The sequence below is a fragment of the Helicoverpa armigera genome, chromosome 15, assembly GCF_030705265.1.
Source record: "Helicoverpa armigera isolate CAAS_96S chromosome 15, ASM3070526v1, whole genome shotgun sequence".
In the NCBI taxonomy this organism is placed as follows: Eukaryota; Metazoa; Arthropoda; class Insecta; order Lepidoptera; family Noctuidae; genus Helicoverpa; species Helicoverpa armigera.
The window spans coordinates 8,317,767-8,560,545 of NC_087134.1; the positions used below are offsets into that span (position 1 = coordinate 8,317,767).

At 35.8% G+C, this 242,779-nt stretch overlaps 5 protein-coding genes and 1 long non-coding RNA gene across 6 annotated transcripts; 4 read left to right on the forward strand and 2 right to left on the reverse strand.

Annotated features, from left to right (window-relative positions):
* Nucleotides 1-710: 710 nt before the first annotated feature.
* Trpm (Transient receptor potential cation channel, subfamily M) lies at nucleotides 711-235,674 on the reverse strand. Its single transcript, XM_064038311.1, is given in 38 exon segments — nucleotides 711-4,033; nucleotides 4,309-4,491; nucleotides 4,777-4,895; nucleotides 5,208-5,396; nucleotides 6,374-6,547; nucleotides 6,823-6,991; nucleotides 7,348-7,496; nucleotides 8,344-8,361; nucleotides 9,236-9,353; nucleotides 9,466-9,576; nucleotides 9,579-9,654; nucleotides 10,737-10,820; nucleotides 12,308-12,499; nucleotides 12,589-12,711; nucleotides 12,932-13,165; nucleotides 14,372-14,590; nucleotides 14,961-15,106; nucleotides 15,400-15,590; nucleotides 16,040-16,197; nucleotides 17,568-17,765; nucleotides 18,961-19,035; nucleotides 19,435-19,587; nucleotides 20,262-20,473; nucleotides 21,159-21,290; nucleotides 21,293-21,347; nucleotides 22,096-22,169; nucleotides 22,172-22,278; nucleotides 22,694-22,952; nucleotides 33,968-34,157; nucleotides 49,193-49,340; nucleotides 50,254-50,410; nucleotides 64,665-64,801; nucleotides 73,213-73,372; nucleotides 78,643-78,856; nucleotides 81,268-81,424; nucleotides 99,003-99,085; nucleotides 221,618-221,692; nucleotides 235,234-235,674. Coding segments are annotated over 37 exon segments (5,313 nt in total). The 5' UTR covers nucleotides 235,324-235,674; the 3' UTR covers nucleotides 711-4,033; nucleotides 4,309-4,324.
* LOC135117868 (uncharacterized) lies at nucleotides 45,770-47,004 on the reverse strand. Its single transcript, XR_010277211.1, has 2 exons — nucleotides 46,869-47,004; nucleotides 45,770-46,785 (listed from the first exon to the last, which is right to left on the reverse strand). It is a non-coding gene; the product is annotated as an uncharacterized LOC135117868 (long non-coding RNA).
* On the forward strand, nucleotides 62,565-70,880 carry LOC126055551 (uncharacterized). Its single transcript, XM_049845177.2, has 3 exons — nucleotides 62,565-63,152; nucleotides 70,088-70,301; nucleotides 70,610-70,880. Exons 1-3 carry the CDS (start codon nucleotides 62,742-62,744, stop codon nucleotides 70,756-70,758), a joined length of 774 nt encoding a protein of 257 aa, XP_049701134.2. The 5' UTR covers nucleotides 62,565-62,741; the 3' UTR covers nucleotides 70,759-70,880.
* LOC126055552 (uncharacterized) lies at nucleotides 82,037-90,845 on the forward strand (the record flags this gene model as incomplete). Its single annotated transcript, XM_064038238.1, has 5 exons — nucleotides 82,037-82,520; nucleotides 84,129-84,238; nucleotides 87,412-87,490; nucleotides 90,083-90,219; nucleotides 90,734-90,845. Coding segments are annotated over 5 exons (891 nt in total), but the record flags the coding sequence as incomplete, so codon positions are not given.
* On the forward strand, nucleotides 140,428-143,633 carry LOC135117889 (ejaculatory bulb-specific protein 3-like). Its single transcript, XM_064038310.1, has 3 exons — nucleotides 140,428-140,488; nucleotides 142,344-142,525; nucleotides 142,938-143,633. The coding sequence occupies exons 2-3, from the start codon at nucleotides 142,345-142,347 to the stop codon at nucleotides 143,123-143,125; spliced, it is 369 nt and encodes a 122-aa protein (XP_063894380.1). The 5' UTR covers nucleotides 140,428-140,488; nucleotide 142,344; the 3' UTR covers nucleotides 143,126-143,633.
* Nucleotides 178,011-184,506, forward strand: LOC110381279 (venom carboxylesterase-6). Its single transcript, XM_021341608.3, is given in 4 exon segments — nucleotides 178,011-178,286; nucleotides 181,835-182,333; nucleotides 182,336-183,077; nucleotides 183,242-184,506. Coding segments are annotated over 4 exon segments (1,866 nt in total). The 5' UTR covers nucleotides 178,011-178,121; the 3' UTR covers nucleotides 183,702-184,506.
* Nucleotides 235,675-242,779: the final 7,105 nt, after the last annotated feature.

The following is a 242,779-nucleotide window of genomic DNA, read 5'->3' on the forward strand; positions in this document are numbered from 1 at the left end:
TGTTTGTGCGATCAAGTCGAGGCGGACTTCGGAAGCTATATTATAGTTCTATATAAGACATAGCGGCATTTTATTTCTTTCTAAAAGAGGAGGTACGTAGAATATAAAGTAAACTGTGGAATAGGCAAGAAGAATAGGTAAGGCTTCAGTCTCAGAAGCCACTTTAAGAAAATTACACGTTTATGTAATGCGAGCGTTTGAAGTAGTGAGATATGTTTTTTTGTCCACTTTAACTTTGGAAAGTATTAAATCCTCGCTGCATTTTTGACAACCGTGGTCTGGTAGTGGATCTGTGTGCCAGAAATCATTCTAATAATTCTTTATCTGTTCCTCCACTATTGTTTAGAATTTTAGATTAACGAATAACGCTGTCCTTTGTGTTTTGCCTATCTTCATGTAGGTTTATAGCATAATTTCCAATAGTTTTCAGCAAGTAATACCATTAACAAATAATAGGCACTGTATCGCAACTGTCGCAGTTGTTAGCCGAGCGATACAATAAATAATTATTGGTGCGAATGTAATTAAGCTGTGAAATCGAGCGACTGTTACGACAAACAATAAAGCTACTCTAACAACCGTACAATAAGCTTACAGATCACCAAATATCGCGTTATTACCATTTTATCGTAATATTTATTGGATCACAAAACTATATTACTTACCGGCAGTTCAGGGAATACTACAAACGGAAAAATTAAACACACAAATTGTAATATCACAAATATAATATTTATTTTACCATTGTACATACTTTATAACTCAGATGAAGTAGTTTTATCACTCTGAAAAATATTGAATGAATCGAGTCTAGAATAAAATATCCCAATAAGGACAAGTCGTTTCTCTTGATTAATCAAAACGTTGTGCTGAAGATAAAAGATGATCTAAGATTTAAAAATGATGATTCAAAGATTGTGCTCGTAAAGCATCGGGGATGTTGGAAGCGCTTCGCTCGCTCTTACAACATTACATTTTGGTAAAAAATAACAACTTTAACATTTACACATTATGTACAATTACATTATTCGCTATTCTCCGTAAAATATTTCTTACACATAAACTATATGGAATATAATTGGACTATTCGGAACGTAACATGCAGCTTAACGTTTCAATTCCTCTGTTCTGTGAATCTCAAACAATGAAGTGTTCTCGTGCAATGAAAACAATTGTGTATTATAAACTAAAATGATTCAACTAATTTCTATTATAGAATAGAACGTGCATATATACTTTAAAAACAATAATTCTTTACTATCCAATCAATATTGATTTCAAACGTAATTTCTTTCCAATGCTTCACAGAAGACGTTAGCAGGCACAATTTCATCAGTTATCGGGAAAATAAGAAGTCCGCAGAGATATCCGTAACGGATATAGTGCGGATACCGGCCGGCTACTGTCCTTTTATTGCCCCAACTACGTATTATATGCCCCACAAAGTTTTCCTAACGCACTCAACGGAAATTATTACGATTACTGGCGTAGGTAGGTACTTGAAAAAGGTTGTTTTATTTAATAGTTGCGCGATCATTTTGACGCATCAAATGCTTTGATTGAATTTTTGTACCATGAAAGCTTTTTAGAATGTTACTACTTCGTAAAAGTATTTAGGTCAAATGAAAAGGATTAAGCGCGAATATTTTAGATAAAAAATATTCATAAGAATAAACTATTTGATACGTCATATTGGTTGTGCTGGTGGTTAAAAATATAACATGTTAAGTACGTAATGTGTCGAAAATACAAAATATTGTTACGTTTTCAGCTCTTACAAAGCCATAGAAATATGTATGAAGAAGGTACGTACAAAATTATTGCTTTATTAATATCGCCCGACCGACGCGAACAAGAGATATGATAAAACTCCCCTTTAATTGTCTACTAAAAAGTAAAATAATTTATTGCATCACTTCTCCTTAACAATACATCGATGCTTAATAATTCTATTATAATATAATCAGTATATTATTAATTAAACTCCTAATAAATATACAATAATCACCTTCATATTAAATTTCATGTTTCTACGATTATTTACAAAGATGAATTTAATTTCATTGTACTGCAAATATAATAAAAATGGTAAAAATTTGCACAAAATATTTGGTATAATTGAACACATTGTGATGACCGTTATTTATTGAGGGGACTCGAAATAATTAAAATACTATTGGTAGCTTTATTAAATTAATTGTTCGCCAGATAAGTTATCCGACGGTTATTTTAAAATAGATTTTATGACCCATTTTATTACAGTAGGTATTCAAGTATAAAGTATTAAAATGTACATTAATAAATTGTTCAACAATCATCAAATAAAATAGAGGTACATTTACTCCGCTTTTTTATTTGGTCGTAAAAGTAAAATCTCACAAATGTCACTTCAAGTAAACTATTATTACATTCATGTATTAGTTTTTTGCATTTAAATTTCATTTTTATAGGAAAGCTTAGTAAAAAAGCGGAGTAAAGTCAAAACGGGATACACAAGTACTTGTAAAACTCCAAAACTGTAATTGATTGCAGAAATAATGACTTACTTTAGTAATTGCATCTGATATGTTCAAAGTTAGAGACTGGTAAAACAACGGAGACGCGGCTTAGTGCTCACCGACCGAAAGCTTCGAGGAAGCGTAAACTCTTAAACGTCAACAGGTTTCATACTATATGCATCCGAATTGTAATAACTACTATGTCCTAACTAATAAACCTCAGTACCATTTTATTAAATCCTTTAACTCTGACAACAGTATATACAAAGTGAGCACTAGTATTGTCGTTTGTCTTTCTCTTAGTTCTTTTTCTGAACCGTATTCTGTACAATATCTTTATAAAGCTATGTACAAACCTCGAGAGTAGGACAACTCACGTCGAAGCGTTTCGTCCTCAGCACTTGTGACATATTATGCTAATTCTCCACTAATAAAGTAGGCGAGTACAAAACGATCCTACTCCTTAGTTCCGATCTAAGTGAAACGAGTACGAAATGACATGCATTGGACCATGTATCTACAGACAATATATTAAATAGCAACACTCGGCGTATTTACAGCTAAATATAAATTCCCTCCAACGAAGAAGAAAGCTAGACTGGAGTGATATTGAACCTTATAGTATTAAGCACAAGGTCCATTTTAAGTAAAATAAATAGACGTAATTCACAGTCTTCGTCGTGATGAATGTTCTTAATAATATTCGACTGATTTCTTTGAAGATGAAATAAGTAGGTATGATAGGTAACTAACGCAAATGTCTGATTGATATAGGTTTACAAACAGAACTGAAGGCTAAGTTTAGAAAAGTTGTATTAATTGAAAAGATCGATATGATTAGTTTTAGAATTGTGTACAATTCAGTCTGTTAGCATCACACAGAAGACGAGACCACGAAACATATAGGTACGGAAGGCTGACTTCATACAATGCAAATACAACAAAGTTCCAGAAACTTCGTCCTATATTCGTAAGTAGATGTTAAGCGTACACTGCAGGTCTCACAGACCACTTATTGTATGAAGTCGACCTTTCAAGAACCTAGCACAAGTTTATAATAGCAAAGTAGGTTTAGCTAGTTGCATATAATATAGAAGAATAGATTCTTAGTTTCGTTGGAATGATACCACTTTCTTCGAAATATCGTCAGCAAAAATGGAAAATGTATAGAACTAAAAAAACTTGGACTTTTACTTTTTAGTCGAAAAGTAGAAATTTAGTTATATTCAGGAATCGAGATCCAAAACTCTATAAGAAATTGACAGAATTGAAAAAGTTCGCTAAACTTGTGCTAGACCCTCTGACCTATATATCAAGTGGCGAGAGTAACAACTAGGTAACATTGAAAAGGGTCCCAAAAGGCCTACAAGGGCGCTACAAGTCGTCGAAACTCTAACGTTAAGTATTTGGTGTTAACAATATTATGACTAATACTCCGCTAAGTCAGTCCGTCACTGTTCGGTTATTTACTAATTTATTTGGTTGACGCCTTTACGAGCTGGCTGTGTCTTGAATGTTGACTTTGTTGCTTTTGCCTAGGGACAAAAAAAAACCTTCAAAAACATATCGTTGACTGAAATACTTTGTGATTATATATTTCTCATCATTATAGGATTAAGAATTTTACTTTTTGACACCAAAAAATTTACACTACCATATAAACAGAGCAAAGCACGCGAGAATAATATTTCCATCACTTTCCCTCCCATACTAAAACAAATCTACATGCTATTCAAAAAAAGAACTAATCACATTGGCTGGCTGGATCACAGCATCAAGAAAGTCCTACAAAGAAGGTTTAATAACTTACCAGTGTCCAGCCAGGTTCAGCACATGGTCTCGGGCCTGGCCGGCGCGGGCGGCTGCGAGGGCGGCTGGTCGGCGGAGCGCTGGCGCGGCAGCTGCGACGAGTCCAGCACTATGGACGGCCGGGGAGGGAGGTTCTCGCTAACCATGTGCGAGAGGGAAAGCTCGCTTGACGCGTTTGTATCGCCTGAGAGAAGAACACATTAACGAGACAACGGTCTACTAAAGCACCGCATTTTACTGGCATTCATAAAACGGACAAAGATTGAAAGGACTGGTTGGTTAGTACTGAAAATGAGCAATGCGCTGCCCAAAATGAAGCAGGACAGTAACGACCTGATATCTATGGCCAGGCTTTCTTTAAAACAGACCATTTATATTTCGCCCCTCAGTTCAAAACTACAACTACCGTAAATCCACGATGCCTCGCCATCCTCTGTATCAACATACACAAACTATTTTATTGACTTACCAGAAGGCTGCCTCGGTACAGGTAGGAGTACTTCTCCGCATGCATCATCATCCAACAGTGGCTGCAGCGGCGACGGCAGCTCGCGACTGTCGATAGCTGATGATCTTCTTAACGAGTGCCTGGAGAAAGACGAAAGTCGAATTATACGGAACGGAAGCCGGGATAAGTGCAAAATTAGGAAATTGAAAATGCCTAAGAAGAAACCGCTTAATGCAGGAAACTTGTTTTAATTATTTTCTGCTGAGTGAAAAGACAGGATTGAAGATCGGGTTTTCGAAATATTTCGTATACAGAACATGGCACACGACGAAGTAAAAACAGAAAGATATCCAAGAGCGATTGTCATTTAATACTGACCGGCCATATTCAGCGGACCAATATAACAATTAATTAATTCTACGTGAAGATAGACAGGAATATACAATTGTTACCTCTGATGCGGCAGCCGACGGTCACTAACAGTGAGCAGTGTGCTGGTCTGCGGCGGCACGGCGTGCTCATCAGCCGCGCTACTGTTGACGCACACACTGATGCTGATGCCGCTCACCCCGCCCCCCTCGCCGCCCTCGCCCTCCCCGCCCTCCTCCTCCTCGTATCTGTCCAGACCACCCATTGCTAGGCTACAGTACAGACGGCTGTTGTAGTAAGTTTAAAGTTCAGGACGCTCACAAAAGCTATAAGCCGAAGCAAGCTCCTCTTGCTTTTGGTGCTGATGAAATTCTGTAGTTTGATGTTTCTGCAGCTAGTTGGTTTACGATGAGGTTTTTGATGAACAAAAATCTTTGCCTTTTCTATATGTAACGTATAATTATCTAATCTTCAAAATAGTAAAGAAAACCAACAATGGTTTATTTCAATTTCTCAAAACAGTATTATAATAATTTTGTGTCCAGATTAATCGTATGTGGTAATTGCCGCAAATATACCTACGAAAGCTGTACGATCAAAAGTATTTTCCTTCGTGTTAACTCATTCTGAGCAAATAGTTTCTATTACCGGGAGCCCGACAAGGTTTGATCAACGAGATTTAATATCCGCGCGGGCGAGTAGTTCGCCGAGTTTGGAATGTGCCGGGTCGTCATTATCGACGGCAATATGTCGTATGCCTCATAACTTTCTTGGAACGAAGGGAGTTTTAATCATTGTTTGACTAAAGTGTAAATTTGGATGTATTGATTTTGTTTTTAGTTATGTTTCCTGGACATTGTTTTGGCGTAAGATAAGAAGTTTTTCATTATACATATTAATTTGGAACCGTAGGAATTTAGGTTTAAATTATTATAAGCCATTAATTTAACTTAAATTTTGAATTATTTAGATTTGAATCGTTACTATTTCACTTCTTACTACAAAGCCATCTTAAACTTACTTCACATTTATGATTTGTATAATGAAATCATCTAAGAGCTCTCTGTCTAGTTGAGCAGCGCAAGTTAAACACATTTCTAAAATCAAGATCAATGATATTTAAATAAACTTGCATCGCTCAACCAACAACGAAAAATTTTTAGGCAAAACTACAAACAAAAAAATGTGCGGCAACCCTCCACCGTATGTTCTCCAGCAATGCACAGTTCCATCCCTAAGGATCACTCACCGCCTCTGGATAAGGTTCTCCATAATGATGTAGTCATCTTCTTCAGCGCCGCGAAGGTGTTCCTTCTCCATGAAGAGCGCAAACTCAGGGTTGGACATCTCGCTGGCGTGGCGCCGGCGGACTGAGGGCGAAGCCGCTCGAGCCGGTGATAGGAGACGAGAGGTGATTGGCGTCCTGCGAAAAAATAAGTGAAGTCGGTCAAGTCGGTGATAAATTCCCACATTAGACCCACAGGGGATGATATAATTTAATAGCAACACTCCAGATGATACTACATAAAATAAACTGAAGAGTCATATATATTTTGCATCACAGTATATACAGTGTCTAATGCACCACAGTTTTTATCGTCAGCGATTACCAACTCCAATTTAATTGCTCTGGCATTACTTGCCAGTGAATGTGACTTTAAATCCACACATTCAAGAAAATACACAGTTTTTATTTACCTGGGCGTATGCGGCGGAGAGAAGAGTCCATACACAGTCTCCAACTCATCAGTGATGCTGGTATACTCGTGCATGGCGAGCAGAAGGGAGCGCGGTGCACCACCGACCCGGCTGCGGCCTGACGGGATACCTGCCGCCCCGCCTGTAACCTCCCAACCTGACTGACGGCCTGACACAGAGTGGGGTATGCTCATGTAGGACTTTGACGTATGAGAGATAGTAAGACTGGAGGTAATGATTGCAGGACCAAATTGGAGCTGAAAGGTCTTCGCTAAGCAGTAGATATATTACGCATCAATCGTGATATGGTAACTCTGTAACTTGGCTTACGGATTAAGGTTTTTTATTCTCAAAGTCAAGATCTGCCAAAATTCTTAGCATAAAACTAAAGCTCCTTCAGTAGAATGGAGGAGGAATCCATTCTTGAAATGACTGGGAAACCTTTTCAAAGATCGATGACCCATTCAAATGATGATCTCATTCATATGAGTTATGATTTTAAAGATTTGAAGCCTCTATACATACTTGTCCCAGTAACAGAATTGTGCACTGATCCAGCGTCGACGGCGGAGTTATCAGGCTCGGAGTGCGTCTGGCTGTGCTGACGTCGCGGCGCCAGGTGTTGGGCGGAGTAGTGGCCGCCCATACCGCAGTCGTTGCCGCCCTCCGAACGCCTGTCGACACCGCCGTGTTACATCTTCGATATGTACTGAGTTGGTGGTGTTAAATCATGTGCTGACTGCGTTCAGTGGTCTTGTAGACTTTTTGAAGTTGTAACATTAGGTGGCGTTTTTGGCAATGCTTTTGCAGTATGGAAATGTATATTTTCCCATCTGCATTGGTTAACGGTAAGTAGCTATAGCGCAGTCAACAGATGAAAAGTAATTTACATTGTTCCCCACAAGAAAGTGGTTATGTGTGCAGTGGCAGTTTAGTACAAGTATGTCTGTTAAGATAATAAATCAAAGTGATTAATTCGGAGGTAAGTAATGTGAAGACAAGACAATCGAAAATACAACAGAGAACAACAGTGACGTTAGAAGATTAAATAATTTTAATACAGTAATGTTTGTAAATGAAGAACTTTTTACTTTAGAGAGACAATGCTTACCTTAACGAAATGAAAAATATTAGAAAAGAAAATGTTGTAGATTACAGCCACAATTCTGCATTACTTTACAAGTTGGCGAGATATGGCATTTCATGTAGATACAATAGCTGATCGTAGAAAAATAGAAAGACCAAAATGTTAATTTGATATGGCTGAAGTAAGATCTGATTTGTGTAGCAATGTACAGAAAATACACAGACAGATAGATGCTCAAATAAAATTTGCGTCACATTGAAAATCGTGTAGTGTGTGACTGTCGAAAGTAGTGCTTGTTAATGCTAAACATATCGTTACCGAGCGTGTACACAAGCTAGTAGATAGTGAATGTTTATTATACAGAGTAAGGCAACTACGTCTAACTACGTTTGCTAAGAAGCTAAGCCAATCGCCAATGACTCTATTTGACTTACTGTTTCCACAACCGTCTCCTAACAGATGCAAGAAGGTAACAAAAAATAAAATTAAAAACAATTATGGCGATGATAATTTTGGTTTTGTACAAATAAACACATTATTTGCCGATATTGTGAATGAAGAAATAGAAATGTGTGGGATTTGGTAGCTGTGGGTTACGCAGATGAAATTGCATTCACGGACATCAACATTTACTCTAGATCCTTTAGATTTAGAGGTAGTCGTAATAATTTCTTTATGAAATCCAATTTAGTTTACTTCACTTGTAAACTGATGTCAGCCACAAACTCTCAGACCAGAGCAGCCAAAACTCCATCACAAGTAGTTCTTCCAAATCAAATGAAGTAATGGTTAATGAGAATGGCAATCAAGAACAAAACTTAACGCGGTCATGCTTTGACAATACGACATACGACCCTTGGCATTGATGGCTCTTCCATCAGAACCGTACCTAGGAATTTGGAAACTTGTAACTTGTAGAATTGTTCGTCAAAATGAAATGCACATGCTCTTTTTGAACTTTCTGCGTGAATTTGATGATTCTATCGGCTTTCTCGCTTACCTTTAGTGAGATGGTATTGGTGCCCAGACTATATACTGAGTAAACATGTTTAGTGATCATTTAGTTAATGTTATTCTTTCAGGTGATTGGGCTGTATATTTACATACTATAGCAGATTCCTACGTTTTTGAATAAGTAACTTAGGTTAAGCTGAAGTACGGTCTGAACGTTAATGGAACTGATGTGACTCGAATTAGTTCCAGACGGTTTTAATTAATTGGCTTATGCGATCATAAACGCTTTGCGACAAATTCCTAAGTAACTATTTTACCTAAACCTTCAAAATATATTATCGCATTTATAAGCTGAGTTTTAGTACTACGTACCGTCTCGTGTTGGCAGTACGTCTGGTTCCAGCTGAAGTAGTGCGCGGACGCAGGCTGTGTAGATCTGACGGTACCTCGCGAACTTCAGGTAGGAATGCATCATCTGTTGACGACGCTACTAGACGAGGAGGCATGTAGATATCTAAATCAGATTATAGCAATTAGAGTAAAAGATAGTTTGGTGCTTTTCCTGCAGAAAAAAATATGTCTAAGGTATATTAATGTCGTACCTTTCTTCTCATCGCTAGGTTCAGTCCTGTTGCTATCGGAGGACCTCTGCCTGGCAGGAGTAATGGGAGGTTGTGCCTTCACGACCGTGATGTTAGGACCCGCATGACCTTCCCAGATGACGTGGATATCGAGTCGGCTTCTGGTTCCTTCTCCACTGCAGCTTCTGGCCCGGACTGGGGCAACTCATCCTGATGGTAGGTGTTGGAAATGTAGGAAGCAGGAATTTTTTGGTGAGAAAACTTCCTTGAATAAAACTTTGGTACATTATTTTGCTATATTTATTTTATACTATGGACTTTCAAAAGAAATGAGGATATTCTTATGTCCCAAAGTTTTATTACAAATCAAAGTTGAAATAAAACTCATAAGTGGAAATGAATAAGCCAAGTGAGACTGCGCCGAAAAGTTAAATCAATAAGCCAATGGAGCGTAACATTGTTAACGCGCGATACAAAAATTTTGCAAAGCTTTAAAGATATGCAGTATTTGAATAATATGCAAACTATAAGTAAAAATCGAACGTGAGAGATAAATATGTAAAAATAATAAATTGAATTACATCACGTGTCAAAAAATCGACATTAGAGTAATTCGTAAGCGTGAAGAAAGAACAGATCTTCAGAAAAAATTGCATATTAAAACAAAATCTACAATAATATACATAAAAACGTTTCACGGTGCTGTCCCACACGACACAAAAGCATTTCTCTTGTACTTACTCGAATTAGCTTTGAATTTCGCATAATTGAATAGGTACCAATTAAAACGGCTAGGTACAACTAGTTCGCTGGCTGCCCAAACAAACGTGCCACCCAGACATTTCGCCGAGGAACTTACACGAAGTAATATTACACAAAGTTGGCGAACGGAGAACAAAATATACATTGAAACAAATGAAAAGTGTATAGGAACTGTTATAGTTCTGTAAATTAGAAAGCTTTCATACGTAGTTGCATTTGTGCTCGAAGGAGATAATCCTGTTTGCTTAGGTGGAACTTCAGAAAGTTTAAGTTCCACCGTAGTGCTTTTAAATGTACCAAATTGTTTAGACTTGCCTGGTGTATGACTGATATTTCACCATCATCCTATGATGGAAACAAATAATTTGGATCAGGAAAAAATATGAAGGAGGTACCCTATACCTTACTCTCCCGAAGACACAAATTTATCTGTACCCATAGTCAAAAGTTTATCCTTTCTTTGTTGCAGCTCTATTTTTTATAAATGAAGGATTTGTTCGGGCAGCTAGACAGACTGGAGGGATGCTTACATCGGAGGGTCGCGATCGCTCGTCCTCCTCCTGGACCGGGCGTACCGCGAAGCGCGCGGCGCCCGTGTCGCTGTCCGACAGCACCTGCCGTGACGTCACACATAGCCACCTAACTAGCTTCGGTTGCTGCCTCACCCGGAGATTTAACACAAACTGTTCACGGTACAGCTTTATACCTTTGCTTTGACTTTACGTGAGGATGATTTTGTTAAAAATGCATATGCTACCTTAGAAAGTCACTGGAGACACGATTTTATAGTTGGTGCCATTTTTACGTTATAGGTCTCGAACCAGCAGTTTGAGCTTTTGTTGTTTTTATGCTACTTACGAGTATAGACTTGGCATTTTCTACGTCACCAAGTTTTACCAGAAACATTGAAACATTCTGTAAACCGAATTTGACAATTTGAACTTATGTAAATTTCCAATATGGTGTTGTTTCAACAGGACAAACAGTTCGACATAAACTAAGCTAAAACTTGATTTGATTTGGAAGGCCAATTGAGCCCCGAGGGTTTAATTTCGAATACGTAATTCCAGCGTGGATTTATGTAGGCCAGCATTGTTAACTCTTGGAAATACATTGCTGTTATGAATTATATGTTACGAAGGAATAAATTATAAAAGTCTACCGCTCAACCTTCAGTATATAAGTGAGAACTTTAGATAATATCAACTTATGATAAGTATTTCTACATGGAGTTAAGTAAATCTTCTTAAAACTAAACATTGATCCTACCAATTTTGAAACATGTAGTTAGCTTGAGTCCTCAGGGTAGGCAAACTAGAAGTTGCATAGCCACAGCGGCATAAAACACAACACCGAACAATTTTGATACATAAGTTTTGTTCAAGTTGAAGAACTTTCCATTCCAAAGGGGAATTGCGGGTTTTCATCAGTCCAAGTTGGACTCTACATGCATAAATCGATGTTCTCTATTGCATATTAATATAGAGGATCACTACATTGCATATTGATAAGGTGTTAATCTCCGAATGACGCAGAACCAAATTCATTAAAGCATATACAAATTGCCAGATGTTTTTGCTATTCTCACTAATCATTGACATAAAACTTCAAATACTTGTGTAGTAATTTTAAAAGAAAGGCTACTTCTTAGAATAGAGATATTAAAAAATCTGTTAATTTGCAGGTTAGGTGGGGGACACGAACATTGAATGAAATACAAAAGTTTAAAATTAGCATCAACGCAAGACATCGACATAATTAACATGCTAATGATGAACAGAAAACGTTGCGATTAGTGTTCTCAAGCATTCTTGTTGAGTTCGACATCAAACACATAATAATTAAATTAAGAGAGACATCGAAAACAAACATTTATGAATAGATCTTCGTTGAGTATTCTATCAAACGTTGCGACATGTTAATGACAATTTTTACACCAAAACTCAAACCTTGACTGTTGTAGCTGGGTTCGAACCAACTCATCACAGAATATCGTTAGAGAAAACAAAAGAAGGTAATCAAAAAATTAAGGAACTATTTTCACACTATCAATCTATACTGATGATTTTATCAAAAATAAAACAGTCTCTAGTCTACTTACCTCAGATCGATCACTAGCAGTTCTTAACCTAGCTGCTCCAGCTTGGAAGGTAGGTGGTGGAGGTCCCAGGGTGTCAGTGGAACCTCGGTTCACCAGCGACGGGTGAGTCGCCATGAACCGATGGATCACCGCTAAGTGATTCATAGTCTGTTCCGCCACATCTTCTAACTTTCTTAACCTAAATTCTACACTCTGGAAACATTTTAGTACAAAATATAGTTATATCATTATATCACCCTCTTTTCTATCTATAAAGGTATAATTTTAATAGCTACACTTACCTGAACCGATTGTATTTGGCAATTAGCTTTTTGATTCAAGTCTTCCATTTTGGTCGTGATATGTTCTACCCTATCAGTTGTATTTCTTACTCTCTCTTCTATAGAATTAGACAATTTAACTTCCTGAAATCATTAATTGGTTCAATTCGAGACATTTGAGGCATATTTGCAATTATGCTAATGGATAGATTTCTATGCAATCATGCGTAGGTAATAAGTTGTTGGCTTACACACGATATAGTTTTCATAATGCATCATTGATTATAACGATTGCTATATTGTGATGATTACTCACTATTATGACTAAAATTTTACCATGGGGGTAATTTTGAAGGTCACTTACTTGTTCCCTAAAATACCCTTCAACACACTCTTCCTCAAAATCATAAAGTCTTTCCATATCCTCTTTCTCTAAAAACAATTTGAGCCCATTGTCGTACTGGAACCGTTTGTGCGACACGTTCCTGGTCACCCACTTGCCTATTGCGTATATGTGACATAGCGTTATAAGTGGAGGTGGCAACACCGGCTTCTGTTCGTACTCCATCACCACTGTGAATCTTTGGAACATCCATACCTGAAAGTTTGGTTGGTTGATTTAGGTCGATGATATGGAGGAGTTAATGTATTATATTTCATTTATTTTCGACCTTTACTAAAACTGAACTGAATGTAAATAAATATTTTTGTAATTTAGGATTGAATTGAAATAAATGTTTTGTAAAAAAACTTTTTTCAAAAATAAAATAACAACATCAAAGACAACAATTTAGACGAGTTGATAACGAATTAAAGTTACTTTAGTAGGCAAATAACAAAAGAACGTTATCAAAAACGTCTGACATGCTCATGATTCCAACAAAATACAAATAAAGCAAAATGCAAAACATTGTTGCGAATTAGGTATCCGTACCATTTTGTATATTTACAATTACAAAATCTAAAACGTCTAACTGTACGCTTGCATGGTTCTAACATTACCTAATAATCACTTGGACTGTGTTTTGCTTTATGTATAGTTCTGATTAAAACACGTTATATCTTAAAACATATATTGCATGTCTGGTACGGACACCTAACGAAGCAATAAAAGAAAAAAATAAAATAAAAAACCTGATGCGAGACTTCATTGACTTCATTAAATATATTGTTAAAGACGGCAATAAGTAGGTTTATGAGCAAAATGTTCGCGACGAGCAAGTATATGGTCATGACGACGGGCGTGATCCATCTGCCCGTCACACACTTGGGCTCTCCCGGGTTATTCCCACACTTGGGGTCGATATCTGGAGCAAACACCTCGCCATACAACATGAAGTACGGTTGGAAGAACACCTACGGACAACGGGAGCTCAAACTAAAATGTCGGTCAAAATAAACTGGGTAAAAATAAAATAGGTATAAGTTAAAGTAAAATTATTTAAATTAAATCGATTTCAATAACTAAATACTTAATCAACTGTAACCAAAACTACCCAGGTACTAATCTACTCAGGATGATAGACGATACAACTACTGACGACCATTTTACTTTGAAGTGTAGAAGTATTTCTTTTACATTTGATTGTCTTTGATTCCTGAATAAAAATATTACTTATAACACGAAAGTAAATAAAAGAAATAGGTACTAAAAATAAGAAACCAAACATAAAAGTAATATTTCTAGTAACAAAGCAAAATCTACAGCCACTAATCCTGGAAGTCCAAACGTAACGTAATCAAATCTCGCAACAGGCACTAAAACAACATCGAATCTACGACAGTTAACGAGTTTGCCGCAAACCTGGTGCGACACACCGTTCACTTCAATGAAGATGTTATTGAAGACGGCTATGAGAAGGTTGACAAGTAAAATGTTGGCAATGAGCAAGTACACGCTCATGACCACGGGCGGCACCCAGTGGCCCACGCGGCACTCCTCGAGCCCGGGCAGCCCACACGGGGGCGCCATCTGCTCCGCGAACACTTCCCCGTATAGCATGAAGTACGGTTGGAAGAATACCTGCAAATGTTAGTACATATCGGTGGTATAGAATACTTAAATGTTCTCTTTAATGGTAGTGTTAGTTTCAAATGTAATTATTGAGTCTCTGTAAAAGATGAAGTGTAACAGAATGGTGATGTAAATGTTCAAATGCAATAATACAATTCTTATATTAACAAACTAGTTTGAATTATTTTTTCAATACACGATACAGGCTATCATTAATCGCTGCACTCCAAGAAGTTGTTTGCTAGAACTTCATTAACTCCTTATAGTTTTAAAGTGCTTTCATCATTATTTTGATCTACAGTTCCTATATTATTCCTATCGTTAACAACTATATCATATTCTATAACAGTTTCAACAGTAGCATTGGTTTCAAACTTACTTCTCTGATGAGATGCCAGCTGGCTTCCTCGTCTGGATACAGAATCGCTTGCCGCGCCACTCCGAACGACATTAGCACCACCAGTAATAGCACCACGAAGTATATCATGTTTTTTACCATCTTACCCATCATTGTGACTAGAGGACCTGGTGAACAAAGAATAAGACTCATTTAATAATGAAAAATCAGTAGATATATAAATACGAAATGGATTAGTCTTACTGACTTAGAATTTAAAATTGATGATCCAATTACATAGCTTGGGAGACTAGAAAGAAAATCGTAAATCGAAGAAAAGGTACACGAGATATTGGTCTTATTTCATCCAGCCGTAAAGCCGCAAAATCTACAGTTACAGTCATATGGTACAAGTTGGAGATTTAGAAAAGTTACAACATAGAGGTATAAATAACATCATCAATAACAAGACAATTCTTACCTAAGTACTTATTAACTCCCAATATATTCAATATCCTTAAGTACCAATAAATAATATCGACGCAGTAGATGACGCGGCCGACGTCCATGGACACTGAGCGTAGGCGCAGCGTCAGCCCCACCAGAAAGAAGATGATGAAGCCGGCGTCATACGTGTTCCATAGGTTCCACGCCCATACGCTGAACTTATGTCTGCAATGGTACGTGAGAATGTACTTTTTTTCTGATGGGAAATCATTAAATGGCTCCTCCCGCTGGGGTTAGCAGTGGTGAGGGAGTGTCAGACTCTTATTGACTAAAACCCATCATGTTCCTTCGTAGGCCTTTTATGTTCCAGGGCCACGGTAACTCATTCGAACAATCCCGCAGCTCCGGCAGGCTTTGGCCCTGCTGGGCGTCGATGAGATGTTAGAATGTAGACTGTCACTTTTAGTCAGCGATTTCAATAAAGATTGTTATATTTCTTGAACAATTCTGGCACTGAATATTATAGTTTAATAAGACTAGTTTATCTTTATATTCGGCTTGGGAGGTGAAAATACTAAAAGCAATATTTGTGCATCACAAACTTCGTTCAATAAGCACCCTAATAAAATGTAACGCAATCCCAAGGAACGAGGGTCGAAAGGGCAATAACTTACCTAATAGCAACAGGTTCGGACGTAATGATTTCCCTTATCTTCTCACATAAGAACGTTACTACATAACATATAGAATATATCTCGGGCCAAGACGGCGTCGGGTCCATCTTGACTAATACTGTATATGTAAACATCAATAGGAACAAAATGTAGGCTATCTGAAAGTAAAGGATTCAAAATTAGTAACTATCGACAATCGTTTTAAAGTTCCTACAGTGAATATTTTTGCACTATTCAATTAAGCTGGCAAAAACACTGAAATTCAATTACTCAAAAAACCTATCGAAACTGACTGAAAATAACCTATCGGAAATACCAGTGTACCGTTTTGGCCAATAACGTACACCAGTTACTTTAAAATTCCGATGACCAATTCGTATTGCAAAACTGACGATACATAACATTAAGGTAAATTGATTGGCGTTTCAGTTTTTGGGTTATCAGTTACTTAGTACCTACTACCAATAAACTGAATCCACCAGGGAACTCCATAGCTACCTTTGAGTAATGTTTAACAAGTAAACTATTTGAATGCACCTGACTAAAGGGAACGCATATTCTATGAACTAGTAACAACTAAGTAATTGGTAGCTTCCCGGTAATATCCCGCAAGTATTCCTAACTATCTGCCTGTAATGTTAACATTGAGGACAGCTTTCTAGAAAGTTACCTGTAGATCTACGGGATTTGCGTTATAGTTTGTTAGCATACATACATCAAGTAACTGTAATACTCAATGTGGGAATAGCGTAAAGATAATTTACACGATCATTCAATAAAAAGGATTGGAAATGAAATCGAAAAACTACGAATACCAAAACAATTTGAAAACAGTGAAGCTATGTAAACAATTTAATTTAACCCTTTTAAAGCTTGGATATGCTCAGGTGCATACACCTCGTCCTACGGGTTCCCTAACATTTGCATAAACTAAATATTTAACTCCCTAAAACGGAATGGGAACTGAGGGAACAGATAAACATTCACACACATTTGGACATTTCAAAATTAACCTCCCTTTCAGGTCTCGGGTAAAATAACATAAAAGAAATTAGAGAAAAGGGCGAAGATTAAAATAACGAAGAAGAAATTATGCTAATCCTACAACATTATAACGCAGCAGTCGGCGATTTTCCGGCGTTAATAATTGCTGGGCATGGCGTAATGCGATATCCCTTTATTCTTTCTTTGCGAAATGTGAGAAAAACACGGGTTTTCGGAAACATGGGGAAAGGTCTGACCGAGGAAAATTAAGAGCTTTTGTACCCATTGTGCTCAAATAGCGCTGTATGTTTTCCGTGTGATAATGTCTCGGTAACGATTTTGTCGATTAGGACTTATTGTTCTGCTAATGTATTTTTCTAAACATTACTTTTATTAGGAAAGAGCATTGCAAATATAAAAAAAAAATATTGATAAGGTTTTTTATGTAGCTTTATATATACCTAAATAATGACAGCCTACAAAAAAGCATAGAATCAATAGATTACTAATCCGTTACCGCATATTATGACAAGTTGGCACTCACCGAATCGGCCCAGAACTTGGTGATAGGCGCTGTGAAGAACTCGTAAATCTTCTTCTTTAGCCTGAGCGGCCTCATCATCTTGTCTTCAGGGGCGTGAGGCTCCGGCAGCTCTCGGTACGAAGGCTCCCATCCTATTTTACCAACTTTCCCGTTCTGATCGACACGAGTTTCGCATTCGGCCCCTGAGCCAATCAACGCCTGTTTGAGTCCAGACAAAATCGTATAAACGTTACAACAATATGTTCACACCGTAATAAAATAGAACAAGATTTCGTATAAAAAGAACATTCATAGTAAGCTGATTGAATAGTTGAGTGACATAGATTTGAACGTTGCAGCTTCATTCTTCAAGACCAGGCTCAGATACAGACTATGATGACAGTACGTTAGTACGAGATACAAGACGCAAGCAAGACAGTAAGCAGAATATTGATAACAACGCATACAATATCCAAATATAAGCTCACGACAGCACATCAAGTGTAACGGAGACGGGTACAACAAGCTAAGACGAAATTCATCCATAATTTGAGACAGTAATAAAATAGATTTAAACGTTAAGCCTCCAGCAATACGCGAGTAAAATAGAAAATATATTTGAAATATTGAGACGACAGCTTGAGATAAGGTTGAAAATGATAACAAAATCTAACTACAATACGGCCCACATCGAGGTAAATTGAAATTTTGTATAGGCACGGGAAATTTTATTGTCACTGTTTAAGCTCCACCTCAGATTTATTTTAATTAGGAGAATTTTAATTAGCGTAGTCATTATATCTTATGGCGGTAGTAAAACCGCCGCAAATGTTTACAAATTTCAAAAGCCACCTCCTTTTGAGAAATGTGTCCTTACAATTTTAATATCGATGTCTCTGGGTAAATTAAGGAAGACGTCGTAAATTGAGCTTCTTTAGAGGACCCTGTTGTAAGAAAGAGTACTCGGAGTGCTAAAATTCAAGGTGAGCTATAAACGAATGACATCGCCCATAAAGACGGGCATAAAGACAGTGAGGGGTGAACTGAGAGGCTGGAAGTATTCGGAGCGCCACGGAAGCCTACTTTCACGCAAAGCCATCGACGTACCGCTCAACAAAAATGTCGTTTTTCGTGTGTGCACTTCCATGTAATACGAACACAAGAAGGTATTTCGTGTGAAGTGTAAGGAACTCACAAACAAGAGACACAAATATGACTGTGCAATGTCGTACATTATCTGTTTCTTTTATTACTTTTCGCTATACACGTATAAGAGTAGTGCAGTTGGGACCAGACTGTGTTTTGTTGAAAACCTTAGCCTATTCATTGTGTAGATCTAAGTTTCTACTGATGTGTAGTGTTTGGGTGCTATTTGTGTTCGTATCACAGTAGACCATCAGGCCTCAAAGTCTACCTTCGAAGCTTTACACGGCTGTCCAGGCGGAATAATCTTCTTGATAGATAGCGTTCGCCTTTTTGCAACTCCAACCTACATACGCAACAATCATAATAATTTTATTCTAACAAAATGTGTAAGCACTGGAATTGTAAATCACATTAATATCTTCTTTGTCATGAGTGAACATGGAATATGTGTGAGCACATTTAATTCCGTCACCGATTGTTATATGGATTTAGTTTCTTCACACAGATTTTGAACAGAGTTAAGATTTTATAATATTTTCTTCTATTAAGATTAATAAGAATTAAGTATAGGGAGAATCAAGTTTTAATTCAAAATCACAGCAAAGAGACTGTTTTGAATAATCCCTGTTGAGAAATATGTGTAATGATTACAAAAAGTGACTAAACAAATGGCAACCGTGACTTCATACTTCCCGCGTGAATGTAACACTAAGATGGTGAGCAACAGAACACGAAAGCTTACCTCGGCATCCGTGGGGTCCTTGGTGCTTCTATCATCTTCGATGCTCTCGTTCTCGAGGTGTTCCTCCTCCGTCTGGGGCATCAGCTGCAGTTCTTCCTTCGACTTGAACTCCAGTTGGAGAATGTACAGCGGACACAGCAGGCTCAGAATTACCTTCACACATCACGACAAAGCCGATGTGGCAAAGGAAACGCTCCTCGATGCTAACTCACTTTGACTTAAGCGGTACATGCTATGTTTCTAATTGAAACGGGGTTTCGACGCCGATTATGTGCAAGTGAGATAGCAATTATCTTTTTTTTATTAAAATCTTGTGTGCATGTCTATGAGTCGAATTAAAGATTTTAATCTGTCAGTAATTTGACACACATTCTTCAATAGAAATAATGAATTTCTGAAAAATCAAATTGGACTTGCATAAATCGGCGTCTTAAACAAAGTGCATGCGAATTTCCAAATGATTATAATATATAAAGCGACTCATTGACACACAGACATCAAAATATATTTTTACAGTCGAGTTCCTCTGTTATAATCTAAGTTATATTCTAACATCGAATTCTACTGATCGTGCCCTTTACTACTAACAAGGGAGACGTGTTGTGACGTCACGCCACAGAGTGAAGCTCTAATTGGACATATTCATGATATACCGGCATGTACTGCGGTGTACGCATCTAGCACTATTTCACGATCAATATTCCCATGTTAGCAGAACACGTCTCCTTTATTTTCGCATTCTGAAACTGTGCGAATGACAAGTCTGTGCGTTAATAAGATGAATGACTAAAGAAAAGAGGTAAAAAATTAGAGTGACTTGCATTTACCTTTAGGTTGGTGTTTTTTCTTGTTCTGAGACCTCCCATCCACAGGTCGGCGAGGATGATTTGTGAGCAGGGGTGTGCGAGGAGCGCGCGGTGGTTGGCGGCCACGGCGAGGCTCAGACAGGTTTGACCAGACCAGTTCTGCAGCTCGCAAGTCAACAGCTGCTGAGCCTGATCGTCGTCTTGTCGGTAGCAGTAGTCTAGAAGCTCCAAGGCTAGATAAACAGGGTCACTTTTATAATGAAACCAGCTAAAAACCCGTTAATTAAAGTTTACGGTGGAACATATTAGGTGTCGAGTCCTCACGTCGCTAGTTTTATGACGCTGTTAAGTTTATAATAGCTTGCAGCATTAACTTGGTAAACGTTTGTCATTTAACGTTAGAGCGAACATTTAACGGGCTATTCGTTACAACTTTAGATTTATGTATTTTTAATGAAAATAATCCCAAGTTTTAATTTATACAAATGTTTTTATACTTGAAGTTTTTCTTGCCATAAGTTCGAGAAACTCGTAATATTATTTACTCGCGTACGCTTTACTTGTGAACTCAGTGAAATGAGTTTCGTCATGTTCAAGTAATCTGCGATTCGCAAAGTTTTAATAGATATTGGTCATAAAATAAAATGTATTCTCAACTTTAGTGATTACGACTACTTTGAGTGGGGTGACGATTAAAATATATATTTTGCTTCGACCCTTTGAAGTAGCCTTTTAACATTTATTTAAAGTCCACAACAACGTAGGTACCTATATAGCAGGTTTAATGTTTTTGATAGATATAACACAAATTGCCTATTCTAGAAATTCTACACGGTGCAAGTAGCTTGCGCATGTTGAGGTACATGCGCAAGTTATATATTTTTTTAACATCATAGTATCTATAAAATAGTTTCGTACCTTTGTTCTCAAACTCCTTGCCATAATGCCTGAGCTCCTCATAGACCTCAGTCTCCATGTCATCCTCAGCCGCTTCATGAGCCATTGCCTTGTAGAGCTTGCAGGCGACCAGCGACTTGGCAAGAGCTTCCTCCCATGCGTCCACATGAGTAGCGCCATTTGATGACGCTTTGTTAGAACTGCCCACATCTGGTGAGAGAATGATATTGTTTTAATAATATCGGGACACCTTTTTCACACACGGTCGGTTAGCCCCATGGTAAGTTATTAATTAACTTGTGTTATGGGTGCTAACACAACTGATAAACTACATATAGCTACACACATACATATTTATAAATACATATTGTAACACCCAGACCACGGCCAACAAGCATGCTCATCACACAAATGTCGACCGAACCGGGAATCGAACCCGGGACCTCAGGTTCGGCAGTCCGGCATGGTGACCATTGCGCCATCGAGGTTGTCAAAAATGTGTGTTTTGAATATGAAGTGAATTGTTTACGTATTTTTTTCTTACCTACACCTAGGAAGCGACTATATGGGATAGTACTGAAGTTAGTTAGATGAATTGAATGTGTCATGGCGGTAGGTTGAAAAGTGTTTTTCTCAAGTTGTGGAAACTTGTTTTAGTATTTAAGTCAAGGTAAAATTGTTCATAGAAAGTGGGATAATTGAATGAGTCCTTTCTCGCGTTACTAAGCACGAATAGACATTACACCACTTTTCAATGATACAACTAAATCATAATGACACAAGATAGTTGCCCATATTAATCACCTTCAACTACTACTATGCATGTAATATTTATGTCCTTAACAAGAAAACACTGAAAGGGAGATTCTGAAGAAGCGGAAATATTATCTAAACTACGTGTGTACTTTTGAACAACGAAGCACGTACTAAGATTGCAAAAGAAAGCATATTTACTCACAAGAAGTTCATTAAAAGGATAGTCGAAGAGTGCCATCTCAGTAGTGACAGGCATGAAGCCGGTGATGAGAGACAGCCCCCAGCGTTGTGCCTGGTGAAGGAAGCGCTGTTGCGATGCACGTTCACACTCTTGTTCATCACCTTCGCGTAGATCGGACGGAACTTGCGTCTTGTGTAGTAACATCTGATGAAGATCAAATAAATTCAAATGAACTGAAAGAATATTACATTTTATACCTCAATAAAGATATCTTGCGTTTAGGGATCCGTAATTATTCAAATAAAATATAAATCTATCCGAGTTAATGCATTGCCTCTGACAAGGATTTTTACTAAGTCATGATAGTATTAAAGAACATAAATATAGTTTCGAACTTTAGCTCTTCATTCCCCTCTTTGCTCTATTTTGTTGACTGGAAGACTAGATGTTAGGTTAACCGCAAAATATACATCTGAGTTACAAGAACAGTAAATATTCAAATATTCTTAAGGATCAGAAGCGTAATTGCGCTTTTAAAAATCGAACACAATAATTAACACTAGAGTCCCTAAGACACGTCCGTCGCATCCGAAGTATAATAATTCAATTTCTTTCTCACCTGTATGCACCTCCCATTAGTTTATTGATGACCAGTCCAATATCGTGCAGCGTATAAACATACCCCCTCGGCAGATGTGGCCTGACGTCTCTCAGGATATACCTGAGGGTGTTACTGGGCCCACTCTTGGTATTATAAAGCTCTTCCAAACGAGGTATTGTTAGGAACTTGCGCATCGACACACCGTTTTCTAGAAGGAGTTTTACGAAATCTATGCGATCGTGTTCTAAGGCTTGCATCATTGCCTCGTCGAGAGCACCTGGAAGAGAAGATAGTTTGAGAAAATGTATGCGAATAAAGTCCTTCTCCATGTGAGAGGAGGCCTGTGCCCAGCAGTGGGACGATAAAAAGGCTGTAACAGTAACAGTAACGGTAAAGTCTGTCAATTATGAAGAAGTTTTCTGTAAAGATTAAGGGCCTTACTACAAAAACTTTAAACCCTGTTTTACGCTTGTCTAATAAAATTTTGGTCGCAAAATGAACCATATGTCAACGTCATAATTTGACATTTTTTTAGACAAGGCATAAACTGACGTTTAAAAGTTTTTGTGGTAAGACGGTAAAACGTTTAAAAACGTATCGTAGCTTTGTCGTGCGCTGAGGTCAATCAAGTTCAGCTTTAACTTAATTAGGTATTTCATAAAATGCACAGTAATTATCAAATAGTTGACATTTTAAGGAACTATTATTTGAAAGATACGTGCGTTCTTCTTAACAATTACGCAATTAAGCTGACTACTAATAATGAGATAATTGTCCTCTAGTCAGATCAAGGCAGGTACGTTAATTGGAATGGAATTTCTCGTATCCTATTAAACCCTGCATACCTAAGGATGCTGGAGGATAGGTTAAGATAAAATATCTTTTAATAGACAAACTGGTTGAAGTTGCACCTGTTTTTAGCTGAATGTAAATTGTGTGATTAATCGTTTAATAAATCTTTAATTTGAAATACGAGTACTTGAATGGTGAGAATAGATGTAATTTATTTTATTATGCTTGTGAATGTATCTTGATAGTTCTGTCCGAATCGGTATAATTGCAATCGATATACAACACATACAATGAAAAAACATAACTCTTCTTGGTAATCGGGTAAAAACAGTGAAACCGACAGGTTTATTAGATAAAGGAAGTCATATTTCGTGTTTTATTTCTAGAAGCCTCTCTCTATTTCACATATTTTTAAGCTCTAATTTAAGAATAGATATGCATGTCCACCTTATTGTTATGTTATCATCATACACATACTTTTGTCAGAAAAGAGTATTTAATATCGTTGGACTTAGCAGTTATCGACTATAATTTCTGCAGTCCTCAGTAATAAAACAGTGGCTGAACTTAAATAACGGCCAAGAAATACTAAGCCGTGGCCACGCAATTAACTGTGCCTCTTATAACTTTGTAATGCCCATTGAAAATAACGACTCGGCTTATTTTTATTTACATTCCCAGTAAGAATTTATTCTCGTTTTCTTTAAAGCTGAAATTGTAATATTAAACAATCATATTTTCTCTAATATTCCATTTAGAGAAACTTTATAAAGTTTTAGTTTAAAGAAATATCGTATATAAAGGTTAAGTCCTATGTTCGAAAATAAAAAATATACAGTCGCAGTACAAGTAAAAGCAATATAAGTAGAAGCAATGAACTTAGATTGCAGAACTGCCGTTTACGTTTCGTTGTGTCCGCATAGAGTGCAATTACCTTTTGACACTACCCTATAGATTTAACGTAAGTTTACACCACTAACATAAAAAGCTCTACTTCTAAACAATTCCCGTCTTGCCACAAAAACTTTTTAACGTCAGTTTAAGACTTGTCTAAAAAAATGTCAAATTATGACGTTGACATATGGTTCATTTTGGAGCCACATTCTTTTTAGACAAGTGTAAAACAGTGTTTAAAGTTTTTGTAGAAAGGCCATTCATATTTATATTGCAACAAAGCACCAGTCGCCTGCTCGTCAACGTTACTGAATATTTTACTACCCTTCATCGATCGAGTGCAATAACAATGAAAGCTGCAATTAAAACCCGGTAACACAGGTATAAAGTTAACAGTTACTTCAATAATGTTCTATTTGTAGCAGTTACTGTTTATTGGACAAGCATTGTTAGTTTTAGTGCTTGATATTTTGTTGTTCCTAATTTTAGTTTCGGTAGTAAAAGCCATTAGTTAAAAGATTAGCAGGATTATTATTACCAATCCATTAGTTTTTTTTTCGATTGCAGATCGAATTAGTTTTATATAAATTATGTAATCCGCAGTAACTAATAGAATTGATAGAGATATGAGATTGTATATTCATTTCTGCTTTATAATAAATCTGATTAAAAGATGGCTTTACTTTACTAAAAACATTATGGTACTTTTGGTATAAACAGGATTTAACAGTCAATGAACTGTGTACTTCAACTTATGTATTGCAAAAAAGTTATCATAAACTTTAATATCTAAACACAAAATGAAATTAACACCATCTGTACATATTTAAACAAAACTACAACCCCTTGCATTACTTTCCCTTTATTTTCACATTTTCGTTTCACCGTACTATTTCACAAAAGCTTTTCATCCTCCTAGGAGACTCAATAGCAATACATTGCAGGTTTACCTTGCAATACTGTAATGCTAGAAAACCTCTCCAAAGCATAAAAGGGGCAAGCAACCACATTAGTTTCTTTACAGTGAAAAACATAGCCTTTATCTAAGTTGGATTTGTACCGCAAAATGTACGGGAGCTTAGGACTAGGACACTGCAAACTTTTAGTCGGCCGATAGCTTGGACTCATAAAAGAGTGTGAAAATGAATGGCAGTACGCATATTATAAGATAAAGATCAACAGCCTCACTACAAAACTTAAACATCTGTTGAACACTTGTCTAAAAAGTGTGGCTGCAAAACAGACCTTATCTCAACGTCATAATTTTGCATTTTTTATACAAGTGTTCAACAGACGTTTAAAGTTTTTGTGGTACGACGGCAAATACAGGGTCTCAGATCAATTGAAATCTTTGAATGGAACCAACATTTTTTTGAAACAATTTTTGTGCCAATCTTCGGTTCAACTGATGACCGACTTTTTAGTATCCAGTATGCGAATAGTCTTAAGGCTCGAGCAGACCGGATGCGTATGCGTAACCACGCGCGTAGTCACGCGCGTAGTTACGGCGTAACCATGAGTTGTAATGTATGGAAATGTATGAGACAGGCCACACCGCTTGCGTAACGACGCGCGTGTCTACGTTACGCAAGCGGTGTGGCCTGTCTCATACACGCGCGTGGTTACGCATACGCATCCGGTCTGCTCGAGCCTTTAAACCGCAATGTGCAACTACATGGTAGTTCTTACACTAAATTTCTTTTACAGTACTGGTACATTTATTTTGATTTCATTGCTGTAGCAAAAATAAATGATTCTAGAATGTAGTGGAAGGAGTTTCTATTAAATATTCGTCTATTTATCGAATTAATCCCGGTATTGGAATTGGTTTCGTATAAATTATGTCAGGTGCAGGTGCAGATCTTTGTTATATTTGTGAGAATAATATAGGATTGTGTTTTAGGTACTCAGTAACTCTATCACTATGTAATTGTATTTTTCAGTCTTCCCTAAGGGTATTATTAGGTTTGCCAGGTAACTAGGTTGAGAAGGTCGGATAGGCAACCGCTCCTTGTAAAACATTGTTACTCAACTGCACCCAGTTAGATTGGAAGCCGAGCCGACCCCAGCATAGTTGGAAAAAGGCTGTGCAGATAATCTCATGATTTGTATATCTCAATTTTTTTTATATTGTGTAGGAACTATCCAACTAATGTTATTAAATGGGGTAACGGATAGTAAATTACAATGTATTTCGCAGCTTCAACTACAATAACGAAAAGCGTTTATGTACTGGAATTTGCATGTGTACATTAATTAACGTTACAACTGGTTGTAACAATAATTCTCTTACGCTCGACATTTATACGAGAATACGTCTAAAACGCTGGAACAACTAGTCTATATAAATGGCTGGATCATTAAATCTAAGTAGTAATGCAACTACCGCGTTTTTAGGGTTCCGTTTCCAAAGGGTAAAACGGGACCCTATAGTTTTCGCTCCTCTGTCCGTCCGGCCATCCGTCCGTCTGTCACCAGGGTATCTCATGAGTCGTGATAGTTAGAGAGTTGAAATTTTCACAGATGATGTATTTCTGTTGCCGCTATAACAACAAATACTGGAAACTAGAATGAAATACATATTTTGGGGGGTTCCCATACAGAAAACGTGACTTTTTTGCTCATTTTCATCATTAAGAATGGTACGGAACCCTTTGTGCGCGATTCCGACTCGCACTTGACCGGTTTTTCTAATTGGCAAAGAAAGAAAGATAGTGGAAGACGTTAAAGTTTGAGACTTTGCAAAGAAAAATTGGAATCTGAAGGCAATTTAAAAGTTTGTGTCACCATCTGATGCTATCGTGTTGTTTAAGAGTTTTATAGACAAAGTATTATCGTGAAAGAGGTTGGTAAAAAATGTTGTTGAAGAGACACTTAGTAACGACAATGATGTCACTCAGTAAGATTAATAGGGACATTATTATTTAATTTGTCACTGAACATCTTTGGCAGTCGACATGGGTAGTCAGAAGACAGTACCTAAGTCTGACAACCAGTCTCAACAAGGGGCATTGGGTCGTTTGGGTAACTGGGTTGAGGAGGTGAGATAGGTAGTCGCTCCTCGCACTGGTGGTACTCAGTTGCATCCGGTTAGATCACAGACAGAGGTAGTTGGGAAAATGCTCAGGAGATAATGATTATTATTTCATTTAAGATCATGTTGATGTTTATATTTAAGCCTGTACAAAACTCAATTCTGTGTTTCTTTTAATTAAATAAACCTTAAAAGCCTGTGCTTACACCAAGAATTCAATTTGTATTCAAACTAGAGAGTACAAGCGAGAATGCCACCTCATTTCGCCATAATCCGCCTACAATACATTCCATTGAGAGCTTCAATCCATTGTGAGAGGGAGACAACCCTAGTTTGTGTTTTGAAACAACATCCTTATTCCCTAGGCACGGCTATTATCACTATGAAAGGTAAGTTCAGAAGGTGAGATCAGATGAGTATTTCGACATTCATTTTTAAAATAATTTTCTTTATCATAAAAAAATTAACGATTAACGCTCAATCCTTCTCCCTGTGAGAGGAGGCCTGTGCCCAGCAGTGGGACGATAAAAAGGCTGTAACAAATAACAAAAAAAAAAAAAAACAGAACAAATGGGTAAACTTTCATGAAAATAACCTAAGGTTTGTTCGGATGTATTTCTAATGCAAAAATATATGTGAAAAACACATGTGAATCTGGATAGAATTTCCACCAAACAGCTTTCAGCAAGCATCTACTTTATTGGGTCATCTATTTACGAATTAATAATACCATTTGTACCATACTGGCGTCAGTAATCGCATTAGTATTCCATGCTGCGTTTAGATACAAATGACCGCTGATAAATCAGGTTGGCAAATTATGGCATACGTTGGCTGTCATCTTATTCTAGCGTGCTAAACTGATGATAAATGATTCAGTTACTAACGCTCGTTCCCAATCCAAACTTAGTATTATAAATATGAAAGTAACTCTGTCTGTCTGTTTTCTGTCTGTCTGTCTTTTCTTCACGCCTAAACTACTGAACCGATTTGTGAAATTTGGTAAAAACATAGTTTGGAACTTGAGAAAGGATATAGGATAGTTTTTATTACAAAAAAAAAAAACTGCCGGAAGTCACTATTCCACGCGTACGAAGTCGCGGGCAAAAGCTATGTATTGTATCGCATGTTTTGTTTATATAGGTTTGTGAATTTGACAGTAGTCAAAATTCTATTTCTATTAAGCAAATCAACGGATAGATAAAATATTGGGAACCGCCGTTAGTTGCAACAGGACTATCTTTAGCCAACCTAAGCTTAGATCACTAAGTTTGGCCAAGTCACAGTCTAATTGGCTCCAACCGACTGACGGCTTAAGATTTAGAACTCGATAGTAGAGGGTGCAAAGCTACATAAATCAGAGAGTCAGAGTCGAAAGCGATGTACCTGCCGAACCAAACCGGGGCAGTTTACAAGACGGATGCATTTGGTTTTCCTTTAAATAGGCCTTTAAAGGAAACATTTAAATACGGATTGTCAGAAACATTAGGCCCATATTGGAAGCGACTGAATTATTGTCGACTAGTACAGACTTATCTAAAGGCATATTGAGCTATGTATGCAGAGATTTTTAAAGGTACAGATTTTGATTCTTTTTTTAGTACACAGAAGGATCCATGAGGATGGTTGCAATATAATTTAATTTCATATAAATTTTATATCTTTGCGAAGATGGGCCGGGTGGCTGATTTTGGTATTGATTGCGTGCCTTTACAATATAGCGGCAAAAAAATAAATTTTAGTTATTTTAAGGTGTTAGAGCCTTTTTTATCGTCCCACTGCTGGGCACAGGCCTCCTCTCACACGGAGAAGGATTGAGCATTAATCACCACGCTTGCTCAATGCGGGTTGGTGATTTCAGACTATGTACTAAAATCCTTTTAACCTTCAAATATTCGACTGAATCTTCTGCAATATAATTCCTAACCCTTCAATACGCAGATCTTGCTTGAATCTATTTACAGGACACCTGATGCCTATCCACTATCTTGGTATCTCATGGCACATACGCCGCTATATTGTGTTTATGATCGTCGTAAAATATACTTGTAATAAAAATGAAAAAGAAACGTGCTGAGAATGGAGTCGCTTTGAGGTAACTTTTATTAAGGGTATGTGTGATAAAAAATGAAATGGTTGACGTTTGTCTTATTCGTATAGTTGTAAGTGTGTTTTTGCGCAAAATAGTTTTAATAAGTTTGCAAGCAGCCACACCTCAAGCACGCACCTAATTACATCTAATGCGAAAAGGGACTGGGAAAGAAAACCTGGTAGGTAGGTACAACAATCATACTGATAATTCATATTCTAAATATTATGCAAAAAAGCTTGACTTTCATAAATTGCTTACTCTGGACCTACAAGCTTTGACTTTTGACTTTGACTCTATAAGCATTATCTACATATATTTTGTTGTACTGTCACAATAGTTGTACCTTATTTTGATACAAAAAGACTTTTCAAGAATTCCTGTAAAATGCATACCTACGTACGTTTGTTAATGACGAGGCAATCATGTCGTGAAGAGCTTTTAACTTGAAAGTTAACGACCAGTAACCAGAGTTTGTTAAGTAAAAAGTTTTACACTGAAGCTTGCTTTTGTAACAAAGTAGTTTTTTATACTCGCTCGATAATATTGCTTTCAGTCAACTTTTGAAGCGAAGGCCTACTTAAAATCTCGCAATTAAATATACGATTTAAGATTTCAGGGGAATTTCTCATAAATATGAATACCGTCATTTATTCAAATTCCAAAATAAAAGGATTTCATATTAGCCCCTATGTTAAATACACTACGGAATTTATCATGTAGGTATAGTAACTTTACCACTAAAAAAGCCTTAAGCAGAGTTTCCAATTTATTCTTACGAGCTTTTGATTTAGATTGAATAAGAAAATGACAATTTATATATGTAACACATAACAAGTTTTTGTATAAATGTTAGTTTTGCAGATGCACAAATGTTCCTATTGCTGCCAACCAACAGAAAGCTAATAAGCTTCAAGCTATGTTCATGCCAAATGTACGAGAAAATGTGCTTTGGCATCAGCCACCCATTAGCACACTGTTTCACACCGTTAAACTGCAAACCTATAAATGTACCAAACACTATGAAACGTTCACACCATTAAGTATTATCATAAACCAGCTTCCACCTGCGGTCTCACCCGCGTCCTGAAATAACTGCTTCCCGTAACCGGACGGTGACTAAAACTATCATATGTCCTCCTCCCGCGTCTAAGCTACCAAAAGCTAAGCTAAGCTTCTTCAGCTTAAATGATTCTTGAGTTAAAAGTAGTGTAACTAATACGACTTTCTTTTAAATATTTATATAGATTATTGTTACCAACGGAGTGTAAAAATAAAACCAGCTAAATTAGTTTCCAAAAATAACAAAATTAAAATTCAATGGCACGAAGGAAACCAGGAAACATTTCGCCAACAAAAATAAATCAGTACCTACCTACTGACCGTTTTCAAGTGAAAAATAACGCATTTTGACTGACACCATGATTTACGACTACGAGTTTTGATTTATTTTTCGCGAGTTCTAAAAAACTTCGTGACCATTTTTCACTGGGCAAAATCTACTTACTTGAATGACTTTTGAACGTTTTTTTACGTTGAAATCATCGATTTTATTTCAAATATAGTAAATTACTTTTCCAAACCTACTATGTATACTATAAAACATATGATGTGATCAAATATTTCAATATCACCCTGGACCGTTACACGAACATTTCAACTACACATTGGAAAGGTAAACATAGCACGTTAGGCAATATTACCTTTTGTCGTCTTTATTACCTAATACAATGTTCCCATTCCCACCGACCACTACCCCAGTGGCATAAGTATTAAATATTAGACACGTGTGGGCTTGCTTATCGGAAAACGAAATAGCTTTTGTTGTACATTCCCCAGTGATCTCTTCTATTTTCCTGGATACAAAGTTTTCTATTTTTCTCTAACGCTAAGGCTAGGTGTAATCGTTTGCTGACCTTTAGTGTGCGGTTATTCGGTATTACGGATTAAGTCGTGCTATAAAAATAGAAACAACATTTTTCCAACAGTATACAAAAATATGCTTTTATGAATAACTAGCCGTTTTCCCACGGTTTCACCCGCGTCCCGTGGGAGCTACTGCCCGCACCGGGATAAAATATCTAATAGCCTATGTTACTCGCAGATAATATAGCTTTCTAATGGTGAAAGAATATTTAAAATCGGTACAGTAGTTTTTGAGTTTATCCATTACAACCAAACAAACAAACAAAGTTTTCCTCTTTATAATATTAGTATAGATTTATAAAATAGTCACCAGTCTTCGAATTCATATGGCGATTTTAGAATAAAAGGCATACCAAAACAAAAGACGAAAGTTATAAAATAAGCACAACTTAGAACAATAACATTGAGTTCAGATGAATGTTACCTATTGCCCCTTTCACTTCAAACCTCTGATTGTTGTTTTTCTGTTCCCACAATTGAAATTCTCTAAGTTTAGATTTTTGAACTGCTGGTAGATAAATAAATATAATTCTAAAGGTCATTGTAGTTTTAGCAGAGTAAAGGTCAACCCCTTTATTTCAGAGCGATTAGGGTCGCGTAAGATCCGGAGGTGTAAAAACCTTTCTGATTTAGATTTATTTTCTAGAAATTATTATAAATGGAACTTGAATTTCTTTCTTTGCGTATTTCCTTTTTCCTTCAACTTAAAGATCAGAACAACCATTAACGTCGGTTTAAAGGATTATAATTTTTACTCTTTTTTACATCTAGTTACCCTCTTCTACTTAATTCCCAACAAAGCAGTTTCAAATTACCATACTTGCTCCTCACATAAATTATACCTTCCATGTCGGCAAACAAAATATTTGTGAGAATTCAACAAAGTCCATTTCGAATAACAATACGATTATACATCATTTCCAACGGCCAAATTCCAATAAGGGTTAGAATCTATGAATAAATTTCGTTTCGCAATACGGGTCCAAATAAATATATTTATTTGTGAATTCTGTAAACTAAGTTTTGTTAATGAACCGATCCTTGAAACTTTGATTCGTCTGTATTTAAACTGCGGACCAATTTAAGTTTGTTTAGACATGTATTAATTTTGTTGGGGACCCTATTTACGTTATTTAGGTTAAGGGGACATTATTAAAATTGTTTTAGTAAGTAAATACAGAGTTATTAAAATTAATGTTGAATATTTCTAAATTCGATTTTAATGCGTTAATGTCGGTGCCGCGAATGATTTCTCCCTGATCGTGTCGGATTGCCGTCCCATCTGGCTATGAGAGTAAAGGAATAGTGAGTGCAGTTGGCTAATTTCCTTAAATGAGATCAGCCGCCGAGACCGATAATCGGCTATGAGAAAATCATCATCATCAATAGATTTTAGTACTTTTTGACAACTGAATTATAATGATTTTGCAACTGAAGTTAAAAATTCATTCAATATCATGCAAAATTATCGAATAACCAGATATAGGAAGATAGGCAGTGTTAAACCAAATCGTTGTGGCGTTCCTTGATCGATCAGTCTACTTATTGAGTAAACGTCGTGTCTAGATTGTGTATGTAACCGAATCAATCACTTGGTTATATCCTAAGAGGCTTTACTTACTATTTTATAGGCTTCCATTCGGTATTAATGGAAATTAATTATTAAGCCTAACACAACACCGTCTGTTACTAGAAACAATTAGACATTCAATTTAGTACACCTACATATTAAACCAACAATCTGATTTTGCCCGTGACTTTGTCTGACTCCCAAAAGAGCTTTCGCACACTGACAAATATAAGTCTATCTCTACTTGAAATTGTATCTTAATCGTTTAACCCGTAGGATGTCTGAATAAAGTTGAATGGTTAGCTAAGCCGTTTTAACATGAAAGCATAACTAATACAATAACATATTTTTGCATTTGTTAACTGTCTTTAAACAGTTGTAATAACTATTTAAAAAAATATTTTCAGCTACGCTTTTGTTTTCTCGTATTACACACTCCAGTAGGCCTTAATTTCCATCCGTAGCCTAAAGGCGCAATAAATATTAACCCCAGACAAGTCTCTGAATATTCATTGTGAGATCAACATTTGTATTATGTATTCGGTTTCCGCTAAATCTAGAAATCCTGAATATCTTATGTTATACGTAAATATTTGTTCTACTAAAGGTAGCGTATAGTTACAAGATTCAACCTGCGATGACAAACTAATTTTTACCCGATTGCTAAAGGAGCGTTATCGTTTGTGCTTATAGGATAAGCCGATGGTATTTAGAATTTTTGTTATTTTGTTTTTGACTCCATAGCAATATTAATTTAGAGATACATAACTGATACTTAATAACCTCCCTTTATGGAATCCGACAGAAATATAAGTATCTATTCTTGATAAGAAATATCAGAACAGTCTCTTTTAACATGTAACCCAAGCTTTCATTAAGATTGGTTCCGTGCGCCCTCACGCACCTGCACCACTGATAACCAAAATCTGTTTCTCTGTAGTGACTCGCGCGATTGGTTCCTTCTATAAATAACATGATAAATCTTACCTGGAGGCCATTCCTGTCCATACACGAAGATCTCGGACCTGGCGATATCCACTCGGTTCCATGTCAGCGCCAAGGATAGCTGTTCGCTTGGAGACAGGTGCTGTGCCCTGAAGAGTGCTGTCAGAATGACCTGGTCCAACTCCTGGACCTCGCCGCCTTCCGCGCGTTCTTGGATTCTGAACACCGTGATCTGAGAAAGATATATTTAATTAAAAAGGAGAACAGATTATTATTATTGAAGTCACATAGGTATTTGATTAGAAGGAAGGAAATATTATTGGTGACAAAATAATATTATCTTTGTTGTATCAGTCAGTAATGTAATATAATACTTTGTAAATGTAGAAATATTTTTCTTATTTTAGGAATAGGGATCCAAACGAGGATGGTGTTGTTGAATGCTTAATCATGATAATTTAAATTAGAATTGAATTGCTCATAACGAAAACTTTAAAAATATTGTTCTTCTGTGGGGTAGCTTTGTAACAATAATGGTGTCCACGGCCGATTTCCACGGCGGTTGTTCTCATGTAAGGAGATCAACCAGCTGCGCAGGACATATTATAGTGCACGAGCATTTGCGCAGATACATGTGCACTCCCTATTCCTTCACTCTCATAACCCGATGGGATGGCAATCCGACCGGAAAGAGATTAGGCGCAGGACCGACATTTACGTGCTCTCCGATGCACGGGTGAATCAATCACCAACTTCCAGACTACGGGCTGCTTTGTGAAAGCTTAAGAAAACCCACAAAGCGATTTCGTCCCGACCCGGGAATCGAACCCGAGACCTCGAGCACAGCAGCCGCGCTTGCGACCTCTAGACCAACGAGGCAACAATAACCAAAAGGTTACAGTTGTTTCGTGAAATCATTCTTAGCAATCAAAATCCACAATTCATTATGAAAAGGGCAATTTCAATATACCGCCCAACTTAACGCTTAATTGTGTTCACCTATTTAGTTGAATACCTTTTCAATTACCGAACAAAAAAAAACGGAAAGGTCAACAACCCCTAAATAATTTTAACACCGTGATAAGCAAGCTATTTTAATGGTTTTCTTACCTTCTAAACGCAAGGAATTCGACACGAAGCTCAAAATTATTTTGTTTACAAAGGGTTACTTAGGTCGGTCATTGACCTTTAGAAAATGCCTATTTACTTAGGCGGTGGCTGTCTTTAAGAAATTGATACAAATTAAGTCGTCCCTTTCAGTTTGTTCGTGTAGTAGATCTTTATTGTTTGGGGGAGGTAGTGGAAGAGAATTGAGTCGTATTAACTAAAGGTTTGAAAGCTGAAAGAAGATATGTGCATATAGTTTAATTGATTGTTGGTCTGGTAAAGCATACCTTAAATTCAAATAATTTTATGATTATAAAGAGAAGCGCAATAAAAAATAAAATACAAGCGCAAAAAGAAAAACATGGCCGACAATATTTTAGTAGGAACATAGAATAGTTTAATTTGCCTAATGGAAAATTAAATATTTGTTGTTACTTTTTACTGGAATTTTAATTTAATTCGGGCACAAAAAATATAAATTACTTACAGTATCTCTAATCTTGTAGACGAGTATATATCCATTGTGAACTTTAGAATAATACATCATTTTTGATAAGTTTTATTTCGAAATGATATCAAATAATATTAAAGAAATGCTTAAATAACAACTAAATCGACAATTATTTGCACCTAACGCCGTACATTTTAATTCATCACAAGCTATTCTAATTCTAATTTTAAATATGTAGCTTTTTTATTGACTTTATTCAGAATTTTGTTGCCAGTACCTCATACTTTTTTTTAAACGCGTAGATATTCTCGTTACTCACACCGCTGAATTTAACTCTAAACTATAACCCAATTTGAAATTGGAATTGGAGACTCAAACGAGACCCATTACCAAATTGTTCATTATTTGTAACAAACCTATTTAGTTGCCAAGTATAATCAGATTTTAGAAAATTGGAGCGAAAATTGCCAAATTTCTTTTAAGAATTCAAGGTTATTCGAGGGGCAAAGGAAGTAGACTAGACTGATATAATTAATGTAAAAATGGATTTATTCTTTTAACACTTTATTCTTTAAGTTTAATTAGGGCACTGATAATTTTGATTAAATGTTTTTTAACTTCTGCCAGCAGCTTGTGAAATACTGTTGTAAAAAATGTATTCTACAACGTACTCGTTATAATACTTGTGATGTTGTGGACTTACACGTTCTTTTTGCAAGCAATAGTACTTAGTTGAATATTTTATAACAAAGCTTGGCGGGCGAGGCTGGGAATGTTTAAAATAAGATGGCTCCTTTGTTTCACACTAAAGAAAAATATTATGGCGGATGAAGTATAAGGTTATATGCTTATAAAAAACAGTTTAAAATACGTTCTACAAAAAAGCATACTAACTAATAACTTTGTGAAAAAGCGTAGCTAGGGATTTGCTTAGCTGGATGATGACTTTTTTTCGAATTCTATTCAGATTTCAAAATGTTAAAATTATTTTAAAGTTGAATTAGGTTCTTTTCAGCACGTTTTTCGCTTAATTATTTCATTTTTACGAAATATTTTATCAAACAGAGATTAAAAATAGTAATAAAGAAACCTTTTTTATTTCAATAAAAACGTATCAAATTTAAAAATAGGAACCAAACTATTCAGGGCTGTGTTGCCACAAAATTAATTGTTTCCACGAATTGTTACCGCAGTTCAAAGAGTTATCTAATGGATGGCCAGGTATACGTTTTCAAATTGTTATTTAGCACGGAATAAAATACCTGAAACCTTTCTGTGTTCACTGTATTATGGAGAGCTGGTTTAATAATTCAGAAAGCTAGAATTTGTAATGCTAGAATGGAAATATAAAATAAAAAATATTATTTATTCATACAATACCTTTTACTACATTACAGTTTTTAACCGACTTCCCAAAAAGTAGGAGGCTCTCAATTCGACTGTTTTAAGTATGGTATATTTTTAAACGTAGACATAAAAAAGAAAAATCACTAAAAAACAAAACAAGTATAAGAACAAGTATTTCTTTTAACATGGTCGAGATAATTAACTTAACGGGGCTTTCTTAGAACTTTTGGAGGAAATTACGCCCGCTACTTCATCAAGTTCAGAAGTTTGACAAAGGTACTTAGGCCACATTAAGGTTAACACGCTTTTGGTATGTCTATGGTAGCGAATTTTCTCTTTGGATAAGTATGAACTGAAGATTTTTTTTCTTATGTGATATGGACCCATCAGATGATGATGGTGTAACCTGAATACAACGGCGATCATAAATAACTTATTATGCCACAATTTGGATACATTTAGAAGTTGTGGTGGTCTAGTGGGTAACGAACTAACCTCTTGAGTATGAGTAAGGGTTCCATTTTTGGTCAGCTAAGTACCAATGTAACTTTACACCAACTGACTGATTTTAATCAGTCACCTTTAGGTGAAGGAAAACATTTCGAGGAACTTGGACTAAGAAATCTGAAATCACTAATTCGCATTGAGCCAGCGTGGTGAATAACGCAGAATCCTTATCTGTGTGAGAGGAGGCCTTTGCTTCGCAGTGGGAGAAAAAATGAAATAACCTCTATCTAGACATTTACATTGATGCATTACGAAACGTTTAGGCAAATTCAACAATGAAAGAAAACAAACATAATTTTCTTTACCCCTTTGATGCGAGCCCATTCGATTCAATACGAATGAATATTCAAAGAACAAGGACAATCAATAGATACTTGCTGTTTAACTGACTGAAGAAAAAATACTCGTCTAGACGTTGTTTAATTTTGCAAACAGAGCCATGAGCCATGAGCCATGTAAACATGGAGGGCTTAAGCATTGTTCTTAGATGTCACCCTGGTAAGGTTGTAAGAATAAATTATGTATGCTGACAAAGAAGGTTAAACTGTTTTAGATATTGAAATAGGTGTGGGTGTCAATGGAAATGCATGAAGAGATTCGGGGTTTAATGAAATGTATGTAAAATATGATATCGAAGTTTATCGAACTTTTAAAACTTACATAAGATTTGATACAACACGAATCCAATTGGAATAGTAGTTAAAACATTTGCAAGTTCCAAATCTAATATTGCAAACTCGTAGTCACATACGTTATTATGAATGATTTATTAGTAAGCATCTGTTATAATATCTACAATCTACACGAAGGCGTGAATATAGAACTTCAGTGAAGAAGAGCAAACGAACGCTGAAACGATTTTGTAAGTTACTTTAAACTTCTCTCGGTTTGAAAACTCCGTAGGATACTTGATTCAGTAATCTCGACTGTGTTCAAACATAAATGTTTTGTGCAGGTAGCTATGTCTTAGGAAAATATTGTACTTTGCATCTTGTCTGCGAGTCTGTCGTACTGACAGGACTTATAGAAGCTTTCTAGCTCTGTTTCTCTACAACCTTAATATTTGAAGAAAATATGACTGTAACTAGCATCAACAATTCAAGAAGAGGTTGTAAGAAAATTCGAATGAACTTTAACTGGCGATGAGTAGACGGGAACAAAAGACAGATATACATATCCATATAATAGACTGGAACAATATTTTCTCAGGAAATAAAACTAGGTGTATAACCAGTGAGAATGAAAGGTGAGAAGTCCAAGAGAAATGAGTTTAAATGATTAATATTCCTCAAGCAACAACGCGGGCAGAAGCAGACTCAACTGTTACATAAGCATACGAGTATTTATTGCGAGAACGTGTTTAGAACGCGGTGAAAACTTTGTTTCACTTAACCAGCAGTTTACTCGCTTATATTTTACACGTGGTTAAATAATAAAAATGTCTAGCAGCACTAACCTGAGTTTATCTCGTTTGTTTGTCATTTAAAATGAGATTTTACTGAGCGCTTTATTTACAGTCGCAATTACCTAAAATTGCAATTTAAGACCAAAATTGTATAGTGAAAATATTATATGATAGTCTTATCTGTACCTAACCATGGAAAGTTATTAAAAGTTGGGTGTGAGAGTTAATATAATTTAAAGACTAACCCCCTTACTTATAAAATCTCTAATAATCACCTTCTAAGCAACATTTTAACTAATCACTACTTAAAGTTTTAAGTAGTGATTAAATGTTAGTTAAGACATACTTAAGCTATGTTTATAAGTGAGAATTTTCTTAAACAGCCCTTAAGTATTACTTATTATTAATTCACGTTTATAAGTAAGGCTGTATATTAATAGACATCGTGGATTGAAACAGAACTTAAATTGTAAAGAAAAGGCTTCTCAAGTAATTAAATCACAAAAAAGATGCCTTGTTCTACAGTGTAACACGAAAAATAGTTTAACATTCTAACACAAAGGGAAATTTTACAAGTGGCAATAAAAAGTGCAGAGCCAAGAATGTCTCCTTGAGGAACGCCTGCGACTACCAGCGCCCGGGTCGTCCATTAAACGTGCTAACGAGTCGCGTCTATGGATTGAACCGTTTCATTACACGGCATACTGTCTCTGTCGGAGACAATGACATTTTAAAACTAAATTCTTGATAAAAACTATGAGTAACGTTCTCAAACGTTGTTCTAGGAACGAAAACTTTTGATTTAACTTTTGGCTGTTTAAATTTCAGAAGTAATATTGCGCTTCTGGATTTTATAATTAATGTTACGTCCGGCGTTGGTTCCTGAAGTCGTAATTATGCATTTTTATGATGGATCCGTACCTTCGTCATGACCTCGTGAAAGAAATAAAAATGGTTGTCGCACAAAAACTCTTTCGACTTTGTTATATAAACGAATCTCTTCAACTAAGAACTAATTAAGAAGCTGCGAGGTAATAAATATATTTATTAAGGCTATTAATTGCGGTGATCAATCTTTTATTGCAGTTATTAGATAAGTCATTAGGTTGCCATGTGTTGATCAATCATATTTTTTTCTATTAACAATCGTTTCCATTGGCGTGAACACACATTTAATTAATAAAAAAAAATGCATATTCGAGATAAGATTATTTTTAAAAATCCTGCTTCAATAAGATTAACATCAGTAGGACAAATTGAAAAGACCAGACTTTGTACGTAAAATCCATAACTAAAACGCCATTTTTATGTTTTTCGAAAAAAGGAATTATTCATAACAAGAGCCTTGTCGCTGGAAATTGGAACGTCAACCCGGGGCAAGGTTTACTTATGAAGGAGCACGGTGGCAATTTTTCTTAGCCATATTATTGTACCCAGATGCATTTGACTTGAATACCACAGTTATTTCAAGCCATTTTTGAATAGTCATTCAGTAGCCTCTACACTTTTGAAATGGTTTAACGAAAACACATTCTTCATTTTGGACCTCAAAAAATATATGAAGAAAGTAAACACCGAAAAATGTCGCAGTAAATTCTGCAAAATAAATCTGAAATTAATATTACATACGCAATGTAAACTCAGGTGAACTGTAAAAGCATATTTACCTACGTTATATGAAAAAGATATTGAGCACAGTGCATTTTAAATTGAAAACGCAATATTTCTGTGAAGATATTATAAAGGGTGATTTTTTTGCTGGTATCTTTTTGGCAACACTGTTTTTGGTAGATCACGCGTGAATCGTGTCTTGTGTCATTGTGAAACTTGTTCAGTATGGTCTATAATTTAACCATGAATCAACTTACGAACGAACAGCGCTTGCAAATTATTGAATTTTACTATCAAAGACGACAATGGCCGAAACGTTACTGTGAATGGCGGGCGTTACCGTGTGATGATTGGCGATTTTTTTTTGCCCAAAATGGAAGAATTGGACATGCCTGACATGTGGTACCAACAAGACGGTGCCACATGCCACACGGCACGCGAAACAATGGCCTAATTGAGAGCAGGCTTCGGTGAACAGTTTAACTCAAGTTTTGGGCTCGTCAATTGGCCGCCTAGATCGTGTGATCTAACGCCTTTGGACTATTTCTTGTGGAGCCAGCAACAATTGACGCACTGGGAGCCAATATTGAAGCATTTATTCGTAATATACCGGCTGATATGTTGGAGAGAGTGCCGAAATTGGGCCTTGCGAATGGGCCATCTAAACCGGAGCCGCGGCCAGCATTTGCATGAAATCATCTTAAAACATTAAATTATATTGATCGTTCCATCGATTCCAATAAAGATTTCATCAAATTTTTCAAGTTTTTTGTGCTTTTTTTGAAAATCAAATCCTATACCTCTTAAAAAATCACCCGTTATAAAGTAGATTATTAAAATTAATTATTTTCGTTTGCATTTGATTAAGGATTCTGTTTGATACTTAAATATAATTTTATCCGTAAAGCAGTTCCAGAAATATTAAATAATGAGGAGAGGAGTATTATTGGATTAAATTATATCCCTTAATACTATTATATATACTATTAATTAGTACCTCAAAAAGTTTTCTTTGTATTTATTACTAGCCGTTTTCCTGCAGTTTCACCCGCGTTCCGTAGGAACTATACTGCCCGTACTCGGATAAAATATAGCCTATATTCACGGGGGATAATGTAGCTTCCCAACAGTGAATGATTTGGTGAAGTAGTTTCGGAGTGTATTCACGTCAAACAAACAATCAAAACTTTCCTCTTTATAATATTAGTGTAGATGAGTTTTGTTAAAATTTCCAGGTCCATTCCCATTACTATAGCTTATTCAATATTTAGGAAAGGCTAATGGTTTCTGAATGTCTTCAGTGTTAGGAACAACAACAACAGCTATATTTGTATTGATGATGGACAGACAACGGCATTATTTGGAAATTGTAGTTTTATAGCTTACATATCAGAATATTGAGAATGTACAACTGAATTTAAACATAAAACATAAAAATATCTTTATGTAAGATAGGACTTTATTAATGTTCCTTTCTTTTCTCATAGAAGTATGGTTACTCATCATTAGTACTGAAGAAAAATACTAAGACAATATGGAATCCGACTAACAAAAAGAATAACTGTAACTAGTATGAACTAAACGCCATCACCATCACCATCACTAATCACCATCAAAAACATTAACTATTCCATGAGCGCATCCTACCAAATAATGGATTTCCCTTGCCTTCATATAAAGCGGTTCATCAATGTCTAATTACCAGCCATGGGCGGACCTGATTACCGACATAATAACATGACAACACCCCATCATTTTACCGTAATGGACAGCGGGGATACCGATGTTATTCGTGTAAAAATAGGGGAAAATATATAAGATTACTTCAAATGTGATTTGGACACGGGCAATCAAACAGAACTGAGTTTCTCTGAAAACAAAGTTTTATTGTTTAATTCACATTACACTATGATACACACGAAATAAAAGTACTTAAAATTTAATTTTACCTACCTGAAAACAAAGAAACGACATTTAATGTTTGTATATCAATGTGTTTCTAAATTACTCACTAATTACGAGGAATATCGGACGTTTTTTAATTTTAGGTTATCCTTTCCATAGATTATAAAACGGCGGCATAGATTATAAAGCGTCTGTGACAATTTAAATATAAAAAGAAAATTATATTTTTCTTTACATCTCCCCTCCTAGAGAAGATGAAACAATAATCATCCAATGCAGACAGGGGCTGGTGTTAGCTTCGAGATATGGAAAAAGTTTGACTCTGATTTCTTATGGCCAGTGTTTATCTTGTAAATTGAGTTTGATATTTTTTCTATGATTTTGTAGGGTCCGAGTCGCAATTCATCGAGCTTCTTCCTATTCAATTTGTTTCCATTTTCTACAAAAACAGTATCACCAACTTTGAATTCTATATGTCTTCGGTTTTTATCGTAAATTGTCTTGTTGTAATTATGTGATCTGATTGTATTTTCCAAAGCAGTTTTCCTGGCCTGGATTAAATCATACTCGGTCTTCTTCAATTTCAGCTCATTTGGCAAAATCGTAACATCTGTGCCGTAAAGTAGGTACTTTGGAGCATATCCAGTAACAGTGTGCTCCGTTTCATTGTATTTTTTTACACAGTTGTGTGCTATAGTTGTCCATGCTGTTTTTGTCTCGTGTTCGTTTACCTGGCATCTGATTTTATTGACCAATGTTTGGTTTAGTCTCTCGTTTAAACCATTTGAGAAAGGAGAGTTTACCGCCGTAAAAATTATTGGAATATTCTTATCATCCAAATATTTTTTGAATTCCTTAGAATTGATACCTGGGTATTGGTCTGAGAGCATCAATTCAATGTCTTCAGTTTCTGCACAGTTTCTTATCAGTTTAATGAAATCATTTGCATTTTGTGTACTTGATGTCAAAATAAATGCATACCTAGTGAAATGATCTGTTAGCAGATGTAAATATCTCTTTGTTGATCTGGAACCTCCGAAACCTCCAATGGTATCAATAGAGCATATCTGAAAGGGTCTTGTGGCGGGGCCCAAGTGGGACATCAATCCATATTTGTTTTGTCCCCTTGATTTATTCTTTAAACATATTATACAACTCTCACAGATTATTCTAATGTTTTTTGTCATGTTTTCTGCTGTATACACTGAGCTAATCATTCTTTGCATCTGTTTAATTCCTATGTGACCTAGATTTGTATGTACATTCTTCATAAATTCTATGCTGAATTCCTCTGATATAACAATTTTTTCCTTTTTCTGTACTTTCTTATAGTAAACATTGTTTTTTGTTATTAACTTCTCTTTTCTGCACTGTATATATTCATTTCTCAGCTGATCTTTCATGATATCTTCTAGTGTTATTGTGTTGACTACTTTTAACTGTTCCTCTAGGTTTTCATTTGGTTCAAGGACTGGGTTCCTGCTCAGGCAATCAGCTTCAACATTGTATCTTCCAGGAGAATATTTAATTTGGAAATCATATTGTGACAAATAGTATGTTAGATCGCCTAATTCTTCATCTGTTCTGGACTTTATGTTCATATTCTCCAATGGCTTGTGATCTGAAAAAACAGTAAATTTCCTACCAATTAACAGATGCTGCCAATACTTTACACATTCTTTTATTGCCAGGCATTCCAGATATATGGCTTTCTTCCTTTTTTGTACTTCATTCAATTTCTTTGAAAAATATGCTACCGGTTTTTCTTCATTGTTTTCTTGTGGCTGTTTTAGGACTGCTCCTACTCCTAATATACTAGCATCCGTGTATATGTGTATGGGTAGGTTTGGGTCAAAATTGTTAATATTGGTTGAGAACATAATATTTGTTTCATTAAATCAAATGACTCTTGGCATGCTTTAGTCCAGTTAAAGTTTTGTCCTTTTCTCAATAGGTTATGCAATGGTTCCAGTTTTATTGCTATATTTGGCACATACTTATGATAAAAGTTTATTTTCCCAGGAATTGTCTCACATTTTTTGTGTTTTTGGAGTCGGGAAATTTTTTATCGATATTAAATTGTCTTTCAGCGGCCTCACTGAATTATTCTGTATTACATGACCCAAGTATTTAACTGTGTCTGCTGCCAATGTGCATTTAGAGAATTTTAGTTTTAGACCTTCGCTTTTAATTGCTTGAAATAGTTGTTTCAGATGTCCGATATGATCAGAGAATGATTTTGAGAATAACAAAATGTCATCAATGAAACATACTGCGAACTCTCCAAGCCTGTGCTTCCTTATTATGTTACACATTATTCTCTGGAATATAGCTGGGGAGGTTTTCAAGCCAAACGGCAAACATGTCCATTGGTAGTGACCCTCTTGTGTCACAAATGCAGTTTTGTGTCTGTCTGTGACACGTAAAGGTATTGACCAAAATGCTGAGTTTAGGTCCAATGTTGAGAAAAACTTGCAATCTCTTGTTTTTACTATTAGGTCCTCAATAAGAGGGAATGGCTGTGATTGAGGTACAACAATTTTATTTAAGTCTCGAAAATCGATACACAATCTTGACCTTTTATTTTCATCTCTTTTATAAGCTAATGTGACTGGTGCTGCAAATGGGCTATATGATTCTTCTATTATATTTTTTTCCAATAATTTTGCTATCTGGTTTTCAATCTCCTTCTTGTCTTCCATTGTGCAACGATATGGCCTTTTACTGCAATATTTTTCTACTAGTAGATCAATGTGTGCTTCATAACCTGTTACCTGTCCTATGTCGTATTTGTCCTTTGCAAACACAGATTTATTATTCGATATTAATTCATCAATCACTGCCTGTTTTTGACAGTCTAGATGATTTATAGAAATTTGAAAGTTTTCTTCGCTGAAGTCTTCATTGAAGTTTACTAGATTATTAGAGTGTATTTCCTTAGAATCCACATCCGTTTTATTTGTTTCCTTAGAAACTATTTCACTTCTATGAATAGGTATTTTCTGACTAATTTCCAAGTTTTCGTTTTGAACTAGGTAAAACTCTTTTATACAATCTAGTCCCACTAAAAAATCGTAATCGAAATTTTCTTTGTCTATTACAAAGACATTAATTTTTTCCACATTAAAATGGATACATCAAGTGTAATTATGCCAATTGCCTTTTTAACGCCATTAATCGTTTTTAAATTAGTATTGTTGAAATGACTGGTTTCCTTGTTATTTATCTTTAACAATCTTGAATTTATCAATGAGACATTAGACCCTGAGTCATATATCCCAAAAACTTCAACATTTTTATTAAGTACCAATTTTACTTTGATCAATGGCGGCACTATTAGTTTTTTTGGTCTTCACACTGCAATTCACATTCCAATTCAGAATTGTTGATGAGCTTTATTTGCTTTTGTCCTTTTCAGTATTTATTTTCTCTTTAAACCAACAGGAATCTTCTGAATGATAGCGTACACCTTTCTTTAGTTTTTCACAGATACTACATTTTTCTCTAGTCATTTTAGTGTCCTCTTTTTTTTTTATAAATTTTTTCTTTGCAACCAAATGTTCTAGTCTGCCGAGTTCATTAAATAAATTTTTGGTGTGTACAATTTCTTCCTTGTTAATTCTGTCTGTTATAAAATCTGGTAAGCCGGCAGCGATTATATCAATTAGGGTACCTTCATCCATTGTTTTTCTCACTTCCAGTAAAAGTCTTTCTTTTTTGACTGCATATTCTAATAAAGATCCTGCTTGATACTTGAAAGATAAAGCATACTTGCTAGTAGCCCAACCTTTATTGGCATATGTTTGCAATAAATCTGATTTCCATTCTGACCACTCGGAATGTAAAGTAAGCTTCATCATCATGGAAGAATACCAATCAGTGCATGACTTTTCTAGAAATAGTCTAAATATTTCAATTTTCTGTTCCTCTTTTACAATATCGAACCTTGCACATTCTTTCTCAAATACTTCCATCCACTGATATGCACTTGAATTTTTTCCATCAAATTTTTCAATTACAAACCTTTCTGCTAACTTTTTTATACTTTGGTTTTCTTTGTTTTGTTGACTTTCAATTATTTTTTCCAAAACCTTCATTATAGAGTCTTCTGAACATTTTTTATTAGCAAAAGCCAATTGTTCTTGGGTAGTTTCCTCTAGGAATTGGTCCTGAAAAATCATATTGCCATCCTCATCCACATATGTTTGTAATATGTCCTCTGTCGTTTTAATCCAAACACTTCTAGTTTGATATCTTTTTTTCAATGTATTTTTCACTGTAACGAAGGTTTTCGAGGTTTGGATATGTTTGTGAAGTGATACTGTTTGATACTCTTCAGGCATAAGAAAAACTTTGTCATCTTGTGTGGCAATTGAGGTTATGGCGATATAGTTTGACTTTCCGTCTACTGCTGGTTTTATTTGAAACGTAAACTTCAATTTTTCCATTTTCTGACAATAAATGTCGTTTTATAAGATTACTTCAAATGTGATTTGGACACGGGCAATCAAACAGAACTGAGTTTCTCTGAAAACAAAGTTTTATTGTTTAATTCACATTACACTATGATACACACGAAATAAAAGTACTTAAAATTTAATTTTACCTACCTGAAAACAAAGAAACGACATTTAATGTTTGTATATCAATGTGTTTCTAAATTACTCACTAATTACGAGGAATATCGGACGTTTTTTAATTTTAGGTTATCCTTTCCATAGATTATAAAACGGCGGCATAGATTATAAAGCGTCTGTGACAATTTAAATATAAAAAGAAAATTATATTTTTATTTACAAATATTTAACGATTCATAGGCTTGCGTCATGAAAAATTTGACGGGCGGCCCAGTCCCAAAAAATATTTCTTATCGTGACAGTAATTTTGAGGTTGGTGCGTTCCAAGCAGACCAAAAAACAAACTCTTCACTTTTGACTAGATTAGACTTAACCAGCTAACTATAGATACAACAAAAAAATAAATTAAGTAATAGACAGCTGCGTTGCTGGGAAGTTTGTTCTTCACCGCTTCTTCTTTCCAGCCATAACACTAGGAAGTGGTGAAAGGGGGCGTTTTAGGTGTACTGTTCTTTTGTATTATTGACCTACAAAAGACTACTTTCAATAAACGATTTTGACTTTGATAGCCTGAAAACTAATGGTGATACAAATCTATACCTACTGAAAGATTGCCTTAACATTCATGAATGCCATACAAAAGCATTGGAGGCGGAAATAACTGATGATTGATGAACTTCATCGGTAGACCCGTAATGATATAGATAGATAATGATCATGAATAATTTATTAGTTGCATTTACAGCTATAAATGTATTTCTGATAATGTGATAAATACGGGACTATTGTGTGGAGGTAGCCTAATAATGCGACATTAGTGAATTCTAAAGAAACATTAAATTATCACATATTGTGCTATCTTAGTAATGTTATGGTTATAAAATACTAGCTTCCACCAGAGTTTACACCAACGCTTAGAGCTACTTGAGATTAGTAACCTATACCTTGCCTCCATAAATATGCTTTCCTAAAAATAAACAATTATTTCAAATCGACCCAGTAGTTTGTGAAATAAGCACGTTCAAACAAACTCTTTTGCTTTATATTATTAGTATAGAATTCACTACATAAAATGTATGATTAGTGTTTACCTATGTATGTATCCATGTACACCGAGATACCTAGGAAGGTACCCACATTGATGAGACTGATCTTAAAAGGCTACGTAAGGAACATAATAATAAGGCCGGATCCTCCTTTTGCCTTTGCGATGTACCTAATACGTAAGGGAAGGGTCGCCTATTATTAACGTGGATCAAACTGAAATTAACTAATCACAATAAGCATCCCATTTGAAATGAAATATATATCCTGGATTATAATTGTTAGGCTATATAGTCCAAGGTTTTGTCGGAAATCATTCTTGCTTCTTGCTTAATTATTTGTTACAAAATCTTTGTTAACGTGATAAGTCCCTCTGACGCAGAACAATTTACTGTTGGGCAAACAAAAGTTCGGTCCGTAGTTCACAAACTCGCGACTCATAATCGCATGCGTTAATTGCTGAGTAATTTAGTAATTAACTATTAACCAGGGTTTATATGTATATGTATAGTATTCATATAACATGAAGACTATTAAATGCTCAGATTTCTGAAATTAGTGGTACATACCAGACTGCAAGTATGTATTACTACGACTAATTATATTATTTACTTATGATCGCCTCGGCCTACGATGGTCAGATTAACATTTTTATAGCTCTTAAGTATTTAGGTACGAAGAATTCTACAATATGAATCCTTTTTAGCCTCCACCTCAAAAGTGCTCTAAATACGCCTAAAAGAGTAACCAAAACGATAATCATATTATCCGTCCCATCTCCATTATCATGCCGAAGTTCACATGACGTTAAAACCAAAAGGTAAAAAGCAAGGATTTGCTTTTAATACGAATGTTCCCAATATCTGGACATTGTTCTTTGATATTCCTTTTATAAGTTCTTAAATTGATATCAAAAAGGGTTCAGCATGTTCGTTAGACGTTACTCTTGAAATGAAAGATGAATATTAAATATTCATGAACTTGCAAGATGTAAATCGCTTAGAATGAGTAAGTGTTTTAAAAGCATTAGTTTAAAGTACCTACGAGTTTTCGCTTTTCATTGAAATCTTTATGGATTTAAAGGTAGGTAAGTATTTGCTATAAATCTTTTGATAATGTGATAAAAATAAAGAAATTATTAAAAATATATAATGCCAACGAAATTATAGGTGATGTTTAAACACACGACAGACAAATACACCGATGTTAGCGCTGAAATAAGTAATTAGATGCACTAAAACGATTACTTTACAATGGGTACTTCTTTCTTCCCAGTATCTACAGATATTACACCCTTGTCAAACTCAACTTACCAGGTTTTTCTTCCTGGTACACTGCAGCAGTTCTCCGTACAAGAGCTCTGCTTGCTGCAGGCCCACCTCGAAGGTCTTCTGTATGGTGCTGATGAGGTAGTCGCGCATAGACTCCAGGACTGTCTGCTCGCCTGTCTCTGATGCATACCTGTAGATAGAGTAGCTTTGATATTGGCTGTATGTGTGAAGGCTAGTTTATGATGATCCGATGATGATCCGCATCCAGTAGGTTTAACTTCGCGTAGGTAGGTAGGTACATGTTCAACCACACACACAAATCTGCTGTATAATATTAGTTCAGATTTTCTGCAGGTTTTGGGACAAATCGATTAGTCAACGAATAGGTTAAATGCATCAAAATTGTGATTTGTTTCGCCACTGAGACATACATTTACAATATAACATTTACAATATATGTCTCAGTGGCTATTCAATTTAGATACGATCTTGCATAGCACTAAGAGTACGTAGAATGAATCGGTGTTGCTCTATCCCTCATTTACAAAAGCTTAATCCATGGATTCTCCTTCTATTAACTAAGGTATCTAATTAATTTTTATCAAACTTTGAAATCTCCTCATTAAAATTTTCATTTACTTTACTAATAATATGTAAATATTTGCAGTGGTACTTGAGTCTGTATGTAAACACCAACAAAGCGTGTCTGAAGGGCGACCCTAAGTTAAGCAGTTGTTGACATTTTCGTCTTAGGGAGGCCCCTATCCCTACTTCGTGGAAATGGAGATCTGTGCAAGATATGTAGGCATGTTTAAACGTCTTATGAAGGTACTATATAATACGCTTAATAGGGTCAAAATCAAGGGTTGACTTGCTTACGTGTCATCATTTTGGAAAATCACCGAAGCAGTAATTTTAATAGGATGATCAATATTTTGATTCAATTTAAATCCTTTGTGTTCCAAAATTCAGTACGCTAAGTCTAAATACCCAACACGGCAGCTCAATTGCTGCAAAAATCCTGAGAGCTCCATGTGGCCATTACCAGTTAGTGATAAGGTAATATGTACCTTAACACCAACTCCATAAAGTTCAATACTTACTTATGAACAAAAGCAATAAGATCTGCCGCTCTCCCACTGCCATCGCATACGACGACCGGCACCGGAGGCGTGTCAGTCACGTATTCCAGCACCGCACGCACTGTGTTCGTGCCTCCTTCTATCACCAAGCAGACCACCGGAGTTGAAGAGTGTGTGTCTGTAACAATGATACCGTGTAAGTTTGAAGCATTGAAGAGTCACGGGATTGTTTGAAAGAGTGAGCCCTGGATCTTTTTTTCATTGTAATCAACATAATATAATGATGGATACAAATATTTATCAAATTAAAAAAATGGTTAAAAAACACTTTGACCTCAATATCTAATGTGCTTTCATAGTTTTAATGCATTCTTGAAGTTTGGAAGGTTAGAGAAAGTACTAAGCTCGATTTCAGACCTTCTTTTTTCTTTTGACTAGCATAATTAGACAGGCCTCTAATTTATATCTAAAATAATGATTAAAACTTATGCTTGTGAGGTTAATTACTCGTTTTTCAAAGATTTTTGAAAGTTTTAACTTCAAAGTTTAAGACATGTCTCTTAATTACTTCAATGGTTTCAGTATTTGAAAGTTATAATTAATCTTCAAAGCGAAAGTTTTTGAAATATAGGCATCACAAATTCAGATACTGCGTGCGATAGAACAAGATTTAAGTGACTGATGCTTTTTTAAATACTTAAGTTAGTACCAACTCTTTATGAACTGAAATAAATGGATCTTTTTTAAAATTTTGACTAATTTGCAGAAAAAAAACTAGTTGCTTTTAGTATTTATTTATGTCTTTAAAAAACACCTTATACTATCTTTACAGAATCATTATTTAATTGGTATGTAAGGATATCATAAGATGTAAGCATTTTGTCATAATAGAACTTTCTGCGCGAAGCAAATTCAGCGATAGCGGAATGGAGAAAAAATAATAATGTTTTCGGTATCGACATATGTCAAAGATATGTTACAATTTGCGAGCGTTAGAAGACTTTTATATTCTTTATATACTAATATCATAAAGCTGAAGAGTTTGCTTGTTCGCTAGTCTCAGGAGCTACTGGGCCGATTTGAAAAATTCTTTCAGCACCTAAATCGAGGAAGACTATACGTAGTTTTTTTAACCGGATGCGCGGAGTAGTAGGTACCATCAGGAAGCCTGTGTAACCGCGGGAAACAGCTAGTTAGTTAGAATAGAATAGTATAGGTCCTTATTTGCTTAGAATGCAGGTAAAGGATGGTATTACTACAAAATATTGTAGTAATACCATCCTTTTTCGTATGTACCTGCCTTTTTTGTATGTAATACCATCCTATTGGATGGTATTACATCAGGTTAATAAATGACAATGCTTCGAGTTCCCTCGAGTGAACATTTAACTAGCTCAGCAAACCTTTATCTCCACCTTCAAAAATTACGATAATAAAAACCCACAATGAAACCTTACTCGCTATCCTTCTTACCAAAACACTTGAAGAAAATTCTTATTCATTCAAAAGCCGTATAAATTACATAAAAAACTTTACTGCTGCTAATAAAAGCTCACTTTGACAATAAAACCTAGTACAGGTGATGTTTTAGTTTTATTGGATTTAGTTTAGCAGTTTCGAGTGTCATCTTTGGTACCTATTGATTGTGAGTTTTAGAATTTTTATTCGGACCCTTCCTTCTACTACAAATACATGACGAAATGTTAAAAATAGTTTTAATTGAAAGTATCAGAAAATAACGTCTCATTAATGTATAAATTCTAAAAAACTTTTATTTTACTTGAAAAATTTTCGTATCTTTCCCTAGCTCCATCACCAACTACTTATATATGTCGGCAAAATAATTACCTAGGTATATCTTAAACTCCATATGGAAAGTATTAACTAAGAGACACTTTACCATGTATTCTTGGTACATATTGACTTATTATTTTTATACTTCAAACAGAACACGACATGCAGCAACAATGATCCCACACTAATCATTTCAGCTAGAATACATAATAACGTTTCGGCTAACATAACATAAACATTTAACCGGATCAAACCGGACCGCAATCCTCAAACCACTAGCATTATGATGCATCATAGCCAGCAATCGCATCAGTAATACAGGGTGTCCTAATTCGTGCATTCGTGTCGCGGTTGCTGACCGCGTCCGGTGACACGTTGTGGCTTCGTACGAGAACACCATGTGTGAATAGGGATTATTTCGTAGGTACTGGCTTTAGCACACGGTTTTGCCTATGTCACTAGGGAACTAAAGTTGTATATTATGAGCTATAAATACATATACATATAGCCTGCCAAGTATCCTCAAAATTTATACAAAAAATGTTTTTTTTTTTTTGTAACAATAAAAACGCAATCCCTGAACCACTAGAATTATGATGCATCAGTAATACAGGGTGTCCTAATTCGTGCATTCGTGTCGTGGTTGCTAACCGCGTCCGGTGACACGTTGTGGCTTCGTACGAGAACACCATGTGTGAATAGGGATTATTTCGTGTTGGCTTTAGTACGCGGTTTCACTCGCGTCCCTTGGTGTCTACTAAATAATATAAAATGACATCGAAAATGCCTATGTGTTATTCCGATATGTAAGCTGTATTACTGTCAAGTTTCATTAAAATGTTCAATAGTATTTGTGAAAGACGAACAAAGATCCTTATTTTAGTGATTGGGCTCATGATATTGGCGCAATGCGAAATGGATTAAAATTAAGGAGCAAAAAGTTTGTTGTACATATTAAACTAAGCGACGCAGATGTGGTATTTATTGTATTGTGGTAAACCGTATACGATTCGTAGCACAGGTAGCTACGTCGTAGAGCGTAGCAAAGGTAGACTTTTTAATACGGTAAATTAATCTTTTCTATGACAAACATAAATACAAAGTATCTCTCTAATAAACACGTTTGCCACATAGTGACATCAAAAAGGTTTTATCAAAGCACGTTCAATACACATCGGTATTTTTATCAATTTCGGCACACAAAGAAATTCACCTTAAATCTCTTTTTATGACCGTTACGGACTTAGATGCTCCCTATGCCATGCTTGAGCGAAAATAACGGAGTATTTTTTACACGTGCGAAAGCCTTATGGTGTTCTTATGTTGTAAATTATTTATTGTTTCAGTAACGATTCGAACAAAGAAGAAGTCTTCAATTTGAAATACAAACGCCATTGCTTATACATGCATGCTTTAATCTTTAGACCTAGTACACATTATAAAACAATTTGTTCTATATCATAATGTAAAAGAAATCTTAATCTATATAATTATATAAAAGAAAGTCGTGTTAGTTACACATTGTATAACTCAAGAATGGCTGAACTGCTTAAGCTGAAAATAAGAGGGGAGGTTGTTTAGACCCGGGAGAAAGACATAGGATAGTTTTTGTGATCATCCGGGACGAGGTTAAAACCGCGGGCAGAAGCTAGTAGAATATAAATATTATATCAAATAAGCTTAAATATTTCAAAGTGACATTGTTTTTATTTCAAATAGACCTCTATAGGCCCTTATGAAACACGGTTTATTAAAAGATTCTCTACATTATCTGAAATTGAATCTTAAAATCATAAGCCTATGAAATTGCTATGAACGGGTAAAGGTTCGTCCCAATTGTGAGAGGATGAGTTATCTTTTCTTATCTTTTGAAGCGTAGTAAATGCACTCCATGTTTATTATTTGAAATTGGCCTTAGGTTCTATAGAACAAAAGTATTAAAACCTCGTCATTTTGTTCTCCATGGCTGAAACATGTTTAAAATAACGTAAATAGAAGCTAAACTTGTATGGCGCTTTCAGACTGGAGATTTATGGTTCGAAGTTTCAGCAAACAACTGACAACTACCAGTACAAAAGTGACAGCAAGGGGCAGATTTTTGTCGCTCAAAATCGGCCGAAAAACCGAAAGTAAAATCCGTTCGTAAAATCATAAATTATATTAATTTTTCAAGTAAATTGAAAACAACAGGATGATGGCAAGGATGGCAACACTGGTGGCCGGTTGTCAAAAACATATGTCTTAGATTTTATTTAAAATTAAATAGTTTTAGTGCTTTAATTATTGTAATTGACCTTAGATTCAGTAGATTTAGTGATAAGATATAAGGATAAATGTTTGTGAGTGATTTCGGTGCAAAATAGCGATAGAAATCAATCTGAAAGAAACTGGCTGTCATCCCAACGAACGGATTTTGAAAGTGTTCGAGACAAACATAAAACCCGGGGAGTATTTGTTTATTTATTATGTATTAGATACCCAGTCCCCTCATTTATCAATTTTGTATACCCTGCACATCGTTAAATGACCAAATCTTATACAAGCTGCTATCTAAATATGCCCTATAAGTTTAACTGCCGATACTAAACAAGATCAGCTGTTTTCTTGTGGTCATTGTAAGACTATAACTATTTCTTAACCAGTGAAAGTTTATTTTCAGAAATTTATTTCAAATAGAATTTATTTAACAACTAACAAACACATTCATTTTCAACTGATAATTTAGAAAAAAAAATACCCTCAACAACTTTTTAATTTTTATTTTCTCTTTTCATAAAACATAATTAACTTGCTCACAATCCAGCAATACAGAGTACTCTTTTCCTTATAATTAGCTTCAGCATCTTTAACTCTGTATTAAGAATTAATTCATTACATAATAATCCTCCAGTCTTTTGTTTCTAAACTTAACTTTACTTTTAACCTCTCTTCCTTCTTTCACTTAGCTATCTCTTCTCACATTCCAGGGTGCCTCAGGGTTAACTTTTCATCATGTTAACCCGTAGAGCTGCATTCTTTGAGGAAAAGTTGAGGGCTACACTGAAAGACTTGGAAACCAGCAAAGATCTGTGCAAACAGCTGTTACAAGAACGGGATGACAGCGAGGTAGAAGTTAAGGTCATTGTTGACAAGAACACTGAACTTAAGAACCAGTTAGCTGAATTACATATAGAACATATGGATATACTCGACCAAAATCAACATCTTAATCGACTAGTGTCAAACATGCAAGAGTGCAGCGACACACATGAACTGGCTTTAACCAGGATCTCTGAGCTGGAACATGAGCTAAGCAGAGCCCACAACACCATCACACAGTTGGAGTCTGCAAAGTCCAGTGAACGGTCTGCGAACACCTGCAGCCTGTACGATGAGCTTGTTGGTAGTGCATCCGGTTCTTGTAGTAATCAGCCAATGATAACAATTGACTTGACCAATGATACTTTAGCTCAGGAAAGTAAAACATTTACATCACACAATAAAATTAAAAGTATTTAAAATTAAATAGAATAATAGGTAAAATTAGAAAATCATTAAAAAAACAAAAAGTGTATAAATCAAACAATTTCCTTAGGAAAAAGAACATTAGTTTAATAAGTGATTTAGAACTTTGTCAATCAGAATTAGACGTATTTAGGTCGTTTCATGACACTGAAATTCAGCGCTTACAGGAGGAACTTCATATTAAAGAAATTTGTCTTAGGGATATTTTCCACAAATATGAAGCTTCACAACAGGATTTGAGTAAGCGCATGCAAGAGGCCTGTGAGCTGGCAGACATAGTGAGGTGCAATGCAGAGAGGTATGAGTCATTGACAAATAACCTTTCCTGTAGTTGTACTTGCTCCCCGACACCTGAGCCCCAGTCAGTTACCCCGGCACCACAGGTGACTCAAGTGGCTGTCACCCATGATTCTGGTTCTATTACAGTTATAAATAAAAGTGTTACATACATTTTTCTGACAAATTTGGTCAAGGATTAGGTAGTATATTTAATCAGTGTTCGCAACAATATGTAATTAATAATTGTTTACCTGGTGCCAGTTTTAGCCACTTAATAAACACTATTAAATTGACAAAGCTAATTCCCCATTCTACTATAATATTACTTTATGGAGATAGCTTTAATGTTACAAAAAAAGATATCATAGAATGCATTAGTCTTGTACTACATTTAAGTGTAATAAATAAATGTAAATTCATAATAGGTGCCTTACCTTACTCTTACAGTTTGACTGAGGAACAAAATAGGCACATTTTCGACCTAAATATGTTAATGTACAATAGGATTAACCGTCTTGAATCTATTTCAGTTTTTGATGTTAATCAATTTGACAATAGATTTAAACTAACTGAACATTCTATGTATTTGCCACCTAGCTGTAGACGACATATTGCTAATCTTTTAGCATATAATATACACACTGACACAGGTACTTGTCATGTATCTTCGGATATTGTTAGTAATACTACTAACATTACTATTGATACGCCTACTAGTTTAAACTATTAGGCACGACAACAGGTGAGTCGAATGTTTTGAATCTTGTACATCAAAACATGCAGGGCTTATCTGGCAAGGAGTTAGAGTTAAGTTTATTTATGGAGACCCATGATGTTCATGTTTTGTGTTTAACTGAACATTGGCTAAAAGAGCATGAATTACTGTTTATTAATGATAACTATTACACAATACAAAGTGCGTTTGTAAGAAGTAAGGCTATTCGAGGCGGTTCCTTGATTCTAGTTTCAAATAATTTAAAATGTAAACAACGCCCGGATATAGTTAATCTTTCTATCGAGCGCACTATAGAGTTGTCCTGTGTGGAACTTGAGCGTTATATTATAATCTGCGTTTACCGCCCCTCAGGAGATTTCAGTATATTCGAATCGGTAATTGAAGATTCACTTAATAAATTAAAATCAAGTCACAAATTTAAAATTATATGTGGTGATTTCAATGTTAATATCTTGGAGGCTTCGCCATTAACTACTAGAATTTTGAACTTATTTAAGTCTTTCAATTTAGTGAATTTATTTTATGAACCAACGAGAATAACGGCGTCTTCTTCTACTTGCCTCGATAATGTATTTACCGATTCTGTTGAATCAAATAATACTCTAGTCTTTAACGACCTCACGTCCGACCACTGTGGCCAAAAAGTAAGTTTTCCCATGGTAATTCATACAAGTCCACTTAAAATTGAATGCAGGCCCCATTCAGCTAGTCGTTGTAACAGATTTAAATGTAATATAGCTAAAAAAATAAAACCCAACATTATTAACAACGAGGATCCTAATGCCATCTATGGATCACTTTTCGGTATTGTTCAGAAAGAATTTGATTCTACATTTAAAACCAAAACTTTGGAAATTAAAAGTACCTCGGCCAACTTTAATCAATGGGCCACCACAGGTATTTATAAAAGTAGAGCGAGGCTGTATGAGCTATATGAAATAAAAACGTATCAATTTGATGATGCATTTGTTAGTTATGTTAAACAATATTCTAAATTATTTAAAAAGGTTTGTAATATCGCAAAATCTAAATTCTTAAGCGATACAATTAAAAAGTCAAATAACAAAATTAAAACCACATGGAAAATAATAAATAACGAAACTGGTAAATCGGTCAGTCATGAAAAGAAGTTTGAGATCTTAGTCGATAACAAACTTGTTAGTCATGCGGACGACGTAGCAAAAGCCTTTAACGAGTTCTTTGCCGATATACCCATAGCTACAACTCGCTCCTTAAATTCTTCTTCGACTGATGCTGAGAAGCTTTTACGTAGTTCTGTACCCAAGTGTGACTTCTTATTCAAGTTTGAGCATGTAACGCCGCAAGACGTCATCAATGCCTTCAAAACTCTCAAGGCAAAAAACACCGGTGATTACTGGGGTATTTCCATTAAACTTTTAAGTCATATAATTGACATTGTTGCCCCCTATCTAGCTGTCACATTCAATAAATGCGTTGATGCTGGTGTATTTCCCGACCTCATGAAACAAAGTAAAGTCGTTCCCTTGTTTAAATCAGGAACCAAGTCGGATATTGGTAATTTTAGACCAATTTCAATTCTACCTGCGTTTAGTAAAATATTTGAAAAGTTAATACTCAAGCAGTTGCTCAGTTATTTTAATGTAAATTGCCTCCTCCATAGCGAACAATATGGCTTTACTCGGGGTCGTTCGACCACTGATGCTGGTGTTGCTCTTTTAAAACATATTTTTAATGCATGGGAAAACTCTCAAAACGCAATAGGGGTCTTTTGCGACCTCTCCAAAGCTTTTGATTGCGTTCAACATGACACACTTTTACGCAAGTTACGTTATTACGGCGTTCAAAACGGAGCTTTAAACGTCATAGAATCATATTTAAATAATAGATTGCAATGCGTAGACATCAACGGTGTCAAATCTTCAGGCCTACCAGTTCAATTAGGCGTGCCGCAGGGTTCTATTTTAGGTCCTTTCTTATTCTTAGTATATATAAATGATTTACCGTTCCATTTGAAAAATATATGTGATATAGTATTATTTGCAGACGATACATCTCTCATTTTCAAAGTTGATAGGAATAGAGAGCAATTTGATGACGTGAATAGTGCACTCTCCTTAGTTACGCACTGGTTTACAACAAATAATTTAGTTCTTAATGCTAAAAAAACTAAATGTGTTAAGTTCACTTTGCCTAATGTGAAACACTTAGGACCTAATATTATCCTAAATAATGAAGTTCTTGAAACTGTGAAGTCAACAGTGTTTCTGGGAATAACAGTTGATGCAAAGCTACAGTGGGGCTCGCATATATCCAGCCTCGCGGGAAGGCTTAGTTCTGCTGCCTACGCCGTCAGAAAAGTAAGACAATTCACTGACGTAGACACAGCTCGACTAGTCTATTTTAGTTACTTTCATTGCGTTATGTCCTATGGTATTCTACTGTGGGGCAAAGCTGCAGATATCGAAAACATTTTCGTACTACAGAAACGAGCCGTTCGTGCAATATATCAGCTAGGTAGCAAGCATTCCTTAAGGGAGCTTTTCAAAGAAATAGGTATCCTTACTGTGGCATCTCAATTCATCCTTGCCAACATACTATATATTAGACAGAATATTCATCTGTACACTAAGAAAAGTGATGTCCACAGTATCAACACTAGGAACAAGCATAAACTGTGCGTACCCATTCACAGGCTTCACAAGGTGCATGGAACATTTAAGGGGCTAGGTATACGATTTTATAATAAACTTCCTCAGTCGTTATTAGAATTGCCATTTGATAAATTTAAAGTCCAAGTCAAATCTATTCTGTCGAAGAAAGCCTACTATACTGTTAATGATTACTTAAACGATAAGAGTAGTTGGTCCTCATGTTAAACACCGGACAGCTTCAAGAGTTATCATTGATAGTTGATGTGATTTATTTTAATTTTATACGTGACATTTTCCATTTTTGTATGTATTCTGACAGATTACCACCATCGTACTGTTTTCACGATGGGTTGTTTCTGCAATTTTGTAAATGGTTTACTAGCGACTGTGAATCTATTAGTATTAACTGTTTTCTTGTTATGTGGTTGCAAGTCGTCATGCTCCCTTAGACGGTATTGCTTGCGGTAGCGTCGGTGGTCGGGTTGCCTCCCTCCCTCAAAAATGTGCGAGGGGGGCGATGGCTGATCCTCGCGTTATGCTCGTGAACGGGTGCTGCTTGTGGTACCAGGTCGTCTTGCTGACTACATATTTCTTGACCCGTAATATAATGTGTATGACTTTTGATTTGAACAGTAGTCCTAGTTCACCGTTTTCATTGTTTATGTTGTAAATTTGTTTAATTTTTTTTTTTTTATATAATATATAAAAACACATCGTGTTTCACATGTCGGTAGGTACGCCCAAAAACTATACCTATTTTCACTGAATGGAGGCCTTATGTTCTCTCTTTTTTTTTTTTACACATTATATATATATATATTTTTTTGTAGCTGCTTGAGCAATAGGTAAGGTGTGTACTAGCTAACATGATTACATGTTTACTTGCTTTTTTTTATACAAATTTATGTGTATAATTTTGAGTGATATTTTTATTTATTTTTTTGTATACGGTTCTTCAAACCATACAGACAGAATTGTGTTGCTGGGGAGTTTGTTCCACCACTTCTTCTTCCCAGCAAAAACACATAGGAAGTGGTGAAGGGCGGGCGTTTTGGGGGCTGTCTTTTGTAGATTTGACGTTCAAAAAGTGCTGATTTTCAGCCTACTTTGAATAAATGACTTTTGATTTTGATTTTGATTTTGACACTTTTACACGTCAAATCCTTGAAGTTGAAAAAAAGTCTGTATTACCTATCTGACTATCTTGAGAAGACACACTGAAACAAACTCAAGGGTCATAGCATACTTAATTACACTATGGATAAGCAATGAATATGTCTACAACTTACTGCAGTTCCAAATATTCCATCTATAAGTTGTTTTGTTATGTTAACTAGAGAAATAATTTTGACATTACCTCCATAAAATAATGTCAAATTCCTATCTCTGGTAAGCTAAATCACAGATAGCTAAAATATTGAAAAAGACCGTCAGAGGTTCACAAATATTCTATCCTAGGAACATACGTAAGTCTGCATAGTGCAGACAACCCCTTATCCGTTAAGAGTCTGCATCCGAACGGAATTGGAATCTGACAGAACTAAATTAAATTGTAATCTCTTTGAATAACTGTTTTTCATAGGACTTGCTCAGCGTTGAGATAATAAGAGCTCAGATTTCTTCGTTAGAACCTAACAAATGATTTAATTTCGTTTGAAATGTCTGTCTGTTAGATTTTTTACAATGATATCTTTATGACTGTCTCAATAAAAGTAGTTAAATTAATAGTTAGAGTTCCGTTGTTTCACTCAGTTTGTCACTGAATATTAATTTGTTAACTAAAAATCGTGGAAAAATAAAAAAAATAACTTAATAAGTATTTTTGCTAACTGGTCGTAAATGTTGTTGGGAAAAATTTTGAAAGTTATTTATTTATTTTATAATTTATGAAAGTACACACAGTAAACAATAATTTGAAATAGCAAAATACAAAGTACAAAATAACTGCTTAATGACGCGATGAATTTCCTTTTTTGTTTCTGTGTAATAGTCATGTAGGTTTATTTCTACATAACATAAAAAAACTGTTAAAAAAAAGACGCGAACAAACAAAAAATCCTCCTCTTTTTGTAAAATCGTTTAAAAACTGTTCTCAAAGATTCTTGTAGTAAACATGGCGACTACTTTCCCTCCATCGCAAGTTTTTTCAGCCCATTGTGAAAAGGGTGTGAAACCACTTAGCTTAATGGAGCACAGTTCTAAATAAGCAAAAGTATGGTGTAATAGTGTTACATTACTAGGTTTGGGTTTATTTTTACTTGACTGCCAAAACTGGTTTGGGCTGTGCAACACTAGTAGATACTTAGGTATAAGAAAGAAGGAATACACCTTTTAATTAGCAGTTTACTCTAAGTATACTAATATAATTAAGAGGAATTTTTGTTTGTCTCCAAAACTGCTGAATCCATTTGAAAAACTCTTTCAATATTAGAAAGCTAAACTCTTCCCGCGTAACATAGGGCATATTTTATCCAATCCAGGTACGGGCAATAGTTCAGGACGCGGGTGAAACCGGGAAAAATGGCTAGACAAAACTAGTTTAACGTGACAATCCGGTACCTTAGGAACAACGACACTTTACCGTAACGAGAACCGCCATGATACTCTATAATTTTACATAATGTGCAATGACTTGCATTTTACGTCTTCCTTTCATGTATTCTACGTGGGTTATTATCGGATAATCCATCATGAGACAATGTAACAAGTAACAAGGGCTTTGTTTAAATAAACATATTTAACTTAAGTAGGTTGAGGGATAATGTGAATGATGATACATTTATCTAAGTATATTAGCTGTATGAAAGTGAATGTGGGGAAGATTAAGGGGGACAAATTACGGTGACAAATGGAATAAACTTATGGTGATGACAGTTGACTTACGGTGACTAAAGCAATTTTATATGTCCACCTTTTGTGTACATTATGGAATGCAATAAACGAATAATAAAATAAAAAAGTAACTTACTAATTTACCTGTGTACATGACAGAAATTGCAACACTGTTTTAGAAAACAAAAAAACATAGAGTTTTGAAAAATATTCTTTGAACAAAAGCAAGTTATTTTTTAATTATTTCAGCGCTTGTCTAGCGCCAGGAGCTAAAGATCTCTCGTTAAAATGCTCGCAAATTGCACGCTTTGTACCGCACCAGGGGCGTCCTAATGATGTCAATATTTAAGTTTGACCTGCTTCCTTACTTAAAATAGCTAGATATTTTTTGTAAAAAAAATGATTTTTTTGGCTAAAACTAGGTATATTTGTATTTTTAGTTTGAAACGACTTATTGTGTAAAAGAGGGATAAACATATTTATAATAATCAGTAACACTTAACAACCAACAATAATGGTTAAAAATCCTTTCCGTGTACGCTAGGCAGCTGTGCCGAGCACGCGTATCGACCGTGCATAAAAAACATGTTGGCGAACAAAACGCACAGCGGCAGGCGACGGCGGGGGCCGGAGACGCGCGGGGGGCGAGACCGAGCCGCGCCGCGCCCCTCCCAACACGCTCAGTGACCTGCGCGCCGCGCCGTTCGTCGAACGCGTACCGCTCCAACAAAATGTCCGACGCAGTAAACATTGTCTTTCCGCGCAAACTAATCAAGGAATTCATCACCCTATACCAAAACCTGCCATGCCTCTGGGACAAATACTGCATTTCATACAAAATGAAGTACAAACGCCGCGAAGCCATCACGAAGTTGACGGAGCTTGTGCAAGAATACGACCCGGCCGCGACTAGAGTGCATGTCATGAGGAAGATTGAGAGTCTGCGCGCTTGTGTGAGGAGGGAACATAAGAGAGTCCTACATAGCAGAAAGGTTGCTGAAAGTGACGCAGAAGTTTACAAACCGCATCTTTGGTATTACGATTTGTTTTCGTTTATCTTTCGAGCGGAGGAAGTTGGTGGCGAATACGATAGTAACGATAAGTCGAAGCCGAGCGCGTCGTCGCCGCAGTATACTATTGTGGTGAGTACTTACACACATATGCATAGCTGCGCGCACACTAGCGCTGCGCGTGCAAATGGCCGGCTGTGAAATCTACCGGTGTGTAACATAGTCGCACGAGTGACGTCCTTGCAGCCTTCGATATGAACGAAGTGTTATGATATTATTAAGTTAGGATAGGTTGCAAATTTTGACTTTGTTTATATGCCAAGTTCACATGAACCAAAGTGTTCTCGAGTAGGTACCTAGGTATATACGAAATGTACACAAGTACATACTTAAGTACATATTATTGAAGTAGGGAGGATACAGACGCAATTGTTAGGCTCAGTGGAAAGCCTACAGAACTGAGCCAAGAGGTTGAACTCACAAACTTATAAGGACGCAAAAGATTATTAAAATTTGAACTTATTTTTACTCGTCTATGTTTCTGAGATGTACGGATGTAAGGAATACCTAGGTACAGACAACAGCACAACCTAATTCATAGTGACAAACTTCAATACATTTTGAACCTTATCGCAATTGGGTTAAGGTTAAGATTAGATTGGTAAAAATGACAGATTCGGGGGATTTCTACTGTAAGCAGGATATAGTGATCTTTTAGTAATACTTTAGAGCTAGTAAGACCCGTATACGAAAACGATTTTTCAGACATAAATCTGAAGTCACGATAGATTCAGGTATTTCAGGTAGAGATTGAAATCATTCGTTGGATTGGATTTATTTATTCAATTTATTTCAGGGAAACTTCCCTCTGCATAAGTCACCTGACTGTTATCACGTGGTGTTTGTTACCATTATAATGTCTATATGGGTATCTTTTCGAAAATAACCTTTACCATAACTATTATTGTTCTAAACTGAACGGTTGGCGCGAGAATCACTTTTTATCTATACAGGATTTGTACGGAACCCTCGGTGCGCGAGTCTGACTCGCACTTGGCCGGTTTTATTTATAGACCCAAATTATTCACTGTAGCTTTATGCTACTATTAAGAAGCGAATGTAACTTGCAGAATATTAAATACTAATGTAACTTAAACTTTTTTGACATGTGATATGAAGCAGGTCTGAGATATAATTTTGATTTGCTAATGTTGATTAATTAAGGAATTAACATGATCCCTAAACTTTGAGTAGACCAACAATTTTGTGTGAGTTAAGGGCAGGTGTGCAGAAGCATTCAATATGAAAGGTCTGCTAAACTTCGGGTTTTAAACTGAGTTGAAACGTTGCAAGTTGTTTATTTGTAGGTATATGCTTTCAGGACCCGATACTTTGAAGTTTCATCATTTTCTAAGGGTGGATTACACTTAAGGCTTTGTTATGGTTTTTCTTTTGTCTTAACTTAGCGGCAACAATGACAGCGATGACAGTATGAAACAACTGTGTGTTTGTGCTGCACCATTTCCTTATTTTGTTTTGTTTATTGTGAAGTTAACCCTTTTTGAAAATAACAAATACCGATCAAAATTGGTCCTAAACAAAGTCGCTAGCTTTCCTTCATCATTTCAGTATAATTTTACTTACAAGGATGTAGTTTCTGCGCCGCGATGTATTTCTCAAGCTTTCTTCTTAGAACGATTTCTGCTCCATACCGCCCGACCGACCCGTTGTCTACTAACAAGAAGTATGCGTGTCTGTTGTTTAGTACTGCTAGTTTTGATCTGAAACAATCATAAATAATCTAAAGGATATCTGTAAAAATATTAGAGTATAGTTATCGGCACGAATCTTGAGCTCTGACCTACATCTGCGCAGAAGTGATTTACTAGTAAAGAACCAATCCCGAGTGACGGCAATGACGCGATGCACTGCGGGCCAATCACCGCTTTAGCCCGCCCCCACGCCTCACTTCATACCACAAAAGGGACCCAATAAATTACTTCTGTGCAGATGAAGGTCAGAGCTCAAGATCCGTGCCGATAACTATAGCGTAGGTAATAAATGAAAGGGTAAAAATAGTCCATACACTTCCCATCAATGGATATTAGTTCCACCATTTACTACAAGATACAATGCACCGAGTGTTTTCATTACGACGACTACTTATACATGCTAATTTCAATCTTGTTACTTTGATCACAAGGTCCAATTTAGTAGAGGTAAAAGTTCAAAAGCTGGCTCGAGATAGTGACCCTTTTTGCGCTTTGGATCTTTGTTTCGACTTTTTTTTTTAAGTTAAGTCTTTTTGTTCGTGGGTGAATGCTTCAATTTCTAGATTTAAAATGTTTATTTAAATCAGTAAATTCTGTACGCACTATGGGATGCAGTATTGAACTTATTTTACTATACCTTATATCATATCTTAACTAATAGGAAATACGGCAACATCAAAATCCTCGTTACAAAACTTCTAAATAGTTGTTGAACCTGACGTAAATCTTCGTAAAGTTTTCAGATTATCCGCACATATTGGCAAGTTTCCAAACAACCAAAACCGCAAGGCAAGTTTACCGTTACTTGAAGAACCTAATTAGAGGAATATAGATTCTATTTAGCGGATGTAAAGTTTAAAATCCCGTGAGCTGATATTTCAATCATTATAGCGCACCTACTTACCTACCTAGGTGGGTTTACTCAAAAGACGCCTGAATGATCAAGGCACAAAAGCAGCATGTTCTAACCATTTCTAGATAAATTACAATTACCAGACCCCGGGCTCTGAGTCTAATAAATTAAATCGTGGGCAGAAATACCGCTGAGTTTAATTACTACAGCTATTGGGAAATTGCCGTATCATTATGCGACATTTAACCTAAATACAATAGAGATAGGTATTATTGGTTAGAGAGAACAATACGATTAGAGGAACTATTAATGACGATAATAGGAATTATAGGAAATACATAATACTATGCATACTAATATGATAAAGATGAAAACATTTCCTTGTACTCTAAAGGCTCCGAAACTACTGACCCGATTTAAAAAAAAAACTTGTGGCAATCTTTTCACTGTTGGAAAGCTATCTTCCCGAGTAGCAAAGGCTATTTTTTGTACCGGTTCTGACCGAAGTTCCCATGGGACCGGGTGAAACAGCGGCAAGCGGCTAGTAACTCATAATCGGTAAACAAACCAAAACGATTCAACACAACGTTAAAAAAGTTCCATCAAACAAGCAGACTACGATTCGTAAACATATGAACACAATATCGATAAGTATCGATTACATATTTACAAAAGTAATCGATAAAAACAACAAAACGACACAAGCAGTTACACAAACATGGGACACGTCCCGTAGTGCAGCAATCAAGTAATCGAATTCACTTTAGATTGTTACAACTTTGATGTCAGGATGCCACTGCATATTGGAAAGAATTGTGTTGCTGGGAAGTTGGTTCCACCATTTCTTCTTCCCAGCTATAATACATAGGTACGAACTGGTGAAGGGCGGGGGTTTTGGGGACTGTCTTTTGTAAAATTGACTTTCAAGAGCGCTGTTTAAAGCCTACTTTTATAATATATGACTTTTCATCTTTATCATTTTGAAAGTTCTCCAAACAAACCAAACCTAGTATACTTATAGTCGGATAATCTTTTGGCGACTTAATTTAAAGTAATCATTGTCATAATTTTGATTTGGGGTTGTATCTGATGAAATATGGATAAGAAACCATGATGAAAATCAATATGGTGGAGTTACAAAAATTACAAAAGACTAACAAAGAATCTGTATGACATGGGGGTTTGTCATACAGATTCTTTTTCCATCAAAAATCTAGAGCCCAGACTTCAAAAAATTTCCAACTGAAAAACTCGAATGTTATTTTGCACGAAGCAGCGAACCGAACATTGATGGAATGTGTATTTTTGTCTTTATTTTTGACAGTACATACATATTGGAAAAAGACGATGCTCTTTTACATGCTACGTTTGGGAATGGTAACACTTTTACGTGCCATAATTCCGTCCTCATCATCGTCTGCCTAGTCATTTCCCTGTATGTATGTAGATGTAGCCGAGTACCAGTGCCCCTTGGTAAGACTGGTTGTCAGACTTACTCGCTTCTGACTACAAGGGTCAAAGATTTTCAATGACAGCCTCATTCTATCTTCCAAGTACTTCAAAATTAGGGGCTGCCCTTAATTTTATGTTCAAAATTTGGCAATAGTAAACTACATATTAATGTTGATGAAACATACAACAGTAATTCTATCACACAAACACAGCTGAAAGATAACAACCTTTGTTCCAGTCAAGTTTCGAATGAGATTTCATAGAAAAGCATTCCAGGTGCACTCTTGAATAAAAATACCTCTGAATCTCCGGTAGCGTTGGTGACGTAAATAAATGTTTCACTTTGAATGTACCAGGGAGCAATCCCAGGTTGAATAATGGCTCTTTTTGTAGGATTTTTTATCTTGTTATTTTATTTAAAGGACGTAATGTCTTTGTTGGACTGTGCCTTTCTGATAAAGAGTTTTGAAGAGTAGGGTCACTGGTATGAAGCAATCTTGTTTTGTTGGAGATTTTCTTAGCGTTTTCCATTGTATCTTTGTTATGAGCATATGCCTTTACCTGTGATACGCAAATAATGTTGTATGTAAAAATCACGGAAGATTCACGGAAGACAAACAACACTAGTAACTGTATTTCTGTCCAAATATTTAAAAACTCGTCCAAATGAATGGGACCTCTATTAGTTTTTTGGGTCAGGTAAACGAGAAATCGGGCTGTATATAAAAATACGTTTTCCAATTTCCCGCGAACTGCAAAGCGCGGTATCTAACGCATACAAATATGTCTTTTTGAATGCGTCGGGCAATCTCCCGCTAAATGACGTGTTTGAGTTGCCCAACGAGTCACGACATACTTTACTGCGGTCCCGTGATATTTGCAACCATTTAAAATTTAAAATTAAATGTTGTTAAATAAAAAAAATATATTTAATTGGGACGTGGGAAAAAAAAAGTCGTGGTGGCCTAGTGGGCAAAGAACCAACCTCTCGAGTATGAGGGCGCGGGTTCGATTCCAGGTCAGGCAAGTACCAATGCAACTTTTCTAAGTTTGTATGTACTTTCTAAGTATATCTTAGACACCAATGACTGTGTTTCGGATGGCACGTTAAACTGTAGGTCCCGGCTGTCATTGAACATCCTTGGCAGTCGTTACGGGTAGTCAAAAGCCAGTAAGTCTGACACCAGTCTAACCAAGGGGTAGGGGTTGCCCGGGTAACTGGGTTGAGGGGGTCAGATAGGGCAGTCGCTCCTTGTAAAGCACTGGTACTCAGCTACATCCGGTTAGACTGGAAGCCGACCCCAACGTAGTTTGGGAAAAAGGCTCGGAGGATGATGATTTAATTGGGACGTTAAAATGATTCGATTGGAACCTCACATGGAAAATAATAATAATAAGAGAAATGCAAATAAACTTATATTTTCGACTGGAAATCTATGCTAATATCCCAATAGTTACTTTCATAGTGACAGATAGATCTATCACTCTTTTAAAAGTAAATACTAATGATCACGCTCCGATAGGACACTTCAAAACAACAGATATAATAACACTGACAAACAAATGCTAATTAAATTATTCCGCGAATCAACATTCTGTTTTACGCGAAATGTATGCAACATTTGCATACAATTTGCCTTATTGGTTATGACATAATTGCTGTACTGGAAGTATTCGGTGGTGCCCGCGGCACGGTGCGGTAAAATCGCGGTACGGTTAACGAATAAACATGTGAGGTAGATATTGCATATCCTGACATATTCAATCCTGTACCAAGCTTTGAAGTCTACCTTTATGCATTCAAAGTCAATATTTATAACTACAGTCCTACAGTATCACGTTTGATTTTACTTTGATTTCTAGCTCAGTTTGAGTCATGCAAAAGTTCGAAGTTGTTAGAAAAATTCTTGTCTAGAAAACTCCAGCTACATTTTATTTGATTCAAAAGTTGGAAATTTCTGTTAACTTTGTTTACAAATCTCAGACAAATTAGTTGGTTGAGATGAAATTGCCTGATAGAAAATAATAAATTTTATAAAAGATTTTGAAGAGTCTATCTCTGACCTCTCCTTCAGATAAATCAAATAATTGCAAAGGATTAGGGCTCTGAAGATAATACTAGGTATATTATTTTTAGTTCTTTAAAACAAAAGCAACCCTCTCCTTGTCTGGATCTTACAAAGAGGCTTATGAGCTTATCCAAAGCAATTATGAGACTACAAAAAACTTTATTATCATTTTACCTAAAGACATTACAGTTAGATTTACACAAAAAAGCTTGAGTACTGAGGCTTAACTGTCAAGATAACGTAACTATTTTCATATATGTTTGTTGAATCCAACTAAGCGAATTTAAGTTCAGAAAATAAGTTAAGGTTGACACTGCAAGCTAGTCGGAATGACCATGAAATTATGATATTACCATGACAACAATTGTCGAGTTTAAATAATTTTATAGCTTTTCTAGAGTTAATTTAGTTCCTATATGAACTTCAGAATAAAAAGATGGCGCACGAGCGAATCTAAACTTAGCATTTCTGAAAGTATGTCCTTCGCTTTACAAAGACCTTATCTAAAGGAAATCCTCTCTCTCCTGGTAGTCACGTCAACTTTGACCCAATTTGATCGTCTGCAGAACTTGGCAGACGATGTTCTCGCAATGCCGAGCCGATTAACTTTAATCGATCCTTTGTAAGTTAATTACTTTGTTATCTTGAACTCATTTCATGTTTGAGACGAAGGGTATTTCAAGAACGATGAAATGAACGATGATATTCTAACAACCATTCTGACCTACTTTCACGGCAATCTTAAATTTAATCCATGACGAGGTGTTACTAGTTTGATATGATTATATGTATGTGGCATCGTAGTTCACGAACGGATGAGCCGATTTTGATTTTGTTTTAAAAAAATGTGAAACTTTGACTGTACAAGAAGAACTAATGATCTCTCCAAAAAAACCGCTCAAGTAACTTTATTTGTCCCAGGATTCGGAGCCCGAAGAAGAAGAAGAGGATGACGACATTCAAGAAGATGATGGAAGGTTCGATGCCACCAGAGACGACTACTCGTCACCTGCGTTCAGCATTTCCAGTAATATTGTGGAGGTGCCTGAGAGCACCTGTGCGTCCAAGCGGTTCTTAGAGGACGATAAGAACAAGAGACATTGTACTGAAGTTGATGATGAATATGATGCTATAGGTACGTTCTCATTGAAATTTATTTTGCAGTTCTTACTTATGAGTCTTATTTATGAGTCTTATTTTTTTCGGTACACTCTGAACCTCTGAAAGTTCATGACCCAAAACCGGGTTCAGGTAATAAATGACTGTATGTAGCATTAACAAAATGGCGAAAATTAAAAAAAATCTGATGCTAAACCATACTCATATCTAATTCCCATAGGATGAACTAACAGAACAAACCTTTAAGTCTGTTCAACACACAACAACTTTTTTCTTTGAAGTTTCTTACTTACATTATTTGATGATATATATTTTGTTTTGCAGGTGTGAACGTAGCAGCTAAACTACGCAATTTACCTGGGAACATGCGGATCCTAGCTGAGAAACTGATCAATGATGTCCTGTACCAAGCTCAGACAAACGGACTCACGAATTCTACGTTCATCTCAACACCTGATCCTTTTAAAATGTAGACAGAAACTTTATGGTGGAATTAATGGTTCAGTGGTGTGACTGTGACTGTAAGAGTATTTTGATATAGGTCTTCATCTAAAGAAGGCAACGGACTCTTGTGAAAATTGTGCTGTGTCAACATTTACTTATGGAAAGTAATTGAATTGAAAGGACATATTTCTTTTATGATTATTATGATGAATAAATCCTAGAATATAAAATGCTGTGATTTATTGAAACCTTTTCAAATAAGTTACGTTAAAAGACATAACATACCTAATAGATCTTTATGCGAGATTAGGTTTACTTTTATAATTATTGTCATAAAGTTGCCGTATTCTATACAAAAATAATGATGATACCACATACGTAGACCTACAGCACTCATTGCTTGTAACACAAAGAAAAAAAATATTTATGTTTAAGACTACCGCAGTAGGCCATTTCAGTTTCGCCTCCTACAAACAAAGTAACGAGTCCGTTCGTATTCTTACCCTTTCTCCCCTCTAAGAATAAACATCGTCCAGCACCCTAAATATGAACAGTGACGATATAAAGTGAAGACGTGTACAACATGGGACCTTATCAAATTCTTTGCTATAGTGTGTGGAAGTTTGCAAAAATTGCTTACGTGACCCGAATTTTGTACATACAGAAGATTTTTTCACATTTTTTGTAGAAAATAATTATGTTTTGGTAGCTTATTTGTCTTCAAGAAACTTGGTAAAGTATAATAAATACAATTTTATTGACATGTCCACAGCGGCGTAATATTACTCCCAAAAGATATACTGAAACTTCAATTTAATAAGAAAAATAAAGTAAGTTATCGAGTTGGCAGTAACCAATTTTGTACATGATTGGACGCAGAAAAATAATTGCTTCGAGTAAATAAAGTTTTGGTAAATTCTCAGAAACTGAAATAAGTAGTAATAGGCTATGTGTTGCTGATTCCATTTCATTTTTTTCAATTATTTGTTTGTTCAGGCTTGAGCACTTCAATTTCTGTTAATCATCGAAATGTTTTGAAGTGGTAATAAAAATTCACATTTTCTTTTTGGTTGCACTATACCTATATTTCAAATATATCTTCTTTTTCTATGTTTCATCAAATGGTTGAAAGAAGTCATTTTAGGGACACATAGTCATAATACCTAATGATCAAACTTACACGTATTTTCTCATACAGGTAATTTTCAAGCATTCCACTAGATTTTGGAATAACACCAACAGCAAGTCTTAGTGCTAACAGTTTTAAGACCTATGTAAACAGACCGGTGGAGCGCACCTAACGGGCGCTCGTGGTTTCTACCATATGTTTGTAATACCTAACAGCTTTGTTTGTTTCTAGTATACCTACAGTTGAGAGCAATAAATATGGACCTGAAAAACTTGGGATGAATAAGTTTTTCTCGGTTGTTAGAATCAAATTAAGCAGTATTTTACATAATTTTAGCAAATTGTAAAATTTAATTGATCGGATAGGATTAAATCCGGTTAGATTGCGCTTGCAATTATTAAGCAAGTAATACGAGCTTCTGTGTTTAAACCCACCTTTTTTTTTTTTTTTTTTTATCGACGTAAAATCATCAAATGACCCCTCCCGCTGTGGGTTAGCAGCGGTGAGGGAGTGTCAGACTCTTACTGACTAAAATCGTCGTGTTCCGTCATAGGCCTTTTATGTACCAGGGCCGCGGTATCTCTTTCGAACAACCCGCAGCCCCGGCAGGCCTTGGCCCTGCTGGGCCCCGCTGGGGTTGCTGACGTCTCTTTGAGGAGCGCGTGGAACAACGCGCGCCGTCGACACGGGTCTGTCGTCTAGGAAGACAGGGGGACGATGAGCCACCCGAACTCACCGCCCACAGACCCACGCCTATGGCCGGGAGTCATCTCGCGACACCCGGCGCCCATGGTGTCTACCTGGTCCAGCGCGGCGGCCGGGATGAGAGGTGCGGACTCTCTGGCGTTCCGCCTCCTCCTTCTCGAGCATGACCGCTTCGCAGAAGGAGGCGACGGCATCCCATTCCCTCTCGCCCCGGACCATGGCCTGAACCAGGGCCGGACGCGAGAGGTCGCCGCCGCCCAAAGCCTCGACGAGGACCCGGCGGTGCCCCCCATGCGGGGCACACCTGGACTGTGTGGTCCACCGTGTCCTCGGGGCTGTCCGCACAATGGTGACACCCGGGCGCCTCCTCACGACCGATGCGGTGCAGGTACCTCCCGAAACAACCGTGTCCGGTGAGGACCTGCGTCATGCGGTACGTGAGGGCGCCGTGACTCCTCCCGAGCCACTCCTCAAAGAGGGGACTTACCGCCACGATGGTGGCGTGCCCTTGTTTAAACCCACCTAAGCTACAAAAACTAAAAGCACAGATCAGTGGGGACTTTTACCCCCTTGGCAACAGACTAACGTTAAAGCGGTGGTTTCTAGCATAGTTATATTCATTTTAAGTAGATTAGTAACTGTTTCTTACCTCGGTGAAGCAATCGCATGGTACGGCACATCTCTGCCTCTGCCGATGAGCTCGTTGGCGCCTTCTACGATGCCCCAAGGTGCTATTCCGATGCTCACAACCCTGCCGGCACGCTGTGATCGCTCCAGTTGTAGTGCGTCACCCACTTGACGGGTCACACCTGTTGGAGAAGGGTTAAGTATTTAGAAAAAGGTTTTCACAAGAGTACAAGTATCTATAGCTTGTTTATTTGTAACTACTGAACCAATTTGAACAATTCAATCGTAGAAAGCTACACTCTTTCCGAGTAACATAGGCTATATTTTAGCCAGGCACGGCCAGTAGTTACCACGAGATGCAGATGAAACCGCGAGAAATCGGCTTGTTTTTTTTATAAAGAGTGTAAGTTTGTGAACCTTAAGCTGACTGACTTAGGAACTATATTCATCTGCCTAGCCTTTTCCCAACTATGTTGGGGTCGGCTTCCAGTCTAGCCGGATGCAGCTGAGTACCAGGGTTTTACAAGGAGCGACTGCCTATCTGACCTCCTCAACCCAGTTACCTGGGCAACCCAATACCCCTTGGTAAGACTGGTTGTCAGACTTTCTGGCTTCTGACTACCCGTAACGACTACCAAAGATGTTTAAATGGCAGCCGGGACCTACAGTTTATCGTGCCATCCGAAACACGGAAGAACTCATTATGACAAGATGGTCACCCATCCACGGACCGACCGCGCCAAGCGTTGCTTAACCTTATGATCGATCGATCCGCGCGGCTTTGACTTAGCCACGAGCTCTTCTTAGGAACTATATTGAATAAGAATAATTCGAAAAAATCTATGCTGTTTGAAATAAAAGTAAATAAGCTTTTCAACACTATTTGCCGTGGCTAAAACTAAGTATTCAATGAAATAAAAACTAAATCTGGTTTAAGCAAACACGACTAAACAATTTGGAATAAACAAAAACAGTTTTCGTACAATAGAAACAATTCCTTGCATTGAGAACGGATCGCTCTCGAACTCTGCTCGAGTTTAAAACGAGTACAATTGCATCTGTTGAGTTTAACAATACGAATGAAATAAATGCTTTGTTCCTCCCTCAATTATTTTAAAGAAGACTCAATTAGGTATTCCTTCTACTTTACGCAGATTTACCGTCAAATCATAATGTACTATAAATAAATACAAGACCTAATTCTAAACTATGAAGCTCCTTAACATGTTACCCCACCTGAGAACCGAAACCAGGAGTATTAGCTATGCAGTACAGAGGAACTAGGACCAGCCGGGCCAATACTAAATCGACATCAGAAATTGCATCATCATCATCATCATCATCAGCCTATCGCAGTCCACTGCTGGACATAGGCCTCTCCAAGTGCACGCCACTGAGATCTATTTTCGGCTGCTCGCATCCAGCTTCTGCCAGCCGTCTTGCGCAAGTCATCACTCCACCGTGCCTGAGGACGTCCTACACTACGTTTGCCGAGGCGCGGTCTCCACTCTAGAACTCGTTTACCCCAACGGTTATCGGTTCTTCGGCTAATATGGCCAGCCCACTGCCACTTCAGCTTGCTGATTCGGTAGGCTATGTCGATGACCTTGGTTCTCTGACGGATTACCTCATTCCTGATGCGATCCCTCAGAGAAACGCCGAGCATAGCTCTTTCCATAGCCCGCTGAGCGACTTTAAACTTGTGGACCAGCCGTACCGTCAGTGTCCACGTTTCGGCTCCGTAAGTCATGACAGGTAGGACGCACTGATTGAAGACTTTTGTCTTTAGGCGTGTAGCGACGGCTTAAGAATACATGTGTCGCTACCCCCTTCTTCCAGTGGGTGTCGTAGAAGTCGACTAATGGAGTTAAAAATGCACCGAACACCAGTGCGAGAGAAGGAAAACTCGAAAAAAAACCCTCTATCAACCCGTCTGGCCAGCGTGATAGCAGTAGGCTAAATACCTCCATGAGCAGCACAAAAAAAAGTCAGAAATTGCGTGAAAGCCCAATCCATTCTTCCACGGCCCAGCAATAGCTCAATACACAAGTGCATAAAACAGATCTGTTCCTGCAATAGCCAGGCTGTATTGCAATTTACCTGCATACGTGCATCTCCAATAAACTGGTCTCTATGGACTCCGTAATTCAGTTAGAACATCGATAGCCGGACAGCCGACAAATATTTGCAAGCAAATTGAGACTTCATTGTGTACTGTCCAAGGTGTATATTTGAATGGTAAGTAATCTGATAGGTTGTAGGGCCGAAACTGAAAGGTTCTGGTCTGATTGAGGGAACACATAAAAGTGAATTAGTTTGTAACGGGTGAACTGATTGTGATTACACTGTAAGTTGGACTGGGAGTTAACAATTTTACACTCGGAAATCAAGTAAGACTTTAAAGAAAGAATTAATTTAAAAAATGCGATTGAATTGAAAACCTCTTTCTTGGATAATAATGACAAAAAATGCTTCTTTTATGGAGGAGAATATAAATCAATTTGAAACGCCAGCAGTATATTTACTCAACGTAAGCGCTAAAGCATGTTCGCTTGTAGGTACTCAACAAAATTTGGTCAGTGTGTGTACCCAGGTAGCACCTAAGCATTAAGTGCATGTTTGACTGTAGGTGCTAAAGTGCATGCCCATGTAGACATAACGTTATTAATGCTTGAAGCTAATGAAATTAAACGGTGCCTACACAACAGGGTGCACTAGGGGCTAATTAAACTTTTGGGTTAATAGGTCTTTGTCATTGTGAATGTGCTTGAACATTGTTCGGTAAAGCTGGTAAAGTACTGTCGAAGAAATTGTCTAAGTTCTGTGGGGAACTAAAAGTCTCAAGCATCTATAAAAATACATTACTTACTACAACCTACAAAGACAATGTTTTAATACTTTACTTTGCTGTAAAACCTAGGGCGTCTCGCGTATTTACTACGTTATCTTTCACGTATCTTCTGATAATTCGTTTTGAATTTATAGTGACATGCTTTAATCTTGCTTTGCTTTTAAACGTGAAGATTTATTCAACAATGAACAGGCTAAAGTTAAGGTATACCTACTACATACACTACGCACTTTGGCCGTGCGTTAATGATACGAGCAATGTGCTGTAAAACTTGAAAAAGACGATCGCACGCATCCGTGTACCGATAAAAACGCGTGAAAGCGACGATAAAAATACGAGTGAGGAGCACGATAAAAATCCGCATTACAAATACTACCTATACTTAGATAGCCTTTACATTATTTCCAATATTTTTGTATGCCTTGTGCGTCCCACATAAACCGGCCGGTATCATATTTTTACATTTTATTACAATAGCCAGAAGATAATAATTTATACGAATAACACTTCCGAGCCCCTAATAGGTAATTATGTCATCGTAAACTCGTTTTACCGTGTTCATTTAACTTTTTGCATAAAAATGAGAGCTTCAGGTAATAGAGCCCACTCTCGGCACTGGTTATCATACGGGATATTATAAATTGCATATCAAATAAATAATCGCCTATCAATTAATACTCATCATTTATATTCTTTTTTACATCAAATAACTTAGTTCACTACAAATAAACTAAATGTTTAACAACACTCAAACTGCAGATAATTCGAAATTATACATCAATATGACATTGCTTTTTTTATTATAATGCAATACACTTAAATTTATTCTTGTACAAAAATACTACATACATAGCATTAATACTGACTGCACAGCAAATTTTCCATATTTCATAGCAAAATAACTATCCCAGTCGCATATTAACCAGTAAGTACAACAAAACCTGTTCATCATATTTGTCTTAATTTTCAAGAAGCCATGCTCGACAAATTAAATGATTATTATAACAAAAAAATCCTGTCACATTGCATTATTTCTAAAAACAGAACAAATTAACTGAAAAAGGTTCGCGGCTTCGCGCGCTTTTTCGTCACTGGAGTGCAGAGTGGCGCGAGTGAGTAAGATAGAGTTCAATTAAAAAATATTGTATTAAAAATTGAAGCTAGTAACGAAAACAAATCGCTGCAAAACCGACTCCACCTAGTCTTGTCTGCCCTACCCCTAGAGTGCAATTCAAAACCGCGTAGGCGCGGAGGGGCGAGGCGGCCTGCGAGCTGAGGAGCAGGTAATTTTAACGCTCGCCAACGCGGTTGAGGCTGGCCGGCTCGGCCGGCCAGTAAGCCGAAGCTGCGGTGGTGAGCGTGAAAATCATCTGCGACGATAAGCTCGCATTTGACCGCCGGAGCCACGAAGCGCCGGAGCCGTGACAGAAGTGATGCTTGCTGCATGTTGCATGCTTACTTCCATGTTGCATGCCTGGTTACATGCTGCATGCCTGCTTTCATGCTTCAGGCTTGTTTGCATGCTTCTTACAGGAAAATAAAATTCCAAAACTATGCCAAAAGATGATTCTGACTATAAACATTCTGAAATATGATATTATAGTAGTAGCCTTTTAATGACTACTTATATGAAATGTATGCCAAAAGGAAATACTGACAATGACTGACAATGCACCAGCCCTATTTTTTTAAAGAACTATAGTATGTATATGCAAGCATATCATCGGACTTGCGATCCGACTCAAGTACGTGGCGCCAGCTGCAGAAGCTAAAAATGTTGCCTATTATTATTAGGGAAAAAAAGGAAACGTGTACGCCCCGCGAAAGCAAGACGCGCTTTAATAATTCAATAAATTACAATTTTGTATTTAATTTTATATTTTTTTGCTGGTCTCATTATGCCGTAATTAATAAATAATAAGATGACTGAGACAAATAAAATGCTGTTTCATTCTGAAAAACTGCTGTAAATAATATAAAAATAGAAGCTATATTTAAAAGAAAAAGAGTTAACATGTATAATGTGCATTAAGATTATTAGCTGTGCATTGATGAAAAAGCTTTTGCTTTAGGAAAAATCGCTGTACGCTGCGAAAATAAATTGTAGTGTGTTTAGTGATATTTTGAGTTGAATATTTTGCTGTGCAATCAGTAATTTTGATGGGAATTCGGAATCTTATTGCATAGAAAAAGGATATTTTTTGATTTGCGTTTAAATACTACCCTTATAATACTAAACATGAAAATATAACTGGTCTGATTCATAAAAGTAATGGAAAGCTTCGAAGAGAATATATGAGGTCAATCGATGTTGCTTATTTTTTTGTTGAGAAAAACGTCATTTCGTTACAGACGTGGTATTTTTTTTTTGTTTTTAACAGGGGGAAATTCTCATGGAATACCTTCCACTTGGGTCGGTGGAGGGGTGTGCCGGATTCTACCGGCTAAAAAACCAACTAGTGTGCCTCCAATTCCTTTTGTCTAAGGCACGGGTAGTATGGAGGTACCGCTCATATTTCGTCTGTAAGAGACGAGGTCTTAAGACTAACCTATCTGATGATAAATAGGCCAAACATATATTATTTAAAAGAATATATTTACCAGTATTAGTGCCTCCCGTAAAGATCCACGCTCCAGTGGTCTTCGCAGCCTTCAGCAGTCCTTTCCGTAGCACCTTCTTCAGTTTCGGTTGAAGGTCGAAGTTGGCTTTACCACCCTGGATCGTGATGAGTAGCTTCGGACGGTCGAGGGCCCATTCTCTGGTCAGCAGCTGGACTATTAGTTCAGGTCTTGTGTCGTGGGATAGTCGGACGTACTGTGGGGAGAAAGAAATGATTACTTATAAAAATAAAAATATTATGAACATAGATGGTATTATGAGAATATTTGACGAAAGAACTGATTTATTCATTACAAAGGGACAAAATTGCGAAAAAGCCTAGCCGGTTTCTTCCTTGTTCCCATTTAATTCTTCATTTTGTTTTTCCCGGGAATCGAACCTGCAAAAGCAGCGTATCAGCTGATGGGACACTACTGCGCCAAGTTTGTGTTGTATTGTTGACATTTCTGTCAAAATTGTTGTGACGTTTTGCTTTATCTGTTATACTGACGTTTTTAGTTCGACTGTCAGAACAATTACCATAGACACAAGACAGTAGACAGGCATGCAGGCATTGACATATATTCTAGCGATAGACAAGAACATCCATACAAATAATTTACCCGCTTATGTCGTCTGTTGACATCTCGTTGACGTATTGTGACATGTAGTCATCCTCATTGATGTTAATTGCTGAAGTGTCGCTCGTATTTTGCCTACATTTTTCATTACTCAAAAAGTTTATATCTAAGCATATTCAAAATCATGTAATAATAGGGGTTAAAGTATGAAATTGCCGATTTGTACTGAAAACCTAAATTGTATTTTTTTTAAATTTTTAACAAACTTATTTAATCAAAATAGTTGCCATTATTATGTATACATTGCGGTCATCTAATAAGAAGGTCATTTATGCCTTTACGATAGAACTCTGAGGATCTAGACTGCACAAACAGTGTGAAAGAATTTTGTTCTGCCTCCTGGGAAGAAACTTCTTGTGACGTAGATAATTGTCCAAATCACAAAAAAAAATGGTCGTCCGTTAGAGCAAGGTCTGGCGAATATGGAGGAAGACGAATAGTTTCCAACTGCAGTTCCTGAAGAGTTAAAACGGTTTATTTTGCTGTATGAAGCCTCGCGTTGTCATGGAGCAATAGCGGTGAAGGTCGATTCATGAGTCGTGGCTGTTTTACTGCTAATTTTTTCAACATTATTCGGTGTTCGGCTGGGTATCTGGGTAGTTTGACTAGGATCGGCGTTCACCGTCTCTCTTAATTTCTCGTTAATCACCTGTCAGGCGGTCTTTCTCATGGCTCGTTCTTCAAGTCGAAGTTTCCACCACGAAAGCGTTTAATCCAAAATCGCACGGCGCGTTCTTTAGCAGACACCTCTTCAAATGCAGCATTGATATTGCGGGCTGTTTCTGCCGTTCAATCCCGCGTCGGAACTCATATTCAAAAATTACTCAAATTTTCGCAGTATCCATCTTTCTTGTTTAAGTTGAATAACAAAAACAATTGAACATCGATAATCAAATGTTTCACATTTTTTAAAAGAAGAACATCACAGAAACCACGTGAAAAAAGTTCCATTCGAAAACCTCAAACCATGAAGACTCTATGGCAATTCAAAAACCTACTAGAATAAAACGGCAATTTCGTACTTTAACCCCTAATATATCAAAAAGTTTATTTATATCTAATTGAATGCAAAATCATGTAATATATTAAAACCAGGAACTTATTTTTAGAGTTTTTAATATTAATTACGATGTTTTTTTTCTTAAGAGTTTCTTTTCTTATCACAAATTTTCGCGAATATAATTATTTTTTCTTGAAAGTAAGAACATACCATGACAAAGTCAAGTTTGTTTTCATTGATATTTTACCTACTGCCAGTTTTATGGCACATCTGTTTCTGCACGATTTTCTTAATCCATAATTTAAGATGGCGGGCGGGAACAAATTAATGCATATTTGTAAAATTGAATTATAAATTAAAAGTATGATATACAAGCGTTGTAATAGCATGAACAGCGTGTAATTTTACTAACTTGACTCTCGAATAGTTTATATGTGTAAGTTTATACCTTGATATGTATTTTCTATTTTATAATTGTCGTTTCATAGACATCCATCTGACGCAGGTGTCAAAATCGCTCTGATTTGCCATTTTGGGCACTGCATAGTCTGCTGTGCAGTTCAGTGTGGTAAGCTTTTTGTTCGGAACGTTCTATCTAGTACGTAGTACATATATATCGATGCATGCAGGCAAAGCCTCAAAGATTCTTCTTATCATAAAATTCACCCCAGATTACACGAGATGAAAGTCAAAAATGCAATAAAATTTGCATTTTGAAAAAGAAACAAAACAAATTTTGTTTGCATTTTCACCTTTTCCAAAGAATTTGTAAAGACAATGATGTGTTTTTATATCAAGCGACACGACCCGACTTTGAACTAGAGATACATATAAGAATCCCAAGCTTAGGCATTAAGCATTATTAATTTTAATATTGATCGGTGAAAATCATATAAAATTCCGTTCTTTTCCTGACTGCGCAAGAAAAAAGGGTAGGGTATGGATGCAATGAATGCTCCCTCATTCTTAAAGTCCCATCAACTTACCTGAGCTTTGGTAGGATGCGGTCCGCCCTGGAACTCCACAGTTCCGTAGGCGTCCGTTGGAGCTGACTGCGTATGCTTGGCTGGAACCCATGCATCTCCAGGGTTGGCGGTCTGCGTGTTGGAACCATGAGCTGTCTTGCTAAGTCCGCACCAGCATCTGCAAAGAGAGGAATTGTTAATATTGACTCTCATTAGTTTTTCGTTAAACTTTTTTATGTGAAATAAATTCAAAATTAAAAAAATAAAAACAAATAAGCTCGTAAAATTCATGTATTTGCAAAATGTTGACAACGTTTCTGACTTTGTTGGAGAAAACTGTAAATGAGGTATTTTGCATTATTTGATCATGTATGTATTATTGTTTCACTAAAAGATTAATTAGCTAAATACATTTTGAGTCGAAATAAATGCTCCTATCATTCAAATTTTAATTTGTTGTTTCCACTAACTAACTCACTTTGTGATAACGCAATGCGGTATGTGGTTGTTAAAATATTTGTTGCTCTTTAATGAAACCGCAACTCCAATGAAACATTCAAATAACACAACTACAACGGGTACTCTCTACCCACATACATGTGTTCTCACCCTAGATCAACAATTTGGCTGTGACAGTAACCCAGACGAACAAAATCTTTATCATGATAAAAGATATAGTACCTCTGGCACATTTCAAAAAGAAAAAAATTCAAAACAAGTGAGAATATTGAGGTGACTTTTTGACAGGTGAACATTTATAACATTTTCTATGTAATTCTTATAATCTAAATACAAAATTATCAGTTATTTTTTGAAGAAATTGGCAATGGAAGATGAAAACACGAAGGAGGAGAACCAACCTTCCACAAGTAAGAAAGAGAGTCAGAGGACAAATTCTGGAAATGACTTATATGATGATAGGGGACATGACGACCGTGCAACAAACAGTGAAACCTCCGTGTCCGCAACCTACTCCGTGAGAAGTCGGATAGACATGACGGATGCCAGACCTGAAGTTCCAAAGCCAACCATAAAAACCAAAGCGCCTGAGAGGAAAAAGCGAGGTAGGAGAACCGGTGGAAGAGTAGAAAAGAGACGAAGATCATTTACACGTCGTCAAGTAAGAAGAGCTCCCCTGAGAAGGAAGCCTCGTCCAACCAAAGATAAAGACCGCGAGTTGTCAGTTTCAACAATATTCACCAGGCTGTCGTCTCGGAGTGGGTCACGGACGCCCGGCTGCATACACTGCGGACACCGCTGCTGCCGCAGAAGGTAGACACCCTTGTGTTTTGAAATGAAAAAGTGGATTCATGATTGTCTTTGTAATAAACCCGTTTATTTGTATACTTTGTTTGATTTAAACTCCCTGAGTTAGAGCGAAGCGGTTTGTCGTCAGATATGAAAAAAAATTAAGAAGATATAAGGAAAGGAGAAAACAGGAGGAAAAGAAAAAGGAGGAAGGAGGTGTGAAGAAAAAACCTTTGAAGAATAATGCGAAAATGTTTGGCCGCCCGCGCCCGGCAGGTTAGGATGACAGAAGTTGTTTGTAAAGTAGTTCTCTCACGGTGCACAGTAACTGTGCACTTTTAAAACTGCTAGAAGAAAAGTTATAAATTTTGATGAACATAATCATTGTGACCTACTACCTTAATGTGTTTCTAGGTTGTGATTGGTATAACAGCAGCTGAATAATTCAACCAGTTAACAATAATATAAAGTCTAGTACAGAAATATGTAGCAACTAAGTTTGAAACATAACTACGTACCTAAAGCTCAAGGTTTTCAAAGATATGGTTCGTTCGCACATCGAAGACCTGTCAGAGAAAGATGGGTCACACGATCGTTTCCTCACAGTAACATGACATGAAGAATCCCTTTCAAATAGGAAGACCGTTTGAAAGTTTATCCTAGAATATCCTTCACGCTTTTGCCGCTTACGTAAGTACGACGGAATTGAATTTGAGATACATAGCCGGCGGGACATCCGTGTATCCCATCCAAATATCTTTGACCGCCTGTCAAAACATTTCGTCTGAGGGAAAGCCTATTTGCATCAGGTTTTATCTTCCTTTGTTCTGTGCGTTTGGACTTTGGCGCCACTTTGAAACTTTACACCTTGTCTGAGCTACGTGATGGTACTATTTTGGCTGAGAAGACAATGTTAAGTGTATGTTGGCATAAAAGTAATTGTTTAATGACAGACTTGTGCCGTTCTTGGTTTTGGGTTATGGCTACAAATACAGTGAAACCATACAACTTCTAGGTATTACTGTATTCGACATAATAACATACAAACCATGTAAATTGCACAGCAAATCCTGTAGTTGTTTGTAACAACATACGATTTAAACTCCTGAACTTTAAATGCAAAAGTAACATAGTGCACTGCGCTTTGTTTGAAACGCTTTCACAGATAAACAAACGAATAGATTTTATTTAAATAGCAGGGTTTAAACTCCACTCTTGAAAGGGGGAAAAGGAAAATATCTCAGCAAATAGTTTTATTTATCTGGAGTCTCTACAACTCTATTTACAGGAAGAGCAGGTAGGCTTACAAATATAGGTATCGTACCTCGAATTTTTGTCGGAACAATGAAAGATTTATAGTATGCGTCTCCTCATCAGCATAACTAATTTTGTGATGAAGACCCACAACTGCACAAATGAAAGTCTAATAAATAAACTTATTAGCTTAATAACATTCACAGTGACGTCTACGGGATCCAAAGTGACACAGACCGGCTCCCGTAGTCAGATGCTGTCACCCCTGTTTGTGAAGACCAACTCTGCACCTCAAGAACATCCGAACAAACCTAAAACCATTCATAGCGAAGTAAGTGTTCTACTAAAGCTGACTTTTCAATCATAAGGAAGACGCTAAGTATTAAGTTTTAAATTCCAGATATCGCCAGAAATGATATACGAAGCTTTGAGGAACCTCACGTTGTGGAAGCAAGAAGTCCAGACCGGTCTCATCTTTGAATTCATTAGGGTGAGATTATTATATCTACAATTATTTCCCGCGGTTTTACCCGCATTTCCTAAAATAGGAAGAGGTAGATTTCAACATAGTTTTTTACTGTCGATTTTCCATACAATTGTAACATAAATAATACAGAATTAGTGTTCAGTTCTAAAATAAAGTAGGTATACCTCAGTTGGAAAAACAACACGCAAACATCTAAGTAATCTGCAACTTAAATACCTACAGTTGACATTCCAAATGAAGTATTTTCTCAGAACTAAAAGTAAATACAAGTTCTGACGCTGCATCCTATCGTGGACTAATTGACTGGAGCCCTACAGAGCCAACAAATGAAACAGAGCTGCAGAAAGCAAACCACTCAAACAAAAGTGCACTCTAAGTGTCAGACAAGAGGGTTGAAATTAAATTGGTGATGGCTGGAGTATCAATTAGGCTTAAGAGTCGAGATTCAGAATGAAAAGTATTTGTTGGCTGAATGTAGCTCTTTGCTTTGATTAGGTGAGATCAGGCGATTCAACAAATGGCACTTTTGGTCTTGTTTGTGAACTTAGGACCCAAAATATTCTTAGTTAGGGAGTAAACAAAGTCGTAAACGGTGAAAGATTGTGTCTGTTAGAGCTTAATTTCTAAAGGTCACGGTTAAGTACTTATTATTGTTTCTTTCTTCTGTTATAAGAAAGACGTAATTATATATACCTAGGTAATAACGTAACGTAATTATAGCTTCGGTCGCAAAATCACAGTTTCAATTGCTGCAATAAAAATACCCCTGTGATTTTCCTAGAAGAAACTGCAACGAAAAATGGCAAACAAGATATGTAGTAGTACTTCGATTTAAAATATATAACTACATAGGTATAGACTTCTTTCTATTAATATCAAAATTATGTAGGAAGTTGAGAACATAAATACACAATTAACGCGGAAATACGTCTCAAATGCTTATTGATCCTTAAACCGGGGAACAGTAAACCAAATTGACATCAAAACATTATTAATTTGTTATCGAATTCAAACGGTTTTATAATAAACTTCGAGCCGTTTGATATTCGAGAAATACTAATTAATATTCTCGAGAAGTTTGGGCGTGCTAATTGGCGGCCATTCGATTCAGATGAATAAAGTCTTTGAGCTCCGAGTTTGCAGAATTAGAATGTTTGCCAAATAAAATTTGTGGTGATTAGGGTTATTTGGTGTTAAGCCTTGATAAAAATACATAGTGGTGTGGGTGTAACTGGTGATTTCCTATTCAATTAGACCGTTCCTGTATGTGTATATGCATGAGAGTAGAACTATATCCCTTACCCAAGCCTCAATATATTGTCTTTCGCAATCGCCTGTATACTAAACTGTGTTTCAATTCAAGAAATGATTAAACCTGTAAACAGTGTTTACTTACAAAAATCTATGTAATTTCTCAGTCTATACAAGTATGAATGAAATAGATTTTGTAAATCTCCGCGACCAACAAATAGATTGAACAGGATCCCGATATTCTAATGTTGCAATATCTCGTTTAGAAACGTTACACTCTTACTCGCAAAGTCTATGCATGATTGGAACTTTTAATATCAACATGTTACTGCGAAAGGTACGTGTTTCCGAACGGCATGCAATTCCATGATATTTGACTGCAATATGCAGTATTGTTAACGTGTAGCAAATGTGAAGTAGGGAAATGTAATATGGGTCGGATGCTAGTTATTTTATTTTATTCTGTTGTTGTATGTTGGGGATTTTGAGATGATTGCAGAAGAACGTGCTCTATTTCTTCGCCATAGGTTGGTTTTACATCCTGTCATCAGCGCCAGCAGCCGAAAATATATCCATGAGGTTCTATGAAGCTTTTTCTACTGTCACGTTTCTTTAGTCACCATGACTGCAAAACTGGCCATAAAAAATGTTTAGTACTAAAAGTATAATATTTTTTTTTCTTCTTCTTCGTTTTAAGGTTTATCTAAATATTAATCAACTTCTGTGTTTTATCCCAACAGAACAATTCGGGTCTTCAGCCGCTAATAAGAAAGCGCATGGCGCCCAAACTCCATTTAATAAATCCTATTTAATTAAAATATTCTCTCGCGGAAAAAGTCTACTTTTGTTCGTCGCCAAGGGGCGTCCCACATTAAATTTTAAAGTTCGCCGACTTCTGCCAAGACTTGGCAGGGGAAGAGGGGAAAGGGGGGTGTTGTATACACATGGAGAACAAAATGTCTAGTGGAGATGTCATAACGCAAAATCTCATCAGAAAGTAGTGCGTCAAAATGCGGATGTTCAGGAGATAGGAAAGTAACTAGCTCCGCCCTTACATGTCTTCTATGAAACCCGTCCAGTCAAGACCAATCTTTGTCAGATTGGTTTTGATTTGACAAGGACCCGAACGTCACTTTAGTTCTAGTAACTGATCACGCCTACCGTACGTTGCTTGATGATGATGATGAATTTTTTTATAATAATAATGTCGGGACATCTTTTCACACACGGTCGGTTAGCCCCATGGTAAGTTATTAATTAACTTGTGTTATGGGTGCTAACACAACTGATAAACTACATATAGCTACATATATACATATTAATAAATACATATTGTAACACCCAGACCACGGCCAACAAGCATGCTCATCACACAAATGCCAACCGAACCGGGAATCGAACCCGGGACCTCAAGTCCGGCAGTCCGGCATGGTGACCATTGCGCCATCGAGGTCGTCAAATCGAGGTCGTTGCTTGACCTACAAGAAGGCGCCTGACCCACCTTCCATAGGGCATCTCCGCTATCTTTCCTTCTTCTGTGTGTATACGGAGGTGGCACAAAGAGCCACTTGAGTGCCAAGCCCGTATTTCCAGAATGTTCGCGCGTTGAATAGAAAAGTTCAGGCGTTTTACGTGTGCGAGTATTTGCATTAGCTGTTTGATCGTTTCCTAGGCTTCGAATGGATATGGTAAGGTAATGTGATCGATCGAGATTGGATGGAGAAAGTATCTGAAATTTTACACTTTTGAGAACGAAGTTTTAGTGTTTGAGTTGAAGTTGTCAACTTGAGCTGGTTTTACAGGGATACTATAAAGATAATTTTACAAGGAAAACTAGATATATAAAATTAGTTATTGTTATTTTAGTAGGTACTTTGTTCAGGATTATTTTTGTCAAGGGCATTAATTCAGTTTTTTTGTTTCAGATGCATTATCCAGTAAACAAAGAAGACAACGAGCTATACTTGGAACTGTATGAAAAATTGCGAATAGCGAGTCTTGTTGGTGAGATTCGCAATATCCACACTTTGTTTCACAGCCTAGGGTCTGCGTCTAAAGGAGCGTAAGAAAAGAAAATAAGAAAAAAAAAATCTCGCCGGCTTGCTTGCGGGTCGCTTGTACTGCGAGTTGATAAACATGTTAGGTACCTGTATACTTTTTTGTAAATACATGCATATTATGCATATAAATAAATAAATGCAGATGATGTTTCTAACACCCCAACTAATTTAAACACCGAACCCGCGATCACAACGTGGCAGAGGTTAAGTTTTTGCTTTATGTATCTATGGCACAAACTCATTTGCACAAGCCCCGGAGTATTCTCCTAATGTCGGCTTGAATGATCTACTTTGGAGTAAAAAATCCGCAAAATCATTTGACTCGCACCAAATGCCTAATCTACTTCATAAAAAAAGAACATTCCCAATTGAAATCGGTACTTCCAATGGAAAAAGCCACAAGATTAAGGGTGCGATAACTTTTCAGATTATGTAGCTACTTTAGATAAATCCGTGGCATAAAAAAGGGAAAAACTTCGTAGCTTACCAAGTCTTACATAATTATCCTACCTGTTGATATTTTCCGGATTTTTCTGGTTATTTATCTTCGTTTATTGGAAAACTGTGAGGAACTTCTTAGGGCAAAAATGGCGACTTAAAAGAGTGAGTCTCTTTTAACTTTTTGATGAACTGATTAGCTTATTTGTAAGTGGCTGTTTCTTTTAAATGAAAGGCTTTAGAAGTCTTCGCGTTTTCTTTTTAATACGAGTTAATTGAAGATTTGTACAGGTAAGCTAGGATAAACACAGATATTTCGAAAATAACTTGTCTCTTATTTAGGAGCTCGGTTCGGTTGTGTTGTATTGTACTGATAGCGTTTCCAATTTATAGCGATTTACATACCTACGTGTATATCTGAAATGACACAATATTGTTAACGCGTTCAATTACACGCTGAAAACATTTTTATGTAAATGAGTATAATCATTTCACCTATCCCGTAGTTGAATAGTATGTTAATTTCTTTATACAAGCATGCCTCTCTATTAATATATCTTAAATAGAAAAGAAATACTTAAGAGGTTTTTAAACTCTCCAAAAATAGATATCCACGTGTTTCAATTTCGAAGCTCCACCACAGATTCTCCAAAATCAGGTGTTCAATATTCTGTGTACTGGATAACCAAATAAACTAGATTGCACACAATCTGTGGTACTTCTACAAGTAAAGCTGGTTCTACACGAGTCTTGTTATATTGCGGTGAATTTCTTACTTCTTTCAGTCTCGTCTTGTCTGTTGAGGAGGTCAGATAGGCAGTCGCTCCTTGTACAGCACTGGTACTCCAGTTAGACTGGAAGCCGACCCCAACATAGTAGGGACAAGGCTCGGAGGATGAGGATGCCTCTCGTCTTGTCTTATAAGATTTACAAATGGCGTGGTGTGTCTGTGGGACTTTTAATAAGAATAACATTTTCTTGAGAGTTAAACAATCGTCATGGTATTAGTGGTATCTTTATACAGCAAAGGGTTATAAAGTTAGTTTAGGGAAGTCCATAATGGCATATTGTTACTAATTCGTGTTTGCCAGTTCGGGCTTATTAATTCGTATTACTAGAACTATACTCTCCGACTAGAAAACTTAAAAGCATAAAATAAAATAAATAATTTCTACATTTTTCAAGTCGAATTTATTTTATTGTCCTTGTGCAATGCTCCAGTGTATAACCAGCTTTAACTGGCATGATTGCATTCGGTCAGACGTGGTCGGACTGTGAAGCACCGCGTCACGTATTTTGAGGTTACTCACACCTACCCTCTTTTAGGAATTGGATTTTTTTTCTTGTCTTTTTATAGTGGAAGTTGGTTAAAAATAGACAGTGGGAAGTTTTATTTCTTTTCTGAATTCTTCTCAGTAGAGTATTTAAAAGGTCAGTATAATAATTTGGAAATCCCCTTTTCAATGTTATTGCATTTAAATACATTTTAACTATTAAGTAATATAGCAATGGCTGTAACAACGATTTTACATTGAGTTATTTGACGCGTATTTACCTGAGCGTGCAGTTATCGGCACGGATATCGGGCCATGACCTTCACCTGCGATTTACTGCCTTATTGCCTTATGCGTACGGGTGCGCAAAGCGATCCCCACTCTTCCGCCGAGAGCCCAATATCCGTGCCGGTAACTATATACGAGCTTACTCGCATTCAAAAAATATTTAAAAGAGACTCTTCATTCAAAAATGGTTAACAAAGTGTAACAAAAATGTTCGGAAAAAAGCCACTCCATTGATGTCTATTTCAAATTCAGTAGATACGGGCTACGCACAAACAAAAAAATTTTGCATTCCCGTTTCGTTCGATACAGTCACAATCTGCTGTTTGTTACCATGATAAAATGACCGTGCCAATGATAATTTAGAAATATTTTATCATATTCAAATCGTTATTTTTGATACTGACACCAAACATAATCTCCCAAACTCGAGAGATTAGGTATACAGGACGTAAGATTTTACGGAGCCTATGGCATTAAGTCCGCCTTATAATGTTTTTTTGCATAAAATAAGTATAAATAAATATTTTCCTTCCTAGGCATGGTGGTGCAGACAAAAGAAGACCTCTGGTGCCTCACGTGTAAGCTCCAGCAGCATCAGCTGACCACCAACCACGTCACGCTGTTCTGGAAGGCGTATGCCGACACCCTCAACCCTCTGATTAAAAAGGAGCCTGTGAGTGTCTTTGGCTTTTATTATGAGTTGTCATGCTAGCATGTAGGATACAGATGCTTTTTGCGAAGCTCAAGAACGACTATGAATGTTACTTTTGTTTTCATCAATAGATAGAGTGGTTCGTTGAAGAAGGTTTAGCTGTTGTAGTATAGTATGTAATGTAAGAATCTCAGTATAAGCACGTGAATTTTTCGGGACTTTTTTGTGTGGCTCAGAATGTGAACATTTTAAGAAAACAATAAATATTATCTCTTAACTTTTACTCTTAATCTTAATTCTTCTCTTAATTAACATTCAAATCACCTTGCTGGAATTCGCAAATTCTTTCGGTTTACCCTTAAGCAAAAAAAGGTAACAAGCCGAATCTACGTCTACCAATATATACAGTCAGACAACCAAAAACAATCCTGTACAGCAAAACCTAAAGGCAGAATTAATTAAACTTAACAAAAAGCCATTTCAAAACAGTCCTGTTAATATATTCACTCAATGTGTTCAATTGTTTTCTATACAGATTCTCAAAAAGGAGCGGTCAGACCAACAGACGAATACTCGCTTAAAACCAGGCGGGGTCAATGAGGACGACATCATTTAAAACACATTAACTACCCTCTATTATATATTGCTATATGTCTTTGCACCCTTTGTTATTGGATCTGAATAAAGGCTTATTGTTTCGTTGGGGTTCATAGTTTTAATTTAGTCTTTAGTATCCTGCTGTTGTGATTGGAGAAGTATGCTGTTTGAATCATAATTATTCAATTCAATTCAATTCAATATATTATACCTTAAGGACTTCCACTGTCGAACATAAGCCTACACCATAGAAATCTATGGTCTTACATTTATAATTTCCAAATGGATAAAGCGGCCTGTATTTAATGCGTTACTGCGACCTTTATTAGATTATTTGACCACCTTTTTGGTGGCCATCCTACGATGTGTTTGACTACTAACAAAGAATAAACGGACTTTAAACGGTGCATTGAACCTCTTCGTAATCTATCTTCACATATCGTTCATATATTATTTTAAATCCAAAAAGTTTAGAGTCAGTAAATTAATCATACTTTAAAGACACTAAGTAGAATAAATGACTGTTGCAGAGTGTTCTCCTGAGACGAGTAAAAATAAACTTTTCGATAATAAATCATGTGCTTGTCAATTTTAGAACTTTATTTTAAAACTGAAAAAATAGTTTAAAATTAAATTTAAAAAAGTAGCAAATGCAGGCGTCAAACAATCCAAAAACAAATCAAATTACTTATAATAAGAAATAACTAGATATGGAATCACATTCATTTCACAGTTTGAAGTAATAAATTATTCTGTTCCCGGTCCAACGCCCGTATCTCGAGGGCTTTGCCAAATTTTTTGACGCGGGTAGACTGATATTCTCTACTAATGGAAATTACTGTCAGGATACAAATATGAAGAGTTTCACCCCTTATTTTTCATCCGTAGTGGTATTGTATTAGGTAAAAAATAATTTCAAACTAAGTCTGGTCTCTATTGTTAAATCTTTTTAATATACTTCAAATTGGCATTGGAATCTGCATAGTAGTTCCTGAAATAATTTACCTACATAATACATAATTCATTTCATGAGGTGAATACAGGTGAATATTACGATTGTATCTTTATCCTAATTCTTCAAAGAACTGACAATTAATTAGCTACTTTATACCTAGAATTTAAGAGCTAATCAAATAGAAACTACAAAAAATATGAACAGAATATACCCAACTTAACAAAATAATCCAAAGAATGATTACCTTTTACCTCAGGGTCGCAGACACATACCTCTCAATCCCTTAGGAATTTCTAGCTCGGGAGTAATGTAGCGTCGACATAAATTCTATGGCTAGTTTATTTATCAGTAGAAAAAGGTTTTAAGAAAATGTTTGTGTTGTATTTTGTTTCATTTGACGCCAAGCATAGCTGTCTTCAGCTTGACGTAACAATTGTAGCTGATTGAAGCATCTAACTTTGTTTTACGGATTTTTTTCATATATTTGTAATAGTGTAAAATGTTGACGGATGAAAAATTAGAATAATGCTATGTCATGTTTCATATGTAGCACTTTCCAGATATGAAGGCTTTATAATAGTAAAGTGACAGTAAATAAATAAAAATGCATGATATTTAATACACATACGGATCAAAAGGGTTCCTCATATTTTCGCACTAAACGTTATTTTGATATAGGATATATAGAATAATAAACATTTTTAATAAGTATAGGTAAACTAATTAAAAGTCATTTAACTGGAGGAAAATTCTGTGTGACTGAAACTCCTGACGCGAGTATATTTGCGCATTCTTCTAATTGCCTCCCTGCTGTAATATACGAGAGCGTTGCTAACATGGAACCTGTCTTAAATATTCTTGTTCTCCGCTCTCTCATTATGCAAGTTCGTTACGTTCTCATACGAGTGTATTAAACATTTTAATATTAAATACGAGTTCAGTGCCTTATATTTGAAGCTCGTGGCAAAGTAGCAGCTGCATTTCTCATACAATTACAAGGCTAAACAACGCTTGACGCGGTCGGTCCCTGGGTGGCCAATTGTCCATTAGTCCGGTTAAAGGTAGGTAAACAATCTTGTTACGAGTTTAATTGATTTAAAAATAAAATGTGGCTAGATATCAGTGTCAATAAAATAATAAATATTATCAAATCAATTGAGTTGTTATTTTAAGAATTTAATAGTTTATTCGTTTAAGTAAGATGTATTTGTGTAAAAAATTATTATCTTTGTTAAGTGTCTACTCAAACGGACTATAGTTAGTTTTTCAGTATTTCTTATTTTTGACATTTTCCATTGCAGATCTTTAAAAATATACGAACACATACAAAGGATTTTCGTTTCACGCTCTCTCTATGTAAATGTTGTATGGAATTCCCTTCAGGCGACACGGCTATAAATTATTTCCACGACTGGATGACACGACATTCTGAATTGGATTCCACCTATTATATCATAAAATATGTCAAAATTCTGTACATATTACGACAAAATTGTGCAGACTGGAAAAAAAGTATTTTTAAACATAAGTATTACCTATAGATTAGGATTGACTTTCTATAGCGTAGGGTAAAGGAAGCAAATACAGCATTTTGTCTGTTTGTAGTAAATAAACTCCAAATACGCTGGGTTTATGTCCTCATTTTAAGACTGCCATTGCCAAGTTTCAAGATAAAGCGCCCTACACTAGTACATAGCCTACACAAGTTATTCGGCATGCGAGAGCCATTTGAACTTCACAGGGCAACAAAACATAGGTACATCAAGTATGTGTAATCTGAGGCTGTGACTTTCTAATCTAGTGGTATTTTACCACTATAATTGACCATGATTTTCAGGATTAACTATGGCTTTCATAAAAAGACTTTTCATTTTTAGCTCACAAATCCGATTTTAAAACCATAATTACCAATTTTTATATAGGTACCTACAGTTTACAGCCAGCCTAAACCGAGTTACTTCGTAAATATTCGTGAATCTTCGTACAAGTTCGTTGATGGTACATCGTAAAGAGGAGGCACATTTCCAAAGTTATCGCTGATGAGATAACAGCGCTCCCAGACTTCTTGGCACAAATTGTGGTTGAATGAAGATATCTCGGCTTGTATTCGTGCTGAAAATATACCCTAGAATCCTTAATGAACTTCTGTAGTGTTCGAAAAAATAGGACATCTCTATTCTATTTTCTATCTTTTTTCCTCAATTTAGCTAAACCTGCGTTGCGAGGTAAGGTACAGTAAACTGCACATTAGTGGTAACTGTCACGCACCTTAACTCAATAGTAATAAGTACGATTTTCCTATAAAACTGTTAACACCGACCTGAAATTGACTGTACTACTTAAGATAAAGGGAAAAAGTAGCTTATGTCTTCGCCAAAACTGCTTAATATCTGCATTTCACAAACCTCATTTCTTATTAATATTCTTTAAAATCAACTGAACTGAATTCGGCTTTATCGCTTTGTAGCAAAGGTTATGAGTCAAAAGGTAACAGTTTCCTTAGAATTCTAGCCAGGCATTCATACTTGATTGATGAACTAGGGTCACAGGTTCAATTGCTGGGTCGTTGACAGGTAACCATCTATTCTATACTAACCGTTACTTACCTGTAGCATGTTTACCTGGTACCTGAACGACATTTGTAAATCTTTGACAGGTAACTAATCACTTAGGCATATTAGGTTTCTGTAGCTGGCGTGTGCGAGTCTGATAAGCTATCAATACCTGAATTCCAATATTTCGATTGCGCACTGAACTAAGAGTAGTGTTTGGGCTCATAAATCAATATGAAGATGAACGATAGTACCTACGCACATTACTTAGATATTAGCAGGTATTTAGCCGGTATCAGACCGACTAAAAACTATGATTAGAATTTAGAATCATTCGACTATTAAGTCTGTGGTGTGTGGGTACGAGAAAGTAAATTTCATTGTGCAAAAAGTTTTAAATAAATAAATATTTCAATACACCTATTATTTTTACAAGTGCTCAGCAGTAAAATGTGTAGGTATCGCACGACTGGTTACGTTCCCACAAAAGCTGTTAAATATTTTCTAACATAATACACTAGGTATTCTATAGAAGTTAGCAACTATAGCAACTTCATAATAATTGTTTTAATGTTATGGAAAGTTACCAGGTTGTAACAGTGTAATAAAGACTGTTATTTATGGTTTTGGATATAAACTATTTTATACAGTTAATAACGAAGCTAGTAGATCTATAGTCTTACTTACATAGAAAACATAACTTACTTTTTAGTCTTTGACCAACGAATGAATTAATTTAGATGACATGTGTTAAATCTATCCACGAACCGGATGTTTGAGAATAAGGTGAGAGCGGAGTGAGAAGATTTCAAACAACCCATAGAAACAACTCAAATAGTAGTCAAACACAGGTTTTTTAATTTGCCGTAATCGTCAGTAAGTTCATCATTTACCGAGCCTTTTCCCATCTATGTTAGGGTCGGCTTCCAGTCTAACCAGATGCAGCTGAGTAAGTTCCACTGCTTGGGAAATCGTCAGTAAGTTTGCCGCTAACTAAAAACTCCTTCGCTTCCAAACTAAATGAAAACAGTTAAATATAACCAGTTAGTTGCAACGTTATTGAGCATAACTATGTAACAAGTTAACGAGTTACTCGCGCGGCTCAGTCTAAACTAGTTATAGCTATAGTTAGGAAATTGGTCTTGTTGAATTCTGAAGTACTTATTAGTTCCCCGTTGCAGTTAATTTTAGAAACTCATGGATCTGAAATTGCTGTATGTTTATTGGATTCGCACAGTTAACGATTATATTTACTTTCATCTATACTTGTATGTATCTATGCTAATTTATTAAACAGGAACCATTTGTTTTCACCCTAAAGGCTTCGAAACTACTGAACCGATTGTTAATTCATGCGTAACATAAGCTATATTTTACCCGGGTAAGGGGCAGAAGTTCACCCGAAACGCGGGTGAAACCGCAGCAAAACAGCAAGTAACTACTTCTGTGTCACGCACTTTTCTTTTATTTTTGAATACTAGTACTTCATGCCCCTTTATGAGTAAGAGATAGTAGGTAACAAACCAAACACGATTTATAATTAGGGATATATATAACCAAACTACTTTTAATCGGTTAATCAAAAATAACAGCGACATTTTCAGGCTCATGAAAACAGTTTAGATAATCCCAATTTATACTGTAACCGGTATTAATACACTCGTTCACAATTTGTTAGCTAATCGGCCATTTAATTTATTGAAAAGCCCATTCAGTGGCTGCAACTATTAACAAAATAGTGCTGTTCATTTCAGTTCATGCAATTTGCTTAATTAATCGTCTATATCGTTGTGTTTGCATTCATAATATTAATGGAATTGGGATAATATTATGATATGATTATTTCGGGCTTTAGTATTTTCTAAATTAATAAATATCGAAGTACTTACTCAAATACATACCTATGTATGTTTGGAATAATAAATATTTTAACTCGTCCTGTTATTTAATTTATGTAATTTCACTTTTAATGTTGGTTTTATAGATCAAGAGATTTACAACTTTTGCAGCCTTTTCACAACAGCGGATTTTCCGCTTGGCTTTAAGGGCGACTCATTACGGGCGTTGAAAAAACGCTCGGTTCGCATTTCATCGTACAACCCGCTCTGAAAATCTTGGGAAATCTAATAGTGTGTAAGCGCTGTGAAAACTTTGAATAAGAACAGCATTTACCTTTAGATAAATAAGTATTCCATACATTTTTAATATTAGGCGTGGATATAAAACATTACTTGTATACCAATAAATGCATACACAGCGTTCATTAAACATTTTGGCAGGCGCCGCCGGGTGCCACGTCCTATCAGTATTTCATGCCAGTCTGCCAGACCAGGCCAGGTGGCATTCACAGCCATTGCAGCACAACGTGATAAATTATTAATATTTGTGCTGCGGTTTGTTTAGAACAAGTATTATTTAAGTCGGAGATAGTGAAATAGTGCTTTGCTGTTAGAAGATTGAGGTACTAATGTCTCGATATAAGATTCAAAATTTCCCTAACATGATAATTCTTTCTGTCATATTATTGCCTCTTTGTGAGTAGTTCCGAAAAATAGCAATCATTATCATTAACTTTTTTTGTTGAAAGCAGTCCCATATTATAAATATGGACATAAGTCTCTTCTAACCCTTGCCTTATCACCCAGACATCAACTTGATACATCCACCTGGACTTAATTCAATAAATAGTCATATACAGACAAAGCTTGAAGATTTCTCATTAAAAGGGTATATTTGCCGATTACATCGACTTCAATAACTTTACAATATCATCTAAAATTACGGCTTTTCATATTCAAACCATATTAGGTTTAAAATTCCTGAATCCTAATAAACTTCGAAATAATCAACATAATTCAGAACATTTCTAAATGAAACGAATGCTCGTACAATGCGTACTTCAGCTGAAGTTTTAATTAAGATTATTTACTCCATTGTCTGCTGATTAGCTGTCCCGAACTTCGGGCGACATGTTTGAATATGTTTCAATTAATATTTTACGACACAAAAGGTGTTTACTGAAGCGTTGTAAGGACTTTTTGGTTTATTTGTGAAAGGTTTTATGTTAAATATGAAAAGGTTGAACTCTTATTGTGTATTCTAATCTTTGTTTTCTACATATTCTCGCAACTTACAGTCATTATAGAAAAGTGTAAAAACAACAAAACTATCTGCTAATCACACATGATTTAAATCTACATACCTATGGATATGTATCTGACAATGAAAATGCCGACGGCTATTCTTAGTTTAAAACGTACTTTTCACATTTTTATTATGCCTTTCTCCATAAAAAAAAAACTGCAGAGTAACGTCAAAAAGCACCTATTGCATTTTTGTTATGCCTTACTTCATAAAAAACTACAGAGCAACGCACAACGTCAAAAAGCACCTGTTATATACCTTTTTAGTTCTCAAACTCAACCCTGCTTAACCCTAGTTTTACGTCAAGTATATTCATAACCGTTGGCATATTTCCTTGCTCAGCCAATCGTAACCCTTTCCCCGTTGATGCCAACTTTACTCCGAGCAAAGTCGTTCAAAATACATTAAGGTTTGAATTTAATTCTCTTGTTTAAAGAACACTAGAAATGTAGGAAACGACATGCTTCTTGATATGAGAAATGAAAGGGTACACATGTGTATTTTATGTGTTGTGTAGTACAGTCGTGGACATAAATTATTGAGCTACTTTGATACATTCGCAATTTTGTAATGTTAGGTACTTATTCATTCGCGAGATTACAAGATTTTGTTGGTGGTCGAATCCGTACCTATGTTTACTCAAAAATAAATTTCCCGCGGTTTCACCGCGTCCCGGAGAAACTTCTTCCCGTGTCGGGATAAAATATAGCCTAGGTTACTCGTGAAACAGTATACACTGTCACAGTTGGAACACTGAAATAATTTTTCAAATCAGTTCAGTAGATTTGGAGCTTTTAAGATGAAAGAAACACATAAATATTTGCTCTTTCCTAATTTCGTTTATAAATACATAAATAAAGATTTTGTTCAACCAATTTTATTGTAATAAGTATATTATGGGTAAAATACGAATAGCGGCAAGCCCAAACATTAGTGTCCGCGACTGTACATATGTGTATTATGTTGTGTTGTGTATTAGGTCTCTTGGGAAACCCGCTGTTGTGTATTCCATTGTATTGGTAAGCAATCAAATTATAAATGATTTTGCGTTGGCTCTGCGCTGAGGGAGTTTTGAAATAATGACTATTTGTATTCAGTGACCTTTATTGCCTTTTATTATATCTGTAATTGCTTTCTTGACCTACAATCTTCAGGTTTTAGTGCGTGTTGAAGTCCGTCAAATATTGAAAAGCTAGTGTTTAATCCCAAAAATAACAGACAAATCGACTGAAGATGAAGCCATTTATTTGAGTAGCATCAAGAAATCAAGTATAAGGCTGCTCGTCTACGATTTTTTGTAGGACAAATAATCGGGCCGTTTGAAGGCCGTTTATATTAATATTTTCTGACGTGTGCATTACATTTTTCTATTTTTCTCTTCACACCCCATGATCGGACTTTTTCGTCATTTTCATTTCTTGTTGTCCCATATTCATAGTTAGATCAGTACAAACATTAACAAACAATTAAATTGCGAAGCCCCAATCAATCACGAATGATCTTGTCAAACAGTACTATTTGTTTGTTAGTTAGTTTGTTTGTGTGTATATACTCACACGTGCTCATCCTTAGCGCTGGGCACGAAGTATTTACACTCTCGCTTCTGAAACGTGCTCTCTATCCAGCTGCGGGTTGTTTTCTGAAACAAATACATGATTTGTGAGGAGGGTGATATGCATAGTTTTGATATTTTATACATATGAGATATTTTTTTCGAATGGTGAGTTTGATTTCATTTGGTTCCACTAAACGTCTTAAAAATTAAAAAAACAGCGTACCGACTTAAAAATTAACGAGTATTAAGGTTTTAGTTTTTATTCACATTTAGCAAGTGCTCTTAGGGATAGCGAGATTTTCACCGTTTTTTATCCTTTGGTGGTAATTTATTGCAATAGCCCATGCCCTAACAGCGCTTTCACATCAGCGAAAGAAAATATTTATAGGTATCCCAATTTAGACGAACGAATAATGGTAAACCTAATAAAATAACTTATGAAGAATATTTTTCCGCACCACACTTAAAGGCAAGTCCTATAACTTCAAACAAAGCTCACTCACACACGCTCAAACAAACGAAAGTATTATCAAGACAATAAAAAACACAACACATTGCTCGCCTATAAAACAGGCCCTATTTCACGCAGCCAATATGTAACGCAATGAATACTTTACAACTACGAATTGTAGCAATAGGTTACACATGCGACGCAATATATTCGGGATAATATTGTAAAGCTGAAGTTTGTTTGTTTGTATTGTTGTTGGTTTATTTGAAAAATCTTATCTCAGGAATAACTCTTCTGATTTGATAAATTCTTTCAGTGTTAGTTAGATTTATCAATTAAAACTAAATAAGGTTAGCTTTCATAAGGGTGTGATAATTAATACTAATACCCATGGGATGCAGGTTCGTGTGCTAGAGGTAGTGATTTTTTGATAAAAGAAAATTCGGTAGCCAAAATAAATTACCATTTTTAGACTATTTTGTTGGGCATGAAATAGATAGATCGATAACGAACAAAACAAACAATATAACATATATTTTTACATTATCGTTGCAGTCAACAAATAATTTCATAAATATTATATTACTCACATAATAAATATGCAATCGAGGTAAAGAACCACATCGTAGCTAACAAAAAAAAATCTTATACTCAGAAACCAGGTTTTGTAAACAAAACAAAATGCAAGCTCCCTAATTTAAAATTATATCGTGTGGTCACCAACAGCGTAGGCGCGAAAGATTGCGAAAGTAATCTTCGAAATTACCCAATTCCAGGAGTTTTCCAACAAACTGATAATGGGCTATTATGTCCGCCATTAAGATCAAATTTTATTAAAACAACTTGATAACGAGTCCATTAATAGTAAAAACGTCTGTGTCTCCAGGCCCGCCGCTAGCTGTTTGTTCGCCCGCGTGCAAAACTGATTATGCCGCCCTACGACTACATACGTTTTGTCAAGAAATATATAAGGGGGGGGGGGGCGGATCCAGGGGTCTGGACCCCCGCCCATTCATATCCATCTTACTTGTCCAACAGAAAGAAATATGTACATGCACCGCTCTGATTGCAGAAAACCCACCTACTTTTGGATAAATAACTATTGCAATACATAACATACATTACACATAACTTTTTATTTACTTGAAATGTTCAGAGTAACCTAAGCAGTCCTGGGTTAGCCCATAAGCAAACTAAGCAATTAATTAGGGCATTATTAGCAAGCAATTGCTTAGGACATAAATGCAGTGCAATCATTACCCAAGTGGCCCCTATGTATTGAAAGATTGTGATCTAGACACACGGCAGTGTGTCCGCCAAGTTCGAGCAAAAAAAGCGACACACCGGCCGTGGGTTATATTACACGAACCATTTCGGGCCAAATTCGACCCCCCTGTAACTCAAAATCTATTTTATTTACGCATATCAAATTTCTAGTATCTGTTGAGACCCCATCACTTATCTAAAATACAAAATTTCATTAATATACCTATTGTAGGTCTTGAGATATTGACGTCAGAAAATCGCTATTTTTACTATACACTCACTGACTGACTGACTGACTGACTGACTCACTCATCAAAAACCTAGACCACTTCCAATGGTCGTATTGACTTGAAATTTGGCATGGAGGTAGGTCTTTATGTCAAGGTAAAGGGAAAAATCTGAAAATGGCCAAGTGTGAGTCGGTTTCAAAATAATGAAGGTGTTTTATACCCGGTGTAAATTTATACCCCTAAGGAACTAAAACGAACTAAATTTATTTATATTTATATAATATATCTTCGAATGGTACAAAGGTTTGTATTTAGTCAAAGTAAAGTAAAAATCTGAAAACGGCCAAGTGTGAATCACTTTCGAAAATAACGAATGTGTAACTTTGATCCACGAACATAATATATGATAACATGTCATGTCAGTCAGTTGGTAAATCTAGTCCATTTAGTTAATCTAGTTCATTTCTTTGTAAGAAACATAGTGCATATTAAAAAATCTAAAAAATAGTATAAATGAGACATTTCTTTAACTAACTTCATCATAAGAAAAAAATAAAATAAACAACCTTACAAAAATAAATGAAATCCCACCCAAAACAAAAATGTGAAAGACTGCCAAGTTCGATAATATGGGAATGCTTCGCCTATAAAAGAAGTGAGATCTGAATAAGTACCAAGTTCCATACACATACCTCAGTTAAAAATAGTTACTTTTTAATGATGATTACTTGGCAAGTTTTAATAGATAATTAAATACTTGATTCATTGCGTTTAGTAGGTTTATAACAAGGTGTATGAAAACTTGCCAAGTAACATCATTAAAAAGTAACTATTTTTAACTGAGGTATAGATAGTTCAACTCAGATTTGCGCGCGGCCCTATGTGTGCGTCGGCTTGTAAATATACAACTTTCATTTGTGTGACAGTGACGTCGTCCGAGCATGACGTGTTCTTATCGCTTTTTGTTATGGGTACAGTCGTTTACGAAAATACTAGTTAGGTATTCACGGAGAAATTATTAAGGAGTCAGGTAAAAAAAAATGAAACAACATTCAAAGCTTTTTATTATTAAATATAGTTTTTCATTATTATTTTCTCATACGTCTTTTCAAATTGACATTTACAGTATCTAAGAATTAAAAACTCCTTACATATTTTCTAGCTCGGGGTACGCGGACAATAAATAAAAGTGGGGACTAAGAATGTAAAAAGAGGTATAATCTAGTATAATAATGTAAACAAAATGTGTGGGGAATTTTAAAAAAAATTATTGCTTCGCACAATGTCGACCAAAATAAGACGGAAGTAATGACACTCATAAATGAACGTTTAAGTCAAATTGATGAAGGGATGTGGGGTAATACCTACTTGTCGACATGTACAAAAGAAAAAAGAAGAATAATTGACATGGAGTCAGAATTTATAATTTCACCTTGGAGAGTAGCGAATCCGAAAATTCATCATTTGATTTTTCAAGTTATTACGTTATTTTATGTTTATTTATTTATAATGATTATGAATCGCTATCATAATCATTATAAATAAATAAACATAAAATAACGTAATAACTGTTTTTCTTTAAACACCCGTATATAACCCCTAAATAACTGTATTGTACCCGACTGTACCTCTTGTCACGCACACAAAGTCACAGAATATGTACAAGGGTTACCCACACATAAGGCCGCGCGCACGACTGAGTTGAACTTACTATATGTGTATGGAACTTGGTACTTATTCAGATCTCACTTCTTTTATAGGCGAAGCATTCCCATATTATCGAACTTGGCAGTCTTTCACATTTTTGTTTTGGGTGGGTTAACTTAAACTAACGCACTTAAATATCTATAACAATGGTTAAAGTCAGTAAAATATGTTACTTGGTGGGTTTCCCGTTGAAAAGTCAACTTATAAGACACATTTCATATGTAAGGAAGCGCGAGCGGAGCGAGCGCGAAAATTTTTTAGTCTAAGGACACAAAACAATTAATAAAAACCACTGTAAATTAACAAAGCAAAGTCAAAAAGTAAAATAAGCACAGAAGTGAAGTGCAAAAGCCGCGAGCGAAGCGAGCGCGATTTTTTCCTTAGAGTTTTCATGAAGTAAACATATAATGAAAAGCCATAATGGACATGCGCGAAAAATATTTCTTCGGAATTGAATGCCTCAACAATGAAACAAAGATAAAATGCGATAACTGACATGGAGCCGCGAGCGCAGCGAGCGCGAATTTTTTTGGGGATGCAATGGGTGAAACAATCAAAATTAATAGGAGACAAAGCCAAGGCCAAAGCTAGGGCGGCTTTTTCTGAAATTTTATTGGTTTAATTTTGCCGCCCCCTATAAAGCATTTGCTCCACGCTACGCCACTGGTTGATCTTAAATCGTTTTTAAGAATCTTTTATTTTGAAAATGTCCTTTTAACAGATGTAGGTACCTAACTGAAACCGGCAGTGTAAGTAATATTCTTAGCGCTATTGCTGTGTTCGGATATATTGAAATCAAATCATTGGTAAAAAGATATTGTATTTTTTAAATATTACGTGATAAGTCGCTCGATTTGCCGCCCCCTAGGACATGCCGCCCGCGTGCTGTGCACGCGCTGCACGCCCGCTTACGGCGGGCCTGTGTGTCTCACGTTTTGAATTATTGCTACGTAGATTTAAGAAACAATTGCATTGTTTACGTAAAGGCGAGATTCCAGTGTGACACACACACATATGTAGATAGATATTCTTTATTAGGTACAGGTTTTACATTCTGGATTTTAATCTGGTTAAAGTAGGTGACATAATGGGCGATCTTATCGCTAAGAGCGAACTCTTCCAGACAACCTTAGGATGGATTGAGACGAGAAGGAAAAGACACATACCTACTTACTTAAATGTTTTTCTTGTCTACTCGGTCCAGCAAGCAGTAAAATATTGCGAGCGAACATTTCTAAAATGTCCGCAAAATTGCATCCATTGCGCGCAAACACATCTTAGCAACGTACTCGCGCCGACGCGTACACAATTAAAAATAAATCAAAAAATAAAAATAACTTTCTTGATACATAAAAATTTTGAAGAAACCTTTTTTCCTAACAAATCACGGTCATCCTGCCCCCAATTTAGACGAAAAGTTACAAAAATAACTTTTTTACATACAATTTGGAGATTAATATCAGTACCTTCCTCACTTGTTATGAGTCTTCGTGAAAGATCGGGGTATGAATCACGCTCGCCGGGTAATTTGAACCCGCCATGACAAATGACTTGCCCATCCGAACTGATGCTTTCATATAATCACGTGCTGAACCGTTATTGATGATATGATTGATGGATTAATAAGCCTACAAGTCGATATTAATTGGCAGGGAGATAATAAGTGGGGTATTGTTTGTTTGGGAGGTCAATTTTGCAGTATAGAACTGTATATGCAGTTGTTTTTCGTAAATACCTATTATATTTTTCTGAAATATTTTCACATTTTCCACTCGTGGTTTCAGTTTCACTGACTCACACACCCAAATAAAAGGAACATAATATTCCTTCACAAATAAAATATCTATAAAACACTGAAGTATTTTTTTCAAAATATTTTCTCTCGAATTACTTTTCTTCCTAGGCAAAATATCCCTTAAAAAACCGAACAAACGAAAAAGAAGAACTACTTATCAAAAAGAAGAATAATGTATTCTTTTATAATTTCGACAACCCTATTCCCACCCTTAGAGCATATTAGCGAATATATTAACTGAACGTAAAAGAAATGATAAACTTCAGAACTCTTCACGAGGCCCCAGAGATTTAGTCAACGGAATTTATGAAATTACCACGGAGGAAGGAAATATAGCGGAGATGCCATAAAGCCATAATTCTTGTAGGACAAGGAACGAACGGCAGGCAACATCACTTACTAGAAATAACGAGGCGTTCAAATTCTTTGTTAAATCAAAACGAATATTGGTCAAAGATTATGTCCTATTAATTAGTGATTTGGTTTAAAAAAAAATGGACGGGTTCTAAAGAAACTTAAGAAATAAGCATTACCTTTGTAAATTCTTTCTTTCCTGTCATCTTTCTTTATTATGTGCGTGTACAAAAATTTTTAAATAAATAAATATATAAATAGAAACCATCTGAGTGTGCAGCTAGTAACATTCCTTGTCCTCCGAACATCCGCATTTTGGCGCGCAACATTCTTAGAAGATTTTACGTTATGACATCTCCGCTAGTCATTTTGTTCTCCATGGAAATTACACATTTGTGTCCCTCGCTTATCTTAGCGAGTCTTGTTTATATGGCACTTCAACTGTTTCTTAGTATTATGTGTGCCGAGAGAGCGACAATAATTTTTGGAGTAACAAACAAAATGTTTGCCAGTGCGAGTGACAGAGAAATATAGTTATTATCTTATGTGTAGGTTAATTAAAGCAATTTATAACTATATACTATAGTAACTAAGTTAAAGTTTAAGTTCTCTTACTGAAAATCATAAGTTTTTAAAGAAAATCTTGATTAAACTATTCCTTCATTAACTCCGTCATTTTCTTATCAATTGATTAGATTCAAGTCTATCTCGATTGCAATCGAAATGCAATGGCATGACCTAATAGCTAGTGCTTCAAAGTTCAGTTACCTGTGAAGAAAGTGTTCTAAAATGATTCTCTTTCAAACAGAATAAACAAATATGTAGTTCAAAAAAGTCACTTTCAAATTGATTTTCGAAACGGTTACAAACACACCTTACTTACACCTTTATTAGTACCTAGGTAATAGACAAGCATGTTTAAAAGACCATAAAATTCTGTTATATTAAATTCGTAAATCAGAACCGAAGCCTTTTGAATATTGTATGTAAAGGAAATCGATTTTCGCTTTGTGTAAGATATTATCCTTTATCGAGGAAGCGAATCTATGAAATGAAAGTGGTTGAGTGAAACCGGAATGGTAGACCCGCGGCTGCTTACATTAAAATTTACAACGACGCGACGTCTTGGTTTATTCCTGAGATATCGTCGGTTATTGAAAAGTAGCTATAGCTTATTCCTTTGACAGTTTTGAAATAGTGCCGGTTAGGGAATCAGGAACCAGAATATTCTTAAATGATAGCTTACTGCAGCAGTGTTTATTATATTCGAATAGTGTCCACAATCTTTTAATTCCGATCAAAAGAAGGCTCTGACAGCCGGATAAAGTAAGTACAGGTTCTTCTTATGTTAAGAATATAATAAAAAGGTCACCTGTCCATTTACAGTTAATATATCTAGTGCAACATACATACAATAGCCAAACAGCTTCCAATTTAATTAAAACAAATTGCAACAAATTTCTACGTCCATTCTACAAACGCCAGAAGTGGGAAACAGCCAGCGAAATCTGCTAATTTTATTCCAACACCCTAATATTCAGTAGCATTCGCAAATCAGCACTTAGAGTACCCGCAGACTGGAGACTAAACAGTCGGCCGACAATTGACCCCGATAGTAGGTAAAAATGTATCACTACATAGTTAAAACAAAGTCGCTTTCTATGTTCCTTTATCTCTATGTAAGCTTAAATCTTTAAAACTACTCAACGGGTTTTAATGAGTTTTTTTTTTTTATAGATAGGTTTTATATCAGCATTGCATGATGAGCTCAAACAAACTATCGGCCGACTAAAAGCTTGCAGTTTGCGGGTTTCCACCCTGAGCGACAATCTCCGGATCAATTGCGCAGTTCAAAGGATTGTAAATTGCTCTCTAAAAGCTTATTGTAGAGCCAATATTTAAAATTGACTTAGTATTGCCAGTTGTCAAAGGCAAACAGGCTGATGGCATGTTGCCAGCTCGTAAGCCTGAGTAATGGCGGCAAATAAATTGCGTGAGGTCTTATTTTCATTTTATTGAGATAGCTTGAGGAGGTGAAAGATCGCGAAGAATTGAAACATAGGTTTTAATGCAGTTCAAATAAAAAGTCAAATGAGAATGTAAAATGCAATAAAAAAATATTTAATTTAATTGTTTACGATTCTATAATTGCAAAATCTATAATATAAAAGCAAGTCGTGTAAGTTATACATTTTATAATTCAAGAATGGCTGAACCATTTAGGAAAATTAGAGGGGATATAGCTTAGACCCGGGAACAGGATATAATATAGTTTTTGTCACCATAGGGATAAAGGAATAAACTGGAAAATATATAAAAGAAAACTTGCATGAATACTACAGTTTTATCCAAATGCAACTCCATACATGATTATAGCTCTACAAAAGACAATGCATTTAGAATTTAGCCAGGAAGAGCAGTGCTTATCTCAAATGTGTGCATTTACATAAACTGAAGTTACGGTAAAGTTTCGGTGGATCGAGATTGCACCTCAATGTATGCAAAAGAGAACTGCGAAAAAGAAAATAAAAAGAAGAGACATTTTCGTTATCACTGTCTAGTTTTTTTTGTGAATTCTACTGGATACACATAACCTGTGAAGTTTAAAAAGTGGTAAAACCCTGGTACTCAGCTGCATCAGATAAGACTCCGGCTCTGAAGGAAACCGACCCCAACATAGTAAAAAATCTAGGGAGACTGATTGAAGTTTAGAAAATGGTAAACGACAGATACGGGTGTCACACCACAAACAATGCCTACAACGCCAACAAACCTGCGCTGCCCAATGTGCGAACACCCTTACATTGTACAGTGTAGGTACAGTACACAGAGAAAGGTCTATATGCCGTCACTGACAATTTTGTGTGCATGGTGAATATTTGGGGTCCAAAAAGTTCTAATTGCCATCGAGTTGTCAAGAAGAAGGAGACTGTGACGCTTTAGTAGAACTGGTTAAGGAACGCAGGTTAATCCACGGGATAGTCAAAATCGCAGTCAAATAATTTAGGCCATTACAACTATGAACTACAAACATGTAAATGACATTGATTCTAGTTGTCCATTCCAAAAGTAGCTACCAATGTGAAAGAAGGGCCAAGAAAGTTTTTTTTAAATAGTAGGTATTCAGTTAAATATGTATATAATCTTCAGTGGCCGTGGCAAGCTTTGATTTTCCTGGTAGATCGATTACATATTCATAACTCAGCAAGGTTGAAAGAACAATAATTTTACTTCCTATAATAACTTTGGACACTCTTTTTTCCAAAGCTCTGTTCCCTTTGAGAAATAAATAGTGTACGACAGGTGTAAGAAGCCTCAAAGGATTTCTTTTGTCGACACATTCCGCTTCCTTTGTGAAGATAATGTGAGCATGAATACTGGCTTTGTATTAACGTGCCATTATGTACTCAATAAGAATTCTCATACATATTGTGAAATGAACGTCGTTAATTTGATCATTTTAATATTGAATTCGCGACTCAAAACAGCCACATTATTCGGTAACTGATAGCTGTACCGTCTGGACTCACCTGCATCCCACGAAATTCTACGTATTTTTTCAGATTCTAGACTGTTTGTATGCCAAAGTTCATTTCAAGCCGTTCAGTAGTTTTGGTGTGAAAGCTCGGCTGACAGACAAATAGTAAAAAACTTACAAAAGTTTATCTAACTATCTTTCCTAAAGTCAAGCCAGCACAGGATGTCATTTTTGCCCCGTAAATTTTCAACGTCCCTGGATATTTCATCGCGGTTTTATTCATTCATTCAGTGAACTAATTACATTGAACAAACACTGTCGCGTCAACTAAACCCGTGCTTCTCAATCAGCTCAGTAAATATTCAACCTCATACAAACCTCCTTTATTTCCGACTTCACAAAGTATGCTCAAACTTCACACTAGAATATAAACTTTATTCTTGTAGACATAAGTTCTATATTTGCTTGAAGCTATCGTTCCGTCGAAGTTGTTTTAACAATTGTAAGAGAAGTACTTATGTGAGATTAATCTGTTTATTTTAAGTGAGAATTTGTTTGATGGATTTCAGTTACAGGAGCTTTTAAAAGTGGATTTTCAGTTTTGAAGAGATTTAGTGTTAAATGGCAGGCTTTACACCTTTTAATTATCTCCATAAAAAGGTATTTACAAAAGACAGACACGTATTCAAATTCAAACTTAGTAATAAATGCGAAAGTTACTTTTTTTATCTGTCTATACGGCTTTCAAGTCTCTACTGAACCGATTTAAAGAAAATTTGGGACCCCGATAGTCTAGTCTAGAGAGCAGGAACAACGACTACTTTTTATCCAGCCCCAGGAAGATTTTTTACACACAACTCGGGTGTCACCGCGATGTACAGCCAGTCACAAAATATACCCTTCAAAAATATCCTCCTGTCTACAACTCATAAATCGTAAATGACCTGAAAGCTGTCAAGATGTGCCAAGCATAACATTGGTTCCCCCGAGGGTAGCCCTTCATATTTTATTGATGAGCCAACAGAAATACAGACATAACGTTACGGAATGAAGCAATTCAATCGGTGGAAATATTGAGTTGTACTTATGAAAATTTTGTTTGTGTATGATGACATTTGCTCGATGTGTTTTTGTATGTTATTTAACTTGATGTTTGTATTTTCGAATAACGTCATTTATTGTTTCAAAAATTGATATCATCATATTGTAACAAAATTATTGGGAAAATAAGTTAAAATAACATCAGTTTTCCGTAACACTTGAAACTGTATTAATATGAAAGTCAACTTTAACTTATATTTTAATTTGATGGGAAAAAATTGGTATATATTTCAGGTGTCATTTCAGGTTCAACGCGTATATAAGATGCATATATATAGGTATATAAGGTACATATTGACAACATTCATATCCATTTTTAAGCTTGGAAAAGTTTCGTTTTCAAATTGTTTTCCCAAAACAGCATTGACCCCAATTTAATAGAATTGGGGACAGAAGGATGATCACGTCACATATTGGTAGGGTCACGTCGGTAGTTCTCGTCACAATGGCTGAAGTAAAATAAGGGACTAATTGACCATGGACGAAACCATACTGATTAATAATATTTAGTTTAGTAAACAAAATACCTAGTGGATACAAACATCTGTCGGCTAGATCCCATGGGCATGTATGAGTTGACCTAAGAAGAGATAACTTGTATACAATAGCAATTCTTGAAACTATTTTTCGATCCTTAAATGAGAAAGTAACTTTGTCTTTCTGTGCGGCTACGGTAATCGTTCTTCGGGACGTGATTACAACAATGCACAACAGCTAAAAATACATTAGACCATCATTTTCAATCCTCCGAAGTAAGTATAAATGCATAGGCTCATCATTCATTTCTGCTAACTCTTTGACGCCAGACCACCTGATCTGGCAGGATTGATCATACTTTAATTACTCTGCCAGCCAGTTCACACTGCACTAACGACGCCGAATATTCCGATCTCACTAATTAATACGAGTGCCTCAATATCTGCCTTAGATGATTTAACAATTGGAGACGCCATTGTTTTGCCTTCTCTTCTATCAAATGCGTCGGTATACCGTTATATATGTCACTAGCTGTTTTCCCGGGGTTTACTGTAGCTTTCCATCAGTGAACGAATTTTTCAAATAGTTCAGGTAGTTGTGGAGCCTTTAGGATACAAACAAACATGTATTTTCCCTCTGCTTTATATTATATTAGTGCTATTTATTATATCCATGTGTGGGTCAAGTTTACCTATGCTTGTGTTTATCAATTTTGTCGTATGCGTGCGTAACGATTTGATCGAAAATAGATTAATCAGCTCTCATCCCTCGCGCGAAAATGGGCAGATTTGAGTGATTTATACCGCTTCCGCTTGGTTTGATGCTCTAAGATAACAACCGAAGAGCGGAAATTCGGCGTCATTAAGTTAAAATTGCTGAGGTGCAATCCAGTATCCTAGGGGTGCCAAATTCCAGTGATATTCATGTCCGAGAGCCGGAATCTATTGTACGCCGCAACGGTTGCACAGAACTAAGTTTCTAATGCTTTCAAAACGCCAGAATGCGGGTAGCGGTGGAAGTTTGAAAGCTCTGGCTAAATCTATGCTAAGTATGAAAACGTGGAACCGTGAGCTTTTAGGGAAGAGCGTTAGACATTTTCTGAAAATTTACAGCCTTACTTATAAAAATCAACAAATCATCTTCTAAGTATTGTTTTAACTAATTACTACTTAAAGCCTTAAGTAGTGATTGAATTATTTTGACCTATAAACGTTGCTTAAGCATGTCTTAAGTAATGAACAGATAATGACATAAAAACATACTAATTTCTCAACACTACCGGAATGTTGGTAGCTTAAAAAAATATTTGTCATCAAAACGTTGTGTAATGGCAACAATGACATCCGTAAAATATAAAATTAAAAAGTTGAGCTGTCAATAAACCGGAAATGAAAAATCAGCTGGTAAGAATCTAGCCATTTTGCTAATTAGCGGGTTAAACAAGAGTGTGAGGCTACTTAATTTGACAACTCATTTAAGACATTGCTAAGAAAATGATTTAGTTCAGCCACGTTTATGAGTAAGATTTTTTCTTAAACACCCCTTAAGTATAACTTATTATTTAATTCACGTTTATAAGTAAGACTGTTATTGAATAAATAACTAGTTTTACGGTTTTGAGGTGTTAAGTGTTAGTAGGAAAGGTAGAAATGCACCATAGCTTTATAGTTAGTGGGAAGACTACTAGATATTAATGAATGAAGTTTTCTTATTAGCCACGAAAGAGAAAGAACATATGGAAGTGCAACTGAGCTGTGGCACTAGCATTCTTATAAAGAAATGTTCCTTCAAACCGGAAAATTACTAGCATTAGAATTTCTAAAACAATGCAATAACTTTTTTGTTTTTCAGTCTTCAACTATCTAACCCCGAAGTACATACTTATCAACATTCAATTGTTTTTCCATTGTTTTCAAGGCTTGTATCGTTCATCAGTACCTTTATTAACCGGGTCCAATTAGGTAGCACATAGAGCACCCTGTACCTTTGTATCTGGTATTCCGTTTGAATGGCCTTGTTTTTACATCCCCCTGTGGATTGTGAACGGTTGTTGACAAACAGTCATACTTCACGGTTGGTTGGATTAGATTTGTTCGATAACTTTTGAGTGGCGTGTTTCAACGATAGCTTTGAAATAGGATTTTTAAAATGTTTGAATATATTCCAGGAATATGGCTGTTGTCACAGAAACCAATCTCGCACACACTGTAGGCAAGTGTTTTACATCAAACGAATGCTTTTAAAACCATTGACATATTTGCTTTTAAGTAGAAAACCATTCACTTTATACCAAGACCCCTTAGCAGTCCATTTGCACAAAGAGGCAAAGAGGTCAAAATTGCTTTTGCAAAATTTCCGAAAACCAGCAGGATTGTGATTTGCAGTTCCAAAAATCCTCCATCATTCCGATTACCAAGAAATCCAAAGCTAGCCAAACAATGAACAGGCAACTGAGGAATTCGCTTTTTGTTTCGTACTTTTCCACAAAAGGCTGTATAGTAAGTTCAACTCAGTTGTGCGCGCGGCCTTATGTGTGGGTAACCCTTGTACATATACAGTAACTTTGTGTGCGTGACAAGAGGTACAGTCGGGTACAATACAGTTATTTAGGGGTTGTATACGGGGGTTTAAAGAAAAACAGTTATTACGTAATTTAATGTTTATTTATTTGTAATATAATGTTTATGAATCGCTATTTGAAAAATCAAATGATGAATTTTCGGATTCGCTACTCTCCAAGGAGAATTATAAATTCTGACTCCAATGTCAAAATGTCTATAGTATTCTTCTTTTTTCTTTTCTACATGTCGACAAGTATTACGCCACATCCCTTCATCAATTTGACTTAAACGTTCATTTATGAGTTTCATTATTTTGTTATTTTGGTCGACATTATGCGAAGCAATATAACTTTTTAAAATTCCCCACACATTTTGTTTACATTATTATACTAGATTATACCTCTTTTAACATTCTTAGTCCACACTTTTATTTATTGTCCACGTACCCCGAGCTAGAAAATATGTACTTAAGGAGTATTCAATTCTTAGATACTGTCAATGTCAATTTAAAAAGACGTATGAAAAAATAATGAAAAACTATATTTAATAATAAAAAGCTTTGAATGTCGTTTTATTTTTTGAAACGCTTTATCTGACTCCTTAATAATTTCTCCGCGAATAACTAGTATTTTCGTAAACGACTGTACCCATAAGAAAAAGTGATAAGAACACGTCATGCTCGGACGACGTCACTGTCACACGAATGAAAGTTGTATATTTACAAGCCGACGCACACATAGGGCCGCGCGCAAATCTGAGTTGAACTATCTATACCTATCCCACGGAGTAAGGAAAGATGAGCAGAGATGCCTGCATAATGCAGGGAGGTTAGGCGCCTTCTTCTTGGTTAAATACGTAACGTACGTGGGCAAGACCACAACGATCAGTTATGAATGACTTAACGATTTGTTCGGGTTCTTTGGGACATCTGTCAACGACTTTTGGTATTACAAAAATGGGCGGGTTCCAAAAAAGGCGAAGATAGTAACGTTCCTTGTCCCCCGCACACCCATATTTTTGCGTGCTACATTCTTAGGAGATTTTCCGTTATAGCACCTCCACTAGTTACTTTATTCTCCATAACCTATCCTCACACACACATACCTACACATACATATGTGTGTTCTATGACGTCACTTGGGGACATATAAAGACTATTGGCACGATGCTGTGATGCTCACTACTGCGCACAATGAATTGCTGTATATAGCACCCCCGGGGTTGCCAGTCGTAAATTCATATTATGAAGCCTTCTTCTCAAAGTATTATGACTTCTGGTGGGTGGTTAAGGCAATAATATGGTGGGGAAGAGTGCTGGTTTTATGGGCACTGTTAGATACGATAGTGAATGAATCTTGCTATGTAACATTTTAAATGTAGACAAAAGCTTTAGGACTGGTATTCGCAGGCCTAAAATTGGTGTATTTGATTCTAGTTGCTTCAGATTATGCCACAGAAAGGAGGTTAAATCATGTATTTGAAAACAAATGAGGAAACAAAACATACGTTCTTAGGTATAGAACTTTTATTCCTATGTAATACAATTTTAGTCCAAAAGTAATAAACGACACAATAAAACTCCAAACTTTTTGGAAGACCAACTTTTAAAGAGTCCAAACATCATTTTATAACCTCAGTACAAAGTTGTGGAGTTTAGTTAAATTACCTCTTAACAGTTCTGAAAGATTTGCTAAGTTTGTCCTGAAGTGTTAAGAAAACTTGCAGTGCCTACAGGCTTGAGGAAGTTTGGGAACCACTTGCTCGTGGTAAAAGATAATGATAAAAGCGAAAAAGTTCTACTTTTATTGTTTAAGAGTAATTTTTTATACGACTTGTTTTTTAAGGAGGTAAAATTTTTATTTGTCACATAAGGCATACATATCGACGCCTAAAACAACGATTTATTTCGAAAAGACGTCAAAATTCATAGTTAACAGTTGACCAGTTGTAATATTTATATGGTACTAGCTTCCGCCCGCGGCTTTGCCCGCGAAGAGTTCGGTTATATCGCGTTTCAAAGAGAGTTCTTCAAAGTCCTTTCTCAAGGTCAACTCTATCTCTGTACCAAATTTTGTTAAAATCAGTTCAGTGGTTTAGACGTGAAAGCGTAACAGACAGACAAACTGACAGACAGACAGACAGAGTTACCTTCGCATATTTTATATATTAGTAGGGATGTGTGTGTCATTTTCAGCGAATCTAGTTCAATCTCGGTTTTAGTGTGGAGATAAGTCGTGTTTAGCAGTTCCAACAAAGTTTGAATGTTTAGCCGTAAGCTGGCAGTTAAACTATCTGGGAACTGGGAAGTTGTAGATCAAGGGGCTTAAACTATTTATTTACTACTGTGTAAATTCGCTCTTCATATTTTAAATTGCAATTTCAATTTTTGCTAATGGATTTGCCTACGGTCAGGTGAATCATTAGTATATCAATTATTTCAGCCAGAATATCCCTTAGCAATAAATCATTTCTAATTTTCAATATTCACATACTGTACTCTGTAGGTACATTAATCGTTGTATAATATCGAATGTTAATATAAGTTTAAACATAAAAAATAACATTAATAATTTAATGTAGAATTCAAATTGACAAAGTAATAAAGTACAACGTTATAGAAAAAAATCACTTTCCACTGTTACGAAAAACGTTTTGAAAAAATCGATTAACGATTACCGTTTCCAACATGTCTCCCATGGATTACAAAACTCGAGTCAGCGTCGTCACGTGCACTCGTTATTGCAAATCAATACAATTTATCGACATTTGGTAAGCTTCTTTAATTAAGAAGAACTATTGTAGGTAAACGAAAAGTCCTTTTAAATAATCTTGACTCTTGGCACGTGTTTACAAGAGTACATTTCATAAGGACTACATAAAATAGTACATTGGGAAGTACAGTAAGTGGAGAAGGGCGGGCGTTTTGGGGGCTGTCTTTTGTAAATTTGACATTCGAAAAGTGCTCATTTTCAGCCTACTTTGAATAAATGACTTTTGATTTTGACATAATAAGTCGGTATGTGTAGATACTTTAAACACATACATTAGTACTTTCAGATACATAGGTGCTTGTCTGACCTGAAATCGAACCCATATACTCACACTTGAGAGGTTAGTGCTTTACCCACTAAGCTACCACAAGTACCGTACCTACACGTAACAAAATACACAAAACCCTAAACAGCTTCTAATTTAAGCCGGTCATCTAACTGTCACCCCTGTCCCCCGCTTCATAAACTCCCAAATTATATTGTGTGTCTTACTAAAGGGTCATTTTGAGAATATCTCTATACACCTCTATCCTCAGAGGTCCAAGCTGACCTCTATATATAATGTTAGTAAAGGGTCCGATCGTGTAAATATTTTGACAGTTTTGGATTATCGTCGTGAGTTTATGAGTACCTCTATTTTGACGGTAGGTAAGTAAGTTAATGGTGTTATTATGTAGTTATTAGTCCTTTGTCTTATTTCTGGTTATAGTGGTCAGATTATAGGGCTAGAGGTGAGATATTGTAGATGGCACTATAGGATACCAGAGGCATGTCTAAATGAAATACTTTAAGATTATGGTCACGGACCCTGAACATTGAAAAAAAAAAGGATCTTCTTATTTTTTTATAGAGGGATGTTATAAGTTTCACAGATGGATCAGCGATCATGGAGGTTGGATCACCTCACAAGTGGATGTATTTAGTTATTTTTCTTTTGGTTATAGATAATTTTATCTCGAGTGTTTTAAAGTTATATGCTGTTTTGTTACAACGGGGGCTTAATTTTAAGTATCTGTAAACTAACACTACTTTACAAACAGTAACGTTTGCAATGTAAAAATAATTCATGTTCCTTTCCTTTTCTACACAAAGTTCTATCCAAAGATACAGCAACTTATAAATTATGTATTGGGATTAGTGCAGATCCTGGATAAAGGGTGCAAAAAGGTTTTCACTCCGAAGATACTTTTTAGGGTTCCGTAACCAAAGGGTAAAACGGGACCTTATTGTTTTCGCTCCTCTGTCCGTCCGTCCGTCCGTCTGACACCAGGCTGTATCTCATAAACCGTCATAGTTAGAGAGCTGAAATTTTCACAGATGATGTATTTCTGTTGTCGCTATAACAAAAAATACTGAAAACTAGAATTAAATAAATATGTATTTTTGGGTGCTCCCATACACGTGACTTTTTTGCTCATTTTTGGTCTGGTACGGAACCATTCGTGCGCGAGTCTGACTCGCACTTCTCCGGTTTTTAGGAGTATATGGGAACGATACTACGTAAGTAGCAGTGAGATTTCAACTTTGGTACAGTGTTAAAAACCCCTACTTTATGAGCAAACGACATCTGAATTTTCAATCGACATTTTAGTATATTTTCATTCATTTTACTGCGTCTAAACTCTCTATTGAAATTCATGAAAGCGTAGAAATATGAACTCTAAAAATGTCATAAAGTTTTCAATGGTTATGGAGACTAAAATGATTCGAACTTTAACTGTCACGCAAAGTCACATAAAACGGTGTTTTTTTTATATACTTTTGAAAAATCCAATAATCACGCATTTGTAGTTACAACACTAAACGTTTTCATTTCACTATTTCAACGAAACCGTGCAGCACATAACTAATTATTCCTACATTTTATGTATTAAATGTAAGTTCTAATATCCAGACCAATTTTTACTTACCCAACATAACCTGACCACAAAAAAACGATAATCGATTAAGATCAATAAACCCACGTTGACATTTACAAAATTACCCGATGAAACTGTCACAACTTAACTAATTAAGGTAACAATATAATACGTCAACAAATCTGCCTACCCCCCAACGAGCTAAGTTCGAAAATTAACCACCCCGACACGGAAACACCGGAAATGAGGAAGCGGATCCGGAAACCTGTCGGGACGCAAAGCCTCCGCGCGTTTGTAAAGCAAAAATGTGGGTACTTGGATATGGAAATGAGATATTATATAAAACTACCAACCCACGTTCGAAAAACTGGGAATGTTTTCATTTCATTTTGCAATCCTAGTGGATTAAAAGAATAACAAAGTAACCTTTAATTTTGAAGGTAAAATTTTTAACTATCATTTTAGAAAAAAGAAACATGATCTACTTTATTTCTTACCATTCGAGTAAATTTTTACCCCAAAACCTGAGATAATCCTTTCCTACGCAAACACATTCTCATTACGAGGCATGTCTTTGACAAGAGCTCAAATAGTAATTAATACTCTACTCCAACTAATACGGCTTTAATTAGCTACAAAGTACCGCCATCTTATCTTTCAAAGGAGATCAACCGCTAGTTCCCGAGCAGGATATAATGCTACCACCGACACCACCATCCCACATTGCTACACGATAATACTACCTACTGTTTATTCGGTTAAAACAATCTTAAACCTCTTCAATTGTTAAATAGGTACAGGCTTATTGAAAGTTTAACGTTTGCCAAACATAGATGGCGCTGATTTCAGTTTTTGTTTGCGCTTAAATCGCGGTACTAAAGTTTGTACGACCAACTTTTGTATGAAAAACTATGAAACGTTTTTGTATTTGCAACTAAAGCTAAAGCTTTTGTAGCGCTTTTAAGTTGAGATTCTTTAAAGAGGGTCTTGATGTAAAAGTTGGTAGTTTAATTTATGTTTAAAAGCACATTCCTTGGTTTTATAAACGAAACATTTAATGAATTGCCAGTTAATTTGACAGCGAAGTGACACGGCGCTTTAATGTGCCATTCACACAAACAATTCCGACAAACAATTGAAAGGGAACCATTGTCCTTACTGGCATAAAAACTTTAATTTACTGTCCGGAACCTGAATTAATAATAAAAATCTAAAGTTTTTTGCCTGTTTGTTTGCGTGAAGGCGCTAATCACAGGAGCTACTGACCCGATTTGAAAAATTCTTTGAGTACCTACTTATTAGATATTCCATTTATCGAAGAAGGCTTATATGCTACTTTTTATCCGGGTTTGTGCAGAAGTTCCCAAAGGATACGGGTGAACCGCTGGCAGAAGCTAGTATCTTTATAAAATGCGAACATTTCAATTTTATCTTCAGCGTTGGGGATACATATAAATTAGTCAGCGTTTGTCCCGATGGGTTTATGCCAAAGTAGATTGTCTGTTTTAATGAATAATAACCCATTTATTTTGCAATGTCCAATTTAATTGGGTCGCTGATTTTAAATAAGTGACCTTGCAAAATAAATCTTGTTTAAAATTTTGTTCTGTTGTGTATTGCTTGAAGCCCTATTTTTCGGACAAATTAACATAATACAATACACAATTTTAGCATACAAAGTATGATGACATTTTAGTATTCTAAGGATTAATGACCGTGACTATTTCACAACTATACTAAGCTTAATAGGGCAGTAACATAGGCAGTAGCCTGTATATACTTACTGAAATACTACACTGACAAGCTTATATTTTACTACTAATGTCATAACCTTTATTTGACCAGCGACAATAATGAAACAGTAATATCAATTTGAAAAGACTGGCCGCCTCACATCCAAGCCTGCACCAAACAATTTAAAGCAACTTCGAAATTTAAACAAAACAAAAAGAACTGCATAAATATTTCTTGCCGAATAAAATCTCCTTCGTCAGCTTCTAAAACCTCCATTCCTTTATTTCAGTAGGGTTTATCTCGGGGACCGCTATCCGTCACCCTTTGGACGGAGTCAGCGGCACCCACACAATCTCTTAAAGGCTCGTTTGGCTGAAAATATGACTAATTTCAACCTAAAATTGTACGCCCTCTGAATGTTTGGCTGGTCATTTATTTCGCTTTGTATTAGGTTTTGGTATTTTAGGATATTACTATTGAATGTTCTGAGGTAAGCTCTAAAGCATAGATATTCCGTAGCTGGTTAAAAGATACAAAATGGGTACATCCATTTATTTACTCAACTATTTATGTAGGTACACAGTACAAACATACATACATTACAGAAGAAGTAATAAAATAAAATAGTACATAGTTGCTGCTTATTTCTGTACATAGAAATCTCTTCGAGCAGATCCGTCAAAGAATACATTATTTACCTACATTATTTTTGTATCAGTTGTTACGTACATAGCTCAGCCGTGTTAAGCCAGGTAAATAAACCTACCTATGTATGTATATCCTACACAGCGTGCTGTCCATTTAAAACAAGCCCAATATACCCATTCATACGTACGTAACATTGATTGAACAAACCTTTTACACGAACGCAAACGAGTTACAAATAAACAGAAATAAAACTCTTTTTATAACATTTTATTGACGGTTTCAAAAGCTTTTAAAGCAATTGGAATTTATTGCGTTCATAACTTGATGTCATAAGCTAAGGCCGACATTTTGATGGACAGTCAGTGCTACATTCGCTGTTTTGAACTCGCGGCGATTTCAAAACTGCGAATGTAACATGTTTGGACGTGTAGTCATTGTCCATAGCGGAATTCGTGTAACTGAATATAACTGTAATATAGGAACTTTGCTGATTTCATATTCCAAAAGAAATATAGGATGGATGCTACAAACACAACATACCTATATTTACTGATACTTCATAGTGATTTCATGCAGGCTACAAAATAATTAAGCCACCGCTTTTTTCATTTTAATTACTTCGAGGAACAATTTGAACGCTGAACAAAACGTTAAAATTCTGCAAACTGAAAATCCAAAATCCAATTAAACTTACTGAGCCCGATCCTGAAAGACTGACGTGGACAGTTAAACCAATTAAGAGTATTTAACAGCAAATCCTTTTTTCTAAAAAGAATAAAATTAAAAATTTAATCGAGATCACAATGGGTGTTGTGTATTGTGCCAGTTAGCAAACGTCAAAAAATTCAACCCAATTTTTATTTAAAAAAGGAACACTGCATTCACATTTTCTTTTGACCGGTATGCAAAGAAAATATGCAAAGATCGTGCAGGGAACTTTCGTATGGTAATATAGACGGGGTGAGTTAGTGGGTGGGGCGGCCCCGACTTAACGCAACAGTTAGGTGGGGTAACATCGTTTCTGTCGGGTGACGTATCGGCTTTCAGTGAATTTTGACTTGTTTGGGACAAGTTAGGCGGCTTATAGGTTTGAAGGTATTTGTAAGTGTTAGTGAGGATGGTATATTATAAACGATAGGGGTTGAATGTGATTTATAGAGGTAAAGTTGGGGGTAATCTCGGAACTTATTGCGAAAGTTATTTTATGTCATGAAGCTACCTTTTACTTGTCGATTTGTTGTTTAGTTCAGTGGTTGGAAAGCTTGAATGCTGTGCAGAGGGTCGTATTACGTCAAAATATAGATATTATTATATGCTTGTACAAAACTACATATATAACACACATTTTTATGTTATGTTTATTATGTACAATGATTTTAAGCATTTTTGCCCCACAGCGTAACTCAAACTCCATAGTCGAGCATAAAAATAATAGTAGTTTTTCCACGAGAATTGTAACATAAAACTGTCTCTGAAAATACAGCCAAAATTGTAGCAGTTTTTATCGCGAACAACTGGTATCATATTTTTTCATTCATTTAGGACTTTATGTTAGCCAGTCTAAATGATTTATTTGTAAAGTTAAGCTTTGCTGTTCATGAAACGCAGATCTTTTACAAAATGGGGACCTATTGTTGATACCTACAGTTTCCATACTAATTTGTAGGAAGAGGTCAGAAGCCTAAAAGTCTACTAACAAGTTTAGACCTTCGAATAATAGTGTTGCTGGGAAGTTTGTTCTTCACCGCTTCTTCTTTCAGCCATAACACTAGGAAGTGGTGAAAGGGGGGCGTTTTGGGGGTGCTGTCATTCTTGTAAAATGAAGTGCTAATCGTATTAGCCTATTTTAATAAATGATTTTGACTTTTGACTTTGACTTTGACTTTGACTTTGACCTTGTCTTTGGGTCGTGACTGCAACGTTGTTTGTACCTAGGGGAAAAGGTTGCCACGCCATGTGAAATTTTCAAACTTGTAATATACATCACTGTTTAACCCAGAACATGTAGGTACAGACTTAAACGGGCTATCAGTACTCTGTAGAAATAATTAGACTAAGCATTGCAAGATTTTTTTTAACTTACTGGTTAAACAAAGTAGCTTATCAAACTTCGAAATAATATAGCCTTCTGTGAATGTAGTCTTTTCGAAATTTCCCAACATTCAAAAGCAGACAAAGGTGCTTAAAGATTTATTTACCTGCGAACAAATGAAAGTCTACACAAACAAAGACTTGCAGCTTAAAATCTTAGTGGAGGCTTTACCGATAAGAAGTGTTGTTTCGCTTTATTCGCTTTAAAATTGCAACACAAAGCGGTTTAGACTGCACCTTGCGCTCAGCCGTGATGGATCAGGGGAATGTAATTTTCTTCAAAAGCTATATTATGAAGACAACTTATCAAAGCCTAACAAGTTTTGCTTTAGGAAACTGCCAAAGGTCCTTCGATTTTCTTTTATAATAAATAATATGTGCGTCATAATATCGTCATCATCAAAGCCCATTGGATTTGTTCATATGCTCACCGCGCTGGGGATGCGCATTGGAAAGTAGTGGTCGTTAGGGTTAAGCCGATATTAGTAAAACTATGGCATAGTTATAAGTTACCACATGTGATTAACAACATAAAGCGTATAAAACCTATTTTTTTACCACACATTAGGGTCTTGTATATTCCCACACAAAGGTGATGCTATCAAGCGTAAAAAATGTGGGTGATTTTATTTTTCAGTCCTATAACCCGCCCACCACTCCATTTTATGTTATCTCAACTTTTTCGTAGTTTATCGACGAAAAATTATTACCAATCTAAATTGAAGCTTTCAAAAACACTCCATTACTTCTGAAGTTGTTATTAACAATTTTTCAACTATTAGATTCAATCTACTGGACGGTTATTTATCTTCAAATATTTAGTGAGAAATCTCTCTGGAGAAATAAAAAAATATTCTCGTTGAATTTTTTAATTGGGTGCGTCATGTTTTTGACTTTATGACATAACTAATTTGGCCACATGAAGCATGTGTATCACGCAATAAGAGACACGTAACTATGACAAAAAAAAATACTTATAGGTACCTATTTCAAATGTTTTATATAATCAAAATGAATCAAAAGTCATTCATTCAAAGTGGGCTGAAAATCAGCACTTTTTGAACATCAAATTTACAAAAGACAGCCCCCAAACGCCCGCCCTTCACGACTTCCTATGTGTTTTTACTGGGAAGAAGAAGTGCAAAATAGCATAATGACTTGAATGTTAGGTAAAATATGAGAATTTACAGCACATTTTACTTTCAAGCTATAATAAACTAAATATTTTCCATAATCGGTAACCTAGGAGAGTTTCAAGAAAAGCAATCACTAACCCACCTGCACTGCAATTCAGCATAAAATACCACAATACCTGACCTTTCAATATTCAGGTGCATTTACTAAATAACAATTTGGCTTCGGTATCTGATACCCCGGGCGATCACTCGTTAGGCTGCATCAATCAGAATCATACGTCGAACGAAGACGGACGGTAGCTGCAAGATTAATTAATAGTTTCCTATATTTCGAAAATAGTTTGTTAAATTTTCTCTTGCCTCGGCGACTCGTGAAAAATGCTTATTGCATTATTGAGAGTAGTGGTGTATGACGGCTTAGGTCTCTCTGTTTGTGATTGGCGCTTTTTTTCTAGCCATTTCACCCCTGAAAAATTCCTACTGGATCTAAAAATATGTTTAAAATAGAAAGATATTTATTGAAAATGCCTTAGGTTCAAATAGTTTTTTTTTAAACTTAGTTAATATTATACAATGCCAAAGTTTTACTACCAAGGAAGCCGCAGGGGTTTCCTTTTACGACTTGCAAGGCTCATAATTTTAAGCCGTACTTAATATTAATACAGAACATATTAGGTAACATCTTGGAAGGAATTTCAGTACTACAGACTAATAACGCCCACACAGACAGACGAAGTTTCTAGAACTTCTCTGTATCCATAATCTAACTATCGCAATTAATTCCAGGGTGGAACGAGCCAGTATTTCACACGTTACGGGTGTTACGGGCCAGTGGGTACGCGGCTTGGAAGAAAAATGAATAGCAGAGATGCCATAACGAAAAACCTCCTAAGAAAGTCATCTTTTTTTCCTGCCCTGTTCCCAAAACTTTTGGGGTCATACTAACATTAATTTCTTTGTTATTCTTGTAATCTTTTAGTAAGAAAATATCGCGCCAAAATATACGTATACTGGCGACGAGGAACGCCGCACTGTCTCCGCCCTTTCCGACCCGACCATTCTTTGTAATACCAAAAATCTTTGACAGATGTCTCAAAGAACCCAAACGCTTCGTTAGTTCTCATAATCTCTCATACCTGATCGTTTTGTTCATGCCGCACGGCGGGCATTTGACCTATAAGAAAACGCCTGGCCTACCTGCATTATGGCATCTCTGCTCATCTTTCCTTACTCCGTGGCACGTGGCTTTATGTTCCCATTTCACGACTCCATTCATCACTTCAATTCATTGCATCCAGACCCGATAACGCTTTGTCCAAGTTTTACCTTTTATTTGCAAAAAGCCCTTTTTTAATTAACAATTTATTAAATCTTGTTTTTCATTATAATTTTCCATTGTTTTTCTCGTATTATCTCCCTTTTTGAGAACAGTTAACAGGAGTCTTTGTTCATATGAATTGTGTTAATCAAAAAGTTTGGTAGGTACATAATAAAATTGAAGATTCTCCTTTATTCGCAATGTCAGGGGTGTAGGTTTATTTTTTGAGGCATGAAACAAAAGATGATAAGTAATTATTAAAATAATATTTTATAATTTTTTCCTTTCCAATGGTCTTCAAATATATTGTTTAGACTGTGAGTGAAAAAATAACAGGGTAATGTTAAAAGAAGATTTTTTGTGTCTCCTACTCCCTAGGGTGGGTCAAAATTGACTTTGTGAACGCAAGTTTCGAGGATACGACACGTTTACAAGTCACTGCGTAAAAAAATGCCTTATATGTTAATCAAACAGTTAACCAACCAATTCACTCGTTACCCGCGAAGTGGCTTAACAAAATTAACAATTTAAAGAGCTGCGAATATTTGTTACACACCGGTGGGTTTGAGACCTAATGAGCAGGGGACTGAATAAACAATGAGTGATGGTAAGTCGGCTGTTTGATGTTAACATCAAATATTCAGGAGAACACAAAATGCTTTTACGTGCCCACAAGCGTTTTGTTCGCGTTTGCAGTTCGTACGCATGAAAAATGTTCTAAGTTTTCTTGTGTATGACTAGCTGTCTTCTAGCAGTTTTATGTATGACTAGCTGTCTTCTAGCAGTTTTACCCTCGTCCTGGGTGAACTACTGTCCATACTCGGAAAAAGTATAGCTTATGTTACTCGGGAATAGTGTAGCTTTCCAACAGGAAAATACTTTTTCATATCGGTTCAATAGTTACGGGGATTTTAGGGTACAAAAAAAAACAATAAAATAAAATAAATCTAATTAGTGTAGATGAACGTTTTTATTCATGAATTTTGTGAATATTTCAAAGGCGAAATTCCTGCATTTGTTGAGTATAAAAAAGTATGTGTTATATTTATAGACTATGCATAAAAGTAACAAAAATTCCCTAATGTAAAAGAAACTAAAGAGGTCGTCAAAGTAACATTAGATACATTTATTTGTAGCAAAAACGTCACAAAATAAGTCCAATTCACGACTTATATCTTTATACCTTCATATATCCTACAGAGTCCAAAATTAGACGCCATTTTTACCAACACCAATTTTCATAACTCAACCCTTAGAAACCATTTTTTTCTCACGAAAGAAATAAAAATAAACAGAATCCAACAGGTTGAAATAATAAAGATTTGTCATACAATAAAGGATCATTCATTTTGTAAGAATAACGCAAACGCGATGTCTCCCGTTTCGAATCGTTACTGAAAATATATAGGTATACTAATTTCATTCGTCTGGATAAACTTATTTGAGTGGAAATATTTTTTTGTAATATGTTGATAAAATATAGGTACTTACTACGTGTAGCACGTAGTAAGTATACTTTTTTTCTTTTTAAGAAAAGAGGCGGTTAATAGTTTGGAAGTTCTTGTTTTATTTATTTTAGCGCTCGTTGCTATCTTCTATGTTAATTTCTATTGAAATATGCCTATTTCGTTTATTGGAGAAGATAGAAAATATTTTTCTTATTCTCAAAAGACTTCCCAAAAAGAAGGAGGATCTCAATTCGGATGATTTTTTTTATAGTTAGATGGCAATAATTGTACGTCTGGTGAAGTCTGGTCCTACATTATATTTCTTTTCCATACTATACCTCCTTGTTTAGAAAATACTTTTCAGAAAGACTGTGAAATCAGTGCATACAACATTTTAATCACGAAAAATTAATTAATCTCTAACTAAGCCAGTGACTAAGTAATTTATGTTTCACTTCAATTCCCAAGTCTCTCATTCATATTTATGTTCATGTTCTAATTAAAATTTATTTGCATGCAAGCCAAACTAATTTAGTGTGAGTAGCTTAAATCTTTTACACCTAAAATGTGTGTTCAAACTGTAATTTAGATGTAGAACATGTTTTTGGGTACCTTTTAGTGTTGAAATTAACGTTTGAATACAAATAAATTGCTTGGTTCTTAATTGAACCTGGCATCTGGTATAAATAAGTAGTTTATGGAAAATTTAAAAATAATCTTTTTACTTGCTCATTACGTCACACAAACAATCTAATTGAAATTCTAAATACAAAATTAAATATAGTTTTACGTTTTTTTTTTCAATTTCGTTTCATTATTTAAATTCCAATTTGAAAAAATCATGTAAAGCTTTTAACGTTTCGTTTTCTTTTCAATTTGCGTTTCTTTATTTAAATATCAATTTGAAACAAAAGACATCAAAAAGTCTAGCTCAAATAAAAAGAAAATGTCATCTATGCTATGTGACTGGCCGTTTAGAATTTAGTAGCCACCGCCTTTATCTCAAATGATCTAACTTCGCATAAAGTTGGTTCAAAATCTGAACTATTTTAATATGAAGCCACGCTGTCTTCGAGTGTTCGAATGCGAATATCTGAGGAGCAACGGTGAAACGTGGAACAAAGTCGAAAAAGATATGGTTTGAAATGTAACACCTGTTCTAGGAAGAGAAGAATGTAAAAATGATCGGTGGTGTAGAAGTTTATAGACCACATAAAATGATACAGCTTTCAATTAGAATGTAATTGATTTATTATTGAATATTTATTTATAAATGCAAATAAAAACCATTTTAATTACCACAAACTTTCAGCTCCCTTAACAAAAACAAACTTAGCTATTAAAACCTTGGTTCATCCTGAACTTCCCACAAGACACGAGCCTCAAAATTGCTGACTCATCCCTCCCCTCACCGTTCACCCCTCCCTTATATCTTCCATTGTTCACCGTCTTTCAGATCTTAAGAGCAGAACACCACAGTCATCTAATGCGTGGTCCATTAATATTTTATTAAGTCGCCTCATCCCGGTACTGGCATTTGCATTAGCCTGACAAATGTCCCGCCAGGCCACGGGAATTGGGTCAGAATGGAATGCTAGAAAATTCTAGATGAGACTCTGCTTAAACAATTAACTTTAGGTTTTTTGGGAACAATGTCTTTAGGACTTGTGTCAAACTTTTTCGGAATGCTCGATTGAAGGGAAAGTGGTGTGAGTTCGTAAGAGTTAGTAAGCGAAGAACTCAAGGAACATGGGTGGGTTTTAGTCAATAAAAGTCTGATAATGCCTTCCTTTACAGTCACAGCGAGAGAAAATACGTAGTGATTTCCCATCTACCAAAAAAGGGTGCTAAAAATACGTTTTCATTTTGCATCTTTGTGTTTTGTTTATCTTTTGTGATATCTTTTAAAACCGCTTAACATTACACAAACATCTGCGACTTTACTATAACATGGAAGCGTTCATTAGCGCCCTATTCGTTCTACATTACCACATCTAGTACACACAAATCTCTACGCACTAGAGTCATGCAGGTGAGGTATCCCAGGCTTTACGAGTTACAATGCTACCGCAGCACAGCCATATACCGCTCATTTTATTTACTGCTAACTCTATTGGCACTTACTTTTAATGATGGCAATTAGCTCTAGAATTTTCTGCAATACTAGGAATATTTGCAGATTCCAATTATAGTTTGTTTTTCTTTTTATTGTAAGTGCATGTATGTATGTTGGCAAATTGAAAACTAATTCCTTAGAAGCGTAACTCTAGCCTCTTTTAAGCAGTCACTTTCTCATGGGCCTTTGTTAAGCAGTTACGAAAAAAAATGATTTTAGTAGGTCGTAAAGGAAACCTCATACATCATAGTTAAATGGTCAGTCGAAAAAGCTAGTTCCAAAGAAATACCTCCATCATTTTTCGTAGATACTGATGATACAAAAATAGCAAAATATCACAAGAAACTTCAAAAAAACAAGACGTCGTGACATAAACGCTGAGATATCAAAGACTACTGAACAAACTTTAGTTCAGAAAAAGTGTTTTCTTTAATAAAGTGAGAACAAAACTTGCTCGAAACTTGGCACTTTTTGGACCTTTGTTAGAAGAAATGTTAAAGTTTATAAAGGTTATACAGATGTTCTTGATATAAATACGTTAACAGTTTTTAAGAAAAGATTAACTTTGAAAAGTGTTACTTTACGTGCATAGTCGTATGAACCAAACGAATTAGTGCTGACGTTGAGTTCCATTTTATTTCAGCCGTTTTTATTTTTAAATACTGTTTCAAAACACAAAATCTGTTTTGATACTCTCTAAATCTCATCATTAGTCTTATGCTCATTGTATATTTATATTACATGCTCACACACTGAAATTTCTAAATCCGAGAATCTATCTATCACTGTTCTTATTATGGACCAACATACCTACTCCTTACAACAATAGAAAAATACTGCTCTTCTCTATGTTCCCCAAAATACCAATAAAAGTACCCTCCAAGCCAATTGATCGTTGCCAAAGCAAAGTACCCGACTTTTCCTTAAAATACAGGATTGATGTCCTCAGACTTTGTATTCATGGATTCCAAGTTTATGGCGCTCCCAAAAGATATACAGACTTCGACTATGTTTAGAATAAAAGATTGGTCCTTTTTATAGCCATGAATTGTCTTGGTTGTCAATTTTCACATGCATCTAAAAAGCAGTAAAATCACCTCCCTATCTCTCTACCTAATTTTATTTAAATCAGTTCAGTTTTATAATGTGTATTTATAATATAACTCGAACATTATTTATAATTAGGATTTTGCTTTTCCGTTTTCACTCGCATGCAGAGAACATTTCCTCTCGCACCATAATAAATGTATTACCGATACTTTTCTAAAGTTTTGTCAAAATGCGTTGCGTAGTTTTGGCGAAAAAGAGTAATAAACATCCAAACTCACACAGTTAATATTACTCTGATGTGAATTTTAACCGTACCACATTGTAATATCACTAATTTAATATATTTTATCTTTTCTAATGCCAAAAATAACATAATACCTTAGAACATTTCATCAAGATAGTGTAAGTGGTTGTCAGTCCGTCGCGACGCTAAGCCCCAAGTCTCAACGCTTAGAGTAACAGGTGGTGTCGTACCTTACCCTTTCAGTGCTAGTTTGTATGCTGATGTAGTTTCTTGACCTTATACTAAATTGTTATAAGACTTAGCATTTATATTTTGTACCTTAATGCTCCAGATGTGATGAAACTAATTGAAACATTATTTTGCTGTTTGGAAGCTACACTCTCATGATGATACAGGGTGTTTTTACTGGGTGCAGCAAAAAGTTCAACCGGGACAATAAAATATGTAACCAAAGTCTTTGTCCGAGACACATGCTAATATATGCACTAATATGCACTAATTTTCAGCTACATTTATCCTATTGCGCACTGGACGCATGTAAAACCACTAGCGAAATCTAGCATAAACATAATTTGTATCACTTACTCAAAAATATTATTAAAACCAACTAAGCGTAAAACTTGTACACCGCAACCCTACAAAAACAAGATGGCGCTAAAACTAAAACTAAAAGCGCCCAAAACTACCGCATATTTAGGCACACAAATTCCTCAGTTTACGAGTCAAACAGGCCCCACTCGCAAGTCACGCAGTCAATTTTGTTTTAATTACATCACTGAATATTGAATCAAATGAGCGCCCATGTTGAACAAGCCTGTTCATTATGAAACGCTTGAAAACAACGACTTTATTCCCATTTTGAAATCCATTGCTTGTTTTGTTCACACTACCTCTGCCTCTTGTTGCTTATCCCAGCAATGGTATAGTGAAAAGTGTTTAGTCGTGTGCGTGATTTTTGTTTTAAGGTCGGTTCTCAGGGGTTGAAATATATAAGCTAAGGTGTGGCCAAACCCGCGTTATACTTTGATGAGGTCCAAAATTAGATCCCTAAGCTTGTTTACGGTGGTGGTACATTTTGGGGGCCCGTGCTGTTGGTATAGAAATTTTATTAAGCAAGGTCAAATATTTTTACAGGATTATCAACCTATTTTTATAAAATATGTAGGTTGGTTACCTGCAAAAAATATCGGCATATATCTTCTGTCTATGTATATGACAATGATGCTGAGAAAATGTAAATTCAATCCCATTTTTTCGCAATGAAATAAAACAAAGGAAACCCTCGCTGAAACTATTTTCTTTCAAACATTTCAAGTAGGTGCTTTATAAACAGAAAAACCTCTTCAAACCTGTCTTAAACACAAGAAAACAATATAAAAAAGAACCTTTATACCCACCTCTGTGTTCTCTGCATCGAACTAACAAATCACTTGAGTTTACCTGAGAATTCTCTCAAGGAGAAAAATCTTTGCGACTGGGCAGCAAATGGAGTGTGCGCTCAAAATCCAAATACAAACGACCCCGGAGAAAGAATAAGGTTTTTTTAGGGTTCCATACCGAAAGGGAAAACGTTAACTTACCTACTACTAAGAATTCACTCTACACGCAACTGACACTATTATAGGTTGTATCTCATGAACCGTGATGGTTAAACAGTCTAAATTATCACAGAGGTTGTATTTTTGTTGCCGATATTACAAATAATACTGAACATAATAATTAGATTTAAATGAACATTTTCAGGGGACGCCCATACAACAAAGATTTAAGCAGTTTTAGTAGCATTACGTAAGGAACCTTTCACGCGCGAGTCCAATTCGCACTTGGCCGGTTTTTATGTAGCACTGCTTCGGGCATCGGCTGCCATCTTATTATGAACATTTCATTCCTTTGTTCTAAAGTCAAGTGCATCTCAAGTTTTGGTAAAGACAACCAAATGACTAAAATATTAAATCTCTAAAAAATATTCATAATATTTATTTATTTACTTTGGCTCTTCTACAATGAGTACATGAGATTTCAAACAAAACAATACATAAGAATAAAATATAAGTACATACTTGAAAAGTTCTAAACTCATCGTCTGCCTAGCCTTTTCCCTATGTTTTCTAATCGGATGCAGATAATAAATACCAGTGTATTACAGTATCCCACCCAAAACAAAAATGTGAAAGACTGCCAAGTTCGATAATATGGGAATGCTTCGCCTATAAAAGAATTGAGATCTGAATAAGTACCAAGTTCCATACACATACCTCAGTTAAAAATAGTTACTTTTTAATGATGTTACTTGGCAAGTTTTCATACACCTTGTTATAAACCTACTAAACGCAATGAATCAAGTATTTAATTTTCTATTAAAAGTTGCCAAGTAATCATCACTTGGCCATTTTCAGATTTTTTCCTTTACCTTGACACAAAGACCTACCTCCATGCCAAAGGAGATGGCCAAATTTTCATAGAAAAAAAACCCAGAATCGACAGCAATGAAATGGTTACCAATAGGTTCCTTATGATAGACCTTTGATCGTGCCAAAAAATCCAGCCTGAATTCCATGGGGTATAGGAGCTATATCATATTTTCACAAAATAGGTTATGTTGAATTTATGTTTATTTTAAAGATTATTAACATCAAGGAACATAAAAAAGCAAAGTAAACTAACATTATACAAGCCATAGTAATAAACCCATAGTTTCAGAGTTGGCCTGGTGATTAAAAGGTCTTGTATTTAACCACTCCAGATACGATTAACACCGACCTTACCTACTTGGAGAGGTTTCGCAGTTACATGCAACCTTCACAACTGGCTATGAAACGTTTTTTCAGAAATTGTCTTTGAAAATCGCGCCATGTGACATTGTCAAATATAACAAATAACTTAGCAATGCAAAACGGTCCAATCACAAGTCTGCATTCAACTTCTTATGAACATCAAACAGTAAAAGTAAACTTTTTTGTGAACTAAAATCTTGATCGAAAAAACGTTATAAAAAGAGAACCCCATGGTTTTTAGATGATTTGAAATACTTTTTAAAATCTACAAATTATACTGAATCCAATCATACATATGAAGTTCCTGTCGACTCTGGGTGTTTTTTTGGCCATCTCCTTTCAAGTCAATACGACCATTGGAAGTGGTCTAGGTTTTTGATGAGTGAGTCAGTGAATCAGTGAATCAGTGAATCAGTGAATCAGTCAGTGAGTGTATAGTAAAAATAGCGATTTTCTGACGTCAATATCTCAAGACCTACAATAGGTATATTAATGAAATTTTGTATTTTAGATGAGTGAGGGGGTCTCAACAGATACTAGAAATTTGATATGCGTAAATAAAATAGATTTTGAGTTACAGGGGGGTCGAATTTGGCCCGAAATGGTTCGTGTAATATAACCCACGGCCGGTGTGTCGCTTTTTTTGCTCGAACTTGGCGGACACACTGCCGTGTGTCTAGATATGGACTGACTTTATATCTGATCTCCTCGACCTTTACCTGGGCAACCTGACACCCCTTGGTAAGACTACTTGTCAGACTTTATAAATTACAAGCTTTCTAAACAAAAAGATTAAAATTCAAAAGCTTCACTATTATATCGTAAATTAATTTAAAACTTGTAATCAAAAACCGGCCAAGTGCGAGTCGGACTCGTGCACGAAGGGTTCCGTAAATTACAGTTAAATCAACCTATCTCAAAAACTATAAGAGATACTTTGATCAAACCAAAAATCGTTGAAAGAGTTAATTAGCATGCATCACCTCTATTTTTTTTAGAATTTTATACCCCGTAGTTATAAAAATAGAGGGGGGGGGACATACTTTTTACGACTTTGAGAGCTGATATCTCAAAAACCGTTCACTTTAAGAAAAATGTTTTTTAGAAAACTTTATATCATTTTAAAAGACCTTTCCATTGATACCCCACACGGGTATGTACATCGAAAAAAAAAATTTCATCCCTCAGTTACATGTATGGGGGGCCCCACCCCCAATTCTTTTTTTTACTATTTAGTGTCATATTTTTGTAGCGGTTCATACAACACATATTCCCATCAAATTTCATCACTGTAGTACTTATAGTTTCCGAGTAAATCGGCTGTGACAGACGGACAGACGGACAGACGGACATGACGAAACTATAAGGGTTCCGTTTTTGCCATTTTGGCTACGGAACCCTAAAAAGGAAAGTATTAAAATAAGTTTACAGTTGAACGCTAAGTTCAAATCCGAGGAAGGAATATTGCGAAGCGTTTTCAATATTTATTAAAGTTGGTATCGTTCGTAAACACTTATTGGATCGGTAGCAAACGATAGTTTGTTTTCAAAAGAAATGCAATTTGTACATTTTCTTCTCATATTAAATGATCGGTTACCTATTTAAATAAGTACTACAAGCCAGGCTATTATCCGTCCAATTTATTATGGAAAAACCTCTTCACAATATACATAAATAAATTCCGATAAACAAGTATTAGTGTTGTGTCTATATGCGTCGTGTTGTATAAGAATTTCTTTCTTTATAATTTTTCGGCAAGTTATTAACAATTTGAAAAAAGTTTCTTAGCATAAGCGAAGTCGATACGATCATTGATCACCGCTGCCAGACACATATGCCATTCTTAAACTTATAAATTATGACACACGAGCCACTCCACATTTAAAAGTTACTCAAACTCATATTATCTGTGTAGCTGCTTCACTCTCACGTGCGTCATCAAGTTCTTAAATGGGGTCCTTAACCCCAAATCATTAGTATAAAATATTTCCAAACTTCGACCATTCGCAAACTTCAAGAAAAGAAAGACCTGAACTTGATCCAAAGATGCGATGCCTTTAAAAAAGTTTGGACTCCAATTTTGAAAAGTTTTTCGTCGTCCCAAGTCTAGACAATGCAATTGGCCGTAAATTGGTATTGGCTATAGATAAAAATCTAAGGGGCTAGTTTATTTTAATGGTTTGGAACTTGGGTCATTAAAACTTTTTCAATCTTCTCGGTGGTGATAAGGATAATTTGACATTTGTTTCCCAGATTAACATGGAGTAAGAAGATTCTTGTCGAAAAACAAGCAAATCAAATCAAAATTGTATATTTTCCAAAAAAATATGACATGCAGTTAAGTAATTGGTCCCAAATTTGGCATGTCTCTGTCTTGGCCACGAAATTTATCATTCACATTCTATTCACGTTTTATTGCGTTGAATAAATAAAAAATCTAAAATATATCTAAAAATGTATCAATGAGGAAGAAAGAGGATAAAGACAGGACTACCTATAATCTGAGAATAACAAAGACAAGAAAAACAAAATGAAATTGGATCGTCAATTCATTGGGCAAGAAAACACACGGAAAACAATTTTATTTTGTAAATCCTCAAAGACAAGAAACCATTAAAACAAGCGTTGTTCACTCATGCGCATGATTCGGCAGATTTTTCCTTAATTCGATGTTCAGAAAAAACAATTTGGTATCATTATTGTTTTCTAAATCGAAAATAATTGGAATCGCAAAAGTACATAAGGAAGTACATAATGGAAGTACATACGGAGAGTATATAATGGAAGTACATAAGGAAGTGCATAAGGGGAGTACATAAACGGAGTAAATAATAAAGTAAATACGGAAGTATATAAGGGGAGTACATAAGGAAGTACATAAGGGGAGTACATAAGGGGAGTACATAAGGGGAGTACATAAGGAGAGTACATAATGGAAGTATATAAGGAAGTACATATGGGGAGTTCATAAGGTACTTGCCTGACCTGGAATCGAACCCATACCCTCATACTCGAGAGGTTGGTTCTTTACCCACAAGGTCACCACGACATAACTTTCAAGATTTAAGTATATCTACGAACATATGTAAGCCACTTATTATTTCCAAGTTGACAACACTTGCACATACTCAAGCACATCAAATTGAATAAAGGCTCTCCGTTCGTCGGCCCTCAGAGCGAAATTACGACGGAATTGAATCAGTCAGGCTGTTCGTGGAACCGACAAAATCATAATACGCACCAAGTAATGAAGTTAATGAGAAATATTTGCTACAAATTGTATGGTAAGTACAGAATACTGACAGATGCAAAACTGTTCAAAAGGGGTTTGAAAATTAATCAAGTCTTTGTTGACCTCAGCATGCCTTGTAAGACCTCTCCAACTTGGATTTTTGAAAGAATTGTCGTGAACCTGGAATACAAGACGCTCCAGAAGAAAGAAAACTGGATTTTACTTACTCGGTCAAAGTCTGATACCTGAGCGAGTCATTTGATGATTTCCCATATAAAGGACCCCTTATCACTACACTATGACTTCATTCATTCATCAATTTAAGAGCCCAGCTCTAGTCGGTGCAGCTTATTCCATTTACGCCTATCTAGCGCCAACTCCTGAACTTCCTTATACGTCACAACATTCACCTTCTCTTTAATTTGCTTGATGTAGCTATACCTTGGACGACCCTTTCCCCTCTTGTCTATGTCTTACTAAATAATAATCAACACTCATATGTACAAAGAAAGTTTGTTCGTTTCTGCAACTATCCTGTTATTTTAACCAAACGTTTAAAAAAACAGGTGCTCCAAAAACGCCTACCTTTCACCGTTCCCCAGTGAGTTGTTGGGACGGAAGTCATGTCCCTCAACAGGTATCTCCTTAATAAATTACAACCCGGGTATAGGACATGTTCATGAACGATTTAACCCTTCTGCATTATTTAGTCTGCCTGAAAACCTTCACATGGGTTTGATAACAAAAGAATGTTGAATGAAGGCGTGCGTTGCTTCGTGGTTACGGAATGAGTCTTAATTTATTTGGAGCTAGTTTCAAAATTCAATCTCCAATGGCAAAACAATGGATAGATCATTTATTAATAGATATTTTTAAGAATCTTAATCTGTCATTGCTTTATTCAGTTGGAAATTCGCAACTACGTGCCGCAGGAACTATTTTACCTTTTTTTCTATCAGATTTCCCCTCAATGCTTTTCATTCCTTCTATCAAAGAGTAGAAGACAGGAAGACATAGTTACTTGTGAATATAGCATACCTTTTAAAAGGGATATTTTAGAGATCACCTTTTCTGATAAACATTAATAATAAACAGAACAGAATATTTAAAGACAGGTCAATTAACGAAGTACTAGACACTTGACCTTTTCAAAAAGTTAAATTAACACTTCAAATAGGTTTTAGAGGTAGACCAACTTTTTGATGCCGTGTGGGTGGCACCTATAGAGTAATTAAAGGTATCAAGATAAGATTTCAAAAGGCCAAAGTAAATATGGTCAAAATATTGTTGAAATGACTGAAGGAATTAGTTGAAATCATTCATTTGTTTAATAAGTTTGTAATTTGCCATTTAGATGACTGAATACTTGGGAACAACATGATGACATGAAGAAGTGTTCTCCTTATTGAAAGTATGTACATTTTTTCAGTAATAGGCAAGAGTATTATTTCTATATTATTTTATTCAAATAGGTAACAGTATTCGTTATCTTAAAATAACTGAAACTTTTTCGGTAATACACGTAATTTGCATAACATTTTATGAAGCGTTTTAGACTATAAAACCCACGTTTTGCTAGGTCTTTATTATGTTTCAATGAAATCTTTTGAAAAAGCGCTCTTAGAGTATGTCTCAAACTTTACTTCAATCCACTAATTCAAATAAGCATGATATGCCTAGCCTTTTCCCAACTATACTGGAGTCGGCTTTCAGGTCTTATCAGATGCATCTGAGTGCAAGAGTTGTACGTCAAGCAACTAATCGCTAATACGCTAAAATAATACGCTAGTATTTTTACTTTTAGAAGGGATAATATCAGTGGTACAATATGACACTATTACGTAAAGCATAAAATACTAAGCACATAAATATGAAACAAAGCTAACCAAACTGTTTGCGCAAACTTCGAGCACATCTGTTGGTCACAACTATTTGCCAACATTTTTATAGCGGCCATTTTTATTGCAAACCTTTGTACTCGGTGTTCGTAATGGCATTGTTCTGAAGATAGGTTCCGATTTGTTGGATGTCCGTGGTCCGAGTATTTTTAGTGTTCCGTAGAAATGAAATAAGTAGTGAAAGCTAACGGAATTGTATGTCAAAACTTTACGAAAAGATAGTAGATATCTATTATTTTTGGTATGCTCATGAATTCTCTGAAGTATTCATGAGAATTTTGACTAACCGTAGAAGACAATATTTTATGTTCCTATGTGAAATCAGTACTGGATGATAGTTGTTTCGAAATAATTGCTTTACCGCATTTTCTCTTCAATAGTCCTTATATATAAAAAAAAAACTTTGTAGAGTGGCCCACAATACGGTGCACCTCATATTTCACTAAGGTACTATAAAACCACATTGCCCAGAAAAGCTGCAGTAATTACTCTGCGGCTTTCCTAAATTAGAAACAGACTTGCGAGGCGAGATAAAGGGTTGGTCCCGCTAATTATGTTGTAACTTACTTATAATTAAGGGGTTGTCGCTACCACGCATCAACTCGGGGCTTTTTAAAGCCACATCAATCATAACTTTTGCTTTGGTGCTTGCATGAGAGGCAACCCTGATAGCTTAATTGTTTTGCTTTTTTTAATTGTATGGTGTTTGTACCTGGTCATTATAAAGGGTGTAAAAGGATAACGGGATCTTTGGTGATCTTCACACTGCCCCGCATCACGCTGCATCTTGCGTGTCGACGCACCTACGCGCGTTCTTGCGGGAGTGCAGATCTGCATCATCGTGCGGGTTTTTCACGCACTCACGCGCGTAGGTGCGTTTTGTAGATTCACGCACAGCGGCTCTCATCGTGTTCCATTTTCAAATATACACATCATGCCCATTCAAAATCACGCGCGTCACTGCGGGATCAGTGTGCCATACCTTGCGTTTCGCCCCGCACCTACGCGCGGGGGTGCGTGTTTCTCCGCATGTATGTGCGTGATCCGCATGAACGCGCGTGGATGCATTTTCAGTGTGTTGGACTATGCGTGTTTTCCATACAAACGGAGATATTTCCATACAACAGAAAAAAACGCATCCACGCACTACGCTGCATCATGCGGGGCAGTGTGATAATCGCCTTTTTGTTTGGTTTGCGCTTTGCATTTGTTTTTCGGCTTCGTTGTCACAGCAATTCTGATACGTTTGAGCTACACACATACTATATTTAATAGTATATACCTAGTTAACTGAGTACATAAACCAGGTACTCTTAAATGAAATCCCCTGGTAGTATACTGTTAGTCTGCTGACAGAAGCGACGATAAAGCGAACGCAGCACTTCGCAAAAATATTACACAGTTTACACTTTTAAACGGAATTTTAAACTACCTACTTCAGCTAAAACAAATGACACATCGCACCAGGGGTGGCTCTGAATATACATTATTAAAATATAGTTCGGAATTTATAAAGGACACGGAGTAAGGGATGAGCGGAGATACCATAATGCAGATAGGTCAGGCGCCTTCTTCTAGATCAAATTCGTACGGCGCGAGTGAACTAACGAGGCGTTTGGGTTCTTTAAGACCTCTGTCAACGATTTGTGCCATTACGAAAAATTGTCGGGTTCAAAGAAGGCGTATAAGGGCGAAGACACTAACGTTCTTCGTCCTCTGCACTCCCGCATTTTGGCGCGCTATTTTCTTAGGCGATTTTCCGTTATGCCACCTTTTTCCGTTATGCCACCGCTGTGGGTTAGCAGGGGTGAGGGAGTGTCAGACTCTTACTGACTAAAAACTGTCGTAGGCCTTTTATGTACCAGGGCCGCGGTATCTCTTTCGAAAAACCCGCAGCCCTCCGTTATGGCACCTCTGCTAGTCATTTTGTTCTCCATGATACGGTGACGGGGTATTCGCCACCCGGGGTGAGAAGTAACCCCGGTTCCTCGAGCTCGTATTTACTGAACACGCTGTAAAATAGAGGGAATAAGTAAAGATATTTGTTTGTACACAGACTGGTAGTGAAGCTTAGTATTTTCTTTGCTTGTTTGCCAGGATTTACGCTGTTACGTATCGAAAGTAGATTGGGTGTGATTTGAAATCAGTGCATAGATGTATTATACATTCTTTTGTTTTACAACATGTTGAAAGATTGTGGTGATCTTGAATGTGTACCTATATTCTTTTTCTAAAACTGACATGTCATTTCTAATTCATTAATTGTATAATAAAGTTGCATTGATATTTTAGGAATGAATAGTAGATACGATGCTTCGGACAGTCGATCGACTCGCGGACTAAGTTTTGCCTGAATTTGATGAATTTTTTTTGAGTGGAAATTAAACAATATCTAGGTATATTCTTGTAATCATTGTTACTTGAGTGCAGTCACAGATAGTCAGAAGCCAAAAATTCTGACAAACAGTCTTTTCAAGGACATTGGGCTGCCTAGATGACTGGGTTCAGATCAGAGATCAGGTCGACAGACGCTCCTTGTAGAACACTGGTACTCAGCTGCATTCGGTTAGACTGGAAGCCGACATTTGGGAAAAGGTAGATTTATGATGGTGACTTGAGTGTAGTTATTTTAAATTAATTAGCCCGTAAATCCCCAGATTCTAATGCACCTTATTTGTATTTGTATCCACAAATAGTACAATATCATAGCAAAATGACGAGAATAATTAAAACAACTCAGTCATAAGTACAATACAAAGGTAAAATGTTAATAAACCATTGTTATGATAATGTTATCCGCTGTTCCACCAAGGTCAAGTGAAGGTTACATGCAATATCGTTTTAGAAGCCAGTTTTATTTACCTTTAATTGCTTGGGTCACTTTTTACCTTATAAAAAAACTGTAAATCAGGGCGTTTTGTTCGGTTAATTCTATGTCGTGCCTAGGTTGTAAGTACTAAGAATTATTATTGTGAAATGTATTCCTTTAAGCGCTCCAAGGGCCCGAGAGATTCCAAGGTTTTAAAATAGTTGATGAGTGAGTCAGGTTATATGAGAGAGACGACGGCAGATAGAAGAGTATGGAAGGAGAAAACATGCTGCGCCGACCCCAAATAAAATTGGGATAAGGACAGGCGGATGATGATGATGATGATAAGTGAGTCAGGTTATTTCAAAGATTGGTAGTTTGAGATGAGTCAAATGGTAGTGTGAAAAATAATTTAATTCAATAGTTTTAAAGGTATGAACAACTCTTAAAATGTGTTTTTCTTTCTTTTACGTTTAGGTAAGTTTACCTTTCAGAGGACCAAACCAAAATTGATGTGAATTTGACTTGTTTTAATACTTACCTACGTATTTTATATATCGTAAAATATACGTCTAATTAGACTGGAAGCCGACCCCAACATAGTTGGGAAAAAGGCTCGGAAGAAGTCAACTCACCAGAAACTTAAAATTAATCAATTTCTACAAAACAATTAGCCAAATCACTTCAAAATTAGGTGAAATTGAAAAGAAATTCCCCCATTGCAATTCTTAATACTAATGAATGACGACAGCATAATAATTAGCTAATAATTAAAGTGATTGGTGGCCATTATAAATAAGTTTGTTACAAGGAGATGGTATAAGGATAATGGCTACTATAAATTGATGATGAACTAATCATTGTTCACAGTTCTTTATCGGTTCTATTGGATTGAAGTGATTTTGAAAAGTGTAGTTGGAAAAGTTCCGTGGTTATAAAGTGAGTGATTTATGTTATATTCTTTAGCGACAGCAAATGCTATTTATTTATATCGTCGTACTAAATAATACTTAGCAAGGCTTCAGATGCTCTATTTTTTTGTAAGCTATGCTGTAAATGTCTACTATTAATTATTTTTGCGATATTTTTTCTCGCAGTTATTTACGTGTTTGTAAAACGTGTCTTTCTAATGAACAGAATATACAAAGGATCATTCTACCAAATAACGTTTCCTCTCTGAAGTTAACCATTCGACGCCTAGCCCATTAGCAGTGGTCTTTTGTTTTTAAATAGGTAATTAACATCGTGAAGACTTTAGGACGTATCTTCGGAGATGCATAGATATTTGACGTGAACTGAAAATAATGGAAGTTACCTTTAACTTCAGAGGAGATATCATCAGTGCGAAGAATTATTATCTACTGTAGAATACGTAACATTAAAAAGTCGGGTAAAAAGCTGTACACCAAACATGATATTTTGCTGACAGTGAATACAGATTATATTTGGCCATTAAAACTTTTTATTTAAAAAGTTGTCAGTATTTCATATCGCTGTGCTACACCTGGGTGACGTTAAACGTTTTGTACAAGTACATTATGATGAACGATAAATGTTTTTTCATGTTTTAGGATATAGAGTTGGAAGTTTTAAACATTATATTTAAAAAAATACATGAACTGTTTCCCGTATGTCGCCTTTTATATGTATTCTTATAGTTTACTATGGATAGTTACATCGTGTTTCAAAAAATCTTGTAAGCTTATGTGAATTTACTCTACAAAGGAGCTTTATATTATGTAAATAATTACATACTTACGTGACCTTCTTACATGAGAATCGTCATCTACACGAATGAAACTTACCTGTAAACAAAAATAAAAACTTATTACAAACAATCACACTAAGTAGTACCTAAAAAAAAAAGGAAAGTTTGGTTTGGATTTTTGTTACCTACTCGGGTTTAATAGAATTTACCTGTAGGTACACAACAGAATAACTTAATACGCAACCATATGTCCAAGTGCGGAAAAAAAATCCTTTAACAATCGACTGAAACCGCAGGCAACACTAAGTAACTACATACTTAACTGACAAGTACATAACTTTAACAAAATGTTCTACAAGAAACACGTTTTCTTATATGAAGAGTATAAAGAGCAGCTGTTTACTTATAAAGGTACCATCATCCTGTCTAGACTGGGACATAATTTTGCTAGAAATCACAAATTGCATTTCAGACTTAGAGCTAACGGCAGGTGTTAGTAATGAGACATCAGTTGGTTGGGATCATTTATAAGTAAAGTCCTCTTGGGTGTATGCAAAGTTTATGAAAATAGCTTGTGTAGTTGTAGAAATATTAAGAAGTCAATGTACACTAAATGAACCTACATATCGCGTTATGAGTGTGTTCAAAAGAGACTGTCGAAAATTTGTAGAGTAGTCCTTGAGTGTCTCGCGATCGTATAGACAGATCAAAGAAGGGAGAATTTGGTTTTATACTATGTAGTGAAATCTTATTTCATAGGACTATTTTAACGACAAAATCAACAAATCTTGTCTTTGAAAAAAAATTAACAACTACATATAGGTATATGCCAGCACATCAAGAAATTAAAATCCATCAAATTTCTTTAATAGATTTTCAACTTTCTTTGAAAAAAAAATGTAGTACGTCAGCACCTCAATGTACTACAATCTGTCAGTTATCTTGAACAGATTTTAAACTTTACTTCTAAAACATAAGGTTCAATGTTGACTGGCTTTTTATAGCTTGAACTAGCTTCGTCAGTAATCAGGCAAAACACCTAATAAAGCACTTCACTAATCACTGATCCTTCCCCATTTATTCCAGTATGAAGTTCATTCTCATAGCTATGGCCATTGCCCTGGTCTGCGCATACGCCGAGGAGTACCCCAACAAGTATGATAACATGAACTTGGATGAGGTGCTGGGTAACAAGAGACTGCTGAACGGGTACATGAAGTGTGCTCTCGATAAAGGTCCTTGCACCGCTGAGGGGAGGGATCTTAAATGTGAGTGAGGTTTTGGGTCTAAGATTCATGCTTTTGTATATAGTTTTAGGTCTATAAGTAGGCCGTAGTTGACTCATGTAAAGGAATGAATAAAACATTAGGACTACCACGAAGGGTGGTGTAGAACATCTAGCCGCCCTAAAATTGACACTAAATTTAGACTGTCTGTGTATCTAATTTAAACCGGTTCAGTAGTTCTGGTTTAGAAGCCGCAAAATGAAGGGAGACGGACTGAGTATTTTGGCACTTATAATATTAATAAGGATTGAGCTATTGATATCAACAGTCAAACCAGCTCCATGCAAATAAGGGACCACAATGGAGTCAAGGATTTTCATTGTTTCTTCGTGTGAACGTTCCAATTTTAATCCTATTCATATCTGTTCTAATTTAATCATTATTTTCTCAACAGATTACATTTCCGACGGCCTCAAGACTGGCTGTTCCAAATGCACCGCCCGTCAACGCAAAGGCATCAAAAAGGTGATGAAACACCTGATCAAGCATGAGCCTGAATATTGGAAGCAAGCAGTCGACAAATACGACCCTGATAGACTTTATACTAAAATGTATGAGAAGGAGGTTGAGTCATGGTCGTGAGTTTTGAATTTGGAAAAAGATACTGGCCTTTTGCGACGGTTAACATAAAAAAATAAAAAAAATAGTAATACCTTTTTGGTGTTTTCCAACGCTTTTGAGCTTCATAATATGGGTAAATTGATCCAAGGGTAACGAAATTATCGAAAGTAAGAAAAATAATTTATTGTTTAGGAAAATATCTTAATTTCTATAAAATTTTACTCGGATAAACGTCGCAATTGTCTGAAATTAATGAGCTTATATACCGATTCTTAGATAAGGATTATAATAATAATTAATCTAGGTCTTCCGACATTTTGTTTAATTAATCGCTGTAAATCTCGCTTACTGTCTCTTATAATTTTGTTTGCTTTTTCTCTGTTTTGTTGCCCTTCTTTTACTAACTTACCTCCTTCCTTAGATTCATTTGGAACTTTCATGTACTTATTCGATTATTTTGTCTTTGCAAGCTTTAATTTTTTTTTACGAAATCACTTTGATGTAACTAAAACTCTTTTTAATAAAAGGTCTTATATATATTCTTTATTTATCGCCATATTTATTTGAAATAATGTTTATTTAATACTTACTTTTAAGACCTAAAATGTTATTATTATATTTTTGACAATATTTATTGCTTGTTTGTTATGTTATGTACGAGAATGTTATGGAATATTCATTAACAATAAATTAATGCATAGTAGAAGCTTTTATTATTTTATCCCGCCCTAAATCTCCAATATTATCCAATTACAGATTTAAAAAAACAAGAACTTTTTAATAAACTCAATCTGTAAACAAATACAGCTTCATAAACCTTTCGCGCCAATTTTAATAGGCTTCCATTACCAAAAAGTTTCTAACACTCTTTGAACTTTTGACATTTCGAACGCGATTTTAAAATGTTCTATAATTTGTTTCTTCCAGCACGGAGAAATGTAAACTCTATGCCGTGGTGTTAGAGTTTATAATTACTTCACGATGTGAATTTAAATATTAATTCATAAAATTATTAAGACTATACAAAAGAGATTTATATCATTTTGTTTCATTTTAATAGGATCGCGTGTTTTAAGTAGTATTTACACCGGAAAACATTGTTATTTTAAATAAAAGCATCAAAAAAGTACAAATGCGTGCCGAAAGCGATAAGACACGTTACGACTTTTTTATTGAAACACATTTGCACGTAGATTTTAAATTATATTAGAATATAAACACATTAGCAGGTAAGTAGTCTTGGAAAATGAAAAACCTTTAATTATGACTTATTTTTTTCCCTCATAAAAAATATTTCGCACAATACATCAACACAATGTTTCAAACCAAACTCATAGTTAATCAAATACTTTTAATTAAACAAAAAGTACAAAATCGAGGCTAACTGAAAAACGGAAGGAAAGTCAAACAAAATTTTTCATTAAAACACGTAATATGCAACTTTCCCGACTTCGCTCCGAAGAATTATTTTTAAATAGCCGCAAGCATTTCTATAAAAAAATATGAGTGTGGGAACCAATAAAGGAGGTAAGAGGTCCAGAGAGGCTATTTCACGGATAAACGCTGCGCAAAAACCTTTGCCTTTTAAACGTCAGTTTATTCGAAAATGGAAGATTATTTTTTTAATGGCGCGCAAAATTTTACGTTCCGTATTTTACGAGCCAGTTTTAAAAAGAAAAAGGTTTATCAAATTAAGTTATTTAATCTGTGAACTGGGATATTTTATGACTGACGTTGGTTTATGTACCGTAGAAAATATTTACTGCAGCGCGCCAGCATATGCATTTAAACTGACTACTAATGCTATGAAAATCGAAAATTCGCGAAGAGCTACTCGTTTTATCGTAACTGCATAAAGATTTATTACTGTGTAAAGAAAAACGGTTTAGTAAACCTCCCTCGACATAATTTAAACCTCAACTTTCTACTTTTGAATTAGTCCAATATCTTTTTTTCCCAGGAACAACGACCACATTTTTTTTATAGCTGATAGCTGTCAATTTTGAATGATAAATAGCATTTTTTGCACTGAGTGACAGGATTGTACACCAAAAATCGGTCTGACCGTACTGAATATTTTTGTCATTTACAACATCAAAACTGTGACATGCCTAATTTAAAATGAGTTTTATCACAACGCCCTACTTCCTACCGCCTAATTAAATAAATAAAAGAAAAACGCCCGAATTTTACGTAAAATATACTAAAGTTTCACGTCAAATCGCGTGTTTAGTTAATATTATTTGACGAACCTACGGAACTACATGTGACTTCCATTATAATAATTAGGAGAGAAAATTAGATATTTTGTCTTTGACAATAATTGGGCACTCCCACCTCTCTTTATGTTGTAAGTTTCAATAAGCTTTCAGAAAACCTATTGATAGTTACTGAGCACATTTATTGGTAACTTTTCAATCTATATCTACAATTCATAAACGCGGAAAAAGTGCTCAGAAACAGGCCAGACAATTTAAATCGACGAACAAAGAAACCCTTTTAAATTCCAAAGTCAATAAAATCAAAACCTAAACAAACGCTAAATACAAAAGAAAAACCGGAACGACTGTTTCTGAAATTTTCAAATTTCCGTTAAACAGTTGTATGGACATAATAAATTTTAACTGTAACAGTAGCAAATAGTACCCGCATTATATTTGTTTAAAGTAATGCACACTGCAAACTTTTAGTCGGCCGATAATTAGTTTGGGCTCATAAATCAGCATGAAGATGAATGGTAGTATGCACATTACAAAGTTCGGGTATTTAGCCGGTATCAGACCGACTAAAAACTTTGATAGCAATCTCGACTTTCTTTTTTTTTCTTAGCCTATATTGTCCCACTGCTGGGCAAAAAAAAAATGCCAACCATATCGGGTCAACTTTTTGCCGACTGTTTAGTCTACAGTCTGCAGCGTGTAGCACCCGCTTTATATTTGTTTAAGGTATGAAAAACGTGCTTTTTAAATACGTAAATGTATTTACTGTACAAAATACGGGGTTTTGTAAGCGTTTCGTTTTGCAAATCCAATATGAAAACTTCCACACGAGTTTATTGTGAACCAAATGGAGCCTTTTTTTAGAAACATTGGGTATTTTTTTGTGAATTTTAATTGCATTAAAAAGAGTCATTGTATTCATGTACATGTATAGCACTCATATATGCTTAATATGTACCTATAGTCTTTGTTTGGAACGCTCGTATTCACTTTTCGCGGAAATATTTTATTATTTATTTAGTCCCTTATTTCAGGCAAAAAATGCCCATGAAAAACGAAAGTAAATAATTTTTAAAATCAATCAATTAACATGCTGTTAACTTTTAGTTATTTTTTGTTTTAAATAGGATAGTTTTTTATCTTTACCTACTGCAAATATTTTAAGTACGAATTAAAGCAACAAAATATTGTTTGTCAATTAAAAGCAGCAGTTGAAAAAATATTTAATCTTAAATATTTCTTACTTTATATTGGAAATTGGTTAATCAATCAAATTGAACGTGACCACAATAAATCAAAAATTCTGGCGAACCACTAATCATAGCGGAGTACCATTGCGAAGCGTTTTTCTTCGTGATTGGTTTAACCTTTATCATGATAGTCGTGAAAAAAAAAATGTTTTCTATTATATATTTACATGACCCTAGCTAGGGTATGATCCCACTATAAGCGTCAGGGTCACTATATGGCAGGCCTTATTTTATTTATTTATTCCTTTATTTCAGGCAACTAGGACCCATGGAAATACAAAAACTACACTTAATATTAATTATACAACTATTTAATATTATATTTTATAATGATTTAAAAACTACAATAATTGTAAAGAAGAGGGTTCGTGTTTTTTGGTTAAAGGCTAAGCAGATGATGTTCTTTACAGAGGCATAGATTTTTTTAACATGTGTTCATAAAAAAACAAATTCATAAAAGACATATTTTTTTACAATCTAGACCACACTTCCACATGCGAAAATATCACACACATTTTCAAACTACATTATTAACATCAGCCCTTTTACCGAACGGTGCGGATCACGGTTCACGCAGCATTTTAGGGTTAAATAGTATTTCGCGTGCGTAACCCATCAGGGGGGATCACGTGACATAAATAGCGGCCAATTGCTTCCAGATTAGCTTTCTAGTTCCTACTTTCGAATATCGGTTAGCAAGGTAAATTGCCTGGAATTATTGTTCAGTTATTTCTCGTGATGTTACTGAAAATGTTGGTGTTAAAGTGGACAATAAAATATTGCGACCTCGACAATTCCTCTACTCCATTATTGCAAAGAAATGAATGTACGTAAAGGTAGCTAGTTCTCAGCTGCATAGTTGTATTATCCCTAACATAGTTGGTAAAAGGCTAGGCAGATGATGACTTATCTACAAAACTACAGAACTTCTCAAATTCTCTCTTAAAAATCTTCAGTTACTAAGTCGCAGTAATTTATTAGTATTTCAATTTACATTGTCATATTGCTTACTTTATTTATTTCATCGGAGAAAACCTCAAGATTTTCTACACCAACGTGTTTTTTTAATACTCCACCTTATTGAACTTGATAGTCATTTTTGAACCCCGAAACAAAACACAGACTGATATAATGAGTAGAGTACATTCGTACATTCACATACATAGCTTAAAAGCCCTCAAGCATTGAGCCTAAGATCTAATTAAATGCCTATTAAAGCTAATTGTTGGTCGTTTACTTCTGTAATTAAGTTGAGGGCTATTCACTTAAGCGTTGGCAGTCTTGGGTACTTTAAATGTTCTACGAATCAGAGGTACGTCGTAATGTTAAGTAGTTTAACCTATGTTGTGTGGGCAAGGTCACTGTAGGTATAGTATTTATAGGGGTATAGGAAGCTTCGTTCAATTCATTTCAATTCGTGGTGGCCTAGTGGGTAAAGAGCCAACCTCTCTAGTATGAAGGCGTGGGTTCGATTCCAGGTCAGGCAAGTTGCAATGGTACTTCCATTGCAACTTTTCTAATTTTGTATGTACTTTCTAAGTATGTATATCTTGGACACCAATTACTGTGTTTCGGATGGCACGTTAAACTGTAGGTCCCGACTGTCATTGAACATCCTTGGTAGTCGTTACGGGTAGTTAGAAGCCAGTAAGTCTGACACCAGTCTAACTAAGGGGTATCGGGCTGCCCGGGTAACTGGGTTGAGAAGGTCAGATAGACAGTCGCTCCTTGTAAAGCACTGGTACTCAGATGAATCGGGTTAGACTGGAAGCCGACCCCAATATAGTTGGGAAAAGGCTCGGGAGATGATGGATATGATGAGGAAGACAAATTCGTTGATTTGATTCTTAAGTGGTCCATTTGGTATGGTGTCCAACTGCTCGTACTCATACTTCTAACATGGCTTACGATAAAGTCGAAGATATTCCAATTCCAAATTAAACCAAAAAAAAAATATATACATATGGTGCAACTTTTTTCCCCCAGAAATATTTTTACTGAGTAATTTATACCAAAAACTCATTTTATGAACCAAATGAACCAAAAACGCCATAAATATTTCAGCGCAGAACCTCTTCGGATTAACCTTTTTCTAAAAACCGTGACCCACCCGTCTGTAAACCGTCAATCCGGGTGAAATTGCCGTGAGATGGCCCGGAACAGGTTCTACTCAATACTTAGAGCATTAAACTAACTAGAGAAGAAATTGTTTCTGTCTTTACCAAAGATACATATTGACAGTCTTTTAACCGACTTTGAAACAAAGAGATTCTCAGTTTGACCTATACATGTAGTATGAAAACTATTTTAAAGCGGTTTTCAGCACAGTATTTGTCAGACTTAGGAGAAGATTTAAAGAGAAGTTTGTGCTGATGGCGGTTCCAATAGGTTGTATGCTCTAAGTCTCGATCCAATCACGGATGGCAGCACCGATTGATTCGCCACTAATTCGAAGATATTAAAGGCAATCATTTGACTATCTTTCCAGTAATCTTATCTTCGTAATTGGGTTTCAAAAGATTGGCTCAGCAAATTGATGTTTAATGGTATTTTTATGGTAATTTGCGCTTTTTTTAATTGGGGTTGTTTTGATTTTAGTATAAAGCTTCTTAGTAACTAATAAAGTTTGAAATGTGTAACTTGAAATGATCAGGTAAAGTGATCATAATTATGGAGATAGTAATGTGGTATTTTGAAATCTGGATGCAATGAAGTGTGTTAAATTATTTGTTTAATTGACCAAGTTATATACCTATAAAACCTAACTGCCTCATCGATCAAGTAGTCAGGCCTCTTTTGGAGGTTAAAATAACACATACATACAACATGAAATCACCTCATAAATATAGCGAAAAACCTTTCAACAACAAAACCTTTGCTAATGAAACGCCTAGAATTGCGGCAACAATATACACCGCGAATTTAATTATTAACTAATGACGGCCCCGGACTGGGCTTGCGTAGAATTAGAAATTAAATATTTAACCTTAGCCCCTACTATAGGGACGGCATACAACTCGGTCTGTCTCTAAGGAAATGAATATCCGCTATGAAGGCATTTGTCACACAATTGGAATGGATGAAGACAGTTCTAGATAAAAGCAATGTTTTATATCAATAAATATATGTGCATGGACAAAACTCATCTATATGCATAATTTTCAAAATTTTAGTTTGTTGGTCCTAAACACTCCGGAACCACTAAACTGATTTCAGAAATTATTTTACAATTGATTGGCTGTAGTATTCCCGGTATATTTTGGCCGGGTACGGGAAGAAGTTCTCCCGGGACGTGAGCAAAACCGCAGGATATACCTAGCTATATTTTTTTAATATTTTACTATAGAATTTTCTTGACTACGTGCACAAAAGAAAACACGTGAGTTATATTATGGTGGCATTTTCATTCAGTACGACTACACGGCTACGGTCGTAGTCGCAAGATTACGCTACGCCGCCCCGTAGCCATTCGCGTAGCAGGTCTGTGAAGTCGAGCGAGAAGCTCGGCGAGTTTTACTGAGCGTGATTTAATTTCGCTAGAAGTACACAAAGGAAAAAGAACATGCTTTTATTACATTTAGATTGCTATCGAAATTTTCTGTAAGTTTTTATCAACTCCGACCAGTTTATTCTTCCCAAATTCGACCATACAAACTCAATAGCTTTATAATATTAGTATAAAAAACATATTATATTTATCTCCCAGGACATACAACCACATATTTACCAGAAAATCTTCAGTTCAATAAACCTCAGGTGGATAATGTCTGTCGTGTTTGTCAAGCGCATTGGATTGTGTGCAACCGGCCTGAGACGCGGCGCACTCGACCCAAATTAATCGTCTGAGCTTAGACATCTGCTTCACTACAGTACTATTATACAAACTTGAGAAATCTCATAGGATTATAGAAGATTTTTCTTATATTATTAGAACCATAGAAAAGTAGATATTTGTTTGATTCCCCATTTAGAATGACTAACTTTGATGTTTGGGTGTTTGTCAAGCGCATTGGATTGTGTGCAACCGGCCTGAGACGCGGCGCACTCGACCCAAATTAATCGTCTCAGCTTAGCCTTACATCTGCGTCATTATAATGCTGTTATATTTGAGAAATCTCATAGGACTCTTGAAGAAAATTTAGTTATTTTACTAGAGTCAATAAAGTACCTACTATGAATGTGTCTGATTTCATATATCAAATTGAAATACTTCGTGCACATATTGTATCTATACCATCCTCAAGACATGGGTGTCGTCAATTAAAAGCAAGTCTGCACTAGTTTAATCCATATCTGACTCATCACATTTATAGCTTCAAAATTGTTACCTGTCACCTTCCAAGTTATACATAAACATAATCAAACAAGACGGATTGAGTAACTCACGGTGATATCTCACGGCTAGATCTCTAGCTGTCCATAACTAATTTATGTGCGTCTGTCTGTTTGCTTAACGTGATTTACTACAAATTATAGTAATGGATTTGATATACATATCGAAAATTGGGATAGAAGTTGTGTCTAAGGTTCGCTTGATAGGTTCAAGTATTTGCTTTGAGCCATGGATTGGTTAAATGCTTTCTTTTTATCATTTAAACTGCAGGTTGAAATAACCTAAACAGGCCCTAGTGTCAGAGTTTTCTCAAATCCGCCTGACGGTCTCTGACGAGGAATTGTAACGACGACTGCTACTGAGCAGCATTCAGGGAAGCCGGCTTTACGTGCCCTCCCAGGCACGGAGGTGTAGCACCGTCAACATACAGACTCTTTGCTGCTTTGTAAAAACTAAATAGATTTCTAAAGGGATCTTGTATTTATTTAGTAGCCTACCACATCGTTTGAACACGTCCTTTCAATTAGCTTTGAACTTAAAATGCGGGTAGGACCTAACCTAACCTGATTACTTGCCTATCCACTGACCTGCTACTGGCCTAACCTGATTACTGGCGGCGAATCTTACATCTAGAAAGATGCAAATTAGATTCTAACATTCAACTTTGGGTTTACTTTATGGTTAAACAGGGTGAAAAGAGGCAATATGAATAAATAGGTACATACGAATTATTAAAATATAGTTACAAGACTTCATACAAATTCTTGTCTCCAGTCATAGAACCCTGTGAACCACGATAGAATACTTTCAGAATATAAATAGAATATAAAATAGTAACTTCCAAAATCACCCAAGTGAATCTTCAATATTTTATCCAAAGCGTAAAATAATTCAAGCCAGAACACAGCGTGAGTAAATCAAACTATGCTGCTTCGAATATTCTAGATAAAAACCTAGCTCTTTTAAAATTAAGCGAAAATCCTGTCGCATAGAAAATGGTGTAAAATATTAATAAGTTTGGTGTCTACCTTTTGTGAACGTAAATATATTAAGTAGCTGTTATTAAAATGTTCTGTAACTTTTATAAATGTCCTAATTTAATAAATCTGTCTGCCGGACATTCTCTTGTCCTTCATACTTATGCTGGATTTCTGCAATGATACCCCTAATTGTATATAAATGTAATTGTATAGAAAAACGTGATGTCTGTGCATACGTACAGCTAGTTAAATGAGACATTTAACATAAAGTGATTCCCAATAACACAGTCAAAGTCACTCAATAAATGCAATCCACCGACCCCAACACCACGAATCAATAAATATCCATTAAACAAAGAGCTACAATACATTATGTACAACGCCATATGTAATTGGGCTTACATTTTGCAGAGGAAATGAAAACAGCGATGTACATTGGCAATTTGACCCATGTACTTTAATATCCGCACGAAGCGTGCATACTCGATATTTAATGCGAATCCGAGATATTTGCGGTCCATTTCCACTGTGTATTTGTACAGAAATTATCGCTTTTAAAAGCCGTTTAATTTCATGAAAAATTGTGCCATATTTTGGTTTAATTTTCCTGGCAATTATGCTCTTTAAATGTATTGGAGGATCCTGCCGGGGCTACGGGATTGTTCGAAAGAGTTACCCTGGTACATAAAGGGTTTAAGAAGGAACATGGTGGGTTTTAGTCAGTAAGAGAGTACACTCCGTCGCGCTGCACTCACAACGAAAGGGGGTCATTTGATGATTTTTGACAAAAAAATATGTTGGAGGATATTTATAAGCGTCGTACATCATTTTGAGTGACAGGACGAAGAGCTTCAATGTGTTTATCATACATAATTATATGTAATACTACAATGTATTTGCTATTTCAACAAAGCAATGTTAGTTCTTTTTTTTCAGAAGTAAAAATCTCTATCACATTTTTTCTTTTTCAAAGCGAACAAGGAGTTTTAATATTCAGTGTGATAGAATATTCAACCTTCACGGACCAAGGTTGCAGGATCCAATATCGAAAAACGACCATAATTCGAATATAGAACGGGCGAGCTTTAATAACTTTATGACGCTTGCATCGGCTAAAAAAGAGAGGAAAATTCTTTAAGTACGGCCACAGTTTAAATATATTCTGTTGTAAACAGTTGTGAACCTACTAACGTTCGTAACAATGTAACTCACACAAGCATGTGCTCGATGCACGACACTCAATACTGACTGCACCGATTGCGCCGATAAAAGCTCGTCGATGCACATGCTTGCGTGAATGACATTTTTACGAAATATAGTAGGTACTGTAGAGATGTAGTCTTAGTTAGATACTTTTTGGTGTTCTATATTCAATTCCTGGCCGGACAATGATGTAAATAGATTCGATTTGAAATAGAATAAGTTTTTATATTGAAGTATGTCACTTCACCTCTCCAGCCCAAACAATAAACGTCGTGATATCGAATCAGTTTTTCATTTTCAGCAAGATAATTATTATCTCCCGGTCCTACAGTACCTTCACAACTATACTTTCATCTTTATTCTGTGGTTAAATATTCCATAAATAAACCGAACCAAAACTTAAAGTAAAAGGAAAACCGAACGGAAACTGCGTTGGTGAGAAAGGGCTGCTATACTATAACTATCGCCATTACGATTAAATGGCGTCGCGTTCGAAATTCAATTTTGCTTTTTTAAATTGATATACACGAACCTCGTTTATTCAATAATCGTTGTCGAATTAAAATGATCAACGTTATTTTTCTTTTTTTTCAATGAAAATATTTCACAGAAATAAATCATTTTTCGTTGTAATGTTTTTTATGACAGGATATAGTAATTTGGTGGGCTAGTAATTCAGCGGCTGGTACTTTTTTATGCGAATTATCTCGAGAATTCAACAAAAAAAAAACTATTTTTGCTACTTAAAAAATTGTAAGGGCTTTCATATTTTTGTTATGAACACCAAAAATAAACTAACAAGAACAACGTTTCTACTGTTTTACCCTAACACTCTATATTCGCAAGCCTAATCAAAGAACTTGGGTCGTTGGCAACAGTCTACAAGTATAAACAAGAACTCGTCCTAACATTAATGAGTACTAAGAAAATTATTAATACTTCGTACTTTCAATATCGCGGGAATATTTGGCTACGTCGTTTCTAACGTTTCAATTTTGGTTCAGGCGGTAGCAGTATGAAGACAGAGAAGCTAATGAACCGATTTGAAAAATTATTTGGGATCTACCTATGGGACTGACTATAAAGTTATCAAAAGTTTTGCCTCAAAATGTGGACAAGTATGTACCTATATGTCTCTCTGAATATATTCACTAGTACCTACCAATATCAAAAGTACGTACACTCTTTATATTAACACCGCGAGACAAATGGTAGCAAAAACCCTTCGCACCTTAAAAACGGCATTAAACCAATTTGTCTCCAAAAAACATTAGGGATGCCATAAAAACCACGTAAAATTTAAATAGCGCCTTTTATACACCATTGGAGCACATAATCGCATAATCCCTGACCGTCCGATGGGAGATAACCAACCTTGAATTTATTGCGAAAATGTGGGAGCAATGTGACAACCCTAATGGCATTTTGGGTACAGGTGACAAAATTATTTAATAAACACTTAAATGGATTAAGAATTATTAAATATTTTTTATTTTGTATTCGATTCCGCCAGCAGTTTCACCCTTGGTAATTACTTCGTGCAACCGATTAAAAAGCTTCTCTTGATAAACGGGCTCTGTAACACTGAAATATTTTTTTTTATCGGGCTAACAGTTTCCGACCAATATTCAGGCGAACGAATAAACAAACTCTTCAGCTTGCCCTGGATCTAACTATATGTATAGAAGGTTAACACAAAGTTACTCTCAAATATTCACATTGAAACAAAAAGTGCCTCATACAAAGCCAACTGACCATTCGTAAACCACAGCAATATTTAATCCCAATCCATTCAAAACTGGGTTCACAAAACTCATTCCATCTGTTCCAAGCTCGTCACATTTTCTATGCAAAAACATTGCAAGCACTAAAAACAAACGTGAGGTTTTTCTCTCATTTCCAACATGAAAATCCAGCGTTGTCATGCATCAAAATTAATAATTGAAACATCATTTCGTAAAGCCGACGATAGCCGAGGAATGCCGAGTATTCACGAACGATAGGCTTGTTCGTTTTCAGGGTTCCGTTTTTAAATGTTACTAGTTTGTAATGGAATTTTCGCTCATCACATAAAGGTCTGTTATCACAACAATAAAAATTTCGTCTAAAAGGTCAATTTTTTCAGGGTTCTTGTTCGTTTTGGCGTCCTCATCTCGCGTGAGACGCAAAATCTGCGCATAATTGTACTGTAACCTGTTTCATCTTTCACAATTCCTCATTAAATCATAATCCTAGTAAAAATTTTTACGATTAAATTGGCTTACGGAACCCATCGTGAGTCTCACATTACATTTTATTATAATTGGTACTGCTAAATGACGTGTATGGTGACAGATATATTACTGCAGTTCTGATGATAAATCGAGTGTACAGCGGCGGAATATCGCTCGATAACAAGTTATTGGTAAATGTTTGAACACAGCTGGGTTTAGCGAATATGTCAACAGAGGAGAGACCCCGTTCGTGTCGACTAGGTATTACTTTTTAAAGTAAGTGGATAGGTACATTGTTCGAAGTTTTATAGAAGTGCTGGATAAATTGCGATGTGCACTCTCAAATGCAATGTTTTAGCTGTATAGTTTTGGTATTTGTACAGCAACTTGTGGTAAGAATACAGTTTTTTAAGAAACTTGCAGACTTTATAACTAACCATTGGACATGAAAATATTTATAAAGCAAAGCGAGCAAGAATCCGGTAGATTTGATAACCAATCAAAAGAAACAATATTTGGTTTATGAATAACGAAGTAATTAATACACGAACTTCAACTGTAATTCCTAATAGATTAGGTACTTGGTATATGGAGCCTAATGATCTAAAAGTTTTCTAATTAACCTAACTGATGGATCGTTCCAATAACTATTACCTACTTATTACCATCATAAACACTAGGCATTCTGCAAATAATATGAGGCTCAACAAGTTATAACGAGAATGCCAAGCTGCAAGTGATCGAAGCTGATAACCATTTATTATCTGTGGTCTGTGGACAATGGACATAACGGACCTCAGTGGTCGAACCTTTGTTTGAACGGAATTCTTGTCTGTGGTGTAGTGAAATTGGTTTGTAAATAGAATAGAGCCATGGAGGTTTGGTTATATTTATTTGTTCGTGAAATATTTTAGAAATTGCAAATAATCAAACTTACATATATAGTTATTTTTCAAATATTCTGACTAAATAAGCAATCTTGACGTTCTTAAAGTAAGTAGTAAAAAAAAAATTTTTTTCAATAAATAAGGTTTATTTAAATAGCGTTTAAGAAACACAACAGCGTATCAAACAATATCAAAACATACGCACAAAAATAAAAGGAAAGCCGTCGAAGAGGATTTACGGGAATCGAATTCGGTTTTTGATTTCTGCGGATTATTCTGGCATGACGGCAAACGTGACAATCGTGACTAAATCAAACCATTTGAAAAAACTACTGGTATGACGTCATGCAGATAGAGCGTAAAATTTTTATTGTCCAAAAAATACTCCGCTCCGGGAAGGTTCGCATAGCCACGCGGTGAATACCATAATTCATATCTATACTAATATTATAAAGCTGAAGAGTTCGTTTGTTTGTTTGTTTGTTTGAACGCGCTAATCTCTACTACTAACTACTGGTCCGATTTGAAAAATTCTTTCAGTGTTAGATAGCCCATTTATCGAGGAAGGCTATAGGCTACTTTTTATCTGGGTTCGTGCAGAGGTTTCCACGGGATGCGGGTGAAACCGCTGACAGAAGCTAGTACATACATATTACCCATGTATTATATCGATGGTGAAGACATAAAGTAGCTTTTTCTTTCCTTAAGTTACCTACTTAAGAGCGTGTACGTCAACCGCGCGCCATTTGGCCTAAAATGGTACTTTTCAAACCACTGTTTCTCAGTAACTACTTATCCTATAACTATGTTATTTTTTAATAACGCAAGGTAATTTCACTGTCTATATAGTTAATTGAACATAAATTTCAATTTGTGTAGTTTAAATACTTAAAACCCCTATAACGTAACAGATGTTTTATAAAATTCCCGTTCAGCGTCTATTTCGAAGCTTAAATTCATGTGAAAACAGTGGCAAATCTAATCATATTTATTTTTTTACTCATAGACGAAATCCCCATGCCTATAGTTAGTTGAAAACATTTTTTGATTTAGGTCTCTATCTTTCAGAAAAAAATATTTTAACAATGTGAAAAATTGTGAATTTCAAATGCTTTTTTTACCTATCTATCTTACTTAATTTTATATAACAATTATTTACTATAGTAATATAACTCTTTCTTTAAAACATAAACTTTATATTATAATTTAATCTCTCGTTTTATTTTTTATAAATTATTTAAAACTACTATAAAACGCTGCACGCGAGTCAACTCAAACCAGACCGCCGCAAGGCTTCACAGAGAGGACGTGTCGCTCCGTCACATCGCGTAGGGTGAATAACCTCTGCCGTGGATACCGAGAATAGAGTACATTTCAAGCGCGACCAACAAATCTTGATACATTACTATTTTATTTAAAGCTCAATTTTGAAGCATATTTTTTTTATCGATTGAGTTGAAATCTTGTTTGAATGTTCAGTTTTAATGACAATGTATGATTCTATATCCAATATGGCGGTATACCCAAGATGGAGAAAAAAATGTTTTTAATGCATTCCTACGATATAGGTATCAAATGAAAGGGCTTGCTATGAATAACTCGAAAAAAAAATGTGTCGCGAGTCTAAATCCAATATGGCGGACTCCTTAGGCTAGAAATCACTTATTGCAGATGTCTGTTACCAATCGAGCTATAATTTTTTTTTTTTTCATTTTGGATGTACCCAAATTTTGACTTTTGATCTCGAATAACTTTTGAAGCATATAGGATAGATAACTTAAAACTTTATTTGCAATGGTAAACCCAAGCTCTTCACCAATGTTTGGCTTTCCGGCAATTGTTGTTATTTGACCACAATTTTTCGGTCTGGATGGACTGGACCATTCATATAAACAATCAATTTTTCAAATCGGTCCAGGCGTCTTCGAGAACAATCAAATTGAGAACAATCACAAAACAATCTAATTGAAACCTCCTCCTTTCTTTTTTTGAAATCGGTTAAAATACAGAAACTCTTAACATTGTCATTAATCATCAGTCGACTATTTAGTACTGTTGAAAATTGTATGTAATATACAGAAAGTCCTCAAAACCAAGGTTTTCATAGGTGCCCGATTTTTTTGCAAAAGAGTGTAAGTATTAACGACTTATTTTCATGCTTTTATATTTTAGACATCCATAGACTTACACTATTTTCCCGCTATTAACTATTTACTAAATAATATATTTTTTGTTCTACCAATTTCACTCGAAAGGATCAAAATGGTTTGTGTGACTATACGTGAAGTATGATAGGCACGCACACAGCCGCGACGCTAGTCTGCGCGGTTTTTTGCGTTGAATTACCTAAAGTTGACATCGCGCGCCGAGCGTACACGCTCTGGACCATAAGAGTGAAGGAATAGCGAGTGCACCTGTGTCTGCAAAAATGCTTGCCTACTGTAATATGTCCTGCGCAGTTGGTTAGACTCCTTATATGGGAACAGTCGTCGTGGTCGATAATATCGGTAAGGAGGACCTCATCATCAGTTCTACGGTTTGGACTCTCCCGCTCGAGAAAAACAAAATTCATTTTTTTATTGCATATTGAACAATTGTTGTAAGATATTTATATTGTTTGTAAGACATTATCTTTATTCTTATCATCTTTATACAAATCATGCATGAACACTTATTTAGAATTAAGCAAAAGTATTGTAAAAAATTGTACAAAGTGAAGTAATAAACGATTTATGTATTTACCCCGGCATTATTTATTTATTTACTTATCATACTCCTTTTCTTTTATGATAAATGACAGTCTTCAAAAACCCATACCTTATACAAATGTCGAAGCAAGAAATTCCTGCAGATTACGGGCTCAAGGTAAATCCTTATTAATTAATTTTGTTTCAGAACTTTTTTCTTTTGTCCTCTTTATACAATACCTATAGAAAATGTAATAACTGTTTACAGAGGTTTTGCTAGTCTTCTACGGAAGAGTATATCGCAAAGGATCTTAAACAAGGGTGTTATAAAAATGCCAGTAAATTTTTACCGACTTCAATAAACACTAAAAAGCATAAAAAAAACTTCCGTCGTCACTGACTTCAAGACTGATGCAGCTAAAACAGTTAATGCTGTTATTTTTATATTATGAATGCGCGAATGTTAGTTATAAATAAAGGACGTTTTCTACATAGTATTTTAATGCTACTGAAATATGATTGATTAACCAATAACTTAAGTATTCTTCCTGTAGTCACTGTTACAGCATTTTTATCGTCCCACTGCTGCGCACAGGCCTCCTCTGACGCGGAGAAGGATTGAGCTTAAATCACCACGCTTGCTCAATGCGGGTTGCTGATTTCATACTTTAAAGTCCAGGTTTCCTCAAGTAATTCTTCCGTAGATTAGTAAAATGGTTTTAGATTTTTGTAAATGGGGTCTTAATATTAATTCAACCCTTTTCAAGTTCAGAGGTTTTTTGTAACACTCTGTATAGAGTTCAAGCTTCAACATACATGGCAAAGTAAACACGGTTACGTGTCAAAGTAACAGGAAAATGTAGACGTGTTATGAGTGAAGAAAATTCATTGTGTAAGTAGATATTTATTTAAGCAATCTTCTCATTATCGCTGGGGAACCTGATCCTTCAGTTTTTCAGAAAAGAAGGTAAACCAAAGCTTTATTTTTAGGGTTCCGTACCCAAAAGGTAAAACGGGACCCTATTGTTTTCGCTCCTCCACCCGTCCGTCCGTCTGTCACCAGGCTCATGAACCGTGATAGATAGAGAGCTGAAATTTTCACAGATGATGTATTATTGTTGCAGCTATAACAACAAATACTGAAAACTAGAATTAAATAAATATTTTGGGGGACTCCCATACAACAAACGTGATTTTTTGTCCGTTTTATGCATCGGTACGGAAACCTACGTGAACGAGTCCGATTCACACTTGGCCGGTTTTTTCTTGTATCATCTCCTGCCTAGACATATCCTAACCCCGTTACTATTTCGTTAAGAGATTCTGATTTTTTTTGAATGTCAAATTACATCTATACTAATCTAGACTAATATTATAAAGAGGAAAACTTTGTTTGTTTCTTTGGTTGTTATGGATAAACTCAAAAACTACTGGACCAATTTTAAATATTCTTTCACCATTAGAAAGCTATATTATCTGCGAGTAACATAGGCTAGGCTATATTTTATCTCGGTGCGGGCAGTAGCTCCCACGGGACGCGGGTGAAACCGCGGGAAAACGGCTTGTTCAGAGATATAATATTATTCAAAATCAATTTTTCTAATTCTAGGATGAATTGATTGGGTATAGGTAGATCTACTAGGTAGCCATGATATGTAGGTACATAGTATTAGGTAAATGCATCACTAGATCCAAGTAGTTACCTAAAGCTTAATCCTATGGGATTTGAATGGCTCGTCTTAGTGTCGGTAGTCGCATAGACTAGATCGGATAGTAATCGTATTAGTGCTTTGGACTTTATGTCTTGTGACTTAAGAGCTATTTCTTGTTAATGCAGTTGGTGAGTAAATTGCGGGATGCTAATCTTCAATGGAGTGTATTAGACAGTGTCTCTATGGTTGCCTCTATATACTTACTCACCTGTCTACTTATTTATAATTCTATTTGCAAACAGCCGTCAAGCACGGCTAGTATAGTTTTCGTTCAAAATACCTACCTACGCAAAGTTTGAAATTCTGATCATTAAAAAACTTGTTCCTGGTGCCAAAAACTTAACAGAAAAATCCGCTTTTCCGTTGTATCTTTTGTATAAGTAGTAGAATCATCCAATTAGCGATTTTCTCACTAACAATACTTTCAAGAGCTCGTGGCTAAGTCAAAGCCGCACGGATCGATCGATCATAAGGTTAAGCAATGCTTGGCGCAGTCGGTCCGTGGATGGGTGACCATCTTGTCATAATGAGTTCTTCCGTGTTTCGGATGGCACGATAAACTGTAGGTCCCGGCTGCCATTTAAACATCTTTGGTAGTCGTTACGGGTAGTCAGAAGCCAGAAAGTCTGACAACCAGTCTTACCAAGGGGTATCGGGTTGCCCAGGTAACTGGGTTGAGGAGGTCAGGCAGGCAGGCGATCCTTGTAAAACATTGGTACTCAGCTGCATCCGGTTAGACTGGAAGCCGACCCCAACATAGTTGGGAAAAAGGCTAGGCAGATGATGAATACTTTCATTTTTTTATATAAAAAAAAACTAACGCAATAAGTCGTTTTTTTTTTCAGTAAGTACCATGCTACGGCCTTTCGTTACAGAGCCCATTAAAAGTTTTATACAGTATCTTATATTAGTTTCACCTGCTTTTCAAGAAACTGAAATAAACGGACAATTGAAAACAAACAAGCAGGAATGAAATGTTTTGCAAAAGTTGATGAGAACAGAATGTTAAGTTGTCTTTTGAGATAATTTTACTGTTTTCATGATAGTTATTATGTTACCTACATACCTACAGTCAACTTCAGGTCAGTGGTAACAGTTTTATAGGAAAATCGTACTTATTACTATTGAGTTAAGGTGCATGACAGTTACCACTGATGTGCAGTCCACCGTACAGTCAAAGTTAATACTGGCAATCCAGTTTAAACTACGTTCTGAAGGAGTTTAGTTTTTTTTCAGTATACATTAATTTGTTTACCAGTTTTTTTTTCTGTAGAAAGTACCTAATACAATTAAAAAGTAGGTTAATATTTTGTGCCCCTTTTCACCAATGTGTTTAGAGTAAAATAAAATCCAAAACAGCATCGTTGGGCCATTGCCAAACGAAGCCTATCTACAAAAACAAGACTTCAACTGGGCTCCCATATTTTAGAGATATCTACTTCAAACAATTTATTACTTACACGTAAATGAACAAAAAAAAAACAACGGAAAAAGCACATATTTCTCTCCATTTATTTTAAAACTTTTAGAAGCCAGTTTGACCAATCCCTTATAGTACCTATAAAATATGAATAAATCGCAGAAAGTATTCGAAAGAAACTATTATTGGAAATAAATTATGTACCTACTGACTTAGGTATTACTATTATTGTTCTCTTTGTATGTACAGTTAAAATAAACATAGTCAGTACGGCAAAATGTTTTAAAAAATTAAAAGAACTCTGACCTTATCTATGATAAAACCCCCTAAATAAATTTAGAATAACAAAAAAAAACTCTGACCTTTATATACTTTAGAACCGAGGCGCACATATTGTCAAAACTTATCGAAACACTTTTAATCACTACACAAAAACATTATTTAACTCAATTTCTACACCACACTTTACACATCCCTTTGTCTTAATTTATTTAAATCTTACACACTTATTTCACAATAAACGCGAATGAGCCAACATAACATGTAATATTATTGTTTATTTATTTATCAAGAACTGTTAAAATCGGCGCGCACGCATGACTCTTGAATGCGAATAAATACAACGATACGCTTCTCCCTTTCTTCAACCCACAATTGATATGTCTATCCCTTTTTAAAACCCAACCAATATAACAAGAGCTCTGCTGGTTTTATTAACCAATAGAAATAAGGGTCTAACGTTACTGGATGTTGTCAAAATATTGTATAAACTAACAGAATCAAGCTGTCTCGATACAATGCGATCAAGGTTGGGGACTGTGATTATAAAAAGGTCTTTGTCAACGGGACCCCAAGGGTGACCTAATAGTTACATTAAAAGTACAGGTAGAAGCAAAATAAGGGACCAATAACTCAACGCAAGTGAAATGTGGCCGTAATAACAAAATTAGATTTTTGTCCGATTACAGCACCTTTATTTTTTTAACCATTTATGTACACAGAGACAATATAAAAGAAGCAGAGATAGCATAAAATTGTACAAAGGTACTGCTTATTTCTAACGTAATCTCTTCCAGCAGACCCGTAGTAGGAGAGTTAGAATAAAGAGAAGTAGATAGACTGTGTAAAAAGACATAGTAAAGAACTTTTAAAAGATTTTCCAAAGAATGATTTGACAGTTAAATAAATGACACCTCAAATAGTCCACAAGCTAAACTAAGTCACTTAACTAAAGCTTCAAATAAAATAGTTACTTAGCGAAGGGTTTCTAAGCCATTGACGCAAATCACTGGCAATTTGTATGCCCTATTTAAAATAGCAGTGGTCTTACCAGTTTAATCTACTGAAAGGTCCTGTAATTGTCTGTAAGAACCCACTTAGATGATTGCCCGGTGCCCGCTTAGAATATGAAGCACCCTGTTTATCAAATGTTTTGGAAGATGAGCGTAAGTCTGTGAGTTATTGTTAGCCTTTAGGTACAGTGTCGTAACATCTTCGAAATGTTGAGTTTTTCTTATGAAATAGCAGCTTTATAAGGGTTATGGATTAAAAGTAATTATGGCACACAATACCTGTACTAATTACAATGGGTAACTTGAGTGCGCCCCTCATCATCATCATCTCAGCCATAGGACGTCCACTGCTGAACATAGGCCTCCCCCTTTGATCTCCACAGATACCTGTTGGAAGCGACCTGCATCCAGCGTCTTCCGGCGACCTTTATAAGGTCGTCTGTCCACCTCGTTGGTGGACGTCCTACGCTGCACTTGCTAGTCCGTGGTCTCCACTCCAGCACTTTTCGGCCCCATCTGCCATCTGCTCTGCGAGCAATATGGCCTGCCCATTGCCACTTCAACTTGCTAATCCGGTGGGCTATATCGGTCACTTTGGTTCGTCTACGGATCTCCTCGTTTCGGATTCGATCACGTAGAGAAACACCGAGCATAGCCCTCTCCATAGCTCGTTGAGCGACTTTGAGCTTTGAGATGAGGCCGATAGTGAGAGACCACGTTTCGGTGCCGTAAGTCATCACTGGTAACACACATTGGTTAAAGACTTTCGTCTTGAGGCACTGAGGTATGTCGGACGAAAAGACATTGCGTAGTTTCCCGAACGCTGCCCAGCCGAGTTGGATTCGGCGGTTGACCTCTTTCTCGAAGTTGGACCTACCTAATTGGACTACTTGTCCTAGGTAGATATATGAGTCAACAACTTCGAGTACCGAGCTTCCAACAGAGACTGGGGTGGGCTGAACATGGACACTTGACATAATTTTCGTCTTGTCCATGTTCATTTTCAGGCCCACCCGTTGTGAAACTCGGTCGAGGCCGTCGAGCATCATACTGAGTTCCTCCATCGACTTTGCCATGACTACGATGTCGTCGGCAAACCGAAGGTGAGTGATGTAGGTATTCGCCGTTGATGTTGATGCCAAGTCCTTGCCATTCCAGGAGCTTGAAGGCGTCTTCCATTGCGGCGGTAAACAGTTTCGGGGAGATTACGTCCCCCTGTCTAACGCCTCTTCTCAATGGAATCGGCTTCGTGCTATGCTCCTGTACTCGGACCGACATGGTGGCGTTATAATACAAACACTTCAACACCTCGATGTACCGATAGTCAATATGGCATCGTTGGAGTGACTCAAGTACCGCCCATGTTTCCACCGAATCGAAGGCTTTCTCATAGTCCACAAACGCTAAGCATAATGGCAAGTTATACTCCTCGGTCTTCTGTATAACTTGCCGCAGCGTATGGATGTGGTCTATGGTACTAAATAAAGCCTCTTCGGAAACCGGCTTGTTCGGGAGGGGGTGCGCCCCTCAAAAGACTTAAATTAATGTATATAGATCACAAGCTCGTAGGTATTTTAAAATCGGTTGAATACTTTCGGAGCCTTTAGGGTACAAACATATAAAAAAAATTATTCCTCTTTATTATATTAGAATTTATGTCCTCTTTAAATGTCATAAATGAAGCACATATTGTATGAATGCTGAAATCAAGGAGAGCTTTAAAATCACATAGCGCCAAAGGCCTGAATTTACATAGACAAACAAAATAAAGGGACATCATTCATTGTGCTATTCAAAGCATTCTTCAAATTCAATTTGCTGACAAAATAAAATTCGCCTTCGGAGCTAAGCTTCGAAAGGTTTGCTAACTTCAACGTTTCTGGCAATCTGATTGTTGAAGCTGCTATCGTGGCAATTGTATTGACACAAGAACAAGCATGGCGCCAATGCTCGCTTTATCAGGAAAATGAAATTTTATTTGTTGCCAAAATATTTTAATCTTTCTCTGGACAAACTCAAACTCAAAGTTTATTCAAAATAGGCTGATAAATCAGCACTTTTCGACCGTAAAAACAAAAGGCAGCCCCCAAAACGCCCGCCCTCCACCACTTCCTATGTGTTTTTGCTGGGAAGAAGAAGTGGCGCAACAAACTCCCCAGCAACACATGTCTTTCTATTAGGTAAACATTAAGGTTTGGTAAACCAATCCGTATTGAAATATTCCATAAGTATAATATTTCCTAGAGAGAGTCGAGATCAACTATGAACATGATAATTAAAGTACCAAGTTGCTATATTATCTCGCATAGAACATTAAAAAAATACCAAGAAATCTCTTTTGTCATTCCAAAAACACGCTACTTTTCCAGTACCTATTACCGATTACCGAAGTAACTGTTCTATTAAGGTAATCTGTGGTATTACTTCGGATTTACACAATAACACGCCTATAAAAAAAACATGTATTTTTTATATACGAGCATGGTAACCCTATATATTGACACAACATGCAGCCATATTGATTCTGATGTACCGAACCGTGCGCTAGAACAAGGGACGCAAGAATTCCTCATGTGTAAAACGTGTGCTACAAAGAACGTTCCTTACTTACGGACGAAGATAATGATGGCCTAACATTATTGCTATATGTGTAGCTTACCTGAAACCAAAACAATACAATTATTAGAAGATTAAAACCAACAAAGCGAATTGCAGCCCTTCTTAATAACCTACCAAGGATTTTGGGTCTAATAAATTCATACCTAACAAATTAGCTCTTGTGAGTGAACTAGGACTAAAACAGAATTATTATACTTTAGATTTGCAAGAAAAAATATTACTTTCAAAACGCACCGGTGTATTTTAAACATTTAACTCCATAGATCTTTCGAAGGTCTCAGTTCAAAAGGGTCTATTACCAGCGAATATTTATTATTTGCAAAACACCATTAAAATATACCCTCAGTTTCATACACGCTACCCCATAAAACTGCCATGAAGTGAAAAATTGCCTTATTTAATTAAGGACGTGGTTTTTTGTTCCCAGCTCCTATTCCCTCGTCGTGACAATAATTGATTGCAAATTGGTTGCAGTGGTGAGTGAGAGCGATTGCATGATGAGCTTTGATGAATGTCTGTTGGATTTTACCTTGGTATAAAGGTATTCGAAGCTGCCGGTCGTAAAAATAGAGGCAAATCTTGCTAGCAATATGATAAGAGAAAATGAATAGCGCGATAGACTCATCCTTGCCCCTAAACGACGCGCAGGGGCAAAACCCGGCCCAGAGGGAAGTGGACAAGGGTTTTTGCACCAACCCGGGGGAGGGGGGGGCAATGCAAGTTGAAATATTGGAGAGTTAGAAGGTGTGTTAAAGAGAAGAAGAATAAACATGTTTGTAGACTGAAGAAGAGATAGATTGACCGCGAGTGAAGCGTCAAAATCCTCGTCATCGCTAACCACTGGGAGCATGTCCGAAAGTTATTCAAGTTAATCGGAATAAATGTAAATTTTCTTCATGTTTCAGTGCACACGACAGTCAAAACAGTCACCCAAGGCTTTATTATAAAGGATAAAGAACCTGTTGCTACCCAGTGCAGGCGATGCAATATTAATCGCGGTGCTGTCGGGCCCTCATTTATAATGAACTGTTGCTTGCTCTGCGATTGATGTTACAGCTAAATTATTTGGAGGTTTCGACATAAGGGTTATATTTTCACGTAAATTGTATTTTGCTTTAATGGACACATTCTCATAGAAAATCTGCACTAAGGAACGGCCTAAGTAACCATTAAATGTCTCTAGTGCGGGGGTGAGCATGTATTTGTCAAAAAAGTAACCGCACACTGCAGACTTAACAGTTCTCTGACAGTTGACACGACAATAGCAAAATATTTTTTAAAAGAAAATCGTTATTCTAATAATTTTTCAATCGATCTGATACCACCTAAATACTTGATCTTTGTTGTGTTCCATAGTCAGATACCACAGATTTCATTTTGCTAATTAAGCTTCAATAAAGTGATATTTCGTTCATTTCGTTGAATGAGACCGCCAACCTGGAGGTACCTGCACCGCATCGGTCGTGAGGAGGCGCCCGGGTGTCACCATTGTGCGGACAGCCCCGAGGACACGGTGGACCACACAGTCCAGGTGTGCCCCGCATGGGAAGGGCACCGCCGGGTCCTCGTCGAGGCTTTGGGCGGCGGCGACCTCTCGCGTCCGGCCCTGGTTCAGGCCATGGTCCGGGGCGAGAGGGAATGGGATGCCGTCGCCTCCTTCTGCGAAGCGGTCATGCTCGAGAAGGAGGAGGCGGAACGCCAGAGAGTTCGCACCTCTCATCCCGGCCGCCGCGCTGGACCTGGGGCCCGATTCTCCTAAGTTAATAATGTCAAAATCTAATAGAAATCGAATCGCAATATGATCGTAATAGCAGTTTTAACAAATATCGGGCATTCTGCTACCAATAAAAGACCAATCGTATTCGATTGACATTTGATTGGTTTGCGATTGGTCTGCTATTTTGGTGATTTTGGTTTATTCGGTAGTTTGCTCTACAATCATATTGCAATAGTTAATCATTTGCAGACAAAATGATTCATTATTGAATGACAGAAAAGGATAAAAACGTTTATTTCAAAGAAAAAATAGCGGAATGCCACATACGCTTCAATCGTAATCGAGTCGGGATTGGATCTCAGTCGAATCGAGTCGAACGTCAATCGAAGGCCGCTTAAGTAAAATTAGGAGAATCGGGCCCCAGGTAGACACCATGGGCGCCGGGTGTCGCGAGATGACTCCCGGCCACCGTAGGCGTGGGTCTGTGGGCGGTGAGTTCGGGTGGCTCATCGTCCCTCTGTCTTTCTAGACGACAGACCCGTGTCGACGGCGCGCGTTGTTCCACGCGCTCCTCAAAGAGATGTCAGCAACCCCAGCGGGGCCCAGCAGGGCCAAGGCCTGCCGGGGCTGCGGGTTGTTCGAAAGAGATACCGCGGCCCTGGTACATAAAAGGCCTATGACGGAACACGACGATTTTAGTCAGTAAGAGTCTGACACTCCCTCACCGCTGCTAACCCACAGCGGGAGGGGTCATTTGATGATTTTAGGTCGATAAAAAAAAAAGACCGCCAATCCCGAATCTACGCATGTTTTACCGTCACTACGTTCACTTAAAAATTATGCTTAAATCTTGCAAAAATGCAAGGTAAATAGGAATAGTTTCGTAAAATGATATCATAGCAAGCAAAAACCAACTCTAATATATAACCCATTTATAAAATTCCGTTACCTACACCGTAATATACAGGGTTATAGGTAAAACATTAACAACCTCTCAGGACCATATTCCTGATATCATAAACTAAAACTTTTGTTCTATGACTTTTAATAATTCTCAGATTTTAGTGCATCAAAATTTTCACACAAAAATTAAAATTTTTCAATTGTACGCTCTAAAATTTACGAAGTTTATGCGAAGCAAAGCGCTAATTAGGTAAACAGTAGTACAAAAGACAGCGGAGAAGAGCGGGGCTCGGGCGGCGGCGGGGGAGCGTTTGAACTTGACCTATTTACAAGCGGCCGTCAGTCGTTTTTATGCGCCCGCGACGCGTCATACGCAAATTTTATCACTATAGCAAAATAGAGTTGAAATGTGTTAGATAGAACAATTAAATCTTGTAGGTTCATTTTTTGCAAATGTATTATGTTTTATAAAAAGTCATAGAACAAAATTTGTAGTTTATGATGTTAGTAATACAATCCTGCAAGGTTGTTAGTGTTTTACCAATAACCCTGTATAACTAAGCTAAGTTCGCATAAAGTACCCACATATCGTGCACTGGACGTGATATAAAAAGGCCATAATTGGCCCACTTCCGCAGGCCTAGCGTGCTGACCTTCGCAACTGCAGCGAAGGACAGGCCTTATAGGATGCCACTGTATAAGTAAATGTGGTTTAAAAGAATAATTTGAAAATGGAAAGAAGTATACACCGTGGAGTTAGTTAGCAACCGTTATTTTAAGATGTGTTCGAGATCTTGAATTTAGTAGGAAAGATTTTGTTTTAATGTTGAAAAACTGTCTAAGATATTTCGAAAAATATCTTTTTTAATGTAATTGGTAAATATTAATGAAAAATTTCATGCTTTTGGACCAATTAGCTGCTTCAGTTGTGTGTTCCTCCAAATATTTATCTGAGTATGTATGTATATGGATATAGAGGTAGTTAAAACCCGAAGAAATAACTGATACCTATAGGTTCTTCGTGTATTGTGATTTTTTGTGTTGTTAATTTTCTTAGTGTACAAAAATAATCTATCTACATACGTATGTATCATTTTCTTTTTTTAACTTTAATTTATTGTTTTTGTTCAAAGTGAATCTTCTGTTCCCGTATTTATTATAAGTACGGCTTGTTGAGATTTAATACGGTACGTGATGTATTAAGTAATTGGTATGAAAGTTTTCATTGAATCCTTGAACATTCAACTTACAGCGTCTGCTAGGAGTTGGAAATAGTTTATTTCTAAGTTTTGCAAACTCTTAACGGAACTTACCTATAGTTTTTCCTCTACTTATTTATCGAGTCTACTTATGTTTAGTACATTATTGCAGTAGGAAGATACTTTTCTTTTTACATTGTAAAAATGAAATCGGTTCTTTACTTACGTTACTTTTCAAAATTTAAATAAGGTTTTCGTCTCATAAAAGTTTATACTTAGAGTTGAGCAAAAAATATGAGAATATGTTACATGTAGCTATAGATAGTTCAACTCAGATTTGCGCGCGGCCCTATGTGTGCGTCGGCTTGTAAATATACAACTTTCATTCGTGTGACAGTGACGTCGTCCGAGCATGACGTGTTCTCATCGCTTTTTGTTATGGGTACAGTCGTTTACGAAAATGTCTAGTTCTTCACGGAGAAAATGTTTTAAGGAGTCAGGTAGCGTTTCAAAAATATGAAACAACATTCAAAGCTTTTTATTATTACATTTTACAGTTTATCATTATTTTCTCATACGGCTTTTCAAATTGACATTGACAGTATCTAAGAAATAAATGAAGTGAAATATCTAAGATGAATTAAATACTCCTTGCATATTTTCTAGCTCGGGGTACGCGGACAATAAATAAATGTGTGGACTAAGAATGTAAAAGACCTATAATTTAGTATAATAATGGAAACAAAATGTGGGGAATTTAAAAAAATTATATTGCTTCGCATAATGTCGACCAAAATAAGACGGAAATAATGAAACTCATAAATGAACGTTTAAGTCAAATTGATGAAGGGATGTTGGGTTATACTTGTCGACATGTACAAAAGAAAAAAGAAGAATACTATAGACATTTTGACATGGAGTCAGAATTTATAATTAACATTGGTGAAAGTAGCGAATCCGAAAATTCATCATTTGATTTTTCAAGTAGCGATACAGAATCATTATAAATAAATAAACTAAATTACGTAATAACTGTACTTTAAACAGCCGTATACAACCCCTAAATAACTGTATTTGTACCCGACTGTACCTCTTGTCACGCACACAAAGTCACTGTATATGTACAAGGGTTAGGCCCGGTATCCACCAAAGCGGAGAGGAGAGGAGACGAGAAGAGATGTGTTTGAATGAACCAATCCGATTTCTTTATTTCCACATCTCTTCTCCGCTTAGCTTTGGTGGAAATGGGTCAAGCGGAGAGGAGAGGAGACGTCTCATTTTTCTATAGAATTTTGTGCAGCGAGCGAGCAAGCGGCGTGGCAGAGCGGAGAAGTGTCTAGTCGGGCGGCCGGGCTGCGCTGCCTTCTCCGCGCGCCTCGCACGTCCCGAAACGTCATTCGATTGACTGGCTGCTTTCGTAGACAGAGCTACAAACAGTTGACATCTCCTCTCCGCAACGCATCTCTTCTCCGCTTTGGTGGAAATAACCTACCAGCTTCGCGTCACATCTCCTCTCGTCTCCTCTCCTCTCCGCTTTGGTGGATACCGGGCCTTACCCACACATAGGGCCGCGCGCACGACTGAGTTGAACTTACTATAGTTATATTCCCACCAAGTCTGTTCTAGCCTTTATACTTTTCATATCAAACAATCTCAAAAATTAAACCTACCTTATTTCCATACACGCAAGACAAACAGAAAAATACACACATCCATTCTGAACCTTACCTCTTAAAACATAAGGACAAATTCGCTTGTTCTACCAACTCTGACGCAAGCAGCTGTTCTTAATTAGAATCTTATTGCCTTAGTAATAAAGTTACAATTTCCTTACCAACTAGGGGTATATCCAGGTTGGCAGCTTAACTTAATTGAGTTTACTTGGTGCTAAAAAAAACTAAGTGAAAGGGTAATGTTCCTCCCTCCATTTAAAGTAATTCAGGTAGAAACTGCCCTCGTATTAACTTATAAAATAGACGTCTATAATTTAGGTAGATTACAAGTTGAGGAAGCAACCCCATACATAATAAGCCAAGTTATTTGTTGTCCATAGGTATTATATTTTGGCTAATTTAGGCAATCCATCTATTTTTTCTTCAGTCTGCCCCTATGCATCATGCATAATACAGTAAAATAGAGAAAGTCGTAATATAGCTATATGCCTAGGTATTTAGGGATATACTTATATCTGAAATATCAATCTTCGGCATACAAGTATATCCCTCGGATTCAGAAAGAAGACAACGCTAAATGTATCTTTTCGCTGAAAGATAAATTGAAAAGATACTTTTCCTTATTACAAGAAGCCTTCTCCCACCTACAGTTTCTCATTAATGAAGACAAGCATATTAATTAATTACCGACTCTAATTACTAATTATATAGGTAGACGATATGACGATATTACTGCTATAATGAATAATAAGTAGAAGCTGATGTGTTTTCGTAATTAAATCTTATTAATTTGATGATCAAAATAAACTGTAGTAAGAAGAAAGAAGCCAGTAAGTCTGACAACCGGGTAACGGGATTGAGATCAGATAGGCAGTCGCTTCTTGTAGAACACCGGACTCAGCTGCATCCGATTAACTGGAAGCCGACCCCAACATAGTTCGGCTAAGAAAAGGCTCGGCTGATCATGAATTGATAAATCCTAATTATTGTATTATTGTAGTTTTTATCATTTCCCTCGAAAACTTGCAGGATATAAAAAAAAACCGGCCAAGTGCGAGTCGGACTCGTGCACGAAGGGTTCCGTAAATTACAGTTAAATCAACCTATCTCAAAAACTATAAGAGATACTTTGATCAAACCAAAAATCGTTGAAAGAGTTAATTAGCATGCATCACCTCTATTTTTTTTAGAATTTTATACCCCGTAGTTATAAAAATAGAGGGGGGGGGACATACTTTTTACGACTTTGAGAGCTGATATCTCAAAAACCGTTCACTTTAAGAAAAATGTTTTTTAGAAAACTTTATATCATTTTAAAAGACCTTTCCATTGATACCCCACACGGGTATGTACATCGAAAAAAAAATTTCATCCCTCAGTTACATGTATGGGGGGCCCCACCCCCAATTCTTTTTTTTACTATTTAGTGTCATATTTTTGTAGCGGTTCATACAACACATATTCCCATCAAATTTCATCACTGTAGTACTTATAGTTTCCGAGTAAATCGGCTGTGACAGACGGACAGACGGACAGACGGACATGACGAAACTATAAGGGTTCCGTTTTTGCCATTTTGGCTACGGAACCCTAAAAATGGGGTAACCGCCTTATGTCAACGTACTTACGTAAATCTAAGGTCGACAGAATATGTTTTTTTAAAAACACCTACAACCATACTCCCAAAATACAAAAATCACCAATTATCTTAAATTAGACCTTGAGTCCCTCACATTAGAGTACATAATAAATGATGATAAGACCATAGCGCGCATGTTTTCGGCAGAAAATCTAGTTATCTCGGAAAGCTACGTTAAGTCTAGGTATTAAGGGATTTGTACTGGATTACTGTTTTTGTTTGCGGTGATTTGAGATAGGATTTGCAAATCTTCTTTCAAGATTCATTAACATTAGGTACTTTTGGAATATTAAGGGAAATGTATTATGATTTGCTTCTGAAGTGTAATAAGAACTGACGATATGAGTTAGCAAAATTGGGATAAATAGGAAAAATTGTCTTGCTTGTGACTCGTGAGAAGTAACTATGGCACTTGGATAAAATAACAACACTTATTTCTTGGTATTATCAAACTCACCTAACCAAATGTATCCATGCATTTTGTCGTGAAATTGACACGAAGAGCATCAATGATTCAATATGTTCAGTGATCTAACTAAGGTACCTATACATTATTTCAAAGAGCGCAACAATTGAAAATGAACTCTTCAATAATTTGGAAATCAAATCACCCTGTAGTACCCAAAGCCCAAGCATCCGTTATTGAACATTTACAAAGCAAGATTTAGAGTCAACACCGCAGTCGACATATTCACTATCGAGGTAATAATTTATCGATAATTTGGTAGAGCTCGGCTAGTGGCGCACCATTTGGTATTGTGGTGCTATTGTTTCTATTTCAACACAATGGTATAGGTACGTAATAAAGTACCACTAGTGAGACTGGTTTGAGAATATTGTAAATTTTCTTGAAATATTTGGACTGTTTAAGGATTATTTTGTCTAACTCTTGTAGTAAACCTAAAATAAGGAGGAAATATTTGTTTGTTTGCACCCCGAAGGTTCCGAAACTACTGAATCAAACCGATTTCAAAAATTCTTTCACTGTTGGAAAGCTACACTATTTCCCAGTAACATGGCTGTTTGCATGTTTTGTCTCGGCTCGGGAAGAAATTCCTACGTCACGTGGGCGTATCCGCGAGAAAACGTATAGTTTAATAGAATAACTTGCAAAATTATGTTTTCCTAATCTACTATTGTATCTATTATTATTGTATCTTATTGTATCTACTACTGTAATTAAACTTCCTAGCCTTCTTTTGCTGTGCCCTAACAGGGTCCATAATATGTACCTAGCTTTAAGCCCCTTGTAACACCATTGTAACATTATGGTATGCAAATAAATATGAATATGAATAATTTCCATTCGATTTTTGTAGATACGTGTAATAAAAAATAGGTACAGTGACACACAAAATTAATAAAATTTTAAAGTCATTCGGGCGTAGAAATGAAATATGGAACTGAAGACATCTGGCCATTTTGGCATACATGGCAAACGACTTGGCAAACTTTGGCACGTTGCCAACTGGAGCGAAAATGTAATTGCTAGTACATAACTACGCCTTTTAAGTATCTGGAGAGTTTGTTAGAAATCCTTTACTTATTATTTTGGAGGCCTTATGGCTTAGTGGTAAAGTGGTTCTCTATAGTGAAATTTAGCACAGAATTAAAAGTCATATGTGTGAGACGAATAATTAAAATTAAACTTTTACGAATTGAGATGTATGTCATGTATGTACTTACTTATGTAGAAATTCAATATAGGCCCGTATAAAAATTCTTGTTATTTCTTTAAATGGAATATGCGTACTTTCTGCTGTTCTACTAATTAGCCTAAAATATTCAACAACCACAAATTCCGACGTCAAAAATCAAAACACGCAAACATTTTTCTAACTCACCCTGTCATTGTTAACAAAGGGGTTTTTTTTATATTATTAACAAAATGTAGTTCACCCCTCAACCTTATTACAGAAATGGTGACACAAATACCAACATTTTATGTAGATATGTAAAAAAAATATAATAAATGAGAAATGCGTTACAACTTTTTCGCGTGACTGTACGTCATGTCAACGCTATATCGCAAAAGTTTGTAAAACGCGGAAGGAACTTGGAATATTGAAATTGACATCTGAGTTACGGAAAACAAATTGGATGAAAAATTTAAATAAATAAAATACATAATGTTGAAGAATGAATGACATCTAAAATTCCGATGAAAGGAAAGAATTGTCCTCCTGCGGAGTTTGTTGCGCCACTTCTTCTTCCCAGCAAAAACACATAGGAAGGGCGGGCGTTCTGGGGGCTGTCTTTTGTTTTTGACGTTCGAAAAGTGCTGATTTATCAGCCTAATTTGAATAAACCTTTGAGTTTGTTCAAATTTTCTAAGAATTCTTTACCAAGCTTGTATAAAACTAAAGCGCCTACAATTTAAAGGTTATTCCTGGCGTAATTACAACAATTCATTGCTACATGCAATCGCTTAGGCGTTTAGCTTTACCGACAAGGTCACGTTTAATCGATTCGTATTTTCAGTTTAAACACCAGTGTTTATAACTGCTAAATGGTGATTACAGCCAACTATAATGTACCTAATTGTAGTTTTTAAAGTACAGTATTACTAAAGGGTACTAAACCTATATAGGCCGTTGTTAGTTGTCAAAAAAAAAACCGGCCAACTGCGAGCCGGACTCGCGCACGAAGGGTTCAGTACCATTATTTTGGACAAAAAAATCACGTTTGTTGTATGGGAGCCCCAAAATATTTATTCAATTCCAGTTTTCAGTATTTGTTGTTATAGCGGCAACAAAAATACACCATTTGTAAAAATTTCAGCTCTCTAACTATCAACTATGGTTCATGAGATACAGCCTGGTGACAGGCGGACGGACGGACGGACATACAGAGGAGCGAAAACAATAGAGTCCCGTTTTACCCTTTGGGTACTTACGGAAAAGTAGGTATGTACAATCGGTACAATAGTAAACGTTAAACTTAACAGTTGCCAGTTTGCTTAATCGCACTAATCTCAAGAAATCCTGGCCCTATTTGAAAGTCTATCAGTGTTAGATAATAGGTAATAAGATTTATCGATGTAGATTTTTAGGGTCTGCTGAGTACATCGTTTAGAACACACGAGTGCTTTTAAATCTACTCAATAATCAAAAAAGTTCACTTTAAAAATGATTCAAGTTCCCTAACTTACTTAGATATATTACTTCTACAAGTGCATCTTCATATCAAACCCTTGACCTCTAAGTCTCTTCAGAACTAAGCAGTCGGCTGAGATCGTTAAGTTCACGTCTTCATATGACAGACTCAAGTACACACTTCATATGCTAATAACGTTAGATGTAGGTACCTAGTATTTATAGTCACGGAGATATTTAGATGTTCACTAAAATCTTAGTTGCATTTTGCTGAGAGACTTACATATATCTGAAATGCTCAGACTATGAAATTCTGAATTAACAATCACTTTTTTCAAGTTCTTCTACCTATTCGGCATCGCGATAAAAAAAAAAAATATCGCTAACCTGGATAAAATGTGGAGATTCCCATTAGAGAAAGAGATTTTCTGTTAGGTTCGGTTCAATAGTTTCGGAGACTTGAGTGTGCCAAGAAACAAATATAAAATTCCTCTTTTGAATATATTAGATCCTATAGGTACTGTCCCACTGGGCAACATTAGAAAATATTATCATCATCATCATCATCTCAGCCATAGGACGTCCACTGCTGAACATAGGCCTCCCCCTTAGATCTCCACAGATACCCGTTGGAGGCGACCTGCATCCAGCGTCTTCCGGCGACCTTTATAAGGTCGTTTGTCCACCTTGTTGGTGGACGTCCTACGCTGCGCTTGGTAGTTGCTTAAAATATTATCACGTGAATATAATTACCAGGCATCACGTGTTGATACTGTTGATTTCATATTGGTTTTCCGAAGTATTTTATCAGTCTAAACCTTAATTTATTTCGAATGGTTAAAATATTAAAAATGTATTAAAAGTTAATTGTTTGATAACGTGACGTCGCTTATCAGTTTATCATTTTATTTAATGGTGACAAAAATACCTTTTCATCGTCAACGCTTGCTGCCAGGTTTGATTCCTAACCATTAAGAAACGAATCTTTTAAAAGAAGATATCTTTTAATGGACATTACAATCAACGATTACCACTACCTTGAGATTACCACTAGCTTATGTATGTTAGGACCAGAATGTGAAAAGAAATGTGGGACGATAATAAAATCTATCCCCATTACTATTAGGGTCTTGCAACAAAGGGTGATTCTTTACGTTATAAATATACCTAACTCAAATCAAATCAGCAAATCAATTATCAGCAAATCAATTATCATAAAAAATCATGATGTTATATTAAACATTTTCAATTTCTTCGGCATCGCTCGTTGAACAAACACTCAGAAACACTTTAAACTTCTATTTTTAGATTTTATGATCGAACAAATATTTAGTTGACGTGGTATCGAAAGATATTTGACGAAAAGATAAGCAGAAAAAATATGTATATTTATTTAGAAACATAATTTTGTATAATGATTATGTCAATATTTAGCAACAATTTTGGCGACAGAATTCCCCGAATTTGGACACATTCATCACGAAAAGTAAGTAATGATTGCTGGCTCAGAAATGTCAAGCTGCTTGGCCCAATTCTAGCACCAAATATACCACAAAGTAATAACCGAATTACTAAGACGAATAAGCGAGGTGACCCTTTAATTTCACCTCTACGCCCACACACTCACACTACCAAACTAATCAATGTAATAACTACACACACACTCATACAATATGACGTAGCAATCACACCAGTGGAATAAGAAACGTAAACACTGGCCACTGCAAAAAACCGAAAAAATAAACACAGAAGATTCGCAAAATCCTTGAAAACAAGATTCCATTTTTAAACTGTCTTATGAGTAAATTATATAATCTGTGCGATGACCTCATTGATAAGTAGCGAGGGCTGATAATGCCGATACAGTCAGGCTTGCACAGATAGAAAACAAACACGCATCGTTAGTCATTCGTTCACCGGCAGCCGACGCAGGCGCACGCGTCATTTGAAAAAAGAACTTCCATGTGTACATAGCCATGTTTGCGTACGCTTTGTTTGTGTTGCTAGTTGCGTACGCGCATGGTTTGCAAGTGAGCACTATTGAAGGTACCGTGGAAGGCGGGAAGGCGTCAGATGGAGATTATTATGCTTTCTACGGTATACCCTACGCTGGGTGGACGACAGGTCGAAGCCGGTTTAAGGTAAGATAACCTAAAATTACTTAATCATTCTTGTCACATTGTTTAGATATCTTTTAATAGTATTTAATGGCACCCTTGTTCGGGTATCTACATCCAATTCATCATTGTTATCGATTCAAATTGTTGCCATATTAGATACACCTACCTTCCTGAATTTTCAATGACGTAGGTATTTGTGTACACTTTTATTAGACAGTGGAATATAACCCATTGAGACTTTTTATAAGACGGACTGATCACGACCACCTAAAAATAGATGGTTTTTGACGTTTGTTTACATAATTTAGTGTTTACTATGATGGTAACGTCTATTTTATACCGAGTATTTTGCTATAGGTCTAATTGAATCAAAGCCAGATGTAGGTAGGTAATTCTATACATTATTCCAATTATTTTAATGTGTGAGCAATTATTGGTCAGTAAGAATGCAATCTGAGTAAATCCCTGTGCAAATTGTGCAATCACAATCAACCGTCATCGTTGATCACCTAGCGTAATGTTGAATTAAAAATTTTTATGATGAACCTTTGTCATAATTTTATTTCCCGGGTGACTAATGACCTATTTCTATGAGCAAGCGACGACGCGTTTCGTATTTATACAAATCCCTACTAATATAAATGCGAAAATAATTCTGCCTGTCTAAATGGAACCTATCTAAATGGGTACACAGTCTAGAAAAGAGTCAGTTCTGAGAAGATAGGTAGGTAGGCAACTTTTAACTCGGTTTCAGAAAGTGGTTCCTTCAGGGCGTAACAGATTGTCGAACATTTAATATAATTTTAACATCGTGCTTTGTATGTAACACCTACCTTGATGATGCATTTTGGCATTTTTCCAGTAAGATTTATTCGAGTACAAATAACAGAAAATTTCTCTACACTATCCCCGGGTGACACACCTATCCTATCTTCCATCCGAGGGTATGTAATGATTCGCTGATGAAACCACAGAAATCTTCTAATCTTCGAATATTTTATTTTTGATTCAACAAAAATCCTGCCAAGATTAAAAGTTACTTAATTAAGTACCTATTTAACTCTTTAAGTTGATCGTGATCTGTTAATGAAAGGCTTAAATAATTAGCTAATTTTAGATACCCTCGCCTTGTCGTTATGAGGATATTCTCATTTGTGATATTGGTATAATAACTTGTCACGAGATTTTCAAGGAAACACATAGTAGGAATTCTATTATACCTGCATTAGAATTATCTTTCTATAAGTAACACGATTTCTAATAAATCAGCATCAGCCATTTATTGCCCTACTGAAAAGTACTGGTCTCACATTCTTACTGAAGGAATGAGCGTTAATCACTACCCTTGCTCAAGGCGGTTTGGCGATTTCAGACTCCAAAATTACTCAGTCATTGGTGTCCAAGATATGTTGGAAACTATATACATACATAGAAAAATTACATACAAGGTACAGAAGACAATAGGTCAACCTAACCGAATCTGTGAAATTTTACCAATCAAACATTAACCTTCCACTATTGTGATAAGGTAGAAAATCTATTGAAGAAATTTGACAGATTGAGGTAGGCGGATGTGCCGTCGTCTGTAATTGAATATCTTCAAGCAATTATTACCAATGCACCGGAACGCAAGTTCGATACCAATTTCAATAATTAATCATCGAACACACTCGTTAACCCTATTACTAACAATATAGAGTTGATAATGCAATAACAAGGTGATTCTCCTGAGGTGTTGGAAATAGCGTGGTTCCTGTTGTATAGCTTTTCAACCCTATGTACTACTACGTAGAGTTGATAATGCAATGGCAAGGATACACCTGAGGTGCTTGCTAGAGTAAATGTTCCTGTTAAATGTAATTTTTACAACCTTATGTACTACATAATAGGGTTGATAATCCAATGGCAAAGATACTCCTGAGGTGCTTGATAGGGTAAATGTAGCTTTGATTTGTGTCAATGCAATTAGTGGTGGGAATGCGTGAAATTCTGCTGTTGATGGCAGAATATCAGGATATTATGGCTCTGATGGGCTTTTGAATTAGCTGTGGATACCAATTTTAGGCCATTCAAGCGTCATAGAGTAGGATAAGTTGCCTATAATGCTTACATTACATTAGCTGGGAGACTGCACATTCATTGTTGTAATATGTAGGTTTTAGATGGTCCTAATGTTTCCACCCGAGTCCCAATATAGGTACCTTTAATTACTTTCCGCACCCAGTTAAAAAGAAGCATATGCCATTTCCAAGGTTTCTAGCAAGACTATCTGTGTACCAAAATTATGTCTATCGGTTTAGTTACGAGACTGTTACCTGGCAACCAATTACAAACCATTATCTTATGTATTGATAAAATAACTATTAGAGTAACTATTTAATAATCTATACTATTTAATAATTAGTGCAACCAATGAGGTTTTGTTTATCAGTCACGCCTCCAATTAAACTTCTTAATTTAATGTATTTCTAATTGTGTTAATCTAACAATTAAAAAGTAATTATAGTTAATTCGGAACTGATAAGAAAAGAAAAACCGGTAAAAACTAATTAGTAATGATCATTAGAAGAATCCTTGAATGGCTCCTTTATTTTATGCTTGCCTGGTACTTAGTAACTACATAATATGTTTTTGATGACATTAGCAAAGTCAACAATATCATAAAGTTGGTAGACTGAACTTAAAGAATCATCTGTCTAGGTGTCGGCATGCAGTCTAACCGGACGCAGCTGAGAACCAGTATTTTATAAGGAGCGACTACCTATCTGACCTCCTCAACCCTGTTACCCGGGCAACCCAATACCCCTTGATAAGACTGGTTGTCAGACTTACTGGCTTCTTACTGCCCCTAACGACTTGCAAAGATGTTCAATGAATGCCGGGACCTACAGTTTATCGTGACTGAACTTAAAGTATGTCATTTTACAATAACATGAATTAAATGATATCAACATTGATACATTTTATCGAGTCGGCATTAGATTAAAAATGAGTCACTATCAGATCGAGAAAGTGTTGACATAATAAAACTTTATTTAAAGTAAACTTTGATGAGTGAATGGAATTTGTACATCTTCCAGTATATTCTTACATAATGTATTACACAAATTCAATTGTTAGAAAACCATATTGCTGTCAAACATATTATTTATCACTATTTTCACCACTGATTCTCATCTCTACAAAAGACACCATTTTTCTCAAAGAAGAAATTAAAGAAAATACAAATTAAATACTTTGTACACATTAACAGCAGACAAGGCACCGTTTAGCAGAATTTACAAAGACTTTGTATTTGAAAATCGATCCCGTAGTTTACTTCCAGAGAATTCTAAGAACAATTAAGGCAGGCAATTAAAGAAAAACTCTCACGAAATTTTCATGACAATAGTTCCCCACTTACTGGTAATCGTGTGTTTAACAAAACTAGAGTACAAATGAATCGATAAAACTCTAAAGACGGTATAAACGTTTGTTATCGATGCCGTAACAAAGTTGTTTGCGCCCACTATCAGTAAAATGGCGGTCACGCCTTAACGTTATCTTATTTTGATTGTTGTATTTTCCAGGCGCCTGTTCTACCTTCGTGGTATCCAGGAGTCTTCCCCGCCACTGAGAACACCGTGATCTGCGCACAGCCAACAACCAGAGGTCTCGTCGGGTCAGAAAACTGCCTCACAGTTAACGTTTTCACGAAAAATGTTACAAATCCCAAACCAGTCATCGTTTGGATCAACGCTGAAGAGTACACCAATACGAACACTGAAGTATTCTCATATCGAAGATTAGTCGAAAATAATGTTGTTTTCGTGTCTATGAACTTTAGACTTTCGATTTTCGGATTCCTATGCTTGAACGTTCAAGAGGCACCGGGTAACGCCGGTTTGAAAGACATCATTCAAGGTCTGAAATGGGTCAAGGACAATATTGGCAACTTTGGAGGGGACCCTAAGAACGTTATTCTAATGGGTCACGCATCTGGAGCAGCGATGGTGGACTTGATAACGCTTTCACCTCAAAGTGAAGGTCTCGTGCATAAAGCTATAATTCTGAGTGGTTCGAGTCTGGCCCTTGGGCAGTGTCTTATGACCCTATTCAGTCTGCCCAGTTAGTGGGAGATAAACTTGGTTACGGAGGCAAGGCAAGAGATGACCTAGCAAAACATCTAGTCAAAACCGATATTAACCTTCTAAATACGGCCTTGGACGATTTCAAATATTTCAATAACACACCACAATTTGCGCCATGTATTGAGGACCCCAAAATAAATCCTAACTTCACAGTCCTTTCTGACGCTCCTATCAATATTCTGAGATCTGGAAAATACCCTCAAATCCCCGTTATATACGGATATACAAACAGGGAAGGAACAATGAGAGCAGCGCAAGCAGACTATGGCAACTGGTTGAACTACATGCAGACAAACTTCACCAATTTCCTTCAAGTGGATATGGACTTCGGTAAAAATAGAACAGCTGTAGCGGCGGCCATCCGTGATCACTACTTCGCTAGCAAGGCGATCAGTATGGAAACTATTGAAGACTTCCTAGATTATGAAGGAGACACTCTAGTTCTCGTGTCTGTAATCAAGGCAGCTAAGGAAAGGGCTTTAACCTCTAAGAGTGAGGTCAGATTGTTGGAGTTCAGTTATTTGGGCACCATGAACTCTCACTGGGTGCACAATCAGATTCCTTTGAGTGGAGCCAAACACGGAGCCTTCCTCAACTTTTTGTTTGGTTATGATCTACGTCCCGTTGATGAGGCTGTCAGCAATTCGATCGTGAAGCGCTTCGTTGACTTCGCATACAACTGGTAAGAACTACTTTTTTATTCTTGATTGGGCCAAAAAGCTCATATTTGAAACATTCATTAGCAATTTAAATTTTTATTTTCATAAATAATCTTTTGAAGCTACAATTTAAAGCCTATTCAAAATCCATACGCAGTTTCTACAATAATCTTACTGTCTTTTCCAGGAACAACACGACTGCCAGTGCGGGTAACATCGTCAACGTCAATTTAGTCAACTCAACAGCAACTGTCAATTCCACCAGTACCAACACAACAGCCAACATTGCTGGGACCAATGTGACCTCTTCTGCAGCAATGACTAATGGAACTTCTATTACCAATGGCACTACTGTTGCCAATAATACAAATAATGCCATCCCTGTAACTAAAGGCAATGATTGGCCACCAGTCAGACCGAACCTTACCAACTACCTCTTCTATGGAGGTAATGGGGCTCCTACTATTAACAATGGTTTTATCTACGTTGAAGAGGCGAGATTTAACCCTCATGTGCAAAGAATGTCTTTCTGGGACAATCTTTATGCTAAGTATTATGTTGCTCCTACTTTAGCTAGTTCTTCTAGTGTTACAATTAGTTGTTTTATATCTGTTGTCCTTTGTCAGTTAGTTATGCTTTTGTTTTAATTATTGGAGAATTGGTCACCAATGTTGGTGACAAATGTTTTTGTTTTTAATGTTATGAAGGTTCTACTTTTAACGAGAATACTTAGGTAATGGATGCTATTATCACCAATAGTTAACCAGTCCTCTGTATTTATGAGTATTATGTCAGTTCTTTTATTTGTGTAAAGAATCACATCGAATTTGCATACTGTAAAGAATCAATTAGAGTAGGTGGTGTCGACATAAATGTACAATATTATACATACAGTATTTTAATAAAAATGTGAACGTACCTTTTCAGTTTAGGGCATTTAAGAACGATAAAATGAGACATTTTATAATGATCTTGAAATATCCAATAGAGTGCAATTTAAGGTCCCGAGAATGCAATAGGTGAAGCAATTTTATATAGTTTTAAAACTAAACGCCATATCTACAGTATTTTATTTAGATTATTTTTTATTTATAAGACTTTTGATGCATTTTTGTGATGGTAATTAAATATACATATTAAGAGAGATAATGCGTCTACGTGATAATGACTTATTAATGATAATTGAGTATTTACCAATTTAGATATTTTATTGAAGATATTAGAAACAAATTAAATTGTTATTTAGTAGCGATTAATGTTGAGTTATTACAGCCATAAGACTGGGTACACCGTCCTATTGGTATTTGTCTGAAGATTATATAATTTTATGAAGGAAATCCATCAATCCCTATATATTAAATTTTATGTTATGATAGACTATCTTTACGATAAAAGGTCGAATGTAACTTTAATTCTTACACACAAACAAAAAATATCAATGAAACAACTTCTGAATACAACTGTTGTATTACGTTTGTAATGTAACTAATCCCTTTTTAAATGTGAATAAAATCGGATGAATACAATTTTACTGAACAGAAATATCTTATCCTCTATTTCAGCCAAAATGTATGAATGAAATCATAATTTTAAATAAAATTAATAGCTTAGGCTTATTTTGAGATTTCTACTATTGTATTAAGTTATTGTTATTAAAATAAAATATACGAATGCAGAAAATATTTTTTTTCATTCACGAATATTTAGATAGTACTTACGGAGGATGTGCAGAAATTCCCAGAAATTAATGAAATTTCCCAACTTACCTGTAAAAGAAAAACATATTTTTAAAGTAATTAAAAAACAGCGACAGTACACAGTTCTACTAATCAGAAAGCCAGACCTTTTATTAGGTGACTAATCTCCAAACTCAATTACTTTTTAATTGAGTGGTTATTGAATCTTAGTTGGATATCAATCGTATGTCGCTTAAGTAAAATAAGGAGACTCAAGCCCCAGGAGTATGAAGTGCGCTTAAAGCTACGATCACGCTTCACTCTGCTTGTCTCCGCTTTGGAGTCAAGGCCTTGTCTAAGAAGCTTTAAAGTAACAGTACGTAGTCTATGTACAGTAGACCGCACATCAGTGATAACTATCATGCACCTTAACTCAATAGCAGTAAGTACGATTTTCTTATAAAACTGTTACCACTGACGTGAAGTTGACTGTACCTACAGTATAAAACCTTTTCACTTAGCTCTCACGCGTCCCCGTCCCTTTAAAAGTAAATTGTTTTGTTTTCAGCGACGCAAAGTGCGAGGTAATGGTCCGCAACGGTCTTATTTCGAGTCTAGACTGAAATACAGGTCCTTGGGCACGACGGGGCTGTTAAGACAATCTGTGTCTCTAAGTTTTTATCGTGTTGTACAAATTGAGAATGTTTTCTGATGTCCTAGGATATTTTTAAGCCAGCTGGTACTGTTTATAGGCTGCTTAATATTTTCCGAGCGTTCTACTGTCTTTTATAATCGTTTAGTGTTAGGCTAGAGGGTTGTTATTAAATGTATTACTAACTGCCGCTCGCAGTTTTCCTAAGTCCCGAAGAAACTATTCGCAGCAAATTAATAAAAGTAGCGTAGATGTAATTCTGACACATAAGCAAATTGTATTGCTGCCAAGATTCATCAAAATTCATCCCGTTGTTTTTATAACAAACAACCAGGATTTAAACTATAAAAAGCAGACTTCATAACTCATAAAGATCAAGAACTTCCTACGCCTGTAAATATACAGGCATGAGCATTTGAACTGACTGTGCACAAAACCCAGCATTTTTGAGGTCCATCAAAAATATGCAAGCTAAAACATAAATTCTCGATAGCTAGGTGCAGGAAATTGAATCGGCCAGCTAGCCTGGGGTGCACCAACTTGGTTGATTTACTGCCACTGTCAGATCGTATCATAGAGGCTGGTTTATCATTTACCAAGGGGTGGGTTATTTTGGCTGGCAAACTTCTGTTTGAAATAAGATTAAAATGGGTTGCTCGACGCTTAAATTAAGATTGTTGTTGTTAGAGATTTGATAAATGGTAAATGGTATATGTACATTTTGTATTTCTTATTTAAAACTTGGAAGAATGCAGCAACCTAAGCGGGTTTATGTGAAATTTCAATCTCATCAACTGTTTTCACATTAGTCAAAAATTTCATACTTTTGTACCAACTTAGGTAATGCAATCGTATTTTCTAGCTTTTCGACAACTTCAGTACCCGAATTTTAATATTTTGTCCCTTTTCATGATCAAAATGTTGAGTACCGCTGACTTTGGTTATACTTTTACACCTAAATGAACTATTCAGTGACATAACGACTAACCTTCTTGTAGATATGATTTATGTACATTGCGTGTTTTGTTTTACTTTGAAATTAGAAGTTTTATAGTTGAAGAACAATGGATAGCGTTTTAAGAGATCTTGTCGAGTTTAAGCTGGCTTTTGGAAGAGTAATTTTAGAGATAATAAAAGAAGGCTGGATTTTATAGGGCCTATATAATGTTCTAGACTATATTACTACATAATCAAGAGAAACATAATCTTAGTGATTTCATTTCTTACTGCGGAGAACATCAGAGCAACGAATCGCTGGAAACTAAAATTTTGTGAAGTTAATTACGTCAGGCACCTTTATTTTCAAACCATGACTATATTTTTGCTAAATTAGATACTCTAGTCATCTTCTTAAATTCTACTCATTACCGACTTCTACCAGTGGCTTCAACTGCCCATGTTCATCAATTACGCTCACGACCACAAAAACCAGCTTACCATTCTATTTATCTAACGTACCTAAGATAAATCAGATAAAACTATAGTTACCGATTTACAAGCCCATCTATTCTGCACGTGCGTTAAGTAAACAGCGTGAAACAATGGCGTCCCGTCATTTATTATTATTATATATAATTTATCTTCATTGTTCAGCTCTTGTACAATGAATAGTACTAGACTTATAGTAATGTGGTTCTTTGTTCCATATTTTCACGAATGCTTAATAGTTTCTTATGTGTTTTAAATGGGACGACTGAAATACTATAAAAATTAAAAATGCTTTGTCAATTTCCACGACTTTCAGTGATTATTAAAAATTTTTAATTGACCAATTTATTCATGCTCCTTTAAAAACGTAGCTCTTTCTGGCAACCGGTTAAGGGTGAATTTCAACAGGTCCAATAAAATCTTCATTTCCGTGGATTTTTTATTCTTCAACTTTAGAACAAGAAAAAATAGTGTTTATTTAAGTTTTAGATAAGATATGTATTCTTACTTAATATCTAGTAGATAGCTTAAAACTCTAACAAGATATACAAGATTAAAATTTTCATGCCACGGCAATGAAACATGCATGCACGGCAATGAAACGTGCGTCCATGGCACCGTCCGTCCATCTTGAGGAAACCTGGACTATATAGTCTGAAATCACCAACCCGCGTTGAGCAAGCGTGGTGATTAATGCTCAATCCTTCTCAGTGTGAGAGGAGGGCTGAGCCCAGCAGTGAGACGATAAAAATGGCTGTAACAGTAACAGTAAACAAACATAAATGTCCTTCCCTTTTACTAAATTAAATTTAAAGAAAAACCGGAAAAGCAATTCATTTCATTACGTAGAATCTGAACCAAGGATTTGGAATGCAATTTTCGCTTGCTGCAATCCGATTAGGAAACAGAGTTTGTTCGACTCTAACCAGTACACTCGCTAACAGAACTGTTCAATTTACTGCACTGACGAAAGCCTGGCTTTGAATTAAGCTTTTGTTTTCACCTGTACCAGAAGGTATTATGGTCGTGTTGTCCGACAAAAGGTTAGGTTATTTTTCGCTATGTTTTCTCTTCGGGTTAAAAATCAAGGTGGGTAGATAAAATCCGTCCCTTTGGAATTTGTTCTATAAATAATCACATGTAGGTATCCATTATCTTAAAATGAAAAAATAAAGGGGCGTATAGGTACGAAAAATCCACGAAAAATTAATATTTATACATACAGGGCAAACCAGAACACTTAGCTAACACAATGGGATAAATGCACGGATAACCATTGCTTCCTCCATGGATAAATGCCTTTCCAAGTTCGCGAAGATAATACATATAGGTATCTGTTAGTGGTACATATATACCGTAGCCAAGCAAGAACGCCCGCAGCAAAAGACGAAACAAAACATAATGACACGGTTCACAATCCAACTTACAAAACTTTGGCACACAAGTTAACATTGCAGCATATCTTCAAAATATAAACAAAAAGCTCCACAGAGCAAGATTAAACTCCGGTCAAAACTTTACAAACGGATCCCTTGAGATCCGCATCCGGGTCAGGGCAAAGAGGAATCCGCTTTTGAAATAAATTTAAAGAATGGAACTACCGTCATTAGTTTAAGGTTCGGTGGATACGGGAAATATAAATATTGTTCAGTGATTTTTGTAGAGGCTATTTATTTGGATTTTGCTTGGTTGGTCTCTACTTAGCTCTGGGGATGCGAGGTACCAAAATAGATTTCGAAAGGTACAAAGGTCAAATAAAGTGTCTGTCTGCTTTTCGTGATACACAGAAATTGTTGAACGAGTTTTCAGTCAGTTTTCACAAACCATCACAAACATCCAACTTAAATGCCAAGCCGGAACGCCGAACTAAAGCCAAGCCAACCAAGCCGAACTAAAGGGTATATAAATAAAAAGTAGGCACCTATTAAAGATCAATATGACGGATAATATATTAAAACGAGAAAAACAGCGGCTGACAGACAGACTTTGGTTTCGAAACGGTACTTACCCATTTTACAAAGTAAAGAACTGCCAAAAATAGAATCGCATACAGTTCTCCTTTTAAACATTGTACGAACATACCAATACACCCCGAATTCCGAGAAGCGTCCATCAATCAAAGCAACCATAAAGATTTGCCAATGTTCTCGTTGAGAACACCACTAACAGTCTGTTATCCCCTTTATTACGCCATTATTGTACCACTTATTATGATAATGTTGGTAGATAAACTCTCTATTTCCATCATATTTACTTTGGCAGAAGATGGAATCGGCATTCTTATTCGATCCCTGCACATGGATAGCATTATCTAAATTTGAATTTCGATTGACTTTTCTCGCTTGTTTGTAATCGATTACAATTTTGTCGAGAATCGAGAAGTTTTATATCGATATATTGGTCGCTTGTTGACGTAGAAGTATGATGTTATTTTGGTTTCCTTTGAAGCTTTTTCCAATATCGTTGAGATCGGCTACCGATCGCAGATACGGCTGAGTATCAATATTTAGCACAGATCCTCAGATGTCTATAGCACTTGAACTGTTAAATAATATATTTTCGTAAAATTTCGAGTATTGAAAGAGGTCTTCCGCATATTATATGTAGAGGTATTGAAGCGAGCATCATCAATCTTAAAATGGACAGTTTGTTTTTTTTTACAGAATTCGATAGTTCACTTTTTACCTGGACGCGGGAAGTAGTTTTAACAGACCACGGGCCGCAACGCAAGTGGAGCTTTTTAAATAATTAAAATGGTATGCAACCTTTTTATCACAACAAAATATGATAATACGAAATTAAAATAAAGCATAAAACGCAAAATACTAAATTACGCTACATTTATACCGCATATGACGTCAGTTCAAGAGTTAAATATTCATGCACATACCACAGCATATGTATGCAGGTAGGATTGCACTACGCTAAGGTAAAATGCAATTTTCACTAACATCTAGATGTCAGTAGCCACCACACCGCAAACTAAACAGTCGGCCGACAGTTGGCCTGATGCTAGTTTTTTTTGTTTTCTATCAAAGGTTTTTGTCGGTCTGTTACCGGCCAAATAGCTGGTAGTTGTTATGTGCGTGCTGCGAATTGACTGCCTCATTGATCTGGCTGTCGCAAGCGCGGATGCTGAGCTTAAGAAACATTCACAAAGCTGCCCGGAGCCTGGGAGTTGGTGATTGATACACCCGTGCATCGGAGACCAAGTAAATGTCGGTAGTGTCGATTTAAGCTTCGGCCATCCCACCGGGCCATGAGAGTAAAGTCTGCGCGTAGGTATCTCCGCAAATGCTTGTGCACTATAATATATCCTGAAGAGTTGGCTTATCTCCTTATATGAGAACAGCCGCCATGCCCGATAATCTGCTAGGAGAACATCATATACTTACTATGAATTATTTTCATACTTATCGAGCGCCCGATCAAAGTCGGCCGACTAAAAAGTCTCTAGTTTGCTCTTAAAAGTTCACCGTGGTTGTTACAAAGGTATGCTTGCAATTGCTCATCTTAACTCATCGTAGATTTTAATTAGCTCGTTAAGTTAAATTCTTCAGTTAAATGCTTGTCTAGAAAGGTGCATTTTGTACGGGTTCAGCGGTTTTTATATAGCTTTGAATATAACTTAATTAGTTTCTCTTTCCTCTCTTTGTATAAAATTATTGAGGCTGTTTCTATAAGTTTTCTCTTTTTTACTTATCTTTCACAAACATAATATTTTATATTCCACTGTAGCTTTCGACTGCAGTTTCACTTTTCTAAGCAACCGGATGAAAAAGTAGTCTATAGATTTCTTCGATAAAGCCTGAAAGATGACATTAATAGGAAGGGAGTGAGTGTCAGTATGACGAGTGACAGGGGAAAATGGAAGAGAATGACATATTGCGCCGACCCCAAGTAAAATTGGGAACAGGGCAGGAGAAAGAAGATTTCCTCGATAAACAGGCTAAATAATATTGAAAAAATCAGTCCCTCAGTTTCGTGATAAGCGCAAACGAACAAATAAACCTTTCGGCTTTTTTATCATAGTATCAGATACATTGTTATGCGTATAAACTACATATTTCTAACTACAGTACTTCAAAGTGCATATTTGTACCACAAATATCCTGTTTGACCTACTTCATAACGCCTTACGTTCCTGATATAAGTAGTAATAAATCAGAATCAGATTGTATGTTTGCTCATTACACACAATTTCGTTGGAACCTGGCGTTTGTGACTCACTACTGACTTTACACACACAAGGCTTTTACTGGGAATCGTTTTATTGAATTTAACTGTTACTATTTAAATTTAAACTATTTAATAATTCAAAATACTATTGAAATATGACATTTTAATTATTATACACATGATTTTCAAAATACGCTCAACTAATGCCCGTCCCTATTCCTTTCTGTAGAAATAAAATCAGCAGATAAAAAAATAAGATTCAAGTTTAAATAAAAGTTAACATTGGGTCTTTAGTGCAGATTTCTTTGTATTCTTTTTGAATCAATAAGGTAGGAAACAAAGTAAGATAAAACCGTGCACCTATAGCAAAACGCATTAGGTGCAGCACCTAATCTCTAGAGACTCTAGATGCGAGAGGCAATCTGCTATACCGACAGCAACCGCAAGTGCTCGTAAACTGTCCTTTACAAAGAACACCTACATAATAGGTAATTTAAAAAAATGGAATAACTAAAAAACACTGTAATATATGGTTTACTTTTCTTAGTACATTTATATGAAAAACGTCAGTCACAAACTATAATCATCAATTATACGAAGTGCTTCGTTCGAAGAGATTAGTAACCTGAAATAATAAACTTATTACTTATTCACATCTGTAGTATCACCCATTTATAATCAGAACACTCGGAGCTTTCATGAAAAGGTGTTGTAAAGAAAATGTGAAATAGAAATTCATCTGCGAATTGTAAAGAAAATGTGCCGTGTAATTTCATGTATTTAATCATTATCAAAAATAGTTACAACCAATTTGTTTTAGTTTCAATACTTAGCTAAGTTTCAATAAACATTATGTAAAACGTGGTACTCCAAACCTTTGTCTGACCTCCGAAACATCGCCATTTTGATTACAACATCGAATAAGATGACACTTGAGACATCCATTGTTCTCGAAATACCAAACTAGTTTTGTGGCTCACCAAGCACATCTAGGGATCGATAATCGATATATAATCGGATATCCGACTTCAAACAATCGAGAATATATTAATCGAATGTCCCTTTCCATTTATAATCGGTGAGGTGAATGTTTTCTTAGATGTGTTTGTAATGGAGAACAAAATGACTAGCGGAGGTGCTATAACGGAAAATCTCCTAAGAAAGTATAGCATGCCAAAATGCGGGTGAGCGGGGACGAGGAACGTTACTGTTTTCGCTCTTATACACCTTCTTTGGATCCAATATTTTTTGGTAATACCAAAAATAGTGGACAGACGTCCCAAAGAATACACACGGCTTGTTAATTCACTCGTAATTGATTGTTTTGGTCATATACCTTCACCTGCGCAGAAGTAATTTATTGGGTCCCTTTTGTGGTATGAAGTGAGGCGCAGGGGCAGGCTAAAGCGGTGATTGAAATAACTATATTTGACCTAGAAGAAGGCAGCTGACCTATCTGCTTATGGCTCATCTTTCCTTACTCCGTGGTGTTAGTCTTTATGTTTGTTTCATTGAGTGCACAGGTAAATGGATTGTCTTGTGTTCGCTTTCAAGCCCTTACGACCCGAACCTTTACGCCCTATTTGGTACGGAAAGTTTGGACAACGGTTACGTTTGCAAAAGGAGGTAGGAGATATATTGCCAGGTAGGTTCAGGTTTTCGATTGAATAGAAAAAGATTTACATGAATGGTAGCTTTGTATAAAAAAATGACGAATTCTAAATGTTAGTATGACTTTGAAAAATGTAGGTAATGTAGCGATCGTTGATCCGATTATCAAACCAAACCAACAAATTAAACCTTCTTCAAACCGTCTTCAATAATATTCTAAAACGTGACAAACTATGCTGAAAATCGCATCAAAATCTGATTCGCCCACAAACATACCTACATACAAACAGGTCAAACTTAAAACCTCCTTTTTTGAAATCAGTTAATCATAAAGCAATTAAAAAATAATCGAATATTAGTTGTGCTGTTTATGCCAACGCTACGGGTAAATGACTCGGATGCGCCAAGCTCACACGTGTGGCATTAGCGCCCTGCACACAATCTCCGGCTGCAGCCTTTTGCTGACGATGACTTACTAGCAAGGATATGTGACGTCACAACAGGAGGAAACTCCTTAGAGGTTGTTACAACAAGAGGAAACTCCTTAGAGTTTTAGAGGAACTTGGAAACGGTTTGGATTAAGAACACCTTTGTATGTACGTTATGGAAGGGTGTTCTCAATTCAAATGGCTTGTTATTTATAATGAAGTGGCCAGTTATGAAGAATGTTTTCGAAGGCAAAGATCTTTTTTTGGCCTTTTAGGCCCAAGTTCATCGTTAAAATAAACATCCGTTTTGTCTTAAAACATTTAAAAATTGAACGTTTTGCTTGTCAATGAACTTTGCCCTTAAACCATTTAGGTACCTACACATGTACAAAATTGCTTCATGACACATAGGGTTCAGCTATGCTCTTATAGATTGATCAGTCAACAAATCCGTTTTAATTTTATAAGTCTATCAATTGCCTTTAAAATTACACACCCCAGGCTGTCCAAGCCACTCCCTAGCTTAACAGTACCAGGTTACAAGTTTACCCAGCCCGTTTACTCAGTCTACAGCCACTCACAAAGAAAAACAACTTTGTTACTCAAAGTTCCATTTTGTGACGCAATTTCCTTGAATCGAAATGCGTACAGATTGATCGTAAACAGTTATTTTGAAGTTTCGACAGGAACAAATTGGTTAGTTATTTCAGTTTTGTGTTACAGTTCAAACGGGAGTGTTTCAATTTGGGTTCCATATTTTTGTTACTTCAGCAGTTAAAGTGAAAAGTTTGGTGATCAATAAGTTTGTGTCCTTAAACTGAGTATATAACTGCGATGTGGTTATTATACGTTTTCTTTCAGATACTTACATATATTTTTAATACAGAAGCTATGTTAAATTTCAACCTAAAACATTCAGTAACAATGATGCGGCTATTTCTAATGATGGCGAGTGTAGGAACTTATCTTGCCAGGCTCTTCAATATTGCTTTAGAAATAAAACCGGGATTTAAACGTTCTGAAATGCTAGGACTTTTTTATTTTAATTTAAACAATTTGATTAACACCTCCGACTTCACGTCTTCAGGCTCAATTTGCAACTAAGAGAGGAATGCATCTTATTATTTTATTATTCTACATATATAAGATAAATAAATATCTGACGTCTGCACCGAATCGGTCGGTGAACGGCAACCAAAACCGAAGTGTACTATAAATCAAATAAAAGTAAACAACTACAATGATGTATTGCTTGGAATAAGCATCGGTGTCTATGCTATGTAAACCATGGTTAACGGCCCCTGTCTATATACGAACTACTATACTATATACGAAAATATGTAGGTACAGGATCTGACTGAGAGTTGCGGTTGGCCTGTGGATGGCAAAACGATAGTCTTTGTACAAAGATTCTTTTCGACTGTCATTGAACATATTTGGCAGTCGTTACGTGTAGTCAGAAGCCAATGAGCATCAAAAATCATCAAATGTAATGACTCCTCCCGCTGTGGGTTAGTAGCGGTGAGAGAGTGTCAGACTGTTACTGACTAAAACCGTCGTGTTCTGTCGTAGGCCTTTTATGTACCAGGGCCGCGGTAACTTTTTTGAACAATCCCGCAGCAAGCCAGTAAGTCTGACACCAGTCTAATCAAGGGGTGTTGGGTTGCCCGGGGTAACTGGGTTGAGGAGGTCAGATAGGGCAGTCGCACTTTATAAAGCACTGGTACTCAGCTGCATCCGGTTAGACTGGGAGCCGATCCCAACATAGTTGGGAAAAGACTAGGCAATGATGGTCTTAATTATCTCAGAGAGAATATTTAAAAATCTGTTCTGCTAATTTTCTAGAAAAGAAAATGAATACAAAAATATTAATAAGGGCAGCCTACTAATAAGTAGGCCGTTGTTACAAATATCTCAGCATAATTACCTGACAAACAGGGTTTCCAATTAAAAACAAAATGTCGATACTTAACAAGGATAGATAATTGGAAATTGTGAAAAATGCTGTTATTTTCCTCGCCCGGAAAATCAGGACTACGTTGGAAAACAGAAATAAGAGTCGTTATTCGTTTATTTTTACGCAAAGGTTTTAAGGTAAGCTTAACGATTATTGGTTTTAGTATTTATTGTTGTAATTGTGTGTGTATTTTTTATGTCATTCTTTTGTGTTCTAAAAATGGAACATTCAAGATGTTTTTTTTTGTGTAAAAGTTTAATGGAACTAAGCAAAATTATAAACATCGAAAATTTATGGTAACTGATGGTAACTTCATAATTCAAAGGGCTCCACTATTATTTTTAACTTCATAATGTAAGAAGCATAAAAAGCTATTTATTTTAAGAACCTTACCTTGCAATATACATGGCTAATATTCACAGGTTGCATCAAAATAGGGTCCAACACATATTGCAACATTTCGTAAAACAATACAACACACAACTTCAAATAATAAACCATTACATTTTCTCACAATGGCAACATTATTTTATTTAAATTTTCTTTATGGCAACACGGCTGCCGACACAAGCGGCGCGCACGCACTAAAATGGGGGATTTTAACCTATTTTAAAATTCCCGTGGAATCCGTAAAAAGGTGAGCAAACTTCCTAAATATTTACTTTTGTTCAAGGTACAGTGCGCTACGGATATTTTTGGTAAGCGAATTTATTCTTCGGTGTATTTACGAGACATAGTTCAACAATCTTATTTCTACTTTAATAATTTAATAATAATTTAATAATTTATTTATTGTTTACAAGGACCGGATTATACATAGAGTGAATACAATTGGCACATAAGAGTAAAACAAAATCCAGTAAGCGGGTGAAGCGCTGTACTCCTAAATAGGCTACTGAGTAACCTGAGCTTAGGAGAAACAGGACCGATCCCGATTATACAATATACATATAGAGGTCTTATATGGCAAATGACGTGGTACAGTTTATAATTAGGTATACTATCCCAGTAACAATAACTTGCATGCAGAAAATAAAGAAGCATGCGGAAAATAAAGAAAAATGAAAGACATTACAAATAGGTACATTTTGGGTGTGTCGGTGAGTGTGTGTGTGTGTGTGTGTGTGGTGAGTGTGTGTGTGTGTGTGTGTGTGTGTGTGGTGAGAGTGTGTGTGTGTGTGTCGGTATGTGTGTGTGAAATTATATTAATGTGGGTGGTTACCTTAGGAAGTCTTCGGTTTCTTCATAATTGAGTGTAGATAGGAACAAGCGGACGGTTTTCTTACAGTTAAAAATAGTAGATCCGTAAATTGTTTGTTTTTCATTTATTTTATTATATTACCGACGGAACAGAGCAGATATTATTTTTGCGGCGTTTGCTTATCTTTAGATAGGGTGTTTTTAAATGTTGCAATAGGATAGTGTGTAGGATAAATTGCTGTCTTACATTGAGTAGGTTGCATGCTTTGTACAATTCAGTAGTAGGGAAACGTATAGGCCTGAAAGTTGCGACTTTTAGTATAGCTCTGTGGGCGATCTCTAGAGGTTTTAGTGTGGTTTTTGCGGCTCCGCCCCAGCAGGAGATACAATAAGTCAGAACTGATTGGCATAGGGCAAAATATACGTTTCGAATAATTGCAGGGTTAGCTACATGACGCAACGTCTTAAATATATAAATCAGTTTGCGTATCCGGTTGGTGAGAGTCGAAATATGTGTTTTAAAATTAAGATTTTTGTCCACTTTTTTTATTTTACTTCGAAACATACCCATTTGTATTGGTGTGTAATAAGAACAATCTCAAGACTAATTGCTTACCATTGCCAATGAGATAAAACGATTCCTAGAAAAATATGTTAATGATTGAAATAAGCGCGCCAAAATCAATACTACACACAAATAAAAATACCAGTTCCAATAACTTACACAGAGAAGAAAAAAATACATTTTCAATATTTTCTTACGTGTCTAAAAACAACGCGATTTGGCAAGCTGCTCAATTTTATGGTAATAAAAATATGAACACGACTGTACCAATATCTCCTTAAAATAGAGCCAGCCTTGTACTTGAGTATGTATTCAAATATGTGAGTGGCGCAAGTTATAGGAGAAAAGCGATTTTCGAAAACTGTTTAGCAAAATAAAAATGTCTTGTCCTATATGCCTACGCAAACATATTGACCTGCATGATGTAAGTACTGAATTATTTATAACTGTCATGCACTGCGTATGAAAATACGGTTAACAAAAAAACTTCCAATATTTTAGTAAGTATTTAATTTTAATCCCAAAATATGACAAAAGGAAAAGTGAAAACAAGAAGGTGCTAGGAAGGTACATTTTAATCTTGAGTATTTTGTAGCATTAATTTAACAACCTTTACCTTATCTTAGCCAAAAATACTTCGCATTTACAGTAGTAATAAACACAGTACTGAAACATTTCAGTACATTAATCCTTAATCATCTACCCACATTTATATAGTCATATGACCTTTTCACACCAAAAGACAGCCACCTACAATACGTCTTATTTAGCAGTCATAAATTATTCCAAGCTCAGTTCTTTTCACTATCTCTGCCCCCATAAATTGAAGATTACCTGTCAAAACCTTTATTCTGTAAGAATATCATCATATAGTGCAAGATTTTAGTTTTATGACTATCTTATTGAGGCTTAATAATTATTGAAGATTTGTGATTGCAAATACTAATAAGTAGTACATAGGTATATGCTGATTCTTCACTTTTTTATATGTAGTCACATCACATATACATTTTGGAAATTTTCAATGTTTTTTGGCTTTTAGCAAAAAAATCGCCTCTAAAGACCACACTTCATCAATTATCTCTGGTAGAAGAAAAAGAGAAAAGTATTATGAAAATACTTAGGCATACTGAAATGATGACACTACTTTTACCTCCATCTAGTAAAATCCCGTATGCGTCTGAAACGCTAAGAATTTGTTAAGCGGTAGTAAGTTAGTAAGACTTGCATAGCCTAGCCAACGTAGGAGCTTAGATGCTCCCCGTTCCCGCTCATAACTTATGCTTTCTACCATTCAAGCGTAAAAACGCCCGCTGAAATTAGATCACATATTTTTATCAGTAAGAAGCTACGAGCTCCCCAGCATTTTTATTACAGAAGTAGACTAAATACTCCTTGTTTTCATAAGGGTAAACTGGAATTTTGTGACATATTGACACAGTTATAATTTACATGAAGCGACAATAGGTCACACGTGTGAGGGTAGGTAACTAAGTTTGCCATTTATAACTTGAGAATCCCCTTAGGCCCCTTCCCCAATATGGCGTGGGGATTTCCCAGAGAATGGATGAATACCTACAAATATTTAACACGTTTATAATGAAGATAAAATTTATACGAAGTGTTTGTTAATCAGTTTCTCATAAACAATTAAAGTGCTTCGGATATGAAATAGCACTGTTTAAACCTACAAAGACTATTTCAATGGCAATGGATTATTTCTACTACATATGTATAGGTACATAAAATTGCACTAGCAGTGTACCTGCATTACTTCGCTGTTAAACTTAATAGTTTTAATCTCGACAAAAAATATGTTAGCAAGTTCAAATCTTCTTACTTAACCACTTTCAGCTTTAAGCTACTATGTGCAGCTAAAGCTTAAGTTAAGTTTCTTTGTTGGTACATAATGTACCAGTTTATAACAAAGTACCAAGATACAGTAAAGTACTAAGTAGAGACATACACAACGTAAGCTCTTTGCTTTCTTACTATAGAAGGGAAATAAAGAAAAATCGCTTTAAATGTAATATTTTCATCTTCTATTTTAGTTTCAAAAACTCTGAAAATATGCTGTAAAATAATCCTTCCCATTCATGTGAATCCTCAAAAAAGAAAAACCACATAAATTCGCTACTCAATAAAACACAACATACTTACCTTCTCTATTTAAAGAATTACTAAAAAGTCATGAAGTCCGAAATAAACCGCGTAATAAAACATACACGCTGAACATACTATCAAGGTTTACGTGGCGTGCCCTACATCTCTATTGAGAAGGCGCCACATAAAAATGGAATCGTAAAAAGGTAGCTGATCAAATCTTTTGAAATAAACATCCCACAGAAGTACAAGTGTAATGTTCTTTCTAAGCTTGTATGAAGTTGGCTACAAGTTCTTGAAGAACAACAAAATGTGTGAAGAAAACCTTATTTCATAGCTGTAGCATTAAATGCTATGCCACTTGGTAGCAAAGTCAGCTTTATCATAGCTCGTAGCTAACTTCAGAGTAGCAAAACTATTTGGAGAACACCTATTTAGTAGGTAGCGAAATATTTGTTAAGATTTAATCAGTTAGTCATCTTTTACATTTCACTTTTCGTATTATTTACAGTCATGGTCAACTAATTAAAGACACCCCCCGACTCGAAGTGAAATAAATAGTTATGGTACTGACATGAGCTAAAGCACGCTATAAAATGTAATTTTGTTATTATTAAAACAAACCTTACATTATGTTCTTTAAATTGAGGAAAAAAAATATTTACTCACTTTAATACTTTAGCCATAACGCTCTATGGGAACTAAACACTAACTTTTGTAGCGGATACTTGGCTGGTCAACTAATTAAAGACAGTAAAAGCTAAGTTAAGGAAAAAAAACCGACAGATAAAAATAGTCGCCATTTTTTTTTTTAAGTGAGCAAAATATTTATGAGAACTCAAATTAGGTAATAATTTAGGTTTCCTTCATTAAAATTTTTCATTTTAGTCCAATCAATACGACTAAAACAAATATTTTGGTAAGTAAAATGTTTCAGGCTTTTTTTTAATAAAGTTTTGTCATGCGGATTCATTCATACCACTTGAACTGTAATATGGACATAGTAATAAATTTATTGTTAAAGATGCCTTGTTAATGGCACTAAAAGAATAAAGGTTTGAGAACAACTGAAAACCGACGAAAAGGAAAACTTGTCCGCAAACAGCCTTTACAGTGGTGTTATAATAAAATAGTGAATCATTTACATGATTCGGTACTGGTTTTTTTGGAAGCCTTCTGATGCTAAAAGGACAACAGACGTGTCTGCAGAGCTTTTAGACTACAACCGGGTCGGGAAAAGCTTGTAGGGCATGGGTATCTGAAGATGTTACTTTTGGGAAAGCACCGCGTGTCCATAATGAAGTTGGTAGTTTTCTATCAAAGGTGAAAGTTGCTCTGAATAAGTATTAAAAAATATTTTTTTATCTGATAAAACAAAGAAATTTGATAAATTCTAAAAAAAAATGATTTTAGTCACCTCCAAAACATGTGATGGAACCAAAGTACACCAAGAAAGTTCTCAAACGTAGGAGGCGAAAATGTTATAGTGTTTGGCTGCTCGCCACTGTTTAGTGTAAGACCTTTCAGAGACGTATTATTAAAAATAGGCGAATTCAAGTACTATCATAGTTCAGAAATAAGCATATTGTTATAAGCTAAGCATAATTTATCGGTCATTAGGACTTTCCAAATTAGAAAAGTTCTGAAAAACACTGCAAGAGTAGTAAAAATGATTCTTTGATCGGGCAACTTATGACGGTTTTGGTTTGGCCTATTGCAAATATAATGAAACTAAAACTGGTAATAGGCAAAAAATACCATGGCAATAAGTCGTACATGGAAAATCGATCAATTTTACACAGAATTTAATTAAGCATGGAAGAAAATTCCCTTAGCGACCTCTACAAAACTGACCGCTTGCTCGTTCAAGGATGTCGTACTGTTATTGAGGTAAAAGAAAATAAACCAAATATTACCTAATACTTATTGGAATGTTTAATTATAGAGTAGGGAATGTTGTTGTAGAAAGATAACTTCAATAAAATTAATAATTTGGATTTCTTCCTCTGAACAAATGGAGTGTCTTTAATTAGATGGCCAAGCTTCGTTATGGATCATACCGCCCGGGATTCGGATAAAGCGAAAAAAAACTAGGCGCGGGGGATTATTAAATATAGTCATTAGTTTTAACATTTTACAATGCCTTCTTAAATATTTTGAAATAGAAAAGAAAGTTCCCACGGCAATGTAAAAAAAGAAATACAAATGAAATGCCCCGGTAAGTTCAGTGTCTTTAATTACGTGTCCATGACTGTATGAGAGTTAGTGCACTGGCCACTGCCATGTTTCACAATATTATCAACTTTTGAACCTTTTTCGTCAACATAAAATTTAAACCTTGATACAACATTATTTTAATGCTTCTACACTATTTTGAGTAATAATACAACATTGCTTTTTTGCGTCATTATCCAAAATAAACATACCTACTTGCTAACATACGAGAGTTAATATTGTATGGTGACGCAGCGACTTCTTATGATAAATGTTAAAAAGAAAGTTTGTCTTCAAGTTTATATATTGAAAATTCTCTAAATAAATTAAGTATTTAATCAGACAGCAGGTAAGTGTTAAATATGGACGCCTATTTTATATCACACGTAACTAGTTTTCTCTTGTAAAGAAACTTCCGCATATCAAGGCAAAACAATGCTAAGATCTTGGCTCACTTCCTTACTACCATAGTTCAATAATATTTTCAAAGTGTAATGTTAAATTAATAATGCATAATTATGCGTTATGCACCTGTTGTCGCATTTTCAACGCTATTTGGCAATCAAACCGTTGAGAAACATACGGAGTTAAATAAGAGACGAAAACGCGGCGGGATTATAAGTTGTAGTAGCAGAATTGTCTCAATTTACAATATAAGGTACTTTTAATTAATTATGCGTAACTAGTTCCTATTTATCATGAATACATTAAAATTTTTCAGCTTTAGTTTTATGACAAAATAATACCTAAGAAAGTTTTTTTTTTTTTTACTAAACAATAACAATTTAGAGGAACCACTATTGAATTACGCCTATTCATTTGTTTTAACTATAACTTTGGAACGAAAAACAAAATTAGTCTACAAGTTTAAAAATCCCACGCAGCCAAGCTTGCTAACTTTAATATCTTATCCATAGCACTTACTTAGGTATAATAAAGTAACTTTGTTTGTAAAAGATTGTCATAGAAACGGCCCTTTGTAGACGCTCAATATAAATATCGATATAATGTAATTGTAAGCTAATGGGCCTGCACTACTTACAGTTGTCTTTATAATTGCACGTATGAAGAAGTTATGGTACTCGGTGGTACGTTCGATCGGTGGATATTTATTTCTATCATTTTTTTAATGTGATATGACTACTATGTATACTTTACTGTCTCGTTGGTCTAGCTGTCGCAAGTGCGACTACTAAGCACGAGGTCTCGGGTTCGATTCCCGAGTCGGACCGAAATCGCTTTGTTGGTTTTAGAAGACTTTCACAAAGCAGTCCGGAGCCTGGAAGTTGGTGATTGATACACCCGTGCATCGGAGAGCACGTAATTATTGGTCCTGCGCCTGATCTCTCTCCGGTCGTTTCGGATAGCCGTCCCATCGGGTTATGAGAGTGAAGGAATAGGTGTCCGCGGCAACTTGTGCACTATAATATGTCCTGCGCAGTTTGCTAATCTCCTTACATAACAACAGCCGCCGTAGCCGATAATCGGCTAGGAGGACATCATCATCATACTTTACTACCTTGTGACTACTTTGTAGATAGCTATCGTAAACTACTGCTAGTTACTTAAAGTTGTTATAATCGAGTTGATCAAAATAAATGTATTTGATTGAAACAAGACTTGGATTTGAGATTCTTTAAATAATTGAAGGTTAGTTTCATCATGCCATTTCGAACAAATTAAAAAAATAATTTTACTACACAAAATAACAACCGTCGCATCGTTTTTTACATCCACATTACTTCCGTCAATATGAAATCACATACTTACTCTAGTAAAGCGTGCCAGTCCGAAAACATCTGCCGTATGTTTTCATAGAATCAATAGATACGCATAGTTATGAACTTCAGCTGGATACAAAATTACAAGCGATGTTATTTCATTCACTGCTGAGTTTCGAATAAACACAGCTGATGTAAACATTTCCCATACACTGTTGATGTTGCTGAATTATGTTTTTCGTGTTACTTTTCTTGCGGTGGTGATGAACTATGAATGTACTAACACTTCGGCCAGATAATTCATCTTTTTTCTAAAAGAACTTACATCGGAAATGCATTTTCGGTGCTTATTTTATTGTGTGTCCAGGTAAAGCCGAAAAATCTGGGAATACTGATTTTTGTTGTTGTGGGAAGCTGTTTCCGCGAAGCTTCATCGAAATCTGTTCAGGTGTTAAAGCGCACTTGAGGGACGAATATCCAAATATAAAAACTCATATATGGGTATGATCGTAAAAGTATTAGGTCTACAGCATTTTTTTTCTTATGTTGCCTAAAAAAGGTTCCGAAGATCATTGGACCTTCATTTAACGAGATATAGATTAGATCGGCGAAAAATTTTCATTGGCATTTGTCTGAAATTATATTTAGATTATTTTTCCGCATTGACGCTCTAAAGTTATCTATGTGGGAGATCATAGCGAGGCCGAACATTTCCTAGTAAATAATTTTATCTAGGCATAACCATATCCTATACTCATTGATCAATGCAAATTGCGCTATTACCTCAAACGTCAACTTCAAGTCGATAACGACGCAACTCCTTTGTCCTTTTCAAGCAATTTAGAACCATCTAGCTTTGTAAATACGGTTGATTATCCATTGTGGACGTTTTGCATAAATTACTTTATGATTTCACGTGACAGTTAAGGCGTATTTCCGTAATAGGAATACTTAAGTTGATTTTGATCTGAGATTGAGATTTAAGTTGATGTGATTTTAATTGGGCTGCTTTAACTGTTTATTAGGAACTAGCTGATTCCTGCGGTTCCAGCCATGACTCGAGGGAACTGCATCCTTCTCGCAGTAGGCTAAAACCCTAGACTATGAGTGTACCAAATGTAGCTTTGGCGTAAAAGACAGAGTTAGTTACTTCCGCATTTATAATTTATTAAGTTTAATGGTGCATAATAATGCAAGCAACGACTTTTAAGACTACGTTATTTCAGAGGGTTACTGTTAATAATAAGTAAGTATTAATTCCATTTCTTCGCCTGTTAAAATCTATAAAATGAAATCTAAACAGAATGAGGTTATGAAAACTATATGTATACCTTTAGATTTATATCTAGCATTGTCGCAATATGTACGAAGAAGTCTAAACATAGCATACAAACGACATACCACTTGAAACCATAGGAAAGTTTACACGATACATTCAACAGCGTCGTAAAAACCCCATAAAAAAGCCATGGTTTTAACCCAAGTGTTGGAATAAATATATTTTATTTGCTTCAGCAATAAAATCTTTAAAATCATTCTTGAAAGGTCATGGACATATTATTATAGGTTTTTGCTCTGTACTGTACACTATGTACCTCTACACTATACAGTTTAGAATTATCAACAATGACATGAAAATGGATCGAAAATCATCATCATCTTCCGAACCTTTTCTCAACTATGTTTAGGTCGGCTATGGACAGAAAATATCTCCATTCATATAGTAAAGTATTCAAAACTTGGTGTCGGTTTCCATTCTCGAAACTAAACGGAATTGCTCAAATTACTTAGTATCAAATTGAAATTCATATTTTATTACCGAAATATTGAATCCAGAACTCATGCATTTCTGATTAGGTCCGTCCATCACGAATTTTCTGACATTTTCCGTAATATTGAAATAGGATAGACATTTATTAGATAGCAAAATTTTACAGCAGTTAATTTTATAGTGACCTTCACCGCAAATTCGCGTTAGTAAAACATAAATACTGAAAGCATAACCTTGTTCGCAGATATATTTTAATGGCGAATACAAATTTTAACTAATATTAGGTTTAAAAGGTATCATTTCAATACGATTATAAATTTGAGAGTACGTTAATGGTAATACCATTACCACATTCCAGTTTTACATAGCCCAGTTATTACGGTTGAAACCGCTGGTTAGTAGAAGTTTGTAAAAAATATAGTTATTGGCACGAATCTTGAGCTCTGACCATCACCTGCGAAGAAGTAATTTATTGGATCCCTTTTGTGGTATGAAGTGGGGCGCGAGGGTGGGCAAAAGCAGTGATTGGCCCGCAGTGCATCGCGTCATAGCCGTCGCTTGGGATTGGTTCTTTGCTAATAAATCACTTCTGCACAGATGTAGGTCAAAGCTCAAGATTCGTGCCGATAACTATACATTTATTTTTATACTTTTTACATAGAAGTCACCATAGATATCATACTTTGGGCCTTGAAATAACTTGTACATTCATAATGGGTTTCTGATTGTATGAAACTAATGTGACCCTTGAGGCTCTTCATAAGCACGCTATTCTCTCGAGTTTAGAAAGGCCAATTAGTCAGGCGGAAATACATATTATTTCTAGGCACACTGAATACTTGACTAAACATATACTTTATGACCTAGAAAAAAATGATCATGGAACTTTGCTTATTTGCTAAGGCTGGCTTAGGCTTTTCCTAACTATGAATTTCGTTGTCAGCTTCCATTTAAACCAGGTGCAGCTAAGTAGGTACGGTAGACTGCACATCAGTGGTAGCTGTCATGCACCTGAACTCAATAGTAATAAATACGATTTTCCTATAAAACTGTTACCACTGACCTGAAGTTGACTGTACGTGTTTCACATAATCTGCCTCACTCGAGCAAGCTGATATTTGGTAGGAAAGGTTGTTAAACTTTTTGGCTTCTCCGTAAAAATATTAATAACCTTTAGTCATATTTTTATACATATATATTACTCTCATACTACTTGTATATCGTCCAAATCGAGTAATGTATAAAGACCAAGAAAGATATCACAATACTGTAGAATGTAAAGTACTGTGACTAATATTATATTGCGATATTCCGACGAAATATTCAAAATGGCTGCGATTTTACACAAAGTAACAAGGAACGCAGAACGCTACTCGTAGGAATTTCTTAAAGAAATTGTATCTCTTGTACTAGATACAAGATATTTGCTGACCACAGAGTAAGTAATGAAATAGAAGTTCTAAACTACACTCGGCCGCCACAAATTAAATTGTTCGGTATTCGGCTGCATTCAGCCAGTTATTTGTTGAATTAAATTCTTCTTTGTTTAGAAAAAACTGGGGTATTCTGGATTGCTAAGCTTGTTTTAAAAAACTTTTAGAACGGTTTTTTTAAGTAGGTAGGTAAATGCTTTTGTTTCAAATTCCTCTAGTCTAGACAATATAAGTAAGTTAGCTTCCACATTGTATTAATTAAATTCATATAAATTACACAGACCATAAAACTGAGAGCAAAAATCCGCATAAAACAATTGACAAAATAGTTACAACCACAGACTAAAAACAGTCAGTTACACAATTCATAACGTCACAAGAAAAACGTTTAATAAACAAGGCTAATCAATACACGTTTACGTCACACGTAAAATATTTATTTTCACATTAACCTCATTATCTAATTGAATCAAAATAAATAGCATAACAACTATAAATCTTTGTCATACACCGGACTTTGAATAATAACTTTTTTAATTCCTTGGCGCGACGTTGACGTCAAATTAGGGTTGCCTGACCTAAATATTCGTTTACCTATAGACAATTTACGCGCCATGTGGTATAAAATTGGGCCTATCGTCTGTATAACATTTCTGTCGGCTTTTAAACGGTTTTTATTAGGAAAACAAAGTGATAATGATCCAATGTAGCTTACCAAATAATATTTTGATTCATGTGGTCACGTGTCAGTTTTCTATAATGACGTAGGTAAACAAAAACAATGGGTTTTTAACGATCCATTATTCATCACTATCTGATCATGGCTACATAAATACTCAACTACATAGTTAGTAGTTATTTTTATATGTTTACTATTTTTGTGACAACCCGTCGCTTTGGTGACGGAAAACAACAAAAGGTAAGGCTTTTTAACCGACTGCGCTAAAAGCGGAGTTATGTTTTCGAGCATTTGTATGGGGCGTGTGTTTGACGTTAAATAGCCTGTTGCATTTTAATTGGGAAGTGTCGTAAGATTGTTATAAGATGTGAGATTGAACACTACACATTACTCTTAACTCTTTCTCTTTCATGCACCACGTCTTGTGTCCCAGCACTCGCAAAAAGCGTCAAAAAGTAATTTAAGGTAGGCTATAAATAAGCACTTTTCAAACATCAAAATTTCATGAGACAGCTTCCCCAAAAATGCCCATTCTGCCACTTTCTGTATCTATTAAAAATATATGTTCGCATTTCCACTTTTCAGAGGTTTTTAACAAACTCTACCATATTCCCTCACAAAAAACTTTCATATCTTACCTTCTTCGGCACAGCTTTAACAGGTTTCTGCGTATACGCAGACGTGAACAATATCGTGTGGACCGGAGCCTCGGTAGGGATCCCCAGTGACGTCATCTTAACATCTCTCTCACTCTTAGTGTTCAACTGTTCTTACTAGCACTTTGTAACTCTGTATTTTTACAAGATGAAAGGGAGTCTTTAGTAGGTTGTCATCACCTCTCGTTTGAAAACACAGTTAACTAAGGGCTTAATTGATTAATATAATTAACATGAACTAAAATATGAACCCAATATGTATCTGTTTTAGTTAAAATAGTTATCTAATGTAATGTCAAACTTGACAGCGAAAGTGTTAGACAACTGATACTAATATTTGTCTGTGGCACAAGTCAAATAAAGAGAAGCATTCTATTGTCTTCTAAGATCTAGTTTGATATTTCTAGACACACGTAAACTGAAGATAAATATGGTAATTACATAATCAAGATTAATCGTAAAGGCAAAAACATGTTCCAAAAAGGTTACTTTCAGTATAAACAAATTAAACACGGTATTTTACTCGCAACTGTAAACCGCATCAAAATCGGTTCAGCCAAATGTGGGATAATCGAGCACAAACATACATACACACACACACATGTCAAACTGAGATTCTCCTTTTTTGAAGTCGGCCAATAAAGCCAGTTAAAACGAATCAATAAAATGTTGTATCCGCCATTTACAGAGAAGCCTCAAGCAATTAGCTAGCTGTTACTCTAGCCATTAATTTGTATTGAATTGCAAATGGACGCTGCCACTTCAAACGAATATTAAACAAGGGTTTATGCTAAACAAAAGGTATATACTATAAAGAGTATTAGAATAAAACTATATCAAATAAGACGGGTTTTAAAAAAAGTTATTAAAAAAAAGTTCACACACAAACACTCACTAAACGCACAAAAAAAAGTAATAAAAAGAACACTTCAAAGATTAAAATTTAGAACAATTCAAAAAGTAGGAATGCTCAGGCGCACCGAATCAGACTAACTACAGTTTAAATAAACGCATCCTTCTTGCTGACGGCACGACTTAACCTTGTTACGGGGACCGTTTTTATTGTTTACGTTCAAGATAACTATGCCGCTTGCCATCTTGTCAAGTTTGCACGTAATATTAAATTGAATTATTAACTCATTGATCATCGATTATATTATTTTATGAATGGCAAAAAGCTAGGTTTAATTCATTGTTTTACTATGGAAAACGGTCAAAGAATTCTTAATACAAATAAGAAAATGTGAAGGTTATTTCTTACTAGAATTTTTTGTATTCCCTGTACAGTTGAATGGCTCTTCAGCAACGCAAAAAAAGTGATATATTATATGGGAACTAAAAGGGTCCTAATGGTGTAATTACTTAGAAAGTGGCCAAAGGTCAAGTCTCAAAGGGCTGCGGATACAATGGGTCACAGATCAAAACAAACTCGGGATGAGAAGGTCAAATGTCACGTTAAATAGCGAATATAGCTTTTCAAAGATTTTTGGGGATTAGATGTGATTGAAGTAACTTAACCTCAGAAACTACTGTTAGGTATTCATTTGTGAATAAATGTTCCGAGGCTTTTATAATTTTTTGTTTAGTCATTTAGTAACTTTCTAACCAATTTTGACTAGGCTGATGCGGTTATCTGTTAATACGAAGAATCGTAATGCGAAAAAAATAATCGAGCGAAAGGAATCGTCTTATATTTACAGAAAACTGGCATAAGAAAACATTTTGCTGGTCACTTTGGGAAACTAGAGAATATATTATAGGTTACTTATAATTTTCCTTTAGGTATATAACCGGGTCTCCATCTAAAGGATACATTTTTAGAAGCTCTCACTAATATGACCCTTTTCTAGCTCATATCTCTAGGGACACAAATACTTAGTTCCTCTACATCATGACGCGACGCTCTCATAAACTAAAAACGACACCGTTTAGGGACTTCGCTCATACTCTCACATATTACGAGAAAGTAGGCTCAAAAGCTGACCCTGCAGAATAGGAAAGTGCCTCAAGGAAAGGTCGCGTAACCTCAAAAGTTGGGACATCATGTGAATTAGGTCCTGTTGACAATAGTGACCTTTAGAAACTTTTCCGAGCTTTTACTATAAAAGTGGTAAATTAGAGTCAAAATGGCAATTTTGTTTCGTCAATCCATTGATACGTTGGAAAGGTTATTTCATTTTGTGGTTCGTAAGTCCTTTGTTCGGTGTAAATTAAACATCCATTCGCTCAAAGGCTATATTATGTTCAGCATTGCTTTTTATTTCCACACGTTTTTCTATTCATGTCCATTAGCCCTTATTCTTGCCACAAACAAGTAGCTAATGTTTTTTTATCGTGTTTCTAGTTTAATTAATTCGAAGCTTCATGTCTTATATTGCTATAACCATTTTTCTTTGGCTTGGACGCTTATCGTAGTGCAAAGGAAAAAATGTAGAAAATTAATACTCTACATAAGTTCGCTGTTTGAAATGGGTTATTGCGGTATTACGAATATAAAAAATGCTATAATCCTTTGCATTTTTGGATACATATTTTTGGACCTGCGTTTTACATACCTAGGTGATTTTTTAATAACTACTTAAAAAAATATATTATATAAAATATATGCAAAATAAATAAATCCATACAAAATTACCAAAAATCTCCTGTGAAAACAAACAACACTTCAGCATTGCTTGTACGTTCCCAGACAATTTGGTTAACCCTTCGTACCTTTGTAACCCCATTCAGCTGTTAAAAGGTACAATACAATACAATACAGCCTTTTATGTTCAACATTGTACTTACATGATTCATACAAGAAAATCCCCAAACTGAAAGGAGAAAGGAACATACGAGTGTCGAGTTGTTACCAATGAGATTTTTTTTTCAAAAAGTAATAACACTCAACGGCAGCCGAAGGCATGTATTTAAATATCAAAGAATCATGATGGTTTCTTTAATGGTTATAATTTGTGTTTTTCTTTAATATGTCATTATTGTTATAACATTTGCTGAAAGCAGAACGCCTAAAGCGATGTTTTTTCTTCAGTTCATTAATTTTTCAATTGAGTTCCAGTGCGTGTAAAATAAAAACGTGGGGCCCATTAACTGTTGCTGTAGTACTTTCTTCTAGTGGTATAATAGGTGTGGATTGCATCGACTTACTATAATCGTAACTGGAGATTTTGACAATCAATAATCAGCCGTAGCGGCTTCACCAGCGAACGCCGAGCTCATGATCTACCAAAGTATAAAGATATGCTTTGCCATAGGTAGGATTTCAGAGGGGCCCCACGTTTTTATTTTAGTCTAATATGACCAAGACCACCTACGTAGGTTGACAGGTAAGTAACTATATTTTTATTTTCTAGTTTTCAGTGCACATAAGATAAAAACCGTTTGACTTAAAAGTTTTTTTACCGATTTTTTATTTTCTAGTTTTTAGTATTTAATGAAAATGCCTACCGAATATTCCTCATTCTATCTAATTAATTTAGTGCATCATTATTACACGGTCTCTTATCTGATAATTTATTACAATCGAATTTTTTAAAAAGTCATTTTTTGTAAGGGAGTGCCAGACTCTTACTGACTAAAAATAGTTATGTTTCGTCGTAGGCCTTTTATGTACCAGGGCCACGGTAACTCTTTCGAACAATTCCGCAGCCCAGGCAGGCCTTGGCCCTGTTGGGCCCCGCTAGGGTTGCTGACAGTATTCTACTTGTGTAGCCCTTTCATTTGATACCCATATTGAGGGGATTGTGGAAAAATATGTAATCAGCCATTTTGTGCCGGCGGCCATATTAGATTTACAATGTTATTGATATTTCTATATTGTATTGTCATCGGAATAAAAGGTGTATACAAAATTTCAGATTAATCGGTTGACAGGAAGAGGGTGAAATTTGAATTACTAAATTTGACCCAAGAATAAAACAAACGGGATGAGCTAAATAAAACAGTTTAAAAATTGTTATCAGCCATTTGGTAGCGGCGGCCATCTTAGATTTCAATTTTGCATAGTAAATTGTATTCTACTTGTTGAGACCTTTCATTTGATACCCATGTTGATGGGATTGATAAAACCTAAGTTATCCGCCATTTTGTAGAGGCCGCCATCTTGGATTTGAATTTTATATAGTACATTGTATTCTACTGGTTGAGCACTTTCATTTGATACCCACATTGACGGGATTGATAAAACCTACGTTATCCGCCATTTTGTACCGGCGGCCATCTTGGATTTGCAATGTTATTGATATTACTATATTGTATTGTCATCGGAAATAAAGGTGTGTACCAAATTTCAGATCATTCTGACAACAGGAAGGCACTGAAATTTCAATTTCTAAATTTGACCCAAGAATAAATAAAACAAACGGGGTGAGCTAAATAAAACCGTTTAAAAATATTGGCAACTGTCATAATTTTATAGCTATAAATATAATTAATTGGTACAACTAGCTTCCAGCCAGCGGTTTTAGCGGGTAGCACCCACATCTCGGGGAAACTTCTGCACGAACCCGCATAATAAATAGGCTATCTAATATTGAAAAAAAAAACAAATTGGACCAGTAGTTCCTGAGATTAGCACTATCAAGTAAATAAACAAACTCACTATCATATTAATATGGATTATTTTGATATAACCATATAGAGGTAAAGTAAAGTGGGCAATTTTTCATCATAGTACCGATAGCATGGATTTCTTAACCTTTAAAATCTCCTCTATAATTCTTTTTCAATATTAATGTAAGCTAGAAAAGCACCTGATCATTATATGCCCACATCAGGCTAAGTAAAGCACGTATGCTTTTAAGTGATTTAGCATCATTAATCTTGCCGGTACCTATTCACATCGCTTTCGTTGTTAATACGGTACATGTGAAGCTTGAAGAGATGGTTGTAGGTAAGGTCGAAATGTAGGAGAATTCTTATTTGTCAGAATTAACTAGTCTTATAATGCCAAAGGTGTTGATAGCGATTATTACGACCAGTCTGTACGAGTCACACTCCTTGAAAAACCCTGGCACTTAGCTGCATTCGACCCCAACATAGTTGTGAAAAGATAATGAAAGAGTGTTAACTGAGTCTTTTACTTTTATTGTACTATTGGGACATTTACCTATTGTACCACTTACCCCGACCTTAACAGGATTTTTTATTATTTTTTAAATAAAATTCTATGAACATTGTTGAAACTAACTGCAGACAGAAACATTTTAATCTCTCCCAAAACGAAAAATATCTGTATTAAAATATTTATTTATTACAACGATTGAATTTTTAGCAATCCGTAAAACTGTACAAATATAGCGTAGAGTACAATTTCAGATATTATTTTGTAATATTTTTAAATCCAATCTCCCAGCGTAGAACATAATCCGAAAGGTTTAATATATCCAGCGATCGTTTTAGTAAATATTTTTCTCGAAATATAAATCGCCTTTCAATCTCCGCTCTCAATGAAAAAAATTGAAAACATTTTCTTTTTGCTTCTAAATGATTTGATTCCATTATGACCAAATAAAATTGAATGGGCGCTAAAAACAATTTAGATTGAGATTTTCAGTAAAAGGTCTTATTTGTGAGTTTAGATAAACAACAAGAATTTTATTATTGTTCAACAAGGTTTACAAAAAAATTGAAAATACAAATGTAAGTACATTTATTGAAAAAGTATAAACTTGGATAAAAATAGCGTTTTATGTATTACGATGGCAACTATGACTGGGCATAAAATATTGCTGCAACTAAGAAAACCGGGACAAATGATACAAGACAGGAAGACATTAATTTCATCTTCTGCCTTATTTATTTAATCTTTCTACTCTATCATACTGAAGTTTGCTGGTATCATACAATTTTTAATATTTTGACATAATACAACTTTATAGTTTACATTCTTATTTTAATTTAAATTAAGTCTATGTCTGTCAGTCGCGCTTTCACGCCAAAAGAATTGAATCGATTTACATGTTTTTTTACAAACAAAGTCTTGAACCCGAGAAAGGACATACACATAGGCTACTTTTTATCCAGGATCTTGAAACAGTATCCACAAAACACTGGTAAAACCGCCGAAAACAACAAATAAAACAAAATTACAACAGGCCGACGCTACAAGTACACTTCGTTCAGCCGTCGACTTAACTTATCAAGCGCGTGTAAATAAGGGTACCACAATCAAACAATTTTGTGTAATCAGAGCTACTAGATGTACGCAGGTACGCGTAGACACGTACACAGGCATATTACTGATAGTGTGGGAGGAAAGTAACTTGTGTCACGCTGTTTACCCGAAGTCTGTAGGTACCAATATTAGTTGTTTGTTTATTTTTGTTTGTTTATTAAGTGTTTGTTTATTTTTCAGTAAAATCTGTACATTATATTTTAAAATAAACTAAATCTATATTTCCATAAAAAAACATAAAATTAAAATTAATTTTGTTTGTTTGTTAGAATACTACTGAATCCATTTGAAGAAATATTTCATACTGCTCATTTATCGGTTAAGGCTTGTTTCTACTCATCTATAGTCTTCGAAAAGTAATGAAACTATGCCAACAAAGGCTAAAGTAACAAAAATAAGAAAATACTTATTTTATTCGGAAAAAAACAATAAAGTAATATTTGGTTCTTTTTTAATAGAAGTAGTGTTTTCAGGTTATAAGGTCGACTGTCTGTGATATCATAATTATCATATAAGTCAGGTTAAAGATCAGATATAACTGGTTATCACATACTAACGACATATAACCTATAACCTAGAAAGTTTACATGAACCTAATTGACCTATCACAGATTCTATAGAACTCAAAAAATCTAACTATGAGAGTGAAGGAATAAAGAAGGCCTGTGTCCGCGCAAATGCTTGTGCACTATACTATATCTTGCATAGCTGTTTGATCCTAGGGAGGTACCGCTGTGACTGATGGTCACGCTTAACATCCTTAGGCCTCAGTCCTCAGTTGGATGTGGTTCTTTAAGAATATTATTGTCTCCAGGTTACAGCGTTTTAAAAAGCAGCACATGTATGCCAAAGATTATTATATTAAAAAAACTTAACTTAACTAATAAAGTGCGTAAATGTAAATGCCAAAGTATTCACTACGTAACGCTGAAAACTTACAAGCCTTTAACCAACAAATCAAACGTCTTAGACAATATCTTACATGTAACACATACATACATATGTAAGTAGGTATGTAAAGTACCAGTGGCGAAGGGTGGTTTAATGAAATAGGGAAGCCGCAGCAAAAAAAAACTGGGGGGGGGAGTACTCAGGGATGGGGGGGAGAGGTAATGGAGGTAATTTCTCAGTCCACCTTTTAGCACTGACTGAGAGACTGATAGTTTGAACATGTTTTCTCGAGGAATTCGGCAGATTATTAATATCTATAAAACTTTATTATCTTTAGTTAGGTATATTAAACTACTAGAATCTGAGAAAAGTTGGCACTAGAGACAATACCTTTTAAGTATTTAATTTACAACGGCCTGTTAGCCATTGATATTTATCGTAGGTATGTGTTTCATAAATCCGTCAGGACGTTAGAAATTTTAATATTGACGTATTATTGGTAGGTAATTCACCCGAGCGGCGTGCCCGAGTTTTATAACATTCTCAAAACTTAACCTTGAAAAATAAGTTCCTTCCTAAAGTAAATAATCTGTCGGAAAACAGTCTAATGCGATAAATGCTATCCTAGTTAAGTTTTAAAAGTAGGTACATTAAAAAGAAACCTGATGCAAACTGTCTGCGTATCAAAATAACTCATTTCAACGTAGGTCCCTCTATTTTTTTCACTACACACACTGTACCTACTTGTACTGAGTACCAGGTCACAGTGCGATTGCGGGGAGTAGGGAGTAATGATACTGCCACCTACTTAATCAAAATTATGTACTTGGTGAACACAAAAATTATCAATTCCCAAGTAGGGTCATTAAATCGCGGAGAATCTTAACACCGCGATTCAGGATTTGCATAAAAATGCACAACGCCATCTATGTTGACATAATGTAACTAAAACACTTAAACTAACATAAAATATTGTACACACACGAACTATGTTATTTCTAAATGATACACACACTAATTAATTCAATTAAGTAGTACAAAGAACAAATTGTTAATGGTATTATCTAAAACAAAATAAGAAGAATGAGAGTGAATTTGTCTGATTTGTTTGTTTACATATTTGAGAGCTCTAAGCGCGCTCTACTCGCGCGTAGACAGATATAGCTACTCTACTCTTGACGCGTTCTTTCTCGTTCACTCGCGAGTTTTGATTGGCTGGAACCCGCTCCGTGAGCCGGCTTACCGCTCGCCCTTATGCCGCGAACATCGCGCGGCGCGGCGTGGATGACGTCACGCAAGCGTAGTTTTGTATGGAGGAGGAAGCCGCGGCTTGTTTAGTAGGAGCAAAATGTTTCAAGTAATTTATAGAATTTTTTTTTACGGTGGTAGGCGTTTTGTTATACTTACATATTTAAATTGTGTGGTTTAAATGATTATATTAATTATACCTATACCTATATTATAACTTATACCTATGCTTCTTTCTTGAAATTCGAAAGGGAAGCCGATGGGAATCGGCTTATAAGGACGCCTCGCCACTGTAAAGTACCTATCTACATAATAGGATGTTTCATTATCATGCGTATGGCCCTGTCGTGACCTTCCACTATGCATAGTACGAGTATGCATGCATCTCATCAGAAAGAAAAACTAAGTGTGGAATTTTAGAGCCTTGATTTTTTCCTGCGCTATTACAGAATTATTTATTTCATTATACTAGCTTCCGCCCACGGCTTCGCCCGCCTATTGTTCGGTTATATCGCGTTTCCAAGAGAATTCTTCAAAATCGGGGATAAAAACTATCCTATGTTCTTTCTCAAGGTCAACTCTATCTCTGTAGCAAATTTTATTAAAATCAGTTCGGTGGTTTAGACGTGAAAGCGTAACAGACAAACAGACAGACAGAGTTATTTTCGCATTTATAATATTAGTAGGGATTTAGAGCTATGTTAGCTTTTAACTACGGTTTTACCTAATAAAACTATTTCCAATTCTTACTCAGGTAAAAATACGACTATCTACTTATGGCCCAACTTGCTGTAATTTCGTTCTAAACAAGTAAACTCGCATTGAAAATATTATCAAGGATTTATGAACTGCATGCGTTATTGGAGTTTTTCACGGTTTAATCCAGAATTTTGATGTAAGTAATTTTCGTTCAAGTATTTTTTCCAATCAGTTATCAGACCACTACAATCGGCCACTACACTAGTCATCGGATCTGTCAATCATTAATCGATTATTTTATCGAGTGTTATGATGGAAATCGAATTTACTGTTGTACGTTATACCTGTATTTCAGATGGCGAACTCTTCAAATTAATTAGTACCTAGTTATAAAAATTGATTGACTAGATATCCATCGTATTTGAGATTTAATTTTATTTTGCAAAAATATCAAAAATGTGCTATATTGAAATAATTCACAAAAAAAGCAGTAAATAAAAATATTTTTGTTTGTATTATTTTTTTATAATACAAAACCAATCAACATAGATTTCGTTTACTATCAAAAATAAATCCATCAAGCCATTTTTATGAAACATTCAGATCAATGTACCAAATAAACGGATAAAAAACTCATTTCGCGATTTCATTCCATATAAGCCTATTGAGATTTACTGCCAGCCACTGATGTAACGAAAACGATTTGGTATTCAACCTGAATAAGTTCAAATTTTCCGCATATTTCATATTTTATCTGGTCTAGAATAAAAGGATCTTCCGCTTAGCATTTCACTAGGAGATCTAGCAAGGTTTGGGAATATCTTAGCCCTTATTTTACTGTGATAAAAAATCGTATCTGCCTAGCTTTTTCCAAAACCAGTCTGAACGAAGTTTCTACTATGGAAAATACCTATATTACTATTGGACACATTCAATTTTATTTTCACAGTGTTTACCATCATTTTATACCAAAATACTAAATAAATATTAATAATTCCGATTCAAAGCTTGCGATAAGCCTCCTTACTCAAAACCTCCATGCCACGAAAACCGTTCTAAAAAAACAAAACAAATTCAAAAAAAGAACCCCTTTTTAAATTTCAAAATAAATCTCGCCTTGTTCCACGTGCTAGCGATCACACGGTTGGCGCGTTTCACGAACGCGCGTGAGCACAGATTACACATTAATCGCTCGAAGTTTATACAAAGGAGTCGTGTGTCTACCTGTGCGTCTAACGCTCTCATCGTGTAAACTGACGCTGTTGCTAAGTGGAGCGATGGGGCCAGAGAAACTGAGGACTATTAGGTAAAATTGTATTAATAACTTCCCTGTCCTATATGATTGATACACACCGATTGGTTAACTATTGTGTCTGCTTCGTGGACAGCGAAGTGGTTAAGTATATGATATTTAGTAGGTATGTGATGTTCAGTATGAAATGAGATAATGGCGGTCGAGTTCCATTCAAGGCACTAACGGGGAAGAATTTAGAATGTAAGCAATATTACGAATTGTGAATAAATATAGATTTTTTTCTAATAGGTAGCAACTAAACACAACGGAGCTCAATTCTTATATGCGTTCTCTTTCACCAATAGAATCATTTATTTCCGTTGGCATCTTTAACAGAATTATTACACACACAATAATTATACCGTTGTTTTACTTCAAACAACGAAAGACAGCATTACATAAACAAGCATTTGTAGCGCTTAATGATCGCAAGTTGGCAGCGCTTCAGCACGTAAAATGTATAGAAGAAAGGCGAATAAAATCCTAAATAAAACAAACTAATTCTCATTGAACAGACAATTTGCTTGTTTTGTATTTGTTTCTGTGCTTCAATGGTGATTTTATTGGTCGGTTTTATGTTGTAGTTTTTGATGTTTTCTGCTTTGAATGTAGGAATGACTTATTTGAAAACTGATTAGTTTTGAGAGTTACTTTAGAACATCTTAAGTATTAAGTATGTTGATCTTTAAATCAGCAGTGACACTGACAAAAGATTTTAAGAATCGCCTTATTTTTGTGAAGTCAACCTTTCGTCCTTAGTGCAAATTAGTACGCAGTACCATAAAAAAAAAAAAAAAAAGATCTACAACAAATTTTTGTAATTTATTTTTAAAATTGAAAGCAAAAAAAGACCAAAACAAGAAAAAACTTCGAGATTAAATAGAGAACTGAACCATCCATCAAAAATAATGACGTACGTTCCCCGCTGTCCTCATGGCCGCACCGACATCGATGCGTGTGACATTCTCCCGAGGATTACCAACTTGGCAACAACTTGGCGCACTACAGCTCCCTTTGACTTCCTTATCACCAAGTCGAAGTAGAAGTAAGTACTATACGGAGAGAAAACTCCACACTAACATTTGTATAGCTTAGAGGTGTTTATTTTGTTTTATTTTGTACCTTTGCAGAACTAAATTCTTCATTTTTGTGTCTTCTATTGTTTTAAGTTTGGATATGGACATAGACCATTGTGGCTGTGATATGGGCCAATTCATTCATGTCTATTTAATGTTTTATCCAAGCATGATAGAGCAAGGTAACTCAACGTAAAGCCGCCAATAATTTCTAAAACTAAAATGTTTAAAAAATACACTCAGAAAACACAACTACAATAGCCTTAATTTCGACTCCATAAGGTGTCATCACATCACACTTTCACGAAATCTTGTCATCAACGTCAGAATATCTATAAGAAAATATTTAGCAAGTAACACCACATTATCAAGTAGTTTATCAAAACGAATATTTCCACATTTCTCATTACCCTCTCGCTAACAGAGTGCATTTCTCAAGCTATTTATACGCAGTTTATCACTGACACGACACATGTGGTGTCATCGTTCACTATATTATACCGTCCTTTACTGTTTTAGCATTTTATGAAAACCAAGAATATAAGAGTGTTAGTATTCGCCAATTTTCCAGAGGATTTGGATTAAATAAGCCTGAGAGTATCGTAGAACATCATCAGTTCTGTATTGATCAGAATTACTGCCTGTAACGGGGTAAAATATAGCCTATGTTACTCGGGAAGAGTGCAGCTTTCTAACAGTGAAAGAATGTTTCAAATCGGTCCAGCAGTATTTTGAGTTTATCCATCACAAACAAATAAACAAAAATACATTTATCCTCTTTATAATATCAGTATAGATTAGATTATAATGCGCTTAATTATGTACAATACTCAGCTAAATGGATTGAAACTTCAAAATGATGCGGAGTCAAGATAAAAATAAGGGCAAAGTTGACGCCAGAAATACTCAAAAAATCTCAATTTTTTGGCTGAAACCCCTTTTTGGCCCTTTGGCTTAATTATGAATTTAACCAGCCAAACCCAAAATGCACTTATTTACAAGCTATATACAGTTATACTATGCTACATACATACTAAGTATGCAGTTTATCACTGACAAGACATATGTGGTATCATCGTTCACAATATTATACCGTCCTTAACAAACTGTCTCAAGTGAGCGATGTATGTGCTTTGAATTATCTTCAAGAAGACTAATTTACATGTTAGGAAAAACCTGTAAATATTGTCTTTACAAGCATCCTTTTTCGGCAAAGTTTTATTTTTGAAATGATTGATGTCAGGATATTTCAATCTTACATGTTTCATATGCTTTGTACAGCACATGAAGTTACAATCTGTCAAATTGTAAGGTTCAATGTTGATTGCGAAAATTTTACAGACTGGAGTAGCTTAATGAGGTACACTATAAGTGGAGCTACCTTTTCCCACTTAAAAGATGGACCTTTACAAGCCCTCCGAAAAAGTAAATATTCAGAAGAATCTGTTCAGAAAGATCTCCCTTAAAAAGCAATGCTGCAATCTGTTAGTATTCGATAGAATATGAAAGTGTCGTTGCTAAAAACATTACATAACTGACACAAAGTAGGTTTTCATACAAATGTCCTACTGAAACAAAAACCTATCTACCGAGTGACATTGGACATCGCTAACTACCCGTCAGCGAACAAACGACAATTCAATTTAATTTCTATACATAGCAGTAGCGTTTTATCACGTACATGCTAATACCGATGACGACGCAATCAACTCGTGCGCACCTCCGATGATTTTATCGATAAAACACGAACGTCACTAAACTGGAATGAATTTGTCGTGTGTGAAATGTCCTACATTGTATGTAGTGTTTCACACATTTGCGTAGGTTACTAGGTCAGCTAGTATAGTTTGTCTGGTCATAATCTCTAGTTTAAAGCAACACGCATTTTGGGAAAACTGACATACGAGTATTAGTAAGCGCCAAACTTTCAGAGGATTTGAATTGAAATTGAAATAACAATTCGTACGATATCGTAGAGTATCAGCATTAAATGATGCGATGTCAGTGAAAATAAACATAGGGGTACGGTTCATACGAGAGTCCATCATACTAGAGGTCCTGCCTCTTCTCAAAATACTAAAAATTTCGAATATTGGGATAACAGTCACTCAGTCATTAATTTAACCAGATCTGTGGTACCCAAAATGCACAGATTTACAAAGACGTTTGACTGCGATACAATTCTGGCTTCAACAGTACCCACAAAGCATATCTTGTTAAAACTCACACACGCAACACCACGCAAACCTTTTTTATTCGCAGAAAATCGAAATCACATAAGTAATGTTATATTGACCAGACTCTTTTGTCGCTACCTTATCTTGGGATCAGATCGAAAAGTCCTGAGCACTGTACATACCTTAGCGGTTCAACCTAATTTGAAAACGTTGCCTTTCAAGAAGATTTTGAGGGTCTCAGAATTTTTGCTTGTGATTGATGAAAACGGATTGCAAACACCTTTTGAGGACAAAATGGTTTCCCATTTTTATCTAGGATTAAGCAGTGATACATATTTAAACTGATTTTGAAAAATAAAGGGACCGAATTTTTATCGATGGAGCAGAAAGTGTCAGACTCTTACTGGCCACAACCCGACGTGAATATTATACCTATAGGCACATTCTGCAAAATGTATTTTACAATAATGAATTCTTATTACCCTTCTTGTTACAGTCAACATAAGTACCTCATGAAAACTTTCTTCACGAGCTCTTTAAAACTGAACCAAACTCGATGCAAACATGCTTCGAACAAAATTCTTAAACGCCCAAAACGCATGCTGTAAAATACTCCCTGAAAACTTGTAAGTTCTGCAAAATCGATGAAAATTGTAATGTGTATGAAGCTGTTATTAAAACCATGATATCAGATGATGATATCCGATCACACGCAAACCATTATACTGACTTTATGTTTCTCACTGATGGGTACTGATAGTGACAGCATTGCCAGGCCGACCTTTTTCAGCCCACTATTGACGCCCTGAAGAAAAAATAAGAAAGAAAATACATAAATAAATAATAAAATAAATAAGGAAAGTTTTTTTACTCCTATTTTTGTATATATTTCTTTGAAATCTGAAATACGATTATTTTATTCATATGTGGAAAGCTGCATTAAGTACATTGAAAATTGCAATTGCGGAAACTACTGAGTAAAAAAGTTTCCGAAATGAATGTGATAAGAATTTGTAAATAGTTTAAATATTAAGAGTGTAGGTATATGTTCCTTTCTTATAAATTAAATTATATACAGGAAAATCTCGTAACACACGATCATAATAATTCCATTAATCACTTCTTACGCGGTGTTTAACTAAATCGCTTTTGTTAATGGACCGTCTAATCTTCATAAACAATCCTGTTTGCCTTTCCACGGTTGTCTAAACATGTCAAAATTATGAGCATGTTATAACTGATGGTCCGTTTCATGGTGAAAAGACTAGTAAAGTACATCTGTACATTTACCATTAATTTTAAGTAATAGTACCTATTTTATCACCAACCCGCATTGAGCAAGCGTGGTGATTAATGCTCAATCCCTCTCCGTGTGAGAGGAGGCCGCAGCCCAGCAGTGGGACGATAAAAAGGCTGTAACAGCAGTACCTATTTACCAATACCGACTCATGCTAGTGGTACGGTACTCAAACCAGAGCAAAGTTGGATGTAAGCCCTTAATTACCGTAGTGTAGAACAGTTTTGATAATCTCTGTAAACTCATATAAGTTTACAGGGAATGGAAATAGAATGACCATACATGCCAACCATTACAGACCATGGGATACCTACCTTATTTCTCGCCGCCCTAAAGGATGACTCTTTGATATTTCCATTCATTCTTTAGAAGTTAAGAGAGTCACAAATAATATGATAACCTTTTAGCATTAATCTTAATTCAACCAAACTCGACTGAACCCTTCAGGGTCATCTTTCAAACACAATCGGTCTCACAGCTGATATGCATCTATTACTTTTGTTATCTACAAAACCCTAGACCACCCGAGCGAATGTTTATGTCACGCATCCGCACAGTGTAAACAATGCGATAGCGGCGCGTGCGCATACCACCTGTAGTGGCCCTTGTCGCGAACATGGCAATTTTTCTAACGATTTTTATTGTAAGTATTTATAGATAGTTCAACTCAGATTTGCGCGCGGCCCTATGTGTGCGTCGGCTTGTAAATATACAACTTTCATTCGTGTGACAGTGACGTCGTCCGAGCATGACGTGTTCTTATCGCTTTTTGTTATGGGTACAGTCGTTTACGAAAATGTCTAGTTCTTCACGGAGAAAATGTTTAAGGAGTCAGGAAGCGTTTCAAAAAATTAAACATTCAAAGCTTTTTATTATTACATTTTACAGTTTTCCATTATTTTCTCATACGTTTTTTCAAATTGACATTGACAGTATCTAAGAAATAAATGAGGTGAAATATCTACGATGAATTAAATACTTCTTACATATTTTCTAGCTCGGGGCTCGGGGTACGCAGACAATAAATAAAAATGTGGACTAAGAATGTAAAAAGACGTATAATCTAGTATAATAATGTAAACAAAATGTGTGGGGAATTTTAAAAAATATTGCTTCGCATAATGTCGACCAAAATAAGACGGAAATAATGAAACTCATAAATGAACGTTTAAGTCAAACTGATGAAGGGGTGTTGGGTAATACTTATCAACATGTACAAAAGAAAAAAGAAGAATACTATAGACATTTTGACATGTAGTCAAAATTTATAATTGACAATGGTGAGAGTAGCGAATCTGAAAATTCATCATTTATTTTTCAAGTATCCATTCAGAATCATTATAAATAAATAAACATTAAATTAAGTAATAACTGATTTTCTTTAAACAGCCGTATACAACCCCTAAATAACTTTATTTGTACCCGACTGTACCTCTTGTCACGCACACAAAGTCACTGTATATGTACAAGGGTTACCCACACATAAGGCCGCGCGCACGACTGAGTTGAACTTACTATAGTTATTTAGCGAGTGTGAAGTTGAAGTTCATCGTCTTTCCAGCCTTTTCCCAACCATGTTGGGGTCGGCTTCCAGTCTAACCGGATGCGGCTGAGTGCCTGACTTTACAAGAAGCGACTGCCTATCTGACCTCCTCAACCCAGTGACCCGGGCAACCCAAACCCTTGGTTAGACTGTTGTGGTTGATTTATTTTAAGTACTAAATTATTTTGCACAGAAGTATGTTGAAAGACGGAAAATTGAAAACTGCATGGTCAATTGATTAACTTTACATTGGCTCCGTTATTTTAGAGGCACGGTGCAAAAAAACAGGACGGTTATATTTGGTGGCTCATATGGAAGGTCAAATAAGTTTCCAACTAGTATGGTCTAGTGAGTGTTCTACGTCGTATTAGTAAAGAACCAACAAGAAACTCCGTTGCTTACGTCCCACCAGTTCAACTTTTTCTAAATAACTCCTTCTCATTCAAATGAAAGACAGATGATTTTTCACCTAGTTCAAGAGTTTAGGCATCATTGCAGTCGTAATGTTAATAAAATAATAAAAAGGTTAATTGGCCAAATTATTAGGTTACCCTAAACAATTCGCTAGGGTTTTTTGTGATGAACTTTTAATTATCTCTTTGTAATGCGTTGAGCCTGAAACCTTCATTTAGGTCTTATATTATTCACGTCCAATTTACATGTCTGGACATTTTAATTTTAAATTTGGAATTGGACAGCCTGCCAGCAGCAATTTTTAATAAAAAGAAAACAAGCTATGTAGGTCCAAATTAGAGACTCGTTGTTCTTTAGTAGCAAATTAACATTGCAATTTTATTTTATGAAATATCTGTAGCATCGTAGATTTTGTTTAACAACCTAAAATATGCCTGCGGTATGAAACTACATTTTTTTTAAGCCAATATAAAATTCAATATTTTTTTATCAGATTTAATCAAATGAAAACATAACGACAAATATTGTGCACGTACTCGTTAGAAGCAGTTTTTAATTTGTAAATCTGACATTAACATTATAATAAAAAAAAAGGTTTTCATACGTTATTAAAAAAAAAACTATACAAACAAAAAACTACGCAACCGCATCAAACGAACGTTCGATTTTCAAACGCAACAAATCTTTCTTTTTTAGAAAACCGTTAATCATTGTACGTAAAACATTTGGTGGTTTATGCGGTCATATAGTAATCTAGCTGCCAAAGCAATAATATACTACTGGAACTACGTAAAATATCTATTTACTGTTCTGAAAATACGATATTCTATACGCTTTTTTTATAAATTACGGCAAGTATTTGTGGAAAACGAAATGACTAGCGGAGATGCTGTAACGGAAAATATCTCCTAAGAAAGAAGCGCGCCTAAATACGGGTGACCGGGGGACGAGGAACATTACTGTTTTCACCCTTATACTTACGCCTTCTTAGACCCGATATTTATTTTTAAATACCAAAATTCGTTGACAGATGTCTCAAAGAACCCGTGCGCCTCGTTGGTTCACTCGTATAGTTATCGGCACGAATCTTGAGCTCTGACCTACATCTGCGCAGAAGTGATTTATTAGCAAAGAACTAATCCCGAGTGACGGCTATGACGCGATGCACTTCGGGCCAATCGTCGCTTTAGCCCGCGCCCGCGCCTCACTTCATACCACAAAAGGAACCCAATAAATTACTTCTGCGCAGGTAAAGGTCAGAGCTCACGATTTGTGCCGATAACTATAAGTGATCGTTTTGATCATGCCCACCGTACGTATTTGACCTAGAAGAAGGCGCCTGACCTAGCTGCATCTCCGTAATCTCTCATCGTTTCTTACTCCATGGTAGGTATTATTAGTACATGCGTTTAGTTTATGTGTATAAAGATGTAGCTCATCTGTCTCGTAGCCAGCGGCGGCCCTAGCCATTGCGAGGCTACGTGCGGCAGGTCTATGCGAGGCCCTTTGTCCTACGTGAAAAGTCTGTGTTGCGAGCTAGGAGTTATTTTCTTGTTAATAAAAGGACTTACAAGCGGCGCTACCTTCTAGGTTCGGCTAAGTGGAAAAAAAAGCCCCCGCGAGCGAAGCGACCGCAAAAATTTTTGAGCTTTGGGTCACTAAAGCACCTAAACTTGTATAATAAACAATAGTGCAAGGTGAGGTCGCGAGCGCAGCGAGCTCGAAAATGTTTTGATTTTCGGGACATAAAAGTACTCTAATCATGTTAGAATGAACGGCACCGACAAGTGAACAGCCGCGAGCGTAGCGAGCGGTAAAATTTTTGAGTTTTGGGACATAAAAGTACTCTAATCATGTTAAAATGAACGGCACCGACAAGTGAACAGCCGCGAGCGTAGCGAGCGCGAATTTTTATTAATTGTTTGTTTAAGGACTCTCAAATTAAACTCGGAATTAAGCACAAATAAAAAGAATCCGTGACTGGATCCAGAGTCAGTTTTTGTTACTTTGGTGTTCCAACTTTTTGTTAAATTGAGAACTCAAAAAATAAACGCAGAATGAATTAGAAATAAAGAAAAAATGCATATTTTTTTTCTTGGACCAGATATATATTTTTTAATTATAATTTTTTATATTAGTGTGGGTTGCAGCGCGAGGCCCCCCCAAGCGCGAGGCCCTGTGCGAAGGCACAGTTCGCACACCCCTAGGGCCGCCACTGCTCGTAGCTGTGAGAAACGGGAACCGTTCGGATAGGTTGTGTATTTGTGTTAGTTTATTAGTTAATGGCGTTGACTGCGATTACAATGTGGTGTTAATCTTTTCACATACTTACAATATAACTAAAACTAAGATTAATTTTGAAACGAAAAGCAGACAACAGCAACAGCAGTTTGCAAAGCCACTTCAAAAATTAACTCGGACAATCATAAGTACTTTACGTATATTGTGTAATAAGGTATAATTCGTGTTTTGGAGAAAAATATTTTTAATATTTTTGGTGCATCTTATCTCCAAAATATCTGTTTACAAATTAATCGACTTTATAAAGCACTCTTGTGGTTTTGTGATATAGCTAGACAGAAACCCATATTTGAATTTGCCTAAGCATATTTACATTGACAAATGCTTGAAATACCACATCCTTAAGAGGAACTGTTCATCAACACAACAAAAGGAAAACCCAGAAAGTAATAAGTGGTAATTTTGCTTAAGATTCAAATTTTTGTTGGTGAAGAAATCGGCTGTGAAACAAACTTTGACATTTGAGAGAGAAAACTACCAATGTGTGTATTCAATTCTATAGACTTTAATGGAAGCCCCCAAATCTTCCCAAATGAAAGAATTAATTAAACCCAAATCTGAAAAAAATCTGACTATGTATACTATGTACATATTAATATGTCTATACTAATATTATAAAGAGGAAAACTTTCTTTGTTTGTTTGGTTGTAATGGATAAACTCAAAACTACTGGACCGATTTTAAATATTCTTTCACCATTAGAAAGCTATATTATCTGCGAGTAGCATAGACTATATTTTATCCCGGTGCGGGCAGTAGCTCCCACGGGACGCGGGTGCAACCGCGGTAAAACGGCTAGTATACTATATTATGATATCAAATCAATAATTCCCGAATTCCATTCAACTAAGATACAGGTGACACCACAGAGTAACACAAAGATATTTCTATAGCAGTATCGTTCTAATTGGGTTGTCCGACCAAGATGGCGGTCGCTCCGAAGGTATTATGGCTTATATTAAGCCGTAACTAATTGCACAGGTAGACATTTCTATACACCTGGACTTGTGAGGACATAATATCCTAAAATATAATGGAATACTTATGCAGTATGAGTACAGATATGAGATATTGACTAGTGACTACCTAGAGAAATAATTCAAGGGTACAAAACAGACATCTTCCATCCATACTTTTTGCAAATCATCATTCAATTTACTGGGCAGAAAGTGTCAACTATAAAAGGAGAATCTTGAAACAGAACATCGGAACGCTTAAGTAATCGTAGATATAAGTAATTATTCCGAATATTGTCACCGACCATAAATTAATGATGTTACTGTACTTACCCTTCTTAAATAATAATTCATGAAAAAAAAACACAAATGTCTTTTAAAGAACCTAATCAAATTAGCAAAATTGTAACCAATTGAAGCTACTGACAAGAGTTAGTCCTCATTTATCCTCAAATAATCAACGAATCTAAGCATTACCGTTCAGTTTACAGCGACGTATGTTTTCATAGCACTACACCTCAGTAGAGGCGCGGTCGTGCAGGCTACAGTTAATTATTCATATTTAATTTAATTACAGCCGTCGACTTGATTTCCCGTGTTACACACCACGGGATTTTATTAATGTTTTAAGCTTTTGTTTGCTGAAATAGTGTTGCTGAATATTTTATAGCAGCGTATTGAGTTCGCGTTGAAATTGCACATAGGGTCAATTTTGCCCTCCCTAATTTGATATTGTTGCCTATAATTAGTTACACAATTCTATACTGATCAAAAGTTAACAGTATTAGTAAGTAAAACAAATAACTATTTAAGAAATTGCAGGTTTAATTTTAATTGTCAATTTTCATAAATCACAGTTACCTAAACATGAGAATTATTAAAAGGAGATTTCAATTGAAGACATGTCTGTTGGTAACTCTGAAAATCAAGATTGATAGATGAATCAAATATTTTAAACCTTTTTGTTTTTCATAAGGACTTCACGTCGCATATCACGAACAAAAACATTTGAAAGCTGAAATATCTAACAGCAAAATAATCGAAAGTTTATGTACTCTCTTGTGTACTCTCTTATGTACTCTCTTATGTACTCTCTTATGTACTCTCTTATGTATGTACTCTCTAATGTACTCTCTTATGTACTCTCTTATATGTCCTAACGGCACAGTACACAATATTCAGCCATATGTTTCTACCAAAGTAGAGATGTCGTGCAGGGCCCGCGTGAATAATTAATTAATATACTTGATTACAGGCGCAGTCTGTATTCCTATACCTATATGTACCTATAGTTGACGAACTCAATAACACCCCCTGAGATGTTGGGAATTAATTTCGCGAAGTGTGTTTACTTACCTTACTACTAGGACCTCCATTGAGAACAATTTTAATGAAGAAATTCTGGGAAGTGATTTCACAAACTATATTTCAATAATAAAGCTAAGTAAATGCTACAAAACTGGGTTTTAGATTGTTACATATATGTTCATACAAGTGCAAGTGCCTTGAAGTTCGATTATCTTGAAAAGGGTTAACTTTTGACCAGTGTATCCCATGGTCAAATTTGTCCATATTGACCTATACTATCACCTCATGAAAGGATGCGCACTACTTACAAGTAACCCTGTATATCATTCATGTGACACATTTTCTTCATTGCCAATTTCCAGTGAAATTAGACTTAACCAAATACTCCAGAAAATATAATTTAACTTTCAGCTACGTTTGCGGTTGTGGAGTTCCAGTAAGCTGTGTAAATAATAAAATGTTCAAATAACTTAATCGAAATAACTTCAAACATTCTTCAAGCTAGTTCCATTTCATCAAGATTCAAGAAAGCAAAGGCCAGCTTTTGAAAAAAGCGTCAAGCATGAACCCTCGTCACTGCAATCTTTCGTCACAACCACAAATAACGCCTTCTTTGAACAAAAACGTTTGTAAAAGTAAGATGAATTGTTTCTATGTTTGATAAAAGTTTTCCTGCCTAAGTATGTATATATACTTATTTTATAAGTGCATAGTCAAGTAAAGTTAGCATCAACTACATAATTTAAGGCAGGGGAAGCCCACTGTTGGAACCATAGATTTAAAATAGGTTCGCGCTCTGAGCTGGAACTCTGTGGTCCACTCTCTTAAGACCATAGATTTATTGATTAAAATATTGTTTTTGAAAAAGTAGGTACTCCGTGGGACATACAACCGTAAATAAGCACATGACAGTTATGGCAAGTATTGTTTTTTCAATCAATTTCACAATTCTGATGTTACTTAAAAAAAACATAGGTACCTATTATGTTTTCACTATTTATTGAGTACGGGTGACCTATTTCTTAACTTATAGGCTTATTGAAAAAAAAACAAAGAGACTAGTGTCAAATAATGCGTCATACCTATACAGTATTAAAAACCTTTATTCAATATCGTTAGTTTCACAAGAGCAAGGTGAAACCATGAAGGATTTCCGCGGCTGCTGCAAACAGTTGATTAAAAAATCTCTTTTGCTCCTTCATTTTAAACAAAGGTCGTTCCCGAGCCATAATAATGAGGTAAACAATAGATAGGTACTATAAAACATTCAGGTTATACTTTAAAAAATATATTTTTCCCTTCTACAAAGTTCATGTTGAGGTAACGTTGATAAAAGGTGTTCTTAATAGCTTTCACGTTCCAGAGCGGTTGATTGCTATTGTTATTCATAAGGCGTTTTTGTATCCCTATTTGTTACAATACAAACCTTACATATTTCTTGAAATAAGCAAGTTTAAAAAGCGGTTTGCTGATTTGACTTCCTCGATAGTGTAGTCATTTTATAAAAAAGAGACTGAAGTAGCGTAAAATCACGTATTTTTTCCCATTTTCCGTTTAAAATTTTAAAAGTCTATACTCTAAGCCTAATTAACGTGGACATGTTTAATTAAGTGATAAATAGCTCCTAAATAATCAATAAATTATGTCACCATTATTAATCCCTGACCAATTTACGTACGCTACATTAGCAAGGGGCACCCAGTGGTCGCAGCTCGAGTTATTCTCGGACAAAATATTTTGGTACATTTTTATTCCAATTATTTTACAAACATTAAAAATCACTCACTTTATACAAAACATATTCTAGAACAAATGTTTATATAAAATTTGCTAAAATCTTGTGTCACTAACCTAAATAAAATTTTGCAGATATTGACATTTAATTTCAATAAGGTACGCATCACACAAAGTTTCTTGTTTCATGTGTCGATCACATTTCAAGATACAGAATATCAACAAAAACGTTGTAGGTATCAATATATTTAAGTACCTAATGTTCTGAAATCGTGGGAAAATTGTTGCTACACACTTTTCGTTTTAGGTTTCTTATATAATTTTGTTAGGTCATAATATTCGGTGTACGAATGAAGGCAGATTATTTGGGGCTAAAACATATATACCGCCCACGCTTATTTGTGAGAGGACCCGGATTATGGATATAACTCGACATAGCTATTTTTAGGCACTTTTATCTCGATAGAAATTTCGACAGTCTCGTCATAAAAATCTCGTAAATTCTTATCTGTCTGGATCCAGCTATACTAGAGGTATAAGAGCACTCTCACTCTATCATAGATTTTGTTTTGAGTATGGATCCTTGCGCTATTGATCGGCCAAATCCTCAAAACCTAGTTGTGTCATACCAATTTTGCTATTCTAGTTCTTTAAGTGAATATAATAGTTACTTTTTGATAGGATGTCTAAAATATTGATCCAATCTGTCGGTTAGTAAAGGTCAGTTGAAAATTCTTAATTAAACTCCTCGAGATAAGTCGAAAAATGCACTTATTCTGAAATAACATCTGCCACATACAGCTTGGTACTCTGCAGTGTAGTAAAATATTTTTCACATAATATTTTATACAGTGATACATAAAATGTACATCAAATAGTAAAAACGGACATAAAACTTCAATGTTACTCGATCTATATTTGTTTAGTCATAAAAATAAATCTATGTGGACTTGTAACGTCTTATAATAATACAGCGTACCACTTATGCTGTAATTAAATACGCAAAGTCTTCACAATACTTATATTCAAATCTCATGTACTGAATGATCTTCTTGCCATAAGGAGAGGTAAGACTCCTACTCGGAATTTAATATCTGAAAGCTACTTACTAAGAAAAACCTTTTGAACTTAGTAATAAGTTTCCGAATGAATAGGTCACAACATCTCTGTAAATAATAAATAAAAGATGGAGTAGGTCAGGTGGGAACTTATAAATTCTTGCTCTATGTATTTTATAATAATATAATGCCTGTGCGAAGATTTATATCTTGCTATTTTTAATAGCGATTTTACCCTGTTCTTTAGGGAACTCTAGCCTGTAAATCTGATGTACAACCTATAACACTGGCGAATATTTAATCTAAATCCAATCTGCCGTTTGCGTGTGAAGAAGTAACAAATATACAGACACACTCACAAACTTTTATTGTCACTATGTTAGACTGATGTAACCCTAGATAGATTTGAATTTTATGCACAGTGGACTCTTACAAACCCTATAACGGCAAAAAAAGTCTCGTTATCTATCACCGAAATAAGACTGTGAGAAGACAATGATTCGTAATGCCTCAACGTGTGTCGTTTCTACAAATCCTAAATATATCGTTCTGGGCATCAGACGAATCCAATCTGCTCTATTACAATTCTAACCGAAATGACATCTAAATTCGTGTAACTAAGCCGTCGAAAAAGCCACAATGAGGACAAAATAATCCAGTAATGTACACAGCCATAAATGTACGAAAAACATGTAATTGCTGTAACATAGATAGGAACGTTATGAACTATTTTTCCTCATACAATGGTTGCTGCGATTCATTACAGAACACAGTTGGAGCCAGTGTTAATTGACATTGTGTTTCTATGGCAGTTTAACTTGATGATTTTAGTAGGAATGAATCTTTTTCGTCATTTTAGTTTGAAATTGTATTCAATGGTGCAAGGCTTTGTTTTATTCGTACGTGTTACACCATATTTTGACAGTACGTAGCCAAAACGCAGAACCTCTCAATGAGTCACTGATAATAATGGATTAATGGATGAATCCTTTAATAAAATATTCTATTGGTATGAGATATGGAAATAAATACACCTTATGTTTCCTTATTACGCAAAAAAAACTACAAACGGGAGGTATATTTTTGACCAACTACGGAGAAAATTGGTTCCTTCAGTAATTAATTAGTCAGTAATCATTTAATAGGACGCAACCAAGAAAAGCAGACCAAAATAGTAAAACAACATTGTCTCAAAGAACAAGATGGAAACTGGAGAGTTGGTAGGGATAGAAATTATCGAAAGATGTTTGAAGAAGCCTATGCAAGATTAAAAAATAATTATAAAACATCTTCTTCCAACCTAACCTTAACGATTTCAAAGGCTTATTGTTTGATTGACATTAGTTCAAACTAAGTAGGTATTTCTGATGTCAGACGTCTATACTCATTGTTTTGCCTAAAAGACTATTTGCCATTATGCTTAGTGTCGTGATAGAAAACTTTGGCGTCTCTTCAATGATTAAAATCTATTTTAGGATTAAAACTATTTTGATAGGTATTCAAGGAATTCATTGACGGGTTAAATCGATGGTAGTCTTAATGAGGCGTTCATTAATGAGGGTTTTCTAAAATAGCGTCCACGAGGTGGCAGCACCGAGTCGTCAGGTCCAGGTAACTGTCAAAGTGCTTATCTTTACTATGAATAGTGAACGATTTTAGTGTTTTTTTTATTTTATAATTAAAGCACTGCATTATTGTTTTACTATTGCGGTTGAGTAAATAAAAAAACTAAATCATATTGTGTTAACAAATTTTTCAACAAGCTTTTCCTTAGTACCAGTGACTTTTGCACCCTCTCTCTTAGCTCAATTTTTAGTTCGGAAACCTTATTCTGACCGTAGTCCATAATAAAATCAATAACACTTCCAATATAACAGAATTTCAATAAACAATAAGTTCGGACCCTACAATTCCATACTATTTGACAGCTGTTTGGACCAGACGCATACGTGGCGCCACCCTGTGGCAGAAAAAATTGAGAAGACCCTCATTGTTTTTTAGCTTCAGCTATTTGTAAGTTAAAATCCTACCAAAGATTAATAGAATTGCTGAATCAATGCCTGTTTGCTTCCCATCGATTATGCAAGTTTGTGAAACAACGGTCGCCGTGAATCGAGTTCATGAATGGTTAGAACCAAAATATACATATTTTTATGACACATAATAATCAAGGCACTCGTCATAAAGCCTTTAGTTTCTACCTATCTTCATATATATTCTTAGTTTGTGCTAGAAAACAGCTATTTAGTGCATAACTAAGTAGGTAAATAGCAATTTAATTAGAAGCCGTTATCTTAACTGACAAGATCAAGTGGGATGACTGATCTATAATGGGCTAAATCCATTAACTAACAGATTTATGTAGTGATTTGACAGGTTGATAGGTAGTTTCACAAACTTAACTAAGGCTGGTATAACACTCTCTTGATCCAATATACCTACTTAGATTAATTTGATCACGTTAAATGGAAACATCGAGATTTGATCAATTATAAATATCATTTTAATCAAAATATCTTCATGTAATATATCGTGATCAATTCATCACCTCACGAGCCTTTTCCCAACTATGTTGGGGTCGCCTGCCTGTCTAACCGTATGCTGAGTACCTACCAGTGTTTTACATGGAGCGACAACCTATCTGATCTCCTCAACCCAGTTACCCGGGCAAATACCGTGGTCAATTCTCACGATTAAATGTTTAAAAATGCTTATTAAAAACTTTGGACCAAGATACTTGATAAGTATAATACCACCCTTAGATGTATGTCACATTATAATTGACGTCATATAGGTAGGTAGGTGAAGTAATTAATTCGAATTTATCGATAATTTCGTCTGGAAATATTAGAATCTGTTGGTAAACTTCCTTTCTTCAAGTTCTTAGATAAAATTAACCTAGTTGCAACAATTTGACGTCACACTATTTGCATGTACGTACTTATGAGTTTTAAAATAAAAAGGCTTCCTCAATATTTCAAAATTCTTATTAGACTGAGTTTTAAATGACACTTAAAAAAAATAAACGTATTTATTCTCACTTCATATTGTTACTTACAACAGGCACGTAAGTCGCCTATAGTAGTTTTAAAATAAGTTTACCTATGTATTTTTTGTCAATTATTCACATCGACTTATCGATGCATTTTTTGTCCGAACTTCAATTTTGTGAACCACAGTGCAGTAACAAAAACATTTACTATACCAGAACTACGATTTACTTAGCTCGTTGTGGTCAATTTTATAGCGCACCTATGTATTTAGATAAGTAAACATATGTATTTTACATAAACATTGTCTGCTCAATGATTAACGACTAGCTACATTGTCACAAGGCAGGTGACACTCGTCCATTAAAAGATCACTCAATGAGAGAAAAATTCCACCAGCTTTGGACAGTTTGAATTTTCCACAAAGCGGTAATTTTTGTAATGTTTTGTTTTACAATAATGCCATATTGCATTCACTCGAGACATATTACGTCGTGACGTAATTTAACATACACACAAACACGCCACTATACTTTATCGATATTGTAACCAACACTAATTAACTTGAACCGTTCAATTGGCACAAAACAACTGAAACTGTCACGTATTCTCCACACAAACTCTGATAATGCGAACAAAACTTTACTCGCTTGTAATGTTTTGCTGAATAATAACCTAAAAACAACGGCTTTCCTTTCAATACAAGGTCGCATATCATACCAAACTAGTGCTAAGTGCAACATACCATCTTCACTTCACTGGTGCTCGACTTAGCAGTCGACATCGCCTTGATCATCCTGCTGGAATTATCCAGCAAACACTTTTGGATACTCATAACTCCTTTTTTTTATACAACACAACACAGAAAAAATATTCACATCATTGGCACAGCACAGCACGTCACTGTTGCACACATCAATAAGTGATCAAAAGGCCATCCCGACGTCAACACAAATAAATCACATTTTATTCTTAATATCCTAAACGCGCGTGTTAGGTTATATCCATTGATTTGACGTAAGAAAGTTTTTGATTTATAGGACGTGGAGTGACCACGTGGTAGTTCGCCCGTTGACGGACCGCGACTGCGGCGGGAGCGGCGTGAACACAGCGCACAGCTGGCGTACCGCAGCGCCCCCTGGCGCACCGGCCACGCACACATCAACACCAAATGCAGCCACACCTATAAAAAACTACACACAAATCATTGAACTTGAACTGATGTTTAAACTGCAAGAGTGCAAACATTGTGACGTCATCACACTTGGCCCGTGTGACGTGGACTTGAGGCAGATTATGTTTCGGATTGAGCGCGGGGACAGGACCTAAGTTAAAGACGTGACGTTTTGTTATGTGCCCCTTTGAGCTGGCCGTTGAACCAACACCAGCAGAAGTACTAATGGTCCATTGTTAGCGAACTTTTGTTCGGAACACAGCAGTGTTTCTGTTTTAAGTTTGCAAACGAATTATGCAATCCACCCTGAAACGGTTGCAGTATCCGGGAGAGAATAAACGTCTACATTAAAATGAACAACTTTTACTGCAGTTCCTTGTTTGAAAATTCGCATAATTATTATTTTGTCTGAGTACTTCCCACGGTGCGCACACTGTGTAACACTGTTTTTAGATGGGAAATTATTTTGTATATTATGAAGTAAAAACATGACCTGCTTGAGTCAAAGACCTGTAAATCGTCCTCATAACAATCAACAGTTCCTACAGAACAATAATCTCATAGAAAATGTATAAAGTAATAGATTTGTAGTTTTTTCAACATCAGCCACGGGAAATAAAATGCGGTACAAAACATTGTAATACTTTTGCCACAGTTATAATCTTTGCAGGAAAATGCAGATCCGTAATAGAAACTGTTCTGCAATGCAGCTATCTATGGACACCAGAAACTTAAGTTATAGTAGATGTAAAAATACCATCAGAATTTAGTAGAGATTAGTTAATAGAGAACAAGAGAAATAACGATAAAGGAACCTGTAACCAGCTTTATTTAATAACTTTCCTATCCCATGAGTCATATCATCATATGTGATACACACTAATTGTTTATCTATCGTATCTACTACGTGGACAGTGAAATAGTAAAGTAACTATCTACTTAAACCTTCCTCATGAATAACTCTATCTACATTTAAAAGCCATGTGAGGATCCGTGCAGTAGTTTAGGAGTTTATCGCGAATAGTCAAACGCAAAGCGAAGCGAACATTAATGTAGTTATAATTGGTGATATAGAAGTACATAAGCAAAAAGAAGTCGTATTACCTGATTTAAAGAAATGTATGAATAATCCAAAAACTGCTAATTAATGCGTATATTCGTAAAGACGTAGTAATAGTAAATATAGTTTCCCTTGGTCTATTTATAGGGTGTTAGTCGTGTCGACTCCGGTGTCAGGCTATGGACTTTGAACTCGGGAGATATAACGTTACACTTAATAGTTGTCACCATGTTGTCACAGAGTATTGTGACTTTCATTAGCTTTAAGATCAAGTAGAATCTCCACTTTTTTTGGCGCAGCATGTCTTCCTCTTCCATAGATTTCTGTTTCACGCTATCTTAATTAACTGTTCAATCTATGTAGTTTCATCGCTTCGAATAAGTTAAAGATATATGAAGGAGTTTTTCGATTTCTATACAGAGTACCGAGATACCAAATAAGAAGAAAAGAGTCGAAGCTTCAAAACTGAAGTAACTTATAGGTCCATCATAATTGACCACGAATAGAAACAAATGCTCGGCGCCTACACTATTTAACTATCAATTAGGGATAATCAATGTGCGTGTTCTCGAGAGTTCAACAGCTATCTAATAGAACAAAAGTTATTGGATCAATAGTTTACTGCTTTTTGTAGGAAAGCACGTGCATTTTTCTCTCCGTGCAAGTCTATATGAAATCGAGAAAAATTTGGCTGGCCGAAACTTTGTGAAGTTTGAAAAACCGCGTAAAAAGGCAAAGGCAGTAAGACAAAGAAGTTCAGTGAATTCATTGATAGAATAATAATTAATTACAAGCTGTAATAAAATAAATATAATTAGTACTCAAGTCCAAGAGACCTGATTTTTAATTCAGTTTTCTCTCAATTTTCTTGACACTCTCCTCGTTGCTCACATCAAAGTGTTTGTGTCTTATAAGAAAACCTGCCGTGTCGTATCTAGGTGTTCTAAACACACAAAATTCCATTATGTTTACGTTTACGAAAATTCATAAGGATTTCCATGTAAAACTCAAAGAGAAACCTGCTGCTACGAGAATTTATCTTTAATAATGAAATATCTCCCTGGTTGCCCAGGTAACTGGGTTGAGGAGGTCAGATAGGGCAGTCGCTCTTTGTAAAGCACTGGTACTCAGCTACATCCGGTTAGACTGGAAGCCAACCCCAACATAGTTGGGAAAAAGGCTCGGAGGATGAATGAAATATCTCCCTGGATTAAACAGCCTTAATAGAATATAGTTATAAAATGTCCTAATAATATTCTAAATATGAAAGTTTGTTGGGATAGGATCTAAAGTAAAGAAAGACTTCGTGGGGTCTGGACGTGGGTGAAACCGCTGACGGAATCCAGTAAATAAGAATGTAGATAACTCTATTTTTGCTTTCATAGTTGCCTGATAAGGAGATTTTTCGGAAAGTGAATAAAACAGGTATGTAAAGTTGGCTGAGAGATTGTTCGAAAGAGTTACCGCGACCCTGGTACATGAAAGGCCTACGAAGGAACATGATGGGGTTAAGTCAGTAAGAGTCTGACACTCACTCTGCTAACCCACAGCGGCAAAGGTCATTTGATCATTTCTCATAAAAAAAAGGTTTGTAAGGATGGAAGTCCACAGAAAATAGTTATAATCCTTAAATATAATCTCTGCCTCTATATAATCAGTTAAACATAATTTCTTCTTACACGTAATTCATCAAGTGTCCGACTTGTAAACAAGGTTAGGTATTTCCTGCAAAAGACTGATTAGCTACGATAAGATAAGAAAATTACTAAAACAGGTGTAAATAGATATTAGCCTAGTTATCTGGTTATCTTTAAAGAAAACTTAACTAATATGCTGCAGGAAATTTTCAAATTTTCTTGATGTATTTCGAGGATTAATTAGGCTTAAGTACAATATGCATGCAACCGTTGCAATAATTACATTGTTATGTTCTTTGGTTTTAATTTTAATGTTTTTCGCATTTTTAGATATTTTTATGTAACCTGTCTGCGTGAAATAAACGATGCTACATAAGGGCTCGTACTTATGTATCCAAGTAATTTGAGAAAGAGTGTTTGCCTTATTTTTTAAATTTCTATTAATGAACATCGCAGAATTCTCAACTAAAAGTAAAACTACTAATTTGAAAAACTTCGGCTATAAAATGTCAGTGCGCTTAACCGTAAAAGTTTAAACTTTTCACCCCATCACTGCTGGAGAAAAACCAGAGCCTTTAGTTTTTCTCTGCAAAAAAGTTAAGAAGTTAAACTTATCTCTCAGTAACATTGTAAAATAAAATAATCAGATTATGAATGTCTAATAATAAGTATATTCGGCTTTTCTCTCTACTCTAAGGCGATCAGCCAGCCTCATAGAACATGTAATAGTGCACAATCATTTGCATGGACACAGGTGCACTCTCTTTTCATTCACTCTCATAGCCCGACGTTACGGCTATCCGAAAAAACCCGAAAGATTAGTGGTAGTGTAGTAGTAGGTACTGACATATCGAACCCACTACGTAGAAGTCACGCTTGGTGATCACTAAGTCACTAGACCTATGTATTTTATGGAGTACTTAGGTATGGTTTAAAGGAATGAAAATATGAAGGTTTGCAAAAACAGGTTATTCTTACTAAAACGTCAAAAGCGCTGAAAAATTTGTAACAAGCGTTATCTTTGAGGACATTCTTCAAGCCTTTCACCGCGGCCTTATGTACTCACACATAGTACATACACGATTATGTACATAAACACAGTCTTTACACGGCGGCGAGTGAACTAATTTGCATGTAAAAGAGACGCGATGAGATATTCCGGTTATCTCAGCACATTACTTGCGTAATATGTAATAAGCTCGTATTGTGCAGCTTAGAATTCAATGAATTCAATGTACTGGGTGGTATTATCACCTCTTAGCTGATTCACATAGGTATTAGTAGGTATTTGTCTTAAGTCTTAAGTATTGTCTTAAGTTAATCAATCAAGATAATGCTGGTAAATCAATGTTGCCCTTCTAGGATGCTTATGAATTCAAAGTTGAGGTCAAAGATATGGTACTTAGAGGTAATTATTAAATCCTTAGCCGTTGGACACATTCTAGGGAGAGGGATGAAAGTAAAAAATAGTAAAAAGTATAGGTAACTGTATAAAATCTGTTTGTAGTAAATACGTTGTACCTATGGGTGATAGTTTATAGAGTAAAGTGAGTTTCTCATAACATTTTCTTAGTAAAGCAGCTGAATCGACTGAGATGGATATTGAAGTAGATAAGAAATTAATTAGATAAGTAATTTTGGTAGATTAGTAATATTAGTAAGTTATTTTGATACGAGTTTTCCGAGTTTATAAGTAAAAAAAAACATAAGAGAAATGAAGAAGATACAGCTTCTTTGTAAATCTCTCTGTAAACATCTGGAACATAAAATACGTCAGCAGGATTGTAGAAGTATTTCTCTTGTTTGGACATTAAGCCCACAAACAAACAGACATCAGTTTACTTAGTCTTAGCACTATGTTAGTCATGAAAGGAGGGTAAAAATACACTAGTGAGTAGTATTTTTAGTGTTTTATAAAAAGAACAAAGGAATATTGAGATAATCTTTTTTTTCTTGGTCGGAAATCATCAAATGACGTGAGTGCAGCGTGAGGCAAACTCTTACTGACTAAAACCCACCATGATCTTTCTGGAGCCCTTTATGTACCAGGGCCGCGGTAACTCTTGCGAACAAACCCGCAGCCCCGGCAGGCTTCGACCCTAACGCGGCTGACATTGATAAGAGATCTTAATTAGATATCAAGATTGAAATGCGTTTATAACAAACGGATGATGGAGTAATCCTACATCCTACATCCTACATCCTACATATATTATAAACGTGAATGTTTGTGAGAATGTATGGATGTATGTTTGTTATTCTTTCACGCAAAAACGGCTGGACCGATTGGGTTGAAATTTAGTATGGAGATAGGTTATACCCTGGATTAACACATAGGCTACTTTTTATCCCGGTCAACAGGGATAAACCGTATTTTTATTAATATTTTGTTAAATTAGTATAGACGGCCTCTTTTGAGTTTTGCTGTTTCTTTTTCTGAATCCTGTATTTTTTTTGTTTTTAGGGTTCCGTACCCAAAGGATAAAACGGGACTCTATTGTTTTCGCTCCTCTGTCTGTCCGTCCGTCCGTCCGTCCGTCCGTCTGTCCGTCCGTCTGTCACCAGGCTGCATCTAAGGAACCGTGATAGTTAGAGAGCTAAAATTTTCACAGATGATGTATTTTTATTGCCGCTATAACAACAAATACTGAAATACTGAAAACTAGAATGTAATAAATATTTTGGGGGGCTCCGATACAACAAACATGATTTTTTTGTACGATTTATAAATAATGGTACGGAACCCTTCGTGCGCGAGTCTGACTCGCACTTGGCCGGTTTTTTTTATTAGTACGCAGATGTCAATCTTTTTATCATGGATGCTGTCATAGATTTAGAAACCCACTACCGTTTGATAGATAGGCAATAGGTGACACATAATTTTATGCGATAAGAGTCCAAAAACTGACCACTGTAGAGGCATGTAGCTGGCCCTACTGGCTGGAACTAGAATGTGTTAAAGACAAATTTTAGTAACAAAACAAGCGATACTTTAAAAAATGTTTAACATTTTTTATGAATTGATTCCAAAAATTAAGAAACGCTATAAATACTAATACGTAATTCTAAATACTATAACCTCTACATAAAAAAGTGTGTTTCGTTTTTGGCTTCACCAGAAATCACATAATGGTCGATCTATCTACTGTTATCTATATCTATTGACAAATATGGCTATCATACTGCGCTTTGTCTGTCAGGACCATTGGAATTTAACGAAATTCTCCATAATCCGAATTTTGCGGATATATGTTGTCGATTCAAAATCAATATTTCTTTATGTTTTGTTATTCATACCTATAAGGTTTCGATCGAGTCTACTGTACTCCTTGACAAAATCATTAATATAGATTTGACAATTGGATAGCACCAGAAATGAAAAATGTATTGTTGTAATTTTTATTAATTTAATTAAAAGTGCAATATAATAAGAAGTATGCCGGGAAAGCGTAAGTCAAATCTTTCCCAAAGCACCAATCAAGCTAGAATTATGAAAATAGCTAGAGTTAATGAGACCTTACAAGCAGAACTGCGAAGGCTTGAACAGGCGGTACGTGAGACAGTTCACAGAGCTGCTGAGACATCGGAGCAGTCTCAAGCTCGGCGACAACAAAACGCTGAGTATGTGGCAAGTCAACGGGCAGCTGAAACACCAGAACAGTCTCAAGATAGGCGTCGACAACATGCGGAGTATCTGGCATCTCAACGTGCTTCTGAGACGCCAGATCAGTCGCGAGATCGGTGTCGACAGAATGCTGAGTATCTGGCATCTCAACGAGTTAATGAGACACCAGTTCAGTCACAAGACCGCCGACAACAGAACGCTGACTATCTGGCATCCCAGCGCAGTTTATGAAACACCCGAACAGACCCTAGCTCGGCGCCAACAGCAGGCTACTCGCATGGCATCCCAAAGAGCAGCAGAAACTATTGAAGCAGCTGAATCTCGCAGACGCGCTGTTGCTGAAAGGGCACAACAGCGACGTCTCATATTCTCGAGAAATACATGGGGGGTATTCGACAAAGTTGCATTTGATTACGACGAGTCTCTTTATTATGAAACCCACAAACTTATTACAATAGAAATGATGAATAAGGTAGATTTTGCGATGCTCTCAAATGGAAAGAGGAAGCTGCAGGCATGTGTTGCTCGGGTAGTTGTAGAGTTGCTTAAAGAACTGATCTCCAATGATACGGACGAGTCTACGAGAAGCTAAGGGACACAATGTACTTATACCACGTATCCCTATCATACCCAAAAACTTGCCATTTAATTTTAAACGGCTGCAGTTTCCGTTAAAAGTTGCATTTTCCACAACAACACTTTTTTTTTGACAACCCTTAAAGGTAGCAGGGTTACATTTGGGCTCGCCATGTTTTTCCCATGGTCAGCTCTATGTGGCTTGCTCACGTGTTTCTA

What these genes read in the sequence shown, in the direction of transcription:
- LOC135117889 (XM_064038310.1), top strand. Translation starts at nt 142,345, where the DNA reads ATGAAGTTCATTCTCATAGCTATGGCCATTGCCCTGGTCTGCGCATAC. An exon ending in TGAGGGGAGGGATCTTAAAT is followed by an intron (nt 142,526 to 142,937) that starts GTGAGTGAGGTT and finishes TTTTCTCAACAG; the next exon opens with ATTACATTTCCGACGGCCTC.
- LOC126055551 (XM_049845177.2), top strand. Translation starts at nt 62,742, where the DNA reads ATGTCCGACGCAGTAAACATTGTCTTTCCGCGCAAACTAATCAAGGAA. An exon ending in CGCCGCAGTATACTATTGTG is followed by an intron (nt 63,153 to 70,087) that starts GTGAGTACTTAC and finishes TATTTGTCCCAG; the next exon opens with GATTCGGAGCCCGAAGAAGA. An exon ending in TGATGAATATGATGCTATAG is followed by an intron (nt 70,302 to 70,609) that starts GTACGTTCTCAT and finishes TTTGTTTTGCAG; the next exon opens with GTGTGAACGTAGCAGCTAAA.